We start from the raw sequence: 229024 nt of genomic DNA, 5'->3' as shown, positions 1-229024 counted from the left end.
TGATTTGATCCAAAAGGCTTGGAATATTTAAGGCCATATCTCATCAACAGGGAAAAGGAGGGGTGTTTTCTTTTCTAGCATTCCTACGACTTGGGAGAAAAAAAAAATCCAGGAAATTGAAGTCCAGAGCTAGAAAACATAAATTGGTCTTTTAGAAATCATTCATTAAAAAATAACATGCAGTTCCTTAATAATAGGATATGTCTGAGAAGTCTGAGACTGTCTACAACAATTAGATGACCCAACAATGTTACTGTGTGCATCCTTTCCAATGCAAAATGGTCAATTTAGTTTTTACCTTTTTTTTTTTTTTTTTTAAATAATGTGTTGTCCAAGCCTTGATCTAGTCCAATGACTAGAGCAATGGAACTTCCCCTCTCTCCTCTAGGGAATCCATTCCAGAGACTAATAGATTTCACTGTCAGGAAACATTTCCCAGATTCAGTCTTAAATTTCCGTTACTTAATTTCATCCCATTACTTGAATAGAAACCCCTTATTCTACTCTTAAAAATGACTTGGCTTCCATGATGTTTACATCTTTCAAATATTTGTGAAATGTTATCATAACTGGACTTAGAGATGGACAAATATATATTTTGTTATTTTAATCTTCTCCTTCAAGCTAAAGACTAAAGCCTATTATGTATGTATTTTCTAGTTTGAGCACTACTCAATTTACTTAGTGAGGTATTTACACCTTAAAGTGGTATTTGTGTTATGATCTCAGCAATACCATTTACAGAACTTTTATCTTCCAGCCATTCGACATGAAGCTTTTGCATATACAGACTAAAATCTCATTGACTGATTTTACTCTCATATTGCATTACAAGATCATATATAATTTGCTACCCACTATCATCTCAAAGTCTCTTGGTATTACTGCTTTCCAAGTACTATATATCCTGCCAATTGAATGGCTGTGTTTCTGATTATTTTTCCCCGATGTATTAGCTACATTTTTCCAGGTTGAATCACATTTCATTTCCTGCCCATATTTCTAACCACTTTAGGTCCCTTTTATCTGCCCTCACTGGTTTTGTCAACACTCTTCAATTTAGTATCATCTGTAAATTTAATTAACATGATGTGTATCCTCTCTTATAAATCATTAATGAAGTTTTTCTATAATGATTTATTTTTTAAAATTCTAATGCTGCTTCATGTTTGTAGTCTTGCTATAGTCTTAAAAATGTACCACTTTTTGCCACTTGATATTTATTTCAGTATTTTAGGAGTAGCTAATGGTGGACTAACAACAGAATCATACTCAAGATCACTGTTTTTTTTTAATATTAACACTAAATTGCTATTATGATCATTTCTCTGAAGATTAACAATGTTTTTGCAGTCACTTTTCCACCTTTCTGCAGTTCTACATATCCTAAATGTGGTCTAAGACCTCATTATGATGTTCTCACATATATAATGTAAAATTATCAAAGATCTCTTATTCCAAATTCTGTTGTGCAATGAATTTAAACTTTTGATACCAATTTACCTTAACAGTATTCTCTTATATTAAGTGATAGAAATTAATTTAAAATGCTTCTATTTTGGGACGCCTGGGTAGCTCAGTGGTTGAGTGCCTGCCTTCTGCTCAGGTGTGATCCTGGAATCCTGGGATCAAGTCCTACGTCGGGCTCCCTTCATGGAGCCTGCTTCTCCCTCTGCCTGTGTCTCTGCCTCTCTCTCTCTCTCTCTCTCTGTGTCTCTCATGAATGAATAAATAAAATCTTAAAAAAAATGCTTCTATTTTAAATATTTTGGAATTGGTAAGTTAAATCAGTTCATGGTTCATATGAACTTAGCACTATTTTGTTCCTCCTTTACAGTTATAACTGTGATTTCTTTTTAATTTATTGGTTATTTAAAATTGTTTTATGTATTAAAACCTATTTTTAATTATATTTTTATGAATAAGTATATCAGACTTCTAAAGGTATGTTTTCAATACGTAATATTAGAAATAATACTGCACATACCCACTACCCAGATTTTAAAAAGCTACTATTGGTAACATTAACAATTACTTATCTACAGCTTTTTCTTTTCTCTCCCTTAGGATAACTGCTTCTGTGCATTTTATGAAAAGAGTTTATCTTTTTTGTTTATACAATCATATACATATCCTTATAGCTAAGAGATATTCTTCAAAAACTGAACACATCAGGCATTTTAATTATCAATTTTCATCTTATATTAATTCATTCCTTTTTTTCCCCCTCTAAATATTTTGCTTTTCCACATGGATATCTTTTGATATGTCTTCAATAATCCTGGAAGAAAGCATACATTTTTTTCCTTCAATTTTCACTTTACCTAAATCTCTAGTGTTACCTTTATACACAATTTTCTATTCTTTTTTTAATCAATACCCCTTACCTTATTTTTGAACAGTTTGTGGGTATGTGTCTTTGTGGGTGTGATATGCCTCTTTTTCATTTAGGGGTATATAAACATTCTAATATTACTTATTATGGCCTAAGTAGGGCATATATGTCTGATTTCACATACTTGAGCCAATAAGATGATCCCCTAACCTGCCCTTCAGCCAAGTCTTATATTTCAAAATATTTGTTAAGGGAATAGAACACTCATGTGGGTACCTAAACATAAGAAATGTATTTATTCCCTAATAAATTTAAACTTCTGTTCTTTTTTAGTTATCAAAATTTTACTTTCATAGTTGGTTCCATCTTAATTTCCACTTCTCATCTCTATATCCATGCAACAACTTTAATATATTTCTATCTTTTAAACCAAAATTTAACTCAATAATCCTTAATTGTGTTAGTATGATACAATAAAAAGCTGATAATCTAGGGTTTCTTCATATTTGCCAATTATCTTATTATTACTTTAAAAAGTGACATGTAGTTCATTATTTAGGGAATGGTTTGTACTGTAAACATTTGGTTTACAATAGAAAAAAAATGGAAACTAATAATTATGCCTCCAGGTAAGTGAAATATAAATGTAATTCTCCAATGGAATACTAGGAACCTAATTAAGATTGGTTCTTAATCCTAAAAAAGGTTATCAAATTTACTCCCTGTCAGTGAGTGTCTCTTTGTTCAGTAATATCTGGGTTATAGAATCAACCACCTTGGGGGCCTGCACACTTGAGTAACAAATACAAGTTTACAAAAACCAAGCCATCAGATTTTGGTCTCACAAGGGATAATTCCATGGTACCATTTACTTTCCAGAGCTTCCCATGGGATCAAGCTAAGGCTAGACTAGACTTCTTTTGAAACCACATCTTTGCCTATCTTCTTCCTCTGCCCTTTACTGCTTTCCTCACTTTCTTTTTAAGAATACTCTCTAAATAAATCACTGCACACAAATCTTTCTTAAGCTCTGCTTTCTTGAGGTGCTTCTCGTTTTACCTAAGAGAGCTGGTGACAGAAATGGTCTCAGAAAGTACATCTAAGGGTGAGATTCTAGAGTTGATTCACTCACCACTGGCTGGCTGTTAATAAGGACAAAATTAGTAGTCAGTGATTTCTAAGATTCTGTAGTAGTATAACTGCTGAGACTTTCACCTGGGTGAACTGAGATGGAATACGTACAGAAAATAATTGACTGGCTTACTATCTCCAGATATTGTACGAGAGCAGGTGATATTTCAGGGTTGGAATCCAGACACAGAAGATAAGAGTTAAGGATGTCAGGAAACTATGTGGCTATGTTATCAGACAGGACATCTTAAGTGAGTATATTGATGGCATCTAGAACAACAAAATAATACAAAATTAGGGGGGAAAGCACTCAGCCTGGTATAAGCTCTTACTTAACATAGAACAATAACTGAGAGATTGGTACATGACCACCAAAAAGCAAGGTAGTCAGATGATTGAAAAGTTGTTGTGTTACAGGATTATTTTTAGCAGAAGATAGAGGAGTGATGGGTTATAAACAGCAAAAAGGAACCTGAAATAATAATGAGTAACCAGTATTAGATTATAATGAGGGAGCAAAGTAGTTTCCACTCAAGAGGGATCTAGAGGTAATAAAATTCTTAGGGTAGCTCCAAATGTGAAACGAGTGCAAGAATAACTGAAAAGGCTGAAGACCTAAGATAATTTTTTCTTATAGGACAAATTCTACAGGGCACAATGGAAAGGTGTGGAAGAGAAAAAGCACTGAAAGATCATGAGGTCAAACACAGAGCATTACTTGGATGAAAGTTTAAAATAAAAGAAAGGGGGATCCCTGGGTGGCGCAGCGGTTTGGCGCCTGCCTTTGGCCCAGGGCACGATCCTGGAGACCCGGGATCGAATCCCACATCGGGCTCCCGGTGCATGGAGCCTGCTTCTCCCTCTGCCTGTGTCTCTGCCTCTCTCTCTCTGTGACTATCATAGATAAATTAAAAAATAAATAAATAAATAAATAAAATAAAATAAAAGAAAGGACTACGACAGCGGCCAGTATGTATTTGGGTTCATGATCAAGGATGACAGAAATATGGAATGTGGTGGAATTAAGGAATGTGAGAGAAACTAAAAATAGTTCAGATATAATATCTTATTATAACCCTTTGTGGTAGATAAAAGCATGACTGAGAAACTATATAATTTTCTCAAGGATGTGCAGATATTAAAGGTAGGAGTAATGAAAAAAAAAATAAAGGTAGAAGTAATGATTTTTACTCGGTTCCACCTAGATCTAAACTCTATACTTTCATCATTAAGTGCAAGAGATGCTTATGATTCCAGATGTTTATAGGCTGAGACCTCAGTTAGGTGAGGAAGGCCTGACTAGCAGATGAGAATCTCTGCATGGATTATGTTGGAGACCCCCACCCGACACACACACACCCAAAGGAATCCAAGCCCTAATATACTAGAAAAGAGTAGTTCTTTTCTTAGACTTTTTTGTCTTGGTAGAAATCACAACAGTACCTAAAGGGCAGAAGAGTTTTTTTTAACGGAGCTGGTTGTGACATAGATTGGCGGCTTGGAACATTAATCCCAGAGAGAAGCCACAAGTCACTGGTTCTCAAGAAAGACCCTCAGTCACCCTGTGGCATCAAACTAATTCTAAAGATACAGAAATATGTGCTTTGATTTTTTAGTTAATTGAAAAAAATGAAAAATTAAAATTTCACTTTGTGTGTTATTAACACTATTTTTGTATTCTCTGTTTTGGTGTTTAATTTGTACATCCATTAGAAGTTGCCAAGGGCTTAGATAAAAATCAGATTAATCACTTTTCCTGCATCTAGCATCTTTGTTTTGGGAAAAAAAATGTGAGATTATTGGTAGAAATATTTGGTCTGTGATCACTGTCATGTCGTCTGAATAATTCCTCTCATATATAAAATCATTACATTGTTGAACATAGATTGTGTACACCCACACACATAAAACTTCAAAATGCAACTAGTCATAGTACCATTTAGAACAGATCATTTCTATCTTCTTTAAGAACAAAATAAGAGTTGAGACAAGTACTCTGGCTTCTCTTTATCTGGTCAATGGCAAAAGGGCAAACCCTGGGACACTGTTTCATCATATTAATTTTTAAAGTCCAATTAAAGGTAACATCTACAATCTTCCTTCTGTTGTGTTTGCCAAATATTTTTAAACATTAAACAAGGTGCTGATTGCAAGAGAAGAGGAAAGCTCTTGCTGCTAGGGCTCTGCCAGTGATAAAATCTTTGTCCCTGGAGACTTTGGTAAACATTCAGTCACATGAAACAATGTATATTACACAAAAGCTCACTCTATTCTAAGGGCTTTTTAATCCAAATATAGCCTGATATTATTATTAGCTCTGATTTCATTGCTTCCTATAAGAGCATAGGTATCAGATTCTAAAATAAAAATATTAAATAAAAAACTTAGAACGGTCTAAACCTGAAGAAAACTGCCTTAACGAAAATTGGTACATATTCCTTTTTTAAAGATATTATTTATTTATTCATGAGAGACACAGAGAAAGAGGCAGAGACATCAGCGTGGGGAGCCTGATGGGGCACTCAATCCCAAGACCCCAGGATCATGACCTGAGCCAAAGGCAGATGCTCAACCACTGAGCCACCCAGGTGTCCCTTGTTACATATTCTTAACTATTCAGAAATTTGTATATCTTCATAATTTAATTCTAGGAATAAGAGCTCTGTATATTTGGGCAGACTCTCGGGTTCAGGTAGGGAAGATATGGATTCTATCATACCCACATGTACTTCCTACTACTCTCCTTATCTATATCACTTGGGGCTCTTCTGGTTAGAAGTGGCCAAAACTATCTCGAATTGCTTAGCAAAATGAGAAATTTACTAAAATCATACTGGGGTATCTATGAGTACAAGAAAAAATTGTATAAAAATGAAGGACAAAGACACAGAACTTTTTACAGATTTTTTTCTCATATCCCATCTATCTTTATGGGCCAGCTTAATCCTCTATATCACTGTGGTCTGGCTTTTCCCACATAAAGAAAGAGGTGGCTACCTAGACCTAGGAATTTATACATTTCACAGCTTTAATTTTAGTCTTTCAGTCCCAAATCCAAAATTCTTTTTTTTTTTTTTTCCAAATCCAAAATTCTTAGGAAGATTTTCACTGGCCCAACTAATGAGCCATGTGTCTATTTCTGGGCCTATTCACTCTGCCTACATAGGTAGGGACCTATGTCTAGCTTGGACAAATAGCTAAGTATCTCTGAAGTGCACACTTGGGACCAAGAGATGTGCTGAACATTAGAATGGAAAGAGAAAGTTCCAGAAAAGATATGCTAGACACACTATGCCATAAATGTTCCCTACTCTGAAAAATTCTCTTCCTAAGTTTAAATATTAAGTTTTACTAATGTCACTATGCATTTTTTTCTCTTGAACCAAAAACAGTAATCATATGGAAGACAACTGATTTAATTTTGTTTGGCAGTTCTACCAGCTTATACTTTTGTAGGCAATGCTATAATTTCTAGGTTTAAGTATTTATATCCTACCTTGTTCCAGAAATAATTTAAGACAGCTTGAAAAAGAAATACATTACATGATACCAGAACATAAATTAAATGTGAAACAAAAGGGAAAAACAGGGCAGAGACAGAATGAAATAATAAATAATGTATTCTATAATGCAGGGATACACATTCACTAGGTAGGCCACAAAGTTTTCCAGTAACTTTTCTAATCACTGGCTAAGTTTTCTAATAACTTTGTCATTACATAACTCATAATGCACTTTAGGTAGTAAACCAATTGCTTAAGAAGCATAGAATGCACACCTAGAAATGTAAACACGTGCTTCATAAATGACCAAGCTTTCAAAAAAGCTTCTGCTAAAAAATCGTTACTTAGCCTGAATTATATTCTCTATGCCACAGTTCATTTATTAGGGACAAAGGATGAAGAGTAACAACGTTAGGGAGGAGGCAAAGTGGGCGAGTTCCTACTTTTGAAGTGTTCTAGGATATAAATTTGAGCAGAAGTCTGAGCAAATGGTACCTACTTAAGAACATCTGAGAGAACATTCAGGTGGAGGAAACAGTAAGCATTAAGCCCAGAAAATGGAGCATACTTAGCATGTTCAAGGAAAAGCAAGGAGGCCAGTGTGTCAGAGCAGAATCAGTGAGGGGTAAAGTAGAGGGCAATGAGAGGCAGGACAAGACTACAAAGGGCACTGTATGTCATGGTGAAGACAGGATGCTGTTCCAAGTGAAAAGGCAAATTATTAGAGGGTTCTGAGCAGAGAAGTTATATGATCTGACTGGTTTTAAAAAGAGGACTCTGTGCAGAGAACAGACTTTGAGGAGGTAAAAATGGAAACAGACAGATAGTTAAGAGGCTATTAGAGATGTCTAGATACGAGAACAAAGTATCTTGGACTAAGGGGGAACACTAGAGGCAAAAAATAAATAAATAACAGTGGTCATATTTGGGATATATTTTGGAAGTAAACCTGACAAGTTTTGCTGATGGACTGAATGTAGAGTGAGAGAAGACTGGCAGTTCAAGAACAGTCTCCTAAAGTTGATGGCGATAAGCTTGGTTACTAGACACTTCTGCTAAAGTTATTTATCTTGACACAGCAAGAGATAAAAGATGCTTAACTGTAAAACAGGGAAATAAATATTGTATAACTTGAAAACCCCTCACTTTCCTTTATGGCCTCAACTGTTCATGTACAACAATATAACTATTAATCACTGCAGACAACGGTACAATTTAAAAATGGCCTTCTGTTAGTTTTACAGAATGCCTGGTCATGCCCTAATGTTGCCTCTTCTTGAAAAGACCTTTAGTGCAAAGAGAGGGGTGAGCCCACAATACCAAATCTTCTAAGTTGATGAAACTAGAGACCTTCTGAGCAGGTCACCTACTTTGAATTTGACATGCATTGGTATTCTTTAATAACAGACAGTAAAAGAGGAGCAAAGCTGTGAAGGGAAGTAGTATGGAAAGGGTTAATGAAATCCTCATTTTCCAAAATGGTTCATGGTTGGATGCATTTTGTAATTCGGAAATGAAGGGGAGCTAGGAAGAAAGGGGGGTAAGGAAAGCATGTAAATTGGGTTTATCTAGAACCATCAATAGTATTATCTAAAATCTGTCATTTGATTAAGATGTTTTTCTAAGAATTTCATATTGCAGACAAACAAAAGCTCTGAGAATTTGTTATCAGAAGACCTGCCCTACAAGAAATGTTGAGAGAGGTTTTCAAGCTAAAGGAGAATACCAGATCTATACAAAGAATGAAGAGCACTGGAAATGAAAACTGTGTGGGTAAATATAAAACATATTTTTCTTTCATATCTTAATTTCTTTAAACACTGTACAGTTGGCTTATAAGGGAATGAAAATTTAAATTATGATACCCAAAACAAGAAGAATGGTGAGGAAAGTAGAATTATGTGATATAGTATAATATTCTATGATGGCAGACTGTGATAACCTAAAATTGAATATTATAAACCTGAGTAAACACTGAAAGTAATAATACAGAATATGTGACTAATAAACCAGTAGTATATATTAAAAAACTATTAATTCATTCAAAAGTAAGCAGGAAAGGAGGCAAAAAGAACAAAGAAAGGATGAACAGAAAACAAGGGGTGCATGAGTGGCTCAGTTGGGTAAATGTCTAACTTTGGCCTGGGGCATGCTCTCATGGTCCTGGGATCAAGCAACATGGCAGGCTCCCTGCTCAGTGGGGAGTCTGGTTCTCCCTCTCCTCTGCTTCATCCACCCCTGCTTGTGTTCTCTCTCTCAAATAAATGAATAAAATCTTTAAAAAAAAAATAACAAGATGGTAGGCTTAACCCAAAGCACATTAAAAGTTAAATGTAAGTGGCCAAAACATTTCCATTAAAAGTAAGAAACTGTCAGACAATAAAAAATGAGAATCAATATTTATAAGGGCACACATTAAATATAAAATACAGAAAGGTTAAAAGTAAAAGAACAAAAAAAATGCAAACATTAAGCATAAGAAAGCTAAAGTTGCTATATTTAGATCAGACAAAATCAAGTTCAGAACAAGGATATTATCAGACATAAGACATCGCATAATGATAAAAAAAAAAGGTCAGTTTAGCGAGATGACATAATAGTAAATGTGTATCCATCTCATAACAAAAACTTCAAATGCTGACAGAAATAAAAGAAGATATACATAAATCCTACAACCATAATTAGAAAATTTAATATCCCCTTCCTAGTAGTTGATAAAAAATTAAAAAGTATAGATTAGAAGAACTAGAGCACACAATCCTAAAATTTGTATAGAACTTAAGACCCCAAAGAGCCAAAGCAATCTTGAAAAGACAAAACTACAGGAGTCACAATTTCCGACTTCAAGTTATATTACAAAGGTAAAGTAATCAGTACAGTATGGTACTGATACAAAAACAGACATATATATCAATGGAACAGAATAGAAAACCCAGAAATGTCAATTCACAATTATACAGTCAATTAATCTTCAACAAAGCAGGCAAGAGTATGCAACAGGAAAAAGACAGTCTCTTCAACAAATGGTGTTGGGAAAACAGGACAGCATCATGCAAAAGAATGAAACTGGACAATTTTCATTCACCATATGAAAAAATAAACTTTCAATGAGTTAAAGACCTAAATGTGAGACCTGGACTCTTGATTTCAGCTCAGGTCATGACCTCAGGGTTGTGAGATGGAGCTCTGTATCAGGCTCTGTGCTGGGTGTGGAGCCTGCTTAAGAGGGATCTCTCCCTCCCCCAACACCCTCTCTTCCTGCTCACTTACCTCTCTCTTAAAAACAACCCCCCCGCCCCCCAAAAAAAAAAACTAAACTAAACACAACTTAAATGTCAGAAATGAAGGAGCTGGCTAAAGACTTCTATATAACAAAATGCTGTATTTTTAAAAAATGCGGCAGCTTTACAGGTACTAATATGGCATGATCTGAGATGTCTTGTGAAGTTATAAAAGCAAAGTGCATAACAATATATAAAGGATACTATCATAAGTGTACACATGTGCTTATTAAAGAATCTATGCATATGTTATGTATTTTTATACATTCCCGTATACATAAAACATCTCTGTAAAAACAGACCAGAAGCTGGTGATAGTGGTTGCTTCTGGAGAAGAGACCTATGTGGTTTAGATATAAAAGTAGTATTACATTTCAGTAAATACTCTTTTTCGCTTTAGAATACAAACATTCCTTATTTAAAAAAAATATTTTAAGCATAAAAAATAAAGGTAACAAACATCATAAAATAATAAGTATGGATAATAAAACAAAAAGGCCTGAAGTCGAAGTCCTTGCTAGGTTATATAGACAGCTTGGCTTTCTATACATGCAGTCTCCTTTGAGGCTGCAGGCCCTTGTTTATCTAGATAGGACAGCCAAGAAACAAAGAGCTTCTGTGGCCTTTTTCTCTGTACCCTTACAGTTACGTCTAAAGCAAACATGGCAGGAGTCCTTTGCTATATACCTAAAGGGATTAAAAAGGTACAGATGGACAAGCTCACAGGAATCCCCATTTATTGCTAAAGTAGCCCAAACTCAGGTATCTTTTTTTTTGAGAGTGCAGATTCCATCTAAGCTACCGTGTATTCTTTGCTCTTTATCTATGATGGATAAAAAAAAGAAATGGTGCAGTAATTGCTTCATGACCACATACATACACAGGGTAGTCACAAAAGCTAGCAGTCAGAAATTGCTATTGTGGTGTTTTCCCGGTGTCAAGAACCCAGGGAAAGGCATTTTCAGGAAGCAAAATAAAAATATTTACCTTTCCTTGTATAAAATATTTAATTCTTCAGATTTTAAAATTAAAGTTACCCTCTATGTTCAGAACTACAGAACAGTATGACTCTATTTATAGCTCTAGAATTTTATCTTCTAGAATAATTTTTCCTCTCTGATTTTATTACTTCCTTCTGGAAAACAGTATATTTTTTGGATGTGATTTAAATGTCTTTTCTATTTTAATAAATAGAATTTTAAATTCTATCACTATTAGGTGAAATTTTATAAAAAGCGTATTTTATAAAGGGCTGTAAAAACTGACTTCCTATTTAAACAGATATTTGTATAAAGCATCTGCCTTGTCTTACTAAAATCACTTACAAAATAATCCTTGTTTGATTCATTAGTTCTAACAGTACCATTAATATAGAAAAAGTGATGTGACAGAAGTTAGTATTTAGAATTTATCTTATGAATTCTTAAGTATTTCATGAAGTACTCCATTTAAATGTCCATTGATTTCCTTTACCCATGGGTAAACTATTATAAGAGTATAATAGTTTTTTGCTATTGCTTTGCTATTGCTCAGGCAAAGCAGTAATTAGTTCCTTTAGGCATGTAAATAAGCATTACAGTAGTAGAGAATAAAAGCAGATATGCATCCATGTATCATTTCTTGAAACATGGAGATGGGTTGATATTTAGCTCAAAGTACACAAAACCTCACTTGAATTAGTTTGAAATTTGGGAGAAGATAAATCTGCAGCTAGGGAAAACTAACCCGTACTTTTAAATCAATCAAGAAAATTCTTCAGTTTACTTCCAGACAATAGTAACTATCTAGCCAAAAAAGTGATAACTTTTCTTTTCTATCTTTAGTGTCAAAGCTAAAGAGAAAATTTAGTTTAGTGGATTTGTAAAACACTATATATAATTTAGGTTGTCTTTTGCTTGTTTATCATTTATTTATTTTGCCTAAGTGTATAAGAAATGGGGAAATGAGTGAATGAGGCAAGACCTAAAAATGCCTAATGTCAATGGTAACAAAATTCCACCTCATTGAGTTATAGTTAAAATAATTAAGTCAAATATTCCTCATATGATATGAAAATGTCAGTGGGGAAACATACATGACTAAGCTCAAACATACTCCTTCATCTGAAAATTGTGTATCTTCCTCTCTCTAGAGCTTTCTCACATAGAAAAATAGTATGAGTCCCAAAGGTGGAATGTTTAGTAAGAACCCAGGAGAAAAGAATTACCAATACTCTGAGTAGAAAGACATTCTTTAGACACTACTTTCTTCAACTACTAAAAACAACAAAAAACAACTACAAAAAAAAAACAACAACCCTCTACTGCTTTAATAAAGGACATTGATCCATTCAAATTATAAAACACGTACGATACTTTATGTTGCTCACAAATATGTAAACATGTAGTGGGAATATAAAAACATGTAAGAATGAAAACATTGGATTTGGAAAACACTAAAGAAGGAGGGAGGGAAGAGAATGAGATAGGAGAGGAACAGTAGGAACTGTAATTGTATTTATGCTTAATTGGAGGAGAAAGATCAGCAGCAGGAAATCAGGCATAGTGCTAATACTTCACAAAGCTCGGATTAAGTCCATAGGTGTTCATTATATTTTTCTCTATTCTCATCTATATATTTAAAATATTTCACAATAAAATAAATAAAATACCATTTACAATAGCAACAAAAACACATATGCTACAAATAGAGCAAAAATATATAAAAGATTTATGAAAAAATTTCTAAGACTTTATTAAAAGACAGTAAGAAAGATAAATAAATGGAGAAATAATACATATTTATGGAAAGATGCTATATTTTAAAGAAAGCAGTTCTCCCCCAAATTAATCTATAAATTTAAAATTTTTAATAGACTTTTCCTTGAATTTGACAAGTGATCATAAAATACATATGGAAAAGCAAAGATGGCCATTATACTCATGAAGAAGGACAAGTTGAGGGATCTGTTCTACTGAAAATGTTCTTCTAATACCAATACTTATTTAAGCCAAGATAAAGACAGTGGCAGTAGCACAGGGAACAACGAAAAAAGAAAGAAAACAGTAACAGACCTATCTATTATGAAAACTTCATTTACAACACAGCTGGCAGTAATGATCAATGAGGAGAGGTTAATCAGTCCCATGGTGGGGCAGTTGGGTTTCAATATGGAAAAAGATGAAATTGCTTCCTTATTTCTCACTATATAGTGAATCACTTCCAGGTGGATTATAGTCCTAAATGTGAGAGACAAACTATTAAAGCTTTAAAAGAAATATGAAACAAAAGTTTTATAACAGTATAGCAGGGAAGGATTTCAACAAAAAACAAAAAGCATATTGAAAAAAAAAAGATTGACGATTGAATCACATTAAAATTACAAACATTTGTAAAACAAAGCACAGTAAAAAAAAAACTTTCAAAGATAAGCCACAACCTAAGAAAAGATGTTTGCAATATATACATACATCCAATAAAGGATTCATATCCTGTATATTTAAATAACTCCCCAAATCAATACAAAATGATAAACATATAGAAAAGGTGGCAAAAGAGAAGAGCTCTTCAGAGAACAAAAAGCACAAATGGCTCATAAACATATGATGGTCTTATTATTATGAGGTAACTCCAAAATAAAACCAAAAATACATTTCAGACCAATAAGACCCATAAAATATTGACAATATTTAAAAAATCCTAACAAATCTAAATTTTGTCAGAATGGGAAACAAGAGGAATTCATGAGTACTGTTAAAGCAAAAACCAGTAGAGGCACTTTGGAAAATAAGTTTGGTGTTTCTAATATAGCTAACATACACATATCCTCTGACCCAGTAATTCCACTCCGAGGTGAACACAGCCTAGAAAATACAGCTTAGATGTGTGTGTGTGTGTGTGTGTGTGTACATCAGATACACACACACAAATTTTCTTAGTAGCATTGTTTCTAAAGGCATAAACCATAAAAGAACCTCATTTTCCACCAATAGTGAAATGGATAAATGTTACAGAGCAATGGAAATGAAAAGGAAACTGGAGTTTACATTCATCATGACTGAAATTTACAAACATAATTGTATACTAAAGAAGGAAGCACAGAATACACACAGGATGGTTCCATGCATATCAGTTTCACAATCAAGCAAAACTGAAGACTCTCTCATTTCGGAATCCACACATAGTTGGAAAACACAAAGAAAAGCAATAGCTGCTTTACAACAAAATTCAGGGTGGCAGTTAAGTCTGAGGAAAGCAAAGGTGATGACACGTATGTGCTTTTAAAATACTGGTGTGTCCAGAAATCAGCTGCAATTCTATACACTAACAATGAGACAGAAGAAAGAGATATTAAGGAATCAATCCCATTTACAATTGCACCAAAATCATAAGATACCTAGAAATAAGCCTAAACAAAGATCTATACTCTAAAAACTTCAGGACACTAATGAAAGAAATTTAGGAAGACACAAAGAAAAATATTCCATGCTCATGGATTGGAAGAACAAATATTGTTAAAATGTTTATGCTACCCAGAGCCTTCTACACATTCAATGCAATCCCTACAAAATACCATCAACATTTTTCATAGAGCTGGAACAAACAATCCTAAAATTTGTATGGAACCAGAGAAGACCCCAAATAGCCAGAGGAATATTGAAAAAGAAAACCAAAGCTGGTGGCATCACAATTCTGAAGCTATATTACAAAGCTGTAATCATCAAGACAGGAAGATACTGCTACAAAAACAGACACATAGATCAATGGAACAGAACAGCGAATCCAGAAATGGACCTTCAACTCTGTGGTCAACTAATCTTTGACAAAGCAGGAAAAAATATACAATGGAAAAAAGACACTCTCTTCAACAAATGGTGTTGGGAAAATTGGACAGCCACGTGTAGAAGAATGAAAATGGATGATTTTCTTACACTATACACAAAGATAAACTCAAAATGGATGAAAGATCTAAATGTGAGACAGGAATCCATCAAAATCCTAGAGGAGAACACAGGCAGCAACCTCTTCTACCTCAGCTGCAGCAACTTCTTGCTAGACATGTCTCCAAAGGCAGGAGAAACAAAAGCAAAAGTGAACTACTGGGACTTCATCATAGTTAACAAAACTAAAAGGCAACCTTAGGAATGGGAGAAGATAATTAGCAAATCAGATGAAGAGATCCAAGATCTATAAAGAACTTATCAAACTCAACACCCAAAAAATAAATAATCCAGTCAAGAAATGGGCAGAAGACATTAACAGACATTTCTCCAAATAAGACATACAAATGTCCAATAGACACATGAAAAAAAAAATGCTCAACATCACCTAGCATCAGGGAAATACAAATCAACCCAAAATGAGATACCATCTCACACTCGTCAGAATGGCTAAAATTAACAGGTCAGGAAACAACAGATGTTGGCCAGGATGTGGAGAAAGTGGAACCCTCTCCTCTTATACTGTTGGTGGAAATGCAAGCTGGTACAGCCACTCTGGAAAACAATATGGAGGTTCCTGAAGAAGCTAAAAATAGAGCTACCCTACAGTCCAACAATTGCACTACTAGGTATTTGCCCAAAGGATACCAAAATAGTGATTCAAAGAGGCATATCCACCCCTATTTTTATAGCAGCAATGTCTACAACAGCCAAACTATGGAAAGAGCTCAGATGTCCACTGACAGATGAATGGATAAAGAAGATGTCATATATATAGATACAATGGAATATTACCCAGCCATCAGAAAGGATGAAATCTTAACATTCACATTAACATGGATGGAACTGGAGGGTATTATGCTGAGTGAAATAAGTCAATCAGAGAAAGACAATTATATAGTTTCACTCATATGTGAAATATAAGAAATAATGTAGAGGATCATAGGGGATGAGAGGGAAAACAGGATAGGAAGAAATCAGAAAGGGAGACAAACCATGAGAGACTCTTAACTATAGGAAACAAATTGAGGGTTGCTGGAGGGGAAGTGGCAGGGAGATGGGGTAAATGGGTAATGGGTATTGAGGAGGGCACATGATATGAGGAGCACTAGGTATTATATGCAACTGATGAACTAACAAACTTTATATCTGAAAATAATGATATGTTGGCTAATTAAGTTTAAATAAAAAAATAAGTTGCTGAAAAAAAAAGATACTGATGTGTCCTATTTCTTCAATTGGGAAGTATATACATAGATATTTGTTCAATTACTCTTAGAGCCACATACTCATGTTTATTCTTTTATATGAAAATATATTTTACCATTTTGAAAACAAGTTTTAAAAAAGTCTGATGCTAATAAAGACAACTCAAAGACATTCACCCTAGAAGCTTGTGGTAGCAAAACATTTAAAGGGACTTTAAGTAGGTCATAAATGTCTAAAGAGCCATTGGGAAGAAAGAGCACTAATAAAATAAGAATGTGAGATCATAAAATAGGAAAATATTAAAATGAACATTTGGGTATGAAAAATGGATGTTGTAATTTCAAATTCCATTTATATAAGTACATAGGTCACTAGACAAAGCTAATGAGAGAATTAGTGAATTGCAAAATAAGGGGAAAGAAATCTCCCAAAGCACAGTAAGAGAAATAAAAAGATGGAGGATATGAATGAGAAGTCAGTAGAAATGGAAGATAAAATACAGAACTCTAACACAATCGGAAGCACCAGGAAAAGAGAATAGAGGCAACAATTGAACAGATAATGGATGAGAATTTTCCAAACATACAGAAAAATACTAATTGCCAGATTACAAAGTCCCACCAAACATCATGTAGGAGTTAAAAAAAAAAAATCACACTCTGACCCACATAATAAAGCCACAGAGCATTAAAAAAATTAGAAAAATGCAAAGGCTACTTTCCAAGAAATACATTATCTACAAAAAAAATACATATATATACATATGTATATGTATATGTCATATATATACATGACAGATTTCTCAGTAGCAACAAAATATCAAACTGTGGAGCCAAGGATAAATGTAAACTCAAAATCTTATCACATAAGAAAGAGTGTGAATAAAAGATATTTTCAGACCTTTAAAACTAAAATTTTATCACCCATAACCTTTGTTGGAAGCTATACTTATGATGTACTCTAACAAGGAGAAAATCAAACCCAAGAGGAAGTGGTGAACAAAGCCAAAAATGAGCAAGGATACCAATGTGGCATGGTAGTGAATATGGATAATTACTAATTGTAAAATAAATAAGAATTATTGTGTTTAAAAATTTGTGTGATGAGACACAGAGCATAGACTCTGAAACCGGACTGAATTTGAATATGAACTAAAGTTCTCCCTAAAACTTAAGTCTAACTTGACTAAAGAATACTTATGACATCAAAGAAATGTGATTGGTATTGTTTTTGTTGACCAACTGTCATCTTTATAAGAAAAACAAGAGAAGAGCAATAGAGGGCTGAAAAGAAAAGAAAACTTAGATTTTTCAGACCAGTTTAACTTTCATTAAAAATCTTAAGCAAGGGCAGCCCCGGTGGCACAGCGGTTTAGCGCTACCTTCAGCCCAGGGTATGATCCTGGAGACCCGGGATTGAGTCCCACGTCGGGCTCCCTGAGTGGAGCCTGCTTCTCCCTTTGCCTCTCTGTGTCTCTCATGAAATAATAAACAAAAATCTTTAAAAAAAAATCTTAAGCAAAAGATACTCAGAAAGATAATCTTCGTACAGCTCAAGAAAATTCTTCATGGATGGTTAGTTTGGATATTCAACCAGAAAATAAATATGTAATGTCTTTGCAAAACTATTTTGCTCTCTTAAAATCATCTTCTGATAGAAATGCTATCAGACAGAAGATAGATAGATAAAAGAATAAAATTGTTTTGGAGATAGCTGGCCCATTACGCCAGGAAGAGAACTAAAACCAGGGGTTGGTAAAGTTTACAAATTTCTTTTAATTGCTTAAGATAACAGGAGCCATAGAACAGAATTAAATCTTGCCTGATTTCTTTGGGTCAGGGCTGAAAACTAGGCAATTCCACTACATTCTTAGTTCTGTAAATATTTAAGTACCTCCTATATGTGCAGGCCTTTAACAATCTGCAGTGACTTTTTATCTAAAATCACCTCCTTCCCACATTTGACAAGCCCTCCAACGCCTTTAGATTCCTAAAAGATGGCCACCAAGCGCAATCCTGCACTTTCTAGATAATTAGCTCAATTTCAAACACGATGGGTCTTTCTTTGGGTTCCACTCAAAAGACTTCATCAAAGGTTTTTGCTTGGCAAGTGATCTTATTCTTTCTCACTAGGTTATCTCCTTTTTATGCACTATTTGTATTTTATTGTTAATAACAACTATTATTATTGCACTTTTTGCACTATTTTTATGCATATTTTTATGCACTATTTGTATTTTATTGTTAATAACAACTGTTATTATTAACTATCCTAAGGCTTTGGTTATTTTACTCCATTCCCACTCTTAAGTATTTTTCTCCTGTCATTTTCGGAAGATTTACTGAAGTCACAGTATTTTCATCACACATTCTTTTAACACATGTATACTGGGCAATTACCCTGTGCCAGGCTCTGTCTTGATCAAACCATTTTAAGTTTCTACTCAAAACCCTCTCATGGCTTCCCATCACATTCTGAAAAAAGCCCATGTCTTTAGTTGATCTACAAACTCACCTTCCCTCATGCTCCACAATCTCTCCAGCTTTCTGTTACTCTCACTCACTTCACTCTGTATACTGCCCTCATTCTTGCTGTTCCTCTTACAGGTCAGCTATTTTGCCACCTTAGAAATTTGTATTTATTGTTCTATCTGCCTGGATCACTCTTTCCCTGAACATCCACATGATTCTCTCCTTTGATTCTCACTTTACTCAACTGACAGCAAGGAATCCTTTGACCTTACATTAGATTACATTATCAGTCTCAATTTTTTACTCTTCCGCACTAGTACTACATATCCACACTTTGGCGTAATGGTGGCCAGAATGTAGATCCCTGCCCCTAAACTTTAGGCTTGACCACTAATTTGTTTGGGCCATTAGAAAGTCAAGAGACATGGTTCAGCGGACTTAAAATGGCTTGCACTGCTCGGCCTGGTCTCTTGCCCTCCTGTCTTTTGCCATGGATTATAACAGGATTTGGTATTCCACTAGTGCCAGAAAAACAGAGACACATGGAATATACCTGTAACTGAACCACAAACTACAACAAGTCTAGCTTGGATTATATAAACACCAGAAAACTCAGAGAAAATGTCATGTGTTGTGAGTCACTAATTTTAGGTGGTTTCTTATGCACATTCCTCTGAAAATAGCAAATAGAAATAAAAAAATTGCCAACATCCAGATTCCACATTTTTCCATATTTTTAATAGGACTTGAAGTACTATGTATTTTATTACTTCTTTGTGTAATGTCTGTCCTCCTATATATACACACACACACACACACACACACACACACATACACACACACACACACACACACCAATAAAAGCTCCATGAAGGTAGTAGTTTTTGTCCATTCCGTTTCTTGTTATTATTCCTATATAGCAAAATAGGGTCTGGCACAAAGCAGGTGCTCAATAAATGTTTACTGAATGACAAAGTTAATAAGACAAAGTCCCTGAACTCAGCAGGAACTTACATTTTAGTGAGAAAACCAGAGAATTAATAACTTTATAAATCATAATATTTAGATAGCAAGAGTGTCATGAGGAAAATAAAACAGAGAAATGGAATAGAAAATGTTGGAGTACAAGTACCAAGGGCTAGAATAGATGATAAAAAGGTTGCCATGAGGAGGTACTGTATAGGCTGAGTCCTAAATAAAGAGTCCTGCATGCATCTTAGAGAAAGCCATTTAGGCAAAGGAAGCTGAATACGCAAGTATACTAAGGCAGGAGCAATATTTCTGTTCCAACAATCTTCAAGAGAAAGAAACCCTAGAGTGGGAGGAGCTAAAGAAGAAGTAGACAAACAGCTAGGGCTTCAGTGTCTCAGGATAGTCTTTGGATTTCATCCTAATTACAGCCAGAAGCCTTTGGAGAGGTTTATTCAGGAAAATTCTTGTTTTTTAATGTCACTTAGTTTATTGTATCAATTGTAAGGGGCAAGAAGGGAAGTAGGTAGATGAGCATGGTGGTCAGGCCTGGAAGAGAAGTACTGGTAGAGTGGGTGAGGTATCTGGGATATCTTTTGAAGGTAGAACCAGCAGGATTTACTAAGTGAATAGCTTTGGTGTAAGAGAAGAGAAAGAGAAGCATCTGGAGGCTGGGGAGAGAGAAATCAAGGGTGACCACTTGTGGGGTTTGAACAATTTACCAAATAGTAGTTTTGTTAATTGAGTTGAAGATGAGCAGTTATGGGGGAAAAGACATCATGAGTTCCATTTTGTACATTTATTCATCATATTCTCCACACAAGGCACTGCTACACAGACGACTCAGGTATCTGTTCTCAAGATAACTTATACCTTTGTCAGTTGCTAAGTAGAATCAATAGTTTCAGTGCTATCTGGGATACTACTAGACTCCATTTGGACAAATAAATAAATAAATAAAACAGCACATGGCAGATGTTATTAGTATCCTTTCCTTCTAATTAAGAGAATTCTGGCTTATGTGTTTGGCTTAGTCTGGTGGGGAGAGCTATGTGAACAGTTAAAGATACTTGTCTCATATACCAGTTATGTTTTAAAAAGAGGAGGGGTAAGAATGTATATGTGAATCAGCCTGAGTATATTTTCAAAAAATTTCTGGAAGGATAAAAAAGAGACACACCAATGGTTGGTTACCTATTTTGTGGTAGTGGGGCAGGAAGTCATGACAGTGAAATAATGAAGAAGATGTGATAGACAAGGAAGATTTTCACTATTTACAGTTTTGCACTTTGAAGTTTTAAGCTTGAGAATGTAATGGTTATTAAAAACAATTATTAAAAATAATTGTTAAAAAAAATTCTCACCTTCCTAGGTTCCCTCACAACTAGGAGTGATGAGGTGACAATCCTAGCCAATAAAATATAAGTAAAAGTCCCTGAAGAAGTCTTTTCTTTCCTGATAAAGTCTAGCAAGATGAATTTTGTCCTTTGCTATTTCTCCCTTCTTCTTACCTGGGATGGAGATATAATGTCTGCAGGTGGAGTAACCATTTTGACTAAAAAAACAAAGCTGGAAGAATAGGAACTTGCCAGAGGGAACATGGGTCCTTGATGACTTCCTCAAGTAGCCGAACCAGCTCTGAACTGCTGACTTCAGGACTACTTATTTTATGAAAACATACTGGCTTAATCTACTATAGTTTAGATAAAGTTATAACTGATAGAGTCTTAGAATCCACATTAAAGTCTGTACTATAGTGAAAGGAGACAAATGGGGGTCTCACAATGACAGTAAAAGGTGTCATAAGAAACATAATTTCACTAGGGACTTCTAAGTTAACTTCTAAGAACAGAATAATATTAACGAGTAATCCTAATTTCCAAGTATCATAATTATCCATTCTGATAGATGTTTGAATTGCTGGGTTCCTGATATAAGTAATGTTAAGGTGTTTCCCATTGATTTCTTGTCTTATATAAGTTATAGGAAGATACTGTGAAAAGCACAGGGCTGAAGATTTAAAGATAATTCTAGTTCTTGGTCATGTCTAACCACAAATTTTAGGTATAGTTCAAGATTTGGTATAAAAACACTTTGTTAACACTGTAATTTTAAAATATGAGCTACAAAATAGACTTTAAAAAATGACAAACCTTCAAGCCCTATTATTTTAACTAAAAAAGAGTTTATGATGATAATAATATATTTTAAGATGGTGATATTTTAAGAATTAAGCTCACAATATGAATTATTCCTATGTTCATGTTTCATTTACTGCTTTTAATTTCTTTTATAGGATGCTATCTTCTTAATGCACTTATAAGAGAAAAAGACATCTATGTTAAAGACATCTTTTCAACCATACTTTGCCCTGGATGAGGTATGTCATTCAGCGTAACATATATTTTGGCCCTCGTATTTATAACACCACAGGTAGAAAAAGAAACATTTTTGAGAAACAGTGTGTGAAATCAAATATTGCAGTGATAACATAGCACATTTCATTCCAACTAAAAATAGAAATAAATTTTATTTCAAAGATTCTGCCTTCTTTCTAAATTAGACTATCTCCTGGCCAGAATATTGTAAATACTTTAAAAAACTGAATTGATGGACATTTTTTTCAAATATTTAGATAAGAAAGAAAAGTAGGATTCCTGCTCTGAAAGTATTCTTACTTATATGTTGATCTTACCTATTAAGACTCATCTGTGAAATTAATATCCATGAAACTGACCAGATAATGGCAACAAGTTTGAAGTAAGCAAAAACTCTCGCTTACCCAGGAGCATTTATTACTTCTGTGCTGCTAGTTAGGAGCCATGTCAAATGGTTACCAAGTGACCGAATATTCTGGAGAGAATTTCTACACAGTTTTAAAATTAGTTGTTCTTGGGGAATTCCTGGGTGGCTCAGTGGTTTAGTGCCTGCCTTCGGCCCAGGGCATGATTCTGGAGTCCTGGGATCAAGTCCCACATCAAGATCCCTGCATGGAGCCTGCTTCTCCCTCTGCCTGTGTCTCTGCCTCTCTCTGTCTCTGTGTCTTTTATGAATAAATAAACACTTAAAAAAAATTAGTTGTTCTTGGAAGTTAGTAAAAATATGTAGTAAAATCCAGGATGGACTGCAACCTAGGGAATAATTTAATGATACAAAAATTATAATCAACCCAAATCTTATCTCTTACAGGTAAGAAAGCCTAAAGCCTAAATTCAAAACAAAATACTTTAAAGTCTTGATTAAAAATCCCAGAAAATAGTAAAAGTTTATTAACTAAGAAATGAACATTCTCTGAATAGTTCGTTGGGGAAGATTTTTGTTTTGCTGGGGTTTTTTTCTGACCTTTGTGGTTAGGAAGCTTTTTCTGGGCTGATCCAGTCACAGATATAGAGACTGATCAGCATTTGAGAAGAGCAGTACAAAATGCTCTAAGACCATTCAACTGCCATTTTGATGGGACCATTTTTAAGAGAGTTGAGGTATAAGCTTTCATTAAGTGAAGTGAATAGCTGTTGGAAAACAAAAGTGCATATCTATAATTATCATATCTATGCTGGTTGATAATTCCTGAAGAAAATGTCATAAATGGTAATGCAATACACACTATATTCCTAAGTATGTTTGTCATATATTTCATTCTCCCAAGTGCATAGATTCTCATATTTGGTTGTCAAAAGAAATATACAATAATGCTAAGAAAAAAAAAAAAAAAACAGTACCAACGAAACCTAACAACCTTGCTCCTCTACCTTTCCACAAGACTGTCAGCCCATAACCTCTGGGGCAAAAGCCCATATTTACTATCAGACTCAACTTTTACAGTTCAGCTTCTTGGTTGTTCATAGTTTAAACCCAAAGAATGGGGGGATCCCTGGATGGCGCGGCGGTTTGGCGCCTGCCTTTGGCCCAGGATGCGATCCTGGAGACCCGGGATCGAATCCCACGTCAGGCTCCGGGTGCATGGAGCCTGCTTCTCTCTCTGCCTATGTCTCTGCCTCTCTCTCTCTCTCTCTCTCTCTCTCTGTGACTATCATAAATAAATAGAAATAAAAAAAATAAACCCAAAGAATGGTCAATATCCTTAAGATCTGCAGGGAAAGAAGCAATCGGAAAAGGAACCTTAAGTCCCAATTTCACTCACTTCTGTGAGAATATATACAGAGATGCCACGAATTCTGAGTTAGTACTATTTCACTATCTCCAGGGCTTAAGTAATTCCTGAGTAATAAGTGAAAGGATGCAGAAAGGTGCATTAACTCTTTCAAGCCACTTGGGAACTCTGCTGTACTGCTAGTGAGAGGCGCCAAAGTGCGTCTCTGAGTGCATGATTTACTATCTCAAGTCAAGTCACTCAAGCACTGAGGAGAAAAAACTCCACTGCTGTTTATCATTATATACTAGATTTTGCTGTTTTTTAAACTGGGTCTATGAAAGTTATCAGAGTTGATACTTAAACGGAAATATAGATCAAAGAAGTTACTAAGTCTCAGAAAATAATAAAACTATCAGGCAACCATGAAGCTCAAAATTGTATTACCTTGATAATGAAATCTTAGATGTTTGCATGTGAAATGAGACCATTTGTTTAAATCGATTGTGACACTAACTGTTTTAAAAACTGAAGAGGAGATATATCTAACTATATCTATATCAATTTCTATATCTGACATACAGTATAATATAAGAGACATGGAATAAGTACATATTTCATAAAGTATTGAATGCATGGACAAATGTGATTAGAAGATACAGACTGTGAGATCAAATATCCATCTTAAAATTTCAGTGCTTTGGTGGTTAAAACAGTAAGAGAAAAACAACATTGTTTTGCTCTTAGAACCTGTTTCTAATCAACTAAGCTACTCCTATGGGGTCAAATAAAAATGATTAGCTTATTAAAAGCATAGCTTTGCTATTTAATAAGCAAAAATGATTGAAAATTCTGCTCCAGATCCTGATAATGTTAGTGTTTCTAGTTAAGCTTGCAAAATTGCATTCATTATTAGTGTCTAGATTCATTAACAATTCAATTTATAGATATTAATGCTTATAATGCATGCTTCACTTGCCAAAACTTGAAGAGAAATTGTTTCAATTAGCTTTCATGGATCATGAATCCTACCGGCTGGGTATTTTTAGACAAAAGACACAAACACATCCCCAAGCAATGCTAATGCACAGCTGGGACTCGTGTGTAAGGTCACTTGAACTAACAGTTTAAAAGGAAAAACAGTAAATGAGTTTTACCCAGATGAGCAAGACAGGAACAGTCTTCTGTTTCCAACCAAATATTTGAAAGGCACATACACACCTCAAGGAAAATGACAACAGAATTATTTGCTTATGCAATTTCTAGAAGATAAAACTACTAGATAGAAATTGGCAATCTAAACTCAGCAAGCAGTATTCAGCATAGAAGACAATGTGAGGAGTCTCAGTGACACATCTTAAATTGTCCTTTTGTAGAAAAGAAAGGGGATTTCTTAGAAGTCTTAAACTTAACAGAAATGCAAATTTTATCACTTGCATAAAGGTCATGCTCTTGTGGTAGAAGAATAAAAAATAGATGTTCCAGATGATCCTGATGACCATCTAGATTTACAGATAATTATTCATTCTCTACTTCATTTTCCATTGCATACAACTAGCTCAAAGTCATTCTTTATTTTTAGTGGCAAAGGGTACTCTTGAGTAGAAGAGATATTCTTTGGAGGATAGCTACCTCTTCCAAGTACATTTTTCTCATGCAAATCTTCATGCCCATCCTCGCAGTTTTCATTTAATGCAATATTTTAGCATAGTATAGTAAAGCAAAGCATAGCGTTGCATCTCCATCCTCCTTATTTGTAGGTTGGAATTTAGTGGAATATCAAGAGAATTAGGTGATGTTTACCTTGAAACTAAAAGATCATTTGTCTTCCATAAAATGCTGGCCAATGTCACATACTCAAGAATAGGTTGAATAATAATTCTTGGTTGCCTCAAGAATGATTCTTGGTCGCTTCCATTTCTAATTCTTCAAGGATCCCATGAGAGAATCTTTGAAAACTTTAAACTATAAAATCAAAATAAAGTTTGAGGAGACTATAAGATTCCAGAAAGACAATAATATCATAAGAGTACAGTTGAGAAAGAGCATGAAGAACATATAAAGTCTTCAGGAACATCTTAGATGAGAAGTATGAGAAGATGTAAAATACTTCTAAAACTAAACTGAAGTTTAGTTTTGGATTGCATTAAATCTTAGATATTAGTCAGAGGAACAACAATTTCTAGAAAAAATTATTCATTTCATTATTGCTTTGCTAGTGGCAGAACATCTCCCATTGATAACTAGGAGTCCATTATAAGTCAATACAAAAGGTATTTAACAAAACTCAAAAATATCAAGATTAAAATTTTGATTTCTGAAAAAAAGTAAATATGAACAAAAGGAAATCTGATTGCCTCCAGAAGGTAATAAAACTATGTATGAGAATGAATTAAAAGATGATGGGATTAAATGGGGAAAAAAAAGTTAAGAAAAAATGAAAAATTCTATTTTTGATATAATAATTTGAAGAAAGTTCCAAAAGACTAAAAGAAAAAGGACCTGGCTAAAAGCTATATATGCTTGGGACAAAACACAGAATTTAATGATGTAACTTACTGGTTTACTCAGTCAGTATGACTGCAGAGAAATATATAAAGTGTTTCTCACATTGCCAAATTCATGATGACCAAATAACTATAGAAAAACGACAATTTGTTTTTTAAGCCAAGTAAATTCTTTAACAAATAAAATCATCCCCAAAACACACACACACACACACACACACACACACACACACACCCCTCCCTAAAAAGGAATAACAAGGGCCATGGTCACTGATGAAATCATTAGCACCATCACATTACTATTCAGGTCCATAATTCATTCTTTAGTACTACAGTCCATAGGGGCCCAGTTTGCTTTGCTACACTGAAAATAGAGGACAGCGGGGATCCCGGTTACAAGAAGCTTACTTCCCCATTCTTTCCTAAGCTTCCTCCAGCTTCTAAGTGCTCTGATTATTCTTTTGTCTCTCTGTGGCTAACCTATCACTTAAGGTACTTCTCCCTCTCTGCTCCTCCCATACCTCTATAATGGATGTAAAGGTCAGTGACCCCCTCAGGAATAGTAGCATTTTCAGCAAGGGGTGTGGTGAGGTGGTCACGGGATTCCCATTAGGGTTAGCAGGAGCTGAGGTTATATTCTCTCACTGAAAATCTAACCCATGGTTCTTAGAATGCTGAGAACTATACACATAATCTATACTGTCTTTAGAGCCAATATAGTTTAGGTTATAACAAAGAAGGTTTGAAGGGTGACAACATATAGCAATAAATATTACAGGGTATCAGAAGATCGAAATCCAAAGTGGTATATATTAACATTACAGAGCAGCTTGTGAAGGTGGCTAAGTATAGAGATGTGGAGCTAACTAGATCTCATAGTTTTGAGGAAATGTTGGGTAGTAGGGGGAAATAATATTCATATTACTTCACCCATGAGATAAATATCCCAGTGCTTTTCCTATAATGACTTCCTAGAGGTGCAAAAAGAAAATTAGTTTGATACAATATTACACAGAATAATATATTATAATCCCATAAAGGCAAACATATCATCTTACCATTATATGCTCATAGCCACCCTAAAATAATGCTTATCACATAGTGTGCACTCAAATATTTATTGAATTAGAAGAAAAGTTATTCCTCACAATGTGGCCTAAGTTTCTGCTTAAGGAAAAACAAAATAATAGTGGCTCTTTTCAAGGATTGTTTGTGCGAATTAAAAGAAAGCAACCAGTAATGTAAGATGGTAACATGAAGGTAAAGTGAAATCTGGTAAGGGATATACAGCTTTTCTGTAAATCTAAACTTATTCCACATTTAAAAGTTCACTTAAAAAAAGTTGTCAAAGCATTTGCATGAGCATCTGATATGTGGTTGGTATGATCAACAAGTATTTCCTGACCTTCCTCTCTCAAAACCACCCACACACTTAGAATAAATAGTAGGCTAGTGATACTGATCTAGGACACTAACCAGCCAACCAGCTAACCATGGTAGAGATTTGCTGGCCATACCTATTTGATGGTTAGTTCCTAAAATCTGTAATTGCTGTAAATTATTTAGAATATTCCCACTGGATACCACCAAAGGACTCCACCACAAACACCCCTCACTTCTTCTTTTTCACTTTGATATTTATTGTCCTCCCAAGTGATACCCATTGACATTTACTGTCCTTTCTTGGTAATGACTCCCATCTTAACATACAGTCACTAAAGCTATTGCTTACGGAAGAGAAGACTTTGACTTTATTCAAAATTTAACTGGTTCCCAGATGTTTTCATGCCTTAGACCTAGCATTCATGAATAAGATGCCAGCTTAAACTATAAAAATATTCATCCCCTTGAAGTGCAAAAAATGTTTCCATAGACATTTTTCATTTAATGAGGAAATAATTGTCAAATGTCTACATCTACCTATGAGTAGAGTAAGACATTTATTCTTGCAGGTAACAATTCTATTTTAAAAGTCTTTTCAGAAAAAAAAGAATTGGGAATTCTTTCTAGGAAGTAATCCTTTGTTTTTTTTAATATCAGAAAGTTTGAAAAAAAGATTTAACTCGAATGATCAATTTATCTCACTTTGGAAGAATACACAAAACCATTCCTGAAGGGTTGGTAACAAAACAAATGTAAATACAATCATTCTTCCCCTTACTTCTACTAAAAACTGGAAATGTGTTACCATGAAAAAAAATTATTTTTAGGGACACCTGGTTGGCTCAGAGGTTGAGCATCTGCCTTTTGCTCAGGGCATGATCCTGGGTCTGGAGTTTGAGTCCTGCATTAGGCTCCCTGCGAGAAGCCTGCTTCTCCCTCTATGTCTCTGCCTTTCTCTCTGTGTCTCTCATGAATAAATAAAATCTTTAAAAAATTATTTTTAAAAAACATTGTTTCCTTAAAAAGTAACTAAATGTTTTTAAAGAAAAATAAAATGTTGATATACTCAAAACATACTTCTTTACTTGTAAGAGTGAGCCCTGCATCAGGCTCCATGCTGGGTGTGGAGTCTGCTTAAGATTCTCTCTCTCATCCTCTTCCTCTGCCCTTCCCATCCACAAATAAATAAATAAATAAATAAATAAATAAATAAATAAAGGAAATTAAAATGGGAAAAATTTTGGAACATTTGCTAAATCATTTTAAAATAATAAATCATTACATATTAACAACACATTTTAATAAAAATAGCATTTTCCTTAGTCCAGAATATATCTATATTTGTTTCCATATGAAAATTAGGTTTTATATCATGAGCATCAAGAGAAAGTATTGCTTCAGGAAGAAGTGGCATGTTTATTCCCAGCTTGGGGGAGTGAAGTGTGCTAAAATGTACCAGACACCAGCATGACAAACACAGGATCTGAGAAAATAATTTTCTCACATTTGAATATGATATTATATTTTTGGCAATGGGTTTTCTGGTGAAATTTTATATTTCAGGAGACAAAACTGCCTAATTCCTGATTGTGTTGAGGGTAAGTATAGCATAGCTCTTACTCGCATGCATTTGTCCTGACTTAGAAAAACTCCAAGTCGTCTATGGCCTCATAAAACATAGCTTGCCTTCCACTCAGAATTCTTTAGTTAGGTTTACCCTTTGGTAGGATATACTTGATATCACATGTGTCAATGAAAAGATGGACTGGGGTTTCCTTCAAATTAACTAAACCTGAAGCTGATCAACAATATCTTTGGAGACTCTGGAGAAAAAAAATGGGTCCTACTGACAAAAAAACAAACAAAAAACAAACAAACAAAAAAACCCAACACCCTTTTATGTTATCACCAATAACCTCACACAAAGATTCAGTTTATTGAGATCTGAGTATTTGATATTGGATGTTACTGTGAATTACCAGGATTTTCATTTTATGGGATACACCTAGCAACTGGACTTCCAATTAAGATTTTTTTTTTTTACTTTGTAGAATGCAACTAGTATATACCTCTACGTAAAAAGGCAAACTTTAAAGAAAGGCTGATTTCTCCTTGCTTTATTTCTAGTCAGGTAAAAGCTTTAGGTCTATCAAGTACAGTGGTATATATCAAACTTACACGCAGGACTTATGCCCACCATTTTGCAGTAACCAGAGCTGTTACTCTCTTGTCATTTACCCAAAACTAAAATAAGCTACTACTTTGCAGACAGTGTTACCACATATAACATTATAGTCTAGTACTAATGATTAACAAATTTGACTAATTAGATTCTCTATGGGTGAAGCCCAGAAATAAGTACTTATAGAAAATTCCCCTGATGATACTAATACAGCTTTTGGTCTAAACAGTGTTGCATGAGAATTAATAGACATCAACTATAGCATTGATTTCCATATCAAAATGAGTTTTGCTTTAAAAGAAATTCTACTAAAATAGCTAAGCACACTTAACTGACAACCACTACGTTCCTTTTGATTTAATAATTAAGTCACGTTCATTCTTTCCTACATTGCAACTGCTGTTGTCTCTGGCTGAGACAGACAGACAGCCTACTGGTCTCAGGGCAATCATTTTACCTTCTTAACTTTCTTTAAGGATCCCTTGCTTCCCATCTCCAACCTTCTCCTTGCCTATCTATCCCTGTTATTTCCCTCATGTCACTGAATTATATTTTATTTTTACTCACTGTTAGTTTCTCCCCACTGGACTTTGTCTTTCTTTTCACCATGATAATCCTAATGTCTTAACATTTGGTAGAGGGTGGACTATATTAGTCAGGGATTTTGAGGGCAAGCAATAGATATCAACCGCATTGAATTAATTAAGCAGATGTCTGGTGAGAAAACTATCTTTGGGTCTGGATATTTACATCGCTAACACCACCAAATGGAGTTTAGTAATACAAAGGCTGCTGTGTCTGGAAAGTGGATGTTGCTTTACTTACTGCTTCTGCTGACATATCCCATCATTAAAAAAAAAAAAAAAAATCTACTCCTTCATTTCACCAGGCAAGTCTGATCCAGAGTTTTGTCTTTTTGGCAGAGCTCATGTTATAGGCTTACACCTCTTGCAAGCAGGTTGGAAATACATGCACCTTGCATTTTCAGCTTCCACAGTAGCAGCTGAGCTTGATCTTATACAGAGAAATCACCAAATATAAGATAAAGGTTCAGCTTCTAGGTGGCCAAAATGAAAGATAAATGTCTCCATTTATATATACTCTCAACTACTTCTTGAATGAATAAATCATAAAATATATTGAAAGATATTATTAGAGTAATTTTTAAGTAAGTATATGTAATGATAAATTTTCTAGTATTTAACTGCTATCAATTACTCTTTCTCCTAATTCTGGTTCCCTCCCTCCAGACTTGAATAAAAAAATCGTGCAAGCAGCTCTTGAATTTCTTTAACTACGGTGTGAGAGACAATGTCAGGTACATTGCAGATTCCCCTCAGATGAAGGAATTGCTGCCTGACTGCTGTGAAAGTGGTCAGCCTTCATCTGATAGGCCTTTCTGTGGTCTCAGCTGCAGAGAATCACATTCTCCAAGGTTAGACCCCTTTCTCAGGGTAGTCCACATCCAATGGCTTATGAAAATGAGAATATAAAGGATTGCACCCCTGGCCCTAACTCCAAATAACTATAAAGTCAATCAAGATCCAGAGCTCCCCATGGGGTCAGTCGAGGCTGGCATTTGGCCTTCATGCAGCTCGACTTCTCCTACTAGCCCAGTTTTGTTTTTTTCCCCTGCCTTCTGCAAATGTTGACCCCCCAAGGGCACTCCTTAATGAACACTTTGCAAGCTAAGCATTCTTTTAGAGTCTATATCCTGGGGAACATGGCCGGGGACAGTTAGTACCAGCAGTGATCCAAGAAAGCAGGCATTCAGAAGGGGTTTGGAAACCCACTGAAACACTCAACTCCTGGCTGACAGGAAAGTGGCACAAGAGAATTTTCTGAGGTGATATAAATATCCTATACTTAAACTGGGTTAGTTTTCATATTTGTGTATACTTAAAATTTGTGTTTAATAAAGTAAATAATAAAAATAATTTTAAATAAAAAAGTTTGTGGAATTTGTTTAATAAAATGAAATGTATTTTATTGTTTGCAAATTTACCTCAATAATATATAGAGAGTGAGAAGCAGAAAATTAATAGTATCTTACTGATTAGGTGGCTTCTAGTTCCTTTCACAGTGGACACTAGCATATGATATAAAAGATAACATATAAGGGACAAATATCAGCTATTAGGTAGTCAATGGTGCCTTCTGGTCTCCAATGGAATATGTCAGTAGTTTGGAAAGAAGACCTTTTGTGAGGCATTCTCATTATGAATATATAATTGAGACAAAACTATGAAAGTTAAAGATGATTAGGTTCAACCAATAATTGTTAAAATGGGATGATGTGTTAGTTGCCATATTCTACTGAAATAAGATAAGTTATGATCAAGACAGAACAGACAGAACAGAGTGATTACCAGAACATTTACCTTTTTTCCGTTAAGTTGAATAGCTTTTCCTTTTCTTTCTTTTTTTTTTTTAAGACCTCATTTATTTATTCATGAGAGACAGAGAAAAAGAGAGGCAAACACAGGCAGAGGGAGAAGCAGGCTCCTCGCAGAGAGCCTGATGCAGGACTCGAGATCCCAGGTCTCCAGGATCATGCCCTGGGCCAAAAGCAGGCCCTAAACCGCTGAGCCACCCAGGGGTCCCGAATTGATTTTCAACATAAATAAAAATAGCAGGTACTGCTAGAGAAAGTATTTAGAGTTTGGTGCTCTTTTAATTCTGCTTTAAAATTCCAGAGAACACAGACCAAACAATTAAATTTGAAGGTAATACATAACTAAGCCACAAGTACTCTTAAGGGTCAAAATTTGAACTCTTTGGTGCCTCTTACTTAAGAAATGCAAAGAAATTGACAGAACATTGAATATTTTCAACCAAAAATTAAATAGAAACCTAGAAACATCACCCAGAACTCCCTTTATAGTTTTATTTTAAATGTTACTACATAGAAGTCTGGATTATAAAATTTTAAAAACATATTTATTTTTTTCCAGTGTCATTCCCCTACCTCCAATGTCCTTGATTTTAAATAAGCAAGATATAACACTAAAGTTACCTTATAGCTATAGTGTCTAATTATCAATTTCAGAGTAAAGGTAGGAAAATGGAATTGAGAAATAGCTTGCCCCAAGGAACAGTTCAGGTTGTAAAGCACTGAATCAACAAAAGCAGGAACTCTGAACTTTACTTTCCTATTAATAGATTCTAGATTGTACCCTGAAGAAAAATAAGTACCTAAGCCCCCTGTGCTGAGATTATTTCGTTTAGAAAATAAGTTAAGTCCCCTTTATGCAAAAGCAGGTTTTTTGGTGTGACCTGAAGTTAGTGAGAGGAAGCCACTCCCTTATTAAAACATATCCAACTATGGAAATAATGTGGAGCTCCAAAATTAGTTTTATTATTACCACAGTGTAGAAATAAATTATGTTCTTTTGCTCTGTTACTCAATCTTGTTAATTATACATGTAAAGTAAAGTTATTCCTGGCAAATCCAAAGCCAAAATTCTAACTTTAACATTGTTAGGATTAGAAAAGGGAGATTTCTGCTATAGGAAAAAATAAGTTCTGATTTAATACATATGTTACACTTTACTGACTCAAAGGAATGTGATCTAACAACCACTAATACCTAACACTTTTTTGCTAATGAGACAACCTACATGATATGAGGCACAATGGTTTTAGTCAGTAACAATGGCAGCATTCAAAATGCTAGAGTAGGGACAGGAAGAAGAATAAATTCATAAAGTGCTCCATGTGAAGTCTCTGTAAGCATCATTATATTTGGGGAGTTTAGTTAGGCAATGAAACACAACCAACAATTTAACAGCACAACTGTACTATTATGATAACAATGCAAAGATGACAAGCTGGATAAAAAAAAGAACCAGTTATCTTTCTCTACAGGGGATACACTTTAAATAGGTTGAAAGTAAAAGGACAGAAAAAGACATATCATTTACACAACAATCATAAGAAATCTAGAGTTGCTATATTAATATTAGACAAAATAGTTTTTAAAGTTAAAATGTTACTAGAGATGAATACAAACATTTAATAATGGTAGAAAAGTCAATCCACTGGGAATACTTAACAATTATAAATATATATGCTCCTAACAACAGAGCCACAAAATACATGAGGAAAAAAAATGACAGAACTGAAGGGAGAAATAGATAATTAAAAAACAGTATTTGGAGACCTTAATATCTCACTTTCAGTAATAGAAAGAAAAACCACACAAACATTGACAAGGAAAAAGAAGACCTCAACAAACACTATCAATTCACATGGCCTAATAGACACTTATAGAACACTCCACGCAACAACAGTGACATACACATTCTTCTCAAGTGTACATGGCATGTGCTCCAGAACAGGCCATATATTAGAGCATAAAATAATTCCCAAAAGATGTAAAATGACGGAAATCATATAGAGTGGATTGAAGTTAGAAATGAGTAATAGAAGAAAATTTTGAGAAATCCACAAATATGTGAAAAACAACAATACAGTTAAATAGCCAATTAATCAAAGATGAAATAACAAAGGAAATTAGACCATACTTTAAGATGAAAAAAAATGAAAACAAAACAGCAAAAATTATGGGCTGCAGCTAAAGCAGTGCTAAAATAGAAATTTACAGCTCTGAAGGAAAATAAGTACCTAAGTGCCCTGTGCTGAGACATTATTTAGTTTAGTTTAGGAAGCAATCAAGTGTCCATCAATAGATGAATGGATAAAGAAGATGTAATGTGTATATATATATGTGTATATATATATATATATATATATATATATGTGTGTGTGTGTATATAAATATATATATAAATACATATACACACACATATATATATATATATATATACACAATGGAATATTACTCAGCCATATAAAAGAATAAAATCTTGTCATTTCCAACAACTTAGATGGACTTGGAGGTTATTATGCTAAGTAAAATAAGTCAAGTGGAGAAAGACAAATACCGTATGATTTCACTTATATGTAGAATCTAAAAAGCAATGAACAAACAAATGAAAACAGAACAGATTTATTAACAGAGAACTGATGGTTGCCAGAGGGAAGGGGGTAGTGAGGTGGGAAATCATGGTGAAGAGGATTAAAATGTGCAAACTTACAGTTGTAAAGTGATTTGAGTCAGGGAGATGAGAAGTACAGTGTAGGGAATATAGTCAATAACACTGTAATAACTTTATATGGTGACAGATGGTAATTATACTTACTGTGGTAAGCACTGTGTAATGCATAGACTTGTCAAATCACTATGTGGTACACCAGAAACTAATATAACATTGAATGACAACTATGCTTCAATAAAAAATAAATTTATAGCTATAATGCCTTCATTAAATAAGATCTCAAATCAAAAGATTAACTTTCTGCATTAAAATACTAGAAAAAAGAAAACTAAATCTAGAGCAGGCAAAAAAAAAAAAAAAAACTAGAGTAGAAAAATAAAATAGAAAATAGGAAAAAAAAAGAAAAATTAACAAAACCAAAAATGGGTTCTTTGAAAAGATTAACAAAATTGTCAAACTTTAGCTAGAATGATGAAGACACAAAAAAAGAAGATGTGAATTACTATACTTGGGAGTGAAAGAGGAGATATCACTACTGGACAGAAATTTAAAAAAAAACTAGAAGGAATTATTATGAACCAATGTATGCCAACAATTTATAAAATTTGGATGAAATTGACAAATTCCTAGAAAAAGACATAAACTACTTATTGAAACTGGTTCAAGAAGAAACAGAAAATATGAATAGTCCTATGTAATAAGAGATGATGGGCATTAAGGAGGGCACGTGATGTGATGACCACTGTGTGTTATATGCAACTGAAAAACTATTGAACACTTTATCTGAGACTAATGATGTACTATATGTTGGCTAATTGAATTTAAATAAAACAAAAACCAAAAAACTTCCCACAATGCCAGGGTAAAATGGTTCACTAATGTAAAAGGAATTGATTCTACATCTACACAAACTCTATCAAAATTCAGGAGCAGGGAATACTTCCCATCTTATTCCCAGTATTACCTTGGTAACAAAACCAGATAAATGCATCTTTGGAAAGTACAGACTGATATCTTTTAGTAATATAGATGCAAAAATCCTTGACAGTTACTAGCAAACTAAATCCAGCACCACATAAAAAAAAGATTACACATGATGATCCAGTGATATATATCCTAGCAATGTAGAAATGGCTCAACATCCAAAAATCAATTTATGCAATATACTATATCAATAAAACAGAAGGGGAAAAATTCACATGATTGTCTAAATAGAGAGAAAGCATTTGTTAAAACCCAACATCCTTTCATGATTAAAAAAAAAAAATCATTCAACAAACTAGGAAAAGAAGGGAACTTACTCATCCTGATAAAGGGAATGAAAGAAAAATGCAAAGTTAATTAACATCATAGGTAATGATAAGAGTGAGCGAATGCATTCTTCCTAAAAACAAGACAAGGACAAGGATGTCCACTCTAACAACTTGCATTTAACACTACTAGAAGCTCTAGTCAGGGTAATTAGTCAAGAAAATAAAAAAGCACCCAGATTGAAAATAAGAAAATAAATCTATCCCAATTTGCAGATGATGTGATCTTGTATATCAAAATTTCTAAGGATCCATTAAAAATCCATTAGATTTAACAAACCAGATCAGTAAGATCAATATACAAAACTCAAATGTACTAATATAATTTCAGAAATGAAATTAATAACAAGAGTCCATTTATACCAGCAAAAAGAATAAAATCCTTTGAAATAAAGAGAAGAATTTAAAACATACAGTGGAAGCATTAAACACTGTTGAAAACCTTAGAGAAGGTCTAAATTAATGGAAACATCCCACGTTAGTAGAGTGACGAATTTAATGTGATGACAATTCTTGAAGAATTTGAATGTGAAGATGATAATTATTCCCAAGGTGATTTAGAGATTCAACTCAATCTGTATCCAAATAATAGCTGCTTTTTCCCAGAAAATGAAAAGCTAGCCCAAAACTTCACATGGAAATGCAAAGGACACAGAATGGCCAAAAATATCTTTATTCGTTTTTCTTCCTGAGATTTTGATAGGAATTATGGTTTTCTCTTTTTAGAAACAGAGAGCGGGAGAGAGAAACTTAAGCAGGCTCCGTGCCCAGTGCAGAGTCCAACACAGGGCTAGATCTCACGACCATGAGATCATGACCTGAGCCAAAAGCAAGAGTCTGACACTTCACCAACTGAGCCACCCAGGCACCTCAGCCAAAAATATCTTTAAAAAGAAGACCAAAATTAGACTTCATACCTCCAAATTTTACAATACAAAGCTACAATAATAAAGATAATGTGCTATCAGCATAAGGATAGACATATAGATAGATTTATGGAATAGAATTGAGAGTCCATAAATAAATCTTTACAAATGGTTAATAGATTTGTTTTGCAAAGGCTCCAAGTCAATTCAATGGGGGTAAAAGAGTCTTTTCAACAAACAGTGCCAAAACAATAGGATATCCATACGCAGAAGTTTTTTGATATGCACCAAAAGTACATGAAACAAAAGAAAAAAATAGACATTCTGGGATTTATCAGAATTTTAAAATTTTGGGATGCCTGGGTGGCTCAGTGGTTAAGTGTCTGCCTTCAGCTCAGGGAGTGATACTGGAGTCCCAGGATCAAATCCCACATTGGGCTCCCTGTGATGGAGCCTGCTTCACCCTCTGCCTGTGTCTCTCCCTCTCTGTGTGTGTGTCTCTCACGAATAAATAAATAGAATCTTCTAAAAAAAATTTAAAAATTGTATGCTTCAAAAGACACTTGTATCAAGAAAGTGAAAAGACAATTCCAGAGAACGGGAGAAAATAACTTGCAGACCATATATCTGATAAAGGACTTATATGAGGAATATAAAAAAAACTCTCAGGGCAGCCCGGGTAGCTCAGCGGTTTAGCGCCGCCTTCAGCCCAGGGCCTGATCCTGGGGACCTGGGATCGACTCCCATGTCAGGCTTCCTGCATGGAGCCTGCTTTTCCCTCTGCCTGTGTTTCTGCCTCTCTCTCTCTCCCTCCCATGTCAGGCTTCCTGCATGGAGCCTGCTTCTCCCTCTGCCTGTGTCTCTGCCTCTCTCTCTCTCTCTCTCTCTCTCTCTCTCTGTGTGTGTCTCATGAATGAATAAATAAAATCTTAAAAAAGAAAACTTTAAAAAAAACTCTCATAACTCAAAAATAAAAAGATAACAATTTAAAAAACTAGATCTGAATAGACATCTTTCCAAAGAAGATATACAAATGGCTAACAAGCATATAAAAAGATGCTCAACATTCTTAGCCATCAGAGAAATGCAAATCAAATTCATCATAAGACAGCACTTCACATCCATTAGTCTTAGCATCACTAGTTGGTATCCAAATTAAAAAAGAGGAGGAAATAACAAATGTTGGCAAGAATGTGGGGTATTTGGAACCCTTATATGTTGCTGGTGGAATGTAAAATGGGGCAGCTGCTTTCGAAAACATTCTGGCAGTTCCTCAAAGGATGTATGACTCAGCAATTGTACTCCTAAGTATATATCCAAGGGAAATGAAAAAATATGTCCACACAATTTTATATTTTACATGACAGCTCATAGCAGCATAATTAATAGCCAAAAAGTAGAAACCACCAAATGTCCACGAATAGATGAATGGATAAATAAAACGTGATATATGCATATGAGGTATTATTTGATATTTATTTCTGTGAAGGGCATGATCATATTTTTTTAAATAAAGATTTACTAAAGTTCAATGTGGATAATTGATGGGAGTTGGGAAAACACGAAGAATGGAGAGAGTAAGGTTGTTAGGAAATTGTTGCTGTAATCCACCAATATCTTAAAACTTAAAACTAGGGCAGTAGCAGAGGTAATAGAAAGATCTGGGACAGATTTGGGAAATATTAAGAGTCTAGAGTTAATGAGATTCACTAATAATGAAGGAGAATGGAAAAGGCAAAGGGAGGAGTCATGCCAAGCTCCTACTTCTGAGGATTCCACTCTGGCATCACCTTCTCCAAGAACCTTTTCCTGAATCTACAATTTGAAAAGGATGTGTGTTACATATGAATACACCTCTATCACTGTATTCTCTACATTGTAAAGCAATGTAATTCTCTGTTCCTCTGTCTCTCCTATTAGTCTCTGTAATTGAGGGCAAGGACCTTATAATATCCTTGCAGCTCTGTGTGACAGAACTTAGTGTCTGGCAAGAACATTAAGGAAAAAGGAAGGAAGGAAAGAAGGGAGGGAGGGAGGGAGGGAGACAGGGAGGGAGTGAGGAGCTTTTGAATTAAAGAATGAATGCAGAAGGTACCACCAACTAGGTTAGAGAATACAAGGGAAGCACGCTTAGTTTGGGAAAGGGACATGCCAATATGATAATAATGCCAGGTTTTAGTTTGGGAAAGGGACATGCCAGTATGATAATAATGCCAGGTTTTCATATGTACCTACAACACATCCAAATATAACTGTCAGACAGAAAGCTGTAGATCAAGAGAGAGGCTTGGAAATAGAGTTAGTAAGTATCAGGACATAAGAGGTAGAGGCAATAAATAAAAATCTTGTGTACATGGACCAGATTGCCCATAAAACACATAAAACAGAAGGAAAGTCAGATTTAAAAAAAAGAATAATCTTGGAGATCTCCTACTTTTAAGGAGAGGCAAAAAAAATTAGAATTGACAAAAGGAGTCTGAGTAAGGGTCATAAAGGAAGAAGAAGAAACGAGAGAAAATGACATCAAGGAAGTGTTGGAGGAGATAAACAAGAGGATTGGACTAGGCACTGACTCTCTAGTTGGACCAGGGCAGTTGGATGGTTATGACTTCATCCCCTGTCCTTGCAATATACACATTGTCTACCATTCTTGCAGTGGGAGCCATTTCAAGGACAAAGCCTTCAAAGAATAAAGTGTTGTTGAGACCACATGGACTGAACATGTGTCTGAAGCCAGTTTATGACCTCATATGTATGGTGCAGTCTATCTCTTTGTCTTTTTCTGCCCTCCTCTTAAGGTGGTCAATTTCAGATTATATCCTGAAAGCTCCAGAGTTTGCAAACCAACAGAAAGAATTTCAAAAAGGGCAAAAGATCTTCACTAGGGGGTGCCTGGGTAGCTCAGTAGCTTGAGCAACAGACTTGATTTTGGCTCTGGTCATGATCTCAGGGTCCTGATATCAGGCCCCACCATCAGGCTCTAGGCCATGGGCCCCTGGCTCAGGGCAGAGTCTGTTTGTCCCTCTCCTTCTCCTTCCCCCATCCCCTACCACCCCGGCTTGTGCTCACTCTCTCTCAAACAAATAAAATCTTTTACCAAAAAAAGGTATTTACTAGACTTGGCAAAAATCTCTAGCAATTTTGGGAGAAGTGCTTTCAGTGGAGAAAGAAAGGTAAAAAGCCATATAAAGATTGAATAAGAGCAAATGGAGGATGTGGAAACAGTAATCAAGAAGCATGACCACAAGGGGGAAGGATAATAGTTGGGTAGTAACTAGAGGATGGTACAGGCTCAAAGCTAAGCTTTGTATTATCTGTTTTTTTTTGTTTTTGTTTTTTTTTTAATCAAGAATTTTCAATTGTGCCTATTGCTTAGAAAAAAAAGTCAATAGAGAAGCTAAGGGGAAAATGGGGATAAACTGATAAAAGCAATCACTGAGAAGATACAAGTGGATGAGAGCACAGCTTCAGGTAGGAAGGACAAATAAGGATATGATTTCTAAAAGCAGAGGGAGTAATGAGAGGGTTAGCAAGAGATAAACAAGGGAGTTCTCTCCTGAATGCCTTCACTTTATTGAAGAGGTAATGTCACAATAAAAAGTAATATGGAAATACTAAGAAAGAAGCCCTGAGGATTTAGAATAACTGTTGAAAGAATAGAAGAGGAAAGCTGAACCGGGAATACAGAGAAAAATAGGTGAAAATAGGTCCAAATGAGCTTGAAATGCAAAAAATCTAAATTAACTATAACAGTCTTCAAGATTATATGATTTATCCTTTCAGCTATACAGTCTAAAAGAGTAAAAGTTAAGTAAAATGGAAGCAGAGAAGAAATAAATACCAAAATACATTAAGCTGTATACTTCAGATTTATTTACTTAACTGTAAGTTATATCTTAATATAAATGTTAATTAAAAGAACTCTATTACATGTCTCATTTTAAGTACCCTACACTACCACCCCCAAATCAAGAGACTAAATAAAAAGGATTTCTAGTGTCTGTTTAAAAACAATAGATTTAAAAAAAAAAAGACTGAAAATGAAAACAAATAGAAACCTGGGAAAAAACCCTCTTTCCCCTCCAATGCATGTTTTTTATCTGGAGTAAATTACAGACCACCAAGCACAGTTTGACTTGGGTATCCAGCACCAGTTCCCACATGAAAATTGTTATTGTTGGCTTTAGCACTTTAATCCAAAGAGGACACAAATTCTGCTCATGTTTGAATAACCCTTGCCAACAAATTGATCCCATAGCAGCAGGGCTGTAGGGAGTAGTTTCAACGATTGAAAGGAAACATAAAGGGGAAAAAACTCAGTAAATGTATTTCCTCCTACTTAGAACCTAGGGTAGTTCACTTTAAAAAGAAAAAAAAAACTTTTACTCTTTCCTCTTTTTCCAAATGTAGCCCAAAAGGGCATTAGAGAACATCTGTAATTTACATAGAAGGGAGCAATGCCAAAGAAATGCAGATTCCACAGCTGTTAGCCCAGGGGACAACTCAAATCAGGAAAATCTCTAAATAAGGTCTGAAAGACAGATGCTCTGCTAGAGGGCAGCTAACTTCCAAAACTAGGAGTACAGAGCGGGCACTTGGAATGCTAATGTCTGCCTTTCTGGAAAGCTACCTTTTGCCTTTATATGGGCAAAACAGAATAATTCATAATTTCTTTGCCAATAAAGATATACCCAAAGAAGACTAGCAACTTTGCCTTGCCACCCGTACCATATGAACCTAAGAAGAGATTCTCCTTGTCATTTTAAATACTTATCTTCTTCATCTACTCAATATTACATGGTGGTTAATAATGTTACCAGAGTAAAAGCTCCTAAACTGTGCAATATCAAAAGTTAATATACTTTCAGAAGATCTCTAATAGAATAGGCTTCAGAACCAAATCCCCTGGATTCAAACTCAGTTGCTCCATTTCCTGGGTTGTTTTGGTAAGTTATTTTACATTTATAGACCTCAGTTTCCCATCTGTAAAATGAAGATAAAATTACCTCCTCAGACAGCTGTTGAGGATTAGACAGTCAATACATTGATGCATATAGATGGAAATATTTCAGATACATTGGAAGTGTTCCGTAAGTCTTAGCTCCTACTATTAAGTCCCTACCTTATCAATTTACATCAAATCTATCTCTTTACTACGACTTTCAAAATTTGCATGGCACCCAGCATTAACTGATGTAGCTTATACCCTGTGAATGCCTGACAGGCAGAAAAGGGTCTCAAGCTGCAGCATGATGAATTTGCTGGCCTATTCACCATTAAATAGCTAGCAAATATTAATGACTCCATTGTAAAAATAGATACATTCAGACTTATGATTTGAAAGTTACAGGCTCAATACACCAACTCCATTTCCCTTGACTAGTAGTCCTCTTCCACATAATACATGTATTTACTGTAATGACTGACTAACTGCCTTTTGCGGAAACTGTCAATATTCTGCTTGCACAGCATCTGGAAGGATTAAGCAGGACACTAGGGAATTAAAAAATACAATTAAGTGAAAATTAAGAAGGAAATAGAAAGATGTGTTTTAAATACCTAGAATGGAGTTTCATTAAGCTTTCATACTTTTTCTTCTCCTTTTTTTGTTAGACCACTATTAGAGTTCTGTCCCTTTAACTGTCAAATCGTTTTCCATCTTACAAGTAATCTTTCTCCACAAAGGAGTCTTTTAAAAGTTATAAATAAAATACCCCAAATATTTTCTTTTTCCCACAAATGAGAACATTAGAACACTGACATTTTAATCTCTTCTGTACAAGAGTGAGTTGTGTCAACACAGTGCTCCCAGCTACAACACTGGGAAAAAAAAAAAAACAAGTTTAATTAAAGACAGAGAAGAAACTCATGTGAAGCCTAAGCCACTGAGATACAACGAAAGAGTTGTCATCTTCAGAGTCAGTTCTCTATGAACAAATCTCTTTGTTAGTGTCAGGAGAAAAAAAGACATAGGAAAGTGTGATGCTATAAAGGAAAAACATGGTGGTGTCAAATGTCAGCATTGAGACTAAGAACTAAAAAATAGTATTTATGTAGTACTTACTTCCAGAGTCTAAACACTACTCCTAACATCATAAAACATCTCTGAATATAAATAGATGCCTATTAACCTCATATATGTCGTAGAAGATTAAGCTGAAGCACAATAAGGGAAAGAAGCTTAGCCAAGATCGTAAGGTAAGAGTTTAATAACAACACATATTGCCCTTGCTGGATTTACTCCAGAATATTGGTATAATCCTTAAGCTTTAATTTGTAGTCTCATCACAGTGCTATTTTCCAAAATTAAGCCCAGCTCTAGCTACATTCTAGCAATAGCTTGTTTGCCTATGCCCTGCTTTTCTGCTAGGGCACTGTATCATCAGAGAAGCAGCACAGCACAATAAAAGAAAATAGGGCAGACATGCCAGGTTCCAACCTCTGCTTTGTCATTTCCTACCTCAGTAACTTTTGGGCAAATTACTTATGTGAGATTCTTTTTTTTCTTATGTACAAAACAGGAATGATATTAATTACTCAATAATATTACTACAAGACTTTACTGAGATAATATATGTAAAGTACTCAGTTCATTTCTTGGCACATATAGATGCTCCATAAAAAATATTCTTTAAGGGATCCCTGGTGGCGCAGCGGTTTGGCGCCTGCCTTTGGCCCAGGGCGCAATCCTGGAGACCCGGGATCGAATCCCACATCGGGCTCCCGGTGCATGGAGCCTGCTTCTCCCTCTGCCTGTGTCTCTGCCTCTCTCTCTCTCTGTAACTATCATAAATAAATAAATAAAAAAAAATTAAAAAAAATATTCTTTAAAACTTCTGATTTTTATAACACTGACTCCTTTATTGTGAGTACATATTCCTTGTAACTACAACTTCTCTAACTCACCTTAGTGGGAAACCTTAGTATTAAGTATCAGTACCTGCTGGTCTACTCAGACACACACAACTAGTCTTTTTTGCAGCACAGAATTACATAGAATTCTCAGTACGGGCTCTTACATCAGAAGTACCTGCATTAACTGATCACGTTTCAATCCTAGCATTGATGTTAAGAGCTGTACAACTTTTGGCAGGTTACTTATCTGTGCCTCAGTTTCATCATTTCTAAAACAGGAAAATAAACATTTTGTATTTTTAGGGCTGCTGTAAAGATTAAATACATTAAATACACATAAAGCTATTAGGATACCTGTTCCAAGTATGGGCTCAAAAAACATATGCTATTACCTAACAAATATATCTACAAATGAATGTTATTTTATACTTATTGTAATAGTGTTAATTATTAATCAGAATTTATACAATATAAAGTTGTAGAGAAGAAGTGGAGTAAATATTTTGATGAATAGTCATAAACAAGTTAATAACAATACAAAGGGAAAAAAATGACAAACATGAGGTAGTAAGTGAATAAGAATATAGGAATTAATTAAGAATTAATCTAAGCTTTACAGAGGGCACTAAGCTGGATGAATTAGTAATGTAACGAAAAGAATACAATACGTAAGACTGCGTATTTTAACTGTATTAGGGACAGCATCATGGAGAAGATAGTACAAAGATTCAGACAGATGAGGAAGAAAAAATAGATCATTCAAAACAGAAAATCCACTTTGAGAATGATGATAAGTGGATCTCTCTCCTGGAATTGATAGTTTCAAAAGAGGATAGTTCATCAGGTGTTCTCAATTTCTTACCCACAGAGCTTAGCATGCACACATGCTATGGTGCTCATTAGATAGCTCTCTAAAAGGATGAATTCCAATTGTATTAAGTCTCAAAAGCTAGATTAAACAGCACTTCCTAACTGGTATGTCCAGGCAAACTCCTGTGCCTAGATTGGGTGACAGGTACACTGAAATGGTGACATTGGAGTCCAAACCATCCAGTTGTGAGATGATTTGCCTTCTACCCAACTGTACCAGAGAAATATCATTTTCTAAGGGTACCATGCCATAAGAAGTCGGCAAACAACAGGCTAAGAGTATGTTATTAGGCAATGTACAATGGGATGAAGATAAAAACGACTAAATAAGGAGGATATAATGTACAAAAGTTGTTGCTTAATCTGTGGAAGATCAATTAAATAAAGAAAAGACAAGTGACAAAAAGGACAATTCAAAAACTGCTATCATAGGCCTAAATTAGGGTAATAACAAAAGGCCTTCATTCAAAACAGGTTGTGTAAGAACAACTGCGTAGAACTCAGTTTAGTTCAGTTCCACCAACATTTATTGCTGTCTGTTATATGTCAGCCACTCAATAGGCATTAGAGATTTTTTTTTTTTTAAGATTTTTAAAATTTATTCCTGAGAGACACAGAGAGAGAGAGAGAGGCAGAGACACAGGCAGAGGGAGAAGCAGGCTCCCTGCAGGGACCACGATGTGGGACTGGATCCGGGGAACTCCAGGATCAGGCCCTGGGCTGAAGGCAGCACTAAACTGCTGAGCCACCCGGGCTGCCTGGCATTAGAGATTTAAATAATTGAAGACATAATTCCAATCAGGAATTTTTTTATTTTTTAAAAAGATTTTATTTATTTATTCATGATAGACATAGAGAGAGCGAGAGAGAGGCAAAGACCCAGGCAGAAGGAGAAGCAGGCTCCATTCAGGGAGCCTGATGCGGGACTTGATCCTGGGACTCCAGGATCGTGCCCTGGACCAAAGGCAGGTGCCAAACCGCTGAGCCACCCAGGGATCCCCAGGAATTTTTTTTAATTACAGAAAAAGAATTCCAGGTTTTTCTTAAAGCATTCTATTTGAGAAGAAAAGAAATACTAAGAGGTGTTGTATATTACAGTTTAAGTCAAAGTTTATGGGTAAGTTTTAGAGCATTGATATCATTGGGGGGCCATCATTCTGCCTACCAGTCGGACTATGAGAGAGTGGTACTACTCAATGTTTGAACCATGTAACTAATTTCCTTGTTTGGATTCCACATGTACAAGACAATTTATGATAATATTTTGGCTTGCCCTGTAATTTATGAGAATGTACTATTCAGGGGACAGTGTCCAATCCCCTAGGTGAATATATTTTACATTATACTTGTTTTCTGAGTTATATATTAGTGTCTTGTGAGTGCTATTAGAATGAGTCAAAATCTCTTAGTCCAAAAACTCTAGGACTCAGACAAAATCAATATTCTGAATCTTCAAGTTAAGGACCAAGTTAAGGGGGATATATTTAACAGGTCTATATCCATGATAAACAAACAAACAAACAAACAAACAAAAAAACAAAGAAAAAACACACAAAAAAACCCACAAAATTTTGAAAATGTTTAAGAAACTATACATAATTATATATACCTAAAAATACAGTTTTATGTCATTCCTTTTAATTCACAAGACTTCTATCAACAAGACAATAGTCATGTGTTTCTGATTATACTGGGGATTTCAAATCAACAACTTTTAAAATTTGGATTACGCAGAGTGATGGTTGTAGGGCTGGAGTATTGGGGGAGAATAGGGAGAGATTGCTAATGATTATTGGGTTTCCTTTTGGGAAACAAACATTTTCTATAATTGATTGTGGTGATGGTTGCACAACTTTGGGTTTAACAAAAAATCATTGCATTGGACATTTTAAATGGGTGAACTATAGAGTATGTGGATTATATTTTAATAAAGTTGCTAAAAAATAATTGGGTCACAAAGAGAAGACAATGAGAGAAGGATCTAATTAAATGGGAAGGGAGAATCTTATCTAATTTGTGATTTTAATGAAGAGCCTTCCTTAATTTCTACTGCTTTCCTCCTTGTTCTTTACTTTATTTAGCTTTTTATAGATTCTGTTATTGGAAAGCTCACAACTTCCCACCCTTTTCCTTTCCTCTTTTGTGTTTTAGTTTACTTACCAATAATATACACATAGAACATATCTAATAAGCTTATTTCATAAACTATAAGTAACATGGAACATGAATGTGATGTTAACTTCCAATTCTCTCTACTAAGGAGTAAATATGGAAAGAGGAGACATTCCCATCCTGATCCTGTTTCAAATGCTTATGTATTATCACCCTGATTCTGTCTGTATTGTGTGCCAAGGATTCTCTGTATGCCCTAAATATCATTCCATGTGTCACAAGATTCATGCCTTCTTCTATAAAGATTCTCATAGTAAATTCAAAGAATTTTTGGTGTGATGTGAATGTGAAAATTTAGTTGACATCCTCCGTCTGCTCTGTTTTATAGTTAGAACTATTACAATGGCCAACAGTGACTCCACTGATTTGTACAATGCTACTGAATGCTCTCTCTGCATTTCCTTTTGCCTGAATCCTGTTTCTCAAGAGCAATGGTACTCCATTCAAACATCCAGAGAGCATAAAAACTGGCTGTCAGAAGTCACTACATAGTTATGCTTACAAATTAGAATGTTGGACAGTTTTTGCTTGGAGCTTACTTGCAGGTAATATGAAAATAATCAACTAAATTATTCCCAATGTCTTCTTTGGATAAGTGATCAAGCCATTTCAAAGAAAATACTTTCCTGAAACTGATACATTAAAGCTGTTCAGTTAAATTAATAAAATACCATGAACCTAGCCCATAATGGTAGATCCGTTATCCACCTTGAGATAGAACACTTCCTTCATTAAGAGTTTAATTTTTTTTTTATTTATTTATGATAGTCACAGAGAGAGAGAGAGAGAGGCAGAGACACAGGCAGAGGGAGAAGCAGGCTCCATGCACCGGGAGCCCGACGTGGGATTCGATCCCGGGTCTCCAGGATCGCGCCCTGGGCCAAAGGCAGGCGCCAAACCGCTGCGCCACCCAGGGATCCCTCATTAAGAGTTTAGACAAAATGGTTTGGTTACTTTTCTCTGTGAGAGTTGTAAGAGATCAATCTCCACTTTAAAAATAATAGGAATAACCGAGGTTGCACCCCTACATTTGGGTATAACTATGTTTATAAACTGTGTATTCCACTGAATCACAAATTCATCACACTCTGTCATATGTTTCCATGCAACACAATTTTTTTCTCATATCATGGTATACCTAATTGTATAATGTAGATAAACGTGATGGTCCAAGAAGATGGATATATACAATCCACACTGTAGAGTGTAGTTTCCTTGCTCTTAAATAAGAATCAACAACTGACTTTGTAGAACAAACATACCATAAAATCAGGTCTTGATAAAAAAAACTACCTTTGTCAAATAGTTTATATTACTCATTTTGCCAGGTTTCTTTCTTTTTTTTCTAGATTTCATTTATTCATGAGAGACAGAGAGAGAGAGAGAGTCAGAGACATAGGCAGAGGGAGAAGCAGGCTCCATGCAGGAAGCCCGATGTGGGATTCAATCCCAGGACTCCTGGATCACGCCCTGGGCCAGAGGCAGGCATTCAACCGCTGAGCCACCCAGGTGTCCCTTTTGCCAGGTTTCTGCAAAAAGTGTTGCAGTTTCAACTGCAGTAAGTTTGTTAAGATTGTGTTGTTGTTGTTTTAATGCACCCACAAACTCAAGCCCATATTACAGGGATCCTTTCAGACAATCAAAAGCAGAATTTTCCAAGCAGACAGCTGTAGTTCATTAGATCTGCCATGAACCGTGAAAGCCACTTGCCAATAGTGTCGAAAGACTATTACTCATTTCAATCTTTCCAAAGAGGACAGATCTTTCTTTGACAAAACATTAGTGAAAAACTGAGCTTGGGGCTGTGACTGGAAAAGCTCAGCACACATGAATGGCAACTCAGTAGAGAAACTAAAGCTAAGCAGAGATAGCAGATGATGTTCTAGCCTTTCACCTTCACATACCAAGATTCCACCTAGATTCCAAGGGGAAAAAAAAAAACAAAAAACAAGGAATAACAACGCATTTGCAGCATGCATGATAATCGTACCACCTGACCTGACAGAACTGTCAATCTGAATGGCAAATTCTCTGCATATGATTGAGTTTTGTAAGCTCAGCAGCTCAAAACAGAGAAACTTAAGGGGCCAATCAAATCAGCTTTGAATGTCAGTGACTGTCCAAGCAACGTAGTTAATCAGAAAAATCAAGATCACACTCAGAGATTGTCCTTATTCAGCAATGACAAAGACAACCAAGGAGACTCCAGACATTTAAAATTCTATAGAATTAAATTGAATATAAGTATGCCCAGCCAGTATGTCAAAGACAAAAATAATATAACCATCTGGACAATCTGTGCAAATATTAAGTAATCTTGCTCTTCATAAGTTTTGAAATTTAGATAACTATTTGAAACTCAGCTAAAATTTAGCTAGGTAGATAGAGCCTGGTGTTCAGTTAGGCGTTAGCACTAATAAGGATTCCAGGGTACAGGTTAAATTCTATTGCTTGATCAAGGTGCTAGCTACATAGGTATCATTAAGTTATAAAAATTCATTGAGCTGTACACTTATAATATGTGAATCTTTGTGATCAAAGAAACTTCGTGATCAAAGACACATCATGTCCTCTAGTCAACTGCCCCATGAATTCAGTCTCCAAAAAAAGCAATACTATCAAATTCCCATTTGATCAAGATCATCGCAGCTTCACACGTACTTATTTTTCAGCTTTTCAAGCTAAACCATTTAGAGAGAGACTCAAGTTAGACATGTTAGACCAATGGAACATGTTTTATTATATTTGGATCTATTATCTCATAACAGAGCTTTTAACAATGACAATTATTTCTTTTCTAAAGACCTACAAATGTATTTTTTAAGACAGTCCAGATAATCAGGATATTTCACTATTAAAAAGATCTACCAAACCACAATTCAGGCACATTGCTCTTTAATAGTCACAAAGTAGTTTGTGAAAAATATTTAAGATTGAGTACAATGTTTCAGTGGTACAGGACTCTCAAAATATGTGCTATTGATGGCAAATGCAAATCAAGAGATATACTAAGACTGCTGAAAGTACTTATGAAAGATCATGATGGGAAAAAGACTGAGACTCAAAGATGAATTCCAATTTTGCAAGACACTGGTAAAGATTTATATAAAAGTCTAAGAGATGCAAAAGTCTTAAAGCTATAGTTATTTAAAATTCTATATTAGTTTGCTATTTTTATAAGGTGGAATCATTTCTCAGCATCAGCTTAGTCTACTGTATCTACAACTAGAAACCTTAAAGGATTCTCTTCTCTTTTTATGAGCCAAGTGTTACACAAATGTGGGATTAAAAGAGCAAGAGACAAAAAAAACAAAAAGTATACTTTCAATACCAAAAATTCACATGTACAGTGTTATATATATACCATTAAAATATCAAAATTTTGATAGCTAGCAGTATGAGGCTGAGACAAGTAGTAACTGCTTTCATTTCTTCTGAAAACATTCAGTTACTTCCTAAATTTACCTAAATTATTAACAAGGCAGACCTCAGGGTGCCTGGGTGGTGGCACTGCTGATTAAGCGGCCCGACTCTTGGTTTTGTCTCAGATGGTGATCTCTGGGTCATAAGATCAAGCCCTGCTCAGTTCAGAGTCCACTTGACACTCTTTCTCCTTCTCCCTCTGCCCCTACCCTGCTTGCTAGCTCTCTTTCTAAAATCAATAAATAAAATCTTAAAAAAAAAGTAAAGAAAAAAAAGAAGGCAAATCTCACATCAGATTGACTGCCTAAGGTATAGAAAATAATCTTACTGTTTACTATTTGTTTCTTTTAATAACACAGAAACAATTTGTTTTTATTTTTTTAAAGATTTATTTATTTATTTATGATAGACCTAGAGAGAGAGAGGCAGAGACACAGGAGGAGGGAGAAGCAGGCTCCATGCCGGGAGTCCGACACGGGACTCGATCCCTGGGCCAAAGGCAGGCGCTAAACCGCTGAGCCACCCAGGGATCCCCCACAGCAACAATTTTAAATCTGACTCTAGTAAAGAAGCATTCTTCTTCCAAGATGAACATTTACATAAGCTACTATAGCTTACAATTAATATAATGGGTCAAAATTCTGAGAAAGAAAAATGGTTAAATTTGATCTTAACCTTCAGTTAAGATACATTTTTATGCCTATCAAATATTAGTGGCTATGCAGTGCTCATTTTTACCACATTTCAAAAGTTATGTCTTGGGGTAGCCCGGGTGGTTCAGCGGTTTAGCGCAACCTTCAGCCTAGGGCGTGATCCTGGAGACAAGGAACAAGTCCCATATCAGACTCCCTGCATGAAGCCTGCTTCTCCCCGTGTCTCTGTGTCTCTGCCTCTCTCTCTCTCTCTCTCTCTCTGTGTGTCTCTCATGAATGAATGAATGAATGAATGAATAAATAAATAAATCTATCAAAAAAAGTTATGTCTTTTAACATGTATTTTTAGCAAATGAATAGCATAGAGTAATCAGCCCAAAGTTCAAGTCAGTTTCTAATATTAAACAGGATTTCAAAGGAATCTTTAGAGCTAAATTAGTAGCCTAATATTTCCAAATAACCAAAAGTTAAATTAACTATTAGTTGAGCTATATGAAATTGCCATTGCTATAGGTCAAAAAGTTAAATCTTGGCAATTTTGTGTGGCTTAACCTCATAAGTTTTTTAGACAGTTCCAATTCTATAGAAGAGCAAATATACACAAAAAATGTTTATATCATGCGCAAATACATGTGAAAAAGTGTTTCCGAAGAAACAACTAAATTTAATTGTACAAAGAGAAATAATAGTGGGCTTTATGAAAATGGGGGAAAAAAATCAGGTAGTTCAACAGGTTACTGAAATCCTGGTGGTGATCGATAAATCGACTTCTGCTTCACCTTTTATGAAGAGGCTGTACTTAGCAAATCACTGTGTAAGCTGCTTCAATAACAGCACTCCTGCTATCAAGTTTACTTGCAATGATTCCAACAAAGAAATTAATTTCTTAGATGACAAGAAAAGGTTATCTGAAACAGGGAAAACACAGGAGACTAAGCTTTCTGCTAATAAAACAGACAAATATCAGTCTAGGCGCTGAATTCAGAGCTGTTTTAAGCTCTGCAAGATCTGAAGTCCCTGTAGCCTAACTACTACCATTACTTTAGACACATATACATCTACCTATACACACATACTCATACTATATATATATATATATATAGCCCCTGTTTATATTTTAGTAAAGTTCCTAGTTATAGCACCAAAAGTTCCATGATCCAGAAACCCAAGCCTGGGCAAACTGGGATTATTGAAAACCCTAATCTACAGCCACAACTTGCATGTGCATGTATGCTTTAACTTGCTTTAAGTTAAAAACTTAAACTTGCTTTATTGATAACTATATCAATAAAATAGGTAACTGGCAATGATCAAATCTGAGAAAGTGAAAACTGCCATTTATCATCAGACTTATTCATTCTGAAAAGGTTTCATGCTTAAATCATATTCATAGAGGTAAACATTGGTAACCTATTACAATTATTCTATGTTATAAATATGAGGAAAATCTCTGTAGCATTCATTAGATCTACATACCTCTTACCAATGATGTAACCTTAAGAAAACTGCCTAACCTCTTTAATTCTTTATTCCCTAGTATGTAAAATAGGGATAATAGCACTTATCTCATAGGGTTTTCATGAGTACTAAATGATGTAATGTATATAAAATCTTAGTACAACACAGTAGCATAAAATTCTCGATAAATGTTACTATTATAGTTGCTAATAGTGTTATTGTACAGTTAAGAATTTATAAGTGCTTTGAAGGTAGCAGTCACCTATTCTTATCTCCTTTGGTGGAAACATTTTGTACTAAAAATAATTTATTTCCTTTTGTAATATTTAGATTTCCAGAATTATTGTTTCTAACTGTAAAAACTATGAGAATCTTGAGTAGTTTAAAAGAAAGAGTGCTTTTATAATAAGATTAATTACTACTTTATATGGAATTTCTTTCTATTATTGAATTTCAACCTCAGATGTAATAGTGCAAGTAAAGAATAAAAATCAGAGCTCCTTGCCCCCTAACTTTAATAAAATATCATACTTAATGGGCTGAAATATAGATGATAAAGTTGTATGTGTGCTAAAAAGAACAAGTGTAAACATTAAATCAAAATAGAGTCAAATTAGATTTTAGAGTTCAAGGAAACCTTTTAAAATCATCTAGTCCAATGCCCTCATTTTATAAATGAGACCCAAAAAAGGTAATTTGTCCAATGTCATATGGCCAGAATCAGAGACAGTACAGTAAGTCAGGTTTCCTGCTATGTACTCTATTTTCAATATGCTTCTCTCCAAATCATAAGTGAAAATCATGAGACGAATTCCTATTTCAAAATTTCTAATAAAAACCATCTTTAAATACACAATGATAATTAAGAGGTGTGATGAGAAGGCTGAGGAAAAATAACTAGAAAAATGTAGTGGAAAATACACTTTGAAGTCAACAGATCTTGTTTCAAATGACATCTCTGTCACTCCTTTACTCTGTGTCAATGGGCAAAGTACTTACCCTATCTGAGCTTCAGATTCTTCACTTGTAAAATGGGGATAATACCACCTAGAACAAATAAATAGATTATAAGAAGGATTAGAATTGCACAATAAGGGCATCCCCAGTGGCTCAGCAGTTTAGCGTCGCCTTCAACCCAGGGCGTGATCCTGGGGACCCCGGATCGAGTCCCATGTCAGGCTCCCTGCATGGAGCCTGCTTCTCCCTCTGTCTGTGTCTGTCTGTCTGTCTCTGTCTCTCATGAATAAATAAATTAATTAAAAAAAAAGAATTACACAATAGTATAATTCCGATAAAAGCTGGGAGTCACACTGCCTATACTAGAGTCCCAATTTTACAACTTCCTTGTTGTTTGACCAGTTATCAAACTTCTTTGAGCCTGGGAAGTACTTTAACAAGAATATGATGGCACATAAGAAATACAAAGAGTTTTAGTGTTATCAATATTACATATGAATCTTCTGCCAGTAAGTGGGTAGTGAATCATAAAAACAACCAATACAACTATTGATAATAATAAAACATCTGCTTTTACAAGTAAAACAGATTTTGACAAAGTCAACATGTTATATAAAAATTGATGCTATCTGTGCTAAAGTATGCCCATACCCTGAAATGTGTAAAAAGTTTATAAGATTGAAAGTGTCAAATTCAAAGAGTACAAAAATTAAAATCTATCAAGCAAATAATCATTCTGTAGTGACATATTTAAGAAAAGTGTGGCTTTCAGGGTTTTGGACTTTAAAATGCTCCATTCACAAGTCAGAATAATATAGGATAAAGTCAGAAATTAGGTAATAGCAGAAGATTTACAAAATATGAAGTAAGGCTAAAATTATAGCAATGACACATTAGAAAACCTAGAGGAGACTGTGTGAGAAGAAACTGTCAGCTTTGGAAGACTGTGTCTATTACAACATGTTTTTCATAAACTCCTAATCAAAAATATAATAAAAGAAAAAGAAACAGTGGAAATTCACATCCAACACATTACCATTTAAGAGAACCAATTCCCAGGTGATTAGAAAAGAGCTATCTATACTTACCTGGCAGGGGAGATACCATGATCACGAAAAGAGCTATCTGAACTGGATGAAAGACATGATTTCTAAATTCAAAGGAAAATTAAAACCACAAAGTTTAAACAAACAGCATGAAAAAAAAATGCCTCACAAAATGAAAAGGAATAATTTAGTTTCAGCTTTCTCTTTATAAAAATTCTATTTTTAGGTAAGATACAGTGGTTTAAGATGCTACCATGTCTTTAAGCTCCATTTGGTAGGGAAATACCTGTGTTGGCTTTGCTATTTCCAAAGGTAAATAGGAGGTTTTGCATTGAAGTTACAATGTGGACTACTTCAGAGTAACCTCATGCCAAAATGGCACATTTCTGAGGGATGCAAAGGTATTCAATAAAAAGCTTTTAAAGGCATATTTTTAAACTTGCAGCAGGAAAGCTTTTCTGTGTCAAGACAGTAATTCTTTTAACAGCATTGATCAAAATGTCATTCCTTTATGAGTGTACAATACCTTTTAATGGCATACAACAAGCCATTAGGGTTATACACCTCTGTATAGCAGACAGCTTACTGGAAAAAAGGGAACACTGGCCAAGATACAGTCAGTAGGTTTTATGCTTCTAATAAGTGATCTTTTTCCCCCTAACTGCTTCATTCTCAAGTCCTCAACTATCCAAAGATTAAGTGTAAGCTCTCTTCTGTAATTTAGAAGCGCTTGCAACAGAGGTCTAAACTGCAAGGTCTAAACTTTAGCTTTGTAGATACCATATGATGGCTTTGAAAACAGTCTCTCATCCAGGGCCAGCAAGAAATTATTTCTGAAGATTAGAAAAGAATGATGGTTTTGTTTATTTTGCTACTTTGTGAGAAAGAAGCAAGTAAAAAAAAAAAAAGAATGTTATGAGATTATCACTTTTCGAATTTATTTACAAAGCCAAATACTAAAGGAATATTCAAGTTATGTATTACTCTACCACAGAATATCTCTTTAAATCAACTAATAGGGGGTGCCTAGGTGGCTCAACGGTTGAGTGTCTGCCTTTGGCTTAGGGTGTGATCTCGGGATCCAGGATTGAGTCCCACTTCAGGCTCCCTACAATGAGCCTGCTTCTCTCTCTGCCTCTCCCATGAATGAACAAAATAGAATCTTAAAAAAAAATAAGTCAACTACAGTGATTACATAATCTTTGATAGAAGGAAGCTATTTAAAAATTATCTTAAAATACGTCCTTGTCCTTGGGGTATTCTTCTTTAAAGAAAGATAAAATAAATTCTGAAACTATCTAGAAAATAAACATGGGGCGTCTAGGTGGCTCAGTCAATTGAGCATCTGACTCTTGATTTCCACTCAGGTCATGATATCAGGACCCTGGAATGAAGCCCTATGTTGGGCTCCATGCTCTGCAGAGAGTCTGCTTAAGATTTCCTCTCCCTCTCTCTCTCTCTCCCCCTCCCTCCCTCTGCCCCTCCTCCTGCTTGTGCTTGCTCTCTCAAATAAATATTTTTTTAAAAAAGAAAATTTACGTATATAAGTATACAAACTCATAAAAAACTTTCCATCAATTTACCAAATTTTTAACCATCCAGGAAATGGAGAGGTAAGGGGTGCAAAATTAGAAAGGGGGACTATTCCGGCTTTTCATGTTAAGCCTTTACTTACTTTTCACTATTAAAGTAAAACTTAAGTACAAGTAAATTTTTGAAATTACAGAAATATCTCAGATAAATTGATTGTAACATACACCTCGACCTTTGGAAAACTATTTAAGAGCTTCATAGAGCCTAAAAAATATTAGCAATAACAATTACAATCCTGCATCAAAAAAGTAAAACTCCAGGACACCTGGGTGGCTCAGCGGCTGAGCATCTGCCTTTGGCTCAGGGCGTGATCCCTGGATTCAGGATCAAGTTTCATGTCGGGCTCCTTGCATGGAGCCTGCTTCTTCCTCTGCCAGTGTCTCTGCCTCTCTGTGTCTCTCATGAATAAATAAATAAAATCTTAAAAGAAAAAGTAAAACTCCAACTTAACAGACAATACCAGATGTATTTCCAAACCTTTTGCCTAAAAGCAAAGTTTAAAAAGTAGAAAAAACTGTTTCCTTTTTTTTCTTTTTTAAAAAGATTTTATTTATTTATTCACGAGAGACCACACAGAGAGAGAGGCAGAGACACAGGCAGAGGGAGAAGCAGGCTCCATTGAGGGAGCCTGAGGTGGGACTCAATCCTGGGTCTCCAGCATCAGGCCCTGGGCTGAAGGCGGTGCTAAACTGCTGAGCCATCAGTGCTGCCCCGAAACTGTTAGCTTTGAAAAGTGTGAGTGTATGGATATGTGTGGTAGTGTAGTGGGAACAAAGTGGCACCCCCAAAAAGGAAGTTCTTATTAATGGCTTTACAAATTTTATGATCAAGCAGAAGTTTGTTTCAGGCAATATTGAGAACCACAGTATGTACACCAACTATCACTGAAAACAACTAAAAATGCACGGTAATATACAAAAATACCTTCTTAAAAGCATCCTAGTTCATGAGAATAGTAAGAAGTTATCAATTCAAAATCTAAGTGAAAGTGGAACTCAGAAAAATCACAAGGAGATTTTGTTTTTAAGAATATCTGGTCAACCATTTTGACCCAAAACTTACAGACCTTATTTGGGATGAAGGTTAGAAGACAAACATGAACACCACCTAAGAGCCTCACATGAGACTCTCGTCCTATGAAGCTGGGAACTCAAAGGGTCACCCCCTCAATGTGAAGGCCATCAGGAACCTGGGCCTGAGGGACTGTAAGGACAGTTGTCTTGGCAATGAGCAAAGCAGGGAAAACATAAAACCACAAGGTGTTGTAACCACAACCTTGGAACTCAAGTAAATATACATGCTAAATTCTTATCACCAGAATGGATCCAAAAATAAATAAATAAGTAAATAAACATAAACTGGTACATAACTGGTAGTGTCCCCAGAAGCGAGATTGCAGCAATCGCAAATGTTATCTGGTAGAACAAACTATTAAATACATAAGTAAACAAGGCACCGTGAAAGAGAACCAGCAAAAATGAACTTATAAGGATTTCATTTCTTGGAATTGTCAAAAACAGATCATATACATATATTGAAAACAATTTTTAAAGTGTAAACATTTCACAGAACAGAAAATTAAAAATAAATGACCTAGAATATTCAAAAGACATCTATACAAATTAAATACACAATAATTAAAATTTAAAACTTGGTGGAGAGGACATGGCAGATTATCTTAAATGAGGCTTTTTCAATAAAAAGAACTAGAAAAAGAAGCTCAACTTTCAGCATCAGTTCTCTTAAGTCATTGCCAATACTCACTTAGGAGGCTGAATAAAATTGTTAACAGTATCACAGACTGGGGGGGAAATTTTTGAGGTTGGATACTGATAGTGTAACAGAAGAATGAAACCCAGCTATATATCAGCTCAATCTCAGGTTTTATGGAGTTTAACTGTCCATATGCTACCTACTATCAGAAGCAAAACAAAAAACCTTGGGGAAGGTTAGTATCATTCAGATCTTCCAAACATTACATCCAATGTCTCACATTCCATTCACAATTACTAGGCATATCCAGAGACAAAACCACAATAAAATTTAAAAGAAAAGAAACAGATCTACAGGATATACAGGTACTAGAGTTATTAGATGTGCACTTCAAAATACCTTTGATTGGGATGCCTGGGTGGGTCAGCAGTTTAGTGCCTGCCTTCAGCCTAGGGCATGATCCTGAAGTCCCAGGATCAAGTCCCACATCAGTCTCCCTGCATGGAGACTGTTTCTCCCTCTGCCTGTGTCTCTACCTTCTGTGTCTCTCATGAATAAATAAATAAAATCTTTGAAAAAAATAGAAGACCCCAGTTTCCCAATAAAATAAGAACCACTACTTAAATCTGATATCTCCACATAACCTTAATCTGTAAAAATAAAGTGAAAAAAAAACCCCTCAAAATATACAGCATAACTAAGAGATAAAGACTAGCATAATCCATAGAATCTATGCTTTAAAAAGAGAGATAAATAAAGATCATGTAGAAGAGAAGACAAAGTGACAAAGTACAGATAAAATAAGAACCAGGAAGTGGGAAATCCTTAAAATAGGTTTAAGACCTGTTAGATCCAGCACTGGTTACTGTGGAGTCAAAAAGAAGAGGTTTGTAATCACAAGAAACAGAAGTGACAGTCTTGAGAAGTACCACTTCTAGAGGAGACAAAGAAGTGGTACTTCTTGGATGTTTGGTGGTAGAGAGAAAGAAGAAAACAATAATGGTCCTACAAGTATAAAAAAGAAGCAGAAAATTAGAGGATTCAAACCCTGTCACTCTCCAAAACAAATGCACCACAGATTCAAGATATTTCATTATAGTAACAGAAGGGACAGCTTTTGAACTAAGAAATCTTGTAAACCCTTTAACCATTTTCACTATGAACTATTATTGCTGCTCAAGAAAAATTAAATTTCATAACTGATATGGCAACAACTGTAAATAGGTTTATAAAAGGAAACAGAAAATAAGACCAAAACTCTTCAGCCAATGAACACTACTCTCCAAGGAAGAAGGGAAGGAAGGCAGACAGACAGACTGTAAGGTAGAGATAACTATAATACTATCTCAGCCTGAATTATATATTGTTAAATGGTATTTACAAGTATTGAGGGAAAGACCCTCAAATCAAACATTCAGTAATTCAGAACAAAAATGGGCTCTAAATCTTCACATTAGAAGATGTGAAATGAGAGATATCTGGTCTAATAAAAGAAACTGAGGAGACAAAAGCCATTTTAGAAATGAAGAATAAATTATAAATGACTCAAGAGAAAATTGAATTGAATGAAAATACAGTAAGAGGCACTGAATGAAAGGATGAAAATAGCAAAAGAACAAAATGAAGACTGTAATAAGAATCAGGGAAAAACTGTTAATATACACGAAAGAGAAAGAGGATCCAACACACATAAAATTGTAGAGCTAATATTTAAAACTTGAATATAAAAAAAAGATAACCAGAAATAAAAAAACATGAATGTATATATTAAAAAGGCCTATGAAAGATCTCAGAAATTGACACAAATACTCTATTCTAGGATGTATCCAATACATAATTGGACTTTAAAGGTAAAACTGCACTGGAGGGTATTATGCTGAGTGAAGTAAGTCAATCGGAGAAGGACAAACAGTGTATGTTCTCATTCATTTGGGGAATATAAATAATAGTGAAAGGGAATATAAGGGAAGGGAGAAGAAATGTGTGGGAAATATCAGAAAGGGAGACAGAACATAAAGACTCCTAACTCTGGGAAACGAACTAGGGGTGGTGGGAGGGGAGGAGGGCGGGGGATGGGATTGAATGGGGGACGGGCACTGGGGGGGGGCACTTGACAGGTTGAGCACTGGGTGTTATTCTGTATGTTGGTAAATTGAACACCAATAAAAAATTAATTTATTAAAAATAAATAAATAAAGGTAAAACTGCAAACCCCCACATACCTCACAATTTCAACATATGGCTCCTAAATACTTTTGATGAGAGTCACATAGCCCTTGTCACTGTTAAAGAAACCCATAAAATTGCCTTAGGAAAGAACAGAAAATTGTCCCCTGAAAAATCTGTGGGATGCTGTTCTTCCAAAGATAACAAACAAAAATGTGCAAGGTTTACCAGAAAAAAAATAACAGTTTGTAGCTTAGTAATAGTTACAGGATATAGAACTTCTGCCTTTGTACTCCAAAAATATATTACTAAGGCAATACGCAGAGAGTATTTTGAAGTTCTAGTCCCCTAAAGTAGAATGAACAGTTCCCTAAAGCAGAATGACAACCTTAGTATAGCCATCACATCAAAACCCCATAGGGAGATGCCAGGAGGAAAAAGATGATCAAGAAAATAAATACTATAGGACTTAATACCTAATCAATCACCATGGTTCAAAATCCTGAGAACATTATCCTGAATTTTCAGCCTTTAAAAACCTCTGCTTATTAGTCATCGGGGATTCAAAACCTTTGAACATTAGCTCCCTGTTCTCCTGGGTGGCACCACACCAATAAACAGCCTATCTTTCTTCACTGTAGAAACTCAGTATCAAATTTTATTCGCTTGCTGCTCATTGGGTGGATGAACTCTCATTTGCTTCAGTTACAAAGGTAAAAAAAAAAATCTTCTGAGGTCATTTACAAAGGAAGCAAAATCAAACTGGTATCAGACTGCTCAGCGGTAACATACAAAGAAAGTTATTAGGAGAGTAGGAATCAAGTTTTTTTTTGTTTTTTTTAAGATTGTATTTATTTATTCATTAGAGATAGAGATATAGGCAGAGGGAGATGCAGGCTCCCTGTGGGGAGACCTATGTAGGATTCGATCCCATGACCCTGGGATCAGCTCATGACCTGAGCCAAAGGCAGATGCTCAACCACTGAGCCACCCAGGTGCTCAAGTTATTTTATTTAAACTGACAAACAAAACAATGAAATTCTAAGTGAGCGCCAAGAAGATAACTGAATTAAGGACATTATAAATAATAGCATAAAATAACCACTAGAACAAAAATATAAACCTTTCAAATACCAAAGAAAATATAAAACGGGGGACAATAAAAATATACTATATATAAAGAAAACATAATATGCACAATATATAATGTGTTAGTATAGAGATTACACATAAAGATTTAACTATCTTTAAGATACTTTCAAATTAACTCAGTAAAATTCAACTCTTCAATATATTGCTGAAACTCATCTAAAATAAAGCGATTCAGGGCAGCCCCGGTGGCTCAGCGGTTTAGTGCAGCCTTCGACCGGGGCATGATCCTGAAGACCCAGGATCGAGTCCCGCATCGGGCTCCCTGCATGGAGCCTGCTCCTCCCTCAGCCTGTGTCTCTGCCTCTCTCTCTCTCTGTGTCTCTCATGAATAAATAAATAAAATCTTAAAAAAAAATAAAAATAAAAATAAAAAATAAAATAAAATAAAGCGATTCAAAAAGTAAAAATATAGGGTACAAAGGTCTTCAAGGCAAATGAAAAAAATAAGTAGGTGTTTTAGTTCTGATATTAGACATGGTAGAGCTGAGCCCCCAAAACATTACATACTAAAAAACATTTTATGACCTAAAGACCACATGCAAAATATACTAGTTATTAATATCTACACACCAAATAACATGGCAACTACTTTGATAACATGAGTCCAGGAGAAATAAAAATGCAAGAAAGAAACTAAACAGAAGACCTCAATATACCAAAACTCAGTATAAGACAAATGTACAAAAAATTTCTTTAAGAAGTCATAAACTAAACAAAGCTATGCCAGTATCTAGATTTTTAAGCTCCCACAACAAATACTTTCCTTTCCAAGTGTACATGAGACATTCACAAACATTGACCAAATATTATGTCTCAAAGAATACTTCAATATGTTCCATAAAGTAGAAACAATATAAATAGTGTTCTCTGATCCCATATAATAGAAGTAGAAAATTAAAACAAAATAAAAAGGGTCTTCCACGTGATAACTTTAGAACTATCCAGCAAAGTCTTCAATGACAGCATGTGTTATTTTATGTAAAAGACACTAGACACAAAATAGCACATACTTGTAAATGAAGTTCAAAATGAGGTAAAATGAATTGATGTTAATCAGAGCATTTAAGAAAAAAAAAGATATCCCAACTGGAAAATACATAAAATTATCTCTGTTCACAGATGATGTGATCTTTTATGTAGAAAACCTTACAGATGCCACAAAAAAATTTAGAATAAAAGAATTCAGCCAAGAAATAGGATACAAATCAACACACAAAAGTTAGATACATCTATACACTAAAAATGAATAATCTAAAAAGTATGAAAACAATTTCATTTATAATAGCATCAAAAATAATAAAACATTTAGAAATTAACTGAGAAGATTAAAGATTTGTACAATGAACATTACACAACAATGCTGAAATTAAAGAAAATACAAATGAATGAAAACACATCTCATGCTCATGGATTAGAAGACTTAATACTGTGTTAAGATGTCAATACCACCCAAAGTGATCTACAGATTCAGTGCAATCCCTATCAAAATCCCAATGATGTTTTGGAAGAAATAGAAAAACTCATCCTAAAATTTACATGGAATCTCAAGGGACTTCAAATAGTCAAAACAATCTTGAAAAAGGAGAACAAAGCTGGGGACTCACACTTCCTGATTTTAAAAAGAAGACTCAAAAATCAAAACAAGAAATGGAAAACAATACAAAAGATAACCACAGAAATACACAGTGTGACAACAAATTATAATAAAGACTTATATACTAACAAATTAGGTAACTTTGGTCAAACGACTTTTACAAGGGTAGCAAGACCACTCAATGGGGAAAGCACAGCCATTTCAACAAATGGTGCTGGGAAAATTGGATATCACATGTGAAAGAATGAAACTGGACCTTACCTAACCATATATAAAAATTAACTGAAAAGGGATTAAAGATCTAAATCTAAGACCTAAAATATAAAACTTAGAAGAAACAGGGCAAAAACTTCATGACATTTGATTCGGCAATGATTTCTCATATATGACAACCAAAGGCACATACAACAAAAGATATATAAATCAGACTTTATGAAAAATATAAAATTTGTGCAACAAAAGACACTACCCACAGAATAAAAAAGCAACCCATAAAATAGAATATTTGCAAATCACTAATCTAATAAGGAATTAAAATTCAGAATGTAAAGAGAACTTCTGAAATACAACAACAAAAGGACAAACAACCTGATTCAAAAATGGGCAAAGGACTTGAATAGATATTTCTCCAGAGAAGGTATATAAATGCCCAATAAGTACATGAAAGGATGCTCAGTATCAGGAACCACTAGGAACTAGGGAAATGCAAGTCAAAACTATAATGAAAATACCACCTCACATCTATTAAAAGGACAACTATCAAAAAACAAAGAAAAAAAAAGAAAATAACAAGTGTTGGTGAAAGGTGGAGAAATCAGAACTCTTGTACACTGTTGGTAGAAATGTAAAATGGTACAGCCACTGTGGAAAACAGTACGGCAGTTCCTCAAAAAATTAAAAATAGAATTTCCATCTAATTCAGAAATTCTACTTCTGCATTTATACTGAAAAGAATCGAGAGCAGGGTCTTGAAGAGTTATTTGTATACCCATGTTCACAGCAGCGATATGTACAATAGTTAAAACACGGAAGCAACTGAAGTGTCCATCAACCAATGAATGAACAGGCAAAATGTGGTTTATACATACAATAGAATATTATTCAGCCTTAAAAAGGAAATTCTGCAATATGCCACAACATGGATGAACCTGGAGGACATTAAGTGAAATAAGCCAGTCACATAAATACAAATACCATATGATTCCACTTATGTGAGGTAGATAGTATACACACTATATACAGCAGTATATACATATATAGTAGTCAGAATCAGAGACAGAATATAGAATGACAGTTGCCAGGAGCTGGAGGAAGGGGGAAATAAGTTATTGTTCAATGGGTATAGCATTTCAGTTTTACAAGAGGAAAAGAGTTTTGAAGAGGGATGGTGGTGGTGATAGTTGGAGAACATTATAAATGTATTTAATGCCACTAAAGTGCATGCTTAAAATGGGTAAGATGATAAATTTTATATTATGTATAGTTTACCACAATAAAAAAAAATTTGGAATAAACCTCATTGATGCCGATAATAATGAGAACATTGTAGTTATCTCTGGGAAGATAAGTGGTAATAATTGGGAATGAAACAGGAACTTATGGGATGCTGAGAATGTTCTATATCTTGATCTAGATGTATATATAAATGCCAAAAACAATAAAAAATGTTCTGAACTGTACACTTAAGATTTGTGCACCTGACACTCTACCACATGTCAAACAACCAAAACAATAAAAAATCATGGACACTTCATCAAAAAAGAAACCTAAATGGCCAGAAAACATAAATATGTTCAGCTTCATTAGATACCAAGGAAATGCCAATTAAACTACTACTATAACTGCTGCAAGATTAATACACTATTTTAAAGATTTTATTTATTTATTCATGAGAGACACACAGAGAGACAGAGACATAGACAGAGTGAGAAGAAGGCTCCCTGTGGGGAGCCTGATGCAGTACTCAATCCTAGGACCCCAGGATCACAACTTGGGCTGAAGGCAGACACTCAACCTCTGAGCCACCCAAGTGCCCCAGATTAATACACTATTTGATTGATTGATTAATCATCTCAACTGATACACTATTTGTGACAGTGCAAATTGGTACAATCATTTTGGAAAACTGTTATGTGCTTAGTAAACTAAAATATACAATTCTCTCAAAAAGTTGCTTGGCTTATGTAATTTATTTCAGTCAGGTCATTAGTCCAGTAGCCACAGTTCTTTTCTAGACATGCTTAGGGGTTTTTTTATGTCTTTTTTTTCTGACCCCATAGATTCCGTCTTTCTTCCTATTTGTATCTTAGGCCTATCAAGGATCAGAAGCAGAGACTTCTCTGTAAGATTCCGTTGAATTGAAAGAAATTCAAAAGATACCATACCTCCATGGTTGAACTTCACTCTGAGACATCTTGATAAATTTTGATACTTTATCAATGAGTGTAACATTGTGGAAAGATTTCATTTATACAAGTGTAGCAAGCCTATTACCTTCCTTGGTAAATTAATTGAGATCTTGTCCTATTCCACAGGCATGGAATATTTCCAGATCTTACAGCACTAACTTATAAATTTTGTGTCATTGTTCACAAAAAGGAAGGTGGACATCACTGATAACCTCAAGACCTCTGAAAATCCTCTTTCATAAAAAAAATGACAGCATTAACAGAAACTATTAAACTTTTTCAGAATGCTAGAAATTAACCAAAGGCTTGCAGCAGTTCAGGGAATGATTATTCAAGAAAAACAGCCAAATCTCCTTAACAACAAATGAGTTTTGTAGCATTTTAAGTTGCCCTATGGCCATCTGTGCAAAAGTGCAAAAAGTGCAAAAGATGTGAACAGATACTTCATCAAAAAAGATATACAGATGGCAAAAAAGATGTGGGACTCAATCCCAGGACTCTGGGATCATGACCTGAGTCAAAGGCAGATGCTTAACTGACTGAGCCACCCAAGCACTCCAAATATCTATTTTTTAATATAAATTGGTTCCATGTATACTCTTAGAAGTCTCATGATGGCAGATAGTTTTAAAGCTTCTTTAACCTGAAGAAGATTCAGTGAGTTGTATATATTGTTCCAGATAGATCTTCATTGGTAGAGAACAAAAATGCATGCTATATAAGTTAAAATAAAAAAAAAAAACTACCTGTAGTTTTTAAATGTGAGAATAAAACTAGCAAACTGTAATAAAGTGTCATCTTTATAGAATGACGATTGAGAAATCACATCTTTATTTCTTTTATTTTTTTATTTTTTATTTTTTTATTTTTTAAGTTTTTATTTATTTATGATAGTTACAGAGAGAGAGAGAGGCAGAGACACAGGCAGAGGGAGAAGCAGGCTCCATGCACCGGGAGCCCGATGTGGGATTCGATCCCGGGTCTCCAGGATCACGCCCTGGGCCAAAGGCAAGCGCCAAACCGCTGCGCCACCCAGGGATCCCCACATCTTTATTTCTATAGCAGCTACAAGATACTTGTTGCATGAGTTTAACTCCAGACCATATAATTAAAATGTCTGCATTCACCCTTCCATTCTCAAACATCTCTTAAGCTTAGAATCTCAGACAGTTGTTAACCAGTACTATTTAATGCCTGAATTTCTGTTGTTCTTACTCTTTTGGGAGATGGTGATGTCTTTTTTGAGATGCTGATTTTATTTTTAGTAAGTCAACTTAACAGTGACCTCAGTTCCTCATCTATGAAAGAAGAATAATTGTTATCAAAAGAAACAAATGAGATAACTAGAAGATGATAAATGTTAGTTTAGCTGTTGCTTTGCTATTACTATTCCTGCTTATTATTTTTTTAAAGCAATGATAACTGCTTTTGAGAGTAAGGTCAAATACTTAGAAAAGTCACTCTAAGGAATCTTGAGGATTCCACATAAAAACAAATGAGACTCCTTTAGGGTATTTGTCATAAATTGGCTATTCACTACTATAGAAACACGTCTTAGGATTTTGTTTTATTCCTTTCTTCCCTAAATCTAAATTTCCTTCTCCTTTCTCTATATAAGGACACTCTGTCACTGGATTAGGGTCCACCCTAAATCAGTATGATTTTTTTTTTAAGATTTACTTATTTATTAATGAGAGACAAACAGAGAACAGCAGAGACATAGGCAGAGGGAGAAGCAGGCTCCATGCAGAGAGCCCGATGTGGGATTCGATCCTGGGACTCCGGGATCACGCCCTGAGCCAAAGGCAGATAGACGCTCAACCGCTGAGCCACTCAGGCGTCCCGATCAGTATGATCTTAACTTCGGTTACATCTGCACAGTCTTTATTTCCAATAGGGTCACATTCACAAATACCCAGGATTAGGACTTGAACATATTTTTGAGGGAGGTATCATTTGATCCAACATAGAGAATATCACTAAATTAAAGAACCTGTACAGAATTTGTATAATCCCTGTCCATGTTCTGCAGGTCTGGGTTTCTGGAAGTCTCTTGGAATTCCTGTTTTCTTCATTTATCTCTGTGGGTAGTGCTTTTTAAATAACCCTAGCCCTCTGAACTCACAGCTTCTACAAAGTCCTTTCTTTATAAAGGGGCAAAAGGCTTGATGGTATAGTTTGAATAAATTCCTTTTCTATTTGTGAACAGGGATCAAATTTTTAGTATTCCCTGATACTAGAGTGGGCTCTGATATCAAACACCCAGAAACCACCCAAGTATCCTCTTGTTTCACATGTGTAATCTGTTTGTCTGGGTACCTTCTGATTATCTTATAACTGAGCTCCTATGCCATGTAAGAAAGATCTCATGTTCCTATTATCCAACATCCTTATATTTTTCTCCTCTGAGACTATTTGACTAAAATCTCCTAGAAGGCATTGATTTGACTTCTAAGAGTAGTACCACTTTGCAAAATATATGTTAGTGAAATTGCTTCCAGGTCATCTTGCTCTATATTTTTGCTTGGTTTCCCAAAGGAAAACATAACTTTAAAAGAAGTTATTTATAACTTCATTTATGCAAATCAGTTCTCCCTCAGCATTCTTTTCTCAATTCTACATTTGACATTGTTATTCTTTTATAATTAAAAAAAAATTTTAGCTTACTTATCCTTTCCAGGTTCTATGGTTCCATCTTCATTTGCTTTATCTTTTATATTTCCTTATAAAAATTATTTAAAATATTTTAAAAATAAAATTTCAAAAAAATAAAAATAAAAAATAAAATTTCTGTATACCTATCACATGGCTTAAGAAATAACACATTAACAAATATAGTTAAAGCACTTTATGCATTCTTCCTTAGTAATGCTCTTTTGTTCTTCCCTGCTACAAGTACGTATCACAAGTTATCTCCACAACCAATTATTCTCTGGAAGCTAATGTTTATAATCCCATTATTTTTTCATATTTTTACTAAATCATAATATTATCTCTATATATATTTTTAAAGATTTATTTATTCATGAGAGACAGAGACAGAGAGAGAAAGAGAGAGAGAGGCAGAGACACAGGCAGAGGGAGAAGCAGGCTCCATGCAGGGAGCCTGACGTGGAACTCGATCCCGGGTCTCCAGGATCACGCCCTGGGCTGAAGGTGGCACTAAACTGCTGAGCCACCTGGGCTGCCCTCTATATACTTTAAACTTTAATTCTGTATTATACCTATTATAGATTCCTCTGCAATCTTTTTTTTTTTTTTTTTTGGCTCAAGTTAGGATTGAGATTCATCCTATTGATACAAATTTCTCTGCTTGATTATTTTAATAGCTTCTTTACTTTCTCATTCAATTTTTCATTCAAGTTTTTCATTTTTTAAACATTCTTCTACTGATGGACATTGAGTTAGTTTCCATGCTTTTGCAATTATAAGTAATGCTATTTAAACAGTCCGTTAATGGATCATAACTAGTGGGTTTCTTCATTTAAAACTATTTATTTGGAGAGAGAGAGAGAAAGAGAGAATATGAGTGGGGGTTGGGGCAGAGGGAGAGGAAGTGAGAGAATCCCAAGCAGATTCCCCACTGAGTGCAGAGCTGGACGCAGGGCTGAATCCCAGTACCCTGAGATCATGACCTGAGCCAAAAATCAAGAGTTGGACACTTAACTGATGGAGATACCCAGGTGTCCTTCCCTCTTTTTAAAAAACAGATTTACTTACCATAAATTTTCCTTTTAAAAAACAACACAGTAGTTCTTTAGAATATTTACACAACTACTCAGCCATCACAAGCTCTAATTCCAGAACATTTTATCATCCCCCAAAAGAAACCACACTTCCACTTCCACTCCCCTTCTCCCTCTCCCAGTCCCTTAGTAACACTAATGTACATTCTGTCTCTACAGATTTGCCTATTAAGACATTTTGTATACATTTGCACCATGCATAACCTTTTGTGATTATCTTCTTTTACTGAGTATAATGTTTTCAAGGATCATCCATGTTTTAGCATGTCTATTAATTTGATTGTAGTGACAGGTGTAAATACATATCAAAACTTATCAAAACATATACTACTTAACTATATAAGATTTATTGCATGCCAATTTTACTTTGATAAATCTGTATAAAAAATAAGCAAGATTTTAAGAGATGCTTCACCAAAAAAATTATACATAAAGCTAATAAATACACAAGACACTCTACATCATTAGTCATCAGAGAAATGCAATTAAAATTACAATGAGATATCTAATATACATGTACTGGAATAGTTAAGTTTTAAACTACTAATAACACCCAAGAGCAGATATGAATGTACAATAATGAGAATAATCTTAAATTGCTGATAAGAAAACAGAAGGAAATAGCCACTTGGAAAGAAAATTAGCAGTATTTTATAAAGTTAAAAATATTTTTACCATATGACCCAATAGTTTCACTCCTGTATGGACCCCAGGAAAAATAAAAATCTATAATCACACAATGACCTATCAGCCAATATTCATAGCCGCTTTATTGCTAAGAGCCAGAACCTGGAAACAACCCAAATGTCTACCAAATGGTAAATGGACAAATTTTGGTACATATATGCAATGGAATACTACTCAACAGACAAAAAGGGGTAAACTAGTAATACATGCAACAACCAGGATGAACCTTAAATGCATTATGCTAAGTGAAACGAACTAGAAACAAAAGGCTGCAGAAGATTTCATTAACAATATGTTTTAAAATGTAAATCCTTGCTCTGCTCTCTGTCAGATAAATAAGACCTTTAAAAAGTTTTTTACAACTCAGCCATAAAAAGAGGCACATTACTACATACAAGAGAACAAAGTACAACTTCAAATATCTAACTAAAAACAACAGAAACAAGAATACAAAGGTGCTAAAAACCAAAATCATATATACAGTTCAAAATTCAAAATAAAAACATTTTCAAGCTAATAACTAGTAATAGAATCCATCACCAACAAGCCACACTATAAAATGTTCAAGGATGTTCTTCAGACCTAAGAAAAATGATACAAACTTAGACCTACAAGAAGAAATAAAGTGACAGAAATGTTAAGACGTAAGCAAGTAAACTATGTTCTCATTTTCTTATTTTCATTACAACCTCCTCACAAAGAAAATGCCAATGCAATGCTGCATTCTATTTAACAAAGAAATAATACCAATTCTATATAACCTCTTTCAGGAAATAGAGGAGAGACTACATCCTACATTGCTTAAAGAACCAGCCAGGCTTGCCCTATTTCTAAAACTAAGCACAAGAAAGCAAAACCAAGGACTAATCTCTCTTAAATACACTCTGAAGGAAACAGTTATAAAATCATATTAAAAGACATAATCAGGATATACTATGTTCATGGATGGGAAGCTTCAATATTGTAAAGATAATTCTTCCCAAAATAATCTGTATATTCTAAGTAATTACTATCAAACCCCAAAAAAGATATTTCATGATATTTAATACACTGATCATGAAATTAATATGGAGAATCTAAGGGCCAAGAATAAGTAAGGTGAAAAACAACTTGGTATGAGGCATAAGGGGAGCAATTTTACCTATTGTACACTGTCTTATTTTAGAGCTAAAGCAATGAAAACATTGTTTTATGTACAGAACTAGACAAATAGCCTAGAAAACACAAAAACAAAGACGAACATACGGAAACTACATAGGATAAGCATTACATTCTCCACTCAGTGAGGAAAGAATGTCCTATTGCAGGGGCTGGCAAACTTTTTCTGTAAAGGGACAGACAGTAATATATAAAGCTTTGAGTCTCTGTCACAACTACTAAACTCTGACAGAGTAGCACAAAAGTAGACACCAACAAGTAAACAAATGGATGTGTCAGTGTTCCAAAAGTATTAAAAAAAAAAAATGGTTGGCCAGCTTTGGCCCATGGGCCACAGTTTACAAAACAGCAATTAAACAAACAAACAAAAAACAAAACAAAAAAAACTTAGTTAAAGCCATTCTTCGCAAACACAAAATTAAATTTCAGGTGAACTGAATTTTTTTTTTAAGATTTTATTTACTTATTCATGATAGAGAGAGTGAGGCAGAGACAGGAGAAGCAGCAGCCACCATGCAAGGTGCTGAACACGGTACTCGATCCCGGAACTCCGGGATCATTCCCTGAGCTGAAGGCAGATGCTCAAATCTCTAAGCCACCCAGACGTCCCTCAACTGAAGTTCTAACGTGAAAAAGCAATGCTTGAAATAGTTCAGAAGACGATGGAAAACAGACATGTTGGTAGAATTTCACAATAAAAATTACTTCAATATAAACCATCCAAAAAATTAAGGCACGTAAATTATTTTAACTCCTGAAGTTGATCAAGAATTTTCCTCCTTTTTATGTTAATTCAAAAAGACTGGATATAAAATCTTGTCAACTTATTTCTTGTATGCCTGTGTGCCCATATACTACCCTCATCTGTGGAGACTCTTATGACTTTAAGAAGCACTTCATTGACTTCTGTATAATTCTTAAATTAGTGCTCCTTTAAAAATTTTTGCTACTAATTCAACTACTTCAGACTTCTCAATCCCCACTTCCCTCAGAACTGTAAGTCTCATAACGGAGAAATTAAACGACATTAACATTTTTAAAGTAAAACACCTGCTTTTGCTGCATAACTACTACTACTTAAAAAAAATATAGAAATAAACTTCTAGAACTGGACTGGGGCCCTACATACATGTCCATGCTTCACAGTGGACTCTAAAACTCCCTGAAATTGAGTTAAAATTTTTGTGTGTTATATTGTACACAAGACCCCCCAAATTTTTGATTCTTAGAGGGCACTACGAACCCCACCCCACCCCGCAAAGTTAAGAACCTCTGTTCTAGAGGTGAATAGAAATAGAAATTACATTGAAAAGTATAAATAGTAGAAATAGAAATTACATGGAAATAGAAAATTACATTATATTTTCAAATTAGGGACACCTGGGTGGCTCAGCGGTTAAGCATTTGCCTTGGGCTCAGGTTATGATCCCGGAGTTCTAGGACCGAGTCCCCCATTGGGCTCCCTGCAAGGAGCCTGCTTCTCCCTCTGCCTGTGTCTCTGCCTCTCTCGCTCTCTCTCTCTGTCTCTGTATGTCTCTCATGAATAAATAAAATATTTAAAAAAATAAATTGTCAAATTAGAAAGAAAAGATTCTCAAGGTCATAGACAGGAGATGTTAGGGAAAGCTGTCCATGTTTATACTTTAAAAATTTCTGAAATGGTCCTGAATCTCAATTTGACATTAAATACATTGGGGAGTGGAGGGAAATCATGTCATACCAGACAAAGAAGCTGAAATTTAGTGAAGAGGTTTCCAATCAGTGGTTGCTTTTGTTTGAGATCAAGCCTCAGAGTTTGTACTCCAACATACAACTGAAACCCATGTATCCACAGGTCTGACCAAGAACAAAATAACCATGTTTCGGGGAGGAATCCCTCATCATTCCGAGGCAGCAAGGGCGAACAACAGTAACTTACATTTCCGTGGTGCTTTAACCGCGCTTCACTTGCGCTCTCCACGTGACCTTGACTACATCCCACTTGGGAAGATGAGGACAGCAGCATCCTCGATAAGGAAGGGTCTGGATTCAGTGTGTGAGGCGCGCGGGCCGCTCACCAGTTGCTGCGGAGACATTTTTCCACAGTCAAGGGCAGATACTAGTTTCTGATTCTGCACGGGAGAAGGACGAGGATATAACTCATGAAGGACAGCTGTGGGGAATCGAGTGTAGTTGGCGCGAGGGGGGTCTGCGCTTCCGAGCTCGAGGGTTGTTTCGGGGGGGCGGAGGGGGGGGGAGGAGCGGGGGAAGAGAGAGGCACTGAAGAAAGAGGGAAGGTGGCGTTAGGAGGAGCCTTCCTTCAGGGGCGACTGACCGAGGGCCGACGTGCAGTCTACATCGCAGGGAATACGTGAGGACGAACCTAAAGGCTGTGAGGACGCGAAGAGAGGTCCTGCCTCAGGCGACTGACGCAGCTCGGCTGAAGTCTCCCATCTCGAGACGGCCACGTTGACTCAGGGCGCCTCCACCTCCCGCCGTCCTTTTTGTCATTTTTTCCCCTCAGGGTCGCTCACCACAAGATACGGGCTCCAGGAAGACGCCCAGCCACCCTTCAGCACCTCACGAACTCTACGCGCCACAAATTCAAATACGAGGGCTGGAGTCGCGCCGCCCCAAACGTCTCGTAGAGTGAGGCAGAGATCGACCAATCAAAGCCAGACCAGCGCCAGACGCCCAAGTCGGTGGGCGTGGCGAGGGAAATAAGGGCGGGACGATACTCTGTTGCCAAGACGACGGCTTCCGGGTGGGCGGGCCAAGGTGACTTGTGGCCGGAAGACGAGACTCCGCGGGAAAAGCAGCCTTGCCAAGCTGAAGGAGGAGCTGGCGGGCTGAGGCAGGTTCCTCGAGAGTAAAGGTGGGCGTGCGGTGGGGTCCCGCCACAGGCCTGCGTTTCCTTTACCCTTCTCTGTCATCAAACGATATTCCTGTCCAGTTACAAAGTGCAAGTTGTTGCCCTAAGGTAAGCGTGTGGTAACCCTACCCTCTCGTTAAGTAAGGGTTTATAGAAACCCTAGTCCACTTCGTCACTCGAGGAGAGGAGCGGGTGATTAAAAAGAAAAAAAAAAAAGAAAGAAAAGAAAAAAAAAAGGAAGTTCAGTAACTTAGAGTGCGGATTTTTTTTACTTCACTGTACACGTTTTGTAGTTTTAAAACACGGGCGCCATTCGACGTACTGTTAAATTTAAAATTTTGGTTCTTCCTGACTGCCAAATTCCGCCCTAACTTGGTAATGGACAAAGACCTGAATTTTCAAATTTTCTGTACAGTCGCAAAGCTTCTCTGACTTAAGTTCCTGATCTCCCACAAATCTAAAGGCAGACGGTAAAATAGCCAGGTGCTTTGAGCCTAAACCGTTCCAGGAATCCAACCGATTCAGCTGTCTCCTTTCTTTCCGAGAATCATTGTAATCTAAAATAATTGGAGCTAGGTGCTAAGTATGGCGCCTTCGGTTCAACGTGAATCTCATTGGACGGTATTGGTCTCACTCCAGTCTTACTTATGAAAGTAAACATTGAAATGATAGGGGGGAAATAAGGCTCTTCAAAGACACATAATTCTTCTAAAAAGACCTTGCTGCTTTGAAACACATGTTTTAAGAAGCAGCAAAAGTCACTGTTAAATTCTTGTCACCAAAGTCTTGTAGAAAACTTCACCAAAACTTCCCTGCCTATCAGGAAGAATTTATTCCTCTAGAATTAGGGCAGGGAAGTATTTATGAAGGCTTAGATCTATCTATCTTTAGGTCCCTCCAACCTCTTTCTTAATATTTCATCTTCAAAACTCCCTGCTAATGAGCACTTTTCCTGTAGCTTGGATGAGACCTTTTGAATAACTTCCTCAGCCTGTAGGTTAGAAATTTCATTAAATAAAAAATTAAATACATTAGAATGCTTAGGTATGAAGCATTAATGAACTGTGTAATACATTCTGCAGAAGAGGAGGCACTTAAGAAAACACAGACCACCTGCATTATAGAGCCATTCTAATGTGATAAGGTTTGATATATAGGCAAGAGATGAAAAAAAAATGGCCAGAACGTCAAAAGAGAATGTTCCATGAGCACCTTAACTGCCTTCACAGATCATTTGAAGATAAAACTAAATCTTAGCAGATGCCCAAGAGATCTTAGAGATGAACTAGAATGACCTTTGGATGTCAGTATTGTACTGAACAAAGTCATTTGGACTGTTATTTATCTGGCAGGGAAAAAAAAGCCTAAATTTTATAAGGACTTGGTCATTAATTTAAAAATGATTAGTGACTTTAGGGTTGAGAAAGGAAACTTGGACTTGTTAGATGTACTTATACTTGGAAAAAATGTTTCTACAAATAGTAGACATTTGACTTTGTATGCTGTTCCTCTCACCCAGATGTCCTTTCCACACAGCTTTGCTGAATCTTACTTATCCTTCAAGACCTAGGTCGAATTTTGAAGTTTTTGAGATGTAGCCCGCATATAGAATTATAATGTGCTCTTTATATGGCATTTTTGCTTTGGATCTTGTAATGTTTCTTAATGTTGATTAAATGTATTGTACGTATAGTTTGCATCATCTACTAGGTTCTAAGATGCTTAGAATGATATTTATCAGTGTACTGGCAGAATGACTTGCACATGGTAAACATGATTTTGATATAAAAATGCCTAAGATTAATATTAAATATAGTTGGGTAGCTGTATTAGTTTGCTCAGACACCCTTAACAAAATACTACAGACTGGGGGGGCTTAAACAGTAGAATTTTATTATCTTAAATTCTAGAGTGTAGGAAGTCCAAGATCAAGTTGTTAGGGTTGATTTCATCCCGAGGCCTCTCTCCTTGGATTATATAGATGGCCATGTTCTGTCTTGGTCTTTGCATGGTCTTTCCTATATGTATGTAAACTTCTGTGTCCAAATTTCTTAAAAGAACACGATTCAGGGATGCCTGAGTGGCTCAGCGGTTGAGCATCTGCCTTTGGCTTGGGGCGTGATCCCAGGTCCTGGGATCGAGTCCCACATCGGGATCCCTGCAAGGAGCCTGCTTCTCCCTCTGCCTATGTCTCTGTGTCTCTCATGAATAAATAAATAAAATATTAAAAACACGATTCATACTATCCTAAAGCTTATTTACCTCTTTAAAGATCTGGTCTTCAAATATGACTGCATTCTGAGAAGCTGAGGTTAAGACTTCAACATAGGAATATGGGGGTTTGATGGGGGCTGCACACAGTCCAGCCCATAATAGGCAACAATTAAAAAGCACAAATGGTTGGGAGCAGTTGTCTGTCACGATTAGCACTCTCCTATTTAGACCATTTATATAGACATAAATATGTAATCAGATTAATGTGAGATAATAGGAAGTAGTAGAGCCTGTGGTAAATCAGAATATCTGCCTGAGCGAAAGACATTTAAATTAAAATTTATAAACAAACACCCTAATAATACTGGGCTATTCCAACAAAACAAACAGACTAACTGGTTTTGGCTTACAGGCATTGGTTTGCAAAAACCACCAGCATATTATTTCATTTGGAATCTATAACCTTTTATGATAGATGCTGGACATATTAAGTATGTTTTTCTATATCCAAAGGCATTTTTCCCCAAATCCCATTGGTTCATACATAACTTTGTATTGAGTACCTGCTGTGTTGAAAGAACTTTACTGAATGCTGTAGTGTGATTAAAATCCTCAAATTTGGCCTCATATATCCGAGAGTTACGGGGACATCCTATTTTTGAGATTTTATTTATTTATTAAGTGTATAACTATGCATGATTTATGTTTATTTATTTTGATACAGGTCTATCCTGTAAATAAACTAGAACTCAAAAAATTCCCTGTCAGATTATTTGCCCTCCTAAAGCCAAAGCTTTTCCCTGAAGTATCCTGTAGAAGACATGAAACATAGACAAAAATAATTATAGTGCAAGATAAAAGTGAGACTTTAAGAGAATTATAGATAAAGTACTGTGGGAAATTAGAGGAGGAAAAGATTTCTTCCAGCTAGGTGTGTTATTAAAGGTATTTAATGCAGTTAGAATTAATCTTTCCTACGGCCCATGGTACTTGTTATACAGCATTAATCAATGTATTATATGGTAGCTATTTGTATATGTTCCCATCTTTCCCAGTATACTCTGAAATACACAAGAATGTCTTAGTCTTTATATTAACCAATCTCATGTTGCCCAAAAGTATCAGAGTCACCTGGGGGAACTTTTTAAAAATAAACTTCTCAACTCTATTTCTGGAGATTCTAATTTAATAGGCCTGGAGGGGTGATAGAGAATCTATTTTGAAAAGGCTTCTTTCATTTAATGACTCTGATTATCAGCCCCATTTGGAACCTCCTGCCCTAGAGCACCTAGTATATAGTATGCTCTCAATAAATTCTTGTCACATTATATGAGCAGAGCTGTGACTTAGTAAGATTAATAAGACTCCAGTGTGTAGGATGAATTAGAGTGGAAAATATCCTAGAGGCAAGGAAGTCCTATTACTGATGTCCAGCTAAAAGATTAAGCAGCCTGAAACTAGGGTAAAGGCCACAGGAAAGGAGAGAACCAAATGAGAAACATTGAAAAGGTAGAATCTGCAGAATTAGATGATACTTGATATAATGCACTAGTTCCCAAACATAGTGTGCCTAAGACTTAGATGGGATGTTTGTTTAAAAAGCAGGTTGCGACTCTCCTGTGAAATCCTAGTTAGTCCAGGGTGAGGCACTGAATCTGCATTTTTAACAACCCTGACTCATGATTTTTATTTAGGTTGTTTAATCTTTTAATTTAAGACCTCAATTTAAGAACACATTGATCTGTGGACCATTGTAAGAAGGAAGTTTAAAAAAATCTAAAGATTAAATCTTGAGTGAAAGGGAAGATGATAAGCCATTAATAGACACTCGGTATTTGGTTTAGAGGGAAATGAAGTTCATCTATGGAGCTATTTAACAGGAAGAAATTCAGTGTGAGAGCCTGGGAAAGGTACAGGGTGAAGAAAAATTTGGAAAACCCTTGTGATAAAAACAAAGATTCCTGAGAGAGAGAGAGAGAGAAAGGAAAAAGAAGAGAGTCATGGAGAAAATTGGGGCATTAGTTTTCTTAGAGATCTTGAGATGAAGGAGGCAACATATGAAAGAGAAGGTGGAGAGAACACTTGGAAAAACCAAAACCAAGAGTCTTAAATAAAGAATATATCGTCGAGTGTGGATGAGAACTACAAGGGTTATGGGGTGAACGTGAAGATCTATTTGGTACCCTTTAATAGAGGGGGTTTTACACAACTGTGTGGTTGGTATGAGTTGAAAAATAAATGATGGCAAGAAAATTTAAGCTAGGGATGATTAGGCATAATTTACAATGTGAAGAAAAAAATATCTACACCCCCATGTTCACAGGATTATTTACAATAACCAAGACAGGGAAACAACCTAAGTGTCCATCAAAAGATGAATGGATAAAAATGCTGTGATATACACACACAGTAAAATATTAGCCATAAAAAAGCAAAACAAGGAAATCCTGCCATTTGTAGCAACAGAGATGGACCTTGAAGGTATTAGGCTATGTGAAATAAGTTGGAGGGTGACAGATACTGTATGATCTCACATGTGGAGTGTAAAAACAAAGCTCAAAAAAGAGGTCAGGTTTGTTGTTATGAGAGGCGGGGGAGGGGAGGTACCCCGGTAGGGGAAGTACAAACTTCTAATGGTAGATAAATAGTAATAGGGATGTAATGTACCTTTTATGTTGATTATAGTTTGCATTGCTATATGATACATGTGAAGTTAAGAGTGTAAATCCTAAGACTTCTCATCACAAGGAACTTTTTTGTTTTTTGCTTATTGTATCTATATAAGATGATAGATGAGAACTAAACATTATGGTAATCTTTTCACAATATATGTAGGTCAGACAATTATGTTGTACACCCTAAACTTGTACAGTGGTGTATACCAATTATATCTCAATGAAACTGGAGAAAAGAAATGAGATTGTCATTATGTGAAAGAGGTAACTGAGGAAGATACTTAAAATCTGTTAGAGATTTCCATTTTTTGTAACAATAAAAAATAATTCTTAAGAGCAGGATCAAATGAAATAAAGAAATAAAAGGGCCATGATAATACTAAAAGTAAACATGCATCATTAGGATAACATAGATTTTTTTTCAAACTTTTTATATAAATTAATTCTAGTTAGCATACAGTATATTATGAGCTTTAGGGGTAGAATTTAGTGATTCATTAGTTGATTGTAACACCTAGTCCTCATTATATCAAGTGCCCTCCTTAATGCCTATCACCCAATTATCCCAGCCCCCCAACCACTTCCCCTCCAGTAACCTTCAGTTGTGTTTCCTATAGTTAAGAGTCTCTTATGGTTTGCCTTCCTCTCTGTTTTAGTCTTATTTTTCCTTCCTTTCCCCTATGGTCATCTGTTTTGTTTCTTAAATTCCACATATGAATGAAATCATATGGTATTTGTCTTTTTCTGAGTTATTTCACTTAGCGTAATACACGCTAGTTCCATCCACATTGCAAATGCCAAGATTTCATTCTTTTTGATGGCTGAGTAATATTCCATTATGTGAATGTATGTATGTATGTATATATCACATCTTCTTTATCCATTTATCTGCCAGTAGACATCTGGGCTCTTTCCATAGTTTGGTTATTATGGACATTGCTGCTATCAGCACTGGGGTGCATGTGCCCTTTCAAATCACTATGTTTGTATTCTTTGGATAAATACCTACTAGTGCAATTACTGAGTTGGAAGGTAACTCTATTTTTAACTTTTTGAGGAACCTCTATACTGTTTTCCAGAATGTACCCGTTTGCATTCCCACCAATAGCTTAAGAGGGTTCTCCTTTCTCCACATCCTCACCAACATCTCTTGTTTCCGGAGTTGTTCATTTAGCCTTTCTGACCAGTGTGAGATGGTATTTCATGTGGTTTTGATTTGTATTTCCTTGATGCCTAGTGATGTTGAGCATTTTTTCATGTGTCTGTTAGACATTTGTATGTAATGTCTTCTTTGGATATATGTTCATGTTTTCTGTCCATTTCTTTACTGGATTTTTTTGTTTTTTTGAGTGTTGAGTTTGGTAAGTTCTTCATAGATTTTGGATACTAACCCTTTATCAGAAATGTCTGCAAATATCTTCTCCTATTCTGTGGGTTGCCTTTTAGTTTTGCTATTTCCTTTGCTGTGCAAAAGCTTTTTATCTTGATGAAGTCCCGTATTTCATTTTTGCTTTTGTTTCTCTTGCCTTTGGAGATGTGTTTAGCAAGAAGTTCATCTGCAGCTGAAGTAGAAGAGGTTGCTGCCTGTGTTCTCTAGGATTTTGATGGATTCCTGTCTCACATTTAGATATTTCCATATAAAAAAATCTGTTTGAGGGCACCTGGGTTGCTCAGGGGTTGAGCATCTGCCTTTGGCTCAGGTTGTGATCTCAGAGTCCTGGGATCAAATCCTGTGACTGGGATCAAGCCCTGGGATCAAATCCTCTGCTTAGGTCTCTGCCTCTCTCTATGCTCTCCCTGTGTCTCTCATGAATAAATAAATCTTAAAAAAAAAATCTGTTTGCTACTATGAACTTTGCTTGATATGTAAATAATTTTATTAAGAAACTTAAGAAATTGAACTCCAATAAAAAAATAATAAATAAATAGCATTCTGGCATGGCAAGAAAAAAAAGAAACAAGATATTGAAATATTTTTTTAGTTTCTATTTCTGTAAAATCTATAAAACTGAAAAGATACAGGGGCGCCTGCATACATGGCTCAGTTGGTTACACCTATGCCGTCGGCTCAGGTCATGATCTCTGGATCTTGAGATCGACCCCCACGTTGGGCTTTCGGCTCAGAGGGGGACCTATTTGTCCCTCTCCCTTTGCCTGCTGCTTCACCTGCTTACAAACACCCGTACTCCCTCTCTCTCTGTTGAATAAATGAATAAATCTTAAAAAAAAAAAAATAGAGACCATAGAAACAATTGAAGAAAACAGCAAGACATGGTTTAGAATGAAATTCATTGAAGAAGAAAAATCCCCCTAAAAATAACTCACTTAGTAGAAATTTTCTTGATTTTGTACCATCTCCTTTTTGTCATAGAGAAATGTTATAGTATGTCTCATTAGAAGCATTTTTTAAATATCTGTAATACAGGCAACTAATAGAACATATATATTTATAAATAACCATGACATACGGTAAAATCATAACTATATGAAGAATGAGCCATTATATCGATATATAAATTTTCATGTTAAAATCCTATTTTTAGAAAGGTTTCTTAAAAAAAATAAAAAGGTTTCGTAAATAAGGCTGTTAATATTTGTCAATGTATTTTGTAAGAATATTTTTAAATTGGTGTGTTTAAGTTAAATTTAATTACTGATGTGGTTGAATTTAACTCTGTCATCTTGATACTTGTTTTCTATATGTCCCCTGTATTCTCTGTTCTTTCATTCCTCTTCTCCTATGTTCTTTTAGGTTAATCGAGTATTTTTTCGGTTTCTATTCTATCTCCTCATTTGTCTGCTTGGTCATATATACTTGTGTTGTAATTTAATAGGATCCTTTAGAAATGAAATATACGTACTTAAATTATCACAGTCTACCTTGGATTAGTGTTATACTACTTCACTTATAACTTCCCTTACAGCAATGTAATTTTATATACTTCCCTCTCATTCTTTGTACTAATTTTGTCATTATTTTTACATCTATACTTTCTATAAGCTCAAAAATACATATTGCTATTTTTGCTCTAAACAATTAACTGACTTTTAAAAAATTGTGGTAAAATAACATAAAACTTACCATCTTAATCATCTTTTTAAGTTTGTATTTCAGTAGTGTTAAGTACATTGACATTGTTCTGCAACTAATCCCTAGATCTCTTTTCATCTTGCAATATTGAAACTCTATACCAATTAAGCCACAGTTCCCCATTCCCTTTCCCACAAGTACCTGACATTTCTGCTTTCTGTCTCCATGAATTTGACTACTGTAGGTACCTTGTGTATAGAACCCATACAGTATTTGTCTTTTTGTGACTGGCCTATTTCATTTAGCATTATGTCCTCAAGGTTCATCTTTGTTGGAGCACGTGTGAGGATTTCCTTTATTTTCTTTTTTTAATTAAAAAAATTATTACTTTTAATTCCACTGTAATTCTATACATTACCCAGTGCTCATCATAAGTGTACTCTTATTTCACCCATCCTTGTACCCACCTCCCCTCTGGTGCCATCAGTTCCCTATAGTTAAGAGTCTGTTTTTTTGTTCCTTTTTTCTTTGCTTGTTTGTTTCTTATATTCCACATGTGAGGGAAATCATATAGTATTGGTCTTTCTCTGACTAGCTTATTACACTTGCCATTATACCTTTTAGATCCATCCATGTTGTTGTAAATAGAAGGATTTCATTCTATTTTATGGCTTAGTAATATTCCATTTTGTGTGTGTGTGTGTGTGTGTGTGTATATACCACATCTTTTTAACTCATTCATATATTATTAGAAACTTGGGCTCCATAATTTGACTCTTGTAAATAATGTTGCAGTAAACCTAGGGGTACATGTATCTTTTCCAATTGATGTTTTCTTATTTTGGGGGTAAATACCTGGTAATGGAATTACTGGATCACAAGGTAAATCTATTTTGAATTTTTTGAGGACCCTCCATACTGTTTTCCATTTGAGCTGCTCCAGTTTGCATTCCTACCAACAGTGCACAAGGGTTCCTTTTTCTCTGCAACTTGACCAACACTCGTTTCTAGTATTTTTTTTTGTAGCCATTCTGACAGGTGTGTGATGATACCTCATTGTGGTTTTGATTTGCATTTTCCTGTTGATGAATGATGTTGAGCATCTTTTCATGTGTATGTTGGTCATCTCTGTGTCTTCTCTGAAGAAATATTTATTCAAGTCTTTAGCCCATTATTAATTGGTTTATTTTTGGTGCTGAGTTGTAGAAGTTCTGTATATATTTTGGATACTAACCCTTTATTGGATATATCATTTGCAAATATATTCTCCCATTCAGTAGATGTCTTTTAGTTTGTTGACCTTCCTTTGCTGTGTTAGAAGCTTTTTATTTTGATGTAGTCCCAATAGTTTATTTTTGTTTTATTTCCCTTCCCTTAGGAGACATATCTAAGAAAAAGTTGTCTGGCTGATGTCAGAGAAGTTTCTGGCTTTGTTCTCTTCTAGGATTTTACTGATTTCCTGTCTTACATTTAGGTCTTTAATATATTTTGAATTAAGTTTGTGTATAGTATAAGGAAGCAGTCCACATTCATTGTTTTGCAGATAGCTGTCCAGTTTTACCAACACCATTTGTTGAAGAGACTGTCTTTTTCCCATTACATATTCTTATCTCCTTTGTCAAAGATTAACTGGCCATATAATTGTGGGATTATTTCTGGGCTCTCTGTTCTATCGAACTGTGTATCTATTTTTGTGCCAATACCATACCATTTTGGTTATTACAGCTTTGTAGTATCTCTTAAAATCTGGGATTGTGATATCTCCAATTTTGTTCTTTTTCAATATTGCTTTGGCTATTCGGGGTCTTGGGTGGTTCCATACAAATTTAGGGTTTTTTTACATTTTTTTAAAGATTTTATTTATTTATCATGAAAGACAGAGAGAGAGAGAGAGAGAGAGGGACAGAGACACAGGCAGAGAGAGAAGCAGGCTCCATGCAGGGAGCCTGACGTGGGACTCGATCCAGGGTCTTCAGGATCACACCCTGGGCTGCAGGCGGCGCTAAACCGCTGCGCCACTGGGGCTGCCCGGTTCCATACAAATTTAGGATAATTTTTTATTTCTGTGAAAAATGCTATTGATATTTTGATAAGGGTATATTTTCTAAGAAATTGCTGCTTACTGTGTTGTATGCAGCTATGTTTTGAAAAACAAAAAATAAAAACATACTTCTTAGAATGTGGAAAGAATTAGATAATATTATTTCAAAAATAAGTTCTGGACTTTTAATACAACTGTATAAAAGTAAGGAATGTGATGGGCATGAAAATGTAGTGCTTAGATTTCCTGCTATGGGAAACATAAATGACTGATGACCCCATCTGCTGCCTTTTAGACCCAATCTCAAATTCATGCCAAGGCCAGGATTCCCAAGTGATCCTTCCAGACAATGACTGTATATGGGTGTTGTAAAGCGGGTCCTTTCCAATTAGATGCAGGACTCCTTTACTGGCATACTTTGACTCAAGGACTTCCCACTGACTGAGCCAAAACTTACTTAGAACTGTGCTGCAGTCTGATGCTCTTCCCACCTGGCCTCCTTCTTCCCTTTTTCCTTCACAGCCTGGAGGCTCTCTTACCTTCCTTTGCTCCCTTCTCATCACCTATTATAAGCAAATCCCCAAATCTTTTGCTTACCTAATCCTATTTGGATATGCTTGTTAGAAGACCTAAACCATTACAGAAACACAGACCTGACATACTACTGACAGAAAATGGACCAAAATGATGACTTACAGGAAAAGAAATATCCTTACAGAAAAATTCCAAATAATGTGTGTATATACTCTCTCCTTTTTAGGAGCTAGGGCTTAATTCTACTCCCTTCCAATGTGGGGTTCATTGCTTCCAATGAATAGAGAAGTATCTACCAGCAGCCTCCCCCTTTATTTTATTATTTTTTTAAAGATTTATTTATTTACTTATTCATTCATTCATTCATTCATTCATGATAGACATAGAGACAGAAAGAGAGAGGCAGAGACACAGGCAGAGGGAGAAGCAGGCTCCATTCCAGGAGCCCGACGCGGGACTTGATTCCGGGTCTCCAGGATCACGCCCTGGGCCAAAGGCAGGCGCCAAACCACTGAGCCACCCAGGGATCCCCAGCCTCCTCCTTTAAAAAACCATCCCCGACTCCACACAGACACAGGAACCTTTTTAGACATTTTTTCATAATGCCCCCCTCACCCAGGTGAAATTTTATTACCATAAATACACTGTATATCTCTTTATGTACTATTTATATATCCACTATTTTATGCATGAAAAGAGTTAAATTTTTTTTGCCTGCAGGAATGAGTTTTTACTTCCTTGAGGATGTTATAATACCCCCCCACTGAGAATGCATAGAAGAGTATGGAAAGGGAAAATTTCTAACTTGCTGTGAAGAAATCTAGCAGACACCACCTTAACCAAGTTATCAAAGTTAGCATCACCAGTGATAAATACTGCTAATACCATATACTCCTAGTATGATACAGTGAGAAGGATATCTTGCCTTTGTAGGAGTCTTCTCCAGAAAACATAACCCCTGTCTTATTACAATAAAATGTCCAACAAACCCAGATTGAGGGACATTTTACTAAATATCTGACCAGCATGCTTCATAAGTGTCAATGGAATAAAAAACAAGGGAAGACTGAGAAATTGTCACAGATCATTCGAGACTAAGGAAACATAACTACTAAATGCAATGTGGTATCCTAGATCCTTGCACAGAAAAAGATCACTGGACAGACATGGGTGGAATGTGAATGAAATCTGTAGTTAATAGTGTTATATCAATGTTAACTTCTTAGTTTTGACAAATGTACCATGGTTTTTTTTTTTTTTTAAGATTAATTTATTTATTTATGAGAGAGACGGAGAGAGAGAGAGGCAGACACACAGGAAGCCTGATACGGTACTCCATCCCAGACCCCAGGATCATGCCCTGAGCCGAAGGTAGACGCTCAACTGCTGAGCCACCCAGGTGTCACTCTACCGTGATTTTTAAAGATAATATTAGGGAAAGCTGGGGAAAAGGTAAGAGGGAACTGACTCTACTATCTTTGTAACTTCTCTGTAAATCTCAAATTGTTACAAAATTAAAAGTTTAATAAAGGAGTGTTCAAAGAATGAAGATCATCTATCTCTATGAAATAATGGCACGAGTATTAAAAGAGAACTAAATATAGATTGTTAGAATCATAAATATTAAGCTAATCTGAAAATGTGAGTTTTGTAGATATATTAGTAAGTGAAAAAATATAGGGGATGTAGTATTTCTCAAATTAGTGAAGCCGTGATGCAGTGTCTCATGACATCTGTGCACAATTAATTCAAGTTGTCCTGGATATAAACAGAGTCAGATGTATTCAAACCTGGCTGGAGAACCATAAAAAATATTGATAAAGCATAAAAGGAAATGTATCAAATTGGCGAATATGTCTAGGTGCTGCAAGGATCAGTGTTACGTCCTGTCTTACCTAGGTGCTGCATTAATGATGTAGAAAAGAGAGGAAAAAGCATATTAATGAAATTCACAGATTATATTAAATTGCAAATAGCAGTAAGGGCAGCAAAGCAATATAAAAGTATGCAGAGAACTTAGACATGTGGAGTGGAGACAAGATGAGATTCTACCCCTCTAAAATAGAAACTACTACTGCATTAGGAGAAAAACAATAAAGCAGAATAGGTATTAAAAGGAATTGCGATCTGAAAGTCATCAAATGGTCAAAAGGACCTCAAAGTGAAAATGAATATTAAAGTAGATAGAAATTTATGATATAGTGATTTTGAAGATTATGGCTGCATATACTACATACCACAAAGAGAGGATAGCATGGTCTGTTCTTCAGACCTCCAGTAAAACGACATCTGGAAGACAGAATTCGTTTTGTGTCAAGTTGGTACCTAACTACCATTGACAAAATAGAAGTAGTAATAAAAATGATTAAGCCTTAGAACATGGCTGACAAGTATGTTTATCTTCAGCAAATTATACTGAGTTTTTTCACCAGTCTTTCCATTCATAACTACTGATTCTAATTCATATCCCACATAGGTGACCCTTTGTCAAACACACAACTTATACTAAGCCTCAGAGAACCTTACCTCTTTTTAACCTTCTCCCTTGTTTCTCCAATTAAATTTACAAATTCTTTGTAATTTCTCATTTTCATTAAGATTAAATTAAATTAATATAGCCTTTCTTGATTACTTACTAAAACTGACTGAAGCTTAAGTCACATCTACATCCCAATGATGCAAGCCTTGTTTGCAAATGCATGCATATGCTCCTACCAGCAGCTATAAAACAGAGCATAAACTAGAGTAACATCTGAGAAGTGTGTTGTACTTGAGACCTTACTGAATAACAACTTTAAGAAAAAAAAACCACATAGATCAGAATTCTAGTAGCAGTGCAATATTCCAGTGATCACAGCATATATCAGGAAACCCCAAGGCATTATCACCTGTTGGCAAGGAGTCATTCAGAATAATATATGAAGAAATCTCTCTTCTAGATGACTACATATACTTATTAAGTATAACATAATAGATGCTTTTGAAAAAACTTTCCCAGTACAAAAAAAGTCTATGAATTTTTATTTTTATGGTTTAAGAGTATGTATTTCTTTAACATCTGTATGAAAAAAATGTATAATCCTAAGGGCATACATAATATTTAGGCTCAGTAGATTACAACAAACAAAATATTTATGAGAATCAGTGAGTTAGAAGAAATATGTGAGATCTTGTCTCAACCCCCTCTTCTTTTATATATAGTCATAGTGGGCACAGAGATGAAGGAAGGAATACCCCGCATAGTTGGGGAAAGGATACTACACAATAAATTGATGTTGTTTTTTTTTGTTTGTTTTTTTTTTTTTTTTAGTGCTCGATGTTGTATTTTTAAGAAACTGAGGAGAATCCTACATTGGATGGGAGGCTGGATCAAATGAATTCTAAGGTTCTTCTCCATGCATTGAGGATATTTGTGTTAATTATATGGCTGCTTGGATGCCTACAGAGTACACACATGATATGGTTGTCTCAAGATCTTTATAAAACTAAACAATATCATCTATTCTCCTTTTTCAGCAAAGCTTCTTACTGTAGAGATATAGCTCTACATATAAAATATATACATATATATATAAAACAAGAATGTATAAAGAACAAGAACTGTTCCCTCAGTTCAGGCTCTAGATGCCTAGGTGTTATACTTGGTTATTAAATTATTTGTTATTGGACAACCCAGCCTTAACTCTCATAAAATACAGAACCCTAAACACCAGAAGTGTAGGGAGGTTAAAAGACTAGATATAAGCACATTTATCATTAATTCTTTGAAAAACGTTGTGACAGGAAGTAAAAAGGGACTTGATAATTCTGTACCTGAAATAATTCATATTGTTCAGTATTTTCTTAGACACTTCTGTGACAAACTCCAAAAAGTTGCCTTCTTTATATTCTTCGAGGTAACCTGGTCATTATTTTTTCATGACTCATGTGTCAGAGGTATAGCTGTCATTTCTACAGTCACTTCAACAATAGATAGTAAAACTGATCATGTCCACTGACTTAAAGCATACAAGAATCTAGTTTACTATTGATATTAAACATCTAATTTTTGCTCATCTACAACTTAGTATCTTTAGAAAGCCACATATGCCTCGAAATATTCTTGTCATCTGGATGCTATTTGTTACCATTTCTTGATTTTTATTTAGGTCTTAACATCTTCATCTCTCTTAGAAGCTGAGACTAGATCCTTGGCCATGAGTTCTTTGGTGCCTAGGATATCTTTTTATTTTTAAATCTTTTGCAGTGGTATAGCCAGCGTATTGGGAATCATTTTGAATATTTGTGGCTGAGAAGGGCTTCTAATAATTTCCCAGATATTCATGAGAGACACAGAGAGAGAGAGAGGCAGAGACACAGGCAGAGGGAGAAGCAAGCTCCATGCAGGGAGCCTGACTTGGGACTTGATCCTAGGTCTCCAGGATCACACCCTAGACTGAAGGCAGCGCTAAACCGCTGAGCCACTGGGGCTGCCCCCCAGATATTCTTCATGAAAACAATAGACTTGAATTCTGACCCTTACCAACTTCCTGTATTTTTATCAAATGATTTTTATAATCACAAAACAGAAAAATAACGTGAGCAATAGAACAAAGTATTTGTTATAGTCAAATGCAAAGTTGATTAAACGGTAAGGAGATTAACTTATTTGGGTTTTTGTTTGTTTGCACCAGCAAGATTTTATTTCATTTTGCAAAGTTGCAGATTTTTCTGGACTTCTCTTTAATGATTTTATCATGGTGAGTGCTAGATTTCTCATATTGGCTCTACCACCTAGAAACATCTCTGAATGTAAGTTCCAAGTAGACTTCCTGATTATTCAGATTTCATCCTAAGACTGTTGACTTCTAACTCTCCCATAATAAACCAATCAAAATCCACCCTCTAAGAAATCTTTAGATTTCTTGGTTTCATTCATTGTGTAGCTAGTTATCATGGTCTATTTTCATCATTCTTCTTGCTTTGCCCCGGCTGTCATCACCTGTGATCAATTGATATTTATATAGACATGAATTGAAGTAACCTCACAGAACTCTGACACCTTTAAATAAATTCTGTATTGCTAAATATTTTGTATTTGTAAACTACAATCTATATATAGGTTTTGGTTAAAGGTAACATACGTTTATTTCTAACATGCTTACTACTACCAACATATAATAAGAGTTCTGGATTCTTTATAATTGCACGAAAAGGAGAAATATTCTTATTTTGCTACTATAGTAATTCTGAAGATGTTCAACAAAGTTGTAAAACTTGAGTCTTCAACATAGTGGTGAAAAGAATATGTACACACACACATGTACGAATATAACTTAGTAAGGTTTAGGGAAAAAAGAGCTAGTATGACTTATCTCAGGAAATTTGCTGCTAGACCTGGAATTTTTGGATTCCAGTGTTGATTTTTAATGTTGATTTTGATAGAATATGTTATTTTTGCACTCTAAATATAGTCAGGTTACTATGGTTGTAAGAAATATTCTTTATGACATAATCATAAAGTACAAGAAGCATAAGATTTACCGTACATTGTTATACCTGCAGCTCTACCAGCATGGTATTCAGCTTCCAAAAGTAATGCCAAGCCAAGCAGGTTTTATGGGAGAGAGTGTTTGTCTGCCATACTTCAAGTCTTAAAAAGTTTAACTTCCTATGCATCTGTCATTCATAATATATGTAAATTTTCTGAGTTACCAGGCTCTACTGCTTTTTAAGGTAATGAATTACTTGTGTTTATCAGGAGCCATCATTGTTACCTAAATTTACGTTAACTTACCTTATAGACGGGTTGTAGATTCTTAAAGGTATTATTAAGGACCACTTGGAAGATGATGGGGAGTATTTTCTTGTTATTCTTATGAAAGTTAGGATTATTGATTGCTGCCTTTTGTATAGTTATTTTAGGAATTCATCATTTTAAAGATAAGATTACAATTTCACTTTAACAAATGGGTAATTTATTCTGAGTCTGGCTCCTCCAGTTTTGTCTTTATCTTTTAAATTACTCTATTGTGCTATCTCTTATGAGAATATTCCTAAGAATTTTTTCCTAATCTCAGATTATTGTCCCTTATATTTCATACTTTTATTTAAGGTAACAAAATATTAAAATAAGTGTAGAATTGTCCTAATTATAGCATTAGATTTCCATGTTTTCTTGTTTTATTTTTGTCATTCACCTATCCTAATCATGGAATGAGAGCTCTATAATTCTTATTTTTTATCATTGTAATCTCCTTCCCATGCTATGCAGGAAAAAAGGAAGCAGTCTGCTAAACCATGAATACAAAATGTACAACCATTTAGATAATTTGGAAAACTTCATCTGGTGTTTATCCTCTAATCCTTTCATCATAATTTGAATTCATTGTTACTGTTACTTTCCTTTGCAGTGGTGTTGACATTTAGAGAGGTATTTATAATAGAATTTGCAGTATCTTTTAAATTGGTGTCCCCATATAGATTTCGGACACATGCTTGAGTACTCCAAATATCTCTAAATACCAGCTTAAATGTTTTCCTTTTTCTTCTTGACTCCTTTTTCCCCCTTAGCTACTCTATCTTTTCACAAAATTTGGATAAGAATAATCAAGAGTCACATCTTTTTCTTGTTCATAAAACCTAATGGTTGGATTTGTGTTCCATTAACTTAAAACAAATGAGTTAATGTTTATTTTAGACACTGATAAAGAGGGAAAGTAATGTAGGGTTTAATTCTATTTATTACTGTTTTTCTATTATCATTGCTTTTACCATAGATCACTATTCTTTATTCCCAACCTATTCATCAAATTCTAACATGTGGTATGATGAACTTTACATTCACTGTCTTTTGCACTGAATTCGTTGCAACTGCAGGTAATCAGCAATATGTAATCAAAATGAAATAGACTTCAGTGTCACCTTTATAGACTCATATAGAAACCATACCATAATTTATTTTCTTGGAGTTTATTCAGTGTCATAAATTTTTAGAAATGATAATTTGGTATTGAAAAATGCCTGATAATATCCAAATATTCTTTTAAAAAATTGAAACAGTTGATATACAATATTATATCAGTCTCAAGTGTACAACATAATAATGCAAAACTTCTGTATATTAAAAAATGCTCACTAAAATAAGTGTAGTTACCACCTGTCATCATAAAAAGTTCTTTTTTTTTTACTAGAAATATTTGTTCTTTTTAATCAGCTATTGAAAAAGTTCTTAAAATAAGGGGCACCTAGGTGGCTCAGTGGTTGAGCATCTATCGGTTTTTGGCTTGGGTCGTGATCGCGAGGTCCTGGGATCGAGTCCTGCATTGGGTTCCCCCCCAGGGATCCTGTGTCTCCTTCTGCCTATGTCTCTGCCTCTGTGACTTTCATGAATGAATGGATAAAATCTTTTTTAAAAAAGTTCTTAAGATATTATTGACTGTAGTCTCTATGCTATATTGTTCATCCCCACGACTTATTTTATAATTGAAGTTTGTGTCTCTTGGTCCCCTCACCTCTCTTGCCTATCTGCCAACCCTTTGCCCTCTAGCAACCACCAGTTTGTTCTCTGTATTTATGGGTTTGTTGTTAATTTGTTTTATTTCTTAGATTCCACATAAAAGCAAAATTATATGGTATCTGCCTTTCTCTGCCTAACTTATTTCATTTAGCACAATACCCTCTAAATCCATCCTTATTGTCGCAAATGACAAGATCTCATTCTTTTCTATGCTGAGTAATATTCCATTGTGTATATATACCACATATTCTTTTTTTTTTTTTAAAGATTTTATTTATTCATGAGAGACACAAAGAGAGGCAGAGACATGGGCAGAGGGAGAAGCAGGCTCCCTGCGGGAAGCCCAATGAGGGGCTCGATCCAAGGATCCCAGGATCGCAACCTGAGCCAAAGGCTGACATTCAACCACTGAGCCACCCAGGTGCCCCTATACCATATATTCTTTACCCATTCATCTGTCAATGGATATTTGGATTGTTTCCATGTCATGACTATTGCAAATGATGCTGCAATAAACATACGGGTTCATATATCTTTTCAAGTTAGTGTTTTTGTTTTCTTTGGGTAAATACCCAGTAGTGGAGTTACTGGATCATATGGTATTAATATTTTTTAATTTTTTGAGAAACATTATGCTGTTTTCCACAGTGGTTGCCCAATTTACATTACCACCAGCAGTAAAGAGGGTTCCTTTTTCTACATCCTCATCAACACTTGCTATTTCTTATCTTTTTGATTCTACCCATTATGACAGGTGTAAAGTGATATCTTATTGTGGTTTTGATTTGCATTTCTCTGATGAGTAATGACATTGAGCATCTTTTTCATGTCTCTGCCATCTCTATGTCTTCTTTGGAAAAGTATCTGTTCAGGTCTTCTCCCCATTTTTTTTTTCATTTATTTATTCAGAGAGAGAGAGAGACTGAGGGAGAAGCAGGCTCCATGCAGGAAGCCCGACGTGGGACTTGATCCCGGGTCTCCAGGATCACACCCTGAGCTGCAGGTGCTAAACCACTGTGCCACCATTCTCCCCTTTTTTTAATCGGATTGTTTTGTTGTTGGGTTATATGAGTTCTTTCTATATTTTTTCTTTATATATTTTAGATAATAACTCCCCATTGGATATATGATTTGCAAATGTTTTCTCCCATTCAGTAGTTCAGTACTTTGCCTTTTGTTTTGTTGATAGTTTCTTTTGCTGTGCAGAAGCTTTTTGTTTTGATATAGTCCCAGTTGTTTATTTTCGCTTTTGTTTCTCTTGCCTGGGGAGATACCAAATATTCTTGGTCTCTCCATTCTAAATTATCATTATGAAGTAAATCTTAAGTTTTATGAAAAGCTGGTGTGGTTTATTTGATATGAGTTACTTAGGAAAAATTAGGGTTGCTGGTAATCTGTCATCTTTCTTTTAGCTCCTTATATATGAATTAGCAGTGAGTTTATAGTTTCATGGAACCAGTGCCCAGGCTATATTAACACAAGGTTTCAAATTCTCATTTCTTGAGAATGTGGAAGTAGCATCTCTTTGTTAGTTTGTCCTTTGATAATGGAATTAACTTGACTCCAAGATCAGTTACAGATGCTCCATAGTTATTCATTTTTAAGACTAGTTCATACAAATCTGTAGATTTACTTATTTTTTTTACTAAGTAAACTGTGCCCCTGACGTGGCTCAAACTCACAACCCTGAGATCAAGAGTCCTATGCTTTTCCAATGGGGCCAGCCAGATACCCCTAAATCTTTAGATTTAAATATACTTTACAGAGGTGCCTGGCTGGCTCAGTCCATTAAGCATCCAACTCTTGCTTTTGGCTCAGATCATGATCTCAGGGTCATGAGATCAAGCCCCATGTGCGGCTCCATGCTGGGCTTGGAGTCTGCTTAGGATTCTCTGTCTCACTCTCCCTCTGCCTCTCCCCCATCCAGGCTCCTGCACACACACACTCTCTCAATCAGTCATGACTCTCAATCAGTCAGTCGGTCAATTTAATTTACAAGATTGTTTTTTCCAATCTCCATATTAGCCCTTTAGACTCATAGATTTTTCTACTATTGGATTCCCTTACTGGCATCTTGTATAATGTTCTTATTTTTCTTATTATTGGCCTTTCTCACAGAAAGTTAAGCAAAAGAGCTATTTAACATTCCTGCAAATTCTCATTTGTTGTGCTTTGTCACGGTCCTGTCCCACTTCCATCTGAGTCTGTTTTTAATTCTTTCTGATTTCCATTAATTCCTCAATCGGACATTATTTCATTTTGCTTTTTTTGTCTCCTTTGACTTCCTTGATGATTAGCATACTATATCATATCATTCTTCCATTTTAAAAATATTTGCTATATAGTTCTTTTATTCATTTCTCGATTATTCATTTCTTTTTAAAAATTTTAAATTTAGTGAGAGGGCGAGAACATCAGTAGATGGGGCAGAGGGGGGAGGAGCAAGATGGCGGAAGAGTAGGGTCTCCAAATCACCTGTCTCCACCAAATTACCTAGAAAACCTTCAAATTATCCTGAAAATCTATCAATTCGGCCTGAGATTTAAAGAGAGACCAGCTGGAATGCTACAGTGAGAAGAGTTCGCGCATCTATCAAGGTAGGAAGACGGGGAAAAAGAAATAAAGAAACAAAGGCCTCCAAGGGGGAGGGGCCCCGCGAGGAGCCGGGCTGAGGCCGGGGCGAGTGTCCCCAGGACAGGAGAGCCCCGTCCCGGAGACGCAGGAGCTGCACCGACCTTCCCGGGCGGAGAGGGGCTTGCGGGGAGGTGGAGCAGGACCCAGGAGGGCGAGGATGCCCTCGGGTTCCCTGGGACAGTAACAGCAACTGCGCGCCCAGGAGAGTGCGCCGAGCTCCCTAAGGGCTGCAGCGCGCACGGCGGGACCCGGAGCAGCTCGGAGGGGTTCGGGCAGAGGAAGAGGCTCCATGCAGAGACGCCTGTGCGGTTCCAGGAGCAGCTCGGAGGGGCTCGGGCGGCAGCTCCGCGGAGGGGGCTGCGCGGCCCGGGAGTGCGAATCCAACAGCGCAGGCTCCAGAGCACAGGGCGCCGGGACACGGCCCAGGATCCGGCCTCCCCCGGGACAGGCAGAGGCCGGGAGGGCCCAGGACAGCAAGGACGCTCCTGCCCCAGCTGAGCAGATCAGCGGCCCCGCCCCGGAGCCTCCAGGCCCTGCAGACGGAGTTCCTGCCGGAGCTGAATCCAGGTTTCCAGAGCTGGCCCCGCCACTGGGGCTGTTCCTCCTGCGGCCTCATGGGGGTAAACAACCCCCACTGAGCCCTGCACCAGGCAGGGGCACAGCAGCTCCCCCGACTGCTAACACCTGAAAATCAGCACAACAGGCCCCTCCCCCAGAACACCAGCTAGACTGACAACTTCCAGGAGAAGCCAAGGGACTTAAAGTACACAGAATCAGAAGATACTCCCCCGTGGTTCTTTTTTTTTTTTTTTTTTTTGTTTTGTTTTGCTTTTTGATTTGTTTCCTTCCCCACCCCCTTTTTTTCTCCTTTCTTTTTCTTTCTTTTTCTTCTTTTTTTTTTTTTTCGTTTTTTTTCTTCCCTTTTTTTTCTCTTTCTCTTTTCTTTCCTTCTTTCTCTCCTCTCTTTTTCTCTTTTTCCCAATACAACTTGCTTTTGGCCACTCTGCACTGAGCAAAATGACTAGAAGGAAAACCTCACCTCAAAAGAAAGAATCAGAAACAGTCCTCTCTCCCACAGAGTTACAAAATCTGGATTACAATTCAATGTCAGAAAGCCAATTCAGAAGCACTATTATACAGCTACTGGTGGCTCTAGAAAAAAACATAAAGGACTCAAGAGACTTCATGACTGCAGAATTTAGAGCTAATCAGGCAGAAATAAAAATCAATTGAATGAGATGCAATCCAAACTAGAAGTCCTAATGATGAGGGTTAACGAGGTGGAAGAACGAGTGAGTGACATAGAAGACAAGTTGATAGCAAAGAGGGAAACTGAGGAAAAAAGAGACAAACAATTAAAAGACCATGAAGATAGATTAAGGGAAATAAACGACAGCCTGAGAAAGAAAAACCTACGTTTAATTGGGGTTCCCGAGGGTGCCGAAAGGGACAGAGGGCCAGAATACGTATTTGAACAAATTCTAGCTGAAAACTTTCCTAATCTGGGAAGGGAAACAGGCATTCAGATCCAGGAAATAGAGAGATCCCCCCCTAAAATCAATAAAAACCGTTCAACACCTCGACATTTAATAGTGAAGCTTGCAAATTCCAAAGATAAAGAGAAGATCCTTAAAGCAGCAAGAGACAAGAAATCCCTGACTTTTATGGGGAGGAGTATTAGGGTAACAGCAGACCTCTCCACAGAGACCTGGCAGGCCAGAAAGGGCTGGCAGGATATATTCAGGGTCCTAAATGAAAAGAACATGCAACCAAGAATACTTTATCCAGCAAGGCTCTCATTCAAAATGGAAGGAGAGATAAAGAGCTTCCAAGACAGGCAGCAACTAAAAGAATATGTGACCTCCAAACCAGCTCTGCAAGAAATTTTAAGGGGGACTCTTAAAATTCCCCTTTAAGAAGAAGTTCAGTGGAACAGTCCACAAAAACAAGGACTGAATAGATATCATGATGACACTAAACTCATATCTCTCAATAGTAACTCTGAATGTGAACGGGCTTAATGACCCCATCAAAAGGCGCAGGGTTTCAGACTGGATAAAAAAGCAGGACCCATCTATTTGCTGTCTACAAGAGACTCATTTTAGACAGAAGGACACCTACAGCCTGAAAATAAAAGGTTGGAGAACCATTTACCATTCGAATGGTCCTCAAAAGAAAGCAGGGGTAGCCATCCTTATATCAGATAAACTAAAATTTACCCCAAAGACTGTAGTGAGAGATGAAGAGGGACACTATATCATACTTAAAGGATCTATTCAACAAGAGGACTTAACAATCCTCAATATATATGCCCCGAATGTGGGAGCTGCCAAATATATCAATCAATTATTAACCAAAGTGAAGAAATACTTAGATAATAGTACACTTATACTAGGTGACTTCAATCTAGCTCTTTCTATACTCGATAGGTCTTCTAAGCACAACATCTCCAAAGAAACGAGAGCTTTAAATGAGACACTGGACCAGATGGATTTCACAGATATCTACAGAACTTTACATCCAAACTCAACTGAATACACATTCTTCTCAAGCGCACATGGAACTTTCTCCAGAATAGACCACATATTGGGTCACAAATCGGGTCTGAACCGGTACCAAAAGATTGGGATTGTTCCCTGCATATTCTCAGACCATAATGCCTTGAAATTAGAACTAAATCACAACAAGAAGTTTGGAAGGACCTCAAACACGTGGAGGTTAAGGACCATCCTGCTAAAAGATAAAAGGGTCAACCAGGAAATTAAGGAAGAATTAAAAAGATTCATGGAAACTAATGAGAATGAAGATACAACCGTTCAAAATCTTTGGGATGCAGCAAAAGCAGTCCTAAGGGGGAAATACATCGCAATACAAGCATCCATTCAAAAACAGGAAAGAACTCAAATACAAAAGCTAACCTTACACATAAAGGAGCGAGAGAAAAAACAGCAAATAGATCCTACACCCAAGAGAAGAAGGGAGTTAATAAAGATTCGAGCAGAACTCAACGAAATCGAGATCAGAAGAACTGTGGAACAGATCAACAGAACCAGGAGTTGGTTCTTTGAAAGAATTAATAAGATAGATAAACCATTAGCCAGCCTTATTAAAAAGAAGAGAGAGAAGACTAAAAAAAAATCATGAATGAGAAAGGAGAGATCACTACCAACACCAAGGAAATACAAACGATTTTAAAAACATATTATGAACAGCTATACGCCAATAAATTAGGCAATCTGGAAGAAATGGACGCATTCCTGGAAAGCCACAAACTACCAAAACTGGAACAGGAAGAAATAGAAAACCTGAACAGGCCAATAACCAGGGAGGAAATTGAAGCAGTCATCAAAAACCTCCCAAGACACAAGAGTCCAGGGCCAGATGGCTTCCCAGGGGAATTTTATCAAACGTTTAAAGAAGAAACCATACCTATTCTCCTAAAGCTGTTTGGAAAGATAGAAAGAGATGGAGTACTTCCAAATTCGTTCTATGAGGCCAGCATCACCTTAATTCCAAAACCAGACAAAGACCCCACCAAAAAGGAGAATTACAGACCAATATCCCTGATGAACATGGATGCAAAAATTCTCAACAAGATACTGGCCAATAGGATCCAACAGTACATTAAGAAAATTATTCACCATGACCAAGTAGGATTTATCCCTGGGACACAAGGCTGGTTCAACACCCGTAAAACAATCAATGTGATTCATCATATCAGCAAGAGAAAAACCAAGAACCATATGATCCTCTCATTGGATGCAGAGAAAGCATTTGACAAAATACAGCATCCATTCCTGATCAAAACTCTTCAGAGTGTAGGGATCGAGGGAACATTCCTCGACATCTTAAAAGCCATCTATGAAAAGCCCACAGCAAATATAATTCTCAATGGGGAAGCACTGGGAGCCTTTCCCCTAAGATCAGGAACAAGACAGGGATGTCCACTCTCACCACTGCTGTTCAACATAGTACTGGAAGTCCTAGCCTCAGCAATCAGACAACAAAAAGACATTAAAGGCATTCAGATTGGCAAAGAAGAAGTCAAACTCTCCCTCTTCGCTGATGACATGATACTCTACATAGAAAACCCAAAAGTCTCCACCCCAAGATTGCTAGAACTCATACAGCAATTCGGTAGCGTGGCAGGTTACAAAATCAATGCCCAGAAGTCAGTGGCATTTCTATACACTAACAATGAGACTGAAGAAAGAGAAATTAAGGAGTCAATCCCATTTACAATTGCACCCAAAAGCATAAGATACCTAGGAATAAACCTAACCAAAGATGTAAAGGATCTATATCCTCAAAACTATAGAACACTTCTGAAAGAAATTGAGGAAGACACAAAGAGATGGAAAAATATTCCATGCTCATGGATTGGCAGAATTAATATTGTGAAAATGTCAATGTTACCCAGGGCAATATACACGTTTAATGCAATCCCTATCAAAATACCATGGACTTTCTTCAGAGAGTTAGAACAAATTATTTTAAGATTTGTGTGGAATCAGAAAAGACCCCGAATAGCCAGGGGAATTTTAAAAAAGAAAACCATATCTGGGGGCATCACAATGCCAGATTTCAGGTTGTACTACAAAGCTGTGGTCATCAAGACAGTGTGGTACTGGCACAAAAACAGACACATAGATCAGTGGAACAGAATAGAGAATCCAGAAGTGGACCCTGAACTTTATGGGCAACTAATATTCGATAAAAGAGGAAAGACTATCCATTGGAAGAAAGACAGTCTCTTCAATAAATGGTGCTGGGAAAATTGGACATCCACATGCAGAAGAATGAAACTAGAGCACTCTCTTTCACCATACACAAAGATAAACTCAAAATGGATGAAAGATCTAAATGTGAGACAAGATTCCATCAAAATCCTAGAGAAGAACACAGGCAACACCCTTTTTGAACTCGGCCATAGTAACTTCTTGCAAGATACATCCACGAAGGCAAAAGAAACAAAAGCAAAAATGAACTATTGGGACTTCATCAAGATAAGAAGCTTTTGCACAGCAAATGATACAGTCAACAAAACTCAAAGACAACCTACAGAATGGGAGAAGATATTTGCAAATGACATATCAGATAAAGGGCTAGTTTCCAAGATCTATAAAGAACTTATTAAACTCAACAGCAAAGAAACAAACAATCCAATCATGAAATGGGCAAAAGACATGAACAGAAATCTCACAGAGGAAGACATAGACATGGCCAACATGCATATGAGAAAATGCTCTGCATCACTTGCCATCAGGGAAATACAAATCAAAACCACAATGAGATACCACCTCACACCAGTGAGAATGGGGAAAATTAACAAGGCAGGAAACAACAAATGTTGGAGAGGATGCGGAGAAAAGGGAACCCTCATACACTGTTGGTGGGAATGTGAACTGGTGCAGCCACTCTGGAAAACTGTGTGGAGGTTCCTCAAACAGTTAAAAATATATCTGCCCTACGACCCAGCAATTGCACTGTTGGGGATTTACCCCAAAGATACAAATGCAATGAAACGCCTGGACACCTGCACCCCGATGTTTCTAGCAGCAATGGCCACGATAGCCAAACTGTGGAAGGAGCCTTGGTGTCCATCGAAAGATGAATGGATAAAGAAGATGTGGTTTACGTATACAATGGAATATTACTCAGCTATTAGAAATGACAAATACCCACCATTTGCTTCAATGTGGATGGAACTGGAGGGTATTATGCTGAGTGAAGTAAGTCAGTCGGAGAGGGACAAACATTATATGTTCTCATTCATTTGGGGAATATAAATAATAGTGAAAGGGAATATAAGGGAAGAGAGAAGAAATGTGTGGGAAATATCAGAAAGGGAGACAGAACGTAAAGACTGCTAACTCTGGGAAACGAACTAGGGGTGGTAGAAGGGGAGGAGGGCGGGGGGTGGGAGTGAATGGGTGACGGGCACTGGGGGTTATTCTGTATGTTAGTAAATTGAACACCAATAAAAAATAAATTAAAAAAAAAAGTAGATGGGGCAGAGGGAGAGGGAGAGAGAATCTGAAGCAGACTCTGTGCTGAGCATAGAGCCCCATGCAGGGCTCAATCCCATGATCCTATGACTCTGAGACCACAACCTGAGCCAAAACCAAGAAATGGACCCTTACCTAATGGACTGTGCCACCTAGGCACCCCATTTATTTTATTTCATTCATAATATTTTTCATTTTAATTGTTTTTTTCCCAAAAATATAACATTCATAGAGATGCCTGGGTGGCTTAGCAGTTAAGTGCCTGCCTTCAGCCCAGGGTATGATCTTAGAGTCCTGGGATCAAGTCCCACATCAGGCTCCCTGCATGGACCCTGCTTCTCTCTCTGCCTATGTCTCTGCCTCTCTCTCTGTGTCTCTTAAGAATAAATAAATAAAATCTTTAAAAAAATAACATTCCACGGTGTCTAGCTTAACTGTAACCCTCCTTTACATCATAAACTTGAGTTGTTTGTGATTACAAACTCCCAAGTATTTTCCCACCTTTAAAAATGGTTTCATTTATCTTTATAGGTTAAAAACTCAAAATGAAAGACACATCATAGGCACCTTATAAAAGGGAATTTATGTTAATTTGGGAGTGACAGAAATTGGAATAGCATTATGGGTTCATCCCAGAGCTACTTGGTGGTCTTGGTTAATTAAATAAAATTATTCAATGCATTGCTTAGGCTAACAATTTATGCCTATGACTTTTTATCAGAACTCTTGCTTTAAAACTGGGTTGCTTTTGCTTGGAGGCCCCTTGTATATCCCTCAATAAGCACATCTCAACTCTTAAAGATTTCTTAAAGGGAGAAAGGGATGGATAAAAACCTAGCCATGAAAATCAGTTAAGATCTAAAAGATAAAATTCAAAATGCTTTACTACTTTACTGAAATATACCTATGATCTCATTAGAGGTGGTTTCCCTAAAGCAAAAATACTTATGTTTTGATCTCTCCATTGTTTAAAGCTAACTGTATAGACTTGTTATCACATTGTCAGTAAGAGTCTGTCTTTGAACCACAGCAAATTGTGCTCCAGAGTCACCCCAGAAATATGTCCAGCTTCCTAGATGTTCAAGTATCCTCTTAGCCTATGGTTTACCTTGGGTGGGCTATATCACCCAAGGTAATAAAAATATATTATTCTCAGTATATAGGTTCACTTCCAGGTCTTTAGTTTTCAAGTATAGAATAAGAGTTTCCATCTACACAAAAAGCATATTTACTCAGACATTTAAAGGTATATTGATAATTGGAGTTTATTTTTCTAAAGAGTAAAAATTCTTTAATAAAATTTTGAGAGAATGAAAATTGAGTTTCTAGAATTGTTTTTTTTTACACAATACACTTCTTATAGACAAAGAGAGAAAAGGGAGGCAGGGCATGGTGAAGAGATAGAAAGAAAATAGCTTTTAGAAAAATAAATTATTGAAAGTGAAGTCCAAAGAGAAGGAAAAAAAAAAGAATAGTAATTTCAACCACAGTTAATCTGAAGCCATGTAATTAAAACTGAGGGCAGTTGATAGATAAGAATAAGACCAGAAGTAATATTTTACAGCAGGATTAGTTCACTTCAAGGGTACTTAGTGCTTATGGAAAGTGTAAAGGGGGTGGAGGAAAGAAGGCTTAAACACTAAATTATCTTACAGCCTTTCAAATTATTTCTGCAGATCCTATTACAGTAAAGTAAGCAGAAAAGGGGCAGCAGAACAAATCATAAGAATTTTTGTATCTATCTGTCCAGTACTCAATAAAGAAAAGTGGCAGACACAGTAAAAGATGCTTTCATGTTCTGTTCATCACCATGCTGTCCTCGGATGCAGATATCATTTGGCACCACTGCAAAACTAAAATTTGGTGCAAATAAAGGCATATTCTCTGATTTCAGATATTTTCCCTTTCATCAATTCAGAATAACTCTGCCTTTTTCTCTTAAATTCCTATGGAAAATGCCATCTAATTCATATTCTTTTACATAATTTATCAAAATCTAGAACTTTTTCTTCTTGTATCAGAGTTAATAGTGTATAACTTTTAAGAGGCAGAACTACTCTTCTGTTCCATTGCTTCCTCTAGCTTCAGAATAATGTGTTAAAATATCTTAGACATCTTCTTTAAATGGCCCTTCTTTTAGTCTTAATCTTTTTTTTTTTTTTTTTTTTTTGAGCAGAGCAGAAAATAATAAGTTTACGGAATGGTGGAATTGAATGTTAGCTTCAGTATAAAGTATGCAGAGTGTGTGTGTGTGTGCGTGTGTGCATGTGTTTTTGAAGGAGAGACTCTGAACCATAAACAGAAATCTTCAGATAATGAGTCTGAGTGTCAAAATTAAATAAGAACCCCAAATCCAAATAGCAAGTTGAGTTACTAAGTAAAAGTCCTTTGGTATAATTAAATGGGCAAGGATAGAAATATCTATGTACCACTGTTTCCATTCAGTTCAATAATCTTGCTCCTATCTTTACAAAACTAAAATTTAAAATAATATTTTTGTTAAATGGATCCTTTCCTCTATCCATGGAATGCTCAAAGGAAAGTTTTAAGATTGAATGAAGAGATGAGAAAAATGTCATTGATGCAATCACCATTCTCCATGTGAACCAAGCAACAATGATTTTATTGCCTATACCTCAAAAATAGTTTTTATAGAGCCCTTGAATTACTTAATCACTAAGTGATTCCACTCTCTTATTTGTAATAAGTATTATTCCAAAAACACAGAGTAAGAAAAGTAATTTAAATATTTTATATTAAATAACATGCTATAAGATTAACCTAATTTCTGGAAGATGTCCATGACTTCTTTGGAGAAAACCTACAGTATTATTTCATCAATATTTTTCTTTTTTTATTGTTGACTTATTCCTCATCCCCATTTTAACCTTCCTTTTATCTGGAAGGAGTATAGATACCTATCAAAATTATAACTTTCAGACTTTTACCAGTTCTTTTTCATTGTATTTTAGTTAATCTGTAGTGTCAATACACATTAGGCTGAAGCGTGTTGCATCCAATATGATGGCAGCAGGGAATGTAGGAACCACAGAAGAGTGAAGCATTAGTTGTATTCAATGGTTGGTGATTGCTTCTCTGAAAAAGCAGAAATGTTTTAAGGCCTGCAGATTTCTGGAAGGTATTTGTGAGCTTATTCAATACAATGGTTTCCAGTTTTTGGAATGATCCATGTAAAATCCCTTTGAAAATAACCATGTCAGGCTAAATGTTTATTATATCATGAAAGTTTAATGATAATTTAAATAAAACTAGCCAGTTAAAGCAGTCCCTGTATTTCAAACATGGTAGTTTTCTAAAGAGCTATTCATGTGTCATTCCATGTGCTGTCCCAAAATATTGAACCCTACATCCAGAATATAGAAAACAGACCAAATAGAAGAAACAAGCAATGATGAAATATATAGGCTAATGCAATAAATCAGGTCATTCATGAAATGTATTATGTTGATAGGATAAATTTTAAGCCTTAGATTCCTTCCTGCATCTACTTAATTCATTTGTGTGAAAAGGAGCATTTCTAAAATGAGTTCTGACTACTCAGTCCTAACAGTTTGGTGAATTTGTCAACCTGAAAATTGCTATCAAATATTTCAGCATAAGCTATTTTAAAAATATTTTTGAATGTATAACTGAGGTAACAGAGAAAAAAACAAGAAAGGAAAATTATTTCCCAGTAGCCTAAAATTAAGATGATAAAGAAATTGAGTGTGAGTTAATAGCTGCAGCTGCCTGTAGGAATTTGCTGGTCTCAGTATCCAAGGGTCTGTGGTTTTAACCTACCATGTTGGACTTGGAGCTGTGAAAGGCACACAATTGTAGCTGAAATTCAAAGTCCTCCAAAGACTACGTCCCAAGTAAAAGGGCAGAACTAAAAAAAAAAAAAAAAAATCTTCCCAATGGGACAGTAAGAACTCAAGAAAACTTGTCTCTCTAGCCCTGGGCTCTGGATTAAGGGGGTGGGGGTTAATAGAGAGACAGAGAAATGAAATATCTAGTTTCCTTTGTGTATCCACGGCCCGAGGCCTGCCCCCATTCCTGTTTGGGGTCAGATTTACCTTGTCTACGTGGTTCAGGAATTCCTAAACTCAGAAACAGACATAAAAACCAACCTGGGCTAAAAAATAATAATAATGATAATAATAATAATCACCGTGGGCTGGAAAGATCCAGACAGCATCTATAAGAAATGAAAGCAACAATTTTGGGGATACATAACTTCATTCAAGGATTCCCACAAATATAACCTCACTTAAAAATGAACTCAGTAGGGATCCCTGGGTGGCGCAGCGGTTTAGTGCCTGCCTTTGGCCCAGGGCGCGATCCTGGAGACCCGGGATCGAATCCCACGTCGGGTTCCCAGTGCATGGAGCCTGCTTCTCCCTCTGCCTGTGTCTCTGCCTCTCTCTCTCTCTCTCTCACTGTGTGCCTATCATAAAATAAAATAAAATAAAAATTAAAAAAAAAATGAACTCAGTAACCCAAATTTAGGACACAAACTAGCAGTGTTGACGCCCAAGAATTCTCAATAATAGCATTCTCAAATAAAGACTATAAAATAACTGTTCTAAACATTTAAAGATACAAAAGAAATGGAAAAGAGAACAGACAGATATCCAGGCAGATTGAAAATAAAAAGAAGAACTTCCAGAAATAAAAAATTTATTGAAGTCAGAAGATGCACTGTCAAATACAAAGATTCTGAAATTTCCAGAGAGACAAAAAATATTTCCAAGTTGAAGAGTGAGATTCCTTACAGATACTTTCTTTACTCAAACCACATGCCATTTCACCAGTGACTTCTGGATCTTAACATGTGACTCTTATAACCTCTGAGAGCTAATTTATTGAGTTCTAGCAAATCCCAAGCCAGTATGCCATGTGTTAATTACACTGAATGGCCTCTTCAAAATAAACCACACAACACTGATGTTGATCCTGTTAGATTAAGACAAATTAAAAATCTAATACATAGTTTTGCTGTCAGGTCCTAAAGTTCAAAGGTCAATATGGTATATTGCAATAAGGCTATAGGTTACCCATGCCCCAATATTTTATCATAATAAACCAAATAGGGATGAAACACCCAGCAGTAGCCCATAAATCTATTAACAGTGAACTGTCAATGTCCTATATACCAGGGTAATTTGTTAATTCAGAGCTAGGTCTCTTTTTTCACTAGACCTTGTAAACTCCTTTCTGAAACATCAATAAACCATCTGCTTTGACTTGTTAATCAAATGACTTTATTCAGTCCAAAGCAATTTTTTCCTAATAAAAACAGAGTATTTATCTCCATGGCTATAAAAGAGGATTGTTTTCAACTGTTCACTTATAGTTAAGAAGCACATTTAGTTTGGATTGATTTCCAATGCTTCGGTCATATCTTGTCAATTTCCATTTCTTACACACAGCATCTCAGTTTAGCCATTTAGGAAAAGAAAAAAACAGTCAAATTCTGAATGTGGTATGGGACCAGTGCACAAAAACTCAAGAATAAGTTTGAGGAAAGAACTCACCCCAAATTACTGTAGATCAACATTTCAATATCCTGATTTCCCTCTGTCTGGAAATTTTCTTGTCATTCTAGATAGAATGTTCATACTAGCCACTGTTTCTCTCAACTGAGGTTTCCAGATATTTGCCTTTTAGTCAGTATAGCTCTGTTCTGAGTCACAGGGCAGATAATGTTTATAATAGAAACTTTTTATCCTCTCTTAGACTTTATTGTGTTATTGTAAAATAAAGTCAGCTTCAGTGAGATGAGATCAGAGATGTGAAGCTCTGCAAAGCTATCCCAGAAAATTGACCCCCTTTTCTCCAACCCACCAAACTGACATAAAATGAGTATTTCTGAGGTATCCGTGGGGATATTCTCAGTGCTTTGTGAATGAGCATCTTCAGGAATCGTCACGCTTCTTGCACCCTCTGTCCTTGGAGCTTACTGCCAGCTGGCAAATGGGAGCACAGCCTATGACCTCTGACCTTGAATCAGCTCCTCTTGGACTGTTAGAAAAATGATGTCTGGGGAGAGGTCTGAGCATTTGAGTTATTACTGGGTTCTGTCCTCTTAAAAAACAAAGAAGAAACTCATAGGTGTCCTTAATAAGCAGAGGCTTCAAATGCAGCACAAATCATGGTGCATTCTGGGAATTTTCTTGGGGCACAGCTTCCTTTCCCATTGCAAGTCCCTGAACAAAGGAAAAAATATGCAGCAAACAAAAAGTATAATTAAAATTCCTAAAGTGTTTATGCAGACTTGTTTTTATTCTTTTTATGCAGACATTATTTGGTGAGCTACCATTTAGATCTTTTTATGTTTGGGGTGGTATCATAGGAGAAGGATTGTCAAACAGTCCTGTTTCTCTCCATGTCCTTTTATCTACTCAATTTTACAAAGACGAGAAAAAAATCTTCTAAGCCCTTAATTCAAATTTTAGCCTCTTTTTGAGCCTAAAAGAGAAAACAGGAGAAACATCTGAGATTTTATGATTATAGCAATGAGTTTGTTTCTAATGTGTTCTAAGGTTTTCCTAACACTTATTGATTTTAACCTTATTCCCATAAGATTTTTCTCTTAATATTTCCATTAAAGTTGGAACCAAATACATTAAAATTAACTGCCCCTCAGGCATGAAGTTCTGCCAAATTAAATATCAATTATTTTTCACTTAGTAATAATGATTTCATTTTTGAACCCCCATCTTCACCCTGGCAGTATGTCTTCACACCTAACTCACACCATAACTAGGAAAGAGTACCAGTCATGAACTCATTAATGTTCTTCACACTGTAGCTCTCCACATTGAAGGTTATTTTCATAAGGACAGGGAGAGCCTATTACTAGAAATCTTGATGAAAGCAGTCCTTCAGATATGGTTGAGTAATAAAATCTTTGCATGAGAGGAACTAATGGACAGATTCCTAGACTTTAATATCGAGAAAGATAAATTGGACTGGAATAAGAATGGGAGTACCAGAATGTAGAAGAAAATTATGTACATAATTTAAAATGTGTGTTAAATTAAGCAACACAGACATATATTTTTAAACATACATTGTCATTATTAAACTCAGTGCTATAAATTCTCAGAAATGGCTAATTTATGGACTTGAGTAATATTTTGGAGGTAGAGAATAGTAGAGCATGATATAATTATATTTAGAATTCAGAATCAAATAAAAGGCCAATTCTTAAAGTTTATGCCAGACAAAATATACTTGGCTTAAATAATTTGATTTGACCATCAATATGGTCCCCAAATCCCTGAGTGGGTAGGTTCTCTTTTAACCTTGTTTATTTGGGGTTTTTTTGGCTTTGTTTTTCCCTAGTAACATACAGTCTGGATTTGGGTTTTGTAAAATATTTTATTGAAAGTTTTACCAAAGTTTTACTAAAAGTCTGTTACAGGACAGGAAAAAGAAAAAAAAACACATTGATTTTAAGAGGCAGACTAAGTCATGACTCAAAATCCAATGATGATTGGATAGCACAATTGAAGGTCACCTTTTTTTTAAAAAAATTTTTTTACTTATTTACTTATGATAGACATAGAGAGAGAGAGAGAGGCAGAGACACAGGAGGAGGGAGAAGCAGGCTCCATGCCAGGAGACCGACGTGGGACTCGATCCCGGGACTCCAGAATCGCGCCCTGGGTCAAAGGCAGGCGCCAAACCACTGAGCCACCCAGGGATCCCCTGAAGGTCACCTTTTTATCAGAGATGAAGAATCTAAGAGGGTGAATAACATGCTGGGAGACACTGTGGTTAGACTAGGTTAAAAGATCAAAGACTGTGCAGAATATTTGTGAAGTTGACTAAGGAATAGGTAGAAACAAATAATAGGGAAATAAAAAATTGATTAAAATGTTCCTACTTGGTAAAGCAATAATCATATAAAAGCTAGTATATAGTTGAAAGGAATACAATTATATATTTCTGTTCCTTTTGGTAGGACTACCCAAGAAGATTGTGTTGCATTTTGAAGATATTAATAAAAGGAAATTAATAAGACTATATTTTTAGACATTAAAGTCAAGTTCATTTTTTTTTAAAGTCAAGTTTAATAGAAGTTAATATGTGTGGCTTGACTAAAAAAAACTAGATTTGAGTTTTGTAAAATGAGAAGGGGCTATAAACATTTGAAGTTTCATGGATGAATATAAGCTATCTAACATGCCAGTAGGGGTTATGTATGTGAGAAAATAAAATATTTCCCATTTCTTTTCTTTTTTTTTTTAAGATTTTATTTATTTATTCATGAGAGACACGGAGAGAGGCAGAGACACAGGCAGAGAGAGAAACAGGCTCCATACAGGGAATCCGATGCAAGACTTGATCCCAGGACTCTGGGATCAGGCCCTGAGCCGAAGACAGGCATTCAACCACTGAGCCACCCAGTCGTCCCTAACACATCTTGATCTTATTAATAAGATGAGTTTTTTTTTGATTTGGTTCTTTACATTTCATATCTTATATAGATCTCCTAATAATGTTTTATTTATTTATTTATTTATTTATTTATTTATTTATTTATTGTTTTTTATTATTTTTATTTTTTTAATTTTTATTTATTTATGATAGTCACAGAGAGAGAGAGAGAGGCAGAGACACAGGCAGAGGGAGAAGCAGGCTCCATGCACCGGGAGCCCGACGTGGGATTCGATCCCGGGTCTCCAGGATCGTGCCCTGGGCCAAAGGCAGGCGCCAAACCGCTGCGCCACCCAGGGATCCCTATTTATTATTTTTTAAAAGATTTTATTTATTCATCATAGATATAGAGAGAGAGAGGCAGACACACAGGCAGAGGGAGAAGCAGGCTCCATGCTGGGAGCCCAACATGGGACTAGATCCCAGGTCTCCAGGATTGTGGCCTGGGCCAAAGGCAGGCGCTAAACTGCTGAGCCACCCAGGGATCCCCTAATAATGTTTTAAAGTAACAGTGTACATGGGGTGCCTGGTTGGCTTAGAAGAGTATGTGACTTTTGATCTCAAAGTTGTGAGTGTGAGCCCCATATTGGGTATAGAGATTACTTAAAAATAACTAAACTAAAAAAAGGAAAATAACAGTTATATATGTGTATATATATATATTTAAGATTTTTATTTATTTATTCATGAGAGACACAGAGAGACAGCGGCAGAGACACAGGCAGAGGGAGAAGCAGGCTCCCTGCAAGGGACTCCAGGATCAGGTCCAGGGCTGAAGGCGGCGCTAAACCCCTGAGCCACCCGGGCTGCCCAACATTATATTTAAATACAAGATCATGAAGTTAATGTATGTTTTGAAATTTTATCATTTATTTGAGAGTAAGCATGAGCTGGGGAGCAGGGGAAAGGCAGAGGGAGAAGCAGATTCCCTGCTGAGCAAGGAGTCTGACTGGGGGCTCAGTCTCAGAACCTATGAGATCATGACCTGAGTAGAAGGCAGCCACCTAACTGACTGAGCCACCCAGGTACCCCTACCTAATTACATTTTAAAATGCAAGTATACTAGGATTTTTTGTTTAGAAGACAAGTATTCCCATTAACTTTTCTGTAAAGTAGTAACTTTATGACTGAGTGGTCAATTATCATTAAATAAAAAAGAGTATCTCTCCACTTATTTATTTATTTTTAATTTATTTTAGAGAAAGCATGAGCAAGAAGAGGCGCAGAGGAAGGAGAGAAGCAGATACTCTGCTGAGTGCAGAGCCCAGTGCAGGGCTTGATCTGACGACCCTGAAATCAGGACCTGAGCCAAAATCAAAAGTCTAACACTTTTTTTTTCACTGAGCCCCTCCAGTTACTTAATTTTTTAAAAAAGATTTTATTTATTTGTTCATGAGAGACACAGAGAGAGAGGCAGAGACATAGGCAGAGGGAGAAGCAGGCTCCATGCAGGGAGCCTGACATGGGACTCGATCCCAGGTCTCCAGAATCAGGCCCTGGGCCAAAGGTGGAGCTAAACTGCTGAGCCACCTGGGCTGCCCCAGTTGCTTATTTTTATATACAGATGGGTACTCGGTGAACCAGGATGCTGGTTAAAAATGCAGTTCTGACTCAGCTAGATTGGAGAGAGAATTTAGGAATTGCATTTAAACATTTTTTTAAAAAGATTTTATTTGAGTAAGAGAGAAAGCATGAGGTGGAGGGCAGAGAGAGAAGGAGAAGCAGATGCCCAGCTGAGCAGGGAGCCCCACTCAGGCTGAATTCTAGGACCTGAGCTGAAGGCAGATGGTAGACACTTAACTGAGCCACCCAGGCACCCTAGATAATTCTTATATAAATGATCTGCAGGCCAGTTTATGGAAGTTTACTTTGACAAATAAATATCCTTTTAAAAAGTAAGTGAGTATGGAGTTTAGCTTCTAGTAATAATGTTAAACTAAGCAATTTGAACCATCTCTCCTACAGAGAGCAATTAGGAAAGTGGTTTTTTTGAAATAGAAACAAAAATCTGTTTGAGGCCTTGTAACTAACAGTATAGTGAGAACCTATGAGACCAACTAGGAGGACATTCAAGAGAGATGAGTCTAGCATTTAGAGGTGTTTTTCCCTTAGAGGTTTCTGCCATTTCTTGTAGATCTGAGTATCTGCCATTTCCAATAAAGATGGCTAAAAGCCTGCGATACTCACAATCATGAAGTCTGTGGGAAAAACTAGAGTTCAAGGCCCCCAAAGAGGGGGATAATACCTGATAAAATCTCAGAGGAAGGATGAACCTGAAATAGACCAGCCTAGCCAGAGACTGAAAACCAATTTTATTTATTTTTAAAGAGATTTTATTTATTTATTTGACACACAGGGCACAAGCAGGGGAGCAGCAAAGGGAGAGGGAGGAGCAGACTCTCTGCTGAGCAGGGAGCCTGATATCCCAGGATCCTGGGATCATGACCTGAGCCCAAAGCAGATGCTTAACTGACTGAGTCACTGAGATGCCCCTGAAAACCAATTTTAAATAATTTCAAATCTTGATCTGGTTTAGGTAATACAGAATTACTACTGGAGTTATCCACTCCCAGAAATTTCTATAGAGGAACACTTACTGGTGTTCAGTCAAAATAGAAAATAGGCACAAAAGATAAAACTGCATGATAAAAAAACAAGAGAAACAACACCCAATACAAAGAGACTTATACAGGTGATTTAGATGATGGGGGTTTTAGACGCAGATTTCACAATAAGAATAATATATGAGGACACTATATATTCTGATTTTAATTCCTATTGGATATGTGATTTTCAGATATTTTCTCCTGTGGGTTATAGTTTTATTCTATTGATAGTGTCCTTTGATGCATGTTTTTAATTTTCATTAAGTCTAGTTTTGCTTTTATTGCCTGTGCCTTAAGCATCATTCCAAGAAATCTTTACCAAACCCAGTTTTGTAACATTTTTGTCCTATGTTTCCTCTAAGAGTTTTATAATTTTAGTTCTTATGTTTCTTTGATCCATTTTGGGTTAAGTTTTAAATGTGGCTTAAACAACAGAAATCAATTTAGCACAGTTCTAGAGGGTAGAAGTCCAGTATCCGGGTGTTAACATAGTTGGATTCTGGTAGGAGCTCTCTTTTTGACTTGCAAAGGGCTGCTTTTTGCTGTGTTATCACATGGCAGAGAGAGAGAGAGACCTTTAGTGTCTCTTCCTTTCTTGTAAGGGCCCTAGGTCTACAGATCAGGGATCCATTTTTGTCACTTCATTTAACCTTAATCACTCTTTAAAGGCCTTATCTCCAGCACAGTCACATGGGTAATTAGGGTTTTAAAATATGAATTGTGGAGTGCAGGGAGGGGGGGAACACAATTCAGTCCATAGCAACCATGTATACAAGGGTTTATATCTGGGCTCTTTATTCCATTTGTTTATCTGTTTTTATGCCTGCACCATACTGTTTTGATTACTATAGCTTTGGTAAGTTTTGAAATCATAAGTGTGAGTCCTCTAACTTCATTTTCAGGATTGTTTTTGGCTATTAGGGGTCCCATGAGATTTCATACAGATTTTAGGATGGATTTTTCTATTTCTGCAGAAAGCATCATGGGAATTTCAGTGGGGATTTAATCAGATTTGTAGATCACCGTGGTTAGCACTGACATCATAACAGTATTAAATAGTATCCACAATAGCCTATTCTTCTACTTAAGTAATTTTTAATTTCCTTCACCAATGTTTTGTAGTTTTCACTGTACAAATCTTTTACCTATTTGGTTGAAATTTCTAAGTATCTTATTCTTTTGGATGGGATTGTCAATGGAATTATCTTAATTTCCTTTTCAGGTTGCTTGTTGTTAATGTATACAAATGCAGTTGTTCGAGTGTTGATCTTGTATCACGCTATTTTGCTCAGTTTGCTTATTCTAAAAAGTTTTTGTCCAATTTTTTAGGGCTTTCTACATATAAGATCTTATCATCTGCAAATAGAGATAAATTTACTTCTTTCCAAGTTGGATGCCTTGCTTAATTGCTCTGCCTAGAACTTAGAGTACTATGCTGAATGGAAGTTGCAAAAATAGACATCCTTGTCTCATTCCAAACAAGCCTTTGACCTTTGAGGATAATATTAGCTGTGTGTTTTTCATATGTGGCTTTTATTATGTTGAGGTGTTTTCCTTCCATTCCTAGTTTATTGAGTGTTTTTATCATGAAAAGGTATTGAATTGTGTCAAATGCTCTTTCTACATCAGTTGAGATAGTCATGTAATTTTTTTCCTTCATTCTGTTAATGTGATGTATTCTGTTAATGTTTTTCTTTGGGAAATACTATTCTGATTCTTTGTATGCCTTTTGATTTTTTATGTAAAAACTAGACAAAAACTGAATCATATAATGTAGCAGCTCAAAAGCATATTTTCCCTCTTTGCCACCATATGCTCTTTTTGTTGTTGTCATTGTTGTTTTTTATTGTTCTTGTAGCCTGATTCTGTGCTGAGGATCTGCCTGAGATGTAAACTTAAGGTCTTTCTAGATCTATTCTATGCTTTCTCCTTTCTTTGGGCCTTTGCCATGACATTCTAAATCCCCTATATATGCAGTTGCTTTCCAATATCCTACTTCTTAAATATCTGGCTTCCAAAAGAAGAAAAACATAAACATTAATGAGGCAGGAGGATAAAATGTGTGTGAAGCCTTTAAATCTCCTGGAAGTCACTTTGGATGGAGGTGGATGAACTTAAAGTAACAGCTGCCTGGCTCTGTATCTCTCCTTCCACTGTCAGGAGAAGCAATCAGCAGTCAGAGCCCAGATCCCCAAATATTTAAAGGAAAAGGTCTGGTTTCCCACTTGATTCTCACAGGCTGCATACAAACTGCTTCAGGATCGTGTACACAGTTGCTTGCCATGAGGCTAGGGAGTGGGGGGTGAAGAGCTGATGCTGTATTAAGAGCTCCCAGAGATTATCACTGTTTACTGTCCAAGACTTCCCTGGAAACCTAGCTATAAGCCTTCAGATAGACTCCAGAGTTCCAAAATAGTTACATCAGACAGATTCCATTGGTGCAATAGTTGTCTAGGTGAGGAGACAGATTTCTGATGAGTTAATGTTTCCTACTCTACCATCTTCCTAGAATCCTCTGCCCCAGAAGTCCTTTTTCTTTTTTTTTTTTTTTTTTTTGGCTTCACAAAAAGATTGAGAGGAAGGTACAGAGTTCTCCTATACCCATTGTCTGCATATCTCCTAATCTCCTCCATTGTCAAAATCCCTCCCCCCACCAAAATGGTACATTTGTTATAGTTGATGAACCTGCCCTGACACATTATCACCTAAAGTCTATAATTTACATTAGATTTCACTCTTGATGTACATTTTGGGAGTTTGGACAAGTGTATAATATTTATCCACCATTATAGTATCATATGAGGTATTTTCACTGCCCTAACAGTCCTCTGTGCTCCACATATTCATCCCTTCCTTCTCCCAACCCCTGGCTACCTCTGATATTATTGCTGTCTCCATAATTTTGCCTTTTCTAGTATATCATATAGTTAGAATCATGCGTCATGTATGAAGCCTTTGCAGATTGCCTTTTTTTACTTGGTGATATGAATTTAAGGCTCTTCCTTAAATGTCTTTTCTTGACTTGATAGCTCATTTCTTTTTAGTGCTGAATAATATTCCATTATGTTGAAGTACCAAAGTACTCACTTACTGAAGGGCATCTTGGTTGTTTCCAGGTTTTAGCAGTTATTAATACAGCTGCTATAAATATCCATGTTACAGATTTTTGTGTGGACATGGGTTTGTAAGTCCTTTCAGTAAATACCAGTGTGTTTGATTACTGGGTCATATGGTAAGAGTATGTTTAGTTTTGTAGGAACCTGCTAACCCGTCTTCCAAAGTAGCTGTCCCATTTTGTATTCCCACCAGTAATGACTGAGAATTCTTGTTACTCTACCTCCTAACCAGCATTTGATGTTGCCACTGATTTGGATTTTTTCCATTCTAAAAGGTGTGTAATGGTATCCAGAAGTCTTTTTTGCCTCAAAATATCACAATTTCTTTTGTTCCAAGTGGGCAGTGCTTCTACTGATTCATCTCTCTTAAAAAACGGGGATTTCATATTTGATTCTAATCAACTCTGTATGCCAAAACCAAACCCCTGATTCTATTTGAGACTTGCCCTTCTCTCTACACTTAAATTACAGATACTTGGGGGATGTCACACTTTTGTGGGACTATGCCTTTTGTATTTCTAGAAATTAACTTGTTTACCTTTGTTGTTGATATGCAAGGTACCATCTTAATTCTTCCAGAGCTCTTAAGAAAATGTTCAATAGCCATTATCCTTGATCTGGTCTTTACCCAATGCCCTAGGTTTAGTCTTTTCCCTCAAGCTGTTTCTTAATGGCTAGGGCTTTTATTAGATGAGAATGTTTTATTTTCCAATCTGAAATGTCTGGGCAATTTATAATCTCTTTAATTTTGCCTGCAAATGGATCATGCCTTTTCTCAAGTCATCTCTTTCTTGTAGAATCTTACCAAATGAAATAGTTTGTGCATTTAACATTTTTCCTCAAAATCTCCTCCCCCAGTTCTGTAAGTTTATTAAATTATTTTCTGCTAGATTATCCCATGCAACATTTTTGCCAACTGTTTGCCATTATATGAATCATAATTTTTCTGATTTCTTTTTCCCTGCCATTTTTCCAGCTTCCTATTAGAGTCTCCTCAATACCTGCTTCCTGGTTCTAAACTATTATGTATTTTAGTTTTTTGCTATTGGAGCACCCTGCTTACAGCTTACTTCTTCTATAGCTGTTCACTTTTGCTATAGTAATGTCTCTAATTCAGTAGCTTAAAACAAAATAATTTATTCTTTTTTATACATCTTAGAATGAGCTGGTCTAGACTCCAAACCGGAATTTAGGTCTAAGTCTACTCTATTTCCCACCTATGTAGTTAGGGCACATTCTTACAGTAATGTCAGATGCGTGGGCAAGTTCAGTTGAACAAACACATTTCAAGATTCTGTATGCACTATAGCTACTAACATCTCAAGGCTAAAATAAGTAATGTGACTTAATCCAAAGTCAAAGCTCAGAAAGGTATTCTATCTCTAGAAGAAGGAACAGTAGTCACATGGCAAAGGACACAAAATGAAGGGGTGAAGAACTATGGTCAATAATACAATGTACCAAATCATTTAAACACTAACCAAAACAAGTATGAGAAAGCTATGCTCAAAGTTGTCATTAAAAAAATTAGAGATAGGGATCCCTGGGTGGCGCAGCGGTTTGGCGCCTGCCTTTGGCCCAGGGCGCGATCCTGGAGACCCGGGATCGAATCCCACGTCGGGCTCCCGGTGCATGGAGCCTGCTTCTCCCTCTGCCTGTGTCTCTGCCTCATTCTCTCTCTCTCTCTGTGACTATCACAAATAAATAAAAATTAAAAAAAATTAGAGATAAACAGTGATGTTTCTTGACAAAATACTTAATTTACCTGTAAGCAAAAATAATTCTGAATATATATGTACCTAATAACTAGCCTCAAAATATAGAAAACAAAAATTTACAATTCAAAAAGAAGAAATATGGGGCACCTGGGTGGCTCAGCAGTTGAGCGTCTGCCTTTGGCTCAGGGTGTGATCCCAGAGTCACAGGATCAAGTGCCACATTGGGCTCTGTGCATGGAGCCTGCTTCTCTCTCTACCTGTGTCTTTGCCTCTCTCTCTGTGTCTCTCATGAATAAATAAATAAAATCTTAAAAAAAGGAGAAATATGAAAATTAATGATCACAGATTTTAACTTACCATTCTCAATGACTTTTACAACAAGCAGACAGAAATTAATAGAAGGAAAATTTTAACCCAATTAACAAGCTTGATTTACTTATCTTGTATGTAAAACTTCAAAATGAATATTAAAACTACTTAATGCCCTTTATTATTGAGTACATACAGAACATTTTAAATATTTGACTATAGTTCATCCATAAAGAAATTATCAAATTTCAAAGGATTGAAATCATATTTTCTCAGATCATCATGAAATTAGATTACAAAAGAATAACATAAAGATAATTAGAAAAGCCCTATATATTTGTAAATTTAAAGATAGAACATTAAATATCTCATGCCTCAAGGGAAAAAAAAGAAAAATAGAAAATATTTTTAAATACTGATGAAAATACTATATATTAAAACTTGTAGGTGTATAGCTAAAACAAGCTTACAGAGAAAATTTTGGCTTTAGATTCACATGTTAGAAAAGACGGAAAGCTGAAAAAGTGATTTGAGCAACTATCTGAGGAAGGAAGAAAAAACAACAAATTCAAACGAAAAGAAACTAGAAGGAAAAAACTAAGAATAGTAATTAATGAAATAATAAATATTCAACAAATCAACAAGCCAAAAGTAGTTTCTTTGAAATAAAATTGATACTTATTCCCAGACAGAACTCATCATTAAAAATAAAAGAAGGCATAACTAACTAAATTCAGGAATTAAAAAGTTGGAAAAAAAAAAAAAGGAATTAAAAAGTTGGGAGACATTACCATATATCCTACTTCACCATTTGGCAACATATAGTAATATTAACAGGGCTCTACATTGTGGCATAATTTTTTTACTGTATAAAGAATATATGATACTTGTGTATATAATTTAGAAAAACAGATAACAAAGTAAAATAGTGTCCCAATAGTTAGGAAAAAATGTTTCTCAATCCTAGATGTACACTGGAATTGTCAAGTATGCATTCTTTAAATATTGATGCTTTGGGCCTGTTGGAGGATTATTTAAATCATAATTTCTAATTGTGTCTTTGCATCTATATTTTTTAAATTGCCACTTAAGAAAATATTTATTTATTTGAGAGAGCACAAGCAGAGGGAGTAGGAAAGGGAAAAGCAGGCTCCCCACTGAGCAGGAAGCCCAATGTGGGACTCAATCCCAGGACCCCCAGGATCATGACTTTAGCCAAAGGCAGGTACCTAACTGAGCCATCCAGGTGCCCTGCCATGTTGACTCTAATATTTAGTCACATTATGAACAACTGATAGAGAAAATAATATTTTAATGTCCTTCAGGTCTTTTTTGCTTGTATAAACATAATTTTTATATAGATTCTTATGAAGCACACAATTTTGAAACGTTTTAAACTTACCAACATGTTCCTACTGGTATAGGAAGATGTTTACAATGCTTCTACCACTGCATTTTTAATAGTTACGTAGTATTCTATTTTGTGAATTTATTACCATTAATATAACTAATACATTATTAGGCATTTGAATATTCAATAGTATAAACAGTGCTAAGAGAATATCTTTATAAAAGTACTTTTCACACATCTATAAAAAGCACTTGTTAAGTCATTTATTCAAATATATTCTTACTGGATTAATGCAAATAGTTTATGTAACAGTTGGTAACTAAGTTTTTATCTTAGATGCTTGCCCAGAATCACATAGGCTATTAAGATTGAAAGAGATATATTAATATCTGTTTGGCTAACCATATTATCCCTAACACAGCAATGCCTGTTATACAGAAGGCATACAAAAATATTTGTTGAATAAGTGAATGAATTTAATTCCTTGGAACTAACTTCAATTTCTAGAGTATGTGGAGCAGCCACTTTCAAAAGAAAGATAGTGTAATCTTAGGAGGAAATCTAGCATGAGAAGACAAACTTAGAATCTATGACCTAAAATCTTTTACTTTCAAATTAACGATTAATAACAGAGAGTTATTGAGGTTTATGTACACCTACACTTTAAATATGGTCATTTTGGCATGTAGATTTTAAGCTACCATTTATTGAATGTTTTATATCCATTGTCTCATTGAAACTTCACAACCACCTACTATAGTGAATATTACTATCTCATTTGAAAGATGAGGTTTAGAGAGGTGAGGTAAATATGCTCAAGGTCACCAGCAAAAGAACAGGAGACAGGAATTCAACTCTGGTTTGTATGGTAGGAAAAAAAAAAAGCACCCCTTTAACCACTGTGCCTCCCATGTATTTTGGTTTTCTGCTGCACTGGAGCAGAATAACTTTGGACATTGCAATTAAAGATAATATTCTTATAACCAATACATGACTATGGAGAAATATTAGACAATTCAGATAAGCAAAACAAATGCAAATTATACCTATGATTCTGTTATCCATTGGGTGAACAGTACTTTTTATCTATCTGAAACAAATATGTCCTACCTCTGAAATTATTACAATCCCTGTCATTCTGTTTTGCTCACTGTGTATTTGGGCACTTGACATGCATTGAAGAAGCAGTACAATATATATATTTTTTAAACTGACCATTGGCTATTTTTTCTATAGCATCTATTCATTCTTTCATAATTATAAATATTATTATGTTTATGTCCTATTTTGTTCCATGCATTCTGCTACCTTTTGAAAATATAGTGGTGATCAGAAACAGATATGATCCCTGCCCTCATGGAGCTGTCAGTTGATCAGAGGAGAGTTTTATGAATAAAAAATGACAAATAAATGTAAATGTGCTATTGTAAAAAGCATTATGCAAGATAGGGATGTGAGTTTGTACAAGGAAAATTTGACCTAATCAGAAAAGGCTTCTCTGATAAAATAATAAGTAAGCTAATATTTGAAGGAAAGTTAAAGTAGGGAAGGAGGAGCCTTACAAAGGAAGGTACTAATATATGAAAAGCCCTGAGACAATAAAGACCTTGAGAATAAGGGAAATAGAAAGAAGGCTGGCACAGCTCAGGATGGATAAACCAGCTGGAGACTCTCATACAGCATGGGGCTGAAGAGGAAAGTAGGGACCAAACTCTGCAAAGGCCCTGAGGCTGGGTCATGCTGAGTATACTCAGAGCAGCAAAGATTCCAGCGTGGCTAAAGTGGCATAAGTAAGGCAAGAGCAATGTAAAATGAGGTTAGGGAGGCAACAAGGCGCCAGATAGTAATGCAGTGCTCTCCATTAGCACTTTCTACAGTGATGGAAATGTTCTTATCTGCTGCCCACTGTGTTAACCATTACTCACTTGAAACTGAACACTCAGAATATGGTTAGTATAATGGAGGAACTGAATGTTTAATTTTATTTAATTCTAATAGTCTTTAGCTGCAGTGTCTAATATGGTGACTTCTGAACCATGTGTGGCTAGTGTAGCTAAGGAATCTAAATTTTAATCAGTTGAAATTGAGGTTGCCATGTATGGCTAGTATCTACTGTGTTAAACCCTGCAGCTCTAGCCAGTGTTGCCTTTGGCTTTTACTCTGGAATAATTGAATTTTAATTACCTAAAGCATTTATAGCCAAATTGGTGTTTTGCTTTACTTTTAAGCAAAGTAATAAGAACTTAAACATAATTTCCTTGACTGTCATTTTTAATTGATACTTTGAGGCATCTCAGAAGGTGAAATGTAGTTGGTTAGAGTACATATATTTTTTCTCATATATTTGTCTTAGCTTAAATGTTTCTTGGTCATTAAAGCCATCCCTGACTTCCTCTAGATGAAGTAGTTCCTCCTAGTTAACATTCTTGTAGAATTCTGCACTTTCTCTTCTTGTCTCTTGCCATATACTAACGTATATTGATATTTGTATAATTATATAATATCTTCACAACCCCAGCCACACATAAGATTTTATTTAGGGCAGGGATAGTGTCTTACTGTCAGTCTATAGTTCATGGAATTGTTGTAGGCCCTTAGTGAATATTTGACACCTGGATAAAAGATCCAGAAAAGATTCCGATAAAGAAGTGAATGACTATACAGCAGTCTTTTCTACTATACTCGTCTTTCTGCTTTTTTATCCATCCTGGTTCTCATCCACATACCTCAGGCCATTAAGGACTTCCCTTAACCATCTATTCAGCCCTGTTGCTTAAAACTATTGATAAACATAAATCTCAATTCTATCTAAGCAGTCTTCATTGAGAGACCTTTTCCCACTCACCAAAAAGGGATTTAACTATCTTAAAGTAGATCCAAAAGAACTAGTGAAAAGCTTGATGACCTCTGTAGCTCAGAAATGAATTACGCTACGGTGACAACATGCTTTGTCTCTTAAGACTTCTCAGCTTTCATATAAATCATAAGAGTCTACCTTATTTTACATGAATTGCCCATTTTAAGACAGAATAATGATGGCATGTGACAAGTGGCAGTTGTCTCATAGTATTTCACTTAGCTGGCTTTACACAATTCACTCACCCTTAGGTTACTTAAGGTTGTATATATTCATATGTTGAATTTGTCTTTGGGACGTTCTAAGAACCCTTAGTGGGAATTCTGCAGCACATGACAGTGATTTTCTTTTTTCTTTTTTCTTTTTTTAAAGAGGTGGTTTTTTTCTTTAAATTTTTATTTATTTATGATAGTCACAGAGAGAGAGAGAGAGAGAGGCAGAGGGAGAAACAGGCTCCATGCACCGGGAGCCTGATGTGGGATTCGATCCCGGGTCTCCAGGATCGCGCCCTGGGCCAAAGGCAGGCGCCAAACCGCTGCGCCACCCAGGGATCCCACATGACAGTGATTTTCATTTATTTTGGTCCACAATGGGACTACCTTCTCTACTATCCCTCAGACAGTTGGAGGACTGTTAGAGCATCTTCCTACAATTTGTATGAAACTTGTAGTGATAGAACTGAAGTGAGCATCCAGTGACCTGGGTTTCATTTAGTCTTGCTGCAATTCAGTGTGTCACCTTCAATGTACTTAACCATTCTAAACTTGAAGTTAGAGCCTCTTATTTCCTACCTGTTTCAGTGATATTAGAACTAGTAAAATAATCAATTTTTGTGAAGCATACTAAAGTCCTTCTACAAAACAAATTAGATGCAAAGATTGCTGAGTGTGTTTGTGCAGAACTGCTGATGTTTCAAGCCAGATAGAACAGTAGCACCTATTCAAGTCACCACCACAGGGGACCTCTTAAAAGTCAGTTGACTTCACTATATGATAGGTTAGGATTGTTATTGGTTTATATTTCTCTTCCTGCTAAAAGAAAAGCCGTGAGTCTAGAAGAAGGAATTAAGAGTAGTAGTTTCTGAGGAAACCAGTGCCACAATGAACTGTGTGGTAGGTCAATTTGTTCTTTAAGCAGGTCTGGCAATTACCTTGGAATACTAGGCCTTCATATTTTTTCCACGTTTTTTCTTTATGCTTTATCATTCCTGATGAAAGAAACAAGAACAGTAAAAAGAAAAGCTATAGGTTACTCTGAAAAGATGCCAAGTTTCTTTAGGGGAGTGGTTGTCTTAGGTGGCGCTCTTACTACAGCACTGGGAGCTACACTGGTCCAAAGAGTAAAGCATGGCCTTTTGGGATCATAATGTGCTGTACATTTCTATTCCTATTGCTGCTCCCAGAATTTCTTATCTCTTGCCCTGGCAAATCATAACACACACATACACACAGGCACACACACACCCATCCCTGTCCAGTGCACCCAGTAGGGGGGAGGGGGCAGAAAAGACAAAGTCATTTATATAATGTGTCTCCCTGCTGAGCCCCTAATGGCCGAAGCTTTTGTTCTGCATTCAGTGGCTGCTTGTGATGGGCAGGAAGCTGCAGTCTCCCTTTGTTCCATGGCCTTATTCAGCAATTTAGATCCATCATAAAAATCAAATATGCATGTTGCAATCGCCTTGCCTACAACAGCTTCAATTTTCACCTTTCTTTAATTTGAACTCCACAGGGGAAGAAAGAGAACGAAGGAAAAGGGGAGAATGGGGAGAGGAAAAAAAAATTGCTTTGTATTTTTGCTCAGTGGACTGTGAAAATAGGCAGTAATGAAAAAATATATTTTTAATCTCCTAGATGTATCCTATTCGAAACAGCGCATACCACGAAACCAGGCCAGTTGAATCCCTTCTAGAAATGCCCTCAAACCATTCTGGTTATTGAGGCTCCAAAACTGGATGCGAAGTGGTTGGGAAGAGAGCAAAGTAGAATAGCATTACAAGAGGGTGGAAAGAGGAATACTATGTTTTGGGCTTGAGAAATCATCCCATTCAGAAAGGTGACAACTACACCACTTCTGGTTAAAAAAAAAAAAAAAAAATTTAAGGTCAACTGACTGTCATGAGTTTATTTTGTAGAATAAATGATTTGGGAAAAGGGTTCACAGATGGAATGAAAGAGAGATTACAATTAAAGATAAATATTTCCTCTCTAAATAAAAATGAACACATTGAAAGAGATGTTTTTGTCCACTTATTGATTTGTACACTATATTTAAAATTTTCCCAGAACTTCAAAGGATGTGTTCCCTGGGGTTCAAATAAATTTTCATCAGTGGCTTTGGTATTGATTATTCAGAAAAATACAGAAACCCTTTACCTAGTCCATTATTAGACTTGAACAGGGACTTTACAGAGGAGTTCATGCTCTAAATATAAACAATATGGCCAATATTTATTTGATTTGTTAAAAAAAATAAAAGATCTGAAGAACTTTGCCTCTTTATGCCTGGTTTTACTTATTATTATAGATTTTGAAAGCTCGAGCTAAAGTTGAAGCTGAACAGTTTGAAGATCCTTTGCCTGTTTTTATAAATGGAGCTCTTTCAGGGTAATTCCAGGGAGATTTGCTGTAGGCAACATTAGACAGCCGCAGAACATAATGTAGGATGGATGCAGACTGAAAGAGTGATCTTGAGGATCATTCAAGGTTGAAAAGCCTTTGATTGTCTTGAGTGGAACTTCTCCTGGAAGATGTACTGAGTGAGTCTGGGATCAAAACCAGTTTCAGAAGTTTGATCCAGTTGTAATATGGAAATCCACCAGATTCTGCTATGACTGATTAGAGATGTGTGAAGAAGGTTTCTCTTTTCCAACATTATTGATTTTTCTTTCAAACCCCCCCAGTTTCACAGAGAAAATCTCTGGCATTTAAAAGTGTTCAATTTAGTACAGTTCACTGATGCATGTAATCTTTGCTAACTGCATCCCATTTTCTCTGAACTTGGTTTTTCAGGTCCTCTTATGTTCTGGGTATATTTTAGGTTTACTTTTGGTTTTAAGTGAAATCAAGAATGCACCAGGACATATGAGTACTGAAAGGATAAATTTAATATTTGTAAGGGTTTTTTTTAGTTGCAATTTTTCCTTCCCTCTGTTGGAAATGGAGGAAATTATCTATGCCCAGAAAAAAAGAGGTATAATTTTTAAAAGTGGAGTCCACAATTTAAGCTTCCATCTGAGTCAAGGGATTTGTTTATCTCTTGAATCTCATCTGGAAAATGTGAGAAAATTAAGATGGTAATAGTGCCTGGAAATTTACAACACTGGAGAAAATCTGTAGTTGTATAGGCTAGCTCAGGCAAAAGCTGTGGCTCTGTGCTTCCTCAACTCCCTTTCTCCACCCCTTCATTTAACACTATCCCATGTCTCTTAGACTATTGTGGACAGATATCAGATCCTATAACTTTTCATTGAAGTCAGAACCATATGCTGTCATTTTATGTTTTCAGCTTCTCTTTAATGAGAAAAGATGCTGGATAGATGTATCAGATGGTCAATGTTGCATATTGGAGAGTGAAGCCTTTTCTCTTTGAATGTAAGATAATTTAATGTGCGAGAGTTTATTTTTAATTGAACATTTTTCTCTCCCATATCAAATGGGAACTTTTCTTTGTCCTCAGTTCTGTTTTCCCAAGAAATAAATTGTAGAAAGCATAGAGGAAAAATTGTTCAGGTATTTTCTTGACTAGGCTTCCTTTTCAGGCCACCTGGTTTGTATTTCAAGGTCATGCTACTTACTTCCATGATTGTTACCTATGCTTTAAACAAAATGTTAGATTTCTTTTCCCTCAAGATGTCAATGTCTTTCAGAGTGCCTCTTTTTCTTCAGTATTAAATATATGTTGAACTAATAATAAGTCTGAATTACTGAAACTTTTCTCTTATATAAAATCATGTAGAAGTTGAGTGTAGGCTCCAGAATTAGTCTCAGTTCAAATTCTGTTTCCAACCTTGACCAACTCTGTGATCTCTGGCAAGTTAAGCCTCAGTGTCTTCATTTGTAAAATGAGTATGTGAGGGTAATAACACCTGATTCATATGATGATCAGAATTACAAGAGATTATACAAAGTTTGTTACAGGTTGAGTTACATGGAGATGAGCATTCAGGATGTTTACCATTTATTAGGGAGTACTCTTGGGATCAGCACCTCTGGAAAATGAGTTGTAGTGCATTCCCAGCAAAGACCTCAGCCAATCCTACAGGTAAGTTTTTTCAACTGAGAGCTACAGGTAAGTTTTTTCAACTGAGGGCCATCTTCTCTCAGGTCTCCCATTAGCTGGTGAAATAAGTCCTTCATTCCTAAAGGAATATCTGGGTGGCCCATCCCAGTTTCCCCCAGAAGTATTTAGTAAATGCTCAATAAATGTTAGCTATGGAGTAGTGCCAGTGTACTGTGAGACTATTTACCTGTGAGACTATTCTCATCAGTATTGCAAACATTTGCTCCCCTTATATATACTAATTACAAGGGACAGTATAGTGTTGTGGTAAGAGCACAGCCCTGGAACTGGACTTCATGAATATGAGTCCCAATGCCCTAGCTAGCAGCTGAATGACCCAGATAGATTAGGATCATGTACCTTGGTTTTCTCAACCGTGAAATGGGAATAATAATAGTACCTATTTTCATAGGCTTATTATAAGGATTCAATATGTTAATACTGAACACTTTGAACAGTGCCTGGTATGTAATATGTTCTTACTGTGCTTATTGTTGTTATTTTATTTCTTCTCTCAAGTTAAACATGTAGTCAAAAAGAACTTTGGAATCAGATAATTCATGGTTTAAAATCCCAGCTCTGTCACTTAACAACTATTTTTATTATGTTATTTAATCTGTGGTACTCAAGTTTTCTCATTTGTTAGAGACGTTTTGATGTCCCTTATAGAATGCACCAAGAATTTGAAGTTTTTATAAACCTATGTTTTAGTTCCTTTTCTGAAATATGGGAATAATCCTACCCTTAAGATGTCACGAAGATTGCATGAGTTCATATATGAAAAGTACATAGAATGATGCCTGATGCAAAGTGCACATTAAGTGTTAGCTAATAGGATGAAGATGATGATATCAACAACGCATATATAAAGTACTCTGCACAGTGCCTTGCATATATAAGCACTCAAATCGTATTTTTGAAGCCCATCATGGATCTATTATTTTATTCTCTCCTTATAGCCTTTATTTCCTATGTAATCTGGTCTGCTGTTCCTTTATTCTTGATTATTCCTTTCCTCTTCCCTCACTGGCTTCAGGTTTTTGAATGTTATGTGTGGGTAACATTAAACCATATCCTCTGACATCTTTTAAAAATTATTTTGATCTTCTTTCATTTTCTGGAGATAATAAGGCTGATGAGTGATTAAATGTTATCTTCAAGTGTAGGAAGGCTCTTGCTGCAGAAAGGATAGTTGTCAGTTCTCTGTCTTTAGGACAGAAGAAGAGAAATAGACTTAAATGTAATGTAAACCCAGTATGGATGACCAAAGAGGATGGTAAAATCTCTAACTCCAAGAGAGACTGAAAAACAAAGAGTGCTCTTAATTTAACTAGAATAAGTATGCACATATGTTCCCATCTAAATGAAAGAGAAAATTCTAAGGAATCTCTTTTGACTCCCACAATTTTCTGATTCTGCTATCCCAAAATATCTTAACCATAAATATTACCTGCTAATGTATACCTTGCTTATGCTATTTTACTCTATTGTCATATTATCTTTCCTGGTTTTATAATAGCTGCTGCCTTTATAAATTCAGAAGGATCTTGGTTTGGCACAGCCATCTACTATTTATAATAGCTTATAAACTATTTCTCTTTAAAATAGTATATAATAATAAACAATGACAGCTAGAATGTTCTTTTACACTCCAGAGGAAATAGCCTGATTAAATCCACCTTATTCATATACTCAGGGTTTTTATATTGTTTTAGATTTAAATATTGCCAAGTGTTAACCTTAGATTGTTACTTTGGCAGAAACTTGATAGTATAATTATGGCCTTTATAATTACTCATGTAGAAAATCATCTTAATTAAATAAACAAAAACTGAAGGCAAAGGAACATTATGATTGAGTTTATTCCATACGAATAAGAGGAAGAGTGGCTCAAAATAGAAGCAGACATCTGTGGAAATAAAGAAGAAAAATCTGCAGTTCTTAAAAACCTAGTCTTCTCTTTTGAGGATATTATCATATAGAGATCTAGGAAATAGCACAGCTTCAAACATACCCCTTAATAGATAGAGTAAAGCTGCATTTTTGATGGCAGACAAAGCTATCATCTTTGTTCAGACTTTGAACTACTATTGTAGCATCTTCTACCCAGGAATCTCATATTCCCACAAATTCTATACATAGTAGTTATTACATGTTAAATATATAAAGCATGAAATTTCTCTTCCTGAAAGTCCCTGAGAGTGTATAAATTATAGATCATTGTTTTTAGAACTTTTTCTTTGAGTTCCTTCTGACTATCCCCACTGAAGACCTAGGCCCTGTTAGTATGTCTTTTAGAAACTTACAGCACAGGAAAATTTTCTGTAATATTTTCTCATTAAGAAATATTGCTTCCCTAAAAAATATGAGGGAGCTAGCTGGATTTTTGTGTGTGTGAAATACACTAGAACTTTAGTTGTTTTTTTTTTTTTATATATCTTTGTGCTTGGCACAGAATGGGTACTCAATAAGTAGTAATGGTTCACTGAGTCCATAAAAATTAGTTGTCAGGTTAAAAGAGATTCTTTTGGTATGATACATATTTATTGCATCAATGTCCACAGGAGTTCTGGAATTGCTTTCAGAGTTCAGAGCCTTTAGTACAGTCTTTTGAATATACTCATCTTTTCATATCAGTTAACATTTACAGAGTGCCTATAGTACATATTTTTAAGTAGCATGATTTTACTCATCAGTTGTCATTTATTTTTTTTAGTTGAAGTATAGTTGACATACACTGTTGCATTAGTTTCTTGTACACATAGTGATTTGACCAGTCTGTTATGCCATGCATACTGCATGTGTAGTTGCCATCTGTCACCATACTGAGCTATTACAATACAACTGGCTATATTCCCTATGCTGTGCCTTTTATCCCTTTGATTTATTCATTCCATAACTGGAGGCCTGTATCTCCCATTCCTCTTCACATGGTTTACCTATCTATTCCTCCCCCACTCCCTTCTGACAACCATAAGTCTGTTCTCTGTGTTTATGGGTTTATTTCTGCTTTTTTGTTTATTTGTTCACTTGTTTTATATTTTAAATTCCTTATATAAATGAAATAATACGGTATTTTTCTATCTCAGTCTGACTTATTTCATTTAGCATAATACCCACTAGGTCTATCCATGTTGTCTCAGATGGCAAGATCTCATTTTTTATGGCTGAATAATATTCTGTTGTGTATATATCACACATTTATTTATTCAAAGATTTTATTTATTTCAGGGAGAGAGATAAAACCTAAGTGGGAGAGGGACAAGGGAGAGGCAGAGAATCCCTAGCAGACTCTATACCAAGCATGGAGCTCAACTTGGAGCTTCATCTCATGACCCTGAGTTCATGACCTGAGCCAAAACCTAGAGTTGGCTGCTTAACCAACTGAGCTGTCCCATAGATGCCACATATTCTTTACCCATTCATCCATCAATGGATACTTAGGTTGTTTTCCTAAGTATTATATTGATACTATATTGTCTGTTATAAATAATGCTGCAATAAACATAGGAATGCATATATATTTTTGAATTAGTGTTTTCTTTAGTTAAATATCCAAAAGTGGAATTACTGGATCATATGCTGTTTCCATTTTTAATATTTTGAGGAACCTCCATACTGTTTTCCACAGTGGTTGCACAGTTTACATTCCACCAAGAGTACACACATGTTCCTTTTTCTCCACATCCTCACCAACACTTGTTATTTCTTGTCTTTTTGTTTTAGCCATTCTGATTGGTATAAGATGGTATCTTATTGTAGTTTTGATTTGTATTTCCCGGATGATTAGTGATATTGAGCATCTTTTCATATGTCTGTTAGCCATTTATATATCTTTTTTGGAAAAACGTCCATTCAGGTCCTCTACCCATTTTTTAACTGGATTATCTGGGATTTTTTGGTGTTGAGGTGTATAAGTTTTCTGTGTATTTTGGATACTAACCCCTTATTGGATATATAGTTTATAAATTTCTCCCATTGAGCAGTCCCTAATTCTTGTGTAGTTCCAATAGTTTTATTTTTGCATTTATTTTCCTTACCTGCAGAGACATATCTAGAAAAATGTTGCTAAGACCAGTAAAGAGTTTATTGTCTATATTTTCCTTTAGGAGTTTTATGGTTTCAGGTATTACATGTAGGTTTTTAATCCATTTTGAGTTTATTTTTGTGTATAGTATAAGAAAGTGGTCCAGTAGACTCCTAACTCTGGGAAACGAACTAGGGGTGGTGGAAGGGGAGGAGGGCGGGGGTGGGGGTGACTGGGTGGCAGGCACTGAGGTGGGCACTTGACGGGATGAACACTGGGTGTTATTCTGTATGTTGGCAAATTGAACACCAATAAAATATAAATTTATTATTAAAAAAAAAAGTGGTCCAGCTTCATTGTTCTCATGTAGTTGGCCAGTTTTCCCAGCATCATTTATTGAAGACATTATCTTATCCCTATTGTATTTTCTTGCCTCTTTTGTTGTAGATTAATTGGCCATATAAATTTGTGTTTATTTCTGGTTCTGTTCCACTGATCTTTGTGTCTTTTTTTTCTGCCAGTATCACACTGTTTTGATTACTGTAGCTTCGTAGTATCTGGGAGTATTTGGCTTTGTCCTTCTTTCTCAAGATTGTTTTGGCTAGTAGTTTGTTTATTTTCAATTATATCAATTGTCTGCCACTCTCCCTTCTGTCAGTAATAGTAACAATGCTGAAGGGGGACAGTAAAAAATAAGAAATGGTTTTCCTTCAGAGTTAACATTTAGAAATGTATGTACAAATTAATATAGTACAAAATACAATGTTTTAATAGTTATAAAAGAAGCATAGAGTGAAATAGATGACGTATCTGGTTGAGCTTCATGGAAGAGGTTGTATTTCAGATGGATCTTGGTGGATATGGGTAGGAAAATATGGGAAAAGGATATGTCAGGCAAGAAGAAAAAACTTGTAAACAAAGGACCAAAAGCAGAAAAGCACTTGGTTCAATTAGAGAATGGTTGAATAGTAGGTAAAGTAAGAAAAGAGGGATCCCTGGGTGGCGCAGCGGTTTGGCGCCTGCCTTTGGCCCAGGGCGTGATCCTGGAGACCCGGGATCGAATCCCACATCGGGCTCCCGGTGCATGGAGCCTGCTTCTCCCTCTGCCTGTGTCTCTGCCTCTCTCTATTTCTCTCTCTGTGACTATCATAAATAAATAAAAATTAAAAAAAAAAAAAAAAAAAAAAAAAAAAAAAAAAAGAAAAGAAACCAGGGAGATAGAACTCTGGAGCCAGGGTCCCTGGGTATAAATCGTAGTACTGACACATATTAACTGTCTTTTGACAAGTGACTTGAACTGTGTGTCTTAGTTTCTCATCTTTAAAATGGGGATAATATCTTTATTTTTTTTTATTAAGTTGATATGAACAATAAGATACCATATGTAATGCACCTAGAACAGTGCCCAGCATATAGCAAGCATTATGTAAGTGTTAGAAGGCAGGAGGGTGGACATTCTTTCCGGGATGCCCCTGAAAGCTTTTGAGCAATGGGGGCAAAGAGATAGAAGCTGTGCTTTGATAGGACAATCCTGGCAGTACTGTGCATAACTGAAGATCAGAGGGACATTAGCTGAAAGAGAGATCTGGGAAGAGGAAATGAGGGATTGGATTGGGGCACTGGCTGTGGGAATGACAAGGAAGAGATGTAAGTAAGAGATTGCACAGTCTTTAAAACAGGCACATACTAACTTTTCAAAAATTTTTTAAAGATTTTATTTATTCATGAGAGACACACACACAGAGAGAGAGAAGCAGAGACACAGGCAGAGGGAGAAGCAGGCTCTGTGCAGGGAACCCGACATGGGACTCGATCCCGGGACCCCAGGATCACTCCCTGGGCTGAAGGCAGGCGCTCAACCGCTGAGCCACTCAGGCATCCCACATTCCCACATTTCAAGTTTTTGAATGAGAATATCTTTGTTTTTGAAACAACCAGAAGTCATTTTGAAATAAGTCTAGTGACCAAAGTGGGAGATTTCTGGTTATAAAACAAAACAAAAGATGAATTTAAAAAGTAATAAAATGGGTTTTGTTTTGTGGCTTCTTAAACTGGTACTAAAGGCAATTCCAAAAGAGATTTGCTAGAAAACAAAAAATGTACAGTACATTTATCAGTGGAATAAATATATAATTTCGCCAGGTTATTATGATAGAGGAAAATAGTCACTTGGTTGTATTAATATTAGCGTACATATTTAATCATCAGTAATATTGCAGATACTACCTTTTTAATAAGAAAATTTAATAAAGTTTGAAAGTAATTCCTAATTTGTAATGATAATTCCTTGAATACAATCTTATGGAATGGGGATAAAAAATACTTGAATGATAAGGACCAGAATTTGGTCTTTCCTTTATTTTATTTACCATGTCCTACTGTTTATATAGCTTTTGGACACTGCCACATCTTGATTTTTTTTCTTTATGTTACTGTTTTTTATATTTTATTAAAATGAAAATAGGAAGGAGGATGGGAAAGCCAGGATTCGTTAACTTTAGGTACTGCTAAAGCTAGGTAGGGGACTTAAATTAAATTTAAGTAGCCTGATTGGCTTTGCATAGCTGTTTGAAGATGCATTCTAACACTACCATTTTCTATATTCTGTTAGATTTATTAAGGGTCTTAACATATTGTTGACCTATGTGCAGTTCACTAAATATTGCTCTATGTGCTAATCGGATCAGCTTTCACTTATCACCTTGCATCTGCTCTGGGCTGGTGATAAAGGGCCACAACTTTTCCTAGAAAAATTTCATATGATACATTGAACTTAGTATTTAATTTTACTTAAAATACTCTTTTCAGGCAAATGAACCACAATGCAAGTTTATAAGTTGGAATTGCTAGAAATGTTTCCAAGGTAAACGTACTATGTATAGACACACATCTTTTTTTTATGAGAAATTCATTTTATTATTTAAAAAAAACTTTTTTGAGTACAGTTTTCAAACATTGTTGAATTAAAGTCGATAATATAGTGCTAATTCAATTTCTCCATTGTGTTATGCTATGCTCACCACAAGCGTAGCTACCGTCTGTCACCATATAATGTCATTATAATATATTGACTATATTTCCCATGCTGTGCCTTTTAGTACCATGATTTGTTCATTCCATACATAGGCACTTGTGTTTTCCACTCCACCCATTTTGCCCATCCCCTCACTCCTCTTCCCTCTGGCAACCATCAGTTTATTCTCTGTCCATATGGATCTATTTATGCTTTTTGTTTATTTGTTCATTTTATTTTAGATTTCACATTTAAGTGAAATCATTTGATATTTGTATTTGTCTGATTTATTTCACTTGTACAATACGCTCTTGATCCTTTCATGTTGTCTCAAATGGCAAGATCACTTTTTTTTATGGCTGCGTAATATTTGTGCATGCATGTATGTATATACACTCCTCCTTTTTTTAATCCACTTGTCTATTAGTTGACACTTAGGTTGCTTCCATGTCCTGTCTATTGTAAATAATTCTGCAGTAAACTTATGGGGTGCATATATCTTTTTGAATTAGTGTTTTTGTTTCTTTGGGTAAATACCCAGTAATGGAATTAATGGATCATACGGTATTTCTATTTTTAATTTTTTTTTAGAAACCTCTATACTATTTTACATAGTGGCTGCATCTATTTACATTCCTACCCAACAGTGCTTTAGTTCCTTTTTTCTCCATATTCTCCATATTACCAATATTTGTTTTTTCTTGAAGACATAAATCTTTAAAAATTATCAATTAATTAATATATAACAGGATATATATTTTTACAATAAAAACACTACAAAAAGACAAAAAGAGAATGATTACTATTTGCTGTCAGTGAGGAGGGGCTTCTGTAACTGGAGACTATACCGGAAGTGGGGCTTTTTTCCACCAGGTATATCCCAGGGAAAAGGAAGTTTTCACTTCCCATAGGAAAAGGAGGGTTGAAACAATGTATGATATCCTAAAAGTGAAATAGAACTTCATGATGAATTTAGAGCAGAAACCTGAATGGAAGTCATTATGAACATAGTCTCTGTCTCTTGTTGAAAAGACAAGACTCAGTAGGAAAAACCTTCAGTCATTAGTTTAGCAAAAGTCAAGACTCACATTGGAAATACTAGAAGGAACTAGGATCTCTTTGTCAATTCCAACATAAGGTTTTATATTGATATGTGTTGTCAGACCCTCATTTTGCAAATGAAAGCTAACAATCATTTGGCAGTGAGGATGCCAGTAATTTAGTGTTTATGAAATGTAGTTACTTCTCAGGTTAGAATTAACCATTTGCTACCTGTACCTTCTACCGAATTCAAATATGTTGGTTCTTGCCAAGCTCTGTAGTGGGAGATTGAGTGGCAGGAAATAGATCCAGTCTGTTGATTCATCAGTATAACATCAATCCAGTGAACTCAGAATAGGATGGAAGTCATAAGGGCATTTCATAATTCCTAATAAACCAGCAAAGGAAATGTGTGAACATTCAAGAGTATGAGATTGCATTCTCAGTCTGGATGCCATTCTTCCCCAAATACCCAGAAAATTTCAAAATAGCTCTGGGTTATAAATAGACAAACAAAAAAGTTACCTGCTTTGATGGGCAGTTTTTCATTTGTTAACTATGGTGTCTTTGTTCAGGCTGCTATAACAAAATACCATAAACCAGGTGGCTTAGAAACACCAGAAATTTCTTGGAATTCTGGAGGTTGGGAAGTCCAAGATCAAGATATCAGCAGATTTATTGTTTGGTGAAAGCCTGCTTCCTGGGTCATAGATGGCCATCTTCTCTGTCTTCACATTGTAGGAAGGGTGAGGAATCTCTCTGGGGTCTCTTGTATAAGTACACTATCCCATTCATGAGGGCTCTGCCCCCAAGCGTCAATCATCTTGAAAAAGCCCCACTTCCAAATATCACACCCTGAGGGAATAGATTTCAGCATATGAATTCTTAGGGGACACAGATACTCAGCCTATAACATTGATTCCAGCTGTTCAGAGCAGCATAACTTGTACTGGTCAGAGAAGCAGAAATAAAAACCTGTGTTTATAGGGACATTTCCAGCAAATGCAAGCAAGAATTATTGTATGTTGGGAATGGCAATAAAGTCTTTAAAACTCATTAAAATAACACATTTTGTTGCTTTTCAGCCTTCTACCAAAAATCCTTCTTATCAATGCCATGAAAAGAATTTAGAGAATAACTGAGTATACAGCTATGCCAAGAATTTAAATTGACCTGAGGGCCTTCGTGCAAATAAGATTTCTGTTATCAAACAGAATTCTCTGATTTGTTAGTGTTTTTGATATGACTAGTTGATATGCAGATCAACCTCTAGTAGGATATTGACCTTTGAAGTTTTTGTAACCACCTTATAAATTGTGAAGCATTATCAAATGTATCTCTTTTAGGATTGCCCTGTTCCTATTGGCTGGTAGTGGTCATTCTGCAAATAGCTACCATGTGTGTACTATGTACCAACTACTCATCTAAGTACTAGAAAAATAATAATGAATAAAACATTTTATATTTAAATATAACAAAAATGCATAAAATTAATAAAGAACTTCAGATAATGATAAGTGCAGTGAATAGGAAAAAAGAGGCTATCGAGATATAGGGTGAGGAAGAGAGTGGGTTGTGGGCAGGGAATGAGAAATATTTTAAACAGGTTAGTCTGGAAAGATCAGTTTGAGGATCTGACTGCTAAAGGCCACAGATGTTGAGCAGAAGTAAGCCATAAATTCCCGGTTGGGGAACAAGAATTGCAAAGACACCCTGTGATAAGACCAAGCTTGGCTTATTGAAGAAATGATAAGAAGGCCAGGTTATGAGGTAAATAAAGCTCAATGGGACTTGTAATCTTACAGGCACTGAATGGCAAATGAATGAGAGAAGGTACTTGGTAAAAGATCTTTACTTTCAAAGTTTTGTTTTTCTTTTTGCACAGATTTCTTCTTACTAAAGAGACAAGATGAACCATTTTAAAGAACAGAATGATCTTAACTGTTTTACTCCTTTCCCCTAGTGTCCTAAGAAAAATTTATCTTTGAATACCTTGTTTCCAATCTTCCTCCTCTGAGTATCCAGAAATATCCTCTTCAATTATTAGCTTTTTGATAATATTTACAGAGGAAATATAGATCAGTCATATATGCCTTTTTGTCACAATGCTTATCAAAGGAAATGAAGAGGAAAATACTGAATAAATATGTATTACAGTAATTCTGTCTTTTGAAGCAGTCTGCCTTTATTATCATAGATTTAGGTCATTGTGTTCCATCAGGTCCATACCATTTAATATATAAATTTGGACAGGTTACTTAACCTCTCTTGAAACTCTGTTTTCTCATCTATAATATGTGGAGGTGACTACTCTTTATGTCAGAGGTTTGTGAGGATCATGAGACCATGTATATGAAGTGTTTAGTGCAGTGCTTGGTACACACAATTATGGAGGACTTGCTGTTAGGTTATCATGAATATCTTCATTCCTTCCAGTCACCTCCCAGTAAACTTTTCTGCAAACTTTTTCAAGTAGTTCCAATAAACTTTTATGTTGGCTTTTCCCACCAGCTTATGTCACTGATCAAATATCTTTTTCTCCAGTGTCCAGCTGAAAGAAACTGTATATTTATAAGACCATCTTTTGGGAAGAAAAATGCCTGGAGTCAGTGGTCTATTAAAAACCTAGTATTAATTAAGGCTCCTGTCAAACTCCTGACAAAACCTATGTGTACTGTATAGCTATACCAAGGATTCCAGAGCATAGGTGAAAACATGTATGTTGCCCTTGATCTCCTGAGCTACATTTGGCAAGTATCCAGTCACTCATTTTTATCTAATTAATGACATTCCTGGCATATAGGGATCATATAACAGAATCCGTTCATACTCTGCCTGCAAAAACCCACTTTGTTCTCCTACCTGCAAAAAAATAATAATTGGCAACCTCTGTTATTCATTTTTGTCATTTTTAATACACATTTTGAATTCTCCCTTCCTCCCCCTTCCCTCCCTCCCTCTCCTTACTTTTTCTGCCCTCTCCTCTCCCACTCCCTCCTGCCTTCCCCTGCATCCCATTCTCCTCCCTCCCTTCAAGTCTGTCTCTCTTTTCTACTGAAGGAAAGAAAAGCTTCTTGGGGGCAAGGGTATAATAGGAAATTAACATCATCAATTGAGCTGATTCTAGAAGTTTTCTTGAATCTCAAGAATAGCTTGAGTAATGGTAGCATTATCATGATCCTCTGAGAAGACCATGACCATTCCCTCCACCACATTTTAGCTTCTGCTATTTTCCTTGCTTAGAATACTTTTTCCTTTTCTTCCATCTTTAAAGAACATTTTAAAATCTCACCTCTTTCCATAAATCTTATTAACTCTAGAGTTAATGGATCTTTTTTCTCCCCCCACCTTTTGCTCTCTAATTCATATTATTAACCTTGTACATAAGTTTAAAGGCTTATTTTCCCAATTAGATTTTTTTTTTTTTCAGAGCAGTGACCAGGTCATATACCTTTTTAGTTTCGTACTGTTTCCATCTCTCCCCACCCCAGCCATCATCATGCTTTTAAACGCCTGAGCATTACATCTTCGTTTGGAAAGAGGGCATGTTAGCAAATTTCTAGACCTTTTAAGAGAATCAAGACAACTGTATGTTTTATAACATTATAGATACTACACAGGGCAAAACTTAGCTCTTATTGTAAGAAGCCTATCTACAATTACAGATCTAGGCCAACAGAATGCCTTGGGGCCTACCTTCATACCTCATTTCACCCCAAATTTCCAAGTGAGTTTAGATTATGTCTGAGTCTGAGCATCCAAGTCAAATCTGGAAAGTCATGCCAACCTCCAAATAAATTAAAAATCCCTGAGGAAAAATTAGGCTTTTTGTTTCTCCTTTTATATACTTTTGGTTCATTTAGCCTCTCATATATATCACCACCAGAAAGAAGATAAAGAAAGAATGCCAGTCATTCAAGTGTTTAAATTTTTTGTTGATAGCTGCAGTAAATTGGTTAGAGAAGTTAAGGAAAAATCTGCACTAAGAGGAAATTTAGAGACTATGGTTTTCATTTATCCACTCCTTCATTTCATCAGTTAATGACAAACCATAAAAACAGATTAACGCATAAAGGGAAGAACACTATATATCCTCAGAAGAAAATAATACTTGTTGAAGTTAAAAAATATGAGACATTTAAAAGTAAAGAGGATGGTAGCTAATGAGCTCTGTTATATAAATTAAAGAATATCACTGAGATCCTGAATAAACAGGCCATCTAACAGAGGGAGATATCTGTACCCGGTAACTACATCCTGCTATGTAAGTTTAAAAGGGAAAAAGAGAAGACAGTGCTGAGCAAGAAGCTATGTATACCTGGATGTGCTCTATTAAAAGAGGCGCTTGATTGCTCAGTAATTGCAGAGCTAGGCTCTTGGGGAGGCCTTTGTCATCCCTCCTTGGCTGACACCAGACGATAGTGTGGCTCTGTGATAAGAAACAGAGGACCAGTGTCTCCATGGTAACTAACTGAGCTCTATATATTACACTCATTACAAATGAAGATAGATAGTAAAAAAAAAAATGTATTAACACAGAGAGGGAATATATATATATGTGTGTGAGTGTATATATGTATCTTGTCTTCTATCTAGAAAGTGAATAAAATAAAATAAAAATGTGATTGCGCTGAATAGACAAGGTTGATAGGCCTTTTTTCCCCATTGGTGCAGGTAAATATTTCATTTTTCAGCTCCTCTGATGGTTTTGTTCTGAACCCACCCAGCTGTAGCTTGAAAGATTAATGATGGGCAGCAAAAGAACCTGAGAAGAGGCAATGAATGAATAGAAACCAGCACCAGAGAAGAAAGAGTTTTGCCTGGCCTTTGGGACAAATAAATAAGGATTTACTAAGTCTGCTGGTTTCATCCCCATAGCAGGAAAACCTGGAACCCATTAGAATGGAAACCTGGACATTTTTATAATGTTATAATTCCTAGAGTTCCAAACTCACACAGCCTAGTGACAGGGAAAAAAGAAAAGAAAGAGGGAAGAAAAATCTGTTTCCTTTCTAATTTTCTCTTCTGTAGTTATTGATTTTACTTTAACACAACTAACTTTACTGTGCGTCTCCTAACATAAGACCATTACACCTATGTGTAGATCTTTATAAGGTTAAACATATTTTCTGAAAGCTCAGCCTGCCTATGTCATGCATTTTAAAGAAAAAGTCCAAATTAAAGAAGTCATCAGTGAGTAAACCATTAACACTAGAAATTAAAAGTTTTGATTCAAGACACAGAATGCAAATATTTGGCCAGAGAACAAAGACCCAGGAGCTTTTTGCAACTGTTATATTATCTTTGATGTATTAGTCCATCTGTTCTTAGATGAATGACTTTAAACTCTGAAAGAAGGACCCTTGGTAGCCCAGCAGGGATTTTTGCTGATTCTTAAGATTGGTTTCTGTGTTTTTTTTCCTCAGTCACTCCAATTTCTGAACAAGTATTTGGGTCATTGCTAGAAAGGATATAAGTGTATTTTAAAAACAAAATAGGTTTAAAATAAAAAAAATAAAAGTAAAAACAAAATCAGTATTTCACCTCATTTGAGTAACATAATTTTCTGCCTTTCATTTTTTCTTACTGAAAAATCTTACTCCTCTACAATTCTTGTGAATTCTTCTAGAGTCTTCCGAGATAAGGATGAAAAAAGAAGGGGGGGGGGGAGGAATAGTGTAAGTACATACCTAAGAGGAATGAAAATATATGTCCCACACAAAAACTTGCACACAAATTTCATATCAGCTTTATTCATAATTGCCATAAAGTAGAAACAACACAAATGTCCATCAGCTGATGAGTGGATAATATAATGTGGTATAAGCATACAATGGAATGTTATTCGGCAATAAAAAGGAATGGAGTACTGATACATGTTACAACATTAACCTTGCAAACATTATGCTAGGTGAAAGAAGCGAATCATAAAAGACCAAATATTGTATGAATCCATTTATAAGAAATTTCAGGAATAGGCAGATCTACAGAGACAAAAAACACATGAGTAGTTGCTTAGGCTGGGAAGGGGCATGGGGAGAGGAGGGTGACTGCTAACAAATAGAGGGTTTCTTTTGAGGATGATGAAAATGTATTAAAATTCATTATGATGATTGCAAAACTTTTTGAATGTGCTAAAAAAAATGGACATTTTAAATGGATAAATTGCATGGTATGTAAACTATATCTCCATAAAAGGATTATCTCCATAAAAGGGACATGGGGAGAGGAGGGTGACTGCTAACAAATAGAGGGTTTCTTTTGAGGATGATGAAAATGTATTAAAATTCATTATGGGGATCCCTGGGTGGCGCAGCGGTTTAGCGCCTGCCTTTGGCCCAGGGCGCGATCCCGGAGACCCGGGATCATATCCCGCATCGGGCTCCCGGTGCATGGAGCCTGCTTCTCCCTCTGCCTCTCTCTCTCTCTCTCTCTCTCTCATGAATAAATAAATAAAATCTTAAAAAAAAATCATTATGATGATTGCAAAGCTTTTTGAATGTGCTAAAAAAAATGGACATTTTAAAAGGATAAATTGCATGGTATGTAAACTATATCTCCATAAAAGGATCTCCAACTTGGGTGGAGATGAACATGATCATACGATGCCTGTATGTCCTGATTTGCCCAGAATTGTGCCAATTTTTGCCATTTGGGCCAACAAATTAATATCTCTGCTTTCACTTTTCCAAAGTGTCCTATTTGGATGATAAACTATATGGTTGCCTTGTATATAATCAGGAGTCCTATGACTTTCTGAAGTGTATCCTAAAGTTACCTAATGAAAATACCACTTGAGATTCCTATTAGTAGTAAAGATTCGGGGCAGCCCGGGTGGCTCAGCAGTTTAGTGCCGCCTTTGGCCCAGGGCCTGATACTGGAGACCCGGGATCGAGTCCTGCGTCGGGCTCCCTGCGTCCCTGCATGGAGCCTGCTTCTGCCTCTGCCTGTGTCCCTGTCCGCCCCGCCCCCCGTGTGTGTCTCTCTCATGAGTAAATGAAATCTTTAAAAAAAAAATAGTAAAGATTCATGTGTCCCTTCCACGGATTCTAATTTAGTATGTCAGAGGTGGAAACTGGTGTTTTGTATTTTTGATAATTTAGCGAATACTGTGAATGCCAAAATGAATTCAATGAATGTCAGAAATTCACTGTTTTGCTTGTTTATAAAAAAGAGGTGATCTAATGACCATTTGGGGCAAAGAGAATTTCAGGGAGGTATGAGAAGACTGCAGGAAATGACCTGACAGGAGGTCAGAAAATGAATTTTGACTGTGATGAGGATCAAGAGAACAATGGGAATAACATTCAGCACAAGTGGTGCTGCTGTATCTTCTTTTTCTTTTCTTTTTTCTTTTTATCTTGTCTGATTTATTCATTTTTATTCTCAAATTTTTATTTAACTTCTAGTTAGTTAAAATACAGTGCAATATTGGTTTCAGGAATACAATTCAGTGGTTCAGCATTTACAGTCAACACTCAGAGCTTACCATAGCAGGTACCTTCCTTAATGCTCATCACCCATCCAGCCCATCCCCCACCCACCTCCCTCTATCAGCTGTTTGTTCTTTGTCACTAAGAGTCTCTTATGGTTTGTTTCCCTCTCTCTTTTTTATTTTCCCCCCTCCTATAGATATATCTGTTTCGTTTCTTAAATTCCACATATGAGTGAAATAATAAGGTATTTGTGTTTCTCTGACTTAATTTTGCTTAGCATAATACAGTCTAGCTCCATCCACATTGTCGCAAATGGCAAGATTTCATTCTTTTTGCTGGCCAAGTAATACTCTGTAATACTCCATATCTCCTTTATCCACTCATCAGTTGGTGGACATTTCAGTTCTATCCATAGTTTGGCTATTGTTGACATGCTGCTAGAAACATCAGGGACATGTTCTCTTTGAATCTGTATTTTTGTATCCATTGTGTAAATACCTAGTAGTGCAATTGTTAGATCATAGGGTAGTTATATTGTTAACTTCTTGAGGAACCTGCATACTGTTTTCCAGAGTAGCTGCACCAGTTTGCATTCCCACCAGCAGTGCAAGACAGTTCCCCTTTCTCCACATTCTCACAAACACAAAACCTGTTTTTTCTTCTGTTGGTAATTTTAGCCATTCTGACAAGTGTGAGGTGATATCTCATTGTGGTTTTGATTTGTATTTCCCTAATGAAGAGTAATGTTGAGCATCTTTTCACGTGTCTGTTAGGCATCTGGATGTCTTCCTTGGATAAATATTCATGTCTTCTGCCCATTTCTTAACTGGATTAGTTTTTAACTGTTGAGTTTGATAATTTCTTTATAAATTTTAGATACTAACCCTTTATCAGATAAGTAATTTGAAAATATCCTCTTCCATTCTGTAGGCTGCCTTTTAGTTTTGTTGATTGTTTCCTTCACTGTGCAGAGGCTTTTAATCTCGATGAAGTCCCCACAGTTCATTTTTGCTTTTGTTTCCCTTGTGTCTGTGATGTGTCTAGTAGGAAGTTGCTATGGCCAAGGTTAAATGTTGCTGCCTGTGTTCTTCTCTGGTATTTTGATGGTTTTCTGTCTCATACTTAGGTCTTTCATCCATTTTGAATTTATTTTTGTGTGTGGCGTAGAAAGTGGTCCAGTTTCATTCTTCTGCATGTTACTATCTAGTTTTCCTAACACCACTTGTTGAAGAGATTGTATTTTTTCCACTGAATATCCTTTTTTGCTTTGTTAAAGATTAGTTGACTATATAGTTGTGGGACAAGTGCTACTTCTAAAAAAAATATCTTTCTTCTTCTTAGAAGAAAACAGATCTGTTATCTGTTATTTTGTAAGAATGAGTGAAGGCAAAACTGGTAATGGTCCATTGGAAGTTTTTTCTCCAGAGTGGCTGAATGTAGAGACAGGTAGGTTCTGGGATATCCCTGGCTATTATAGTCCTACCTCAGAACCTAATATCCACTGCCTTCACTCAGTCTCTTCTGGCTGGTCCCATCCCACAGCCTTTCACTCAAAACTTTATTGTTGAGAACTGTTTAACACCCGGGTTTGGAGACAAAAGGAGAACCCTCAGTTGAGGCAGAGCAGTCTTAGAAACTTAGGAAAATGCAAGAAACTTGAGCATAAGGGTAATTTTTAAAAAACTGCCATAGACCAAAGGTTTGTATCGTCCCAAGATTTGTATTTTGAAACCTAATCTCAAGTGTGATGCTGTATGGAAGTAGAACTTTTGAGATGTGATTAGGTCATGAGGGCTCTGGAATGGAATTAGTGCTTTTAAAAATGAGATCCCAGAGAGATCCTTCACCCCTTCTGCCCTGTGAGAACACAATAAAAAGATTGCTGCCTGTCAGTCAGGAAGTGGGCTGTCACCCAGACACTGTATCTTCCGGTGCTTTCATCTTGGACTTCCCAGCTTTCAGAATTTTTAGAAATAAATTTCTGTTGTTTATAAGTTACCCTATTTATGGCATTTTGTTATAGTGGCCTGAGCAAACTGAGACAACTACAAAAAAGAGCAAAGGAAATGGGGCCATGGTTTCTTAAAATGAATATGAGCAGTGGGGCATATAGCACAATATGAACAAAACTTTGATGAAAAGCAATCCATCGTAATATGCATATGTAAAAATATGCATATTATTAAATATTTGAAATTATTTGTGACTTATTTGAATCAACATTAACTTCTCTGTAAAATGTTTAGTCTTCATTGCTGTTGTTCATATTGAAGAGCTCTTCACAGTCTCAGAGTCTGAATCTGAAATGAAAATTGTGGTAAAGAAGCCTATACTTTCCCACATGTGCAGAATTGTCATAAAATGACTTGAGGAGGAAAAAGTCATTACAAACCTGTTCTCTCATTTGGCCAGATTGCTTTAATTCTCAGCTTTTTTTTTTTTCCTTCTTTAATCAATCAAGAAAATGCTCTCCTGCAGATTCATAGCTCAGAAGTATACTCTTCCTTGCTCGTGTCCATGCTCAAGCCTCTTGATCTCCAGAGAAAAAGGTTGACATCTGGGGAGATTTCCTTGTTTCACTTTGTTCCAGCAAACTGTTTGAAATATTCAGGCTTTTTATTGAAATTTGAGTCTTCATTCTCTCTTTTAGGTACTGTCTAAAAGTTTTCAATGTTTTAAAAAGGATTCCTAAAATGTTTTTTAAAAGATTCCTAATTAGTTGAGGGAATGCAGCCTAGAGTGAATATTACTATTACAAAAAACAGTACAAATTGAACTTCTGAGGTTTCTAAGCTGCTGCTTTTTAATGGAGTATTTCATGTATGCCTTTTAGGTTCCAATATGATAGTAGTAAGACACATTAACAGATCAGTGTGGCAATATTAATTATCACAAGAAAATTTAGATGTCCAGGTTTGGTGCTTCTGTATGATCAGACACTCATGCACTGGCATTGAAAGCAGTTTAACATTGTCCAAAAGACAAACATTTGGAAAAGCTTTAAACAATTTTGACTGCAGGGATTACAAATTTTAGTCTAATGTTGCAGATCTACTAGATCCTAGTAAGCAACAGGAGTAAAAACATTTTCTAGAAGAAAAAACCTGGGATGAATTTCAGGTAACTGATTTCAGATGAGTAATAAAACATCAGGTTTAGTAGACCCACAAACATGAGACTACATAGGACTCTAAGATAATAGACCCAAGACACCAGAAACTAAATACTAGACAAGACCATGGCTTTGAATTTTGATTTTGGGCAGGAAGTGAGGATGTTCTGAACAATAAGGATACAATCCAGAGAAATTATAGCAAAGCAAACTGGTTTAAAACAATAACTCCGATGTATATTGGGAGGGATTTTACTGCACTTGAAATCAGAAAATAACAGCTTCTAAGGTTTATTTGTTGCTATTCCTGATCCTGATCGAGTATTTCAGTTCTAGACTTCCATTAAGATGTTTAGTAAACTCTGACAATCAACCAAGGGCCAGGCTATGATAAGGGTTTCCATTTTAAACAAAGTCAAATAGCATTGAATCAAAAAAAGAAAGAAAGTTTATTTAAGGCATTGGTGTGTTTGTTGAAGATGTGGGTTATGCTGTAAGAGCAGGGTAGCAGTAAAGAACAAAGGCTGACATCAGATAGAACTCATTTCCTCCACTTCCTTTTTATATGACTTTGAAAGGGGCTGTGACTTAATCTGTTTGACTTTTGATATATTGAGTTTTGGTGGATACTGTCTTCTAATGTGGGTTTACTTACACCCCCAGCAGCAGTGTTTTAGGGTTCCAGTTTCTCCACATCCTTACCAACTTTCAGGTGAGTAGATGATGACTTCTCATTGTGATTTTTGTTTGCATTTCTCTGTTGACTAGTGTTATTTAGCACCTTTACATATGTTTCTTAGATTCTTGGATATCCTGTTTTGTGAAGTGCCTGTTCCAGTCTCTTGCTTGTTTTTTAAAATTGAATTTTTTTATCTTACTGATCTGTAATTTAAATATATATATGTATATGGTTAGGAGTCTATTATTGGATATGCATATTGCAAATATTTTCTCCTAATCTGTAGCTTGCATTTTACTCTTAATGGAGTCTTTGTTGAGCAATAGTTTTTATTTTTTTAAAGATTTTATTTATTCATGAGAGACACAGAGAGAGAAGCAGAGACACAGGCTGAGGGAGAGAAGCGGACAGCCCCATATGAAACTCGATCCTGGGACCCCAGAATCACACCCTGAGCCAAAGGCAGACGCTCAGCCACTGAGCCACCCAGGCATCCCTCGAGCAATAATTTTTAATTTAATGTCAGGTTTATCCATTTTTTTCCTTTATGTTTACCACTTTTTGTGTCCTTTGTAAAAAAATCTTTGTAATACTTAGTGGCTTCATTTTAAAATTTATATCTTTAATTCATCAAGTATTTATTTTCATGAGAGATATAGGTAGGGATCCAAATTATTTCTTTTCCAAATGCTCTTTCAGTTGTCCAAAAAATTTAAAAAATAATTCTTATTTATTTATTTATTTATTTATTTATTTATTTATTTATTTAAAGATTTTATTTATTCATGAGAGACACAGAGAGAGAGAGAGGCAGAGACACTGGCAGAGGGAGAAGCAGGCTCCATGTAGGGAGCCTGAGGTGGGACTCGATCCCAGGATTGCAGGATCACACCCTGGGTTAAGGTCAGGCGCTAAACTGCTGCGCCACCCAGGGATCCCCCAAATAATTCATATTTTAAATGCCAGGGGTTTCTATCACAGTGACTTCACAAGTTTATGATATGAAACACTCTACTACTTAGCAGTGTTCAATAAAATATTAAAACACCAAAAGACATAGGTAAAGTGAGAAACAGATAAACATCTCTGTTGATCAGATATAGAACAGAAAAGCAAAATAGTAAGTGAAACTGAAGTCAGTGGCCCTTCCTCATTATGAGTTTAAAAAAACCAAAAGGAAAACAAAAACAAAAACAAAAAAAACCCAAAAGGACAGGGGAGACTATCTGGGGTAGTCAGTTAAGCATCCAACTCAGGTTTCAGCTCAGTTCAGGATCGCAGGGTCATAAGATCCAGCCCTACATCAAGTTTGTGCTGAGATCTCTCTTCCTTTCCCTCTGCCCCTCACACTTGTGCTCTCTCTTTTTTTCTAAAATAAATAAATAAATCTTTAGAAACAAAACCAAAAAACAAATAAACCCCCCGCCCCAAAGGAGGGTTATTAGGTTCCCATGAGATAAGGAGTACTTTAAGTGCTCATTTGATTCAGGAGTGCAAATACCTCATTACCTCATGAATTCAAAGGCTATGGTAAGGGACCTCCTCATGAAAGAAGGCTGATGGAAGAAAAGTTTCTGGTTACTGTGTTGGGCTGTGACTTTCAGAAAACTTCAGGATTTGAAGGAAGATAGGTTCTCATAACTAGAATAGAACCAAGCTGCTTGTGAGCTTTGTGACAGCATCAGGGGTATCCCCTATGTCTACTTGGAAAAGGAATCCTAACATGCCATTATCAGACCTCATTCTGGATTGAAGGATCAGGATTTAGATGGAGATAAACATAAAACTACCTGACTAGTGATTGGGTTGAACACTGGGCAAGAGAAAGAGGCAGGGAAAATAAACCTCAAAATAGCTCAGAATTCCAGAGAAACGAGTTTTTTTTTTTTTTTTTTTGAGAAACGAGTTTAATTATCCAAGAGAAACCAACCAAAATGACAATCAGAGTAGGAATTTACTCCAAACAATCAATTTCTTGGGAGTTTAAAGTAAAATATATTTAGATTGTTAAAGGAGATAAATAAGGAATGGCTTCAATGAAAAAAAAGATGAACGAAGAAATTACTTCTAGAATGAAGTCCACGAAGAATGCAAGAATACAGTGAAGTGATGGTAGAATGGGAGGAGGAAATAAAGCGCTGGATATAATTACTTAGGAAAGAAGTGTGAAAAAATAATGGGATGAAGAGACCTTGAAAGGAACAGAGTAAGTATTCAAAAAGGCAAACAGAGGATAGAAATGAGAAAATTGAACAACATTAAATAAAAATGAGTAATTAGTTGAAAAGAGTTTTTGGGAGAAAAAGATGTACAAAACAAAGTTATATATGTCCTAAAATATGCATAACTGTCATCTAAGAAGAAAAGAACAAAAAGAAAATAGAACAGATATTTGAAGATAAAATTGAAGAAACAGGGGATCCCTGGGTGGCGCAGCGGTTTAGCGCCTGCCTTTGGCCCAGGGCGCGATCCTGGAGACCCGGGATCGAATCCCACGTCGGGCTCCCGGTGCATGGAGCCTGCTTCTCCCTCTGCCTATGTCTCTGCCTCTCTCTCTCTCTCTCTCTCTCTCTGTGACTATCATAAATAAAATTTTAAAAAAAGATACAAAGTTTGAAAAATTTTTTTAACTGAAATATAAAGATGTCATACACTGCCGCTTGGAATGCAAAATGGTACATCCACTTTATTTTTTTTAAAGCTTTTATTCATTTATTATGAGAGACACTGAGGGAGGGAGAGAGAGGCAGAGAAACAGGTAGAGGGAGAAGCTGGCTCCATGCAGGGAACCCGACATGGGACTAGATCCTGGGTCTCCAGGATCACGCCCTGGTCGGAAGGTGGCGCTAAACTGCTGAGCCACGGGGGCTGCCCTACATTCACTTTAGAAAAGAGGTAAGCAGGTTTTTTGTTTTTGTTTTTGTTTTTTTTGAGAGAGAGACAGCAAGCACATGTGTATGAGTGGGGTGGGGAGGAGGGGCAGAGAGAAAGGGAGAGAAAGAATCTTAAGCATGCTCCACGTTCAGCATGGAGCCCCACTGGGGGCTTGATCTCACAACCCTGAGATTATGACCTAAGCCAAAATCAACAATCAACAGTTGGACACTTAACTGACTAACCCCCCAGGCACCCCTAGGAAGCATTTTCTTAAAAAGTTAAATATACACTTAGCACATGATGTAGTAATCCTACCATTAAGTATTTCACCTCCCCCAGAATGAAAGCATATGCTCACACAAAGGCCTGCACGTGACTGCTTTTAGCAGCTTTATTCATCATAGCCAAAAGGAAAATCAGAACAACTCAAATGTCCATTAAGTGATGAATGCATAAACAAACTGATATATCCACACAACTGTAACACTACTCAGTAATAAAAAGGAGTGAATTACGGGTTGATGCAATCACATGGATGAATCTCAAAAGGATTATGCTGAGTCAAAGGAGCCAATCACACAAGACTGCATACTGTATGATTTCATTCATAAGACACGGTAGAGGGGCGCCTGGGTGGCTCAGCAGTTGAGCGTCTGCCTTTGACTCAGGGAGTGATCCCGGAGTCCCGCGATCAAGTCCCAGCTCAGAATCCTTGTATGGAGCCTGTTTCTCCCTCTGACCTCTCTCTCTCTCTCTCTTTGTCTCTCATGAATAAATAAATAAAATCTTAAAAAAAAAAGACATGGTGGAAAAAATACTATAGGGACAAAAATGAGGTTGATGGCTGTCAGGGGCTGATAGTGACAACAGGGGATTAACTACAAACAGAAATGTTCTGTATCTCAAACATGGTGGTGGTTACACAACTATATATTTACCAAAGCTCATTAAAAACTGCATACTTAAAAAGAGTACATATTAACTGAAAATTATGCCTCAATAAAGCTGACTTATAAATAAAACAAACCTAAATACACAACGAAGTGATAATAAACATAAGAAAAATCAACTTACAGTTTTTCCAATTCAAGGGTCATCATGAGAATGCTCTCAATTGTTGAAAGTGACACCTGTGTTGTTCCCATGTCTCTGAAAGAGAACGCCCAAACATGCATGATACCAAAGACTAAAATTTCACACCAAGTACAAAAAGGTACTTAATAGTATGTGATTATTTAAATTCTGGCTTCTCTGTCAAGCTAGCTCAAGAGTTTACTTGCTATGGAAGATAATTTCAGAGCATTCTTATTGAAGAAATTAAAATTTATGTGCATCACGAACATAATCACCTTGGTGCTAAACAGTACAATCTCTTTTTACCCTTTTTCTACTCATTCTCAGTTGCATCCACCTTTCTTGATTAGTCTTTTGTTTTAAATAAGGTATACCTTATTCCAGTTTGCTTTTTGAGATAAATGATATTTCTACATATGTGGTAAATATTTCGCTATACACCTGCATGTTCCATATCTCTATGTGTTCTTCAATACTGCTCTCTTCTACTACAGGCTGTCTTGTCCATATACATTCTTTCTTTGCCAATAATTCTTATTGCAATAACCCAGCTAAAATTTAAATTATGACTTTTTATTCAAAATGCAAAAGATTTAATCTTTGACAAAAGTAAAAAAGAGCAGAAATCATCTCATGAGCCATGAGATTGTTGTAATACTTACAAATATTTTAATGCTGGCAATTTAAAAAGATATGAATCTTCAACAGTTGTCAGAGGGTTATGACTGAGAATTCTGAAAAAAGCAATGGAATTAAAATTATCTGCATTTTAAGTAACTAGATGAAAATTTATGTTCTTTTTTTTGGTATGGAACTTGAAGTTTAAAAGCAATCATTTTCTGCCTTTGCCTATAAAATCACCCTTAGAATCTGTAAAACATTCTTCCTTTGGGCACTACCCAGGTCTCTGAATGATAAAGCAGGAAGAGAAAGAGAAAAAAATTTTTTAAGTGGATGGCAAAGAAAAAATATGCCAAAGAACATTTCAGGTTGAAAACCTCAGAAGTGACTATACCAGTAGGAAGTAATTTCTGTAGGAAATACTATTTCTAGTGTCCTCCATAATTCAAAGTGCTTTTCTTTTATCTCTAGAAAGTTTAAAAATCCTACAGTTTAAACCACCCAGTTAAAGACAAAATGATAACCAATTCTTCAGTTTTGGAGCCAAACAAGAAGGGCTAAATCTATGAGCAGCCGGTGAAAGCTATATTCCCACCACATAGCCTGTGTGTATTCTTGCATTACAGCCTTTGTCATGGCATGTATCACCTGTTTCCTTATCAATCTCCTGGATTCTCGGCTCCTGGAGGGCAGGGACCATACTTTATTGTCATGTTGTCCCTGTGCCTGACATAGTATAGTGCTTGTTATTGACTATTTAATGTTTGTTGAATAAAGGACATCTTGTCATCTTTTTGACACAAGCTTTTATTCCAAAATGCTGAACAGACCTTCTTCCCAACTCTTTAAAATGAAAAAAGGTAAAAGAAATAGGAAGAAAAGAAAAGACAATCTGCCTTGAGGTTGACTCTACTCAAGAATCATTAACTATACTTTTACCAAGTATTAGATAGATAATCTTCATAACCAATACTATTATTGGGCTGTAAGGCATCTGTGATCAGCATTTCACATTTAATCCTTATAATAACCTTATGTGATAGATACTATCATCACCTCATTTTACAAATGAGGAAACTGAGGTACAGAGAGGTTACGTAATTTGTCCGAGTTTGTCAAGCCAGTCAGAAGCAGAGCTGGAATTTGAACTGAGTTCTGACTCCAAAGCCTGTGTGTAACTCACATGAAGAAAAGGGGGTTTATAAAACAGCTGTTACCATAAACTTTGAGAGCGCTAAATATAGAAACTGTATTCATGTTGAACTTCATCTCTCCACCTGGGAGAGCTCCTCTGAGAATTACATTTTCTATTTTTATTCCTTTTCTCTAATCGACTCCCATGATGAAGTATTTAATTAGCTGATGGTCATTGAGACTTTAGGTATTTTAAACCATGTTATAGGTGAATCAGTGAAAACGGGAAAGTGAGGACATTTGAAACTTCATCCCTCCATAAAAGCAACGACAATGACAAACACTGGCAAACATAGAATCAATGTTTTAATCATTTTGGAAAATTTAACCAATGGGTCTACAGCAACCCAGAGAGCATTTATTAAGGGAAAATGTATTAATTTCTATAAGAACAGTGAGATCTGTTGTTTTAACTAGTTCTAGACCTCTGCTCTGTATCCTGATGGTAGCCTTGAAAAATAGCCCACATCCCAGGGGAGCAAAATGGAGCTGGAGTTCCTTAAAGCCTCCTTCCCAAAGAACTGTCATTGTTTTACCTGTCTAGTGAGTTTCCTGGAAGACCTCAATTGAGAACCTTGTCCTTGACCTCACTGAGAACTGCACAATGCTAGAAGCCTCTTCTTCTCAAGGGGCATTTTAAAAATATCATTATTTATTTATTTATTTATTCATGAGAAAGACACACAGACAGAGAGAGAGAGGCAGAGACACAGGCAAAGGGAGACAGAGAGAGGCAGAGACATAGGCAGAGGGAGAAGTGGGCTCCCTATGGGGAGCTGGATGTGAGACTGGATCCCAGAACTCCAGGATCATGCCTAGAGAGGAAGGCAGACACCCAACCGCTTAGTCACCTAGATATCCCCAGGAGCATTTTTAAAAACACTTACAGGTAAATGTTTTAAACTGGCAGCTGTGTAAGGCAATGGATAACAGTTGGGACAAAAAAAAAACAAAAAAACAAAAAACAACAACAACAACAACAACAAAAACCCTAATCTAAAAGTTTAAAAGAAAAAGCTGAGAAATGAGATATCCACAGAGAGTTTGAAATGCTCCAACATATTCCTGAGAAACTAGAAGACCACAAGACATATTCCTAGGAATGTAGAAAAAAACCTTAGCACTAACAAATGGGTTCAGCAAGGTTGCAGGAAACAAGATCAATATATAAAAGTTAGATGTATTTCTATGTATTAGCAATGAGTAATCCAAAATGATATTAAGAAAAAATTTCCATGTATAACAATATTAAAAAGAATAAAATACTTAGGAAAAAATGTAACCAAAAAGTATAAGATCCATACACTGAAAGCTACAAAACATTGTTGAAATTAAAGAAGATTGAAATAAATGGAAAAAATGCCATGGTCATGGACCAGAAGAAAATATTGTTAAAATGGCACTATGCCCCAAATTGAACTATGGCTTCAGCACAACCCTTATCAAGATCACAGCTGACTTGTTTCCAGGCTAATTCTAAAATTCTTATATCAATTCAAGGGACCCAGAATAGCCAAGAAAAATCTAGATAAAGAACAAAAAAGTGGGAAGATTCACATGCTCTGCTTTCAAAACCCAATTCAAAGCTACAGTAATCGTAGTGTGGCACTGGCATAAGGATAGACATATATAATCAGAGAAGGACAAACATTATATGGTGTCATTCATTTGGGGAATATAAATAATAGTGAAAGGGAATAGAAGGGAAGGGAGAAGAAATGGGTAGGAAATATCAGAAAGGGAGACAGAACATGAAGACTCCTAACTCTGGGAAACAAACTAGGGGTGGTGGAAGGGGAGGAGGGCGGGGGGTGGGGGTGAATGGGTGATGGGCACTGAGTGGAGCACTTGACGGGATGAGCACTGGGTGTTATTCTGTATGTTGGCAAATTGAACACCAATAAAAAGTAAATTTATTATTTAAAAAAATAAAAATAAAAATGCTAACACTGGAAAACAATGTAAATCTCTGATGTTCTGTAAATTAAAAGTGAATAAACTGAGGCTGAAGATTTTAAAAAAAAGGATAGACATATAAACCAATGAAACAGAACTGACAGTCCAGGAATAAATCCTCACATTTATAGTTTACTGATTTTCAACAAGAGTGCCAAAGCAATTCAAAGTGGGAAGACTAGTCTTTTCGAATGGAGCTGGGACAACTATATATTCATATACAAAATAAGGATTCCTACACTTCATTCTATATATAAAAATTAACTCAAAATGGATTAACCTAAATGGAAGTGCTCAAGCTATAAAAACTCTTAGAAATCTTTATGACCTTGGATTAGGCAAGAGTTTCTTAGACATGCCACCAAAAGCACAAATAATAAAAGGAAAAATAGACAAATTGGACTTTATAAAAAATTAAACAGATTTTTGTGCTTCAAAGGACATTATCAAGAAAGTAAAAGACCACTCACAGAATGGGAGAAAATATTTGCAAATCATATGTCTGATAAAAGTCTAGTATCCAGAATATCCAGAACACATAAAGAACTCTTACAACTCAATAAAAAGACTAATGATTGAACTTTTAAATGGGCAAAGGATTCAGAGAGACATTTCTCCAAAGAAAATACACAAATGGCCAATAAGCACATGAAAAGATGTTCAATGTCTTAAGTCATTAGGGAAATACAAATCAAAGCTATAATAAGATACTACTTTATACTCACTAAGATGGCTATAATCAGATGGAGAATGATAAGCGGTAGCAAGATTATGGGGAAAGTGGAATCTTCATACATTGGTGAGAACATAAAATGGCATAGTTACATGTGGAACACAGTTTGGCAGTTCCTCAAAAGGGTTAGACATAGAGTTACTACGTGACTCAGCAATTCCACTCCTAGGTATGTACCCAAGAGAATTAAAATCATATGTCCACACAAAACCATGTATGTGAATACTCATAGCAGCATTATTAATAATAGAAGTGGAAACAACTGAAAAGTCCAATAACTGAGGAACAGATGAACAAAAGGTGATGTGTCTATGTAAGGGAATATTATACAGCCTTCAAAAAGAATGAAGTGCTGGTATATATGCTACAACATGGAAAAACTTTGAAGCTAACAGTTATGTGAAAGAAGCTAGACACTCATTTGTATGAAATGTCCAGAAGAGGCAAATCTAGGATACAGAAGGGGAATTAGTTGTTGCCTGGGAGGAGGGAAGAAGGGGGTGGTCACAGCTGATGGGTACGGTATTTATTTTGGAGGGTGATGAAACTGTCCTGGAATTAGGGTGGCTGTTGTCTATCGAAGTATACCACTGAACTGTATACTTTACAATGTTGCATAGTCTATTATGTGGATTATATCTCAATTAAAAATAAAGAACTGGGGATCCCTGGGTGGAGCAGCGGTTTAGTGCCTGCCTTTGGCCCAGGGCGTGATCATGGAGATCCGGGATCGAATCCCACATCGGGCTCCCGGTGCATGGAGCCTGCTTCTCCCTCTGCCTGTGTCTCTGCCTCTCTCTCTCTCTCTCTCTCTCTCTCTCTCTCTGTGACTATCATAAATAAATAAAAATTTAAGAAAAATTTAAAAAAAAAATAGAGCACTGGGTGGTAGAACACCAAATATGTTGGTAGGTGGAGAAAAGAAAAGACTTGGACTCTTCTACAACTGAGGTCAGAGGGAGCCAGTGGTAGTGAGGTTGGGAGACAGACTTTTTGGTGGGGGGAGCCATACATTTTTGTTCTTGCCTTGGAAACTCCCCTATTCTTCCTATTCCCATTCTTCTAGATTTTTTTCAGTACCATTAATGTATTGGATTTGTAATGCTAGTTATTATTCAGCAAGATAATGAAGAGGAAGAATATGAGTGTCACATGTCTGGTTAAGCACAGTTCCTCTACTTTGAGATGTTGAATGTCCTTTGCTTTTATTTTTATTTTATTTTTAAAAATATTTTATTTATTTATTCATGAGAGACACACACAGAGAGAGAGAGAGAGGCAGAGACAGAGGCAGAGGGAGAAGCAGGCTTCATGCAGGGAGCCCGATGTGGGACTCAATCACGGGTCTCCAGGATCACGCCCTGGGCTGAAGGCAGCGCTAAACCCCTGAGACACCGGGGCTGCCCTATCCTTTGCTTTTAAAAAACAATTGGCATTAAAATCTATAAGCTCACTGATGGGCTATGTGCTTGTGAGCTCCTCCACCTCTGCATCCTTCCCTCCGTGCGTTTTAAAACAATGACTATAAACCATTATGTAGCCAAAACTATTTGTTTTAACAGTTTGTTATCCTTCCCCCAAATTATCTCAGTTCTCTAACCGTCCACTCTTTCCTGAGTGTTCACCCATGGTCTTGTACCCATCAGCTCAGTGTTTCCTCTTAACCAGTCAGCCCTTGTCCTACTGAGGTTAACATCCTGCATTTATCACTAGTGAAACCAAAATATGGGGCCACTCTAAATTATCCTTGTTCCTCCTCCTGTCTTTAGCGCTATCTTTTCCTCATGAAGGCTGTGCCTGGAGGAAGGACAGAATGAGAACTGACCCAAAAGTTTACAGGTGGAGTACTCCATAGCAACTGCTTTTCTACAAACCACAATACGAGTGGTTTAGATTCACTGAGGACATCACACTAGAGATCATTTTCCTTTCGGTTCAATTCCTTCATTTTGCAGATAAAAGATGTGCTGACCCCTAGTCCACTGGCTTTTTGACATTCACAGGGTTATCTTTATGGAAGTAAAATAAAACAACAGTTTTTATTAGCTTTAAAGGCTGTCTTGTCATCAAAGTTGAAGAGATATTATTCTAAATGATTTTTTTTGAAAACTATACCTTATTTGAAGAGGAAAACTCTTGCATTTTTGCAAAAGCTTTTTGCTGTAGAACAATGGGACGGATTAAAGGTAGCTCACAAAATAAGGGAACACGTCTTACCTGTTTTTATTTTTTTCTCCAAATTCTTCTATACGGGTCCAGATAGATGGACTATGTTTCCTTTCTATTAACTAAGGAGACAGAAGAATTGAGGACTGAAGCATGTCTTCACTGTCCTGAATGTACTGAAATCCTAACAGCTTTAGCTGAAAAACTATCCAAAGTAGGCAGTGAAAATAAATTTAAAATAGGACAAACTCCAAACTATCTATCCTAGAATCCCAAGACAGGCAGGGAAAACTGGCTCCTGGAAGGAAGACAGTCGAAGAAATAAGTAGAGTGACCTAGACCCTGTTCCAGTATGTTTGAAGTACTTGGGGATGGATAACCCCTTTCCTTTATTCATCTACATATGTCCATGAGCCACGAGAATGTGACTCCCCACGTGAAGCTCCTCAATACAAGACTTCTAACTAACTTTATCACATAAATTCTTTCTCAGGGGTAGGGGAGGGGCCAAATGTAAAGAATCTGTAATGGTAAGCCTATATCTTAATCAAAGTTCTGAGAATAGTTTTAAAGAAGAGTTCCTGGCAGTGAGGAACAGCAGAAGAAGCAAGCGCCCTTGGAAGCAGGCAGACCTAGGCTTGAATTCTGGCTGTCACTTCCTGGTGAAGTGACTTGAATAACAAACATCTCTGAGTCTTAGTACCATTTACCTCATAAGGCGATTTGAGGATTAAATGAAAGACCATATGCAAAGCATCTTGCATAAGGCTGAGCATAGAGTAGGTGCCTAGTAGTAATGGTGTTACATTTGCCCTGGGGCAGTGAGCAGAAAGCCTGGGGATACCCATAGGTGGCATGGCCAGGAGCTCCAGAAGCATGGGATTGTCTTAGGGAAAAGGAGTTCTCTGCTCTAAAGCTCTTATTCCAGTTAGAAACCAACTCCAAGAGACAATGCACCAAAAGCCAAATAGTCATCATTTAGCTCCTAGTACAAGGGAAAGCGGAGCTGTATTACTTGCAAATCTTGTAAGTGGTTTTGCCACTTATCAACAATGTGAACCTAGGCAAGTTACCCAATGTCTCTGTGTTTCAATTTCCTTGTCCCCAAAGTGGGGATAACAATATCTACATCACAAGAGCTGTTGGAAAAACGAAAATGAGATACAGTGTGAGGGAGCATGTATTGAGTATTTTCCATGTGGCAGGCACTATCTAAGAGTTTTGGTCACACTATCTTGCTTGTACAATACATAAAAGTCCTTAGTATAGTGCCTGGAACACAGTAAGCACCTAATAGAGGTAGGTATTAAAGAAATATTATGGGGCAGAGGAGGAACTGCTATGGTTCCGAGAGAAAGAAGATACGTATCGTTAATAACATGCATGGGAAGAATAAGATGCAGTTGGGAGAAGGAAAGTATAGTGGTTGCTGGGTATGACTGTCTCAAACCTTTTGAACTATTACTAATAGAAAATAATAAAACAGCCACCCTGAGTCCTCCCAAAGGACAGACTGAGTTATTATTTTCACCCTTAATGTTTATGCCTTTCTGAATCTGAACAAGAAGCTGCCAGGATTTCCAGTACATACCAAAAAGTGATGACAATACCCTGAAGTGTATAAACTTGTGTGTGCACACGGCTATCTAAAGGAAACCAATGCTGGATGACTGGGGAAGCATTAGGGTGTCTCTGTGACTGCAGCTCAATTTGCCTTCATAGTATGGCCACACCTGCCTCATTGGTATTCTCAACAGTGAGGTAAATAATTCAATAGGGATAAGGCTTAGAATTTCCTTATTCTCTCTTAGTGCTTATGTTCTTAGCACAACACTGAGGTACCACAGACAAGCCAGCATGTCAATGTACTCTACTTGCATAAGATATAGCCCTTCTACATGGTAGAGTCTTTCAGTTTCTAAAATCATGGAGCTTGTATTGTTAGAACCAGTGAAGTGACTAAAAGAATTTTTAAAAACAATCCATCAGTCTGGACCTGTGTAGGTGAATGAAGAAGAAGCACTTTAAAGTCAGAAAAGAAGAAAAGTATACTTAACATTTTGGATTATCAACCACTGCTGGTTTTCCATAATCTATTTCATTCCTGATTTTATCTGAAAGAGATATGATTATTACTACCATTCAAAAAGTGGTACCTTATTAAAGCCAAAGAAAACAAAAACCTCCAAAGGTGGTACCTCATTAATAAGCTCTTGGCATGTCTTTGAGGTGGATTTCAGATTCAAAATAGACTTTACCACACTGCTAACTTGTTCAGTCAGTATTTATCAATAACTTAGAGGCTTCATTCAAGAAGCTTACTGAGTTATAATTACCTGAAACCCAGGGTCAATCAAGGTCTTGTGGGGCCTGAACCTCATCTACTTTGGGAAATCCTGTCTAATAAAAACATGCAACATTATGAATATAAAAATTGCTAGGACTCCTCTCAAGACCTTGGAAGGGGCCTATGGAAGTGAGGAGCCCTGAAGTTAAAGCTTTGGTCAGTTCAAAATAAATCCACCTCAGCTAGGGCCTATACATTTTACAGACTTCTTTAATGCCAGAGAAAATATTGTTTCAACTTATAAACACCTTGGTAACATGTCACACAGGTAACATGACTAATTCAAAGGGTGGCATCTTCCCTTGGCAACTTGCCTTTGGAAAGAAATGCAATGAAGTTTATATTTCACTATGGCAGAGATTTCCTAAAGCAGACTAGCTTTGTCTATTAGAAAAATTTGACCTCAAACAAAAAAGGAGCCTAACCCCCAGTACACACTTACTGTATCGTGATAATCTTTCAGAAGGAACTGTGAATTAGTTTTCGAAGCTGTATTCAAGTCCCATGACATGAGTATTAATTTATTATCAATACTGGCTAGCTCTGGTTCTTTAATTACCTTTTTCTGTTATTTAAGATGCACACAGAAACTCAACACAAACAAGCTGTTGCTTCATCCATTAAGAGTCTTTTCTATCCCACAACCTGTTCCCTACCTTGTCAACCCCCTACCTTGTTACCCTGCTGCATGGATGCCCGCACGGCTCCCGTGTGTTTTCCTGTCAACATCTTTCTCCTTCCAGTATGAAAGTTTCTTGGGGACAGTCCCTGTCTTATTCTTTGTACCCCCAGTACTTAGTACAGTGTTGACATGTATTGGACATGGCACTCAGTGAATGTTTTTCAATGAATTCATTGATTTTTATCAACTGATTCCCCCATATTCTTTCTTGTGTTGCCCATATAACTATAATGAAAGTCAGATTCTTTCCTTTCCTTTCTTTCTTTCTTTCTTTCTTTCTTTCTTTCTTTCTTTCTTTCTTTCTTTCTTTTTTTCTTTCTTTCTTTCTTTTCTTTCTTTTTTGGAAATTCAGATTCTTCTAAGAGACTCTTGGTGTGATAACATGCTTAGAAATAAAGATGGTGAGTTTAAGGCAGTATATTGATGCACCAAAACCTCCTGGTGCAGAAACCCAATGAGCCTTTTCTCCGGGGTGTTCGCAAGCAAAAAACTGACCCTCTGTAGTCTTTTTCCAAGTTAGGCATCAGCAAATTAATGGGAGGAGAGAGGAGCCTTCAACAGATAGGCATCTGCAGGAACTGTCCCTCTAGCTCCAGACACACCCTCAACACCTTCATCTATCCTAAAAAAAACTGTGTGAAATAATATTTCTGAACTACAAGACAGATAAGATAATCTTTTCCAAAGTCACGTTTAGAGGAAGATCTTCACCTTGAGTCTAAAATCCCCCTCAGGCCATTGAACATCCCCCACTATGATTTGTTTATATCACCAGGAAATCACAGAATTTTCCAGCCGAAAGGGAATAACACACTTCTTATTGAAGAAGAGTCAGGAAATAGCCACATGGAATTATGCTACAGCAATGTATTTCATGAACATTTTTCACACAACTTAACACAAACAATATCTTTTACCATACCTCAAAGGTTCTTATGGCCCCCAGATGATTTACTCAGAGGTATACATTTTTTGAAAAATAATGTTCTGGGTAACTGGTGAGAGAAGTGCCCTGTGGCAGGTTCTCAGCAGTTGTTTCTGCTTTACCATTTAAAAGAAGCTGATGGCTGAGGAAGCACCCACACTTTTGCTCCCTGGAGAATTCCCCTACACTTAGTTCTTTGAAGCTTTATTTTGCATGCATTGAAGCAGTTAGGAACTTTGCCCATTAGCAGGAATCAAAGTTAAATTCAGAGGTGGAATTTGAAGGACCATGCCCCTATTGGAGAAGCATCATTGTCATGGATTCCCAGGATAGTGTTGACTTGGGTGTTATTTGCTTGGGGCCTTTTATTGCCCATACCAAAGCTGAGTACAGGGAAAGCTGAGAGTGCCATTTATGAGATAGACAAGCCTCTTGGCCTCTTTGTACCTTAGTTTCATTTGAAAAAAAAAAAAAAAGAATGGATTTTAAGACATACTTTTCAGAGTTCATACTGGGCTTAACATCCACTGAACCAATAAATGTATGATGTTTTTACATATTGTTTGTCTGTTTATTTTTTACATGTGTTTATTTTCTATTTCACTTACAGCTTATGTAAAAACTGCATTCCATGCCAGGCCTGAAATGTTCCAAAGCTCACTTCCGTCAATACATTGCAACTAACATTTCTACAAAAAAAGACACAAGCAAAAGAAGAAGGAAAAAAGGTATTCTTTCAGAACATTTACCCTTTGGCAGTGATTCCAATTTATATAGGATGAAACATAATCTCAATACCCTCTCCATATCCTGAAACTATCTCGCTATGGAAGATATGCCTTTTAAAATTTTTTTAGAAATTTAAATTTAAAAAATTTGCATGAAAGATTTATATTTTCATGTTTCTACATGTGTTGCATTAGATACAAATCTGTAAATGCTCAATAAATACTTGTGTTAGGTAATCTTTATTTCTCTAGAAAAATATTTCACATCAGCACTATTGACATTTATGGTTGGATCCTTTTTTAAGAGGGGCTGTCCTGTGCATTATAGGGTGTTTAGTGCCATCTCTGGCCTCTGCCCACTAGATGCCAGTAGCATATCTACAGTCTGACAACCAAAAATGTCTCCAGACACTTCAAATGTCACCTGGGTGCAAAATCACCCTAGTTGAGAACCACTTCTCTAGAATGATTCAGTCTGATCTGTATAATAATTCTTACACTAATCTTTGCTACAGACAAAAAAGATTCGCTACATAATTTTAGTAGCTTTCTACTAATAAAATTACAATCATATTTCAAAATGATTGTAGCAAAGAGGTTTACAATTAAGTTTAACAAAAATTCCAAATATAATGAAATTTATATTTGTAACTTACATAAACTTCAAAAAAGGTAGTGGTTCAAATGTACGTCTTTCAATAGATTGTATCTTATTGCAGGATAAATCTCTAGGAAAAGTAAAAGGAAAATATTGCCTCAATTAGCTATTAGATACCTAACTAGTAGGCTGATAGTATTGAATAAGCAGCTTTTGCCTAAACTCTGAACTTAAGGACTTGTTATTTGAACCTTCCAGAGCCCCTAACTCTCCTCATCTCTCTTAAGAGTCTCACTTTCATAAATGAAAGAAGTAACTACAGCTCTTGATAGATTCTGGAATTAATCTTTCCTGAGAGCAGAAGAATTAATTAGAGGACATTTGAGGCCTCATCAATTTCTAGATTATGAGCTCAAAGTTTTGACCTCCACATAGAATTTCTTTCTTTATTTTGTAAAAGATTTTATTTATTTATTCATATAGACACACAGAGAGAATGAAAGGCAGAGACACAGGCAGAGGGAGAAGCAGGCTCCATACAGGGAGCCTGACATGGGACTGGATCCAAGGTCTCCAGGATCACACCCTGGGCAGAAGGTGGCACTTAACCGGTGAGCCACTCGGGCTGCCCCTATAATTTCTTTTTAAAAAATATTTATTTATTAGAGAGTGTGTGTGCATGCACATGCACAAGTGGGAGGAGCAGAGGAAGAGGGAGAGAGAATCCCAAGCAGACTCCTCACTGAGTCCAAAAACTGTCTTTTGGGGCACCTGCGTGGCTCAGTGGTTGAGCATCTGCTTTTGGCTCAGGTCGTGATCCTGGAGTCCTAGAATCGAGTCCCTTTTCAAGCTCCCCACAGGGAGCCTGCTTCTCCCTCTGCCTATGTCTCTGCCCCTCTCTCTGTATCTCTCATGAATAAATAATTACAATTTTTAAAAATAAATAAATAAAAACTGTCTTTTCATTTCACTGGCCTCTCTATTTTTGTTTTCCATTTTCTTTATTTGTGCCTTGATCTCTATTATGCTATTTCTTCTCCTTATTCAATGATTAATTTTCTTTTCTTTTTTTAATTTCTTAAAAGTGGATACTGGGGAAGCTGAACACCGCATTAGCAACATCCCATATGTTGACATGGTTTCAGTTTTAGTACGAAATAGCTCTTAATTTCTCTTTTGATTTCTTTGACTGGCAGGGTTACTTAGAAGTATGTTGTTTAGTTTCTAAATAATTTGGAGATTTTTCAAATCTGTTCATTTCTAATTTAATTCCATTGTAGTCACAGAACATATGTTGAATGACTTAAATCCTTTTAAACTTATTGAGGCTTGTGTTATACCCATGAATTCTGGTATTAGATGAGCCTATGATCTATTTTGGTAACTATTATGTATCTACTTGAAAAAAATGAGTACTCTGATTTTGGGTGGAGCATTCTATAATGTCAGTTAGGTCAAGTATGTAGATAGTGTTATTCAAGTCTGCTATATCTTTACTGATTTTCTATATATTTTTCTGTCAATTATTTAGAAAGCAATATTGAAATTTCCAACTATAATTGTGTATTTATTTGTCTCTCTTTGCCATTCTCCTTCATATATTTTGAAGTTCTGTTATCAGATGCATAAATTTTTAGGTTATGTCTTTTTTATTAGTTGATATTCCTATAATGATGGAATAACCTCCTTTATCCTTGGTAATATTTTTTTACTTTGAAATGCACTTTGTCTTACAGTAATGTAGCCACCCAAGGTTTCTTTTGATTACTGTTAGCATAGCACAATTTTTTCTATACTTTTAACCTACTTGTATATTTCTATTGCAGATGATTCTTATAGACAGCATATAGTTGGCTTTTGCTTTTTTATATTTTAATTAGGGTGATTATACCATTACACCTAATGTAATTATTAACATGACTACATTTAAAGCTACTAAACTCTCTATGTGTCCCATCTGTTCTTTGTTTTGCTATTTTTTTTCTTTTTCTTCCTACTTTTGGATGACTGAGTACACTTTTAAATTAAATTAAATTAAATTAAATTAAATTAAATTTTATTTGTTGGCTAGTTAATTACAACTCAGGTTTTGTTAGTTTAGCAGTAGTTTAATGGCTTGTAGTGTTCATCTTTAACTTTTCACAGTCTATCTTCAAATAATATATGATTTCATGATTGGCATAAGAACCTTACAATATATAGTGTACTTCATTTCTCCCTTACTGGCCTTTGTGCTAATGTCTTCATACATTTTGCTTTACTTCTAAACAGCACACTATATTATTTTTTTGTTTAAACAATAAGTTAACTCCTTTAGGAAGTATAGTTGATGTATATTAAATTAGTTTCAGATGTACAACATAGTGATTGAAGAATTAATACCACAATAAGTGTATTACGGTATTATTAACTATATTCCCTACATTGTACTTTTCATCTGGAGACTTACTTTATAACTAGAAGTTTGTACTTCTTACGTCTTTTCACTCATTTTGACCATATCCCCGCCCTCTACTTTAACAGCCACCAGTTTGTTCTCCATATTCATGAATCTGTTTCTCTCTTCTTTTTGTTGTCAGTTTTCATTTGTTTAAGATTCTACATATAAGTGAAATCATATTGTATTCAGATATTTAAATAGTAAGAAAAACCTTATGTATTTACCTTTGGAGTTACCAGTTCTAATGTTCTTCTTCCTTTTGTGTGGATCCACATTTCTATCGCAATCATTTTCCTTCTGCTTGAAAATACTTTCTTTAGCTTTTCTACAGTGTAAATCTACTAATGATGACTTCTTTCAGCTTTTGTATGTCTCAGTCTTTTGTTTTGCTTTTATTTTTGAAAGATCTGGATATAGAATTCTAGTTTGATAGTTGTTGGTCCCCTCTCCGCTTCACTGCTTTAAAGATGTTGCTCTACTGAGTTCCATTAATTCCAACAAGAAATATGTTACCATTGTTATCTCTATTTCCCTATATGTTGTGTGGAGGTTTTTCCTTTGGCTTATTTTTAACATTTTCTCTTTATTGATGGCTTGAGAAGTTTGATTATGATGTGCTTTGGCATAGTTTTGTCCATATTTCTTGTGTTTAGAGTTCATTGACCTTCTTGGATTTGTGGGTTTATTAGGGTTACCTGTTTGGACAATTTGGGGGCTATTATTTTTCAAATTATATTTCTTCTCCCTTGTAGACTCTACGTATGCATATATTAGGCCACTTGAAGTTGTTGTATAACTCACTAAGTAGAGACATGGGTTTCTTAGTCTGGGATTTTTTTTTAAGATTTTATTTATTTGACAGAGAGTGAGAGCACAAGCAGGGGGAGCAGAGGAGAGGGAGAAGTAGGCTCTCTGCTGAGGAGCAAAACTGATGTGGAGCTCGATCTTGGGACCCGGGGATCATGACCTGAGCCGAAGGCAGACATTTAACTGATTGAGCCACCCTGGTGCCTCATCAGTCTGGTTTTCTTTAACATAAGAAATATTGTTATAACTTTTTTTATAAAGATTTTATAATTTATTTAAGAGAAAGAAGAGAGCACACGTGGGTGGGGCAGAGGAATCTCAAGCAGACTTACAGTGATCTAGGAGCCCAGTGAGGGGCTTGATCTTATGAGCCTGAGATCATGACCTGAGTTGAAACCAAAAGTCAGATGCTTAACCAACAGTGGCACCCAGGCACCCCAGTTATAGTAACTTTTTAAACATCCTTGTCTGCTAGTTGTAACACCTGTGTAGATTTTGGGTTAGTTTTGATTGATTGCTTTCTATCCTTGATGTGGGCCATATTTTAGACTTACTCAGACTCTTCTTAGAAGTCTACCCTCTTCCTGTATGCTCTTAACCCAAAGTGAGACTTTTGGGTCAGAAGGAGATACTTCTGAACTGAACTACTGATCAATGTCACCCAGTTCTTATCTCTGTCTTATTCTAGGTATATCATACCCCCTACCATCCTTACCTATTGGTTGAGCACCTCTGTCCTTCTCTTTATTTATAATATTCATGAGCAACAATTGGCCAACTGGTCCCTACTCAACCCTACCCAACCATCATATGCCACAAGAATTCCTTTATGCAGAGCCCTGTGAAGACCTTGGCCTGAATCTTCTACTCAAGTAACCCCTTTACCACTAATATAATGCTCTGTGTTTCCATTTATAGGATATTACCTAGCCGTATGTCCTGTTGTCTCTGCCAACTCAAAAATAATATTGAGGTTGTTTGCAAGACAGTCAAGCTGCATTGTGACGGTGAATGTTTGACAAATGCCACACGTTGTGGTGAGTTTGAATTGCCTCATGATATATATATAATATTTATATTTAAAGATTTTATTTATGAGAGAGAGAGAGAGAGGCAGAGGGAGAAGCAGGATCCATATAGGGAGCCTGATGTGGGACTTGATCCCAGGACTCCAGGATCACGCCCTAGGCTGAAGGCAGGTGCTAAACCGCTGAGCCAACCAGGAATCACCTCATGGTATATTTTAAATTTTATTTATGTTTTAATTTTTATTTTTAATCAACAATGATCAATTTTTAACTAATGATGTCACTGCATTATTTTTATTCACTTACAGTTCAAACCCCTAAATTTCTTTTTTTTTTCAAAGATTTATTTGAGAGAGAGAGAGAGATGTGAGTCGAAGGAGGGGCAGAGGGAGAGAATCTCAAACAGATTCCCCACTGAGTGTGGAGCCCATTGCAGGGCTCAATCCCATGACCTTGAAATCATGACCTGAGCTGAAACCAAGAGTTGTATGCTTAACCCACTGAGCCACACAGGCACCCTTAAAATCCCTAAATTTATAAGAACTATTCCTTTGTTATAAGTCAGATTCTCAGTTACATTATTAAATTAATTACTCCCAAATGAAAACATATGCATCATAATTTGTAAACGAATTTCATATGTATCAGAACTCAGGTCCCCCTTGTCTTATATGACAAGTGGAGATATATTTTTGTTTATTGTTTGTTTTTACAAGTTATCAAGAGTAAAAGTGATGCTGATTTATAGATAAAGTTTATTCAGAGCCTGAGAGTTCCTGTTCCCTAACCAGAAGCTGCTGCCTTCTTATGGATACAGAGCACTCTTCTATTCTTGGACTGTCCAACTCTGAACTTTTTCTGAATCCTCAGCTTTTCTATCCAAAAACACTCAGATACTTTTAAGTATTTTTCTGTATACTATGTTTTATTGGCACTAACTTCATGACTTCCAAAATGTGCTTCTGCACCCAGATAGCTTGAATATGGTTCCCTATCAATGATCTAGGGTACATCATAAATAACACTTTGCTACCTCTGTAAATACAATGTTGCTTATTTTTCAAAACAATTTTTTACTAATTACTCCCTTATCTCTTAGAGGTGGGCAGAATAGGCATGTTTAGCCTCCTTTTACAGGTGAGGAAAAATTAGATCAGAGGTGTTAAGTACTGTTGCCTAGCACTCAAGTGTCCCGTTTAGGGCTCTCTACAAGCCCGTTGCTCCTCCTTTCTTGTGACCTTTATTACCTCCTCCTCTGACTCTCATCAACACCGCTGAAAATACTTCTAATTCTTCTGGAAATGAAACTCGGTTGGATGATACTGTGCATGTACACAAGCCATATGCTGACTTTCATGTAGTGGGAAGCTCTGGATGGTACCCTAATAACTAAAGCTAGAAATATTAGAAATGAAAGTGAAGTATATTTCTTCACATTCTGACAAAAAATTTCTTTATCCCTTCTGCATTTTAAAACCTCAAGTATTATTCCATTGATTTATCGAACATTCCACATTGGCATATCTCTCATACCTGGAAAATCTCTTAGCCTACACTCGTTCCCTGCCCAATTTAAGCAAAGAGCCAGGGTGGACTTAGTGCTTTTTTTCTGTCTAGAGCTTATGTTTTGTGTGAGCTGCAATATATGGGAGCAGGGACCAAGCATAGTAATTGATGGGTAGATGGAGAGGGCATGTCCAGATGAGGCCCTACTAGCAGTGGGTGTTTTCATGGGCATCTGTGATAGTAGCAAGAAAACAAGCACACTGAAGAGATAGAAGGAGGAAACCCCCTGCTCCCACTGCATCTGAAGCAGTACAGGACAGGGTATATGAATACCAGGAGTCACAGTAGATTTGCAGACAGTTTAGCTGAGTGTCTTCCAGACTTGGCTTTTCTTAAGTGCTAGATAATTGGCCCTTGGAGACCAAGGATTATGGAATAATCCTAAATGTAGTCATTCACGTTGTGAAAGGTTCTGAAGAAATAGCCATTTAAAAAAATACCCTTTTCTCCTTTTGTTGTTGCCAATATAGGTTCAAGTTTGAGTTTGTGTCCTTGATAATGGTACTCAGATATTTGCTGGTTCTTAATTTTTATGACTGGGATGTATGACTGCGGACTGACAAAAACTGTGCTATCAGCCTTTCATTATCAAAACTAGTCTCTTCTTTTTCTGACAGATGAAAAAGTATCTATAATGAATGTAGAAGGATCATTCATGAAGGTATTAAAAGCCCGGAAGAAGAGTACCAGTACTGAGCTGACAATTGAGCCAGAGAAGGCATCCTCAGACAAAAATGGCATCGGTCTGTCAGCCTTTATGAATGAGCAGTTAGACTTTAATGATGAAAGTGATGTTATCAGTGCGCTGAATTACATATTACCTTATTTCTCAGAGGGAAATGTAGAAGATGTAGAATCAACATTACTACCATTCATTAAAACTCTGTTTTCAAATGTTCAAGATGGAGACAAGCCTGTGGGTTACTTGAAAAACAACACAAAGAGCCCTTCTCTTGAACCTGGACCCAACAATTCAACTTACAAAAATAAACTGAGGAAACTCTCTTTCCTGGAAAATTTGTTAGATGCAGAAATTCAAGAAAAAATTGATGAGGTAAAAAAGAAAGAAAAAACTGCCATGCTTATACCTCCCGGGATTTTAGGTCCCAAATTTAAACGCCAAATCTTTCCAAAGAAATTGGAAACTGCCCAAGGACAGGAAAAGACCCTTCCCAAGGCTAAGAATGTACGGAAGAGGCGGTTTAGAAAAAACAGGGTTCTCAAGGGCCCCAAGGACCTACAGAAAAGGCACTACAAGGAAGTGGACGTTCAGAGCACCCAAGGGAAACAGAGTGCCCAGTCATTTGTGAAGAACATGGCCAAAGAAAGAAGGCTCAGTGGACCATCCCCAAGGGAGCTGGAGGAGCTTCACATGGCCCAGAGGCCCAGGAAATTAGTGGGAAACTCCATCCACACAGAGTCTTCATTCATAAAGGAGCACAAGGCAGCAGCCTCTTCTTTCCCGAAGCAATACATAATGGGCAGGCCTTCTGCCTCCACTGCTCCAAAATCCCTACCTAAGGTGAGAAACAAATCAGAAGACTTAACCTACCCCATTGTTGTTTTAGAAGATGCGAATGCTAGAGTTAGGGAAATGGAGATTTCCAGACCAGTCTCGCATTCTGGAAAAAAGTATATTTTCCATAAAATTCGCTCACGTATAGTCCAAAGAACACCCAAGACCAAAAAAAGTAAAAAGTTCAGAAAGAAAAACTCACTCTCGAATAGATTGATGCCTGCACAGAGGCCTCCATTGCCTGCCGTCAGGAGCCTCATCGATTCCCCTTCACAGGAGGCTATTTCATCTTCAGAAAAACGAACTCAGGAAAATCCTTTTCCAGAATTATTTACTCTTTCAGAACCTTCTAAAGAAAACACTACTGTAGAAAACACTACTGCACAGAATGCTTCTGAAGAAATTATTTCTCCAGGAAGCACTACTGTATCAGAACAAACTCCCCCTGAATTCACAAACCGTAGGAATCTTTCCAATACATATTCTACTACCACCAGAGACAACTTTGTGCCGACTGTTAAACAAACCAATGAAACACAATGGGAATACCACAACTTGGTCACTGACTTGCCCCCAAAGCCCACAGGCTTCAGTGTTGCAAAGCTCTCATCCGCAGGTGATCTATTTGAAATTCAGCTAAACCAGCAGCTACGGTCCCTCATCCCGAATAATGACGTGAGAAGGCTCATTTCTCATGTTATCCGGACTTTGAAAATGGACTGCTCTGAGACCAATGTGCAACTGGCTTGTGCCAAGCTTATCTCCAGAACAGGCCTCCTGATGAAGCTTCTCAGCGAGCAGCAGGAAGTAAAGGTGTCCAAGGCAGAGTGGGATACAGACCAATGGAAGACTGAGAACTATATCAATGAGAGCACAGAAGCCCAGAGTGAACAGAAAGAGCAGAAGTCAAGTGAGGTGAGGATAACTCCTGAACCATGGGGTCTGAACTTTTAGTCAGTTTAGGACATGCAATTAAAGCACCCACGCACAAGGACCAGGGCCTCCCAGTCTGGGTCTTGTCTTAGCCATTAATGTTGGCTGAGACAGTGATCTGCCACTTTGCTCATTTAGAGAATGGTGCCACTCTTCCCAGGTAGATGAGAAGAGGACTTAACATACAAGATAAATATATTATTGAAGAAAGGGCTAATGATAAAATTATATAACACATTAGATTTGGTATATTTCTTAAGAACCTATACGCCACTCCACTGAAAGAATGAGGTTTTAGAGTAGCTTAAGAATAGTTAGCTTTCATCCTTTTCTTTGATTTCTAAAAAATTGTTCTTTGTTTTTTGTTTTTTGTTTTTTTAGCTCACAAAAGAAGTTCCAGGTTATGGCTATAACAACAAACTCATCTTGGCAATATCTGTGACTGTAGTAGTAATGATTTTGATTATAGTTTTCTGTCTCATTGAGGTAAGAACAACCATTAATTCAGATTTCCAGAAAATCTTTTGTCTTTATAATAGATTCAGAATTTACAAACTTAAAATCAAAGCCACTTTCTCACTTACTGATACTTGGTATTTCTCTTCTGTCTGACAGACTGACATGTACTTCATTCTTTTATTGCAAAGTATATTCTGGGGATTTTTATTTTATTTTATTTTTTTAAAGAGAAGCAATTCTTTTTTTTTTTTAAGATTTTATTTATTCACGAGAGACACAGAGAGGCTGAGACACAGGCAGAGGGAGAAGCAGGCTCCATGCAAGGAGCCTGATGTGGGACTTGATCCTGGGTCCCCAGGATCACACAATGGGCTACAGGCAGTGCTAAACCGCTATGCCACTGGGGCTGCCCTATTCTGGGGATTTTTAAAGGAACTTTCCATTGCCAGGTGATTTATGGATTATAAACAAGGCAACAAGCCATTAGACTGTTTTGGGACGTTAGGCTTAAGAAGGCCAAGTTAACATGATAGTAACATTTCCTCAACTCAAAATTCTGTGGTTAGATGTACTCACCAGCCACTTTCAGACTACCACTGATTTCTTTCCTTGGTTGAAATGATGAGAGATAGTATCCACCCTCATGGAGCTATATCAGTCATCCTGGAAAAAAGGACATGGCTTAAAGATAAAAATATCATCTTGTTGATTAATTAGATTTACTCAGCAGCTTTTTCCACACACTGAATTATGTGAATAGTTTTGGTTAAAATACTGTAGCTAAAATCCTGCATCAGGCTACTCCAAAGCATGTCATGTTTATAGTCACCTGTGCTGGAGGTTGCCTGTTTACCTTTTCTTCAGTTCCATAATGACTTGGCACTGGTTTATGCCAAGCATAGGAAGAAGAATTTTCCATATCCAATTTCATGCCCACAACCCTGGGAGGACAATATTACCATCCCTCTTTCATACATAAAAGGGGATCAGCTTAAGGCTCCAGTGGCAAAACCCAAAGCAGAACCCAGTTTTACTTAACTGCAAATCCTGTGCTCTTATTCCACTGTTCTGTCTCCTTAAAGATGAAAACACTGGCCAGCATTTGAAACACTGAAATTCAGTGGAAGCCACTGAAAGGATTAATATATTTAATATGAAAAGAGTTTTATCAGTCACCAGAAGATGACCAACAATCCAAGGGTGAAGGGGGCGAGACTACAAGAAATGGGAGATGTTTTGAGTCTGTCACCATATATGCGAGTTCTTTCCTTGTGGCCTATGGGATGTGGGTCTTGTTAGCGAGGCCTTTGTTGCCTTTATACTGTCTTCGTCTATACTTATATTTGTTATAATTTATATTTTTCAACCTGTATAGATCTGTTTTGTTTTTAGGTATGGTTGAGGTAGGGGATCTAACATTTTCCCCCTACAGAAAGAACCAGTTACTTTAAAATCTTTTATTGAATGGTTCATTCTTTCTTAACAGATCTAAAATACTATTTTTTTGTAAGATTTTATTTATTCATGAGACACACACACACAGAGACAGAGACATAGGCAGAGAGAAAAGCAGGCTCGTCTCAGGGAGCCCAATGTGAGACTTGATCCCCAGACCCGGGTTCACCCTATGAGTCAAAGGCAGATGCTCTACCACTCAGCCACCCAGGCGTCTCTAAAATACTTTTCTTATCTGGATTCTTATCAGTCCAGTTTCCTTTCCCATATCACACTATATACTTAATTCCAATTGCTTTATAATAACCTATTTTGATGTCTGGTAGAGTTACGCTCATGCTCTTTGATCTCCTTTTTCATACATTTCATAGCTAGACTTGCATATCCCTTTACCAAATGTCAGCTGGCCAGTTTTTATTTAAAAAAAAGAAAAACTATCTTGGGATTTGAATAGGATTGCATTGAGTTTGAGGAGAATTGACATCTTTGCAATATTCTAGGAACATGGTATCATCATGTATTCATTTCTTAAAGTCCTTCAGAAGAATTTTAATGTTTTCATCTCAAAGGTCTTCCCCATTCTTTGCTGTAAGTTTATTCCTAGGTACTTTATGTCTTTTATTGATATTTTTTAATCTTTTTTTAAGATTTTATTTATTTATTCATGAGACACACACAGAGAGAGGCAGGGACACAGGCAGAGGGAGAAGCAGGCTCCATGCAGGGAGCCTGATGTGGGAGTCGATCCCGGGACTCCAGGATCACACCCTAGGCGGAAGGCAGGCACTAAACCATAGAGCCACCGAGGTATCCTTCCTTTTATTGATATTATAAATGGAACCATTCTTCCATTTGTTAATTAGTTATTTGTGGAACGTAAAAAAGCTATTGCATTTTGCATGTTGAGCTCTTGATTTTGTATTTAGCCATCTTACTGAATTCTCAGAGCACTTCCAGTAAAATTTATTTTTCTATTTTTTTAAAGATTTTATTTATTCATGAGAGACAGAGAGAAGCAGAGACACAGGCAGAGGGAGAAGCAGGGTCCATTCAGGGACCCTGATGTGGGACTTGATCCCAGGACCCTGGGATCATGCACTTAGCCAGAGGCAGGCGCTCAACTGCTGAGATACCCAGGCATCCCACTACAGTAAAATTTAAGTTGACTCTCTTGGGCCTTTTAGGTTGTCCATAATTTCATATGCCAATATGTTTTGTTTCTTACTTTCCAATACTTAATTTTTCCTATTGCATTGAGATGCCTGGAATCTTTAAAAGAAGTGTTTTCCTATTGCATTGATTAGGACCTCTTCAACGTGATGAATAGTAACAGGAATAATAGGCATTGAACTCTTGTCCTTGACTTTAAAACAATGTTGCTATTTAGGTTTCTGGTAGATACTTTTCTTTTCTTACTTCTAAGAATTTTTATTAGGAATTACCTGTTGGATGTCATCTAAAACAGTCAATAAAATGTATTGCCAGATGCACACAAGTTCCCAAGTTGGGACTATGGAAGAGTCAAAGGACTACTAAAAAATAGAATTCCTGCTCTCCAAAAAGGCTGAATAAGACTTAAAATACAAAGGAATGAATACAGATTTGGAGGCATGGTCATTGAGATGGGTACCTGTGATATGTTTTCTTCCAAAACAGATTTATTCTCATAGAGCAGCACCAGTGGAAGATGAAGAAGGAGGCTCAAGGTAAATTGGCAATTATTAAAGCAGAATTTCAGAACTAGATTTTAGAACTCCTATTTCACTCCCCTTGTTTTACACCCAGGAAACTACCAAAGGCAGAAAGAATATTGATTTGGTCTAATGCTTTGCCTGGATCCAGCAAAATTAGCTTCCCAGACAAATCTGAGTTAGAATGGAACTGACACAGAGCATCTACTGTCACTACTCCTTTAAAGAAAAAGGGTGGAGAGGGGTTGGGTGCACCTGTTCCTGCTGGTAGTGACCATCAGGCCTGGCTACAGAGTCTTGGGCTAAGAGGCCTAGTCTTCAAGGCTGATGGAAGGCAGAAAAATAGGACTCCTTCCTGTAAAGTGGCAGGAAAACTTCCCTCCTCCTCCTAGTTTTTGATCCACCACTCTCCATTCCCTTTGTCCAGACTCCATAGACTGTTAACTGGGAGAGGCCTTAGGTAATAGTTTGTCTCTTCCTTTTATAATAAGGAAATGGAGAAGAAAGGGAAGGTAAATTGCCCCATGGGCATACTGCTACTGAGTGTCAGAAGATGGTTCCTTTCCAGAGGGGCACTTCTCCTCTGATTATACTGTTCTTGGGCTGCGAGCTACATTTTATGTCACAACTCCGTACATACATACTGTCAAGACATAAGCAGGTTTTTAAAAATATTTTTTAATTTATTCATGAGAGACGCAGAGAGAGAAGCAGAGAGATAGAGGGATAAGCAGGCTCCTCTCATGGAGCCTAATGTGGAGTCCATCCCCAGACCAGGACCACACACGCCCTGAGCCAAAGGCATTACTAAACTGCTGAGCCACCTGGGCGAGCCAACATAAGCAGTTTCTAAGACAAACTTACTATACATTCTGATTCTTTCTATATTGTTTATATTCAAAAATAATATTTTGTGTTTTAGTGCTGGCTGTGACCTTCCTCACTCACTCATTAGCCACTGCCTGCAATGAGAAAGTCAGTGAGTTAGGTAACTTTGTTGGTTGGACTCGTGCATTTATTTGGTGTGAATCAACTTGTAGGATAAAGCAGCTAGGAAAATAGAAACACCTCTCTCTCCTCCTCCCCAGCAAATGATGCCTATGAGACAAAGTCCAAAGGGGACCAAAGTAAACTGCTTCTGGAGAGAGTAAGGTGCTTCTGTGTTATAGTTGCACAGTCTGTTCACTGCACGAGGGCACTTGGCCATAGGCCCAGGTGAGCAGGATGAAAATCTTGCTTATACTCAATGCCAAGCCACATACAAAGGCCTCCCCAGAGAAATTGTGGGGCCATTATGGACAGACATGGGAAAATTCTGGAAGTGTAGCATGCATGGGATTATTTTCAGGATCCGAGGTCTGTAGTGATTTTGCTTCCTGTGATTATGGACTGAGATGTCCTAATAGGACCAGAGATACACATTGTGAGAGGCATGGGAAATGGCGTGAATCACTAATTGTCTGCATATGTGTTTCCTCCAAGGCTCTTCTTTAATTCTCTGCTGCATAAGAGATGTTCAATCCAACGGGAGAATCAGGTAAATCTGAGGAAGATAAAGTCCCATGGCTGGAGAGAGCAGGGGAAATGCAGAATTAACAATGTCCTTTCTGTTTTCTAGGGCTTTTTCTGGAGAAGGTGGCCACTTTGGCTTCGGGACATGTACAGACCTCTCAATGCCACACGGAAGAAAAACATGGCACAGAAGCTACACGACAGGGATTCTTCTGATGAGGATGAGATTTTCAACAAGGAACCAGGGTACCTGATTGGGGACAATTTATACTTCTTTTCTAAAATGAGTTAATTATGAAAAGTTTAATTGTTCCTTTACAGAGTTAAAGGCATTCTTCTTTTTTGCAGAGAGAAAGGTGATGCCCCAGTAGAGAAGCCTCGGGCTGCAGATTCAGCTGCTGAAGACCTGGGTGAGGAGAGCGACAGTGAACTCCGCACCGTCATCGTCCTCAAGTGACTTTGTCCTGCCTCAGGCTGTCTATAAAGTTTATTTTTATTTTTATTAAAAAATTTATTTTTTATTGGTGTTCAATTTGCCAACATATAGAATAACACCCAGTGCTCATCCCATAAAGTGCCCCCGTCAGTGCCTGTGACCCAGTCACCCCTACACCCCGCCCAGCTCCCCTTCTACCACCCCTAGTTCGTTTCCTAGAGTTAGGAGTCTTTTATGTTCTGTCTCCCTTTCTGATATTTCCTACTCATTTTTTTCTCCTTTCCCGTTTATTCCCTTTCATTATTTTTTGTATTCCCCAAATGAATGAGACCATATAATGTTTGTCCTTCTCCGATTGACTTATTTCACTCAGCATAATACCCTCCAGTTCCATCCACGTCGAAGCAAATGGTGGGTATTTGTCGTTTCTAATGGCTGAGTAATATTCCATTGTATACATAGACCACATCTTCTTTATCCATTCATCTTTCGATGGACACCGAGGCTCCTTCCACACTTTGGCTATTGTGGACATTGCTGCTAGAAACATCGGGGTGCAGGTGTCTTGGCGTTTCATTGCATCTGTATCTTTGGGGTAAATCCCTAGCAGTGCAATTGCTGGGTCGTAGGGCAGATCTATTTTTAACTCTTTGAGGATCCTCCACACGGTTTTCCAGAGTGGCTGCACTAGTTCACATTCCCACCATAAAGTTTATTTTCTGATAATGGCTTCTCAGCATTGCTTGTAAAATACTTATTTTTCTCATATTAAAAATGTATAAATTAATAACCAATTCTAGCCATGTGGTAAGGAATTAAAATGGAAATAAACATGTATATACAGGTAACAGGGGACATTGGTGAGAGGAACAGACCTGAATCTAGAATCCCTCGTGGGAGACTGTACTTCCACAAGAGGCAGTGCCCGCAAGGAAGGATGAATAGGAGTATCTTCCCCTCGTTTCCCCAATAAAGCCAGTGTCTGAAAACTGGAAAACATATCTATTAAATCAATTGGCAGTTTATTCTGGTGCTCTCCCCCCTGGTTCACCAAATACAAGTTATTCACAACATGCTTGACCTGCCCATAGAAGATTATCTGTTTCTGGCCCCTCTTGTAAGATTTTTAGCATTACCAGAATATTTGGATCACTGAGCCTAGCTCCACAGTAGGGCTAAGGCCTCTTTTTCTTCCCAAGCACTCAAACTCATACACAAAATATGTGCCCTGTCTTGGCATAGGGGGTTCTTCATTGTTACAAGCTATAGATAATTCACATTGGGGTATTTTGTTCCTTTTCTTTAAAAAAAAATAATCCCAACCCTTGGATAGCTAGCAGGGAGGGGCTGGAGGGCTAGGGTAAAGAAAAATGTGTGAGGGTGGTAATTACCCAAGACTGCCCTCCTCACTCCTTTATGTCAGAAAATATATTGGTGGTGCCACTTACCCATTCTCATGGACCACCCTACTAGCCTCTCCTGACTCCACTGAGGGTCAGATGTGTGCTACCAGGCCGCCCACCACCAAACCTACTACTGCCTTCCTCAACCAACACAGATAATGAAGCACAGGGATAATGAAGCACAATCTGTGGAAGAAGCACAACTCCCTCCACTTCTGGGATGCCAGGGTGGCTCAGATGGTTAAGCATCCATCCCTTGGTATCAGCTCCGGTCATAATGTCTTACAAGGAATGGATGCTCACCACTGTGGGGCTAGCAGTGGTGAATGTCAGGTTACTTTAGTTTTTATTTTTATTTTTTATTTTTTTCAGGTTACTTTACCACAGCTGCTTTCCATACATTCAAAGCTGCTGCTGCCACTCAAAAGTCAGTACATTTTGGGAACCCACTGCTGAAGTCACTGCAGCCCTCCATGGTCCCAAGCCTGTGACTGGCAACATGGAGTCCCAACATGTAGCCTGTGCATCTGCTACTGCAGAGGAGAAAAGAATGGTTTCCACCTCCTTTTCACCCCCTAGATTTTATTGGCAGAACTCTGCTGTCAAGGGAATCTGTGAAATGTGGTTTGTGGGCTTCTAGCACCTGCAAAGAAAGGGATAGAAGTGGGTAGCTAGAGCCAACCAATACTATCTAACAAATGGGTGGGTGTTAAAGTCTTTCTAAAAGGAAGGTGTTGTCTACATGGAGTAGTAACATGGTGGAGAGCTAGCTAAGTCAGAAACACAAAAGGTGTCATTTTAGCTGGGCAGCAGGTTAAGGTACCAGATACTGGATACCAATCACATGCAGTCATCCCCAGAGGTGACTGGAGAAGCACTTGGAGTTGATTCTTAGTTTGGCCTCCAGAATGTTCTCACTGGAATGAAAGCTGGATGGACTAATGGCAGTGAGGTATCTGAGAAAACATAGCCCCCATTCAAAAGGGCTGCCAGAGGAAACGGTGTCCATAGGGAAATAGAGTTTCTAAAAATGTGGCTTTGTGGGGATCCCTGGGTGGCTCAGTGGTTGAGTGCCTGCCTTCGGCCCAGGGCGTGATCCTGGAGTCCTGGGATCGAGTCCCACATCGGGCTTCCTGCATGAAGCCTGCTTCTCCCTCTGCCTGTGCTCTGCCTCTCTCTCTCTCTCACACATGAATAAATAAATAAAATCTTTTTAAAAAAAATATGGCCTTTGGACCTCTAAACTCAAACATCCTTGGGATGCTTATTTAAAAGGCTGATCTTCGGATCCCTGGGTGGTGCAGCGGTTTAGCGCCTGACTTTGGCCCAGGGCGCGATCCTGGAGACCTGGGATAGAATCCCACGTCGGGCTCCCGGTGCATGGACCCTGCTTCTCCCTCTGCCTGTGTCTCTGCCTCTCTCTCTCTCTCTGTGTGTGTGACTATCATAAATAAATAAAAATTTTTAAAAAAATAATAAAAGGCTGATCCTGAAAAATAAGCAAATTAATTTTAAAAGCTGATCCTGAACATCTCCCCTGTCAAAAACAAACCAAACCAGGCATACTTAAAGTGGTCCAGACAGATTTCCAAAGTAATAGAATATTGCAGTGGCACAGGGAAAAGGGTTCATCATGAACAGAACTCAACTGGGATAAGTACAGAGGTGACTGAGTATTGCACAGGGAGATTGAGGGACTAGGGAAGGGAATGAGTAGGGGCTCCATAGTCAGAAGCCAAAGATTACAAAAGGCAGGAAGGGGGTTAGCCCATATGAAACCATCTGGATTTGCTAACTGGCACTTACCAAAGCTAGACTCCTACTCTCTCACAGAAACTGGGAAACAGGGGCCCTATCTTCAGGTGGTGGCTGGAATAAGCAACAAATTCTTTAGACAGCCTTGAGTTTCACGGGCAGGCACTTTAAGGGAGACTGGGGTCTTACTAGGGCAGTGGTCATGAGCTGCTGAAAACTACGTTAGTGTTTGTTCAAGTCTTCACAGGCCAAATAAGGTTGAATCAAGAAGAGGGCTCAGAGGAGCCTGGCTAGAGTTTAGAGAAAGAATCTGTTACCATTCAGATGCCCACCCCTCCTGAGCTGATCTCCAAAACAGAGGGACCATTCTAACAAGACTGTTTATGCTCACCAAACTACTGGCGTAGTTAGTGCAAAGAGAACCAGGAGGTGGAGCAGAGGTTCCCTGGCTTCTTCAGGACCAGAGGTCAGCAGGGATTTGAGGCAGGGCAAGACAGACTGAAGATGACCAAAAGGCACGACTGAGATTCTCACCCTTGGCGTCTCAAAGAGTCACACTGGCTGGCTGCTGCCACTATGGAAATCAGGGCCTCTCAGTCCTGGGAAGCGCCAGGCATGACCAGCTCTGGCTCCTGAGGTCCTAGTCAGGGTGAGATGTTGTTGAGACCTGGGCGACAGTGGTGGGGCACCCCCTGGGGGTGTGGGAGGAGGCACACCCATTCAAGAAGAGGAAAGGTCCTGAGGTCTGAAGCAGAAGCAGGAATGGTGCTTCAAGGTGAGCCTTAATGTGTTCCAGTGTAGCACTGGAGAGGGGTCTGGCGCCACACTGTGGAGTGTTTCAGCTTACAGGGCCAAGGGAAATGAAGACTTCAACCGGTGAACAATACAAAGGCTTCATGTAGAGAGGGCTACACCCTACAATGGTGGAGCAGTAAAATAGGAGGAGCCTGGCTCCCTGACACATGAACCACCAAACTAGCCCTGGATTACAGTACTTAACCAGATCATTATATGAGAGATCAGTAAGCTTCTTTTTTATTTAACCCACTGCTGTGTTGGGTCTCTACTACAGTGGCTGAACCTATAGCCTAATAAAGGTTAACCAATAACGTTATAACCAATAACGTGTATTGGTTATCTTTCGCCACAACAATGCTAACTAATAAACCATCCCCAAACTCAGTGAACTGGAATACCGGTTCTCACAGGATGGCTGGTCCAGCTGTACTTGAATGCTCTGCTGGCTGGGTCAGCACTGCTTCTCCGTGCTAGTCTGCAGATCAGCAGGGCTAGCTAGCTCTTTTCCACCTGGGTGGGCTCTGGGGCCCAGGCTGAAGAGGCAGCGGCAACCCGAGGGAAGCATATGAGGCCAACCAGAAACTTCATTGGGCCTCTCCAAGCCTAGACACAGAACTGTCATACTTTCATTTCTGCCTAGTCCATGGGTCCAAGTAAGTCACATGGCCAATCCCCGAGCCAGGGGACAGGAAAGTACACTCTGCCCACAGAGAGACACAGCAAGAGTGTGGGTGCAGGGAGGGCCAATAATCCTGTCTACTCAGGATGTGACCGAGTCCTGGTTTAGAGACTACACACCAAGGCCCCGCTCTTCTAGGTGTCCCTGTAAATGCAACAGAGTGAAAGATAGCACCCATCAATGTGAAGGCCCCACCGCAGTTATCTGTTAGGTCAGGAACCCTGACGAGGCAAGAATCCCATCTTCCTCTCCCCAATGCCTAGTAGCGGACCCTGCCCACGTGATGCCTCAGGGATCTTACTGGATGAATTTTAGACCATTTCTTCATTCTCCACATATGATTTCCTTATGAAATACAGACTGACCTCCTAAAGGTCAACACATAGTACTATGAGTTTGCCCCATAGCCTGCATAGGGACTGTGCCATTAGGAGCAGGAATTTGTACCTAGATCCTGTCTACACCAAAAACTGTATCCACTGCCTCCTACAGGGACCTCCAGAAGTAAGGGCTTCTACAAGTTAAACATCAAAACAGGGTAGTGAGGGGAGCCTGGGTGGCTCAGTTGGTTGAGCGATCTTACCTTAGGTCATGATCTCAGGGCCTGGGATCAGCCTGTGTGGAGCTCTGCACTGAGTGGGGAGTTTCCTTGAGGATTTTCTCTGTCCCTCTACCCCTCCCCTGACATTCTCTCTCAAAATACATAAATAAATAAATGAATGAATGGATCTTAAACAACAGGGTAGTGAAATTTCTTTCTCTATAGGTCTTTTGAAACTGGAAAGATTCTGATTGCCTGAAATATCTTCAGAGGGAGGCTGTCAAAAGGCACGACTCTAGTGGGAGATCTGCATGGGCTTGGGACAATTTGAAGAACAGTGAAATTGACCATCAGAGCTCCCATGGCTCCACAAGGTCCCTGGCCCCCTCATCATCTGTTTTGCTAGATCTCAGGGCAAAAGCAGAACTGGCCCAAGATGCTCTACCTTAATGCTGCCTTTCCCTGCAGACTTCTCACTGCAAAGGAGAACCACTTGAAGAGAGCCAGGATAAATCCTAAAGAATGCCACCATCACCACTGAATTCCAGACATGGGCATGTGGGTGGAAAATATATTTTAGGGCAGTGACTCATGGTAAGTTGCTTCCTCCAGTCCCTAAATGGTACTATTCAATGTCAAGCTACCTCAGGCTCTGGCTGATAAAAGCAGAGGGAGAGGGAACCTAGTGTCGTGAGCTGTGCTGGTCAGGATACATATACATATACATATACATATACACATACACATACATATACACATACATATACATATACACATATACATACGTAAATATATACATACATAGACGTTTTGTATAACTTGCCCAAATTTATGAAGACCATATGTATCAGTCACTGCTCTGTACGCTCCAAGTGAAAGAAATCCAACTAAAATATGTTTGAACCAAAAATGTCATACAGTGAATTAGCTTATATAACCAGGAAGCCTAAGTACTTAAAGCTGCCTGCATCTAGGGTTCAAACAAGTCATCTTCTCCCCATCTATCCCTCAACTGTGCTTTCCTTTGGCTTCAGGCTCTGAAGGACGCAGACTCCAAGACTGCAAACATGGTCATTCATCATTCTAACTCTACACCAAAGTAGAGAAAGCCCATCCTCAAAAGTCATCTTTTTGGGTTGCTTGGAGCTGTATCTTGGAGGCGAACAATAGTTACATAATCACAATTCTGTAAACACTATCAATTATCAGGAAAGAGTGGCATAACTAAACCCCAAGAACGGACAGGGGTGTTAAAGAACTAACTCCTTGCCTGTGATAATAGGAAGTCCACAGACAGTGTCTAAAATGGATAAATCCAAAGCTAGAATTACCAAGATAGGTGGGGAGATAAGCACCAGAAGATTCAGCTAGAAGTAAGCATGCCCAGTGAGCTGGCTCAGGAGGGAAGGTGGGGATGGTCAAGGGGAAGAAACTGCTGTGGGTCATTATGTTTCCTCACCATTTGATGTCATACTATTTGAACTGTAAACTATATATAATAATAATAACTATTGGGGAATTTTAAAAATTCATTATTTTTGTCCAGCTTTATTGAGGTATAATTGACAAATTAATAATTAGAAAGAGAGCCAGGATAAATCCTAAAGAATGCCACCATCACCACTGAATTCCAGACATGGGCATGTGGGTGGAAAATATATTTTAGGGCAGTGAAGATGACTAGCTATAGGGCACCTAATTCTAATTGCCATATTTTAAAAGAGTGGGAAGAACCAACTTCCTACAACAGAATCCAGGGGGAACATTAGCTATTCCACTTTTGAGAGAAATGGTTGCATTAGTCCTTGTTTGATGACTTTAGTCAGCTGCCAAGTAAGGATATATCTGGGGTTCAAATAAGAAAGCCTCTCAAAAAATGGAAAAAAAAAAAAAAAAAAAAAAGCTCCCACTCCAGTGTTCAGAAAGCAGTTAAAAACAGATCTGACTGGATTGGGAAGGTGAGAATTAGCCCAAACTATAATAATAATATAGCTAGTCTTTTTTTTTTTTATTTAAGATTTTATTCATCCAGGACTGCCCAGTTGGCTCAGCGATTTAGCGCCGCCTTCAGCCCAGGGCGTGATCCTGGAGTCCCGGGATCGAGTCCCAAATCAGGCTCCCTGCATGGAGACTGCTTCTCCCTCTACCTGTGTCTCTCTGCATCTGTGTGTGTGTGTGTGTGTGTGTGTGTGTGTGTGTGTGTCTCTCATGAACAAACAAAATCATTAAAAAAAAATATTTATCCATTTGAGAGAGCAAGTGAGGGCACGAGCGAGGGTGGGGGCACAGGGGAGGGGCAACAGACTCCCCACTCAGTAGGGAGCCTGTTGTGGGCTGGACCCCAGAACCCTGGGATCATGACATGAGCCCAAGGCAGAGGCTTAACCAACTGAGCCACCCAGGTGCCCTATAGCTAGTCATCTTCAAGTGTTTCCAGCAGGCCAGAAACTCTCCTAAGGATATTATCTTAATCCTCAGGTCAACTGATATTTTCCCCAATTTACAGATGAGGAACTGAGGCTCAGATAGTTTTGGGAACTTACCTGAAGTCACACCCTCTGGCCCCTCTGCCTGAGGCTAGGAGGCCATAGTGTGTTGTGCCTTTACTTCTGTTTTCTAATTGCCAATCTTCAGGGCTATATCTCAAGGGGCCCGTGAAAACCATAGCTTCACATTGCTTGGTTGTCCTGAACGCCCACACTAGTGTAGGGAAGGTCCTGTAAACAGTATGGGGTAGAGCTGGTGTTCAAACCTAAGCATTACCGCCTACCAAGCCCACTTGCTCTGCCACTGAACTATGTTAACTCTCTAATTAGAATTAGAGTTGGGTGAGAGTCCTCCCTCTACCATTTATTTATTAGTTCTGAGGCCCTGGGACCCCAAGTTACTTAGCCTCTCTCTGAAGCCTGTTTTCTTATCTGTGCTATTGAAGATAACAATGGCAACCTACCTTCCCAGTGGTTGACAAGGACCAATCACAATTCCTATCTAGCAAACAATAGAAGCTTCTCTTTTGCCCAAATGTTAATAATCCCTTACCCCTCAGCTCCTAAAATAAGACAAAGGTTCTTATGTTTTCTTATGCTTTGGATCCGCTGGTGCTGAGGGCAGAGGACAGCAGAGGTGGTTAGGCCTAAATTCTTGGACCCCATCCCAGAGTGACTCTCCAGGGAAGGGATGGGGTTCAGGAATCTACACCTTGGACCTGTCTGCAGGGAATTCAGATACCTGCAGTTCTCCTACCTGGCTTTTTAAATAAGTCTGTGGAGTTCTTGAAATCTAAGCTGACAGACCAGTGGCCTGTGAGCTGAGTTTGCTAGTGTTTGAGCCCTTCCTGCACAGGCCTCCAGCTGTGTCTGCATCCTTCCTTTCCCCCCTCATCCAATCTGTCTTTATCTCCCCTCCCATCCTAGCCCCATCCCCTTACTCTGTTCTTAAGTCCAACTTCCTCTCCACTCTTGGGGACCTCCCCTGAGCTCAGCCTGCACTCCTACCCACCAGCCACTTCTCTGCCAGTCTCTTCACCTGCAATGCCCCTTCCTCTATCCACCTGCAAGACTCAGATAAAAGCTGCCTCTTCCAGGATAACCTTCAAGCTCTCTTCTCTTTGCATGTGACTTTATTACTGTTCAAATGATAGAGCAGTGTGAATTTTTTTTTCTGGCTGGAAACTACCTCGTGGACTCATGGCCCATGAATGGTAAAAATGTGCACCAGAGCAAGATGAAGAGAGGAAGACAAGCAGCGGGGCTGAGAGGCCTGAGAAGTAAGAGAAGACCAAGAGACAAGGGCTGGGCTCCTGAAAAACCAGACAAAAGATTACTATGTGGGGTTCCCACAGCTTTTGCAGACAGTGGCTGTGCAAAAATTCATTGGAAGAACTGAGGAATAGTGCTCACTTCGGCAGCACACATACTAAAACTGGAAGAACTGAGGAATATTGCTTGCTTGCTCCATTTGGGGGAGGGCATGCTTGAGTCAAGACACTGATGGTATTGATGTGCTAATTATTACCAGAAACACTATCCTTTTGCCTAGGAAATGGGATTTCCCTAGTAAATCCCTTACTTTCCACCTTGTTCAACACCCAGAAAATACTTTGCCTCTATCTCTTTATTCCTAACTTCCTCCTCAACTACTTTTTTAAATATTTTATTTATTTATTCATGAGAGACACGGGCAGAGGGAGAAACAAGCTCCATGCAGGGAGCCTGATGGGGACCTATTCACGGGTCTCCAGGATCTGGCCCTGGGCTGAAGGCGGCGCTAAACCGCTGAGCCAACCGGGCTACCCACACGTCAACTATTTTTTTATTTTATTTTATTTTTTTTTAAAATTTTTTTATTGGAGTTCAATTTGCCAACATACAGAATAACACCCAGTGCTCCTCCCATCAAGTGCCCCCCTCAGTGCCCATCATCCAGTCACCCCCACCCCCCGCCCACCTCCCTTTCCTTCTCTGATTGACTTACTTCACTCAGCATAATACCCTCCAGTTCCATCCACGTCGAAGCAAATGGTGGGTGTATTTGTCATTTCTAATGGCTGAGGAATATTCCGTTGTATACATGAACCACCTCTTCTTTCCATTCATCTTCCGATGGACACCGAGGCTCCCCGTCCTCAACTATTACCCATACTGAATGCACTCAGCCTCATCTAGTCTGAAACCGAGAAGTGGTTCTCACTCCCGGAGAGATTATTACCAGAGAAGCAGCCCCCACACACTCAGGTGCCACATCTCCACCAGCCATTTTTTTTTATAAACGGCAACGGGCACTGAACCCGAACCTTCCCAGAAACGGTCACAGAACCCCTGGCCCAGGTCAGTGGAGCTTGCTTCCAAGAGGTGCCCTGTTCCCAGGCCAGCCCTATAAATACTCCCAAAGTCCCCCTGGACATGCAGTTAGTAGTACCTCTGCCTCTGGGCACTGTCCCCACACTCAGGCCTACGCTCCCCGCTGGACCAAAGCCTGCAGGTGAGAAGTGACCAAAGCAGACATCCCCCCTCTCACACACTTTGGACCTTTTGTTCTGAGTCCACCTGCAAAAGAAATGTCAACTTTACCGAGGAAAGCAGACACACAAGTACCTGGCTAGATGAGAAGAACCAGATCCTCCAGGTTTGTGCCTCAGGGGCTGATGGGCAGGTACCTGAGAAAGTCCCGAGGAGGAGGGAGCGGTGAGCTAAAGACGCCCTGTTGGTACAAGATAGGGTCAAAACACGTATACTTTTTTCCCTCAGAGCCCCCGGGCTGCAAGCACCACCAGCGCCCATGCCCTCAGGGAGGCAAAAATAGCGTAGACGTCACTGGTCTGATTTTACCAGTGGGAACCTACCCCTCAGGAGGCCAACGTTACACGCATGGCGCTGCGGCCAGGCGAGATCACGGACCCAGAAGCCGGGATCTAGTCTGACGCAGACACTGCTAGAGGCGGGCCTTGGGCCAAGCTCCTCTTAGGTCGGTGACCTCGCTTAGTGGCCTCACCTCTGCAGGCGGATCTCCCTCTCCCCTTAGTGGAGTCCAAGCCTCCCAGACCGCTCACCCGCTGGCCGTTGGGGAACTCGGCTTCGGGAACGTTGGCCCCGCCCCGCGGCTCCTCCCGCCCCGCCATTGGCTCCGCGGGCCGGGGGCGGGGCCGAGCGCCCAACCGCCGGGTTGGCGTCAGGCGCCTCGAGCGCAGTTTCCGGGCGTCGGTGGCGGAGAGGCCGGAGCGTCGGGTCGGAGGCTGAGAGGCTGCAGCGGCCAGGAGCGACCCCGCCCCCTCCCCGCTCGCTCTGGTGAGTCCGGGGTCAGGGGGAGGAGGGGGGAGGGGGGCGGGGTCGAGATGCGAACGGGCGGCGGGCGCGTTCCGTGGTCCCGACCCCTGGTCGCCTTTGCGCTGTCCTGCTTCAGAACCCTTTGCCTTCCCCGTTGTAAGCCCGCGCCCTACCCCCTCGGAGCCGAGCCTTCAGCCGGCACAGCCCCTGCTGACCGCCCCCTCCATCTTCTCCCGACGGGGACCCGAGCCCAGCACGTACCCCCACCCCCTCGCCCCTGGCGTCGCGTAAATGCAGCCACACTCTTGACCCCCTGGGAGTCCAGTTCCAACCCCGAGCGCAGACACATCCCTCCTCCGCCCTCTGAGGCATCACATCCTCACCCCTCAACCCCTGTGGCAATCCCGGTGCTCCACGCCAACCTCCCCTGAGCCCCACCGCTATGGCTTTCCCCTTTTCTGACCCAGCTTTCTTATCCCAGTCCCGGAAGGTCTGCTCAGCCCTAACACCCACCTCCACCCACCCTTATTCAATGCCTGCCATCCAAGCGGATGCCCTGTTGAGCTCACCCCCTTCTTGATAGCTCTGATCTCTGCCCTATCCCAAGTCTTCGATGCATCTTCTTGTCCACACCGACTCAAGCCCTCACTTCCCAGCCCACCACATGCTTTCTTTCCACCTGCAGCCATCCTGAGAACACTTCATCTTTGCTAAACTGCCCCCGACTCTTGCCGCCCCAGTTCCTACCACCCCAACCCAATCTTCTTAAAATGAGGCCTCCATGCCCCCATCTCTTCCTCTCAGCTCTGTGCCCATTCTTCCCTTAATGCGGTCCCCATCTGATCTGAAAACTTAGTGCAGTCTCTTGCCAGCCCCACCTGCTGCCCCCCAACAGCCAATCCAGGTGCTTTTTCAGAGCCGGGTAGTTACTGAGTAGCTCCATTGCTACAGGGCCTCAGATGGTAAGTAAGTGTGGAGGAGTAGAGATCTATGTCCCGTGGTTCAAGAGGTTTTCCTGAATGTCTGCGCTCCTGCACCTGTCCTCAAGGATTGTGTTTCTAGCATTCATATTATGTTACTTGTGTTGGCTGCTGCAATGGTACCTTATCATCCAAATACCTGGAAGGTGAGGGATGGCTACTCATTCAGCCTGGGACACTGGAAGCTTATCACTGTCTTTTGGACTGTAATCTGTAGAAACTCAGGGGGTTGCACTATGTGGGGTTGGCTGTGGTCACAGACCCATGCCCATGAAGGTTTTCCTGGCATTTAGAGACGACCCTCACCCGGGGCTCCTCCCAGCCAGAGCTGATTGCAAGTTAGTCCCAGTACTGAACACAGGGAACACAGTACTAGACGTGATGTTACATGTCGGGAAGAGTGTAGGTGAGTGGATCCTGGGGAAGCTGATGGCTAGGTGGGTTTGGAGGCTTTTGAATTGCTTCCTCTTTTTGTAGGTGCTGGATCGTTGAGTTTTGACCATTTGGATTGCCCTTGAACTGAGAGAGCCAAGTTCCCCCAGAGTATCTAGACATTCAGGAGGCACCCAGGCCCATTTGTTAACATTTATAATTTATAATTTCCTGGGCTTTTTGGATACACATCCCCTCTAAGTTCTGGTACCAGGCCCAAAGGGATTGGCTGTTTGACAGTAATTGTAAAGGGCCCCAAAGAGACCCATTGTCTTTGCTTGCCATTTATAGTCTCACTTCTTTGAAAATTGAATGCCTGTCTACCTTCAATATCCCTCCGTAAAAGTGCCTATCCTCTTGTCTTTCTTCCGCTTCCTGATCTCCCTCTCTCCATCTCCCTCCTCCTTCAGCTCAATAACCCTAAAAACAAACAAAAAAAACCCACTCTTTTAAAAACATAAAACCCTCTTCTAAAAACCCTCTTCTCCCTGTTTGAAGGGCTATGTCTGGCTTTTGTGGAAAGCAGATTCAACATATCGAAGGGAAATGAAAACGCAGACGGCAGCTTCCAGATCAACAGCCATTACTGGTGCAATGATGACAGGAGTCACTCAGAAAACATTTGCCACGAGGACTGTCAAGGTCTGGCCAGGGCTCCAGGGTGGGAAAGCTCTACTCACAGGACTTCTATTCCTATGCAAGGCCTGGGAATGTCCCCAGAGGGACTGCCCATGGAGTCCAGGAATGTTTTTGCTGAGCAGAGGACTTGACAAGTGGCTGTAGTGCCCATCCACTTAGCAGATTCTTTGGTGTACGGGTTCTAGAAAAGCTCTGCATAGTTAATAGCAGAGCAGGAGCAACAGCAGCAGCCAACATTTCTTGAGAGTGTGTTATATACTAACCATTTTACCTGCAGAGCCCATTTTACCCAGTGTTTCATGTGATGGAAACTATTATGCCCACTTTTCAGATGAGCAAACTGAGGCTCATAGAACCAGTGCCGAATTCCAGGCTGGTGGCCCTGAAGGCTCCACTCTAACCATCAAGTAAAAACTTTGGCCAATGTCTGATTAAAGGCCAAGTGCAAACTGCCCACCTCAGAGCCGCTCCAGGAGGCTCCATAGGTCCATGACTTGGACCTTCTCTCCTCTTTCATACTCTGATTCATATCCCGAGACTCTTCATCTGAAGAGCCTCCCTGATCAGGCAAGATTTACCTTGGTCTCTATGCTGCCTGTTTTGACATCTCCTCTCCCTAGAAACCCTCAAACGTGGCATGAACTACCATCTACCCTGACTAGGAAGTATGGGGGTAAACAGTTGTCCTGTGCCTCCTGCCAGAACCCAGGCCACTCCCTATCCCCATTGTGGGGATGTCTAAATAGGCCTCTGGGAGGGAGGCTTTGCCTAATCTGGAAATACTCAGCCCCTGGGGGGTACATGCCAGCGCAGGGACAAGCCAAGGGAGAGAGAGCTTGCCTCAGTCTTAGTCCTCTGTTCTCACAGGTGCGCTCTCTCTCTCTCTCTCTCTCTCTCTCTCTCCTTCCAGACGTACTGAGCCTCAATCTTCTCTCAGCCATCAGCTGTGCAAAAAAAGATTGTCTCTGGAGCAGGGGGTATGAAGAACTGGTGAGGAGAACACTGTGGGACTAAGTTAGCAGCCAGAGCACTGGGAAGGTTGTAGTGACAGAGAAAGGCACAGTAGGCAAGGACTAGACCCTTTTATAGCCTAGAAAAATGTGGGAGAGTGGCAGGGCTTGGAACTCTGACTTACAATACCCAGGATCTGGGTCTTTCTCTGATGTACTAAAATTATTTTAGAGGGGGCGTCTGGATGGCTGAGTCAGTTGAGCGTCCAACTCTTGATTTCCACTCAAGTCATGATCTCACACTCATGATTCAAGCCCCATGTCAGGCTCCACACCAGCACAGAGTCTGCTTGGGATTTCCCCCTCTCCCTCTGGCCCTCACCCCGTTAGGGTGCTCGCTCTCTCTCTCTCTCTCTCAAAATAAATAAATAAATAAATATTTGGGTGCCTGGGTGGCTCAGTGGTTGATCATCTGCCTTCAGCTCAGGTGGTGATCCCCCAGGGCCTGGGATCGAATCCCACATCAGGGAGCCTGCTTCTCCCTCTGCCCATGTTTCTGTCTCTCTCTGTGTGTCTCACATGAATAAATAAAATCTTTAAAAAAAATAGATCTTTAAAAAATAAATAAATAAAACTCTTTTGGATGCAGTAACAAAGTAACTCAAGTGAGTTGAGGGAGCTGTATCCTGAGGGCACAAGGTGTCTCACTGAGCTTACACAGGTGCGGCTAGACCTCAGAAGGTAATGGAAGCAGAGCTGGAAAGTGTCAGCCAGCTTTTCCTGGCAAGTTTCTGCCTCCTGGTGCATTTGCTTCACTACTTTCTTGGTAGAGAGCAGCATTCTCTGCTCCACATTCCACAGCACAGACTCTGGCTGCCCCAAGTGGATGGGCTAATGTCCTGAGCAGCAACAGAGACTGCCTAGGCTTAGTCCCTGTCCAAGTGCCTGGGATAAAGAACCTGATTGGTTCAGTTTGGATGCAGATCCCTGCTTGGTTCCATCAGCTGGAGGCCTGGGAGCAATTGAGCTATACCTTCATGGTTGCCACAGGGTCCCCTCTCGCTAATTGGCAGCAACGTTTTCTGTAAATGTAAATGCCCCTGTCAGCATTTGTCCACGACGGTGGACATTAGGATGTTTACTTTACTTTTCTGAGCTTCAAACCAGATATACACAGAATACAACTGGCTGTATATACAACTGGCCAGTTGACTACAACTGGCCTCCAGGCGTCTGTGAGGATGGAGGGAGTTAAGTGCCTTGCCTACTCTAGAAACACCACGCACAAGGGACACTGATGGCTATGAGGGCTGACCTGTTCTGGAGGAAGAGTCAATGGTTGCACCTGAGATTGATTATTTATTTATTTACCTTTTAATTTATTTAGTATCTTTCATCCTTCTACAATGGTGCTCTCCTACTTCAGAGGAAGAGAAGGATTTGAAAATGTGGAAGCATATCGGGTGGGGGAAGTAGAGGACAAAGACCACAGATAGGGGAAATTTAAGGGAAGAATCAGAGGGCCAGGGGGGACAAAGCAGAGAGCTAGGAATGAAGGGGATTCTGAGCACTGCTCTAAGATCTGGGTCATGTAGGTGCAGAAGGAGCTTACTGAGTGGTAAAAACAAGAACCAATCTGTTTTCTTTCCACAGGGTAGCATGGAGGTTGCACTGTGCAGGCCGGCCACTCTCCTACTGGATGACAGGATGTTTCTCGGGATGAGACAGGACACAGGGCTGCCGTAGAGTCATTCCAGAGCTCCTCTTCTCACTCAGGAATTCATTTCTCCTTCCTCTTGCCTCTGCTTCAGGTTATTTTCTTTCCTTCCCATTTACCAATAAACCTGACCATAGCCCCCAGGAATAAATGGTTTTCTCGGGCTTCCTCCTTGTACCTGTCTGGGCCCAGGCCTCTGGTTCTGACTCTCATTTGCAAACCAAGAGGACCACAATGAAGAAGTTGTTATATTTGGATAATTATTAAAGCATTCCTTGTGCAAAGAATGTGTTGATTTGTTCATTTTTAATTCTAGATATATTCCAGTACCTAATCTAAGAGTGTGGCAGGCACTAGAAGAAGGAAAATAAACCACAACTATTGTTCTTGAGGTGTTTATAAGCTACCCAGAGAAGCGGAGACATACTCAACCAATGGGTATAATAATTGAGTGGATACATACAATGAATACAATGGATAATGAGATGGGTAATAAAATCTACAATTTTTGGGTTAAAACAGTATCAGGATCCCGGTTATTCCTCCAAAGCCAACTACTTTCAGAGTAAAAGAAGATTCCGAAGAAGATAATGGTTGGGGCTAAGGGTCTTGTATATTGAGGTGGAGAAAGTAGTGCTGGCTGGGGTCAAGAGATGGTGCCAGGTGCCAATGATTTGGGGGTGCTTTCAGAGAATGGGCTAAAATCTAGATGTTTAAGAAAATAAAGGCATCTCTATTTGGGATCTGAAGGTGCTAATGCGGAGTAAAACGTGCATAAGGACAATGCAAAGACAGAAAAGGGGCAGTTGGAGGAATGTCCTGCACATAGCTAACAACACTGTTTGATTAAACTGTCCCACTTGGGCCACTGATATCCCTACTTCTGGGCCTTCACTTGGATTTCACAGACCAGTAAAACATCAACAAAGTTGGAAAAAAATTCCAACTTTTTATTTTAAAGCTCAGGTAAAAGCACTCATTAAAACTATCCTCTATCAGCAACTCTTCATAAAACATTTTTTAGCATGAAAAATGAAGGTCATATTTTTAGGATAATAAAATGGGATAGATTTTGTTTTATATATATATATATATATATATATATATATATATATATATATAGAGAGAGAGAGAGAGAGAGAGAGAGAGGGCAGAGAGACAGGCAGAGGGAGAAACAGGCTCCCTGCAAGGAGCCTGATGTGGGACTCAATCGTGCACCCCAGGATCACACCCTGAGCGGAAGGCAGATGCTCAACCATTGAGCCACCCAGGCGTGCCTCCTGAAAGCATTAAGCCAAAGTATTCTATCTTTAGAGATCATTTCCCACACGGAGTTGAGAAATCTAAAAAAATGTTTAAAGATTTTATTGATTCATGAGAAACACACAGAGAGAGGCAGAGACGTAGGCAGAGGGAGAAGGGGTCTCCCCCAGGGGAGCCCGAGGTGGGACGGATCCTGGCATCCCGGGATCACGCCCTAGCCCTCGCGGAAGGAAACCCCCAACCACTGAGCCAGCCAGGCGACCGGAGAAATGCACATGTTTAAAGGTCAGTAGGTAACTACTAACGGCCTAGGACTCTACATCTTCTCTGGCAGTGCCGCTGACGCCAGTTGCTATAAAGATGACCGTACGCTGGGATCCTGGAAGCTCACCCTTTGGACTCTACCCTAAAAATTCACTCGAAGAGAAGAAGGAAGCTCTAGGACTCTGGCGCGGTGGGGCTGCGGGAGGGGAAGTAGAGTTAGAGACCCGCGCAGAGTGGGGGGCCAGGGCGGGCGGGGCGGGGCGGGGCTCTCCCCACTCCCGCCGAGCCGGCCCCGCCCCCGGCCCCGCCTCTCTTGAAGAAGCGCGGGGGCACCTTGCGAGCAGTGACGCGAGGGTGGCGGAGTCGGTGTCTTTTGCGGTTCCCACCGAGAGGGATAAAACCTTGCTGGTGTGGGAGCTAAGTCCGGACCCTCGGCCGAGGCCTTGCCCGGGAGCCGAGCCAGGATGGAGGGGGCAGGGAGAAGGCCGCCCCCTCGGTGACCGGGTGACCGGGAGCCCTGGAGACTGGCCTTACCCCTCAGCGCTTTGTAGTCTCCGCTGAGAGGCACCCTGGTTCTAGAGGGGACCTCGGCGGCCGCTCAGCCCCAAGAGACTTTTGAGGGGCAGCGCTCCACAGCCAGCGCCTGTTGCCTCCTAATGCTTTTCGAATCTTAGGGTTCCAGAGGAAAACCTGTTCGCGAAGTGACAAGTGCTTGGGTTGCCTGTGCAGAGGGTTTAGGGAATATAAGGGAACGGGCAGTTTTGGTTTCTGGGCGTGAAATTTCATGTACGTATTTGGTGCGGGACCAGCCCGCAGCGCTCTCTGGTCACAGCATTCTCCCAGTTCGGCCTCCTGTATTCGGTAGGAGTCTTCCCAAACGCGGCAGTGGCCCGCCCTGGTTTCTGTGCCATCATCAAGTTTTATTCAGCAAGGGATGCTCACAGAGCACAAAGGGCATGTCACGAGAAGCATCTGTTTCAGAATTCTCCACTGAAGGTGGGTCAAGTAGGAAATTCCTAACTCCGCTGGCACAAAGTGCCGAATTCTGTGACAACAGACTAGCATTCATAGAGCACTCCTGATTTACAGAATGCTTTCGGGTGCATTGCTACATCGATCCTCTGGTTTCCTTGGGTGGCTGTGTCGTTTTTGTGTTTTTCTTTTACTTGTTTTCCTTTTCCTTTTTTTACACGAAGAAACTCGAACTCAGGATAGTTAAGTGGCTTACTTAGGGTTCATGACAAAAACTGGAAGCGAGAGATCAACCCCCAATTGATGTTAAATCCGGTGTCGGGGATCCCCGGGTGGCTCAGCGGTTTAGCGCCTGCCTTCAGCCCAGGGCGTGATCCTGGAGCCCCACATCGGGCTCCCTGCATGGAGCCCACTTCTCCCTCTGCTTGTGTCTCTGTTTTTCTCTCTTTCTCTCTCATGAATAAGGAAATAAAACCGTTAAAAAAATGAATCCCGTGTCATTTTATGCTGCCTCTTATTTTAGGAAATCTTCACAAGAAGAGTGTTGCTTATATTTACTATTATGTGAATTTATTTATTTTTTTAATTTCACCTATTCATTTGAAAGAGGATGAGACCATGAGAGGGAGAAGCAGACTCTCTGCTGAGGAGGGAGCCTGATGCAGGCAGGACTTGATCCCAAGAACCTGGGATCACAACCTGAGCCGAAGGCAGGTGCCCAACCATCTGAGCCATCCAGGCACCCTCTTTATTTATTTAACACAGAACCTTGGGTTATTACTCCTGCTTTCCAAAATTGTTAGCCAGTTTACTTATGTGTTCTTTAATACTTTGGCAACTACACATAGTTCCTGGTTGGGCTTTTTGTTGTTGTTTTTTGCCTTTTATAAGTACAGAAAAAAGAATAATGTCTTAAATCAAATAAATCAAGGAAAGGTCTAAGGCACCTGAGAGCGTTTTTCGGTAGCATGAAGAAAATTGGTTGGCAAGCTTATCCAAGGTGACAGCTATCTCTCCAACTCGGAGGCTCAGAGCCCTTCTGAAGCTTCCTTCTTGTCCAGAACAGCTCCACTATGCCTCACTATTAGCCTCCCCTGCAGCACTCAACATTTAAAAGTTTGTCTTCATTTCTCCTTCCCAGCAGGCAGCTTCAGCTAGAGAAAGTACTTTCATTTTCTTATCACTCATTCTTTCATTGATTCTTTCAATGAACAACAGAATGTACTTGGTTCTAGGAATGAGAAAAGAATAAGATATGTTTCCTTCAAGCACTAATGGAGCTTATGAACTAGTGATAGAGAAGGATGGAGGAACAAACAATGAAGAATTAATAGGGCAGCCCTGGTGGCTTAGTGGTTTAGTGCTGCCCATGTCAAGCTTCCTTCCTGGAGCCTGCTTCTTCCTTTGTCTCTCTCTGTCTCTCTCTCTCTCTCTGCGTCTCTAATAAATAAATAAATCTTAAAAAAAAAAAGAATTAATAGTGCTGGGAAACCTAGGTGGCTCAGTGGTTAAGCTCAGGGCGTGATCCTGGGGTTGTGGGAATCAGTGCTGCATCTGGCTCCCCAAGGGAGCCTGCTTCTCCCTCTGCTTATGTCTCTACCTCTCTCTGTGTGTCTCTCATGAATAAATAAAACTTTAAAAAAATTGAAAACCAATAGTGCTATGACTTTATTTGAATTATTTAAATATTTATGAATATGTTAATATACTACATCCTGCCTAAAGTTGACATAGGCATTTAGGACTAAACTAGTGGATATAAGAAATTCACCACAGAATGTAAATTATTTAGAGAGTTAACACTGGAGGCATTTGCATTCTCAAAGGAGCTATTTAATGCAAATAACCTCTAATTGTTTCGTTGCTTATAAAATTTATAGAAGTATGTATATTCCTTGTTCTAACAGGTTAGTAACTTGGGGAGAGGAGTGTTGCAGATTAAGGTCCTATGTCCCTGTTAGCTCCATCTTGTCTGCTCTTCAGGTTGTGTTCTCAGACAGGAGCTACAGGATGGGACAACAAAAACAATCTACTTCCTTTGCTCACCTACAACCCTGTCATTTGCTTCTGGAGGGCTTCCTTGCTTTCATCATCACTCTCACCACTAGAGGTGACGGAAATCTTCCAATTAATCAGAGGCCCTAGAAATGATGCGGAAAAGTACTGTAGCTTAACAATGATAAATAACACTCATTTAGGGCTTACTATGAGCTCATTGCTTACAATGTTGTAGCCTATTTAATCTTCACAATCAGTTCATGAAATAGGTATTGATAATTCTCAGGTGTATCCAAAACTAGCCTATGTGCAGGTTGTGATATTTTTCGATCTCTCTCTCATGTCTTTAGGTTCATCTTGGGACCAAACATAAAGCAGTTCAACATCAGGCCCTTGCCCTAAACAGCTCCCAATGCCAAGAATTGGCAAATTATTATTTTGGTTTCAATGGATGGTCAAAAAGGATCATCAAGGCAAACTTTATAGATTTTCTTTGACTAATCAGACTCACTTCAACATCGAAATCTTGGACATTAGAGAAGAGAGAACTGGAATGGGGAGATGTGAGAGTCCTCTAAGTGGACGGACCTGAACATTGGCCTGCCACCTAAAATTAATAATACTCTCAATGATTTGGGTGGTGGTGTCCATAATTTTCACCAATATTTGTAGGGTGTAGAATAGAAAACAATTGTCTATATCTAATAGTTCATTTGCAAGTCTTACTTGATTTTGAAGCTATAGGATACTTCAACTGTTAGCTAGGTTTGCTGGAGTTTAGTTCTTATTTCTAATAAGAAAACATCTTGAGATCCTAGGAAGGACCTTTAATGGAAAATCCCAACAGCTTCAGGATCTTTCTGACCTTGAAGAAAGGGAAAATGAAGATACCACGGAACCCCTTCAGAAGCAGAGCCTGCAATTCTTCTGTGCTTTAGAGGTGGTGTTGCCATCCTATGAGTGCAAGAGTCTTGGAGTTGGCTTGGTCCAGGAGCCTTTGGATAAGCTGCAGGAAGGTCTGTTTACAGTGGAGGTAGAGGTGGAGGTAGAGTGGAGTGGAGGTAGAATCTTTCCAAAACTCATCTTTTCAGATATATCATCAAGTCTTTCCCCTTGCTGAGCTACTAAAGCGCTGGGTGAAGTATTTCTGCCCTACAATGCACGTTTTTTTTTTTTTTTCTTTCTTTCTTTTTTTTTTTTTAAATCATAGGCAATACCTGAAAGAACCTTTAGCTTTAAAATTCAAAAGCTGACTTTCTGCCAAGAAGTTTAGGAAGAGGGAAGTAATATTTTTCTTATTTTTGGTTAAGAATTTGCCTTGTGCTAAAATAGTCCTAGTCCTTCAAATTCAGATCTCTTGTAGCCTTCAATTGTGCCAGCAAAATTATCAACTAAAGATTTAAATAAACTCTTGTGTAAATGTTCAGTCCTTTGCCTCCTATAAAAGGGCTGCCGTGTAAAGAAACAAATATAGATTCCTAGAAAAGGTATTCCGATTGATACTGTTTTTTCCCCAGAGTTCATAGCACTTAAGCTCTGAGTTGTTTGTTTGTTTTTGAAGATTTTATTTATATATTCATGAGAGACACACACACATACAGAGGGCAGAGACATAGGCAGAGGGAGAAGCAGGCTTCATGCAAGGAGCCCAATGTGGGAGTCGATCCCGGGGACCCCAGGATCATGCCCTGGGCTGAAGGCAGACACTCAACCGCTGAGCCACCCAGGTGTCCCTCGGCTTAGGGTTTTAAGGCAGGGACAGGGCTGTTAGCAAATAGGCTAACAGGGTGGGTGGGTGGGTGATGCTTAGGAAGAGACCAGGTCATGTGCACTAACACCAAATGTTTCTTACTGTGTGATTCCAGCCCTTGATGCACAGGAGAGTAGGTAGGGTCTGTAGAAGTAGAGTTTCTACTTGTCCATTTGAAATCTGTGATGTGAGATTTGTGCCACCTTTTTGGCTTGCACCTCCCTTCTGGTACTTCAGGAACTTCTGAGAGAGATCAGGGCAGTAAGAATGTGCCCTTCCAGGATACACCTACAGCAGAGCCATTCCACCAAACTCTTGTGTTATGCCTGCCCTTAGTTGCTAGGATAATGATCTAAGAATCATGGATGCACTTTCCTTTTAAACATACAACAATAAAAATCAGTTATCTTTCAGCTATAAATTTTAAGTTCATTTGTTTTGTTTGGATTTAGGGCCTTTATCATTTCTGATGAAAAGGAAAACAACCCAGAAGCTTCCTATAAAGAAGGCCATGTCTGATGCATTCCAAAAACTGTTGGTTGCAGTTTTAGGTAAGACTTGCTTCATTGTTTTTTTTTTGTTTTTTTGTTTTTTTTTTTTTTTTGTCCTTAAAATACTTCATGTTCCTTGAGCAAATAAACTCATAAACTCATTTTGAAAAGTTAGTTGGATGAAAACACTTCATATTCTTTAATTCACCAAATGCTTCCAAAGTGGCAGTCTCAAATTTGTTCTTTGTTGTATGTGTGAGACAAATGACAGCAAATATTTTTGTCCCCAGTGTATAGGTATACAGTGACTTGCCTCCACATAGGAAGTGTTTGATCCAATCTTCTTTCTTGATTGCTTGCCCATAACACAAAGTAGTGATATAGTGATTAGAAGCTTTGGGTATCTGTTGTCCATCTCTGTCTCTAGATTTCTTATGCAATTTTAGGTTTTAGAGTCCAATTTGTAGGTATTTATTCTCTCTAGGCTGCTATTTCTTTATCTGCAAACTAAGGTAATTCACCTTACATCATGGGGGATATTGTAAGAGTAAACGAGATGATGAATATAAAAAGGTTAGAACTATCCCTGGAACATGGTAAGCAGACAAAACATGTCAACTTCTTATCATTATTGTTTTCCTCTTGGAGAATTTATTAGACTATGTTTCTTGAATCAGTTCGGTTTCAGTTTTTGTTTCTGGCACTGACATATTGAGTAAATATGATTCTGATGTAATGATCAACTATGTTTTTGTGAACCTTGAAAGTGGTCATCCTATTGAATAGTGTTGATTATATTCCCTGTTGAGTTCTACCTACAGTGCTGTGAATGTTACAGGCTGTGCTCAAAGGAAATTTTATTTTTTTACTATTATTTTATTTATTTTCTTAGAGAGGGAGGCAGGGGAGGAGTAGAGGGAGAGGAAGAGAGAGCTAATATGAAGCAGGCTCCAAGTCCAGCATGGACTCCAATGTGGGGTTTAGTCTCACAACCCTGAGATCATGACCTGAGCCGAAATCAAGAATCAGAGACTCAACAGACTAAGCTACCCAGGAGCCCTTTGTTTTGTTTTGTTTTGTTTTGTTTTTGTGGGTTTTTTTTTTCTTGCCAATTTTATAATTAGTAGAGGGTCCCCAAGTTGTTCCCCTGCTTCAGAGCCTTGAGTGTTAAAGACTAAGAAATCCAGGCAGCCCTGGTGGCTCACCGGTTTGGCGCCACCTTCTACCCAGAGCCTGATCCTGGAGACCTGAGATCCAGTCCCAGGTTGAGCTCCGTGAATGGCGACTGCTTCTCCCTCTACCTGTGTTGCTGCCTCTCTCTCTCTCTCTCTCTCTCTCTCTCTCATAAATAAAATCTTTAAAAAAAGACTAAGAAATCCTAGCTAAATATTAGAAGCTTTGTTTGCTTGTAAGAATTCACCCTGACCCTGGATTGGTCACAGGTTTCCAGCTTGGGCAGCTCTTCCAGTGAAGATTGACTTCGGTGGTCATCAGATGGAATCTCCATTAGCTGTCAACTCTGACTGACAACCTTTTAGAACCAAACTAAACGTCTGGGTTGTTGGCCTCGCCCTAAAATGCCAACCCTCACCCTAATATGCTGTGGTATCCAATACACATTCAAAACTCCTTAGGCTAAAAAGTCTTGTAGCTCTAGTTTGCCTTAAGGGAAATTGTATTGTCTATAAGGTACATAGGCCTGTTTCTGCCAATAAAGTGTTCAGATGCATGCCCGCCCCCTCTCCAAAGTATTGTATATTGTATCTGCAAGGAGAGGAAAACTGGACTCCAGCTGGATTGAAAGCAGCAGGGAAGGGATCATCTCAATAGGCTTCCAGAATAGAAGAATGGTGGTTGCTAGGGGCTGGGCTGTGGGTGGGATGGGGAGTTATTGTGGAATGGATACAGAGTCTCAGTTTGGGCACATGAAAAGAAAAATGTTCTGGAAATGGTTGCACAACAATGTGAATGTACTTAATGCCACTGAACTATACCCTTAAAAATAGTTATTACGAGAGACAGGGTCACAGATTTAGAAAGATACTTAATCCAGCCTCAAGATTGGTGTTGAATTAGCTAACATCTAGAAATCTCTTGAAGATACGTACATTTTTGTCTGTATCTGCATATCTATATAGGTAGGTAGATAGATTATAGGTAAATAGAGACATGTTTTGGTGGGGGGGAAAGATATGCTTTGGGGAGGGGATCTGGACAAACTGCTTTTAAATGTATTCTGGAAAAAATCTAAGGATATACAGGAATCTTTAGTATAAAAAAAAAAAGGAAGGGTAATGAGAGAGAATAGAGCTATCAGATATTAAAGCATATTGTCCAGCATAATGTTTTTTTAAGTGTGATTGGTTTATCAGTAAATGAGATGGAGGGACTTGTGAGTGGCTAGATGGCTCCAACATTGGACATTTGATTTTGGCTTAGGTCACGATCTCAGGGTCCTAGATCGATCCCTGAATTGGGGGTTCCACACTTAGCAGGGAATCTGCTTGGGATTCTCTCCCTCTCCTTCTGCCCCTCCCTCTACCAGTGCCCTCACATACATTCTCTTTCTCTCTCTCTCTCTTTCTCACACACACACAAACACACACACACACACACATATCTTTTTAAAAACTGAGATGGAGGAGTGCCTTGGTAGCTCAATGAGTTAAGTGTCTGCCTTTGGTTCAGGTCATGATCCCAGGGTCCTGGGATCAAGCCCCACAGTCAGACTCCCTTGTTCAGTGGGGAGTCTGCTTTTATCTCGCCCTCTGTCTCTCCCCCCTGCTTATGCGCTCTCTCTCTCTCTCTCAAATAAAGTCTTTAAAAATAGTTATGATAAAGACAGAAGTGTGAGATGAGAAAACTTCCAGGAAAATGCTATTATTTTCTGCTTTTAAATTTCAAAAGAATGTCTAATGATGGGTTCTATTACTGTATACAGCAAATTTTATTTTTATTTTTTTTTATTGGAGTTCAATTTGCTAACATATAGCATAAGACCCAGTACAGCACATTTTAGAACAAGAAAAACTCTGAATTGATCCTCGTTAACTTTATTACAGAAAGTGGTAAAATAGCTGTGGAATACAGACAGTGTGAAGAGATTACAGATGCCAGAACCCAAGAGGAGCTACATGATTTAATTCAAGCACCTGGCTATTAAAGTTAAAGTGTTCCATAGCCACTATAACCATAATTAAAAGCAACTGACAGGATTTGGAAGACTATGGTTAGTTCTGTCATCTTTAGGGAAATGTGAAACTCTGAAACTGCTTTTGAGTGCAGGGAATTTCTAGGGCTTTTCTTGAAGCCTTGGCCCTTGGCTCTGACACCTTCTTTGAAATTTGGAGAGCAAAATGCATCAGAGTGTTCCTATAGTTGTGGACATAGAAGAGGACACGGCCTTTTAGCGCTCCCCTCAAACAGAATCTCAGGGACTTGGGAACAGAGTTACTATGGCCTTAAGTGAGATGATGCTACAGCATTTGAAAACCTTTATGTGCATTGGGACACCTGAGTGACTCAGTGGTTGAGCATCTGCCTTGGGTTTGGGGCCTGATCCCAGGGTCATGAGATGGAGTCCCACATCCCTCCCCTCAGGGAGCCTGCTTTTCCCTCTGCCTATGTCTCTGCTTATCCCTGTGTGGCTCTCATGAATAAATAAAATATTTTTTTAAAAACTGTCTTTCAAATAAGGTATATTACCCAGATATCAGTATCTCATACACATCTTGTATGAAATATTTTGCTGACAAATTTTTCTGTAACCCTAACGCTGAATTAGGGATTAAGTTGACAAAATAATTTCTAAAATAAAATGCCAATGTTCTATATATTGAATGTTAAAAAAAATAAAAGGAGCAAAAAATGTGTTTCATGTCATTGAGAACTTAATTTGGAGCTAGAATTCTGATTATTTAACTAACTCCGAAGTTGCAACATTTGTTTTGAAGGGAAGAGAGTAGAGAAAGAAAAGATGGTTACTTTCTGAAAAAGCATTTGAAGTTTTGTCTGTGCAAAAATTCTTCTAATTCAATTTAAATCAAGCCAGTCAAGGAAATTTCAGACTTATCCAAGTTTACGCTTTAAGAAGTCTAGCTTCCTGTGAAATGTGAGAGAAAGAGATTCAGTATTGATGCTATAGATTTCAGAAACCTGACTCTAACAACAGATCCATTCCTAAATAAGACCTAAATAAGTTATGGAATTAGTTCCATTTAAAAACCACAGTATGTGCTAGACACTGGGAATAGGATAAAATCCGTTCTCTCCAACAGCCCTGGCGGCGCAGCGGGTTAGTGCGGCCTGCAGCCCAGGGTGTGATCCTGGAGACCCGGATCGAGTTCCGCGTCGGGCTCCCTGCATGGAGCCTGCTTCTTCCTCAGCCTGTGTCTCTGCCTCTGTCTCTCTGAATAAATAAATCCTTGAAAGCAAAGCAAAACAAAAACCTACGTTCTCCAGAGCTTGTGCCAGCCCATAAACACGGACTAAAATGAAAGAGATTATAGAAAGGACAGTGAAGGAAGTAAACGGGGCGCTAGTTACAGTATTTCCAGAAAGTTTAACATGCTGACCTCAACATTTTAAGTGCCTTCTCCATGCGTGCACACAGGGTAGACCTCAAGGTTACTTGTTCTAGATTGACAGGTGTGTTGAGTGTAGGTGGGACGCGGAAGTTTTCCATCCTAATGTAAACGGAGGGCTAGTCCCTTGGTTTCAGACTCTCACTCCCAGAATGAATTGCTCACCTCTCCCCTCCCCCCATGCCCCCAAGCCCCTCCCACAGGAGTTTGGAGCCATCGCTGATTCAGTGGTAGGTAGCCTCCTCCTAACACAGTAGTGAATTAAAACTCAGACATGCGTATTGAGAACTTAGAGGAGTCTACGGCCATACCACCCTGAACGCGCCCGATCTCGTCTGATCTCGGAAGCTAAGCAGGGTCGGGCCTGGTTAGTACTCGGATGGGAGAACTTAGAGGAAATGGCAACATTCAGAGTAACCGTGAAGTGTGCTCCCCTCCCCACTGTCCCTGTGCTTATTCTTCAGGTCAGCCTCTTTTCTTAGAAGCAGTACAGCCAGGGGGAGGAGGAATGTGTCTCGGATTTAAGCTTTGAAGAGGACAAGTTCGATCCGCCAGAAGTGGACTAGCATTTTGAATCTCCGGGACGCCAGGTCTTCTGCTTCCTGGGGAAACTGCTCCACACCCCGACCCTACACCTCAGAGCGGCTGGAGTCTGGGTCCTTGCAGACTCCAGCAGCCCAAATCCTTCCCTGTAGCTCGGCGGGAGGTAGTGGTGGCCTTTGCAGGGGAAGGGAGGCTTGGCCTGGGGATTCTGGGGAAGAGGCTTGAACCAGGGGCTTCGGAGCCCAGCCGCACCCCAGCTGTGCCAAGCTCACAAAGGTGGTAAATAAAGGGTGGGACGCAGGCGGGGGAGGGGCGCGCAGTTGCTAACAATGGGGGCGTCACCGGGCTCCCTGAACATTTCGGTTTCTCTGGCGAGACCGAGCGCCCCACTGGCTTGGGTCTCTGCTCCGCAGAGTATCATGTTCTGTGTTTTATTACTTCTCTTTACCTGGCAACCATTGTGGTTGTTGGGCCAGGCAGCTCCGCTTCTGGCGTGGGCCCGTCGGACCTCCGGCCCTCGGAGATCCCCGGAACCCCCGGAACCCTGGTCTTCGCACTCTTCTGAACTCCTGCATGAATCGCTCCAGGCACTTACCCGCCCCGCAGAGGCGGGGGGGGGGGGGGGGGGGGGGGGCTTTAATAACTTGAGGTCCTCTGCTCCAGCCCAGATATCGGCCCCGCCTAAGCAGTTGACTGAGACTTTGGTTCCATTCCTGGACACGGATTCAAATGGTGAGCTGCCCCCAGAGACAGATCAGTATCTGAATGACAAGCCAACCCTGCACGAAAGGCTCTTACAAGTGGTTCCAGCGTTGGGTGATGAGAATCAGGCCATAGTTCTGCCTCCTCCACTCAAAAGTAAGATGAAAACTGGAGATGAGCCAGAAGATCACCAGTCATTGGAAATACTTGCTCCACCTCTGGATAGTCAGGGTTTAAACCAAAGAAAGTTTTTTGTTTCATCCCCAAACCTGGACAAAGATCTAGTTCAGCATCGAAGGCTTGCCAAAGTTGTTATTGGAACTCCAAACCAATTTGCAAATAAAGAGCTCCTAGAACAACTGCAGGACGATTATTCAGATTCTGGTATGGATATCATATACCCTGAGGAAAACCGACCAATGGATTTCCCAGGGGGACCAGATCAACCCCCAGAGCTCCCTGAGGAGCTTGAAATTTCTTCACTCCTGCAGGAGACCCCTGCAGGACCTCTCCAGCCCACTGTAGAGGAACCTGAACCTTTTGTGCCTGGAGTGGAGGCCCAGGCCAAGCATCCAGAGTCCCCTGAAGAGACAGAAACACCTCCACTTCTTCAGGACGCTCTATCTCAGCCTCCAGAGATCCTTAAGGAAGCTGGAAATTCTGTAAGCCCACCGGAGGCCCAGCTGAACCTTCAAGTACCCCTGAAGTCCAACAGGAAACCTCAGCTCAACCTACAGAGACACGTGATGAAGTAGAACCTTCGACCCCTCAGGAGGCCCAAGCTCAGTCACCAGATGAGGAGGTACCACCTCAGGAGGTAAATGTGCCATCTCTGAGTCAGAATGAAGCTCAGCGGCCAAAATTACACAATGTCACTGTTAAACCTGTAGATTTGGCACTTCCTGTAACTGTGACTCAGCCTCCACAGCACCCCGAGAAGGCTGAGCCTTCTCCAGTCCCACAGGAGGTCCCAGCTCAGCTTGTAGAGCTCCCCGAGGACGCTGGGCTTACTCTAGTCACACAGGAGGCCCCAGCAGGGCCTGCAGAGCTCCCTGAGGATGCTAGGCCTACTCTAGTCACACAGGACGCCCCAGCAGGGCCTGCAGAGCTCCCCGAGGACGCTGGGCCTACTTTAGTCACACAGGAGGCCCCAGAACAGGCTGCAGAGCTCCCCGAGGACGCTGGGCCTACTCTTGTCCAGGAGGAGGCCACAACTGGGCCTGCAGAGCTCCCCGAGGACGCTGGGCCTACCCTAGTCACACAGGAGGCCCCAGCTGGGCCTGCAGAGCTCTCCGAGGACGCTGGGCCTACTTTAGTCACACAGGAGGCCCCAGAACAGGCTGCAGAGCTCCCCGAGGAGGCTGTGACTACACTAGTCACACAGAGGGCCCCGGCTGGGCCTGCAGAGCTCCCCGAGGATGCTGTGCCTACTCTAGTCACACAGGAGCCCCCAGCAGGGCCTGCAGAGCTCCCCGAGGATGCTGTGCCTACTCTAGTCACACAGGAGCTCCCGGCTGGGCCTGCAGAGCTCCCCGAGGACGCTGGGCCTACTCTAGTCACACAGGATGCCCCAGAACAGGCTGCAGAGCTCCCCGAGGAGGCTGTGCCTACTCTAGTCACACAGGAGCCCCCAGCAGGGCCTGCAGAGCTCCCCGAGGATGCTGGGCCTACTCTAGTCACACAGGAGCTCCCGGCTGGGCCTGCAGAGCTCCCCGAGGACCATGGGCCTACTCTAGTCACTCAGGAGGCCCCAGAACAGGCTGCAGAGCTCCCCGAGGAGGCTGTGCCTACTCTAGTCACACAGGAGGCCCCAGCATGGCCTGCAGAGTTCCCCGAGGACGCTGGGCTTACTCTAGTCACACAGGAGCTCCCGGCTGGGCCTGCAGAGCTCCCCGAGGACGCTGGGCCTACTCTGGTCACACAGGAGGCCCCAGATGGGCCTGCAGAGCTCCCCGAGGACGCTGTGCCTACTCTAGTCACACAGGAGGCCCCAGCATGGCCTGCAGAGTTCCCCGAGGACGCTGGGCCTACTCTAGTCACACAGGAGGCCCCAGCTGTGCCTGCAGAGCTCCCCGAGGACGCTGGGCATACTCTAGTCACACTGGAGGCCCCATCTGAACCTGCAGAGCTCCCTAATGAGGCAGAATCTTCAACCCAGCAAGAGACCCCAGGTCAATCTCCAGGGGAGATAGAATCTTCTGCAACTCTGCAAGAACAACCAGCTCAGCCACCAGAGCTGTCTTTGGGGGAGGTGGAACCTATTCCAACCCAGCAGGAGCACCCAGCTCAACCTCTAGAGCATCATGAGGTGACAGTTGCCCCTCCAGGTCACCATCAGGTTCAACATTTAAACCTGCCCATTATCACTGTTAAACCTGCAGATGTGCAGGTTACTGTAACACCAGAACCCACTAGAGAGGTGGGACCTTTGCCAGTTCAGCATCAGTCTGTTGCTCAGCCCTCTGTGTCCCTTAATGTGGAAGCTTTTGTAACCCAGCATGAAGCCCCAACTCTGCCTTCACAGTCCCCTGAGGAGATTGAAGGTTTGCCAGTTCAACAGGAGACTCCAACTGAGTCCCCAGAATCTCCCACACAGGAGAAACCTCCAACACAGCAGGAGACCCCTGTTCAGACCCCTGGAGAGGTTAAACCTTCCACAACCCAGCAGGACACCCTGGCTCAGGATTCACAGGCCCCTGAGGAGGGTGAATCACCTTCAACCCAGAAGGAGGCCCTGGCTCAACTTCCAGGGACTCAGGAAGAGAAGGAACCTTCTCCACCCCAGCAGGAGGCCCCTGCTGAGCTTCCACAAATCCCTGAGGAGGGTGAACCTTCCTCAATACAGGAGGAGAGCCAGGGTCATCTCATGAATAAATAAATAAAATATTTAAAAAAAGGGTACGATGGAGGAGATTCAACTATATCTGCAATGTTTTATTAAAATATATTATTAAAATATAAAGATATATAAAATATAAAGATCTGAGCAAAACTAAGAAAATAATAAAATCTATTGTAACTTGGTGGGATATATTTAGATATTTGTTGTATTCTTCCTCCATTTGTGGAGCTTTACAGTAAATGAAGGTATATAAAGAAGTTGAATACTAAGCATCCATTAAAATGACATATATAATTATGTAATGGTGTAAATGCTTATGATGAGTAATATTACTTTAATGTAAGGCAAGATTAATGTAGGAAGACAGCAATTTTGTAAATGTATATATGGGTGTATGATATTTTGCCATGTAAATTTATCACAATCTGTGTGTTGAACGTCAATGGCATTTATGTTGTTTCCAAATTACAAACAATGCTACATGAACACTGCTGTTTGTTTCCTGTACATGTTTTCTTATTGAATATACTTAGCAAAATAATCAAAACTATAGCAATTGTTTTCCTTTCTAAAGCTGTAGTAAAATAAAATGGAAGAGCCTAAATACAACATTGAAAAAAGATAGTTGAATCTAACTCTTTCTCTTTGCCTGCACCAAACAGCCAATTGTTATTTGAAAGAAAATTTAACAATGTATGTTGGCCTCAAACTGTTCTTCAGCACTGCCCAACAATCACACTTACATCACCTCACTTTCTCTACATTTTTTTCAAAACTATTGCTCTCTCTTCATACCTTCTTCCTTCTTAGAGCAGCATGTTCTTGGTTATTCTTTGTTTCTGTTGTTCACTTATCCCTTCCTTATAATCAGATACAGGTTGAAACAGATGCTACTTGGATATAAACTACTAGACTTTCTTTGATGAGCATTTGACAATAAATAAATATCAACTTTTATTTTATTTTTTAAGACTTTATTTATTTATGAGAGACACAGAGAGAGAGAAGCAGAGAAACAGGCAGAGGGAGAAGCAGGCTCCATGCAGGGAGCCTGACGTGGGACTCGATCCTGGGTCTCCAGGATCACACCCCGGGCTGAAGGTGGCGCTAAACCGCTGAGCCACCTGAGCTGCCCCAAATATCAACTTTTAATATGTATAAGCATTTATAAACAAATAATTCTTTTTTTTTCTTTTTCTTTTTTTTTTTAATTTATTTTTTTATTGGTGTTCAATTTACTAACATACAGAATAACACCCAGTGCCCGTCACCCATTCACTCCCACCCCCCGCCCTCCTCCCCCTCCACCACACCTAGTTCGTTTCCCAGAGTTAGCAGTCTTTACGTTCTGTCTCCCTTTCTGATATTTCCCACACATTTCTTCCCCCTTCCCTTATATTCCCTTTCACTATTATTTATATTCCCCAAATGAATGAGAACATATAATGTTTGTCCTTCTCCGACTGACTTACTTCACTCAGCATAATACCCTCCAGTTCCATCCACGTTGAAGCAAATGGTGGGTATTTGTCATTTCTAATAGCTGAGTAATATTCCATTGTATACATAAACCACATCTTCTTTATCCATTCATCTTTCGTTGGACACCGAGGCTCCTTCCACAGTTTGGCTATCGTGGCCATTGCTGCTATAAACATCGGGGTGCAGGTGTCCCGGCATTTCATTGCATTTGTATCTTTGGGGTAAATCCCCAACAGTGCAATTGCTGGGTCGTAGGGCAGGTCTATTTTTAACTGTTTGAGGAACCTCCACACAGTTTTCCAGAGTGGCTGCACCAGTTCACATTCCCACCAACAGTGTAAGAGGGTTCCCTTTTCTCCGCATCCTCTCCAACATTTGTTGTTTCCTGCCTTGTTAATTTTCCCCATTCTCACTGGTGTGAGGTGGTATCTCATTGTAGTTTTAATTTGTATTTCCCTGATGGCAAGTGATGCAGAGCATTTTCTCATATGCATGTTGGCCATGTCTATGTCTTCCTCTGTGAGATTTCTGTTCATGTCTTTTGCCCATTTCATGATTGGATTGTTTGTTTCTTTGCTGTTGAGTTTAATAAGTTCTTTATAGATCTTGGAAACTAGCCCTTTATCTGATATGTCATTTGCAAATATCTTCTCCCATTCTGTAGGTTGTCTTTGAGTTTTGTTGACTGTATCCTTTGCTGTGCAAAAGCTTCTTATCTTGATGAAGTCCCAATAGTTCATTTTTGCTTTTGTTTCCTTTGCCTTCGTGGATGTATCTTGCAAGAAGTTACTATGGCCGAGTTCAAAAAGGGTGTTGCCTGTGTTCTTCTCTAGGATTTTGATGGAATCTTGTCTCACATTTAGATCTTTCATCCATTTTGAGTTTATCTTTGTGTATGGTGAAAGAGAGTGGTCTAGTTTCATTCTTCTGCATGTGGATGTCCAATTTTCCCAGCACCATTTATTGAAGAGACTGTCTTTCTTCCAATGGATAGTCTTTCCTCCTTTATCGAATATTAGTTGCCCATAAAGTTCAGGGTCCACTTCTGGATTCTCTATTCTGTTCCACTGATCTATGTGTCTGTTTTTGTGCCAGTACCACACTGTCTTGATGACCACAGCTTTGTAGTACAACCTGAAATCTGGCATTGTGATGCCCCCAGATATGGTTTTCTTTTTTAAAATTCCCCTGGCTATTCGGGGTCTTTTCTGATTCCACACAAATCTTAAAATAATTTGTTCTAACTCTCTGAAGAAAGTCCATGGTATTTTGATAGGGATTGCATTAAACGTGTATATTGCCCTGGGTAACATTGACATTTTCACAATATTAATTCTGCCAATCCATGAGCATGGAATATTTTTCCATCTCTTTGTGTCTTCCTCAATTTCTTTCAGAAGTGTTCTATAGTTTTGAGGGTATAGATCCTTTACATCTTTGGTTAGGTTTATTCCTAGGTATCTTATGCTTTTGGGTGCAATTGTAAATGGGATTGACTCCTTAATTTCTCTTTCTTCAGTCTCATTGTTAGTGTATAGAAATGCCACTGACTTCTGGGCATTGATTTTGTATCCTGCCACGCTACCGAATTGCTGTATGAGTTCTAGCAATCTTGGGGTGGAGACTTTTGGGTTTTCTATGTAGAGTATCATGTCATCGGCGAAGAGGGAGAGTTTGACTTCTTCTTTGCCAATTTGAATGCCTTTAATGTCTTTTTGTTGTCTGATTGCTGAGTCTAGGACTTCCAGTACTACGTTGAACAGCAGTGGTGAGAGTGGACATCCCTGTCTTGTTCCTGATCTTAGGGGAAAGGCTCCAAGTGCTTCCCCATTGAGAATGATATTTGCTGTGGGCTTTTCATAGATGGCTTTTAAGATGTCGAGGAATGTTCCCTCTATCCCTACACTCTGAAGAGTTTTGATCAGGAATGGATGCTGTATTTTGTCAAATGCTTTCTCTGCATCCAATGAGAGGATCATATGGTTCTTGGTTTTTCTCTTGCTGATATGATGAATCACATTGATTGTTTTACGGGTGTTGAACCAGCCTTGTGTCCCAGGGATAAATCCTACTTGGTCATGGTGAATAATTTTCTTAATGTACTGTTGGATCCTATTGGCCAGTATCTTGTTGAGAATTTTTGCATCCATGTTCATCAGGGATATTGGTCTGTAATTCTCCTTTTTGGCGGGGTCTTTGTCTGGCTTTGGAATTAAGGTGATGCTGGCTTCATAGAACGAATTTGGAAGTACTCCATCTCTTTCTATCTTTCCAAACAGCTTTAGGAGAATAGGTATGATTTCTTCTTTAAACGTTTGATAAAATTCCCCTGGGAAGCCATCTGGCCCTGGACTCTTGTGTCTTGGGAGGTTTTTGATGACTGCTTCAATTTCCTCCCTGGTTATTGGCCTGTTCAGGTTTTCTATTTCTTCCTGTTCCAGTTTTGGTAGTTTGTGGCTTTCCAGGAATGCGTCCATTTCTTCTAGATTGCCTAATTTATTGGTGTATAGTTGTTCATAATATGTTTTTAAAATGGTTTGTATTTCCTTGGTGTTGGTAGTGATCTCTCCTTTCTCATTCATGATTTTATTAATTTGAGTCTTCTCTCTCTTCTTTTTACTAAGGCTGGCTAATGGTTTATCTATCTTATTAATTCTTTCAAAGAACCAACTCCTGGTTCTGTTGTTCTGTTCCACAGTTCTTCTGGTCTCGATTTCGTTGAGTTCTGCTCGAATCTTTATTAACTCCCTTCTTCTCTTGGGTGTAGGATCTATTTGCTGTTTTTTCTCTAGCTCCTTTATGTGTAAGGTTAGCTTTTGTATTTGAGCTCTTTCCAGTTTTTGAATGGATGCTTGTATAGCGATGTATTTCCCCCTTAGGACTGCTTTTGCTGCATCCCAAAGATTTTGAACGGTTGTATCTTCATTCTCATTAGTTTCCATGAATCTTTTTAATTCTTCCTTAATTTCCTGGTTGACCCTTTTATCTTTTAGCAGGATGGTCCTTAACCTCCACGTGTTTGAGGTCCTTCCAAACTTCTTGTTGTGATTTAGTTCTAATTTCAAGGCATTATGGTCCGAGAATATGCAGGGGACAATCCCAATCTTTTGGTATCGGTTCAGACCCGATTTGTGTCCCAATATGTGGTCTATTCTGGAGAAAGTTCCATGTGCGCTTGAGAAGAATGTGTATTCAGTTGAGTTTGGATGTAAAGTTCTGTAGATATCTGTGAAATCCATCTGGTCCAGTGTATCATTTAAAGCTCTCGATTCTTTGGAGATGTTGTGCTTAGAAGACCTATCGAGTATAGAAAGAGCTAGATTGAAGTCACCTAGTATAAGTGTACTATTATCTAAGTATTTCTTCACTTTGGTTAATAATTGATTGATATATTTGGCAGCTCCCACATTCGGGGCATATATATTGAGGATTGTTAAGTCCTCTTGTTGAATAGATCCTTTAAGTATGATATAGTGTCCCTCTTCATCTCTCACTACAGTCTTTGGGGTAAATTTTAGTTTATCTGATATAAGGATGGCTACCCCTGCTTTCTTTTGAGGACCATTCGAATGGTACATGGTTCTCCAACCTTTTATTTTCAGGCTGTAGGTGTCCTTCTGTCTAAAATGAGTCTCTTGTAGACAGCAAATAGATGGGTCCTGCTTTTTTATCCAGTCTGAAACCCTGCGCCTTTTGATGGGGTCATTAAGCCCGTTCACATTCAGAGTTACTATTGAGAGATATGAGTTTAGTGTCATCATGATATCTATTCAGTCTTTGTTTTTGTGGACTGTTCCACTGAACTTCTTCTTAAAGGGGAATTTTAAGAGTCCCCCTTAAAATTTCTTGCAGAGCTGGTTTGGAGGTCACATATTCTTTTAGTTGCTGCCTGTCTTGGAAGCTCTTTATCTCTCCTTCCATTTTGAATGAGAGCCTTGCTGGATAAAGTATTCTTGGTTGCATGTTCTTCTCATTTAGGACCCTGAATATATCCTGCCAGCCCTTTCTGGCCTGCCAGGTCTCTGTGGAGAGGTCTGCTGTTACCCTAATACTCCTCCCCATAAAAGTCAGGGATTTCTTGTCTCTCGCTGCTTTAAGGATCTTCTCCTTATCTTTGGAATTTGCAAGCTTCACAATTAAATGTCGAGGTGTTGAACGGTTTTTATTGATTTTGGGGGGGGGGGGATCTCTCTATTTCCTGGATCTGAATGCCTGTTTCCCTTTCCAGATTAGGAAAGTTTTCAGCTAGAATTTGTTCAAATACATATTCTGGCCCTCTGTCCCTTTCGGCGCCCTCGGGAACCCCAATTAAACGTAGGTTTTTCTTCCTCAGGCTGTCGTTTATTTCCCTTAATCTATCTTCATGGTCTTTTAATTGTTTGTCTCTTTTTTCCTCAGTTTCCCTCTTTGCTATCAACTTGTCTTCTAGGTCACTCACTCGTTCTTCCACCTCGTTAACCCTCGTCGTTAGGACTTCTAGTTTGGATTGCATCTCATTCAATTGATTTTTAATTTCTGCCTGATTAGCTCTAAATTCTGCAGTCATGAAGTCTCTTGAGTCCTTTATACTTTTTTCTAGAGCCACCAGTAGCTGTATAATATTGCTTCTGAATTGGCTTTCTGACATTGAATTGTAATCCAGATTTTGTAACTCTGTGGGAGAGAGGACTGTTTCTGATTCTTTCTTTTGAGGTGAGGTTTTCCTTCTAGTCATTTTGCTCAGTGCAGAGTGGCCAAAAGCAAGTTGTATTGGGAAAAAGAGAAAAAGAGAGGAGAGAAAGAAGGAAAGAAAAGAGAAAGAGAAAAAAAAAAAAGGGAAGAAAAAGAAAAAAAAACGAAAAAAAAAAAAAGAAGAAGAAAAAGAGAAAGAAAAAGAAAGGAGAAAAAAAGGGGGTGGGGGAAGGAAACAAATCAAAAAGCAAAAAAAAAAAAAAAAAAAGAACCACAGGGAAGTATGTTCTGATTCTGTGTTTTTTAAGTCTTTGGCTTCTCCTGGAAGTTGTCCGTCTAGCTGATCTTCTGGGGGAGGGGCCTGCTGTGCTGATTTTCAGGTGTTAGCAGTTGGGGGAGCTGCTGTGCCCCTGCCTGGTGCAGGGCTCAGTGGGGGTTGTTCACCCCGTGAGGCCGCAGGAGCAACAGCCCCAGTGGCGGGGCAGCTCTGGAAACCTGGATTCAGCTCCGGCAGGAACTCCGTCTGCAGGGCCTGGAGGCTCTGGGCGGGGCCGCTGATCTGCTCAGCTGGGGCAGGAGCGTCCTCGCTGTCCTGGGCCCTCCCGGCCTCTGCCTGTCCCGGGGGAGGCGGGATCCTGGGCTGTGTCCCGGCGCCCTGTGCTCCGGGGCCTGCGCTGGTGGATTCGCGCTCCCGGGCCGCGCAGCCCCCTCCGCGGAGCTGCCGCCCGAGCCCCTCCGAGCTGCTCCTGGAACCGCGCAGGCCCCTCTGCACGGAGCCTCTTCCTCTGCCCGAGCCCGGCCGAGCTGCTCCCGGGCCCGCGCAGCCCCCTCCGCGGAGCCGCCGCCCGAGCCCCTCCGAGCTGCTCCGGGTCCGGCCGTGCGCGCTGCAGCCCTTAGGGAGCTCGGCGCACTCTCCTGGGCGCGCAGTTGCTGTTACTGTCCCGGGGAGCCCGAGGGCATCCCCGCCCTCCTGGGTCCTGCTCCAACTCCCCGCGAGCCCCTTTCCCCCGGGAAGGTCGGTGCAGCTCCTGCGTCTCCGGGACGGGGCTCTCCTGTCCTGGGGACACTCGCCCCGGCCTCAGCCCGGCTCCTCGCGGGGCCCCTCCCCCTTGGAGGCCTTTGTTTCTTTACTTCTTTTTCCCCGTCTTCCTACCTTGATAGAAGCGCGAACTCTTCTCACTGTTGCATTCCAGCTGGACTCTCTTTAAATCTCAGGCCGAATTCATAGATTTTCAGGATAATTTGAAGGTTTTCTAGGTAGTTTGGTGGAGACAGGTGATTTGGAGACCCTGCTCTTCCGCCGTCTTGCTCCTCCCCAGTTCTGTCCTATAAACAAATAATTCTACCTCTAGGAATTTACCATATAAATATTCTCTCACAGATGCCTATATATATATATAGAGAGTAATATTTTGTAATTTATAATATATGTATTATATATAGTAATATATTTATATATAGTAATATATACTTATATATATTGTGTGTGTATATATATATGGATGTGAACATACTTGCGGCATCCTTGTATACAGAAAAATCTTTTTTTATGTTAAGCAGTAGCTTCCTCATCGTCTCTAGTTACTGATTGAAAATCCTCAGTACGTCAGAGTGGTAGGGAAAGAAGAAACCTCCATATATCCATGCTTACATTCTATTCTATGTCTTTTTGTTAGCCTTACTTCCAAATATACAACAGTTATAAACTGTAATATGAACAATCATCAGGATTTTCTTTCCATATCATATCAGACACTTTTCCTTAGACTTTTATTTATTTAGCTTCGTCTAGAAAGGGAGCTCTCAATTCAGACTAGGCACCAGAATCACCTGAGATATATTAACCGAATTCTGGGGTTTGCAGCCAGTGGTTGCTCCCAAGGTAATTTTAATGTCTACTAGGGTTGTGGATCTTTGGATATAATCAGTAATTTGGTTTATCATTGGAAAGCTGAATGCTTTAATTGACTTCCAATGGATTCCTATCTGTTGTGAAAATTTAGGAAGATAGTTAAATGTATTTTCTTTCCAGGAATTCTGATCCTTTCCTCTTCCATCTGCTATATAGTTTTAGGTCTATTAATGTCAGTCTAAGATATTTTGTTATAGAAATTTGATACATTGCAGTTTTACACAACTTTTACCCCAGTGACCAGACCCATGACTTCAAGAGTTCTGCAAGCTCATACTCTTACAAATTTTGACATTCTACATAATACACTGTCAGGTTAGCCTCAATGCAGTGATTAATTTCCTTTAGCTGGAACATTCTGACTGGTTGCCCTTTGTTGATCTTGAGTGCCTTGTTACACATTGTGTCTGTTGGGTAGTGGCACTTGTTTTATTTCTCACAATGACTTGTTGAAAGAAACATTAATCTCTACTGTTTCATGCTTGGTCCTCTTTCTTGGGAGTGTATGAGTTGTGATCAATAAGCAATAAGACACTTTTTTAAAAAAAATGTGTTTTTATAAGATATTTTTAGCAAACTGTCAGAACTTGAACATAAAAATGAGTATTTACGTCTTAGGAGGCTATGTGCTAATTCCAATATACTACTCAGGTAATTTTTTTTAAACAATCTTGCTTTTGGAATTGCTTTTGGATTCAGTGGCACTCTTTTAGAACATCCATCATGGCAAAATTTCATTGTTTGAGACTGAATTTGGCTTATAAAGATAGTAACTAAAAGTTGCTCAGATAGAAATCTACTGAATTTTGTGGACTGCATAGTAAAGAAGTTAATACCACTTGGTTCAAAATAAAGGTAGGATTAAAAATAAACTACTTTCGGGGAGGAGGGCGGGGGGTGGGGGTGAATGGGTGACGGGCACTGAGCGGGGCACTTGAGGGGATGAGCGCTGGGTGTTATGCTGTGTGTTGGCAAAGTGAACACCAATAAAAAATAAATTTATTATAAAAAAAAAACTACTTTCTTTGTGACTACACTTGGCTTTGAGAATAATGGACTTTTTTTTTTTTCCACAGCAGCTGGTGGTAAATCAAATTATCCCTAGGTTAATAAAGCCCTGTGTTTTGGCATAGTCATTATTCTTATTATTGGCATGAAGTCATACTGATGGGCACAGTGGTGTACAAGGAAGGAGTTAGCCTGTGGATTGGTATAGATCATTTAACTCTACTAGTCCTTATGTATAAAATGGGAACAATTCCAACCAGGTGAAAATGCTGTCAGAATTAAATGAGTGAATTTTTAAACATTTTTATGTATTTATGTATTTATGTATTTATTTATTTATGAGAGATAGAGAGAGAGAGAGGGAGGCAGAGACACAGGCAGAGGGAAAAGCAGGCTCCATGCAGGGAGCCCGACATGGGACTCGATCCAGGGTCCCCAGGATCAGGCCCTGGGCAGAAGGCAGCGCTAGACCGCTGAGCCAGGGCAGCCCGGGTGGCTCAGCAGTTTAGCTGTCTTCAGCCCAGCGCGTGATCCTGGAGTCCAGGGATTGAGTCCCACATCAGGCTCCCTGCATGGAACCTGTTTCCCTCTCTCTCTCTCTTTCTCTCTCTCTCGAATAAATAAAATCTTAAAAAATAATAATAAAAAAAATAAACTGCTGAGCCACCAGGGCTGCCCATAAATGAGAGAATATTTTTAAATGCTTTGTCCCAACACTTTTCACATGCTAATATGCATAGTAATCTCCTCATGTCTCATTAAGATGAAGTTTCTGATAAGTAGGTCTGGGCATGGCCTAGGATTGTGCATTCCTAACAAGCTCTTAGGTGATGCTGATGGACTACCCCTGGCATTGGAGACCTTTAGCCCACGTAGGTAAGTTGGTAAATCAGTAAGAGCTAAATTTCCTTCCTTCTTGTAAGCCATGTCTCCATTTTCATTGCATTAGGGGTTTGGATTTTGGTGAACAACTATAACTATTAATACTACTACATGAAAGATCCTGGACATTATCACAAAGAAAGTGACTCAGGATGCACATACTAGAAATAAGATGAGCCCCCATGTTTATGGGCTTAATATATTTACTCAATAAGAAAAGTGACCTAGGTTCCTGTTGTCTGAAATTCCATTCAAAGGAATGGGTAGACAGGCACCTGAGGCTGTAAGCGGCAACCAGTCTCATAGTGCAGTAGTTTCCAAAAGTGAATGTCCCATGCGTAACTTCTATGAGAGGGAACAAAGAAAACAAACTAGAATCAAAAGAACTGAAACTAGGCAAAATAAGCTTTCAGGGCCAGGTGTTTTCACCTGCAAATATCTCTTGAGCCAACAGTAAAAGGAGAAAGAGTTTTTAATGAAGTACACAGGCAGAGAGGTAGTTGTTTTTGTTATGAAATTTATTTTATGGGCAGTTATAATGAAAATGTATCTTTATCATTCCAAGTCAATAATGATATTCAGCAGTAGTCTTTGTCCTCCCTTCACTAAGGACTGCTGCTGGCTATTAATCTTTTCAAACATAATGAAAAATACAACCAATCTAGGTATATTGAAATAAAATTAAATCCTACTCAGCTCTAAATAGTATTCTGTTTGAGGTGACATGATGATGTCTGGCTAACAAGCACACTACACTCACAATAGTCACTTTGTTTCTTTGTACCCAAGCAGATAGTGTCACCTCACACTGCCAAGCAGCTACTCAAAAACAATCAAGAAACAGATATATTCTCAGTAGTGATTTAGGGAGTTCTTGCAAGTAGGCTTTTAGCAATCCTTGACAAGGCACCTTCATCATATTTCATGAAGCTTGAAAAACACTCTGTCATCTTTTAAGATCCTTAGTACTATCTCTCACATCATGTTATTTCAAATCAATCATTCCATATCCCGGACACAGTTCCTCCATGAGGCTTTGAAGTAGTTTGATCCACTAGTAGTATTTTTACTGTTATATAGACTGAAAATGCAGACCCTCCAGACTTGCTGAACACTTTAAGTTGCTTTCAGATAATTCAGGCAACAGCACAAAACATAAAAATAAATACGGATACACACACTTAAATTTTCTGCCTTTGCCCTTGGATCACTTAGATAATAGAAACAAAATAAGACTCCCCATCTCCTCCCCGCTAATTCCTTCAAATCCCAAACACAAAATGCCTATTTTGCCTGATTCACCAAATATTCATCACTCCTCTATTTTAGATTGCCCACTATAGATCCTCTATATGTGCTTTGCTGTTAACTCCCTTTCTATGAAATACAGTCTAGGTGTACTGAATTATTTTAAAGCATAGCCAAAGATGATTTCCTGTTAAACATGTATTTAAGAATATACTTCAGAACCATTGATTTTAAAGTCAACTAAAAGTCTGGTTCTTCTACCTTTTGATATTTGCATAGTTGAAATGTCACAACAATGACCAAAAAAGACGACTTCTGTGAGCCAGATAAGCAGCCTCATTACTTTATGAATCTACCACAGACATGAGCATATATGCAAGCATTCTTATAAGACTATATAACTAAAATCCCAAACACAAAATGCTTAATTAATATATACATTGCTTTTGTGGTCTACTTTTGCAGAGTAGAAAATTCACACATATGAAAAATGCTATCAGAAACCCAAGCAAGAAAAGTAATGGCCATTAATATGAGTTTTTCAATAATTACAGATATCAAAGAGTTGGGGTTCTATCGTAAAAATAAAATACATTATGTTCACTCAATAAGTACATTTATTGTACTTAATTAGGATAACCTAATGACCAAAGGCACTGAGAGATCCTAAAATATCCTTAATCAAACTAATGTTGAAATTTGTGTGTACTTTTGAAGTCAAATGTATCTTGAGTATGAGAATCCTTTTTAAAGTGGTAATTCATACACAGAACATACCCTGCTGTCTGGTAATCACTGCTTTGCTCTGAAGTGTAAAGTAGAGGCAAAGACAACAAAAAGCTCATAACCTAAAAGAGAGAGAGAGGGAGAGCATGTGCACATAAACACCTATGCTATGACTAGGCCAGACACTAACCAGTACTGAACAAAGGTTTTGCCAAGTAAGGACCATCTGAAACATCAGAAATATATGTCTATGCAGTTTGTGTATGTACATACTTTACATGAACAGCATTTAGAAAATTTGTATTTTGGCCACTGGGGCGGTTCAGTCAGTTAAGTGTCTGCCTTCGGATCAGGTCTTGATCCCCACATAGGGCTCCCTGCTCATCAGGGAGTCTGCTTCTCTTGCTCCATCTGCCTGCTGCTTACCCTGTCTGTGCTCTCTCTGTCAAATAAATAAATCTTTAAGATAAAAAAAGAAAATTTGTATTTTATTTCATAGTAACTACATATATTGACACAAACTACATATATTGACACTATTGAAATCTCTCCTTTCAACTAAAAACTTTACAGTTTTTTTGAGCCATCCATTGTTCCAGGTAATGAGGAAATTCCTACCCTCAAGCAGTGGGAGAAACAGTCAAGCAAACAGACATTTCTGCAGGTGAGCCTCCAAGACCTTCCACATTTGAATTTTCCCTCTGGATCTCCAGGCTCAACTGATTTCTTAACATGGATGAATTGCAACTACCAAACTAATACACATGCTTTTTATCTCACATAACTTTTAATTCCCATTCCCTTCATATCTTCCATATAATATACTCTGCTCCTTTCCTTCCCTTCCATCCCCATACGTCTCCCCGCCTTTGCTCCCCTTTCCTCCCCTTTCCTTTCTTTTCCTTTATCCATTCACATTCATCAGCTTCGTTAGGTTTTATAATTATCTATCATAAATTTGGCTGCTCTCTTAGCAAATGGATGCTATGATTATCATTTGATCATTGAAATTCTCAGTAAACCATATTTTTGTTTACATCATGTTTGACTTTTAGGTGGCCAAAAATAAGACAAAAATGTATTCAGTGAAGTCCCTCAAGGATACAGAATGTTCAGTCCAGGTCAGTCTCTACCTCTCCTGCCATCTTCTCTCCATCCACATTAGACTCTTACAGGACTTTGAGGTCTAATTTTTCTTTTTATTCATCTTTGTGCCACAAGCATCTAATACAGGGCATATTCAGGGCATATACCTATTTAGGTATAAAATAAATGAGGAAGAACTAGATAATGAATATTGCTCCTCACAACAGTACCCTAAAAATTGTAAGAAAATGTTCAGCTAAGAAGGCAAGCTAATAGTTTATAGCAACAAGATCAAAACCAGAAAGAACTAATTGGTTAACTAGAAAGGTTCATTATTCAAAATTCTCTGAAATCCCTAGCATTAGGGTTAACACAGGTTACTTTGCATATCATTGTAGAAGTGAAGAGCATTATGAACTCTTGAGCCAGATTACCTGAGTACCAATCCTGGCTTTGTCACTTGTTATCTGGATGAACTTGGCAAGTTATTTACTCGTTCTGTACTTCAGTTTCTTCACCTGTAAAACTGTCATAACAACATACTACCATCCTCATAATGTTATGAGGATTAAAAGAGATAATATTTATAAATTGCCTAAAATTGTATTTGGCACAGTAAATACTCTGTATTGATAAATACATAGATAATACCAGCACCTCCCAATCTGAGTCTTGAATAATTCTGTTCCGACAAGATGCTCTATGTAATTATATGTTGAATAAATTTTGAGAATGTTGCATTTTGTGGAGGTCACATTACAGATTTGTAAATGGAAAGCTTTAAAAAATTTTATGAGGGTGGTCCAAAATAGTGGTATAGTAAGACTCTGAACTCACCTCCTCCCACAGACACACCAAATCTACAGCTACATATGTTATAATTCCTCCTGAAAAAGAACTGAGAAGTAGCTGAATAGTGCCCTCCACAAGGGAAAAAAGGGCCACAATGAGAGGGGTAGGAGAGTCAAAGACATGGTCTTGCCCTTTATCTGATATGTCATTATTATTGCTTCTGTGCATGGCAATTACTATACTTCTTTTTTTTGTTTTGTTTTGTTTTGTTTTACTTTTTTTTAAAAAATTTTGTTTATTTATTATAGTCACAGAGAGAGAGAGAGAGAGAGAGAGAGAGAGAGAGAGGCAGAGACATAGGCAGAGGGAGAAGCAGGCTCCATGCACCGGGAGCCTGACGTGGGATTCGATCCCGGGTCTCCAAGATCGCGCCCTGGGCCAAAGGCAGGCGATAAACCGCTGCGCCACCCAGGGATCCCAAAAAATATTTTATTTATTTATTCATAGAGAGACAGAGAGAGAGAGAGAGAGAGAGAGAGAGAGGGAGAGGCAGAGACACAGGCAGAGGGAGAAGCAGGCTCCATGCAGGGAGCTCGATGTGGGACTTGATCCCGGGTCTCCAGGATCACACCCCGGGCTGCAGGCAGCGCTAAACCGCTGCGCCACCGGAGCTGCCCTGTTTTTATTTCTAATAGCTGAGTTATATATAAACATGCTCTTGTCATGTTGTTTTTTTTTTAATTTTTTTAAAAAATATTTTGTTTATTTATTCATGAGAGACACAGAGAGAGAAGCAGAGACACAGACAGATGGAGAAGCAGGCTCCATGCAGGGAGACTGACGTGGGACTCGATTCAATTCAACTTCACCTCTTCATAGGGGAGTGACAAGTTTCTAGAAGGTTTTATGAGACTAGAGAGATTACTGCAGTTATTTTTGGAAAATATAGTCTTCTACAGATACATCAACTCCTTAGCTTGGAATCCCCTTTCTTTCGTTGTTCTCTATGAAGCCCAGCACATCCTCAGTGTTCTGCTTAGACATCACTCGCTTTTACTGTGTCACGTGTATGACTCATATATTTGTCTATTATTTCTCTTTATCCAATACACTTGTTGATATCTAACTTGTCATTATACTATGAGCTCCTTAAGAGCCAGTACTGCAAACACTACTAGCTCACTGTCAATCATCATATAGGTGACAAAGGTTTGATGGTGCTGAAGCAACCTTTCACTCCCATAGATGTTACTCCCAACCCACAGTTGAGTTCGGCCCATAGAGCCAGCTCAGTAAGGCCCCTGATCTCAGGCCACTGATTTACAGCTTTGCTACTCAAAGTGTGGTCCACAGACCAGCAGCAGCAGAGCCTCACCTGGAAACTTGTTAGAAATGCAGACCATCACACCTTATCTGAGACCTACTAAATCTACATTGTAACAAAATCCTAGTGACTTGTTTGCATATGAAAGTTCCGAGAAGCATTGTTTTAAAGAACAGCTCTGGTCCACTTGTGAATAAGTCAATGCAGCCAAGTGAGTGTGTCCATCTGGACCCCATGCCTCTGCTTCTAGGCTATGCTTCTAGTAAACAGAACTGTGGAATTATCTGCCCAAATGGCTCTTTCTGAAAGGGCACTGTATTTCTGTCATGTACCTCCCCTCTCCCTCCTGCCTGTAAAGCCCCTCATGGTATAAGGTAGACCCCGGGAGGCAGGCTGTGGCTGGGACTTCCCATTTGTACCTTTTGCCTTGGGCCCCAATAATAGTTAGAAGTAAGCTAGCAAGGATAATCATTTTTCCAGCCTTGCTGGTGGGATTTTGATAGGGATTACATTGAATTTATAGTTCAATATGAGGAGAGTGGCCATCTTGACAATACTTAGCCTCCCAGTCCAGGATCATGACATGTCTTTCCATTTACTTAGGTCTTCTTCAATTTTTTTCAATGATGTTTCCTAGTTTTCAGCATGCAAGTCTTATATTTCTTCCATTAAATTTATTCCTAAGTATTTTATTCTCTTTGTTGTTTTTGTGAGGGAATCATTCTTTTAATTTCTGATTTTTTATTGTTAGTATATATATATATCTATATATATATATAGATATATATATATATGGTTAACATATATGTATATTGTTTTTGTAAGCTTGCTAAAGTTCTTTATTACTTCTGGAAATTTTTTTGTGGATTCCTTTGGATTTCCATATAGGATCATGTCGTCTGTGATTAAAGGCAGTTTTACTTCCTTTTTTTCCCTTCTAGTTGCCCTTAATTTAAAAAGAATTTTTTTTTTATTGCACTAGCTGTAGAATCTCCAGTGTGAAGTTGAATAAAATTGGTGAAAGCAGACATCTTTGCCTTGTTCCTAATCTTAGAAGGAAAGCATTCAATATTTCAGGCATTAAGTATGATGTTAGCTGTGGGTTTTTTATAGATGCCCTTTATCAGGTTGAGGAAGTTATCTTCTATTCTTAGTTTGAGAGTTTTTATTATCAATAAATGTTGGATTTTTTCAAACGCTTTTTCTGTGTCTATTGAAATGATCATGTGTTTTTTCTGCATCTTTTGAGATGATCCTGTGGTTTTTGTCTTTTATTCTATTAATCGACTACATTTTCATTTTTTCTTTTTCGTTTATGTACTTTCAGGAATTTTTAGGGCTTCCTGAAGTTCAAAGCCAAAAGTTGTTAAGTTTCACTTCTTCCATTTGTCTTGGAGGCAACTAATTTTCTTCCTTGAAATAAAATAATCTGTTTGTCAAGTGTTACTCCTACTGGGATGAGTCTAGTTTCTCTTCCTTCTTTTGGGTTTTAAGTCATCTCAGGATTTTGTTGAAATACTCTAAAATGAATTAGTCTTCCAAGGAGCAAATGGGTATAAATTTATATAAAATTTAAACCTACTCAGGTAAAACCTACCCTCTCGGTCATTGCTTTTGCAAATCACTTGAGAGCCAGAGGAAAATAAGTCTCCAGATACTGCTTATCTAGAAAAAGTTGTAGAAACAGAATTGAGGACTGGAGGAGAGAGATGATGTATAGACAAAGATTCTGCAAAGAATCTTGTTTGAGTGAGCACTTAAATTAACAAAACCCTACCCTTTACCACTATGTCTGATACCTACCATCAAAATCGGTCTTTGGAAAAAAAAAAATCAGTCTTTGAGTCCAGTATCAGAAGTATTGTGTGTGTGATAAGATAAATAACCTATTTTAAATGGGCAAAAGAGAGATGCCCGGGTGGCTCAGTGGTTGAGCATCTGCTTTCTGCTCAGGGCATGATCCCAGGGTCAAGGATGGAGTCCTGTGTCAGGCTCCTTGTGGGGAGCCTGCTTCTCTCTCTCTGCTTGTGTCTCTGCCTCTCAATCTCTCTCTGTCTCTCATGAATAAATAAATAAAATCTTTAAAAAAATGGGCAAAAGATTTTAATAGGAAGTTTAGAAAAAAACCTGTATGAGTGGGACTAAAAAACATGTGAAAAGGTGCTCATCATCATTAGTCATCAGAGAAATGCAAACTAAAATCACAATGAGATATCACTACACACCTTAACAGATGGCTAAAAGTGAAAAGGTTGACAATACCAAGTGTACATGAAGATGTGGGAAAAACTGGAACTCTGTTGTTTTCAATATGCTGGTAGCAATGTAGAATAATATGGTCACTTTATTTTTATTTTATTTTATTGTATTTTAATTCCAGTATAGTTAACACACTGTTATATTAGTTTCAGGTGTATAATATAGTGATTCAATAACTTATACCATCACTGTTGACAACTGATTGGCAGTTTTTATAAAGCCAAATGTAAACTTACCATATGACACATATATTCTGCTCCAAAGTATTTACTCAAGAGAAATCACAATCTATGTCCAAGAAAGAATTGTATACAATGGTATTAGCAGCTTTGCTCATAATAATTCTAACATGGAAATAACCCAAACGTCCATCCACATGAGAATGGATTAAAAAAAAAGGTATATCCATCCATACAACAACATGAATGGACCTCAGAAGCATTTTGCTGACAGAGAAAAAGTCAGACACAAAAAGTACCCACTGTATGATTCTATCTATATGAACCTTGAGCAGGTAAAACTCATCTCCAATGATGCAAAGCAGATCAGTGGGTGCCTGGGGCTGGGAGGTCAGGTGTAGGATGAGATTAACTGCAAAGGGGCAGGAGAATATCTTAGGGTGAGGGGTAGTGTTATATAATGTGAGCATGGAGATATTTGCACAGGTGTATATTGATTATTAAAACCCTTTTCACTGTGCACTTAAGATAGCTGACTTTTATTCTACTTCAGAAAAAGTTGATCTAAAAAGAAAAACTATATACATAGTGAAGAATATTGAAATAGAAACTTTTCTTGAAGATTGATTTATTGTTTATTTCATTCATTTAGAAGACAGAACAATTTTTTTAAAAGATTTTATTTATTTATTCATGAGAGATACACAGAGAGAGGAGGAGACATAGGCAGAGGGCTCCCTGTTAGGAGCCTAATGCGGAACTTGATTCCAAGACCCCATCATGACCTGAGCCAAAGGCAGACGCTCAACCACTGAGCCACCCAGGTGCCCAAAGCAGAACAGTTTTTATGGGAAGAAGATATGGTTCCTGAGACACACTGTTCCAGAAGGAAGTTTGAGTGACCTGCTACTTTGGTGAAATCCTTCAGGTGACTGATGGCTGCAAGGAAAGGGATCCTGGGGAGTAGGGGATGGATAGGAATGGAGGGAGGCTAGAATAGACTTCCTGCTGCATAACTGTCTAGATGCTTTCTGGTACAAAGCCATTCACTCTTTGTTACATTTCTACTAGAATTATTTTGTCTTTAGTTTTTCAATTTGTTGAATGTCACTCTCCTAAAAGGAGTGACAAAGAATTTCAGGAGAAAATAGAACAGTTGAGTGGGATAGGGTGAGGGACTGGAAACATTCAGACAAAGACTGCTTAATTATGTTGTAAATAATTTACTGCTGAGAAAGAAGAATGACAAAGCCCTTAAAGAAGCAAGGAAGAGTGGGCTGGGGTGTTCCAGAGGCCAGGGAAGCTTGTGTACTCCTTTGACTTAATCTTGCATTATTTTTCTTCTTTACTGCTGTCAGACAGCTCTTGGAAGGTCTGTATGCTCATTTATTTAATTTAGCATTTAAGTCCCATGTAACAAGCTGTACCCATGATTTTCAAACATAAATGTGTACAAGACTCTTGTGGGGAAATGCAGGTTCCTGAGCCCCATCCCTGAGACTCTGCTTCAGTTCCTTCAGGATCTTCATTTTATCCTATATGGTTTGGGTACATTGTCTTTACAGACATTTGAGAAAAACTGACCAGGAAGGTTATAGGTGAGAATAAGTAAGCATAATTTGATGATCATATTTTCTTTTCCAGAGAAAAGAAACACAGAAGTGATCAAAAGAAATCTTACATTAAGAAAAGCATCAGAGGCATCCAGGTGGCCTAGTCCATTAAGCATCTGCCTTTGGCTTGGGTCATGATCTCAGGTCCTGGGATGGAGCCTTCCATTGGGCTCCCTGCTCAGCAGGAAGTCTGTGTCTCCCGCTCCCTCTGCCCTTCCCCATCTCGTGCTCTCTCTCTCACACGTAAATAAATACAATCTTAGGGGTGCCTGGGTGGCTCAGTGGTTGAGCGTCTGCCTTCAGTTCAGGGCCTCATCAATTCCCAATTCTGAGAATTGAGTCCCGCATCAGGCTCCCTGTGAGGAGCCTGCTTCTCCTTCTGTCTCTGTCTCTGCCTCTGTCTGTGTCTCTCATCAGTAAATAAATAAAATCTTAAAAAAAAGAAAACATCTGTATTTATTTCAGTGAGGGGTGTGTATGTGTATGTGTGTGCTTACACACTTGTGCACACAGTAGGAGAGAGCTAAGATATTAAGTAGGAGGTTTAGAGCCTTCTGATATAGGGAACATATGCTTTGCTACTTATCACCCTGACCCGGATCTGGTTTTAAAGACTCTACTAGTCTATGCCTCAAATCCTTTTTTCCCAAAGCCCATCAAATCGGTAGCAAATGTGAAACATTTGCTGGCCTGTCCACCTAATCCATCATAGTACAATACAAAAAGATACGAAGAGACTGAGGTGGATAAAGGAAATCAATACCCGTTTCCTGTTCTTTACCTTGAGATCCTTTGTCTGGTTTCACTATGTCTTCAACAGAATAAGAAACATAGCTTGAATTCCCAATCAAAATCAGATAAAATGCAGGCGATAAGACATTGTGTCTCTCCTTTCTGAAGATAAGAAATTTGGGTTATAACAGAGCCAAATTGCCTAAACTCACTGCAGTTTTTTAGTGATTAGAAGTTTTTTGTGATTCATAGGAACTTATATATTTAACCATAAGGTATTTAGAAACAAGGCAAATATTCTAACAATAGAATGTTGAGCAAGTTGAACAAATATTTTAATTCTCCACAAATTATAAATAATTCTGTATACCTTCCAAGTTAGATTGTAATCTTTCTTTTCTTTTTTTTTTAATTTTTTAATATTTTATTTATTTATTCATGACAGAAAGAGAGAGAGAGAGAGAGGCAGAGACACAGGCAGAGGGAGAAGTAGGCTCCACGCAGGGAGCCCAAGGTGGGACTCGATCCTGGGTCTCCAGGATCACGCCCTGGGCCAAAGGCGGTGCTAAACCGCTAAGCCACCCAGGCTGCCCTCTTTCTTTTCTTTTTCAAGATTTTATTTATTTATTCATGAAAGACACTCAGGAAGAGAGGCAGAGACACAGGCCAGGGGAGAAGCAGGCTCCATGCAAGAAGCCAGATGTGGGACTCTATCCCCGTACCCTGGGATTATGCCCTGAGCCAAAGTCAGATGCTCAACCACTAAGCCCCCCACATGTCCCATAATCTTTCTTTTAAAATTCCTGAGTACTGGGACACCTGGGTGGCTCAGTGGTTGAGCATCTGCCTTTGGCTCAGGGTGTGATCCTGGGATCCTGGGATCCAGTTCCACATCGGGCTCCCTGCATGGAGCCTGCTTCTCCCTCGGCCTGTGTCTTGGCCTCTCTTTCTGTGTGTCTTTCATGAATAAATAAATAAAATATTTTTTTAAAAATCCCTGAATACTATTACACTGTACATACATAAGCAAATATAAATATATCCATGATTTCCACACTTTATGGAGCAATATAAACAAAAAATATAATAGTTCATTATATTTTCTAGCCTGATGGCCCCATAGAGCAGTCTTTGCAAAAGTTTTCTAAATTGTCTATGAGTTTTTTTTTAAAAACCATGTTTTTAACACATACATATATATATATATATATATATATATATATATGTCATTTGGACACTTAGAAAATTATGTGCTTATTACATACATACTACATGGTTTTCATTTATGAGTGAAAGATTTTTCAAGTATGAGATCAGCTGCTTCTTGATAGCATACCTAAGGCATTTCTTCAAAATGGTCATGTAGTAAAAGAGAATAAACCTTATTCCTTAGCCTTTGCATAGAAATGTGTTTAGTATAATACTTGTAGATGAGATCAATAAAGTTATAGGAGACTCTAAGAAAAAGATGGAGAAAAAAAGCCTATTTACAACAGGTTAATAAAGCTCATGTGCTTGCCTAATAGCCACATTTCCCACCTACACATGAGCATCAACATTCAAGTATGGTTAATGTGGGCTACCTTTCATTTTGTTTATTATTATACAGCTAGGGTTATGCCTTCAAATTGTCCCCCATAAAAGAGGGAGTTGCTTAATATCCAAGTACTTATGGTGTTTCTCCTCTTGTGGGGCTCTCTTGATTTTTAAGTTTTGAAATACAACAGAGTACTACTTGGGAATGAGGTATTAGCCTGAAATGACCCTCTTTAACATAAGCCTTAGATGTTGATAGAAGTCCCTGGTGAAATAGGTTTCAAGCTTTAAAAGGAGGCAAAGAAATGTAATACAGCTATAATTATTATTATAGGGAATGTGATCTCATAAATACTTGTATAAGATATCATTGCAAAAAGCTCTTAAAATTACTTTTAAAACAAGTCAGAAAATTATTTAGTTCACAGGCTGAACTAGAAGGAAACTTTCCTTCTAGTTATATGTGATTTAGGATAAATTCTCTAATAGCATCGTATACGGATTTAAAAGTGCTCTAATTCAAAAACCTACTTGGACGTTAAGATGATGTATTGTAATAAGCTGTTGGATGAATCCGAGATTAGTTCTGGTCATAACAATGATGCTGTATTTTGTTAATTTCCATTAGGATTGCCCTGCTCTAACAATTATTGCTTGTCCCTGGGTGAAATATAAGTGTATGTGTTCCTTTGTAAGCATTTGCTTATAAGAGAATGTGTTATGCTAAAAAAAAAGGAGTGATTAACAAATTTGATCATCTTCTCTTCTACTTTGGAGCAAAGTGGAACAATTGGGCTTAGCTGCTGCCCATGTAATACCACACGCGGAGTTAAGAAAGACTGATGAGCCCAGGTTTTGGGCTGAGACTTTTCCATCCATAGCCTCTCCAATCCCTTTGCCATGTTCATGTACACAAGGTTACCTGCATGCTTTCATTCCCAGCTTCTGTGTCTTTGTTGAAGGGTTGCCCCAAGTGTCTAGATTCTAATTTCCCTACACATGGAGGGTTGGCAGTACCTAGGAATTTAAGTTCTCCCAAATACAGTCCTTAGCCAATGGTTAATAGATGCAGGGGTATAATATACTCCTCCCTGGCCGCCTAATGGGAATAACTGAGGAAGTACCTATACTGTTGCCAGAGCTTCCCTGTAGCATCAATCCAGTGACCAGCTGTAGGATTTTGCTTGATAACCTTACTGGCCTCCTTTCTTCCCTAGTTTTCACCATTGATTTGTTCTGGGAATGTTTCCTAATCAATCACTTTAACATGAATCCTAATCTCAAGGTCTGTTTCTAGGGAACTCTTCCTAAGAGAGGTGGTTCATTGTGGATGCTTGCAAGTGCCTTGCCGGGGTCACAGAGGTCGGCCCACACACCTGAATGAAATGGATACTACCCCTGCAGCAGGAAATGAGATGGGCTTCCTTCTTTATAGTTGATTCTGGCCAGATCTCTCCTTCGGGACCTAGGCATTCATTTCCCCAGCTTCTGGGAACATTGGCAGCTCACATTCTTCTCTGTGAATTGTCATTAGCCAAAGGGCAGCCCCCATGGCATGGCTGTTCAATGTGGAGTTCAAGGCCAGGTCTGCTTGTCTCCATTTGGGACAACTTTAAAGTGCTATCCCAACTCTAGAACTTCCATGGCATCAACTGAAAACTGTTGTTATTCCTTGTAACCCAATTCCTTCTGCCCAGCCCTGCTTTTTTATTCCCCAAGGTATTCTGAAGGACATTCTTCCATAAAACTCTTGCCAATAAATCTCTCTCTCAGAGTTTGTCTCCTGAGGAAACTGACCCAAGCTATATTCTTCAACCTTGAGAGAGAGGGGTGGGTGACCAAACTGACAGTTGAGAGGTCTGAAAACAAAGGCTTAGAGAAGTAGTTTGCTGGAGGCTGCATAGTTTGTAAGGATTAACAGAATCTGACTCAAACCACCTGGGTTTGAATCTGGATACCTTTCTATTTGCACATAAAACATCTAAAATGTGTGGCTAAATTTTCTTTTTGGAGGTTTTTATTTTCATTACTTATTTTAATAGTATATTAAAATATTTTATTTACTAGTTTTTGTTTTCTTCTAATGAGAATAACTACTAACTACATATGCTTCAGGATGATGGGCCATGTTAAACTTCTCTCTACCAAGTACACTTATTTGTACTCTAAGATTAAAAAGGGAGTTTTCTGGCACTCAGTACTCAGAAAAACATCCAGGGCAATACTGTGTGCTCTAAGGATATTTCTATATGTTGGAAGGAAGTTTCCATCATGTGCTAATGATAACATTTCCTTTTGGAGCATATGCCCAAAAGAATAGCAGCTTAATGGGAGAACTTTGATTAACTGCCCAGACAAGTTTCTGTCAACTACTATTAATAACAAAAGATATATATGGATCTGAACACTGTGCGCACAC

General features: G+C 38.0%; 3 protein-coding genes and 1 long non-coding RNA gene across 15 annotated transcripts; 3 read left to right on the top strand and 1 right to left on the bottom strand.

Annotated features, from left to right (window-relative positions):
- Nucleotides 1-49868: 49868 nt before the first annotated feature.
- On the bottom strand, nt 49869-184886 carry LOC140629206 (leucine-rich repeat-containing protein 37B-like). 11 transcript variants are annotated; one of them, XR_012027049.1, is made up of 15 exons: nt 184609-184879; nt 184361-184466; nt 183741-183932; nt 181811-181984; nt 174967-175080; nt 169574-169660; nt 160307-160378; nt 159531-159611; nt 157026-157082; nt 155020-155090; nt 148961-149032; nt 148299-148373; nt 121909-121965; nt 116005-116214; nt 106579-106824 (listed from the first exon to the last, which is right to left on the bottom strand). XR_012027049.1 is itself a non-coding variant. In XM_072818791.1 (14 exons), exons 9-14 carry the CDS (start codon nt 157056-157058, stop codon nt 52094-52096), a joined length of 303 nt encoding a protein of 100 aa, XP_072674892.1. In that variant the 5' UTR covers nt 157059-157082; nt 159531-159611; nt 160307-160378; nt 169574-169660; nt 174967-175080; nt 181811-181984; nt 183741-183932; nt 184361-184466; nt 184609-184885; the 3' UTR covers nt 49869-52093. The 11 variants fall into 11 exon arrangements, 8 of the variants coding, with proteins under 8 accessions (XP_072674892.1, XP_072674891.1, XP_072674896.1 ...); XM_072818791.1 differs by lacking the exons at nt 106579-106824; nt 116005-116214; nt 121909-121965 and adding exons at nt 49869-52097; nt 53647-53694 and having other exon boundaries at nt 184609-184885; XM_072818795.1 differs by lacking the exon at nt 116005-116214 and having other exon boundaries at nt 106587-106824.
- Nucleotides 73128-90179, top strand: LOC140629207 (uncharacterized). Its single transcript, XR_012027051.1, has 3 exons — nt 73128-73826; nt 85478-85665; nt 87524-90179. It is a non-coding gene; the product is annotated as an uncharacterized lncRNA (long non-coding RNA).
- On the top strand, nt 159535-174433 carry LOC140629204 (leucine-rich repeat-containing protein 37A2-like). Of its 2 annotated transcripts, none has more exons than XR_012027047.1 (7): nt 159535-159650; nt 164414-164532; nt 166707-168520; nt 168920-169024; nt 173626-173680; nt 173762-173901; nt 174004-174433. XR_012027047.1 is itself a non-coding variant. In XM_072818789.1 (7 exons), the coding sequence occupies exons 1-7, from the start codon at nt 164430-164432 to the stop codon at nt 174110-174112; spliced, it is 2376 nt and encodes a 791-aa protein (XP_072674890.1). In that variant the 5' UTR covers nt 164414-164429; the 3' UTR covers nt 174113-174433. The 2 variants fall into 2 exon arrangements, 1 of the variants encoding a protein (XP_072674890.1); XM_072818789.1 differs by lacking the exon at nt 159535-159650 and adding an exon at nt 172109-172158.
- LOC140629203 (uncharacterized) lies at nt 184369-190034 on the top strand. Its single transcript, XM_072818788.1, has 6 exons — nt 184369-184450; nt 184514-184596; nt 184702-185050; nt 186940-187083; nt 187991-188070; nt 189684-190034. The coding sequence occupies exons 1-6, from the start codon at nt 184369-184371 to the stop codon at nt 189774-189776; spliced, it is 831 nt and encodes a 276-aa protein (XP_072674889.1). The 3' UTR covers nt 189777-190034.
- Nucleotides 190035-229024: the final 38990 nt, after the last annotated feature.

This window comes from Canis lupus, assembly GCF_048164855.1.
Source record: "Canis lupus baileyi chromosome 3 unlocalized genomic scaffold, mCanLup2.hap1 SUPER_3_unloc_1, whole genome shotgun sequence".
Lineage (NCBI taxonomy): Eukaryota > Metazoa > Chordata > Mammalia > Carnivora > Canidae > Canis > Canis lupus.
This window is presented reverse-complemented; position numbering and strand designations above follow the sequence as displayed.

Coding starts and splice junctions, on each gene's coding strand:
- LOC140629204 (XM_072818789.1), top strand. CDS start 164,430: ATGTCCTGTTGTCTCTGCCAACTCAAAAATAATATTGAGGTTGTTTGC. Junction 164,533..166,706: donor GACAAATGCCACACGTTGTG/GTGAGTTTGAAT, acceptor TTTTTCTGACAG/ATGAAAAAGTATCTATAATG. Junction 173,681..173,761: donor CAATCCAACGGGAGAATCAG/GTAAATCTGAGG, acceptor TCTGTTTTCTAG/GGCTTTTTCTGGAGAAGGTG.
- LOC140629206 (XM_072818790.1), bottom strand. CDS start 157,058: ATGGAAAACCAGCAGTGGTTGATAATCCAAAAT. Junction 155,091..157,025: donor AGTGGTTGATAATCCAAAAT/GTTAAGTATACT, acceptor CTGTCTCCTTAG/TTAATAGAAAGGAAACATAG. Junction 149,033..155,019: donor GGAGAAAAAAATAAAAACAG/GTAAGACGTGTT, acceptor TGCTTTTTTCAG/AATTCTCAGTCATAACCCTC.
- LOC140629203 (XM_072818788.1), top strand. CDS start 184,369: ATGAGAAGAACCAGATCCTCCAGGTTTGTGCCTCAGGGGCTGATGGGC. Junction 185,051..186,939: donor CCCCCTCCCCGCTCGCTCTG/GTGAGTCCGGGG, acceptor CCCTGTTTGAAG/GGCTATGTCTGGCTTTTGTG. Junction 188,071..189,683: donor GCAGGGGGTATGAAGAACTG/GTGAGGAGAACA, acceptor TTCTTTCCACAG/GGTAGCATGGAGGTTGCACT.